Raw genomic sequence first — 288358 nt, 5'->3', positions numbered from 1 at the left:
ACCTGAAGATAAAGCAGGTGTATTGAAAGTATTGGGAATGATCTAATACATTGGCAAAGTCATACCAAACCATCCATCCATCCATTTTCTATACTGTTGCAGGGGGGCTGGAGCCTATCCCAGCTCCAACAGGTGAGAGGCTGGACCGGTCGCCAGCCAATTGGCATCTGCATTGACAGACAACCATTCACATTCACTAGGGGCAATTTAGAGTCACCAATCAACCTAATGAGCATGTGGGAGGAAGCTGGAGTGCCCGGAGAGAACCCACACATGCACAGGAGGAACATGCAAACTTCACACAGAAAGACCCTGCCTGGGGATTAAACCGGCAACCTTCTTGCTGTGAGGCACGCTCACTACCTGCTTGCGCCACCGTGCTGCCCCATACCAAACCTGTCTTCAAAAATATTGCACCTGAGATGGCATGACAAAAGAAGCATCAAGAGGTGAAATAGAATCTAAAGCATCTGCAAAAGAGATAACAAGTAAACTATAAGTCATCAAAAAGCTTTAGTATCACTAGCCACACGTGGCATGAAGATGCCAGCAAGAAAGCCACAGTTCTGGAGGATGTAAGACTGAGATCCTACAATGTCAGAAGAAAGGATGGTCCAATCCTGAGGAGCCTGCTGAAAACACAAGCGATGCTGTGTGAGATAAAAGAAAAATGAAGAAGATCCAACTTGCTCCTCACCAACTGAACCACCAGTGCCAGACAACAACAGACCAGCTGAGCAGTCACACTCATGGCATGAGCTGAGAAGATCCACATGCCCGATCAAAGTATGTGACAGACTTAATCTTTAAAGCAAAAGAACTGAGCTGTATCCTTTAATAATAACTGAAATCAAACATGGACACTGACGGATTAAAAATGTATTGCATTTGTAAAGGGAAGTAGCTTGTTTATGCTGTTTAACAAAAGATTATGTTTTTCATGTGGTCGAAAAGAATACTGTATTACAATTTTGGAGTTCATGATGAATTGTTCATTTGTGTATAGCTTACATTCAAAGAAAATGTAATGGCAGGAGTTTATTAATGCGTGCGACCACTAGAAGGCAGCAATGACTTGAGAGCAGGATGTCAGTAGAACACGATGCTGTATGTGCTAACCTCGCTTTGCTGCAGATGATAATAAACAACCATGCCAAGTTCATCTATTGAATATTTAGTTAAAAAATAACACCACTTCTTGGGAAGACAGTCTGTCATCTATTCTCCGACTCAAATTTGTAGATGGTTCATACACTGATGCAAACCATATGTGCTGAGCAGACAGAAATATAGACCTGTCCGTTAATCGTGCTTGGGGGCTGCTCTGAGTAATTGCATTCATCCACAGGGAAAGCTACAGTGCTATGACTCCAAGTACGAGAGGATGCTGTAGGACTGGGCACTTTTACTGGGAGTGTGTGTGGGGGTGGATGCGTAGGTGGTAAGTGGACAGAGTAAGTGGGAGGTTGGGGCAGCAGTGCCTTAAGCATTGCATGTGTGTACAAATGTGGCTCACAGTTATGACTGCAGTGTTCAGTAAATGAGAAGATGGAATACTGTTCATATCGTGCCAAGAAGTTTAAAAAAAGAATAACATAAGGAAAAAAGCCATCATCCATAACCTGCACTCACCCAGTCTGCACCAGAATTGAGTTCAGGTTCACACTGAGAATAACTTTGAAAATGTGTCCTTTTGTTTTTGCTTTGGCCTACATCCTTTACCAAGAATTTTACACCACTGAAAACTGAGCTTTACAAACATTGGACTGCTGACCTTTACAGATGTGATTGAGCTGTGTTGTAACAACTTCAATAAAGGAGGCCCCCTTCTGTCCCCTCTCTCTGTGATCACCCATTTTGAATGTGATTGAACAATACATCTGTTGTCATTGGTTATTGTCCATGACTCTCAGTCTGTCATTGAATGAAATTACTCAATATAGGAGCTTTATTTAGGAGCTTAGTTTTGTAATATATTTTGTAATGTGTACTGACAAAACATCAATACCAGTACTTGCAGTGTGTGCTTTAGCAAGTGTTGACTAAACGTATAAGCAAAATTTTATCAACAAATTGACCAAATCAGTAGCTTTTTCCAAGGAGCGTCTCTCACTGGTGACTGAGAGCACTGTGGTCAGCTCAGCTGTGATTCACAGTATGTTACTTCCTCCTTTAAAGCATAACATAGAACAATCAGAATCTGATAACTGTTGTAGATAATAAGCAGGTGAGTCTTTGGGTCTTTGGCTAATTTTGTACTGAACTGCATGTAACTTGGGCTCGCAACACACTGAACGTATTGCTGAACTGAAGATAGAATAATGCCTCTGCTTATCTTAGGAAACAAAGTCAAAGCAATAGGGTGCATAGTCAGTGACCACAAATCTTTTAAATGACAGAATAAAGTGATTCAAATCAGCAAAGCGACTCCCACCTTTAGTGTGTTTGGATATAGACAAACAAAACTGATCACTGAAAGTCAGAGGTGACAGAGAAGAGCTTTAACCTACTAAAGTCAAACAGAGTAGTTTGAGTAGAGTAACATAGTTGGTATGTGGGTGAACAAAGAAAGGCCCCCATGTAAAAACAAAGGCCTGCATAACCTTCACAAGAGGGTACAACACAACATCACCATGCAATGCAAGACGAGTAACCTCACCATGCAGGAGGTCAGCACAGCTGGCACGGGAAACACGTGTGCGCCTTGCTAGAAAGTACGAAGAAGATGCCAGAATCCCTGAGATCCAAGCCTTGGAAAACCCCAACTTAGCTTTTGAAAGCAACGAAATGCCTCGCATAAGATTAAACGTCAGGGCAGGACCCCTGGGGCAGCGGCACCTCACAAGCAGGGTAGACAACATAGCCAAGGGGTACTTGCTTCAATTCAATGGCAGTGTGACCCAAAGCATGCTCCTGGAGCTCTGGTCCAAGAAGTCCACTGTCAGTCAAGACCTGTGCATGTCAACAAAACCCTTCTTCAGCCTTTGCTCAGTGAAGCCATCAACTTCTTTCATTGGAGTCTCTGCAGACAGAGTATGTGCCCTCTGAACAGATAGGGAAAGAACATCTCCTGCACTTTGTGAGTGTACTTTCTTAAATCCATCCACCGTTCTTTGTGGGGCCAGACCTTCTTGTCAGGCTCAGCACCCAGATGGACACAGTCAACCAGGGTCTGTATCTCATGCTAGTGCCAAAAATTATCTTCTGACTACTGAGCCAATTAAATTTCCCCTAGTGCAATAATGTCTCTTTGTTTCAATGTCCATTGTTTGGTTCACTGTCCCTGCTTTGTTTCAATAAGGCACATTGGTATGGTTTTGTTTTCCACAACACTCTAACCCAAATTAACATTTCTGTTTGTTCAAGTGCATCTTCCCAGCATCTGTGCTAGTTCTATTGCTACTATCACATAGTGGCACTATTAATTAAATGAGCAACATAGATCAGCATACTCTTGCTTTAAGCTACTTTTAGTTGTTCAAAAGACTATTCTTTATTTTTTGAATTAGTTTTTTTGGCTTTTTAGCCTTTATGATAGAGACAGCTGAGGATGTAATAGGAAAGGGGGCAGAGAGAGAGGGGACAACACACAGCAAATGAGCCACAGGTGGGAGTTGAGACTGTGGCCACAGGACTGGCAGCCTCAATGCATGGGGTGCACACCCTACCAACTGAGCGATAGGGGCACCCCTCAAGACGATTCTTGCTCTAAAACATTAAACACACCACATAGGGAATATCATTAACTCAGAATACAGCATCAGTTTGATTCAAACTCACAAAATGGAGGATTCATACCTAAAACTGAACTGATCCAGAACGGTTATTAACGTCCTATCACCAGAAATAACGCTATTCAAAATATCTGTCAGGTGTTCAGGGTTGCCAGCATTGAAAATATCACAATATGCTCTCTCTTGCTAATAATGTACTCCGCTGACAACATGACAATCGCCATTTTCCTAATAATACCACCGTTCGCAACTCTACTCTCACGCACTTTTCTTTTAAACTCAATTTAAACTCAACTCTGTTAACAAACTGATCACACTTATGCTACATAAAGTTTAGCACACGTTTTGAGCGTACCACACACTCATAGGATGGTAGCATAATTCGGCTTGGCTTCATGGCATCTTTTTGTAAGAGATGTGGATCATTTTCCCCATTTTGCCTTTCATTGCAGTGTTCAACATCCACGGTCCCGCCTGCCACCTTGTACCCTCATGTGGTGTAACCACTTATGTGGTCATGTCCGCCATCTTGCCTTCTCTCTTTCTTCCCTCTCTCTCCTCAGACACACGCATACACACACACACACACACACACACACACACACACACACGCACGCACACATGCACACACACACACACACACACACACACCCACCCACCCACCCACCCACACACACACGCACGCACGCACGCACGCACGCACGCACACAGAGTCACAGGCACCATATGCTTGCTTGCCGTTTCGTACTTGTTATTGAAATTGCTATTGTAGTTGGAAATCGGATGTTTATTGATTGAAGAATTGTTGATTGTTGATCAGTGCTGTTAAATAAACTCTATTGTCCTTCTATGGAGCAGTTGTCTGTGATCATTTTGCATATGTGTTGTGATGGTCAATACTCAGATTCAACCCTTGATTGTCACCTTAGAAATGTAAAATATTGACATTTTATGTGAATACCCCTGTGTGAGACTGCATCCATGCTTTAATTATTAGTGTTAGTATTAGTATCCCAGGGTGGTGCCCCATAAATATAAATTTCTACTAATAATTTTGTTGATATCAATAACTAACTCTGATATTAGCCAATTACCAAACCTGCCCCTACCGGCTCCCAACTGTAGTCACAATATCTCTCCAAGGGAGCTGACTTGTTAACTGTCAGTTAGCACACAGTTTGGTGAAGAAACATATTTGCACCATTGACCTCTGTCTCATAACTGTCTGGAAAGCTTCTTTTGAGGAGCAGTTTATACTCAGGCAGAGCCAGTTACATAAAGGTCAGTGGAACCATTCAGCAAATTTGTTGTGATATCTTCCCTTGTTTTGGACTCTTCTGTTTCCTTGAAGTTCAGTCAAAACTGTTTTGCTATTGGTAGGCAGCACCAATCCACATGCTGAAGATTACTAAAATCTGAAGTAGATACTGTTGGATATAAGGAATACAATGATCATGACAATTCTATTTACATTGTGATATGGCCAAAATAGCACAGATGCTAACCTCGCTAAAAAGACTTACATGTACATACTAACACTCCTACAATACAGACCCTGTCCATGTCATCAGTTTTGGATGAGACCCGGTTGGACCACTAGTTAAAGGTAGCAGTAATGGCTTTTTTGAATCTCTGAATGGCCCACGTGACCTTAGGATTAGGGTTATATCATGACCTGTTGGTTTGGCATGATCTTGACAATTATTCAATAGTGTTTTTGCCAGTTCATATAGACACTGAAGAGAGACACAAAGAGGCCATATGGAGACATTCTGTCTCTCCTTTCACTCCGACAGCATCATGCTGACACTCAGCAGGGGTTCAGAGTGGCAACGTCTTTGTAACTGACTGTGCCCTATAAACACTGGCAGACTTAAACAGTTGGTTGTATTATAGCTGCTTGTGTTGTAGTTGGGTAATAGATGTTTATTGATTATTGATCAGTATTATGGTATTATGGTGCAATATATCAATTCCTATGTGCAATATAGGAAACTATTCACTATCAATACTCCAGTCAGGAGTACTATCATTCAATGTGAAATGTCAGTACTGATGGTTCTTATTCATATCAATGTGCAATCATATCAGCCATATCAATGTGCAATATCAGCATTGTTTGCTCATATTTCATTACTCCTTGTTTATATTGTTTGGTTGATATTTAATATTTAATGTCCTTTTATTGATGCCCTCTGTGTTGGCTATCCACTTTTGCTGCTGTAATACCTGAAATTTCCCCACTGTGGGACTAATAAAGGTATATCTTATCTTATCTTATCTTATCTTATCTTATCTTATCTTATCTTATCTTATCTTATCTTACTGAAGTAAATAAATGCTTTTGTACATTTAAAGAGCAGTTGTCTGTGTTGTTGTCTGTGTTTTTATTATTTTTATGAATTCTGCATATGTGTTGTGGTAACAGCTACTTGTGAAAGTCAGTGTTCGAATTCAACCCTTTACTTTTCATCTGACAAATGTAAAATGTTGCTTTAAACCAGAGGGGAACCCTCTGGGCCTTCAAGGTATTCAGTGAAGGCCTAATAAAAAAATATTGAAAGAATTTTTGTACTCCTAAATAATTATTTTTTATTTTATTTTTAATTTTATTTATTTATTTTACCCTCTGAAATCATAGCAATGACTTCTATATTATTTTTATAAACTTGTCCTGGCAAACAGTGGGTTAATATAACAAAATGGAAAATGGACCAATCACAATTTTCCTTTCAATGGTATCTGGGTAAATCAGTGACACCTTCTGGCAGGCAGGGCCTTCAGTAACTACAACGAATGCCTGTGGGTGCTTTTCATTACGTTGAATTGTGCCTCCTCGTCTCCTCTCTCCTTCGTCGACCCGGAAGTCGTTTCCCCTCCGCCATGATGAAGGATCTTCCAATTTGCTTAAATGCACCTGAAGGAGACGAGGAGCGAGAAGAGAGGAGGCTTCTGAAGGAGATCAGAGTGAGGATACACCGGTGTATCCTACGCGGAAGTCTTTTATTATTTAAGGGGCGTGTCGTATGTGGCACACGTTTGAATCATGGCAGGAGCAGGTCTTCACGAATGTAATCTTGATTCTTGTTTCAACTGTGTCCTTTTAACAATTGTATCTGTCACCAAGAAATTAATGAAAATTCTTGGTATATTACGGTTTTTTAAAGCAAGGCTACAAGGCTGTTTACACAAGGCGGTTTAATCTACCACACACCCGTCCTCTGTTATGCCTCTAACGGCATATAATTGAAACCTCATCAATAGCAATCAGGAGTAGAACAGTCTGACTGCAGATCTGACCATAATATCATGTTTTCCAGCTTTTCCAGCTGTGCAAACGTCATCAGTAATTGACGTCGCTTCGGACTGACGCTGTGGAGCGAGGATTTTTCGGGTGCTTTTCATTCCATAAATTTGTCTCCTCGTCTCCTCCACTCGCTTCCTCTCCTCGCGTCTTAGCTCCGCTCAGCGAGGACATGAAAGAGGGATGCGACGAAGGGACGTGAGGACAGAGGAAACGAAACTCCGAAATGAAAAATCCTCGCTATCATACTTTCAACAAGACGGCAGTGTGTTTTTAATGGTGTTTTCAGTAGTTCTCGGTCGGTCATCGAACGCACACTGCGATCAATAATTAAATAGAATAAAATAAATCTTTCTTAAGTTTCTACTGAACATAAAAGCAGTCAGACTATACTGCTCTTCTATTTATTCACCAGAGGCTTATCAACCCAGCCACTTATTTCTCTATGGAAAGAATGAACATTACTTGGCTATGGCTGCAATCAGCTTGTTCTTAGTTGCAGTAACCATATGCTTCCGCAAGCCACGCACTGTGGTTTTTGACAAGGAGGTGGTGGAGAATTCGCATTAGTTGTGTGTTTGGCCATCAAGTGGTATTTCAGACTGGATGTGCTACGGTGATAATTCAGTTCACACCAACAATACACACAGATAACTTTGGTCTTGTCAGTCGACCCATCTGGCAACTTTTTGAAACTAAACTTTCAGTTTTGGTGTTACACGTTTGACATCCACCCTAACCCTAATGTGCGTGGGGCGTGCCTATTGTTTTGTTTCCGGTTTACAACCGGATCCTGTAGTTTTTCTTACGTTACTAGCAGTGGCCACAGCTTATAAAAAACTACAAGTTCACTAGGTCACAAAGAGTGTTAATCTCGCCATAAAAAATGATGCCGTTAAAACTGATTTGTGTTAACGCATTAATAATGCGGCGTCACTCATGTCTCATGACGTCCGTTTGTATTACTTTGCACAGCCGTTTGTATATAATGTTTATTTTTTCTCAGTATATATATATTGTTTTATAATTTGTGGTATATTTTGTGTGTGTGTGTGTGTGTGTGTGTGTGTGTATATATATATATATATTCAATATTGAATTGAAAATATTTTTTTTTGTTTTTATATTTGCTTCATATATATAGTTCTCTCTCTTTTCTTTCTTTTCTAATTTTATTTTAATTCTATTCTTGTAAGGAGCACTGCAACAAAAGCAATTTCCCCTCGGGAATAAATAAAGGATTTCTGATTCTGATTCTGATGTCTAAATATGAGGTCCTTAAAAGGACCAAAGCAATGATGTACTCCATCTTCGTAGATAACGTTAAGCATTACAATGATAACATTTGTATTTGGAATGAAATGACGTGGGTAATAGCGGACAACGATCACGTTTTTCCATGTGTCTGTCTCTCTCTGTCTCTCAGTGCTCTGAGATAGATGCAGTATATATGCTCTGTAGGATGCCACGGCTGTTTCTGGTTGGCACAGCGACGTTAACCGATTAGTTCACATCCCTGTTTCACCTGTGTACATTCGGTCAGGGTGAGTGACCATTATGCATGCCGAACGCGCTTGCGATGTCATCAGATGAGATACTGATTAAAATTTAGGTCTGACTGTATGTGCTGACTCAGATAGTTGCATTGAATCATGGCTGTTGCTAATTATTGATCGCAGTGTGCGTTCGATGACTGACCGAGCACTGCTGAAAACACTGTTAAAACCACGCTGCCGTCTTGTTGAAGGTGTTGATATATGGCGTCATCAACCACGTTTTCAGTGGATAGCCGTTATCACCTAGCAGCCACCCATCCAGAGGGGTGTCCCCCTGAAAGACTGTAGGGATGCTAGAATTCGCCACGATGAACGAGTCATATGCCGACAAGGGGAAAGTGGCATATACTTTTGTCACCAAGCAATTTCAGTGGCAGATCACCAGACATCCCTGTTTCACCTGTGTACATTGGGTCAGGTTGAGTGACCATTACGCATGCCGAACGCGCTTTCGATGTGGTCAGATGAGATACCGATCAAAAACAGGTGCTGGTCATAAAATTAGAATATCATGGAAAAGTTGATTTTTTTCAGTAATTCCATTCAAAAAGTGAAACTTGTATAATGTATACATTCATTTCACACAGACCGACATATTTCAAGTATTTACTTCTTTTAATATTGATGATTATACCTGACAACTAATGAAAACCCCCAATTGAGTATCTCAGAAAATTAGAATATTGTGGAAAAGGTCAATATTGAAGATATCTGGTGCCACACTCTAATCAGCTAATTAACTCAAAACACCTGCAAAGGCCTTTAAATGGTCTCTTAGTCTAGTTCTGTAAGCTACACAATCATGGGGAAGACTGCTGACCTGACAGTTGTCCAAAAGACGATCATTGACACCTTGCACAAGGAGGGCAAGTCCCAAAAGCTCATTGCTAAAGAGGCTGGATGTTCACAGAGCTCTGTGTCCAAGCACATTAGTAGAAAGGCAAAGGGAAGGAAAAGATGTGGTAGAAAAAAGTGTACAAGCAATAGGGATAACCGCACCCTGGAGAGGATAGTGAGACAAAACCCATTCAAAACTGCGGGGGAGATTCACAAAGAGTGGACTGCAGCTGGAGTCAGTGCTTCATGAACCACCACTCACAGACGTATGCAAGACATGGGTTTCAGCTGTCGCGTTCCTTGTGTCAAGCCCCTCTTGAACAAGAGACAGCGTCAGAAGCGTCTCACCTGGGCTAAAGACAAAAAGGACTGGACTGCTGCTGAGTGGTCCAAAGTCATGTTCTCAGATGAAAGTAAATTTTGCATGTCCTTTGGTAATCAAGGTCCCAGAGTCTGGAGGAAGAGAGGAGAGGCACAGAATCCATGTTGCCTGAGGTCGAGTGTCATGTTTCCACAGTCAGTGATGGTTTGGGGTGCCATGTCATCTGCTGGTGTTGGTCCACTGTGTTTCCTTAGGTCCAAGGTCAATGCAGCTGTCTATCAGGAAGTTTTGGAGCACTTCATGCTTCCTGCTGCTGACCAACTTTATGGAGATGCAGATTTCATTTTTCAACAGGACTTGGCACCTGCTCACAGTGCCAAAGCTACCAGTACCTGGTTTAAGGACCATGGTATCCCTGTTCTTGATTGGCCAGCAAACTCCCCTGACCTTAACCCCATAGAAAATCTATGGGGTATTGTGAAGAGGAAGATGTGAGATGCCAGACTCAACAATGCAGAAGAGCTGAAGGCCACCATCAAAGCAACCTGGGCTCTCATAACACCTGAGCAGTGCCACAGCCTGATCGACTCCATGCCACGCCACATTGCTGCAGTAATTCAGGCAAAAGGAGCCCCAACTAAGTATTGAGTGCTGTACATGCTCATACTTTTCATGTTTATACTTTTCAGTTGGACAACATTTTTAGAAATCCTTTTTTTGTATCAGTCTTAAGTGATATTCTAGTTTTCTGAGATACTGAAATTTGGATTTTCATTAGTTGTTAGTTTAAAATCATCAAAATTAAAGAACTAAACATTTGAAATATATCAGTCTGTGTGTAATGAATGAATATAATATACAAGTTTCACTTTTTGAATGGAATTACTGAAATAAATCAACTTTTCCATGATATTCTAATTTTATGACCAGCACCTGTATATAAATTTAGGTCTGACTGTATGTGCTGACTCAGATAGTTGCATTGAATTCCGGCTGTTGTTAATAATTGATCGCAGTGAAATGCCAGACACTGTGGAAACCTGACTGTGAGGTGTTGGTGATGTGAGCGCACGACTCCGCTGGTTTATGAAAATCCACTTGCGCCGCTGGCGCACAGACTTGACCACGTTTGAGGTGGTGAGCTTTTCAGCACACTTTTATGCCGCCGGTGCAGACCGAAATGGTCGAAAATTCCAATGCACCGGCTCATTATGCTGACACCTCCCCCCTACTGTGCCGCAACGCCCATCCTGGCGCACCTCTGTACGCCTTGGTTTACCAAAATACCAAGTGCGCCATGCGCCTGCCTGCGCCGCTCGAAAATACTACTGCGCCACGCCGGCGGCAGAGTCGAAAATAGAGCCCTAAGGGTTTAAACGGGTGTTTTCAAATAATGTACGCACATCTGATGATCATGGCTAACATTCATCATGTAATTTTAAACTGATTTGTTCAAAAGTGACTTGTATGATTCTTAATCTGAAAGAACTTTTGTGTAGCAGCACAAAGGGGCACACTTTCTTTTCAGATGCATTCAACTTATGTTCCATAAGTCTTTGGCAGATCAGACATTATGGGTAACAAGAACAAATCTACAAATGTAAAATACAAAATACAATGCAGCACCAGCAACCTGTTAAAACAATGGCAGCTAATACTTGACAGTTATCAGGTTATGTTATGAAGTTGGGCTGTCCAAAATATAGCGCACTTGACTAAGATACACAGGACTAACAATTGGTCAATTAGTCTCTTAAATCATGTGTTATCCATCCAATACTGCTGACAATGCAGGTATAAACTGACCTTTCTGCATCTCATATTAAGTTAGTACACAGCACAATATGACTGATGCTGAAACCAGAAATAACAATCCTACTCATGCAATAGAATATAAAAAATAACAGGTATTGCAGTATAGTATAAACAGTGGTATACTTCTTTGGTTACAAAATGTAAAGAATAAGCAGAGGTGTTGGTTAACCATGTGAAATGGCATGTGGTGTTAAGTTTTTGGCAAGAAAAAGACCCAAACACTGTGACTCATACAATAAGGTGGAGGGTCAAGAAAAGTTTAAGCAGTTTAATGATCTTTTTTATCAGGGTACACAGTCAAATCTGAGAGACAATTACTTGAGCAGACAAGCAGGTCGGGGGGGACAAGTCCGAGAGGGAATCCAAATTCAGAAACTCAAGAGGCAGACAGACAGGATACAGCTAGATCATGGGGCAGACACCTGAGCACAGAGAATAGCAAAAAAAAAAAAAAAAAAAAGCAACAGCTTCCTTTGGTCGATCACGGAGTTACCACTGTGGTAGCTGATGGGTCTTGATTGAATAATTGGACCAGACCTGCCAGCCATTCTCTGCAGTCGTCATATATATACAGATGGGGAGAAACAGACAAGAGACAGAGGGACAGGGAAAGACAGGAAAAAATGAAGGGAGACTGCTGCAGAGCCCCACATGTGAACCTAAGCATACTGTATGTACATTGTCAACCCAATATTGTGTCTTAGAAATTTTATTTATTTATTTATTTATTTGATGATAAAACTACAACCCCGAATTATCCCAAAGGACATTGCCATGTTTGATATCTGACTTCTATTATTTTAGTATTATGCCTGTGCCATACGTTTTTTCTTTTTTGTTTTTGAGAAATCAACAATAGCTTCCTCCAACACAACAGTATTCATAAAAAATGAAAAGAAAAAAGACACTAGACATATTTCTCAAAAACTGTAATAACTGTTTAAGTCCACTGTCTACTGTTATGTTTCCTTCCACTTCCATCCATCCATTGTCTATACCCGACTATCCCAAGACGACAAAGCACAGAGACTCCGGGGAAGGAGCTAAGTTAGTAACACGCCGTGGTAGGACATGAGAGCGTGCGGATGGAGAGGGACAGAAGGACAGAGGAGCTCGGTGTATCTTTGGATGTCCCCCGACAGTCTAATCCTATAGCAGCATAACTAGGGGCTGGTCCAGGACAAGCCTGAGCCAGCCCTAACTATATGCTTTATCGAAAAGGAAAGTTTTAAGCCTACTCTTAAATGTAGAGACAGTGTATGCCTCCCGGACAAAGACTGGAAGATGGTTCCACAGGAGAGGAGCTTGATAGCTAAATGCTCTGACTCCTGTTCTGCTTTTTGAGACTTTAGGAACCATAAGTAGACCTGCATTCTTCGAGTAGGGCAATAAGGTACTATGAGCTCTTTAAGATAAGAAGGTGCCTGGCCATTTATGGCTTTGTAAGTAAGGAGGAGAATTTTAAACTCTATTCTAAACTTTACAGGGAGCCAGTGCAAAGTGGCGAGTATTGGAGAAATATGATCTCACTTCCTGGTTTTTGTCAGAACACGTGCTGCAGCGTTCTGGAGCAACTGGAGAATATTCAGCAACGAATTTGGGCAGCCTGATAGTAAAGAATTGCAATAATCCAGCCTGGAAGTTACGAATGCATGGACTAGTTTATCTGCATCATTTTGAGACAAAATATGCCTGATTTTTGCGATATTACGTAGGTGAAAAAAGGCAGTCCTTGATATTTGTTTTACATGGGAGTGAAAGGACATGTCTTGGTCAAAGATAACTCCCAGATTCTTTACAGTGGTGCTGGAGGCCAGCGCAATGCCATCCATAACTGCTATGTCATCAGAAAGTGACTTTCTAAGATGTTTAGGGCCTACTATTATAACTTCAGTTTTGTCCGAGTTTAGCATCAGAAAATTGCAGGTCATCCAGGTCTTTATGTCATGAAGACATGCTTGTAGTCTAGTTAACTGACTGGTTTCTTCCGGTTTCATTGATAAATATAGCTGGGTATCATCTGCATAGCAATGAAAATTTATTGAGTGCTTCCTGATAATCTTACCTAAAGGAAGCATATATAAGGTGAATAGAATTGGTCCAAGCACAGAACCCTGCGGAACTCCATAGCTGACTTTAGTGAGCACAGAGGAGTCGTCATTAACGCGTACAAATTGAGAGCGATCTGACAAGTAGGATTTAAACCAGCTTAGCGCAGTTCCCTTAATGCCAATGAAATGTTCCAGTGTCTGCAATAGGATGCCATGGTCAATGGTGTCAAATGCAGCACTAAGATCCAGTAAGACTAGTACAGAGACAAATCCTTTATCAGATGCAATTAGAAGGTCATTTGTAACTTTAACCAGTGCTGTCTCTGTGCTATGATGCACTCTAAATCCTGACTGGAAATCCTCGAATAAACTATTATTGTTTAGAAAGTTGCACAGCTGATTGGCAACTGCTTTCTCAAGAGTTTTTGAGAGAAAGGGAAGGTTGGATATCGGTCTATAGTTGGCTAAAACCCCTGGATCAAGAGTAGGCTTTTTCAGTAGCGGTTTTATCACAGCTACTTTAAAGGACTGTAGTACGTAGCCTGTTGATAAAGAGAGATTGATCATGTCTAAAACTGAAGAGTCAATTAGAGGTAATACTTCTTTAAACAGCTTAGTCGGGATAGGATCTAAAATACAGGTAGATGATTTTGATGATGAAATTATTGAAATTAGTTGGTGAAGGTCAACAGGAGTAAAACAGTCTAAAACTGCGACAGACTGAGTAACAGTTTCTACGATTTCTGCGTTTGAAGACAAAACAGTACCTGTTAACGGCAGGAGTCGATGAATTCTGTCTCTAATAGTTAGAATTTTATCATTAAAGAAGCTCATGAAGTCATTACTGTTCAGAGCTAAAGGAATACATGGTTCAACAGAATTATGGCTCTCTGTCAGCCTGGCTACAGTGCTGAAGAGCATCCCAGCTGTCAACAGGTGAGAGGCGGGGTACACCCTGAACCAGTCGCCAGTTGATCGCAGGGCAACATATACACGGACAACCATTCACGCTCACAATTTTAGAATCACCAAATACAGTTGCCAATATGGATAATAAATAGTGTTATTGCATAGTTGAGAGAAATATACAACTTGCAGCTTTGTTAACATCCTCCCCTCACCCACCACCCAGAGGGCAGTCCAGGACAGAGCCAGCTCTCCTGACCAGTTTGTTAAGTATTTTCCTGTCCCTCTCAGAGCTCCCACAGTCCCAGCAGATCACTGCATAGAAAACTGCAGATGCCACCACAGAGTCAGAAAATGTTTTCAACAGTGTCCTACATACTCTAAAGGGCCTCAGTCTTCGCAGCAGGTACAGATGACCTTGGTCCCTCCTGTACAGGGCATCCGTGTTGTCTAGTCCAGTTTGTTGTTGATCTCAATGTCCAAGCCCTGGATGTTCACTGGTGCAGTCTGTGGTACATTCCTTCGGAAATCAAATACCATCTCCTTCATCTTGCTGGCATTTATGTGCAAGTGGTTCAGTCCACACCATCGTTTATGTTTACTGGCAATAACAAAGTCTCTAAAATCAAACAAAAATATGTATTAATAATTGTGCAGGGCTTTCAGCTGAGCTAAGTTACTAATACATTAATTGCTTACAGCTATTCACACAAAATTAACGAAACAGACAATGGAAACTTGTGGCACTGGAAGTAAATATGAGGAAACTATACAGGGTTTACATAAGGGATGAACAAATCCCTATGTTTCATATTTGAATAATTTCTATCAACGAAAACATTTAATAGATTATTCAGTATGTACTGGCATTCACAAAGGATTTATCAGGATTGTGATTGTGTGATTGCGTTCTTGAAACTGGGAACAACATGCACCACTTTTTATTTGTTATGCTTCAACTCAAATCTAATAGTCCACAAGTCTACTGGTGGTCCAAAAGCAGCACATTAGATGTGCATAATGTTCAATAAAGTGATGTTTTGGCTGCTACTTAAAGTCAGGGAAGATGCCAGTCAGATATTTTGCTCTCCAAGCAGCACAGTATTTCCTCCGATAACATAGTAGAGACAACAATCTTGACAATCTCTTTAAGGTCCATCAATATTCCCCACGAGGGCTCCTGTTCCAGAATACTGCTCGCAATCATAAGAGGTAGTCAACGTTAAAGTGTCCAATTTTCATTTCCATTGCCACTGATTCTTGCCTTTCTAAAGCTGGCTACAACCTGGCTGGTAAATTGAGCACAACCCAAAAAATAGCAGTAACATGAATGATTTTTTTCTAGATGTCAGAAAAGGATAACATACTTGAAAATCATCAATGCATAGTCCTATAGAAATACTTATTTCACCCCCAAAAAGTTTTTTGAAGTTCACGAAAGGACCTATATTAACTTGGATTATCTTCTTAATTTAACACTAATTTATCTGAAAAATCTGGGTGTCTCAATAAATTCTCTTGAACCTGAATGATTGAAATGGATACTTCTACAATATATGTATATTCAGTTGGCTCAGTTACAGGGAAGAACTCCTTAAAATAGAGATTCCTCCTGTGATTAGTGGACAGCGGACCTTTTGCTTCAGTAGGTAAAATTAGTGGATTTGTTGTCAATGCTGAAAAACACATAAACATAAAATATATACAATAAAGAAGAGTAAGGATGAGAATAATACTAAGAGAAAACAATGTTCTTACAAAATATAACGAAGTACATAAACATAGAATATCAGCAATTCTTGAAATATAACTAAGTATAAAATATAAATAAGTATAACTAACTAGAAAGTTATATAATATGTATTATAAAACATAATACATATTATATACTGCATTATGATAATATAATATAAAAATATTGCTGCAAACATTCAGTCTGTTGTCCAGGTGCCCTCCGAGGTATTTGTAATCTTCCACCACTGTGACATTTTTCCCCAGAATACACAGTGGTTGTGTGGTCGTCCTTTATTCCACAAAATCATCCACCACTGCTCTGTATTCCTCCTCTCGTCCATCCTTTATACACCCCACGACCACTGAGTCATCTGAATGCACTCCTTTGTATTCTTGTTCTTTCTACTTCTTGATTGTAAGATTGTTAGTTTTTAACTCACAACGCAGGAAGGGGTAATGCACAGTCTCTTGATTTTTTAAATGATTTCCAAGATGGGTGAAAAAGGTGTGTTGAGAACAAATGTCTCAAAATTCACATAACTCACACGAAAGGTGTGAGGTGATGTGTCCTGCCCCCTTAAAGTCCAGTAATGTGACCTTGTAAATTGTAATTTTAATGCACCAGGTGTTTTGAAGGTACAGACATGGTCACTGTAGACTCAGGGCCAGTGAGCTCCCCTTCCATGCTGTAGTCGGTGGTGCCTCAATAGACCTTCTTGACTCTGTTGTGGAGAGAAATGACACTGATGACAAGGTGCAGCAGAGACAGCCAAAACAGGACTTTATTCAGTGAGCTGACACATACAGATGTTCAATAGCAAAACCCTGTCATATCTTGTCTTGTATTTGTTTATTTACTTTTGCAGACATGCCTACACCCACAGGATGCCCAAGGAAAAACTGAGCCAGATGCAGTTGCTCCCATTGTAGAACAAGTAAATAAAATAGAAATTGGAAATACTTCCAGGGAAACAATGTCCCAGATGTTGAAGAGGAACAGGCTTTGAAGTCCCTGTTCCTGCATAACCTTTATGAGAGTGCACAATATGACATAACCATGCACTGCAGGTGAGGTAACTTCACCATGCAGGGGATAAGGAAGTATGGCATGTGAAACATGTACGAGCCCTGCTAGGAAGTACGAAGATGACGCCAGGGCACTGGAAACCTAAGCCTCAGAACATGCCAACCTAGCACTTGAAGGCAACAAAGTGCCATATGTTCGAGCAAACAGCAGAGCATCATTCTGGGGGCACTGACCACCTCGTCAGTAGGGCAGACAAGAGAGCCAGAGGGGTGCCAGGTCCAGGAGAAGAACACCTGTCAACCAAAGACGAATTGGTTTGAACCGAACCCCAGGCAAGGAGGTAAATGTAACAGTAAGGTCCCAGATGACTCCACACGTGAAAACCTGAAGCAGGAATTGGAGGATCTAATGTTTGACAGAAGTGGTGAAGCAGATGCCACCACCAGCTTGGCCAGACTCCCTAAAGAAGCCGGACCCCAATGCCTTGCCAGTACAACTACACCAGTCACACCACACCTGGCTCTCAAGTAAGCCTAATTTCTTCCAGCTTCTTTGCAGAGGTAGCTGGAGCAATGCTCTTCCTCAGTGAGCCAATTCCCATTGAGCTCTGTGCTGTGAGTATCAACAGCTAGACGCATGTGGGTTGACTTGATGTTGCAGGACAGACATGACTCTTGTCCATTCACATCTATGCATACTTGATACAGAACCCTTGCTGATTGGTCTGGAACCCCCAGACCTACTGACCCCCTAATTGACTGCCACTGTGTACATGTTGGGGCTCAGGTGGACACCCCAAAGTCACTTGGTCGTGCAAGCAGTCTGTCAGTCCCAGACAGACCAGTCACTATCATCCAGGAGTCCAGAGGACCCTTCCAATGCTCATGCCTTTTGAACAAAGACAGGCCTGCATGGAAAGCCAGACGCCTGAACAAAGGCCTACATTGGACAACACATCCAAAGCCTAAGAACAAACTCAGAACAAAGGAATACTGCCAAAGGGGAACCCTCAAGAGACAGCTATGGCATTGCCAATGATATAACAACCAATGTCCTCACCTCACCTCCGTCATTCCACTGTGATGTGAGTTGCTAAAGGAGAAACGTAGTTCTTAATTAAATGTTTGTCTTTTAAGTAACATAGGCAACGAGGATAACTTCTATGCCCTATGCTCTTTCAACTACATCAACTCTTAGCTATTCCCCCACTTCCTATGAGGACCAGCCTACTGTTGAACCACTGACGAAGTGACACAACGGCCCTGTCACTGTCTGAGCTCAAAGAAACACTGGATAGACTAGAAGTAAGAGGCTTGTGTCTGGGCAGAGACAGTTAATGTTAGTGTGTTAATGTAAGCTTCATCCTTGTATAAGCCTTACTGTACTGTGAAATTAATGGACCGCTGAGTCCTGTTGTTACTGTTTGAGATACTTCAATCACTGTGTTTGCTGCTTGTTTCAGTGCGCTAAGCAAGTTTTACTGATTGCTCTCTGCACCTTCGGGTTTTATTATGTTGTGTGTTAGTTTTATGCCACCGCAGTAAAGCCAGTAAGCTGCACTTTATCAAATAAAAGACCAGAGTCACTCTGAACGGAGTTCACACGTCGGGTTTCTGTGTGATAAAGAGACAGTTATTGTCTCTTTCTGTGGCAGGTAGGATTTCTCTTTGCTTGGGTTTGAGTGCTTTTCTCTCTCTCTCTATTACTAACCCACACATGCACATGTCCACTTGCCTTTGCCACTCACACACCCACCTTAAAGGTGCAGATAGCAATGGTACGACTCAGCGTCATTCACTGCTATCTTAGGTGTGTACTCAGAGGTGTGTAACACATCCTCCATTGTGCTTCTCACCTCTTTGTCAAGCCTTGCGGTCTTGAAACTCTTGTGACATATCCTCTGATGCGGCCATGTCTGCCATCTTGCTCTCCCAGAGCTCCTGCTTTTTAAAATGGCATTGGCATCAATGCTTGGAGGTTTGGAACAACCATTTGTGGTCTGGACTGAACACAAGAACCTTTCCTATATCCAGTCATCCAAGCAACTCAACTCGCCTACTGTTTCAGCTCTAGAAACGTGAAGCCCTCTCTCTCAGGTATCTTCCTCCATTATTCCCATTCCAGGAAGAGGAGATAACTGTTTCCTCCATCCAACTTCACCTCTGCTGCTGTCAGTGGATCTGGAAGGAGACTCGACTCGGGCCGTCCTACTGAGGTCAGCTGAGGCTAACAAACATCCAATTACAGACCAGGTCAGAAAGTTTGGTTAAAATATCCCACTTGAGACTGAATCTCTCCCCTGATTCCTTGGTCTGTCCCCTATTGATTCCATTATAAACCCCCCAACTGTCAAACTAAAATTACCTGCTACTGTGAGGATTCATCCAGTGTTCCTTTTTTTCCAGCTAAGACCTGTTTCCACCAGCTTGGTTATGGATTCCTCTCCTGCCTGTTGACTCTCAATCATCTAGTCTATCGCTTTGTATGTGAATCTACAAGACTCATCTGTTGTACATCTTGAAGATTCATTAAGCTGATATTTTTCTTACTCTACTCCTGTCTCCACGTTCTGAGTTTCAGCATTTGGGTCCAATTTCTCCAGTTATGGTGTAAGATCGCTGTCAAAAAGACGTTTCCATAATTAAAGTTTCGTATTTGTAAAGTTAACAGTTTGTGTGTCATAAAAGTTGTTTTACACAAAATTCTGCTGTCACATACGTGAGTCTGTGAAATTGGGTTCGGGTTACGAGTGTTTTTATATGAGTATGAGTCTTAAAGCTGTGAGTGCAAAGTCTTGAGAATACAACTCATTTTTCTATGACTACGAAGTCTTCACTGTGAATACGAATTCAAGTTTAGGGGTATGACTCAAAGTGCTGAAATGACGTCACTGAGGTCACAGTCAACTCGCAGGGGAAAGTAATCGATCGGCGATTCCTCCAACTGCACATGTGGATGCCCCAGATGCAAACATGCAGGGCAACACCGCCAGCCCCGGAGAGGCTTCACAGGTAACGTCAATAATAACGTGCATAGCTATTATTGATTTCATAAAATCCAACCATTTTATACAATATACATTATTCTTCTTCTAACATACTTATTGCTTTAGCTTGCATGCTAAAGATATTTACATGCCGATGAAGCTAGCTTAGTGCTATCGTTACTTTGTGCTATCATTCATAATTTTCAGCCAGAGCATTAACAGTCAAGCCAGATTTGGGATGAATTAACGTGAACCAGTAACTTGGTGTAAAGTTAACACGGAAAGAGTGAGAAGGTTGATATGGAGAAATAAACCAGGACATGATGAATCATCCTGCTTATTGCACGGTTTACGAGTGAAATTATACATTTGAGACGTTGAATAAGTTAGTGGTAACGTTAACTCATCCCAAATCTGGATTGATTGTTAATGCTCTGGTCGAATATTATGAGGACAGCGCATTTTTGGGGGGGTAACGTTATATGTTTCATATTATGCTGTTTAGTGTGTGAGCGTGGTCGTTTTTGCAGAAAGAGGTCAGGAGATATTCTGTCTTCAGTTAAGGATATTTATTAACACACTGATAAAATAGAGTACATGTATATGGATCTCAGTCTTTTGGGAAATCGCAGTCTGCAAGCAGTTAGCTGCAGCTCCACCCACCAGAATGAGAATGCCAGAATGAGAATGCCTGACTTACAATTATACAGAATTTAAAAAAGAAATGTGCAGCTATCTGATTGGTCAAAACAGGTGGTGATCATCGTGGTTTAGACTTTAGTGCTCCCTCCTTGGTCCACAGGCTGGTACCAGCCTGTTGGCACACAGCGTTTCATTTCTGTGATTCCTGAGGTTACTAAAGGTCATATTATTATAGTTGTGTTACCATGTGTATGTAGCTTATAAAGAGATGAGAGTAAATATGTAACTCTAACAAGTGCTAACTAATTAGCACTGGCCCACTTCTAATCCCAGTAATGATAGCACTAAACTAGCTTCATCGGCATGGAAATATCTTTATCTTGCAAACTAAAGCAGTAAGTATGTGAGTTCAAGAAATGTATATTGTATAAAATGTTTCAATTTTATGGAATAAATAATGGCTATCCACGTTATTATTGACGTTACCTGTGCAGGGCTCTCAAGTTTTGAACTGAGTTCAGAGTGAGATTTGGTGGCGGCAGTGAGGGTTGGGGTGGGGACGGGGGTCTGATCTGATAAATGACACATAAATTGGTACAAATAAAAATATTTATTCAATTCAACATTTCTTAGTACAAGTGTGTGTGTGTGTGTGTGTGTGTGTGTGTGCGTGTGCGTGTGCGTGCGTGCGTGCACTCTGTAACCCCCGCCCTTCCCCATCCTGCTCAGTACGTAAAAAACGAAGCGGCTCCTGCTCCGGCTCCCAGGCAGGAGATGGCTCCGATCGTTCACTTCAAAGAGCGGCTCTACAAGCTGTTTCGTTCGTGACCGACACATCACCAATCCCTCTACCTGTTCCACTGTTTTAAAAAATAGTGGCACAACTCGGTGGGCATTATCCTGGTAATTTCTCTGTGTGAGAAATACAAGATATGGCGTGTGAGCATGTGAAAGGGTTGAAATGCGCGTGCCTCACACCCAATGGGTGAGACCTGAGAGCTTTGCCAGTGAAGCCTCTCCGGGGCTTGTGGTGTTGCCCTGCATGCTTGCGTCTGGGGCATGCGCATGCGCAGTTGGAGGAATCGCCGATCAATTACTTTTCCCTGCGACTTGACTGACCTCAGTGACGTCATTTCAGCACTTTCGAGTCATACCCGTAAACTTGAATTCGTATTCACAGTGAAGATTTCGTAGTCGTAGAAAAATGAGTTGTATTCACAAGACTTTGCACTCACAGCTTTTAGACTCATACTCATATAAAAACACTCGTAACCTGAACCCAATTTCACAGACTCACGTATGTGACAGCAGAATTTTGTGTAAAACAACTTTTATGACACACAAATTGTTAAATTTACAAATACGAAACTTTAATTATGGAAATGTCTTTTTGACAGCGATCTTACACCATATCCATTTGCAAAATGTAACAAAGCGATGGTGTCATTTCAGCATTTCAGGATTGTAGTGGCTGCATAAGAGAGGCAAGTGAAATCTGTCATAGCTGTCATGTGCTCAAATGGATGGAGCCTTTTAAAGTCATGATAGATACTAGTCCTTTAAGCCTTCTCTTGCACTCTCTGGTGTAAACTTCTGCCATGTTTATTCTGGCTTTTTTTCTGAATATTCAGTGGAAGCCATGTGGACCTTTCTCATATATGTCATCAGGTCTGCTTCCTGATGTGAACGATATCATATGATCGTCTGCTTTGATGATAATATGGCCACAAATAAAAGAAATGACTAATTGTGTCCTTTGCTGTGGCAAATGAGAGAGGACAGGCTGTAGAGCTGTGTTATGACTTCATCCACAGTAACTTCTATAAAATCAGAGAGTCACATGGTGTCTACATACCAATCCATTAGTGCGTGATTGAGACAAATAAACTGTGAAACTGTCAGGGCTATTCCTAACCATGTCTATCTCTATGATGGATCCATGTGTTGCACATCGTCTGAGGCTTGGACAGACAGCAGGTTTGAAAAAAGAGCAAGTTGCCATGTCTTCACCTTGTTGTGGTTAAAAAAAAAAAAAAAAAAAAAAGTGGTACCAATGAATGATGAGATGCTAGATGCAGTAATTTGACAGTTTTCACATCTACCTATTTCTTTTGCCTGAACAGTTATTTGCACCTCACATTTTTCTAACCAGAGCAACAAATGATCTCATAAATCAAGTGGATCATTATGCTGGTCAACACACACTGTTTTTGGTATTGGCTGGTATTGGCACACTCAATTTCATCAAAGCGTCAATGATGCATTCTATACTGAAAGTCATCTCTGGGTTTTTGAGAGCTGTTAAAAAGAGTGCTGCAAATTCTGGTGGTGTTGATAATCTTGCCAACGGCTCTGAGCATTGGTAATTTGTTCTTCACAACTGCCAGGTGTACTGCAGCTTGTATTGTTGCGTTCATCCAATAATTTTTAAATTGCAGATGGAGTGGAAACATGCAGATGTGCTTGCAAGCATGCCTGAAAACATGCACTGTTGGACTGTGCCCTGTGTCTGAAACAACAAACAACAAAGTAGCAGCAGTGGTTTCTATGTTGGCCTATGATGCTGTGGTGCTAGATGACTCATAGAGATCCTGTCCCTTGGGACCAGCAGGTTCTCTGGTAGTTTCTTCATCTGTGACTCCCTTTCCTTGTGCAAAATTTTGGTTTCCAACAGTTTTAGTGAGCTGTAGTACTCACAAGGAAGCCTAATACTAGCATGATGATGTGAGAATTTGTCTGAATCCGAGGGGAAATTATCCAATGCTCTTTCTGTGTGATTGAACAGATCATTTTGAACATTTGAGTTCAAGAAAAATGTGTGTTTTGGTGTTCTGTGAATGTGCCTTATATATAAAATTTCAAAGAGATGGGTTGTGAGACTGAGACTGGGTTATTGCTAAGTTTACTTAAGTAAAATATATGAGTACTTCTTCCCTTCTTCCAACACTGTTCTCCATGCTGTGGTCTGCTGTGTATAAAGGCTGGCTCTGGCATGTTTTCTACACTCTGTATTCTATAGAGGACTGGGCAACAATAAACAAAACACAGACACCTAAACAAACAAATTGTGAACTGAAAAAACTGAGTGTAAATGCAGTGTTTGGAGAGTTACTTTCAAAATGTAATATATCACATATTAGTGGTTACTTTCATTTCAAAGAAATAAGTTACTTTACAGTATTACTGTTTGTGAGGAGTAATGCCTAACTGCTTATACTACTTCTGCATTTCTTTCATCACAGTAACTGCAGATGTGCGACTAGCATGATATTTGGCTATATATTGTGATTAGGTCATGCTTTGTAATAATAATGCTATAGCCTCAGCATAACCTGGCCTCCATGGCAATGTTAGCTTACCTTATAATTGATTTTGATAGGAATTTTGCTGACAAGCTTTAATCTATGCTATCTATTATCTATTTAAGTTGCTTCGTGCAGGCTCCAATTTCAGATCAATGATCTAATTGCGTCCCATGTCTCAGACTTCCTATTTCTTACTGAGACCTGGCTAAAACTTGGGGAGTGCAAGCCTCTGTGGAGCTCTGCCCACCCAGTTACAATTTTCCTAATGCACTTATGTTAACACCCCTACTATTTTTAAGAAACATCTCACTTGGAATCTTTTTAATTTTGTTTCTTTTAGCAGTTTTGACATTTAGACTTAAAATTATGTGATACCCCAGTTTGTTGTGTAATCATTTATTTATCAAATCCCAAAACAAATATGGGTTTTCTCCATGAATTCTCTGACTTCTAACTTTTAACCTTGTGCAGCATGTCTCTGGCCCCACACATAACTGTGGACACACCCTTGACCTGTCTGACATGAATTAAATTCCCTGAATAAGACTGACTTTGTCTCTGACCACAAATGTATTACATTGCATATAACCCAGAAATGTACAATTGAAACTTGCATCTTAAATGAGCAGTCTACAGCTACATTTTCCAGCTACTTTTCTGGTCTGGTCAATTGCCCTGCTCATTTCACTAATATTAATAACCAAGTTAAACTGAACCAGGCTATAAAGGGGCCACCAGCTCATTCCAAGCTTTTTAACCATACACACACTTACACACCAATGGGACAGCATCGGGGGCAACTTGTATTTTATTCATTGTATTTTCTTAACTATGTGTTCAACATTTATCTGTCTTTTCCCTGTCATTTGCATAGTGACTTTCCCATATACACTGGAACATTTACAAACATATCATGTATCATAATGAAAAATAAAGTTGGACTAACAACACTCCCCAAAGATATCCCATTTTCTACATTTCTACATTTTCTGTACTGGCTTGATAATTGACCCTGTCTTCATCTGAATAGTTCTTCCATCTGACAAATCCATAACTTCATAACCCAGTTGAACATTTTCCCTCTGATTTCTGTTAAGTGCAATTTATAGAAGCCCCTCTTTCCATAATACACTCTCTCAGCATTAAAGACACACAGCAGCCACTGTTTTTTTTTTTGTCTTCATTTTAGACTTTCTTTATTTCATCTTCTAGACACACCAACTGTATCCCCTCCTTTCCTCAATCAGCTGTGATATGTAGGCATCATACCTCTGCTTTCCAAGACATACACTGAAATCTTATTCATCATACGTTCCATTAATTTACAGATGTGTGATGTCAAATCTATTGGCCTGTAGTTTCCAGGACTGCTGGCATCTTTTCCAGGTTTCCTTATTGGAATGGTGCTTCTTTCTAGCTCCCTGGCATTCTTCCCTCATCCCACACTGTCTTATACAGTTGCAATAATTTCTCCAGACTTCCTACACTGACATGTTTTAACATGCTAGAACATATTTCATCTTTATCGAGTGCAGTCTTTCCTATATTTTCTATTGCCTTTCTTAACTCTCCCATGTTGAGAGGCACATTTTGCCTACCACCAGTGTAACCTTTTATATCCAAAACACAATTTGTGCTCTCTCTGCCTCTTGTTCCTTTTTTAGATACATTACTATGCACTACAACCAAGTGTTGTGTTATATAGGGTGAATCCCATTTCTCTTTTCTACCCCTACCCCATAGTGTCCTGTCGTCTTTTTCACTAAACTCCATGCTGTTGTCACCATCAGTCTCCCTCCCTGCCATCCTGTCAGAGTTTGCAAGGAAAAATTTAAGGATACTTTTTCAGACCTATACAGACCATTGATTGATAGTCATACAAAATGGTCCCCACAATATGCAGTTCTACGATAAGTCCCAGTGTCTTCAAATCTAAAAGTAATGTGCTCTAATCAGAAAGTAAGTCAAGCCAAGTCTCAAAGTGATTCAAACCTTCCACATGCTCCGGTATGGTTTCTCCTGTGATCACACACCCCCAAAACCTCTCAATGAACGCATGCAAAGATTTACTGGTACAGCAGTCGACAAGAAGTAGCGTGTAGAGTATTGTCTTACTGGACATATAAAGGCTGGTGGCCAATACCCCTACACTCCACTCCTCACTTGACCCACCAGTTACCAAGTCCACTGTCTGTAATCCAGTGTCAAATGTATGGTGGCCGTCAAGAGCAAACGCGCCGCAAATGGCAAAACGCTGCAAACACAGGAATGATGCAAAACCAAAAACACACAAAACAAATGCAACAGAAAAACACTGCAGCGTTTTGCCGTTTGCGGTGCATTTGCCCCTGTTGGCCACTGTACAATTGATCCCTTTAACTAGATTCAAACCACTGCAACAATACTCAGAAAACAAATTCAAATCTCCCTCAACTCCCACACACTCACCAACAAAAAAAAACGCTATCTCCAATACTAGCCACTCTGCACTGGCTCCCTGTAAAGTTTAGAATAGAATTTAAAATTCTCCTCCTTACTTACAAAGCCATAAATGGTCAGGCACATTCTTATCTTAAAGAGCTCATAGTACCTTATTACCCCACTAGAACACTGCGTTCCCAGAATGCAGGTCTACTTGTGGTTCCTAAAGTCTCAAAAAGCAGAACAGGAGTCAGAGCATTTAGCTATCAAGCTCCTCTCCTGTGGAACCATCTTCCAGTCTTTGTCCGGGAGGCAGATACTGTCTCTACATTTAAGAGTAGGCTTAAAACTTTCCTTTTCGATAAAGCATATAGTTAGGGCTGGCTCAGGCTTGTCCTGGACCAGTCTCTAGTTATGCTGCTATAGGATTAGACTGTCGGGGGACATCCAAAGATACACCGAGTTCCTCTGTCCTTCTGTCCCTCTCCATCCGCACGCTCTCATGTCCTACCACGGCGTGTTACTAACTTAGCTCCTTCCCCGGAGTCTCTGTGCTTGGTCGTCTTGCAGGTTCCCATGGACAGTGGCTGAATCTGGATTGTGGATTACAGCTACATCTCCTGCCATGGCCCTGCCTGACATCCAGTAGCAACTGCTACTGCTGTTATTACATCCACTGTCATTGTTACTGTGTCTCTGTTTCTGTCCGCCCACCGAGAGCCTGGTTCTGTGCTTGCTCATGAGGGAACTGTTGGGTCTCTGTAGATAAAAGAGCTTGGTCTGTACCAGCTCCGTATGGAAAGTGTCCTGAGACAACTTTTGTTGTGATTTGGCGCTATACAAATAAAATTGAAATGGAATTGAATTGATGATTTTGCTTATCTTGTATACAGACAACACAGTATGTCTTAAGGGTACATTTCTCAATTTCAGTTGTTACAGGTGCTAATATCATTCTGAACATGACCTTACCTAATCCTAATCTAAACCTAACCCCAAAAGCAGTATGGCAGCAGCAGCAGCAGCAGCAGCTGCGGTCCTCTGTCAGTATCTGTTCAAGATCTGTTCATCTGTTCACAGTACTGCAGTGACCTCAGTATACACTGTACAATACATGATCAATACATGATCAATGTTGGGTTAGAAAAAAATAGAATTGAAATCTTAAAAGCATATTATTACCACAGTTTTTTTAATCTGTCAAGCAGAGATATTCTCATATCCAGCCTGTGACTGTTTCGTTTTTAGCCATGCTAGTGGTGGGGCTCAAGGAATAGTAATGTTGGTCAGTTTGTGTAGTGCTGCAGACTGTAGTAGCCTTCCTCAAAAACAATTACTGGATGGATTACTGTGACATTTTATACATGCACTTATAGTTTGCACAGGATGGGTGGTAATACAACGTAACTTTGATCCCTTGACCTTTCATGTCGTAACATTGGGGTTGCAATTTCAATCTACTCAATAATTTGTTTTTTGACCAAATACCTGCATTTAGCTGAAGCTGTGCCAAGTACTACTTCACAAAGCCACTAGCATGGCTGTAGTTTCTCTGTGGGATCTCAGACTAAAAACAGCCCTGAATTAAGGTAAGGCAGGAGGTTGCATAGTTGCTGATTAAGATACCAGTAGCAGATGTCAAAATACTGTACAACGATCCATATTGCTCACAGACAGGATTTTACAATTCTGGAAACACAGCAGCAACTATTTTCCTGTTTGTCACAAGGATTGTGTGGTACACAGTAAAAATACAACATTCACGTTACAAAGTAACTCATCAGGAATGTGCGCTTCCATGCATGTGACTGTCCAATGCAGCACCTTACCAGATGATATCCCACTGCATTGTGGCAAATGTTGAACAAGGTTCAAGCCAGGTTTTTGCTTGAGCCCCCTGCACTGGCAGCCCCATTATTTTGGCGGACTGACTATATTCAAATAATGAGAGGGATGTATTTTTCAGGCAGGACTAAAATTGGTCTGAGCGCAGTCTTAAGCCCCTTTGACACAGCCTGTTCAAGGCAGGGATGTTGCACCATTATTCTGCCTCGCTTTTCCATATAAATCGTATGAATACAGAATGGGGGGCATTGCTGTTCCATCTTTAAGATGGCAGTGGAGATAGTAACAAATCATTTCCACTAGCGCGGCTCGACTCGACTCCGCTCGACTCGACTCGACTCGACTCAACTCGACTCTACTCTACTCTACCCGGTTGTTTTGTGTTTCCATTAGGGATAGTACCTGGTACCCGATACTATTTTTAGTACCTGCTCTGGCGAGGTTCCAAGCGAGTAGAAGCGATACTATATGTGTGACGTCAACAGCCTGTCGGCCACTGATTGGCCGGAGAGTGTCGTCACTGGTCTGCGACGTCCAACACTGGAAAAACAATCCCGCCCCCTCCATTGTAACGCCGGACAACAGCAACCGCTGACTTTATTCTTTGTTCTCACTCCTCACCGTGGTCCGTCGACAAAAAGCCACAAACCGAGCAGCAAATACAACATTGCCTCGATGTCCTCCATTGTTTGTCGGCTCTGTTTGCGTCGCATACAAACTGACGTCATGGCAGTTTCGCGCAGCTGTGGTATGACGACCCCGCCTACGTTGAGGAGGTACTATGAAGTACTCAATTGTAATGGAAACTCAACCAAACCAAGTAGAGTAGAACCGAGTCGAGTAGAGCTGGAACTGTGTAATGGAAATGTGCCAAATGTCTATGAAAGGATGAGCTTGCAAAGAGACGCCGACACTGTTGTGTTACCTGTCATATCTCTTTTGCTTCCAGAATGCCAGCATGTTATCTACAATCACACAGTGGGGCGGCATTATGCTGGTGTTTGGGTCAGACTAAAAAAAGCCAGCCTCATGGTGGGTCTTATTTACAACAGTATTGTGGGATCTTTGTGTAAAACAGGCTCTAACCTTGTTTCTCTCTGATGTAATGGAGAGTGAGTTCAGTCCGTAGAGGGCCAGCATTTCTGTAAGAAGACATACAGTCTTCCAATTAACGTACACAGGTTTCGACAGTATGACTGACAGGAGGAGCACTTCTTTTTTCAAGACTAAAAGTCTAACCACCATGTTCAGTTGCACCACACTGATGTGTCTAACCTGTGACAAAATTTTTTGGTCCCCCTCTAGTGCTATCTTGGTGAACTGAGAACCCCACTCACAACAGGACCACTCAGTCAATCACATGGAATGAGCAGCTGGTGCCACCTGGCATCATTCATTGTAATCTATCCAAAGGATATGAAAAATGCACATAGAATTTCATCATTACACTTACCATTAACTGATCAGATTGAGATGTGGTCTCTGTATACCATATGTTTGAAAAGTATTTGTGGGCTAATGCTGAATGGATTTGAATATGTCACTTCATATTTTTTGTGCAGTTTTTCAGGTCTTTGTCTGCCGATCCTCTTAACGAGGTGGAGAAACGCCTTAATGAAAATTCACATCTTCCAGTAAAGCTGACTTCCATTCCTTTATATGTAGACTCAGGATCCTAGAGAAGAGGGAGACAAGGAAAGGAACAAGAGTATTGGTCATCCATTGTGTGCTGAGACCTGCTAGGTTATCAGATGGTGGCTTGACCCACATGGAGAGAACAGGCTCAGCATTGAGCTCCAGTGAGCCTCCCTGTGTAGTGCCTTCCTGGCAGAGCTGTGAAGCCAGGAGACTTGCCTCATTTGGATCTCTGCCAACCAACCAATCAATGCAGCCTCGAGTCAATAGAAACAAGAATCACAGCTCCTTTTTTCTGTCCACCCATCCGTCTTTCTGCAGTGCAAGGATATGCAACACCCATGATGGAAATTTTTCACTATTGTTCCCTCATTTCACCTTTTGTTTTCAGGACTCTCCCTGTTTTTCTTCCCAGTCTACACAGAGCAAACACAAATCTACTCTTGCTTGTATTTCTCATCTTTTTTTCTATACAAGCTTGCTGGTGTATCATCTCGGGGGAGAGGGAAAGATGCTCAGCTAATTTCAGTGGCTGACCCAATTCCACAATGAATGAAAAAAACAAAAAAAAACATAGACAACATGATATTTGTTTATGCTCACTCTGGAGGCCCTGAAGCCAGATTAGTGGAAGTCAAACCAATGATATCCTCTTATTTCATGTGATTAAAAACCAAGAAGCCATATAGTATGACTGTGTTGTCACTTGTGTTGTCAGCTTTCCTTTGCGAGATCGGCTTGACTTGTTTTTCTGACTTTAGATGGATATGAATGAGCATTTGCTCAATTGCTAATATGCAGTACTAGGCTGGATAGCTGCAGTGGTCTGTGGTAATTGATTATGTTCACGTGCCAGTTGCCATGTCATAGTGCACAGTTTTTGTAGTTAGGTAAACAAGAAGTCAATCCAATCCAGTCAACTACTCTTATATTTGCGCCATGTTATACTAATGGGATATGCTACATTTGGACCAATCAATATCCTTCAAACAGCACCCTCACTGCTGCTGAAGACTGGTAAGCAACGTGGCCATGGACCTCCTTCATGCTTTATTGTTTATTTGGATGGTGATTAGTTGTTTTACTCATAAATCTTACAGCATGCTCAGTTAACGAAGTATGATGCAATGTTCTTGAATAAAATAAACCAACAGAATATAAAGTAGCTAGCTCCACCTTCCCTGCCACAACGTTAAGCTCCTGCTTACACAATACTGTGTCAGTAATAATAATGCAAAAATGTAACATTTTTATATACTACAACACTCTAGAAGGTGCCATTCTTCATAATTAGTATCTTTTGCTGTTAATGCCTCTGTGCTTTTGCTAAAGGAAGATTAATGGGATGTTTTTGTATTGTGCTAATAGTACTTTTATTTTGTATAACAACCTTGATTCCAAAAAAGCTAGGACACTCTGTAAAAGATAAATAAAACAGAATATGATAATTTACTTATTGTTGTTTAGATATACTGAAAACAATACATTTGCTGTTATATTTTGCCTTTATTGCTGAAGCATGTATTGCCTATGAAAGAAATACATCAGAAAAGGAAGTGCAGGATGTGAATTAAGAGCAGTAGACCATAAGATGATCACTGCCCACAACATCTTCCAAAAGCCATCTCAAGTTGTGTGATTGCCGCAGGAAGAGTGGGATGAGAGCTAGGCTAATCCATCATGGACGTAAGACTATTCCACTACCCAGCCTGGCTAGTCTGGCTAATGTCTGGTCACAGGAAAATAAAATAGATGATATAAGACTTTGTACAGTACACAGCACTGCCAGAGCAAGACTGAAAGCTGGCATCAAGGAGGCACAGTGTGGACATCAAGAGAGACTGGACCTCAACAACAACAACAACAACAACAACAACAACAACAACAACAACAACAACAACAACAACAACAACAACAACAAAGATGTGTGGCAAGCAATCCAGACCATCACAAGCTAATGGAGCAGGAGTGCCCCCATTGTCTGTGAGGCTATGGTGCCAGATGAGCTGATGTTATGCTTGTTTGATCTTCTTAACAAAGAGCCAGCTGTCAAGTCTACCCCACCTCAGAAGGCAGGCCACTGTCAGTGTCGGCAGATGATGTAGGGATCCACAGTTTCCCCTCCTTTTTCCCAACTGTGTCTTGTGTTTCCCTTTCTCTGTCTCCTGTCTGTATCTCCCCTGTCATGTTCAAGTTTACTACACTGCAGGGCATGGCAGACAGGCTGGGTCTGGCCTCCTCTCCTCCTGAGCACAGCTGCTCTCTATCAAGCAATCAAGACTCACCTGCTGCCACAGTATATAAGCACTAATGCTTCAACCAGTATTTGCTGAATTGTCAGTTCATCTGTGTGGTACAGACTGAGCTCTGAAGAGATCTGAAGTACTTTTTTTTATCTATGTTTTGCCTGTCTGCTCCCTGCCTTCCTGACGAGCAATCTTGCAGGATGGTGCACAGACAACAACCTATAGACAAAGACACACACCCCTGCAGTGTAGCATGTGAACAGCTTTAGGTTCCTGAGAATCAGCATCAAAGAGAGCCTGTCATGGACATCGCACAGAACCAAATGTATTTCTCAAGGAACTTTAAGAAGGCAAAATTCCTGTCCCAAGTTATTAACTTTCGAGGAGCAATAAAAGGCATTACGACCAGAAACATTCAAATTGGCATGGGATGAGCATGGTGATTAAATGCACACTGAAAATTGTTGATACCCACCTTCTGAGCATCTGTGTTATTGGTGAAGGGAGGTGCCTGCACACAACCAAAAAGATACTAAAAGGTAATACTCACCCCAAGTACTTGCCACATGACAGAGCAGCTTCTTCTTTCCTCTGGCTGTGAGATTCCTTAATTCATCATCTGTATCCCAGCATAAGTAATAGTTTTTTGTGTGTGTGTGTTTAACTCTATACACATTTTCAGACTATCAGGGTGCTTGATCCCTTAGTAGATGTGAGGTATCGTGCTTTCCAAGAGAAATGGACGAATGCTTATTTTCTTTGTTGAAGTAAATTGGTAGTGTCTTTTGTGGGGACGAGCTCACAGTGATGAAACAGGCTAATCTTGAGCATCATTACAGCTCTAAAACATGATAAACTGGATGAGCTGCCAGGACAAATGTGCTTGGATAAAGTTAATGCTCTTTGGCAGAGTTTGGATGCCCGACAAGCAGCTTTCATGAGACTGCACCTGTGTCCCAATTCAGCGGCTGCATCCTTTGGAGGACCCATTTCCTGCTCCTGAGCATTTCCTGCTTGTGTAGCAGCATAGAGGTGTTTTTCCTCTATGAGCCGCCGCTCGTAATGAGCGCTGCTGGTGGGCTGGTAGAAAAGCGGCTGTCCTCCCACCAGTTCTTCCTTTGCGCCTCCCCCGTCATCACGGGCGCGTCATTTTCGTGTCGAAGGTCGCTTGACCGTCAGGTATGTCTGCATGCTGCTTCACCTCGTGTCTCGTGTTGTCTGTTAGTGTGCTCATGGCTTCGGTGTTGTGTTGTAGGGCGTCTGCCGCTGTGCGCTGCTCCATGCCCCGTGTGTGCTGTTGCGTTTGTTGGCCGTGGTAAGTGTCCTCTCTCTCTACGGTATGGTTGATGCTATTAATTGGCTAATGCTAGTGTGGTCGCAGGTAAACGCGGGTGGCTGCCTGGAGTCCTCTCTCTCCCTCCCTCCTCTCGTGCGTGTCTGTGTGTGTGCTGGCTGTGACCGAAAAGGTACGTGTGTCTCGTAGCACGCACCGCATCACATTCAGTTATTTAGCCATGCTAATAGTATTTTTCTTGGTTAGGTAGTAATGTAACCAGCTGATTGGGGCCGCTGCTGTTTTTGTCTCCGCTGCTGTTTTTGTCTCTGCTGCTGTTTTTGTCTCCGCCGCTGTTTCCGTCTCCGCTGCTGCTTGTCTCCACTGCTTCTGCTTTGCTGGACTGCTGCTTGGCGTCCACGGCATGGCGTGAAGGCTTAATTGATTGTTTAAATGTCCTGTGTGTGACGGCTGCTCGGCCGCACGCCACGGCCGAAGCACAATTTTAAATATTGTATGCATGAGTGTATGAGTGCATAACGTGTGGTTACCTTCTATTACTTTTGAATTATTTGTATGGGTTAAATTGTATTTTTTTTCTTTTTTCTGATTTAATCCTGATTTTGGTTACTTATGTAATTAATTTGTTAGGTTCATTTGACAGATTTTCTATATGTAATTAGGTAATTGTTGGGTTTGGGTTTTGTTATCTTTTCTTTAGCCTTCCTTTTTTTTTATGATTGGTTGTATTTGTTTACGTTCTGCTGGGCAGTGATTGATATATTTTAAGTTTAGGTTTGCGACCTGCCCATTAATTATAATATTTGTTAGATTTTCATTAATTGTTTTTTTTTGTTTTGTGTTGTTCTGTTGCAACCACACTAATTTGTTTAATTTCCCTTGTTTTCAGTTGCTGAAGGCCGTTGGTGGCGGTGCTGGTGTTGGTGGTGGTCTCCCCTGTCTGCTGTGTCCCTGGGAGTGGGTTTCTTCACTGAGAGTGTGTCTGTCACGTGTGTCTGGTGATTTAAGTTGATCCCCTTTATATTCCCTTTATATTTTTTTGGTGGATCCCTTCCCTGCTCTAGCTCCCGTTCATCCACTAGGCCTCAGCCCCGATTAAGTTTTCCCCCTTCCCCCTTATAGTGTGAATGATTGATTAATGTCTTTTTTAAAAAATGATTATTTAAATAAATTGTGTTTTAATTTTTGTAACCACGTCTCTTGCCTCCTGAGTAAACGAATCTGTGTGCCTTAAGTTGTAAAAAAAATTAATTCTCTGGGTGAAATTCCCAGGGTGGCGTTGTCGAGCTCCCTTTTCTTTGGTAACAGTATTATTCTTACATTCATTCACCCCCTCCTGGCCACACTTACGTCACGACGTCATAACTTATTCCCTCCTAACCCGGGAAAAACACACGTATGGAGACAAAAATTTAACAGACAAGATGTTTTTAAGATCTGAAAAGTGTTTGAATTGAATACTTAAATGTGTACGAACCCTGTAAATAACCCTGACTTAATTCAATAGCCTATTAAAATGCTATGTTATTAAACATCAGAACCATATTGAGAAGCCAAAGTGTAATAGATGGAGAAATGAAGCATTATTGGTCTAAGCTTTAACATTCACAAGAGTTGTCGTATCAAGTAAAATTCAATTGCTCTTGTTTAATCCTCCTGTTCTTACCCTCCTTTCTTCATCCAGGCAAGGGCGATGTACTGCTGCATAAACATTATTTTTCAACGATCATGACACCAGACAAGATTTTAGGCTGAGCAGAGAGTCCCTGGCGGTGCTGCTGGAGCTTCTCCACCAGGAAAGGCAACACGGATGGGGTGCCACAATAGAGACCTTGGTCTGTCTCTTCTGGCTGGCGAGTGGGACATCCTCCAGTTGTGGTGGCAAGGATGTTTGGGATGCCTCGCTCCACTGTTCACCGCATCGTCCATCGAGTTACTGAGGAGGTGGTGGCCATTCGCCACAGGGTCATCTACCTCCCCAAGACCACAGTAGACCTGGCGGCAGTAACTCTGGGGTTTGCAGAGCTGGCAAGACACAGAGCTTTTCGAAAAGCTGCTGGAGCAATCGATGGCTGCCATGTGAGGATCAAGCCTCCAAGCGGTCCTGATGGTCACTGTTATCAGAACAGGAAACTGTTTGCTTCAATAATCTTGCAGCACCACCAGGGACTCCTGCTCAGCCTCAACTGTATATATGTTCTCTGTAAATCTGCAAAACTCTGTAAATAGTCATTTCTGCTGATCTTTTGTAAATAGTTGTACATTTTAAGAATGCCCATTTGTAAATAGAAACATTCAAATTGGATCTTTGTAAATATCTGTAAATATCACAGAAAAAATCAACCAATTGTCTAATTGTCACTGAAAAGTAGTTCAAAAGTCTATTTATATTGTAAATAAGAAATGGAATAGATAATGTAATGAGGTTATAAGATTTTAATTTAGAACACAATATTTTTTATTAACAATTTAAATCAACACAGAATGTAATCAAACAGAAAAAAACATAAAAAAAAATATCAGCACCTGTCAATCATTTTTTGTCAATCCCATTTTTTGCAGGATTGTTCTAAACATGAGTGAAGCATGACAAAAGGTAAACACACAAGATCACATTATCACAGATATGTACAGATTCACAAAAAGTGACATCAGGACAGACATAAAATTCCCACCCCCACCCAAAAACAACATTCATTTGATGTGATCCAAAGATTATATTTGTACTTTGGTCTTTGTACAGGATTTGGGTTCCTTTATGTAACTTTCACATACAAATACAGTATGTATAGAGAACAAATGGGCTATTCATTTATGCCTCAACAGTTACCTCCATCCGAGTGTGGCCGTGTTTTTGGCCCCTGTAAACGGGTGGTCGTTTTGACCACGGAGTTTAATAAACTCCTCCGTCTGCTCCTTGCTCACAAAATGACATGTAAAGCATATTTTCTGATATGTCAACAGACAAAATTATTGTTCGATATAATAACGACAATAATAATAATGATGGTGCTGCTGGTGCTGTTGGTTGCTATTGTTAAAAAAAAAACGGTGCGCAACTCATCTTGGGATATGGCAGGCCGTGAAGGATAGTAGCAATGCATCCTCCAAAAACAGGGAAAAGGAGGACGCATTTGTCGGCTGCATTTGGATGACCCTTCGAATTTGGACAAATTGGGACAGCCTTCGCACAGCATTATGGTGTAATTGGCCTTCAAATGCATCCTCCGAAGGATGCAGCCGCTGAATTGGGACACAGCTTGCATTCTGACAGAAACAGTGGTCAGCAAGCTTTGGAGGTTTTGTGGTGTACAAGCACACAAGAAGGAGAATTTGTGTAGGAGTGCCTTGTTGCAGCTGTGGACCTGCTAACACCAGACAAAGTAACATTGTTCCAAAGTGTCAGTTGGTTTGGAATAATTCATAAAGATGAAGGGAAAACCTATTGTGGAAACTCAGTGATAGCAAGTGTCTGCATAATTTGGTCTTCATGGTGCCCTGAGTGTAAATAATGATTAAACTGAATGTGCAAAAACAGAGCTTCTTTTAGAGATTCCACACTTCAGCCAGCAGTTGACCTTGAAGTTCTGATTATTTCTTGTGAACAAAGTTGCACAAAATTTTTCAGTGGAATATTGTAAATATACTTCAGTGTGTAACTTACCCTCTGGATGTGCCCAAGAGTAGGATCCTAAATCATACCTATTTAACACCAAATATTTGATATTATCTAAAACTCGAAGTAATGGTTCTCTGTAATATGGTATGGTTTTCAATATTTCCATATTGTTTTGCATGTTGGATGCATTTAGATATCTTTTTTTTCTTAACAAACACCTGAATATTGGTTATTTTCAACAAACAGAAAAGCAAAACAAAATGGACATATTTTGAACAAAAACCTGAGATAACTGCATTTTTGTCATTTTCATGCAGAACACTGACTTCACATTTATATATATATTTTTTTCCTCACTTCATCCTTGCTAACACCTTCTTTACCCAAGTCCATGGGTTATCGGTTTACACCATACTGAATGGTTTACTGTGTCAAACGCATTACGTAAGTCAATAAACACTGTTCCCACTACCCCTCGTCTACCCAAGTCAGCCTCGATGACTTTAAGGGAATAGCAGTTTCACAAGAGTGGTTCACTCCAACAAGTGCAGGTTAGCAACTACAGAACAATGTACGAAATGGTCTGCACTTGCTTACTTCCTGCCTTTCACCTGTTTTACTGGATATATACTAGAGTTACAATAGAAATATTCCAGTGACCTGTTTATGATGTAACTAATAGAGGTTGCTGTCTTTGTATCTTTGAAAGAAATAGCATCAATTTCCCAACTGCCTTCTGCTTTTGAATTTGATAAGCATAAAGTAATTCTGTGGCACGGTGCACCAGTAGGTAGTGCGCGTGCCTCAGTACGCTTTCAACCCTGAAGAACTTTTGAGCAATTTTAATTCAACTTGCGCTGATATCCTTGATTCTGATTCTGGCGCGCTGAGAGAAAGTGGAAAAAAGATAAGCTCCATGTCCCTAAAGAAGCTCTTCGTGAAAGCCTGTTTGTCTACCAGAGTGCTGTTAAAGCTGCTAAAATGGAATATTTTTCCAACCTTGTCTCTTGTAATAGTCACAAGCCCCAGGTTCTTTTTAATGTTTTTAACTCCCTTGTAAATCCTTGTGACAACTCTCCAGTAGTCCCCTCACTCACCCTCTGTGAGAGTTTTCTCAATTTTTTTGTTGAAAAAATACCTGCTCTTAGGCCATCTGCCTTCTCTTCTGCAGGCCCTAGCTCTGATCTCACCATTCCTCCTTTACATGCTGTTTTTGATCAGTTTGAACCTGTATCCCTCCCTTCACTGGCCAATGTTGTTAAGCATCTGCGACCTACGAACTGTCCCTCAGACAGCATTCCCTCTCGTCTTTTTAAAGAGGTATTCAGTACGGTGGGCTCTGTTGTTCTTTTATTTATTAATTCCTGCCTTAGCGCCGGATGTGTTCCAGCTGCTCTCAAACATGCTGTTGTGCAGCCTCTTATCAAAAAGAAAAATCTGGACCCATCTGTGCTGTCCAACTTCAGGCCAATCTCTAAACTGCCATTTTTGTCCAAAATTTTAGAGAAAGTGGTTTTTATTCAGATCCAATCATTCTTGGTGGCCAATGATATCTATGAGAAGTTTCAGTCTGGCTTTAAACCATGTCATAGCACTGAGACAGCACTGCTGAGAGTTTTTAATGATCTAATGGTAACTGTTGACTCAGGAAAACCTGCTATGTTAGTGCTCCTTGATTTGACGGCTGCTTTTGATACTGTGGATCATGGGATCCTCTTAGCACGACTGGAGCAGTGGGTGGGTATTACAGGCTCTGCTCTCTCATGGTTCCAGTCCTACCTGACTGATCAGAGTTTTTCTGTGCAGCTAGGTGAATTCACCTCATCATCAGCCCCTCTCTCCACTGGGGTCCCCCAAGGCTCCATCCTCGGGCCAATTCTTTTCTTGCTGTATATGCTACCATTGGGGTCAATATTCAAGAATTATAATCTTTCTTCTCATTGTTATGCCGATGATGTCCAGATATATCTGCCTTTAACATCAAAATCTAATGACTCTGTACAGACATTACTTGATTGTTTAAACGATGTTAAATCCTGGGTGACTGCAAACTTTTTTAATCTAAATGAAAACAAGACTGAAATCATAATGTTTGGAGGTGGTCCAGCTGGCTTTCTGGGCCCCCTTACACCAAACATCCGGTCATCATTAAAAAATCTTGGTGTAATATTTGATGACAGGCTGAAATTTGATTGCCAGGTTAGTTCGGTCGTGAAAAACAGCTTTTTCCATTTGAGGATCTTATCGAAAGTAAAAGGGTACCTGCCATGTAAAGACTTTGAGACTGTAATCTATGCTTTTATCAACACACGACTGGATTACTGTAACTCTCTGTATTTTGGCCTGGACCACTCTCTCTTGCACAGCCTGCAACTGGTACAAAATGCAGCTGCCCGTCTTCTCACTGGCAAACGCAAGCGTGACCACATATCCCCTGTCCTAGCTTCGCTGCACTGGCTCCCGGTTGCTTTCAGAATTGATTTTAAAATTCTATTGTTTGTTTTTAAAGCTCTCAATGGCCTAGCTCCTGAGTACTTGACTGAGCTCCTCTGTATCCACGCCCCTTCCAGAACTTTGAGATCCTCAAATCAGCTGCTACTGGCCACCCCCCCAAAAAAATGAGGCTAAAAACTAAAGGTGACCGAGCCTTTGTGGCGGCAGCCCCTAGGCTCTGGAACAACCTGCCCTGGCACATCCACTCCGTGGGATCGATTGAGGTTTTTAAATCCTCTCTAAAGACACACCTTTTCTCCCTGGCTTTTAATTAAGTCTAAGTGGACTCCTGGCAAAATTTTTATTTTAATTTAATTTTAATTCTATTCTATTTTATTTTATTTATCCTATTTTACTGCATTGTTTTTATGTTTTTAATATTGTTTTATTTATTGTAATTGCTGCATTGTTTGGGTCATTTTATAATTTATCCTTTTACTCTGTACAGCACTTTGGTCAACCCCGGTTGTTTTAAATGTGCTCTATAAATAAAGTTTGAGTTGAGTTGAGTTGAGGAACTATGCTAAACAGAGCAACCGACTGAAAACTGCAAGAGGGCCTCCTCATGCTGACCATTCACTTAAACCGGCACAGTGTGCACCTCCTCCTTTATTTTTAATTATCTTGATGCAGCATTTCTGACCAACAACATCCTCAAGAACTCCTTCACAACACACAGACTGCCCCCTATATAAGGGTGTCTGCTCCCCTAAATGGCTGGCACATGCCATTTACAGAGAGCAACAGAGATATCTACACATATAAATATCCAATAAATATTTACATGAACCAATCACCTAAAATGTACACAGTCTCGATAATTATTTACACACCCAAATACACGTTATAAATACCAATAAATATCTTGCAGCCAAACTTCCCTCTTCCCACCTCCCACTTGATGTTGCCCTCCTGAAACTGATTAAAAGGTGTGTGAACCCCTGGGGAGTTCTTTTATCCAAACACCTAGGGAGAAGGAGAATAGACAGAAGTAAGTTTTAGCATGGCACCAGCTGCTTTCAATTTACCATTACAATTAGCTATAGCTTGAATCTCACAGTCCACTCAACATTTCACCATTCTTGAGTCAAACATTAGTGTCCATTATTTCCTCTTTCACAGGGGAATGACAAGGTGGACCAGCCCTGCATCACCACTGTGCACATGTGTCACAAGACGACTGTAACATCAAACAATTTAATAAATATAAATATATAAATAGTTTGTTCAAATATCATGTATCTATCTCCCGCATGCTCACTGGTATACGCCAATCACATTGACATCTTTACTGGTAAAATATGCTGTTAATGGAGATTTAGTAATGGCAACTCATCATTACAAGATTATCTTGAGGAGTTTTACAATGAATGTTTAACCTTCTTTATTGTTTGGTAGGATTTTCCATTGGATACTGTAACTGTTTCAGTGGTTTTTGGTCTGTAATTCAGCATTGCTCATCTATTCTTTACCATATTAAATGAACTACATTATGAATATATGTGAGTGAATTATAGCTTGCACAACCCATCGTAAGAAATTATTTGATTGTGGTCATTTGTTGACATGACTATCGTTAATTCATTTTATTTTGTAATGGGCTTCTTAAATTGAAATAAATGAAATTCAAAAAAAGCTTTAAACATGCATATACAAGATCATATAACAACCATTTTTCACCCTTCCTAACTTTTTAAAAAGTGCATACTTTAAATGAGCACATTTCACTCGAGTAAAATATATTCTTCCCCTTTGTAGACCTGAGGCCTGTACCATAAAGCTTGATTAACTTAGCCGGGCTTCCTCTTACTTATTGGGCTTCACTTAACGAGACATCCGCCCTCCGGATTTTCGGTACCATAAAGCCGGCTATCAACTCACTAATTCAATTCAGGCTTGTCCAATCTAGATCTGAGCGCGCTCACATAAAAAGGGTGGAGTTTGCTGCATGCGACCAATCGCAAACATGGAAAAATCAGCCCGAGCCGCATATTTCACTACGGAGGAGCAAACAATAATAATTAATAAATACGAGGAATACAAATCAATAATCCAGGCAAAAAGCAACACAGTTGCAGCTGCCAAACGGTGCAAGGATTGCTGGCAAAAAATCGCCGACTGTGTCAATGCGTAAGTTAGTGCCATTATAATATTACTTCCCCACTATGACTGCACTTGTATATCTGACTGCAGTAACATTTGTGTGTTCCATAAATGTATGTGTGTATGAAATTTTTCGTTATGGCATGTGATTGTAGCCTTATTATTTCAGATGCAACCCGAGTGGAGCAAAGAGAACATGGGAGCAAATCAAACATAAGTATAAAAATATACTTCAAAGTGGTCAGTATGCTTACTATATCTTATACATGTAGCATATGTATATGTAGGCCTACATGTTGGAGGCTATATACAATACAATATACAACGGCAAACATCCCAGGGCTTAGTCTACATTATGCAAATTACACATCAACCTTGCTTACCTGCAATGTCATAAAAGCCCTCTTTGATGCATTGCGTGGGCAGGTGGCCGGGAAACACCACGAATGCATCGACAAGCTCAGTCAGGGCCCCCGCGACTTTATGAATAGCTCTACATACTGTGTTTTTCCCGAGGTTTTCGGCATCGCCAACAGAATACATAAAAGTACCTATGAATGAATCAATCAATCCATGATTTACTTAAACAAATAATTGATTAATGGCATTTTATCTGTGGCTTGCTTGTAACCCATCCAACGAGGGATTTAAAGACATCATAATAATTACAAACATCACTAAGAAATATATTACCTGTGGCAGAAAACCTCAGTGCAATGCACACTGTCTGCGGGACTGTCAGCGCGTGGTTGCGGTGCGTTACATTACTGATGTAAGGCTCCAGCAGCTGACAGATGTATTGTAACCCCTCTCCCGAAAACCTGTACCTTTCGTACAGTGATTGTTCAGACAGTTCGAACGGATTACAGCGATCTCTTAATATTCTCTCGCGCCTGAGTGCTCTTCGCACAAGCTGTGCACCAAGATCCACCGGGTTCTCATATAACGGACAGGCCATTTTCCAAGAGAACTGATTGGTCAGTAGGTGGGGCTTTTATACCTGCTGAGCTCTTATCCTGAACTTATCCTGCTCCGGAGCAGGTTAGGTGTTCAGCATAGGTTACCATGGCAACGTAGCCCGATAGAAAGTAAGCCACCTTTATGGTACCGAAAAGCCAGGGTTAAGCCTGAAGTTATCTCGCTAAGCCGTAATCCAGCTTTATGGTACAGGCCTCTGGTCTGCTGTCAATGACTGTGATTGATTGGTCTGCTTTACATCTTCAAAAGGCAGTGTAGAGGAAAGGACTAAAGTTCGATTTGGTATCGACCCAGAATACAACACTGGTGGATTCAGTGACAAACACATGCACACATAGTTTAAAGTAGCGATCAAGTGCAGTCACCTGGACAAAGATGGGATTCATGCTGCCAAACTCGCTCCAATCCGCCTCCCATTAAAACAAACAAACAAACAAACAAACAAAAAAATATCACAAAACAGGGCAGTAAATTACTTTCTTTCAGTGCAGGCCAAGCTGCTCCTGAGTTAAGGGTGGAGACCTCTTCATATTCTGCAAATGAGGGTCCCACAGTTAGTTCAGGTGGAAGTCCCCTCTAATTACACAGGGACTCGTAGATGCAGCCATTCAGCACACTGGCCCAAGGCAGAGAGCTGGCAGGGAGGCTGGATGGTTAAATCATTTAGTAGCACTACTTGAGTATTTGTCATGAAGAGACTCTTGAAGGCCAGTCTTTTGACAGTGATTTGTGGCTGACACAACAAACATCTGTTTATTAGGTTTAAATTTAACCATTTTCATAGCAATAAATGTAATTATTCAGTGTTAACTGTATTTTGCATTTGTCAGTCCCTCTACAAGAGCGTTTATGTTAGCTCCTGGAAGAATCACCTTACCAAATCACCTGTCATGCAGATATGCTCAGTTTTATTGCTCACATCTATGAGGTATCTGTCATTCATAATACAGTGGAGGTGAATGGAATTTTATCTGTGGTGCTCACAGCAAAATATAACATTTCAACAGTAATATATCTTTGTTGAAACAATTGAGTTAAGGTTTTTTTTTTTTCTTTTGTTTCTTTTTCATGGCTCGAATGGGAGCTTTCCAAAGTCTGAGAAAATAAACTTCATGTTATCAAAGTTATTGTAACAGAAAGGTGTGGAATTCAAAATACATGAGCATTTACCAGGCAGCATAGGTCTAAGGGAGGATGGTACTCAGAACAACCAAGAACTACTCAGGATATTTTGCAGTTCCTTTTCATTTCCACAGGCATTCCAGAGAGAGTATTCCAGAGGTTTGCTGCTCTTACAGAAAGTACTGTCCATGAGGTTGATAAAATGGTTTGCGTGCCATTCTATGCTCAATGCAGAATATCAAATATTAGAGATTAATCCATGTATTTTAAAAAACTTTCCCTACTGAATATTTGATATGTCTGAATGGTGTGACAATGGTGATACTGATAAGGTTTGCCATAGAGTGTTTGTTTATAGCATGAGCTTATTGGCTTTAGGATGGAAAGTCCCACTGAGATCAGAATCTCTTTGTCAAGGGAACCCTGGCACTTGACATTTAGTGCCATCATCTGATCAAAATTTCATTTTTTCCAACATTTTGGTAAATTGGGTTGACCAAAAACCCTCAAATCAATAACATTCCCATCACCCCTGATTGTACTGTTAGTACCATGACACTTTGCATTAATGAAAACATTGATGATGTTTGTGAATTTCCCTTGGGGATGAATAAAGTATCTATATATCTTTAAACTGGATAGAAGTATATTATGATTATTATTATTATTATTATTACACAATGTATACTGCATACTTTTAAAACCTGGCATATAATGCAACCATGCACCACAAATAACAAAACATGATCATGAGTCATCTTTCCATTGTGATTTAAGGAGTCGCCAAAGAGACATTGCAGCTGAGTGCAACTTATCTCTATCACACACTAATGGATGCAGCCTCTATTTTCTAGCTGTACTGTATCTTGTCCACTGGTGCCATTCTCTACTCCATTATGATCTGATTTCCACCATGGAAACATCACTTAGAGCCCATTCTCTGTCTCCATGTCTGTAATGTAACATCTCTGCCAGCTTGCCCAGAGCAATCATCCATCCACCTCACATCCCTTCATCTCTGCATGCAGCTGGACTGGCAGCTCCACCCAAGGAAAGCCAGAAACCATGATCTAATGTTTACATAGGAACGCCTGCGGCCCTGGCTGTGGAAAGGGGATTTGACCAATGTGGGGATTTTAAGGCCAGCAACAATACCAATAGTTTTACTTTAGTTGGTGTATAATATACTTTGGCCGTGTAAGAGTAACACGGACTATGTTTTTTTCCAAGAGAATATAGACATTATTGCTCTAAAGCTGCCAGCAGCTGAATTTTAGTGTTGATAGTATCTCTAATGCTATAACCAGTGGAATTTGAAACTTGATGACTTTGGTGACCCACTGTGTCTTTTAGTTGTAGTAATTCATCTCAGCTTTGCAGAAACAACTTGCCACTTGCCCCTCAGTCTAGTTTGTAGACTATACTGTTTTAAAGAAAACTATGCTTTATTACAACTTTTACATTGGCCATCTTAAACACATTTTTATGTAAGTCTCTCTCCTCTCAAACCTCTGCAAACACAGTTGTATGATATCATAACAGATAGAACTCTGATAACTAGAGCTTATATCAGACTCAGGTCAGATTCAGGTCAAATATCACTTTAAAGGATAAGTTCAAAATTTTTAAAGTCTGACTTGAAACAATACCCACATGTCATTCTGGTGATGAAGAGATCCCTGTTTAACACAATTCCAGTGGGGGGACAAAATCCCCGGTCCTTGTTCCATGTAGAAATGCACTCCAAAGTTCCTTTGATGCTGCTTAGACGTTTCAGCACTTTGAGTTAGAGAAATCAAATGGGTATCTTCCAAAGCTGATGTCTCTTTAGTACACAGTTCCATCAATCCATGGGCATGTGTTTTATGACAGACTTGACTAAATGTGAATTACTATGTATGAGTTGAAGACAACTGTGTGAATGTACCATCAGAACTTTTTCAACACATTTACAGAAATTTTAAATTAATCAATTAATTTTAAATTTTAACCTCAGAACAGATAACACAAACATACTGTGGACCAATTTTCGCTGTCATAGACTGTGTCCAAGATCAATCCACTCACTCATTTACTACACCCCCAAGACAAACTATACTTAACTCTATAATGAGCAGGAAATTGGGATTTTAGGCACCGAATATGCATCATCACTGACACAGCCTTCATTTTGACAACAGTTTGTTCCATTGTTGGAATCTTTAGGTAACTTTATAATACATTTATTTTACACTGAGAATTTGGATAGAATTTTGATAAAATGGAGGGTAGTACATGTACTGCATTATTTGGTAAACAGGGCATGAGTTTAGACACAGATATAGTCTAATTTTTCTACATCTTTTTATTATGCATTTTACATGGATTTTAGAATAATGTCATGAAGTATCTATACTGTGGATTCTCTTATTGTACTGAAAGAGTTTAAGTGTCTGTTCTTGTGTACTTGTGCAGTCTGATCTGGATGTTTCAGTAGAACCAGTTCAACAGAAAACTGGCAGGATAACTGCAGTATATCTATATAACATATCACAATTGGATGAAAAGCTGTTTCCATCCAAAAGCTGATTTTCAATGAGGGACCAGTATCAGCAGCATACATCTGAAAAACTATTCATATGTTTCACTGCAGCACTAAATACACAAATCCATCACTGACCAGGATATGAAAATGAAACACATTACATGTAGACACCACGTCTCACAGGGACAGATGCCCAGAAAAATATCTTTTTGAAGTGCTGCTTTTCTAAAATGTATTTTCCAGCTCCATTCATAAGTGTAGATCACTAAATTCTGCTGAGCCAGGAGGAGACGCGATGGAGCGTTTTCTTCTCCTCCTCCTCCTCCCATTACTGTTTATACACCGGCCTTGTATATTCATTTGGCAGAGAAAGTGGCGAGGAAGAGGGAAGAGGTTTCCCACTGGGCTGCCTAGTGACCAGCGAGCACTGTGTGTCTGGGGCGAGTGGGGGTGGTTAGGGGGTTCTGGTGGAAGGGAACTGATTCAGCTCAGCAAAAGGGGAAATTAGCGTTTCACTCTAGAACATTTTGCTGCTGCTTGAGTGAGAACTGAAAGAAACAGCTTTGTTCCTCTGATCTTCATTCCAATTCGTCCGCATACTTAAATGACAAAATAGGGTGTTTATCAGTGTGAAGAATTCAAGAACAATGAATATAGCCATCATAAAAAGGATTCATAAAGCATTAACTGACCTTCCACCTATGGTTATGGTATGTTAAAGCAGCTAAAACAATTGATTATGTCTAAGGAAAGAATGCAATCATGGTGAAACAGAAAATTTTAAGGAAATACTAGGAAAGATCATAATCTAGAAGAAAAACTTGGTTCTGGCCAGACAATTATTGCGATCATAACAGAAAGGGAAAGATCACAATCATGCTTCTAAAAAACTTGGTTACAGTTAGGAAAAGATGGTTATAGATATAGGTTAAAATAAGATGATCAATATTCTGATAAAATGCAAAGATTGCAATAATAAACACAAAGGGAAAGATCACAGTCATGTTTGAAAATGTATCATGATCGATGTTGGAAATGCTATTTAGTTTAGGCTAGAGAAAGTCTGTGATCATGGATAAAAAGGGAAAGATCAAGGTCACGATTTTTAAAAATGTAGTGAAAGCTAGGGAAGGATAGCAAGACGCAAACTGAAAACTGTGATCATGATCATCAAGGGAAAATTGCTATTGTGGTTAAAGAATTGCTTTGTTATATTCTGTTTCAGGAAAGACAGCAACAGGGAAGTTCAAGATCATGATTAGAAAGGGAATAAATGTAAATGAGATCAAAGAATAGAAAGGTTGAAAGTTTAAAAAGAGAATGATCGTAGTTGTTTGTGAAAACGTAAAAAATTGCAGTCAGGATTAAAAAAATATTACTTGATTAAGGTTGGAGAAGGGTCATGGTAGACTTCAAAAGAAGCCAACATTGACTGCTGTGGTCTCCCATGTAAAATTCATACCTACTGATGACCCAAAAATTGAACCTGACTTACTCTCTCATGGGTTTTTTATTGTGTTGTAACATCATGCTACTTCAGAGAGAGGAGCATAGCAGAGAGATGCCGGTCATTATTTGTGCGTCAATTCGGAATTGTGGGTTTTTCACATGACACCATGAGCTGATCAGCTATTGACTAAATATGAGAGGAGAAGGAGAGGGAAGGAGGCAAAGACAAAGAGCTGAGTTGTGGCTGGATGTGGCTTGCTGTCGAGGGGAAAGAGGAGGAGGGTGAGCGGTGCGTTGTGATGCACTGTGGGCTGGCGGCTCCAGCTGCCCTGCCGCTGTGCTGCTTGGCTCACCCAGCGTCTGGCAGGCAGCCAATCACAGCGCAGGGAAGCAGTGCCACTTCAGTTCAGTGTGTCAGAGCGAACAGGGGAGGGGAGAGAGGGAGGAGACACTGACATGTAAGGAAGACGAGAGGAGGGCGCAAGGAGAAAGAAAGGGGCGAGGCATGGAAGAAACAGATGGAGGGGATGGAAATAGGAAGAGGCAGAGGGAGAAAAGGGAGGGAGAGACAGACAGTGCTAAATCCATACTTGCAAATCCCAGCGTATAGCCTGCACCATTTCTATAGCTTCAAACATTTCAGAGCAAACCGCCCCTCTGCATCTAGTGGGAATGAAAACCTTTTCTTTTCAACACCAGCATCTAGGAATATATATATATATATAAAAAACCCCACACACACACATAAAGAGAAAACATGCACACTGATCAGAATCAGAAGATTCTGATGCACACTGATGACCTCACAACTTCAGTTACCTTTATCTCCATGCTTTCCGTGCAGAACAGACATGTACCGACTATGTTTTTGATGTGAATACGATTCCATCCTACTGATGACATCTTCACTGACAGACATAATCCTTCAACTGAACTCTTTCAAGGGTTTTTGGTTGTTTTGTTTTTTTGCAGAGTGTGGATTAGTGGTGGGAAATTAAATACCAGAACGGTTGGCAAAAAATGGTACAGTGGTTACCCTGATTAGAACAAAGATCTCATTTCACTGATTGCATCCAGTGATGTTTAAACCTGAAAGGAAAGAAGCTTTCTTGTGTTAAAATGCACCACAACCAAAACTAATATGTCCCATTTTCCTTTATCAAACCTTGAGTCTGGATCAGGTCACAGTCTGTGGTTTACACACACACACACACACACACACACACACACACACACACACACACACACACACACACACACACACACACACACACACACACACACACACACACACACACACACACACACTCTCTCCTTCTCCCTCTCAGCTTTCTCCCTCTTACCTGCTACAAATTAATAGCTCATCTTTTTCAACACCAGAACAGTTTGTAACACAGCAACAAACACCTTATTTGTGTGTGTGTGTGTGTGTGTGTGTGTGTGTGTGTGTGTGTGTGTGTGTGTGTGTGTGTGTGTGCGTGTGCTACATGCCAGCCGGTCCATAAACCACACAAGTGCACTGCATCCTTCCATCTCCATCTGTGTCTGCTCCCTGCTGTTTCTCCTCTCTGTCTGTTACACAGCGCAGAATGTGCCAACCACCTCTGATATAATGGAGATTCCTGCATTTTTATTCCACAGCTTCAGGAAATGCAGTTTGTAACACAATGAAACCTTCCTCAGCTAGGTTTCATCTGGGGTCTTTCAATGTCCTATGGTGAGGTTGTGCCTGAGGCTTTTCTGCTCTGACAAAAATACTGGGAAAATGTTTTTTATTGCTATGTAGTGATACCCTCAAAATTCTGAAAATGGATGGAACCCTCAAGGTCTTGATATTTTTCAAACAAACGAGTTTGTATCAGCTGTCATTTGTCTAATGACTGAATGTCCTGAGTGGACTCACTCAAACGCAGGGTGAAAACCCTGTTATGATATGATTCATTTAGCATCCTAGTGCGTTCCTGGTCTCTGAAGAAGAAGAAGAAGAAGAAGAAGAAGAAGAAGAAGAAGAAGAAGAAGAAGAAGAAGAAGAAGAAGAATCCTTTATTAATCACCGCACACCACATGCTGAGTTACACAGTCTGAAACTGCACACACCATGCTTAAGTGAAATTATTTTTACGCTTTTATCCCAATCCTGGTCGTCCTTCCTCCACGGCAGACAAGGAACAGTGGGCTGCCTGCCGACAGCGGCGCCCAGGAACCCAGTTCCTTTGTCACCATTCGTCAGGTGGTGATCTTCTTGCATGTTTTTAGTGGGGGTATATTTTATGAATACCCCAGGTGAACATGGGGAGAACATGCAAACTCCACACAGAAAGGCCCTTTTTCCTTGAGCAGCAGGCACTGAAGGCATGGTGGAGGATACACCACCAGTGCCCACAGCGGGATTCGAACTGTGACCTTCTAGCTGTGAGGCGACAGTGTTACCACTTGTCCCACCGTGCCACCAAAGAACTGCAAGAACTCTGCAAGAACTCTGTTTCTTATAAGATAAAATGAAATAATCCTTCATTAATCCCACTGCAGGGAAATTTGCAGTATTACAACAGCAAAGAGGATAGTTCACTGGTATGAATCATCAGTAAAAAAAAAACAAAACAAGATATGATAAATAATTAAATAATATGATACGTAATTCAAACAATGGTGGAATTTAACATTATTGCACATAAGAAATATTGATTCTGCCCAGTTTAGTGTACACTGATACTGCACATGAGTGAATTTTTCAGTTTGGGTGTGTGTCTACTGGGAGCAGTGTTGATTATAAAATCTGACAGTAGCAGGAAGGAAGGACCTGCAGATTCTCTCCTTCACACACCGGGGGTGAAGCAGCCTGTCACTGAAAGAGCTGCCTAAAGCTGTCAGAGTGTCCTGCATAAGGTGGGACATGCTCTTCATCAGGAATGATAGCTTAGCCATCATTTTCCTTTCTCCCAACACCTCGATTGGGTCGAGGGGGCATCCCAGGACAGAGTTGGCCTTCTTGACCTGCCTATTAAGTCTCTTCATTCCGAGATGCCACTGCTGCTGCAGACCACTCCATAGAAGATGACTGGTGCCAGTCAATAAAGATCTTCAGGAATGTCCCCCTGTACTGCAAAAGACCTGAGTCTCTTCAGTAGATGCAGTCTGCTGTGGCCTTTCTTATACAGTACTTTTGTACTGTATATCCAGTCCAGTTTATTATTAAGGTGAACACCCAGGTACTTGTCAGATTACACCATCTCATTGTTGATTCCATGGATGTTGCTACTGGAAATAAGGTTAACAAGAGGTGCTTGTTGGCCACAGAACCTAAAAATGAGCTAAAAGAGGCTAAAAAGCTCATTATTCAATCCATTAACCAGAAAATTGGTCAATTAGTCTGGCTCATAGTCCATTAAAGGCAAAAATTAATACGAAGGAGGGTGTTTGTAGTGCTGTGGAGTAGCTTTTGTTTGAATACTGTAGTTGAACCAGCCACACGTGGTCTGTTAATAACGCAGTACTGTGATCTACATAACCCATGGATGCCGCAGGAAGTCTGTGTAGCATGCGTGTATGTGTATGAGGTCAGAGTGTGACAGAGCAATGTGCAGACAGGCTACTCTGTATCCTCTGACCTGCTGTTTACTGTGACCCAGTGTCTGTGTCTTCAGCCCTGCAGCTACAGCACAGTGACTGTCAGAGTGGTCACTAAGCCCTGTCTGCCTCCGTCGCTCTCTGGGTTAGAGCAGGCTAAGCTTTTCTTCCTCTCATTAAAAGGTATACGGGTAATCGCCTCTAAGCAGCTGGCTAACGTCTAATACCAAACAACAAATATCAGCAATGATGCTGCAATCAGCATCCGTCTAGGCTTAAGAAAGAGTGGTGGGACACAGTGTGGGCCTGTGCAATACCACAACAAAGGACACTCTTGATTCAGTTCAGCAGAACCATATTCCATCACGCAAATAAACAGTAGAGAGATGGAAATGTAGATAAACTCAGCCGCAATAAGTGTTGAACCTGACTTACTCCAGCATAGGTTTATATATGTTTCTGCATTGCTGTGGTTTAGTTTAGCTAGATATCATCGCTAGATAATTATCTGATTATACACTTAATGGGTATCAGATTTGATGCTGAGATAGCATATTATTGAAAGATTTTGTAACATAACAAGGTAGTAAAAGAAGCAGCTGATAAATCCTAAAATTGCACTTTTGCTGACCGTTGACATCCTCTAGAAAATTATTATTTTATATTATTACATGTCAGTGTCTAGCTGAAATTGAGTAATTCCAATGTTAATAATAGCATTATGATAGTTTTGCAGAATAGTCAACTCCCACTTTATAGCCCAGAGCAAGCCTCTGCTCTGACAACAAATTAACTTTCAGTGGTCTTCAGTGGCTCCAGGGGGGTTGCCATAAGTAGTTTAAATTAAACAGAAAGGATAAAACTGATTGTAAGGTTCATTTTCATGTAGAAAGACAAAAGTATACTGTATGCCATTAGGTAATTATATTTTGCTCTTTTTTTCATTCTAAACAAAGTTAATGTATGTTTATGTCTTAACACTTTGGTCTTTTCATTACTTTTTTTGGGGGGGGTTATATGATAGTTTTACTTCTTTGGTTGAACAGGTCGCTGGACATATGCACCCATGTAACATCTTTTGCCAAAGGGTTAAAAGACACTGAGCATGTTCAAACATTTGACCTTTTTGGATCAAAAAAACAACAACATAAAAACTATTTCATGATGTGTCTTTGGGAATGGAAGTTTTAAACATAGAATAGATACCGAAATCATTCTGCACCAATTCAGTGCTGGAAACAGAAATCCTCTCCATGAGACAAAATCTTCTCTGGTGTTTGTATATTTGTAGACCAGTATTTAAGAAAGTATGGGAAACACTTTCACTGCATAGAATGAATAGAATTAGGATTGCTGGGAATGAGGAGGGGATGGTAATGGGAGCTGATGTGTCAAATATTAACAAGAGGGTCCCATCCCATCACCTCCTCTAGTTCCTGAGCAGTTCCTCATTAGCATTGGTATTGTGCTCCAGGAGTGAGGTGACAAAGCTAAGTGCTTCTGGTCTCAACGGTTTTGAATAGGCTTGAAATCCCCTTTGTCTTGGCTACCCCCCTCCACCTCCACCATCCTCCTGCCTCTCTCATTCTATGGTCATCCACAAAGGCCACCAACCCATCACCCCTGCAATGTTCTTAGCATTTAGGCTTCATAATACCAAACTACACTGAGGGAAAAAAAACAGATCATATGCAAACTGCCTGTAGCTTTTGTCACCAAGACAAAGCAGTGCTGGATCTGAGGTGTAGCAAATTCCTTTTTCAAACTTCATTACATTTTGCCACTGTATAATAAATGTTTAAAAAAAATACTGTAGGAACGTGATATTATCAGAGCACTTAAGTGATACCAAAGTAACATGGAAACATTTTAAACTCATCATGAGTACTGCTGACACACAAGAATACTTGACTTAGGGGAAATTGAAATGACTATGTTGTTGCAATGAGAAAACACATCTCCTTTGCATGTAGTTTATTTATCTTAAATAGAGGATTAATTTTTGCAACCAGGCATGGAATACTTAATCCTTCAATTCTTCTAAACAAGTCAGTTTATTTGAAAAATATGATTTTTTGATGATAAAATATTGTGAAAGAGCAGCTTGTATCATCCCATGCTCTTTATATTCTGACCGTTCTTAGGCTACAGCATGTGGCCGCTGTGGGCCAAACTTACATGTTAACATACAGTAATACAGTACAGTAATAACATGTAATATTATTAGATGTAATATGTAATTTTTCTGAACATGCTGTATTCCAGTACCTAACAAGTTTGAGACAGGACAAATGTTACCTGGAGGAATAAACAGATTACAGATTATATGTCTCATAAATGTCCCTATTGATTTATTGATCATCTCAGCTCCTCATAATATCCATTGTTGTAGGCAGTTCATACTATATATTTTATGGTAACAAAACATCTTAAAAAAATGTGTGAATGAAGAGCAAACACACAGAAAGGGAGTGAGAGACAAAGACAGAAACTGACAACAAAGAGGTGGGCGTGCCTTCCGACACAGCCCCGCCCAGTTATCGCCCGTCCCGCCAATCAGCTCGTGGATATGCAAATTACCTCACAGCACCGCATCGTCCCTGCCCAAATGATGACGTCACCCGAACATCTCCGTCTGGCTCTGCTGCAAGGACTCAGACAGAAGCAACAGAGGACCTAAGGGAAGCCAGCCGGGGAGGGGCTTTTTGTCAGGAAGGAATATTATTACTATCCCCACCGCCGGCTCTGGAATAAACACGCTTTTTCTCCGCTGTCTTTTCCGTGCAACAGCACAGCCCGGATCGGCTCGGACCGGGACATCCGGTTTCTATCGGGAAAACAAAGGGGGTGGATGCTTTTTGTAGCTCCTTGCATTGTTTTTCTTTCCCCCCTCAGCCGCTCTGATTTATTTGCACTGACCAGTTGTCTCTGAAAACCGGGTGCGGTGCCTCTCCCCTCCTCCTCTCTCCTTTCTTTCTCCCCAGATCACTCCCTTTTTTTTTACCCTCCTTCCTTTTGCCTTTTATCCGATCCCGCAACGCTGCACAGTCGCAAAGATGCCCAGCTCGCTCTTCGCAGAGAGCAGCGTTCAGGGAGATGCACTGGACGACCAGAGAGCCTTGCAGATCGCCCTGGATCAGCTCTCCTTGCTTGGCTTGGACAACGACGAGAACCCACTGTACGACAACAACCAGGAGCCCCGGAAAAAGAGCGTCAACATGACCGAATGCGTCCCGGTTCCCAGCTCCGAGCATGTGGCTGAGATTGTGGGCAGACAGGGTGTGTGTTTCAGTGTTTCTACACATTTTAGCTATATATATTTTTTTCCTCATGTCATGCAGCTGTGCAGGGACGGCCATGCACCCAAACACTTCAGGTATGAGCACGTCCCGAGACGTCTGTGTGGGAGGAACAAAATGCCAGCACACTCAAATACTGCATGCATTGTGTTTACAGAGTCTTGCTTGTCTGCACAAGGGCTTAAACAGGGCTTCTTTATCATATTTAAATATGTAAAGAGAAGCCGAACGTGAATTCGCCACCTCTGTGATTCACCAAGCAGTGAGCGATTCAATAAAACGTCAACTTTGTTACTGTTATACACTGCTCCTCTAGATATGCACAGTGGTGGGCGGCAGCATGAGTCAGTTCAAGAAGTTGACAATTACGTGAAAAAAGTGCCGATTGAGATGATTCTGTCTATGCTGATTTAAAGAGTACCTTGTACCACTTCTGTTAAGACACTAAGTCATATTTCATGGTGTGCATACTTTTGTAGGCAAGCGAAGGCACATTAAATTGTTAGAATTTTGAATGGAGTTTTGATGAAGGGACCGACACGCACCAGAGCTCCGCGAACTCCCTACATCGAAATTAAATTAGAAAACGACGTGAAGCGATGACCGCTGACATAACAGGTTAGTTTCATCATTATCTGGTAAATTAGGACATGTAGGTCACCGAGCTGAGAGCCCAGAGGGAGCGCTGGCACTCACTGACCCCAGATGTGTGTCTTGCTTTGTTCAGAAACTGCTTGCAAATCGATTCTGATTATGATGATGAGCAATGCAGGATCAAATTAGGACAACGGTCGTGATCTTACTGTGGCACAGGCAGCAGGCGCCCATAACGGCATAGACCTTGCTAACACAGTCCTCCAGCTGTAGGGCTGCAGGGCGGTACTGGTGCCTGGTTACATATGCGGAATCTTTCCCCCTCCCTGCAATACTGCTGCTGCTGCTGTTGTTCCCAGAAAAACAAAGTAACTGTAAGGATCCACTAACTCCCAGCCTCAACCTTAAAGCGACAGTGGGACATTTGTATGTATATTTAGGAACCTTCTCCACCAGCCATCCTCCTTTGTAAGGTTAGACAGTATATGGGGAATAAATGAATGTGGATTAACCATGAGCTCTGGGATTATTTTAAAACCCCTTAAAAGAGACCCTATCCTCATTTAACCTACATCAATTTGATAGTAACCCATCATGAGTTGATGTCAAACATTTGAATTGGTTGTGTATACTGTCTTTAGGTGCTTTTACCCTCCTCTAGGTCCCTGGTTACATTACTGTGTCCCACTCACCTGGCTTTGCTCTGCTAATTATGTCATTCTTCTGTGGCTGTTTCCTCAGCTCGTCCCATTTTGATCATGAAGTGATGTGTGTATGTGCTTGAGGGTGTTGGAATCCAACTTTATGAACCAGTGCCAGACTAAGTGCATAAGTAGCTTTTCCCCACTAGACTCAAGTCTAAGAACAGCTGATTTAGATGTCATTTATATTGTAGTTAATGAAACAAGGATTATCATAGATAAAGTCTTCTTGTGTGAGTTATTTTAGTCCTGCTGCATGTTCATGGTAGTACAGTATGTGGTTTGAATTTGTTCTTCTCCAAAAAGGTGGTTTCCCCTGATTTCTGAAGCCACTAGCCTTTTGACAGGCAATGATAAACACCCAGCAGCTGTTTGGAATAGTTCATAAGAAATATTTTAACACATGACATATTTCAAACTTTTGTTATTGTGTAACCTGCCCTCACTTTTGCATTTTGCTTCCATGTCTCAGGTTGCAAAATCAAAGCGCTGCGAGCGAAGACCAACACCTACATCAAGACACCGGTTCGAGGCGAGGAGCCTGTGTTTGTGGTGACAGGCAGGAGGGAGGATGTGGCTATGGCCAGGAGGGAGATCATCTCTGCTGCTGAACACTTCTCCATGATCCGAGCCTCCAGGAACAAAAACACCAGCCTGAATGGGAGTGGCACCCCAGTCCCAGGACCACCGAACCTGCCAGGACAGACCACCATTCAGGTGCGGGTGCCTTACCGTGTGGTGGGGCTGGTTGTAGGCCCCAAGGGTGCCACCATCAAGCGCATCCAGCAGCAGACGCACACCTACATTGTGACACCCAGCCGAGACAAAGAGCCGGTGTTCGAGGTGACTGGGATGCCGGAGAATGTGGACCGAGCACGTGAAGAGATTGAAGCCCATATTGCCATGAGGACTGGGGGCCTCATTGAACTCCAGGATGAAAATGACTTCCACGCAAATGGGACAGATGTGGGTTTTGACCTGCATGGGCATGCGACCCTCTGGTCCAAGCCCAGTGCTAGTATGACTCCCGCCTCTGTGCGCAAACCCTTCTCCAACTACCGTAATGACTCATCCTCCTCCTTGGGCAGCGCATCCACGGACTCCTACTTTGGTAACAACAGCTCACGCATGGCTGACTACAGCCCTCCCAGCCCTGCACTCAGTTACACCACCACCAACAACAATGGCAACAACAATAACAACAACATCAACGTCAACACCAACGGCAACGGGTTTGTTTACGGAAGTGAGGTAATTTCTCCTGACTGCACTGATCTGACTTTTGACTCCTCGCCTGGGTTTGACCCCACGCCAGCCCCACCCGGCCTCCTGTGGTCCCAGTATGATAGTCGCCTGACACCCTCCTCCACTGGAGGCAGCTCCCCAACCTCCACCACAGCCATGTTCTCCACCAACACCTCCACTAATGCTAATGGAATAGTGGTGAGTCAGAGAAGGGGTAATGGTTATACACCACAGCCCAGACTGTCACCTCCTCTCCACAGCCACACTGGAGGCCCCACTGAGCACCCTTTAGCCAGGAGGGTGTGCAGTGACCCAGGTGGAGGTCCGCTCAGTTTCAATGGTTACTCCAACACAATTGCCTCCCTGCCGGGCCCTCACCTCCCTGGGGTTCCATGTGACTCCTCAGCCTCGTCGTCCTCCTCCTCTTCCTCCTCCTCCACCTCATCCAGCACCAGTCGGAAAGGCAGCCGCGACTGTTCAGTGTGCTTTGAGAGTGAGGTAATCGCTGCCCTGGTCCCTTGTGGGCACAACCTCTTCTGTATGGAATGTGCCAATCGTATCTGTGAGAGGAGCGAGCCCAAATGCCCTGTCTGCCACACCGGCGTCACTCAGGCTATACGTATATTTTCATGAGAAGTGTAACACTTTGACAGTCTCATCAGCGAGACTGGCTACAATAGCAACAACAGACTCTTCATACTGCTTTAATGGGATCACCCAATCATCAGTTTGGAAGGTGTACATAGATATACAGTACATTTGTATGAAAGAGGCTGCAGTATCCTGGAGAAGAGACAGACACCCTCTTTGGGCTCAGTTGTAGTTGTTTATAATATACTGTAGCTTTGGGAAATATTTTCAACATCTAAGTGCATGTTTTAAATATTACAGCATAGTAATCAATAGTTCTAGTAAATTGTACCCTATATTTATGAAGTGAAGAGGCACAGTGGGGTCAGGGTGGAGGTACGTGGGTCAAACTGTAGACTGTTAGCGGGCTGAGCCTTCCAGTTTTGCCGATCGAATGTAGTTGGGGGGGAGAGGCCATGGCTGGAAAACATGGTAGGCTTCCAGCCAAACAGGACTATTGACTTACAAACATACTGCAGCTTGAGGTCAGAAACCATGTGAGGGAGAGCAACAACATATCCTACGTGTATAGAATCAATTTCCACAAGTTGAAAGTTTTAAATGACATTAATACAGATTGAAGTATTTTGTTCTTTTTTGACTTGAAAGATTATATTTCTTATTGCAAAGATGTTTACAGATATTTTAATTTAAGTTCAGTGAACTTTTTGTAGCTGGGTTGAAATATTGTTTATTTTTTAGTATGGCCTTATGGCATTGATCACTGTATTATTTTAATATCACACGACTGTGGGAGGAAATCCAAGTCCACAAAATGTGTATTGCTTTTGACAGTATTCTGTTGGGATGGAGTTTTTATAGGTTCAGCAAAAAATGTCTTTTAAATCTGCTTCACCCAGCATATTTTTTATTCAGTAATATAAAGCATATTTTATTCTATATTATTATGAAACATTGAAATGTACAAAACTTAGTAAGTTGAACACAAAGAAACTGTTTATGCTTTCTAAAATTTGTATGAATTAGATTCCAGTGGGAATTACAGGCTTCTGTTGCACCACTATAGTTTTAGTATTTCTATTTTAATACATTTGTTTACCACTTGTTTATGTATATGTAGGTGAAGTTACTTGAGCGTAAATGTACTTTATTGAGCAAAATTTAAGAACAAAGTATATTTTATTTTATGATAAAGGGCCTTTAACCTCATGGTCAAATACTAATATTATATTTGCTGAGACAAGATTTGAAAATGTATCAAGAGTTTTATTTTTCTGACATTTAAAGTTATACATGATAAAAAGTAAAACTTAAGTAATGGTGCTACTTCATGTTTTTTTTAAGTATTTCTATATAAGTCCAATAAAAAATGGTACATTCAGGGGGTGTCTGCTTCTCGTGTTCTTCCTGACCTGTTGGGTTTTGTTCTGCTGGAGTTCAGAGCAGACAGAAGTGAGCAGGGAGGCTGTTGAGGATTGTTAGTAGTTTCTGAACATTTAACCGCTCTCTGCTTCCTAATGCAAGCTTGGAGGTGGCAGGAATTACATGGTGGCCTAATTATTGAGTGTAGGTGGTGCTGGCCAGACAGGGGGACATGGCCTGCCTTATCACTAATTAGAAGTGCTTGTGAACCTATTCCTTTACAGCCCGGTACAAAGACACTAATCGGGTTCTCCTGGGTGGTAATGGACCAATGAAACAGTTAATGGTGATACTGAGAATTTTGAAAAAATGTGATCTTTGATGAATGTCATTCACTGTTGGTTTAAACAGCCTTATTGTGGCACCAGCTCTTGAAAACTTTCATGTAAAGCTGTAACAATTAGTCAATTTCAAATCACCAGAAAAAAAAAAGTGTTTTATGAGACATTTATGAGAAAAAAATGAAGAAATATTCCAAACATTTTCTGGCCCCAGATTCACAACTGTGCTTTTCTCAGGGTTATTTATTTGTAAACTCACTATCTTCGGGGTTTGAACTGCTGGTCAAACATTTCAAGAGGTCTTCTCAGGGAAGTGAGAAGCATTTTTCAGACACTACTTTTAATAGACAATCATAAATTGATCTGTTGAAAAATACAATCAGCAGATTAATCTTTAATGAAAATAATTGTTAGTGGCAGCCCCAGTGTGTACTCAAAGTTGGCAACAAATGTTTGATCAGATTCCTAGAGATGCTTACTTAGATCAGGTATTTGTTGGTTTTAAATACTAATTTTGTCTTTTTTTAATGCTGGATTGTAACTAAGGTTGGTTGGTAATTATGGTTTTAAAGCAACATTTTAGAAGAAATTAATTTTGGCAAAGCTGGATCATGAACCATGCACAGCAGGCAAAGGCCCTATGTGTTCTTTGGGGCAATGTGTTTATGGTAAATTGTGGGAATATTGGTTTGGCAATATGCGACACTAAAGGACAGACTTAAATGGTAATCTTTATTCCATGAATCAACTATTTTTTATTTATTTTTTTTTTTTGTCTAAGTGACAGTCCAAAATCTGAAAATATTCACTTGAAAATAGAGAAAGCTACAAATCCTCACAAATTAGAAGCTGGGCTAAGGGAATGTTTGGCATGTTTTGTTGAAAAATCTCTCTCTCTCTCTCTCTCTCTCTCTCTCTCTGGTAAGGTAGAAATACCACTTGGTTTCTAGGACTTTGAGCCCTGAGTTTGATGAACCATAGCAGGCCTGGCATATAAGAGCAACAATGGATCACTGACTTAGCTTGAAGAGGCGAGTTTTTTGTTTTGTTCTGTGATAAAAGAAAGTGGACTTTGTAGGTGTGAACATGCAGCAATCAGCTGACAATAGTTTAGCCTTTCTGGTGTTGAGGAACTGTTTACTGACCTGAAATAACTGTGACTGGATGTTTTTGTGTCCTATGGTGGTGTTAATGTTGTTCAAGAGGCCAAGGTTCAAGGAAAATCATTCTCAGTGAGCACAGAACTCTTGGAACTGGAGTATAAATGAACAAAACAGGCCTCAATCCAGTATCCAAATCCATATTGATTGATCCTTTACTAGTGCATAGAATATAAAAGTGAAGTACCAACTATGACTCCTGCATTCCAACATTCCAAAGGTATTTGAAAGCCATTGGTCGAAATTTGCATCTGGGTCACCTGTGCACACCCTGATTTAATTTAAACTGCTGGATGTGTCAAAAGCTAAAAAAGCTGTGTGTGTGTGTGTGTGTGTGTGTGTGTGTGTGTGTGTGTGTGTGTGTGTGTGTGTGTGTGTGTGTGTGTGTGTGTGTGTGTGAGTGAAAATTGGCATCACTTAGAATACTCCTCTGTCCATCATAACAGAACAGTTCCTGTTCTTTGCTTGTCCCCCCCCCCCCCCATCTCCTTCTCTGTGCTGAAGTGCAGTCTCATCTCATGTGGTTCTGTTGGAAACACTGACGTTTAAACACATGCTTTGCTGCAAGATAGTAAATGTGGAGAGAGCCGGCTCTAATGATAAGTTTAAAATGGAAACATCCAACGCAGGCCCACAAATACTGGCCCTATAAACCATATTATTAGGAAGCAATCCTACCACTGCGGAAAAGAGCTGACAAGTGTTTTTAGCCAAGTGCACAACATATGGAGTTCACATAATGCTTCCAGTGGTCAAAGATTCTCTCAAAAAAGGCCTGTGCTTCTGGTCAAGGAATGAGATGCATAACATACAGTATAGACCTGACTCACATTACTGCTGTGTAGCTTTTCTGTACATTTGCTTCAGTTTTTGTGACCTCATAGACTCATATATTCATTTTTGTTCAAAGTTCTTCACTTGCATACAATTTAAGATATGCACTAGAGATTTTGGTGTAGTATTATAAGATAACTTGTGCGATGAGAATAACCTGCATCAAATCTGAAGTGAATTTAAAAAGGAAAAAGTCTCCTGTAACTTAGTAGTCATCTTTTTTTCCACCCTTGCTAATGAGTCATTAAAAGCTTGAAGTAATGCTTGGAATAAACCACATTACAGCAGTGCATATTCAGAGCCAACATTCCACCACAATAAGATAGCTTCTCTTCTACTCACCTTTGTCCCACGTTGTATTGTCTTACAGAGGGTTCCTCTCTTCTGTCTCTCTGAAATGCTGACAAATGATGCAGCTGTGTTGTACATACATCATAAATTAAAATGTGTATTTATTGCAGTCTTGTCTCAAACAGCATTGCCACTGTGCCATTTTAATAAAGATAAAACTGGGGCATCAGGGTAACTCATCATCTCCATGTACCAAAGCCGAGTCCTTAACACCAGTCACAAGTTTGATTCAGACCCTCAGCCCTTTGCTTTCTCCACCCTTCCTGTCTCTACTCAGCTATAATAATAATTTGTTGGCAGTCATGAGGCTTTGGTTGCACCACTATGTTGGAGTGTTTTTACAGGGTCTGTTTATTCACACAAAACCTTTAACTAGCTGTAGCTCGCTAGCAACATACATAGCGTTTCCTCTTGTCTTTTTAAATCTATTACATGGAGTCATAAAGCCTCGGAATTAGCGTGAATGTTTTGCTCAAATATTATCAGAGTCAAGTGTCAGTCTGCAAATCCTTAATAGTAACAATGGCAATCACCTTGAACTCCTGTAAACTGTAACCATGGGAGTATCTCTCATCTCTCTTCACCTGTTGTGGCCACAGATTAAACTGCACAAGCAACCAGCATTCCAGTCTACACCCACTTCCTTCAAACTGAAGCTAAACCACAACAGCCAGCTTTTACTAGTTGAACTAATTTGAGAAATAGTTTTGCTTTTTTTTTTTTTCAAACTTTGCACATATTCTATTTGATATTTGATACCAAAAAGTAAATTCTGTAAAGTACTTTTACAGAATTTCGGGAATTACAGAGTTTTTCTTTGCCCCTGAGATGTTTTTCCATTTTGCACCCTATTAGAATATCTTCAGAAATACAACTCATAGAGTCATGTAATTTGGTGGGGGCATTGACAAAATTGCATGCAACATATTCAAATGATTGAAAAGCACAAGAAGATGTCCTATATTTCATTAGTGGTCCCTGAAAATTGGAAAAAAAAAAGAAAAAAGAAAATTTGTGGCCCCAGGCAGCCCCCCAACGTTTGTACATATGGACCTTTCCATATTTCTTGCAAAAACCATAATGTTTGATGATTGATCAGAGTGTAAAATAAAGCAAGGATGGCAAGCCAAGGTTGTAATTTATTACCAATTTCAGATGCTGAAATGGTGATGTGGATTTATCCCTAGGACCATTAACATTTGTATGAAAAGGGCTGTATGAGGGCATTTTGTGCACACAACTACAGGTTTCTTCAATTTTGTCTTTATATTTGAATTGATCAAGATATGACTTGTATTATGCCCAATGGACAACTGATGCATAGACCTGTATTGATCAGTGAATACAGAAACTGAAATGCATAAACTTACTCATAATACTTACTGCCCTATTTAAACAATTTATAGCACATAGTCTAAAGTACACAGTGGAAGTGGATTTAGGGTATGTCCAGCTCCACTTACGCTAGTTACACAAGTTACAAATCTGGGCGAAAAGTAAGACCAGACCATCTACTGGAGCAGCAGTTCCCTGAAGTGAAGCAAACATTGGAGGGGCTTACTGTCTGAATAAGGCACCCTTTAAACAGCAGGAAAATACTTGCCTTTGACAGGTTTTTGTTGGTCAATGGCACAATCGCTTTCTGCTACTTTAAGATAGCAATGTGTCAACAATGCACCTGACTAAACCTCTTCTTTAAGATCAATACATCCATAGGCTTACAGATTGGCTCAAGTACATTTGCTACTTACACAACATTGACACTGGGCATTTAAACAATTGTGTTGGTGAGAAATTAACAATGGCACTTGTGCTGTGCCGTGTGCCACTTTACAGCAGGTAATGTTTAATTAAACACATCACTGCTATATAACAATTTGGCAAGTAATGTGGAGATGAATGCTGCACTACAAGTGACGAAGGAAAACAATAATGCAACATGTGATTATTCCTCAATCAACTGTAATTATTTGTAGAATGGAAGCACTCAAAAGCCATTTCAATGTCTATGGTGGTCTTCATATCCGGGTTGTACAGTCTTCTCCTGCCAATCATAGCTGGAGCTGGGATAGCAGACAGAACATGTATACAGTTGGCATCCAACACAAATAATCTGTTGAAGGCCACTTAAAGGATGTTGCTGGCCCAGCTTGGGTGCATACATTTTTCCATCACATTCTTGTCCTCTTCAGTCAAGTCAATGAAGAATCCCAGTCACTACTTGTCATCATAGAAGTGACATAATGGCCACTTAGATGTTTTGTTGTGGGGCTTGTGAAGACTCTGAGATGAACAATGTCTCATCACCAGGCTGATCCTATAAATAACTGATCCTCAGTTTGCTGTGTCCCTGAGGCGTGAAGCAATGGTTGTCTTGAGCCATGGTTCAGTAGCAACACTGAACCATGGCTCAAGTTCTTTCTTGCTTACCTCCATGGTGTCCTTTGGCACAAAGACAAATTTTACATTCTTGACAAGGGTGTTGTACCATTGACACAGCTGTTCTGTTGTGAGGATTTGGCCATCCTCAAGGTCCTGAAGACTTGCTTTGCAGCCAAATTTCATACAACTTTTATCAATGTTAAACAGGTGTCTCTGGAGAACAACCCTAATTGATTACACCTGATGCTAATATGTCGTTTTTTTTTCAGTGCTCAATATATGCATGAGTAGCTGATCATAAATTCTTGATTTTAACATCAAGACAACATGGAAGTAACTTGTCAGCCTACAGCAATGAGATTCAGCAGCTGGTGATGTGGTGCGCCGACAACAACCTGACCCTTAACACCAAGAAGACCAAAGAGCTCATCGTGGACTACAGGAAAACCAAAGGCTGCAGTCACACCCCCATTCACATCGACGGGGCTGAGGTTGAATGTGTCTCCAGCTTCAAGTTCCTGCGCATCCACATCTCTGAGGACCTCTCCTGGACCCTCAACTCCTCTGCCTTGATAAAGAAGGCTCAACAGTGCATCTACCTCCTGAGGAGACTGAGGAAAGTTAATCTGGCTCGTCAGATCCTGGTCAACTTCTACTGCTGCACCATTGAGAGCATCCTGACCAACTGCATCTCAGTATGGTACGGCAGCTGCACAGTCTCCGAGTGGAAGGCTCTGCAACGGGTGGGGAAAACTGCCCAGTACATCACTGGTGTCCAGCTAACCCATCGAGGACCTCCAGCGCAAGCAGTGTCTAAGAAGGGCATGCAGCAACTTACTACCGGTTGCACATCACCTGTTTACATACCATGTTGCACTTGTTTTTATGGTTTAATAGAAATCACTTGCACTACCTCATACTGTTTATACTGTATATACTGGTTAAACCTTATGCCACTTGCACTATTTACATGTATTTATATTTTTTGGGATATGGTAGATGCTAAACTGCATTTCGCTGTCTGATTTGCACTCTGGCGATAACAATAAAGTTCAATCTAATCTAATCTAATCTAATCTAATCTAATCTAATCTAATCTAATCTAATCTAATACATACCTGTGAACAATGGGATATGAAAATAAGGGAATTTTCCAGCTTCCCGCCTTGGGCTGTCCCACCCCCCTTACTGCTGTCCTAAAACCCCATACATGTAGATAAGGGTAAACACAGTAAATCCTAAAATCACATCTAGGCAACCACTTGCTTTAAAATATCAGAGCAACAAGGATTCAGATAGTTCCTACATTAATTAAGTAACTACAGTTAGGTGGTCAGAATCAGATAGATGGATGTGAAAGTGAAATGCTGTGAACAGTGTGACATATTTATAAAGGTGAAGTATATCTGTTCTGTGAGACAGATGATAAAAGCTAGTAAATGATAATGGTGTGAATTGTCCTTTTAAGCATGTAGTACCTCTTCTATGGGTACATACAGAGTAGAGAGAGAATGGCAGGCTTGATCTTTGAGCCATCAGCTGGATAGACTTGAACAGAGTGAGATGACAACTCTTCATCCATGGTGTATATTTTAAAAAGTTCCATCTGGCTGTGCATTTGGCTGCAGATGAACATGTCTGGTGTGCCAGTCTGTGTTAACAGTAGAGGAACAACAGAGCATGTCTGACATCTTCCACGCTTTGACCTACATCTCCTGTTTAATGGATTTCCATTTGGACATACACACACACACACACACACACACACACACACACACACACACACACACACACACAGACTGTCTTCCTACATGCCTTTGCAGAGTGAATGTCTATATTTTATTCATGCTTCACTCCCAGCTTGTCACCACTCTGTAGTCTAGCATTACTTGATGTGATTCATCCATTTAAACACACTTTTTCCCAACAAACAGCTGTCGCACACCCAGCTTTTTGTGCAAAATACATGTTATAACAATGAAGATGAGGACAAGACAGTGAGCCAGGATTTGTTGGTGCAGTGATTAGGTCATTACCTCAGCATTTGCTTCTTAAAGGTTTTGAATTTATTACAACTTGGTGTTACTTTTGTGTAAGCCACTATTTATTAATGAATTTCACTGAAGTAATTACTGAGATCTTAGGATCTGTAGTTCTACTACACAGACATAATTATAATATAATAATAAGCTTTGTTGATACAGTACTTTTCTTGACAATGTTATAAAGTTCTTTACAAAAGAAAAAAAAACACAAGGCAGATCAAATAAGAAAAAAGGCATAGGACATGAACACAGAGGAAGAAAAGACAATAAAATTAACTGGATAAGATCAAATAAATGGAATGAGAAAATAAATAAAACATATATCAAATATTTCCAAAAGCTTTCACAAAGAGAAAAGAAAGAAGAGATTTAAAAGAAGCCAGAGACTTAGTGTGTCTTAGTTCACTAGGAAGAGCATTCCATAGTGGCGGGTTTCTAATTGTTATGTTTTGGTGTTTAAAGGATGCCATAATTCATACAGATGAGACCAAGTCAATCATTTTAATAAATGTTCAGATAATGTGCAAACAGGACTGGAGATGACTAAGGAGGAACAGGCCAGATGAGTGTTCAAATCCAATTCTTTCACTGAGTGCAGACAGACAGGGCATGGACTAAGACAGGCAAAGGTTAGGCACCACCCACATGGAGTGGATGGTACAGCATGCTGCAAGTTAGCCGTTAGCATGCAGCCTCCCAGCCAGATGGGATCGACTCTGTCAGACCAAAAGAGGGAGAAACAATGTCAGAACAGATTGAAATGGTCAATAAAACCTATACTGTGCCCTGCAGGCGGACATGGCCAAGTGTGGAGATTGAGGGTTAGCCCCGCTATACAGGCCAATGTGGGAACAGGACCAGAAATAAAAACAGACTTTCCACAAGTACTTAAAAAGCTTAAAAGGTCATTAAAGCCACAGTTTTTCCCCAAATGGGCAATCAAATGAATTATAGAGGACAGGGGTGAGCACAGCAGCCCCGGGAGTCTATCCCATGGGTCCATGGAAATGGTGGGTCCATGGAAATGGTGAGAGGCTGCCGATTATGGATTTCCCCACTATTAACATGGTTGGGGAATAGAGAGGACAAGGACATGATGGCTGTGGGTTCTCATGGCAGGAGACTGAACAACCTGTTTCCACATTGTGTGTGAGGTCACTGACTGTAGATGGGGTCTCTGAGTAGACGAGCATTGTGTGAGGGCAGTGACGGCAGACCTGACAGAAGGATTCCTTATCCGCTCAGGGCAAGGAAGACGTCTCCTTCAGGACCAATGGAAAGATTGATGGGAATAGGAGGGCCACTGATTTTACTTCACAGCAGAACAGCAAGCCACCAGAATGCTGCTAGCTACCAATGGTAGGAAAGCCATAGTGTTTGCAGAACACCACTTTGTGATGGTTATATGTCGAGCAGGAGGAGGGCCCTGGACAAGTATTGACTAAAGAGTCTTTTTTTCTGCAGTTCATCAGAAAGCTCTTGAATATCCCCCTTTTTGTTAGCTTTCTTGAGTATATCACCCTCACAGGGCATAGTTGTTTTGTTACCCACCAAGCCTAGCCGAGCCTAGGCAAGCAGTAGCAGCAACAGTAAAGAAAGTGTAATCCAATAAGAAGGCAAGCAAGAATGTCTCAAAAAACAAAAGAGCTGTGATAAATAGTGTAAAACTAGTAAACGCACCAAATATGATCAATGGGTTACAACATTAAAAATATAATTGACATCTTCCCACAGTGCAATTTGTGACATCGTATTTTGCTGCAGTTCAGGGCCATTTTGTTGCATAAAGCCTCACTCTCACACAAGCCACTGGTGTGGTTTAATTATTTTCAAATGCAGTTTAATAAGAAATCAATCACCTTCAGTGTCTGAGTCTGCTTGTTGTCCTGTGAGTCAATGCATATACATATACACTGTAACAAAAATCTGTATATTAACAGTTGAATGACTGTACATTTTAATGGATATTGTCCATATATGAGATTCACAGGTTTATTTCCCTAAATTTACATCACGAATTGCATTTTGGGATTTTGACCCCCAACAACTTCTCTTGGCGGTCATTGTGTGCAGCGTCTGCATTTCATTTGTGGTAAGGAAAAAATTAATTAATTATGGTAATAACCATACAGTAAAAAATAAACCAATGATAAAGCAACTGTTTTATTAACAGTAGGTTTAAAGGAGTTCGAAAAGTAATATTCTGGGACAGTCATGATGAGTAAAATACGGCTCAGATATCATGTTCATTTGTTAGCAAGCGCTAACAGTAACTCGCAACGTTACATTATACACTAGGAGTTACTAGGCTACTGTACTTTGATTATTTTAAATTTAGTAACTGAGAGCTGAATTAATTGTTTGCATGATTAGAAAAAGCTGCTTTGTATGAGAGCCTGTCTGTCGTGATAATGATCACTTGTCCGTTGGGTCATTTGAATTTACAGTATAATTGACAGTATTTTCTGTCCACCAGTATGACACGTCATAACTCAATCCCCCCTTCACTCTGTGCCTGTGTGTCTGTTGATGCAGGTCTCTCTCTGTCTCGTTGGCCCCAGTTCACTCTCCATGTCGAGGTAAGCCACGTATTTGAAAGAGGTTACTAATTTCTTGGTAAAATATTAAACAGATATTATCTGCAGGGCAGCACCGGCTGGCCCATAGGGGGTGCTTGGGCTCCGCCCCACCAGCTGTGGAGGGGAAAGATATTTTTTGCGTTTTTTTTTTAATCAATGTCTGTTTTACTTAATAGCGTGTGTGTGTGTGTGTCCCTACAATTTAAACCATTTAAACAACATTTCCGCTAACTGACACTGGGACCCAACAAGCCTGAAAACGACATTTCCCAGCAAACCAAAGGGAAAGATAAACTATACAAACAGAGTTTTTGTTGGAGCTGGTTCAACCGTAAGACGTGGCTGGCAGGTTGTGGTGCAGCCTATGCACTTTTCTGTTTCCTCTGTATCCTATTCAGAAGTTTCAAATGTGATTCGTCTTGGACAAAGACTGGACTAACTGACTTAAAGCACCTCTCCGAACGGATCAAGAAGCATGAGAGATCCAAAGTTCACATGGAAAACTGCGTAAAGCTAGCTGTGTTCGAAAATATTAGCATAGCAATGCAGCTAAGCTTGCTGTAAGAAGGTACAATGAAGACGTAGATAAAAACCGTATGTAATAATAATACAGTTCTTGAGACTGCTTTGTTGTTTCTCTCAGGCTGTGACATGCAGTGTCAAATTTTGCTGCTTCTATAGCACTGATGTCGTTTTCTCCAAGTAAATGTTGCATCTGTTGATTTGTATAGATTCAGCTGAAATCATATCCTTGTTGTGAATTTATCCCTTGATTGTATTGTATAGTATTTGATAGCATAAAGTCTAATATAGCTGTAAATTGTTACTTTTTCTTTGAAACTGTGAAATTAAATTATTATTATGGAACTGTAGTCATTTTCCAACTGTTCATTTGAATTATGCTAGATTAGGCAGGGAAATCTGTTGGCACACCAGCCCCACCCAAATTTTTTTTTTTCCAGCCGCCACTGCTGCAGAGATTAAAGTTCTTCATCCCGAAAACAGATTTCTGTCAGTTGGAAAAAAGAGAGGGGAAAAAACAGTTAACATTAGGCTAATGTTAGTGTTAGGCTAATGTTAGGCTAACGTTGAGTGTTTCTGCCAGGATTTTTTGCAGTGGTGGCGGCGGCAGCAACGATGCGCTGCAAGTCAAAGTTTATTTCAAGCTCTTAAAGCACTCCAATGCACTCCACCATTTCCACTCCGCTTCTCTCTCTCTCTCTTCTTCCCCCACTATACATGTCAACAAGCGCTTAACAACAGTTAAACGGCGACTCAGTGACAATGTAGACGGTGACGCTTGGTTGTTTTATAATTAACATCGTATTAATTGTCGTCCCCCCTCCTCTCTCTGCTGCTCTCCTCACTACACCGCAGGCTGTGCTGTGCAGGTACAGAGACGCCTCGGAGTGGTGGGTGCTGCAGAAGCAATAAAAGCAAAATACGAGTTACATGTGTTTTATGTTGTGGTACAGTTTAGGCTATCCAATTGAATCGTGTTTGATGCTGTTCTAAAGATATAAAGGTCATTTCACTCACTCACTCACTCACTCATAAATATACACTCACTCACAAATACACAAACACTCTCACACACGCACACACACACACACACACACACACACACACACACACTCACTCACTCACTCACTCACTCAAAAATACACACACTCACACTCACTCACTCTCACTCAAATACTCTTCTCCAGTTGGGTTCTCTCTCTCCCTCTCTGTCTCTCTCTGTCTCTCTCTCTCTCTCGCTCTCTCTCTGTGTATGTGTGTCTCTAACTCTCTGTCTCTGTCTCTCTGTCTCTGTCTCTCTCTCTCTCTCTCTCTCTCTCTCACACACACACACACACACACACACACACACACACACACACACACACACACACACACACGAAGAATCTAGAGGAGTCTGCCTCACAAAAATGATTCTTTTCTCCTCCAGTTGGGTCCTGTGCTGTGGAAGAAAGAAGGGAGGAAGAAAGAAAGATGGAGGAGGGGAACAGATTGGGTCAGGGAAAGAAGGTAGAGAGGAAGGAAGGAAGATTGAGAATGAAGGAAGGAAGAATTGGAAAAGGGCTGCACAGGATGTGACTGAAGTCAAGTCAAGCTGCACCTGTATTATTCAGTGAGGTTAGGTTACAATTTCCATTCTGAATCTGGTTATTGATTCAAAATTACAAAAAAAAAAAAAATTCACTGTTTTATATCCACATTGCTGAATAAAAAGTTGTAAAATATTCTTTATTTAGGCTGTTATTTATGAATATGCGATTTACTACTATAAAATTATTCTAGGACCATATTACAGAATTTTCCAGTGTTCAGGTTCAGGATCAGGTTTGGTGGATATGATATTAAAGACCTGGTTTAGGAAAATCATAACTTGAAGGGATGCGCCATACATAAACTTCCTTACGTCAAAATCTTTCCTCAGCTCTCCTAACGGTTAAATTGTGCTGAATTTCACCTTCACTCTCTACTTTTATCTCTTTCTTGTTGTAATTTTTTTCCAAACCATATTGGAGTGCTGTAAAAGCTTGAAATCAACTTTGACTTGCAGCGCGTCGCTTGTCACATAGCAACAAATGTCTCGGCCACACACACGCATGCGCGCGCGCACACACACACACACGTTTGCTGCCGCCGCTGCAAAAAATCCTGGCAGAAACACTTAACGTTAGCCTAACGTTAGCTTAACACTAACGTTAGCCTAAAACTTAACGTTAGTCTAACGTTAACTGTTTTTGCCCTCTCTTTTTTCCAACTGACGGAAATCCATTTTATGGACAGAGAACTTTAATCCCTGCAGATAATATCTGTTTAATATTTTACCAAGAAAATAGCAACCTCTTTCAAATACGTGGCTTACCTCGACATGGAGAGTGAACTGGGGCCAACGAGACAGAGAGACCTGGATCAACAGACACACAGAGTGAAGAGGGGATTGAGTTATGACGTGTCATGCCGGTGGACAGAAAATACTGTCAGTTATACTGTAAATTCAAATGACCCAACTGACAAGTGATCATTATCACGACAGACAGGCTCTCATACAAAGCAGCTTTTTCTAATCTTGCAAACAATTAATCCAGCTCTCAGTTACTACATTTAAAATAATCAAAGTGTTTTAATTTACAGTAGCCTAGTAACTCCTAGTGTATAATGTAATGTTGCGAGTTACCGTTAGCGCTAGCTAACAAATGAACGTGATATCTATCCATCCATCCATTTTCTATACCGCCTATCCCTTTCGGGTTGTGGGGGGGCTGGAGCCTATCCCAGCTGTCAACGGGTGAGAGGCGGGGTACACCCTGAACCGGTCACCAGCCGATTGCAGGGCAACATGCAAAGACAGACAACCATTCACACTCACACCTTGGGGCAATTTTGAGTCACCAATCAACCTAATGAGCATGTTTTTGGTCTGTGGGAGGAAGCTGGAGTACCCGGAGAGAACCCACGCATGCACGGGAAGAACATGCAAACTTCACACAGAAAAGCCCCGCCCGGGGATCAAACCAGCAACCTTCTTGCTGTGAGGCACGCGCACTACCTGCTTGCACTGTGGCGCCCATTAATGTGCCGTATTTTACTCATCATGACTATCCCAGAATATTACTTTTTGAACTCCTTTAAGCCTACTGTTAATAAAACAGTTGCTTTATCATTGATTTATTTTTTACTGTATTGTTATTACCATAATGAATCATTTTTTTCCTTACCACAAATGAAAGGCAGACGCTGCACACAATGGCTGCCAAGAGAAGTTGTTGGAGATCAAAAACCCATAATGCAATTCGTGATGTAAATTTACGGAAAATAAACCAGTGAATCTTATATATGGACAATACCGTTAAAATGTACGGTCATTCAACTGTTAATACACAGATTTTTCTTACAGTGTAAGCAGTGGCGTGTCTCATGGGGCTCCAAGCAAGAAATCCCTGGGGCCCCCACCCCACCCGTGCATGCCACAAAAATTTGGTTTTTGCACACATAAATGCACAGTTTTCTGGGACATTTGAGATGAATACTGAAAAAATTGATTAGTGCTTCACATAGTGAGGTCCAGGGACCAACAGAGAAAGCCCAGGGGCCTCATTTATAAAACATTGCGTAGAATCCATACTAAAAGTGTGCGTACACCCAAAAGCTGAAAATGGCGTACGCCAAAAAATATTCGGATTTATAAAACCGTGCGTACTAACACCTGCAGCAATTTTTCCTTTATAAATCACACTCCACCTGGAAGATTGCGCAGGTTGATTCACCTCACATCCCGCCCCCGACACACCCACATTTTACCATGAATGGTCAATGCAAAGTACCTCATGAATGTCTTTGCATATAAATATGCCTGCTGATCAATGGCATTTTACGTTCGATCATGGCAGAGAAAAGAAAAGAAATCTCACAGAGACTGAAATCGAGGTGCTTGTGGCTGAGGTGGAGGCCAGAAAGTATATTTTGTTTGGTGGTCACAGTAGTGGCATTACAAATAAAATAAAAAGCGTGTATGGCAAGGAAGGAAGGAGACACTGATTTGGCAGAGACCACAGAGGAGAGGTAAAGTACAGTTTTATCGGTCTATTAAAGTAGATATTTTAACAGACTTGTGAAAAGGTAGTTGACTTCTTTGTGTCCCCAGTCACTGTGGAGTTGGAAGCGGTGGGTGACGAGGAGGTTCCAGGCACGGCGTGTCCTGGCACTGTGGCTGCAGGCCTGGCTGTCCCCAGCACCAGTACGTCCTGACTGCATGGCGCACCTAGAAGTGGCCGGGTCCTGACAGACGCTGTCCTTCAAACACAAAGGGACACCATCAGTGCCATTAATGAAGTCTGTGACGAACTCCAGCAAATACGCACGGTAATGGGCAACATGTGTGAGGTCATGTCTGACATTGCCAGCTCCATTAAAGATCTTATTAAAAAATGAAACATACTTGCCGTCTTATTTAAAACGCCGCACGACACCTTCACGGAGCCTTGCTCACTGCTGAAATTCCTCATGTCGGGGAGGTGGTTGTGGATCGGCGTCCTCGTGGTGTGGGGGAGGGAGGCCATGCGGGAGGGGAACAGCATTCCCCAGTGCCACATTGTGCAAAACTCCAAAAGCCATTATTATTTTACACACCTTTGTAGGGTGATAAAGCAGTCTGCCCCCCGAGGCATCCAAACACCTCCACCGACCTTTGAGGAGGCCGATGGCTCTCTCCACGATGGAGCGTGCGCAAGAGTGTGCCACATTGAAGTGCACCTCCTCTGCACTCTGCGGGTTGGTGAAGGGGGCGAGGAGCCAGCGCTTTAGGGGATAGCCACTGTCACCTGCAAGGTATAACAGAAGAGTAATTATAAATCAGGCTTTAATAGGTAGAATCTATACAATGGTGTTGATGGAGCCAGCCATCACGCACAGCGTCTGCCTGCAGTCCGCTCCCTACACTACTGTGCGTCAGGATGAATGAGTCATGTGTTGACCCAGGCCACCGTGCCACTACATTCGTCAAGATCATGTCCGAGGTACAAATAATTTGTACATTGAGTGAATGCACATTTTTTCGGTTCCATCCATCCATCCATTATCTATACCGCCTATCCCTTTCGGGGTTGCGGGGGACTGGAGCCTATCCCAGCTACAATGGGCGAGAGGCGGGGTACACCCTGAACCGGTCGCCAGCCGATTGCAGGGCCACATACAAGGACAAACAAACATTCACACTCGCACTCACACCTACGGACAATTTAGAGTCACCAATTAACCTAATGAGCATGTTTTTGGTCTGTGGGAGGAAGCCGGAGTACCCGGAGAGAACCCACGCATGCACGGGAAAAACATGCAAACTTCACACAGAAAGGCCCCGTCTGACCCGGGGATCGAACCGGCAACCTTCTTGCTGTGAGGCACGCGCACTACCTGCTGCGCCACCGTGCAGCCCCATTTTTTCGGTTCACATAAGCAAATTCATTTTCACTCGGAGCCCTTATAGCAATGTGAGTACAGTCAATTGCGCCGATTACATTTGGGAAACCGGACATTGCTGCAAATTGCCTTTTAATGTCGGCCTGTCCACCCACAGTGTAAGGAAACCTGATGTATCGACTGGTCATTTTTATAATGCCATCCAAAACGGCTGGCATTATAGCGCTGAGGGATGGCTGCGATATCCCAGACCTAAGGACATAATTTAACTGAATTATATCATAGCCAAAAGGGGCTTTAGACAGACAATGAAACATTATATAATTATAATTAATTATGAATCATATCAAACACTTACCTGTCGGCTAATTCCCGCTGAAAGGAGCCAGTCGCCAGAAACCCCAGAGTGGTCAGCACCTGAATATACACCGGGATGGCGCGGTTCCGGTGGGTGGGTCTATCTAACACTGGGCCCAGTTCAGCACATAGATCCAAGAGCACCGCTCTAGGGAATCTAAATCGGCTTATTAGCCAGTCATCATCATGGGCCAGGAAATCTCCGTGGTCCCTAAAACTTCTCTCCATCCTGATCCTACCATTTGCATGATCTTCCAGCAGTGTCAGCACATTCATTGTGCAGCATTACGCACGAATGTCACCGCACTATTTATATGCTTACTCAGCAAGTTGAATGATTGTTACACACCTTGTCACAATTAATACTAATCCATCAGTGCCATCCACCGCTCTGTATCATTTGAAGATGGAAGTATGATATATGAACATTGTGCATACAGTAGTAGGCCTCACTAAAGGAACACATCTATAACACTGCAGACTTGGGTGTGACATTAAATGTATGAGATCAATCTGGCTTCAATTCACCATCTGCACTGCCAGTTCCCCCGTCTCCAAAATGTTCGTACGCAAGCATCAAAGTTGGCGTACCGGTGCGCACGTTCTCACGCTAAGTTTATTTTTATAAATCACAACCTTTCCATTGTGTACGCAACTTTCAAGCCCCGTTTTGTGCATAAGCAAGTTTTATAAATGAGGTCCCAGGCCTTTCAATAATCATTGTTGTAAATAAGTGGCCAGGGCCCCCCTAGTGACCGGGGGCTCCAAGCAACTGCCTGGCTTGCCTTTCCTCAAGCCCCGCCCCTGGAAGGAAGTACAGTAGGCCAAATTTAAGGCAGAGCATGACAATATTTTGACTTAAAGAATGTCAACATGTCTTTTACTTATGGGGCAAGGAGGTATAAAATCATCTCTATAAAATAAGCATTGAAAGTTGCCTTTTTCTGTTTAACTCTGAAGAGGACACGCTGAAACATCAGGTGATGGAATAACTTTGAGCTGCATGTCCTTCACTTTAATGTTCTACTGCATTCTTTGTAAGTTACTATACTTGCATTCTACTTTAGGTTCATCAGGACACCTTGAGTTGTGTCTCCCCAGCAGATTTGAATGGGAAAGCTATACAGTAGACTACAGAGGGCTGACGTTGACCCAGGAAGTTGGTCTGTAATGGATGTTTACAACATATAGTTAGGGTAATGATTTTACTGTTGACATTTCTGATGTCTTCTCAATAAATTTGGCTCACCTGTGCCTCTGTTAACAATCTCTCTGATCATCAAACTACTGAAATTTCTTGCCCCACCTGACTTCTTTTTAGAAATCTTACCGCATTCCCAACACTTAATTAGTGCGACTGAGTGCAATGTTGTCCTCACAGATTGGAATAATGGCCAAAATTGTCCAAATGTTAATAAGCCAGAATTATCCTTTAATAGCATATGGAATTTTTAGAGATGTCAGATGATGTGGGCCCATGTACTTCTGTGTTGATCTTCAGCACTCATACACAACAAAGATTAGACAAAAAAAATATGTTTGCATATATTTCACTCTAATCTTTATATGCAGAATCTGATATTAAGTAGTCTGTGTGGTCCATATGAGCTGACACAATGGTTAAACCTTCTCCTCCAGCATGTCCCTGCCTGTAAGAAGCAGTCAGATCAGGCTGTGGGTTTTTCCCTCCACTGCTGAAGGAGGAGGAGGAGGGAGGGAGGGAACTGAGTTTGTTGTTCAAAGCCCAAGCTCAGCATATGTATTATAAATGAACAGGGTTTTGAGGCATGCCTCTTCCTCCCTCGCCTCTCTTCCTCTGCTTCTTTCTCTTTCTCTCTTTTTTCTCTCTCTATATATGTGTCTTTGTGTAAGTGTGTAGAATTGTGTGCATGTGCATGTGTGTGTGTGTGTGTGTGTGTGTGTGTGTGTGTGTGTGTGTTTGCATGCCTGCCTGTATGTGGATGATAGATTTTTATCCTTCACAGAGCACAGCGGTCACAGTTTGTCTGACTCCACATGGTCTTTATTATGCCAGACAGAGTGTGTATCTGCGGAGACATACCAACGTCTGCCCTCTGTCTCTATATCTCCGCACACACACACACACACACACACACACACACACACACACACACACACACACACACGCACACACACACACACACACGCACGCACACACGCACACACGCACACACGCACACACGTTGTGTTTTTATCACTTGTGGGGACATTACATAGACTTACATTCATTTCCTGAAGCCTTATCTAAACCTAACCATAACCACCATTTGCCTATTCCTAACCCTGTACCTAACCTCACCTTACCTAACCCGTAACCCTATCCTCAGTCTTCACCCTAAAATTTAATGATTTACACTAAGGGGACCTGCATTTTGTCCCCATAGGGAAGGTGAGTCCCCACAATTTGACTGTGTAAACAGATTTTTGTGATAACGTGATAAACGTGACAAATACCAGGTCTCACACACACACACACACACACACACACACACACACACACACACACACACACACACACACACACACACACACACACACAATCTTCCTTCATGCCTTTGCAGAGTGAATGTCTATATTTTATGTCTATATTACCTCTACATTTATCCCTCCTTATAGATGCTTAAATGCCACATTTGAGTTCCCTCCAAATGTTGCTTGTGTTGTGGCTGAATAAAGTATGATCGTTGCCCATACTCACAAAGTGTGAGCTGAACTTTGTCCTGGTAGAAGGGCTGTATGCAAATGCTATTACTGCTGCTGGTTCAGTCACAACATGGCAGCAAGCAGAATATAAAAATATCCAGTCTGTCCCTTTACTGCTGCATTTACACCTTTGATGGATGGAATTAGATTAGATGAAATTAGACTGATACAGTGGAACAGTCTTTTGGAGCACAGCAATTTCTGTTTCTCTCTCCTGGTTTTCTCCCATCAGTTTTGAACACACATTCACAATGCCTGATGGGGAGCTTCATAACAGCTTTATGGTGTATTCATGAATATAGATTCAAGGATTAGGTCAACATGATTTAAAAGGGTAGTTTAACATTTTGGGAAATCATCTCTTTTTCCAAGAGAACATCGCTATCAATCTTATGTCTGTGCATTGGTTATGGAGCAGTCCTCAACATGAGTATCCTAGATTAGTATAGAGCTAGACCTGGCTCTCAACTCAACTGAAGCTTGTAAATGAACACACTGGACCTTTTTGTTTGATGGTGAAAACAAGGGGAGTTAGAGTGAAATAGTTACAGTTTGTAGCCTATACATAACCCGTTCATATTAAATACATGTGATACATTGTGTAAATAAGATGAGGTGAACATCATATTTCATTATTGATTTAAGATAATCTGAAGCGTTAAATGAGTTTTCTGAAGCTTTCTCGTGGTCTTGAGAGATGTGGTTGAAACTCCTGAACAACTCAAAAACTGTCATGTTATTTAATGAAAGCCTTGTCGGTATGAGTATTTTTGAACTTTGGACAGAGCCAGGCTAGCTGTTTCTTCCTGCCTCCAGTTTATATGCTAAGTCAGGATAACCATGTCCTGACTCATTACATGAATACATATAAGACATCAAAGACTGGTGTTGATCTTTAAGATTTATTTTGCTATGAGATATGAAGCTCATTCCATGAAGTCTTAATCTGTTAATCTCAATCTGTCTAATGTGGAGTATTTTGGCCCTTCATTTGTCATTCTTAACTCTTTTATGAATTTGAATTTTCTTTTCTGTGGCTTAGTCTGCTCCTTTTGTATCTCCTCTGAAACATATCTCTCTTTGCCCTTGCTGGCCAGAGTCAGACAGACTTTTATCCATACATATATCCATTGCATACCAAAGTGATGCATGCCTGCAGACAGCCTCTGTTAATTCTTTCAAGACTGAGACGTCACATGTTTTGTAATTTTACAGTGCACTATAAGTTGCGGCCTGTTCATTGGCAGACGTCTGCACAGTCGTTTCATATGGAAGTATATCTGTGCCATCTGAGTTTGAATATGAATTTCTAAGATTGAATTTTTTCAGCATCAAAATCAGACTTTGAATTTTAAAAACCATCAAATTTCTAGCACTGAATTTTTTTTTTTCCTCTGAATTTTTTGTTTGAATTTTATTTTGTTGAAATAAATTCAGTGTAAAAAAAAATCGCTGTCACAAAATATTCAGTTTTTCGAAATTCAACATGTAAAGAAATTCAACACCCCAAAAAATTCAGTGTAAAAAAATCAACATCTCAAAAAAAATTCAGTGTAAAAAAAATTCAATTTCTAAGAAGAATTTAGTCTAAAAAAATTCAACGTAAAAAAATTCAGTGTAAAAAAAAAATTCAGTGTAAAAACATTCACCGTCAAAAAATCCAGTGTAAAAAGAACGAGACTCAACATCCGGGTCGCCAGGGAGAAGCAATTGATCCCTGTCTCAATTTAGCCAACCTCCAGCCAATCATGTTACATTCCATTGGTCATGTGACACCCTCCCTCCCTCACCCTCCCAAAATGTAAAGTAAATTTAAAATAGATATTACTCGACACGTTGCACATTAACCGGATTTATTGAACAATATCTACAATGAACTTTTAATGATGTGGCGTTCGTGAAACCTGCGTAAGTAACTAGCTAACGGTATGTGAGCTAGGCTACTTTCGGTTCTGAGGCAGCGAGTATGACGACTGACAGTACATTAAACCGTGATAGTGTTAACTGGTGACACAGTGTTTCCCACAGGATTTTAGGAGACGGCGGGGGGGATTTTAACACTGTACAATTACTGCGATATAGCGCATTTACTGTTTATTAGCGGCCTGTCTGTGCGTATACGTGCGGCGTATACTCTCCTTGCTTTACCTGCATTCGGCCCAGCCTGCTTACCAGGAGCTTCATTCATCAGCTCCTCTTTGACTGAACGTCTACGTTTTTTGTCACCTAACTCCTTCTACAGTCTTTCACCTAAATATTTCATTCAAACTTTAAAAAATGCAGCTTACTTTGAAATAAGTTGCTATTACTTTTGGTTTTGATATCTTTCATAGTTTCTGAATTATTCAACTTTATTTCAACTTTTTTTTTCCATTGGAAAGCATTGGACCGGAAGTTCAAAAATCAGCAATCTTTCAAGATTTTTAACTCTTTCATATTTCCAGCCAGAAACTTCATTCAACATGTGAAACTTCTACTCCTTCATACTTTCAGCTAGAAATTTCATTCAACCTTTAAATGGGTCAGAATAAGGGCTACTTTAAATGTTGTAGACATTGTTTTGGTATTTGTCATAGTTTCAGCGATATCACAATTTAAGTTTAATGCTGTTTTCCGACCCTTTCATTAGTGTGTATTGCATGGACTGCACCCAGCTAGAGTGTGTCATGTGACCTACCACTGTCTGGCCTGAAAAAATCTCTTTCAACCTCTTGTATTTCCCTCATTTTTCAACCTTCATGTACAATTTCTAGATAAAAATGTAGAGAAAGTTTTGGAATAAATAGCCTCTGTCTGCAGACAGTGCAAACACCGCTGCCGTATTAAAGTGAACAGTGAAGCTCTCCTCGAAAACAGAGATGGTGGGAGTTTTTAAATTGCGATATCGCAAAAACCGTACTAGATATCAAAATATGGATTTCACCAGGCAACTCTGAAATCTTTGTGACCGAGAAAATGTTTGAATCATGTTTGTTTATTTTATTCTGAAGGGGGTTTTATTTTGAAGGTAATGCCAGGAAAAGGAAGTGGTGTGTAGATGTGTGTGGCTTTACTACCTGAGTCACAACATCTAAGGAAAACTCCATGAAAAGTATGTAGTTGGTGTGTTTTGGGGCTGTTTAACCGACATTTTGTGCCTGACATTATTCTGCATGTCTTCTGTGAAGAGCTGAGGACATTTCTACCCGAGGTGTATAGAACAGAATGTCATGGTATATATTACTAACTTGTTAGCGTCACTAGCCAAGTGAGTGGACTTTTAGCCATCAAAAGCTAACTCAGCTTTCTAGTAAGGCCGTAACTCATATTTGCGTTCTGTTGTTTAACGTCAATACAAATAATGTGGCTTCTGCAGTGGCAAACGAGTATTGTGTGTGTGGTTAGCCAACAGTTGCTACAGCTGCTCTGATCGGTAGTTACTTGGTCAGCGGAGGGCTGAAGGGTTGAAACGGTTACATGTTGGTTGGTATGTCAATATAACTTTTGTATATGTATAATGGAGGGTTTTGTTAAGGTACCTGTTAGGATAGTGAGTGGGAAGGGAAGGAAGGCCCAGGCTGATGCAGGCTGTATTTTCCCTACATGATCGTTTATTGTGCAGAAACCTAGACTATTTACAGGTGATTTGAAAAAAAAAATTATACAAAAAGGCAAAAAAAAGTGCTTTCAAAAATAAAAAAAAAGATAAGAAGAGAAAATTAATGAATTAAATAGTAGCTCAAGCCATCTACATAGACCATGAAAAACAAAACTAAACTCCAAACCACAGCATAGGCTAAGCCCTTGTAGGGCCCTATGCTCTAGGCCAGCGGTCCTGCTCCTATCATCTGGATGGAGGTCAGCAGAGTAGTGTTGTGTCGTTCGCGAACGATTCGTTCAAAAGAACAAATCTTTTAAGTGAACGTACTGAACCGAATCACTTCCTCAAGTGATTCGTTCGTGTCTCATCATTCTCATCATCTCATCAGACTCTCATCATAATGTACACACTCCGGCAGTAGCCCCCGTAGCCCTTTCACACTTTCCCCAGAGAAAATTGTCTAATTAAACTCTGTTTTTCTGCGGCTTTTGCCTTAAATTTTCTGCATCTTCCAGCTTGCCCACGCATTTTCTTCAGGAAATGCAATTTTTCTAGTTAGTTATTGTTTTCATACAGGCTGGGGTGTCACAAGAACCGATACTTCGGTACCAAGTCGATGTCGAGACGCAAAAAATTCATTGATACCTGCATTTTCTGCAAACTCTGCACTAATAGAGGAAAATAAGAATAATCCTAGGTTTCTCTTTAGCACTGTAGCCAGGCTGACAGAGCCACAATTCTGTTGAACCATGTATTCCTTTAGCTCTGAACAGTAATGACTTCATGAGCTTCTTTAATGATAAAATTCTAACTATTAGAGACAGAATTCATCGGCTCCTGCCGTCAACAGGTACTGTTTTGTCTTCAAACACAGAAACCGTAGAAACTGTTACTCAGCCTGTCGCAGTTTTAGACTGCTTTACTCCTGTCGACCTTCACCAACTAATTTCAATAATTTTATCATCAAAATGTATTTTAGATCCCATCCCGACTAAGCTGTTTAAAGAAGTATTACCTTTAATTGACTCTTCAGTATTAGAAATGATCAATCTGTCTTTATCAACAGGCTACGTACCGCAGTCCTTTAAAGTAGCTGTGAACCGCTACTTAAAAAGCCTACTCTTGATCCAGGGTTTTTAGCCAACTATAGACCGATATCCAACCTTCCCTTTCTCTCAAAAACTCTTGAGAAAGCAGTTGCCAATCAGCTGTGCGACTTTCTCAACAATAATAGTTTATTTGAGGATTTCCAGTCAGGATTTAGAGTGCATCATAGCACAGAGACAGCACTGATTAAAGTTACAAATGACCTTCTAATTGCATCTGATAAAGGATTTGTCTCTGTACTAGTCTTATTGGATCTTAGTGCTGCATTTGACACCATTGTACCATGGTATCCTATTGCAGAGACTGGAACACTTCATTGGCATTAAGGGAACTGCGCTAAGATGGTTTAAATCCTACTTGTCAGATCGCTCTCAGTTTGTACACGTTAATGACGACTCCTCTGTGCGCGCTAAAGTCAGCTTTGGAGTTCCGCAGGGTTCTGTGCTTGGACCAATTCTATTCACCTTATATATGCTTCCTTTAGGTAAGATTATCAGGAAGCACTTAATACATTTTCATTGCTATGCAAATGATACCCAGCTATATTTATCAATGAAGCCAGAAGAAACCAGTCAGTTAACTAGACTACAAGCATGTCTTCATGACATAAAAACCTGGATGACCTGCAATTTTCTGATGATAAACTCAGACAAAACTGAAGTTATAGTAGTAGGCCCTAAACATCTTAGAAAGTCACTTTCTGATGACATAGCAGTTATGGGTGGCATTGCACTGGCTTCCAGCACAACTGTAAAGAATCTGGGAGTTATCTTTGATCAGGACATGTCCTTTCACTCCCATGTAAAACAAATTTCAAGGACTGCCTTTTTTCACCTATGTAATTTTGCAAAAATCAGGCATATTTTGTCTCAAAATGATACAGAAAAACTAGTCCATGCATTCGTAACTTCCAGGCTGGATTATTGCAGTTGCTCCAGAACGCTGCAGCACGTGTTCTGACAAAAACCAGGAAGAGAGATCATATTTCTCCAATACGCACCACTCTGCACTGGCTCCCTGTAAAGTTTAGAATAAAATTTGAAATTCTCCTCCTTACTTACAAAGCCATAAATGGCCAGGCACCGTTTTATCTTAAAGAGCTAATAGTACCTTATTACCCCACTCGAACACTGCATTCCCAGAATGCAGGTCTACTTATGGTTCCTAAAGTCTCAAAAAGCAGAACAGGAGCCAGAGCATTTTTCAATTCAATTCAATTCAATTTTATTTGTATAGCGCCAAATCACAACAGAAGTTGTCTCAGGACACTTTCCATATAGAGCTGGTACAGACCAAGCTCTTTTATCTACAAAGAAACCAACAATTAGCTATTTAGCTTTCAAGCTCCTCTCCTGTGGAACCGTCTTCCAGTCTTTGTCTAGGAGGTAGACACTGTCTCTACATTTAAGAGTAGGCTTAAAACTTTCCGTTTTGATAAAGCTTATAGGTAGGGCTGGCTCAGGCTTGTCCTGGACCAGCCCCTAGTTATGCTGTTATAGGATTAGACTGTCGGGGGACCTCCAAAGATACACCGAGCTCCTCTGTCTTTCTCTCCCTCTCCATCTGCACACTTTCATGTCCTACCACGACGTGTTAATAACTTAGCTCCTTCCCCGGAGTCTCTGTGCTTTGTCGTCTCGCAGGTTCCCATGGACAGTGGCTGAATCTGGATTGTGGATTGCAGCTGCGTCTCCTGCCTTGGCCCTGCCTGACATCCACTGCAACTGCTACTACTGTTATTACATCCGCCGACACTGTTACTGTGACCGCATGTCTGTCTGTCTCTCTCTCACTGTCTCTGTCTCTGTCTCTGTCTCTCTCTCTGTCTGTCTCACTCTCTCTTGCTCTCTCTTGCTCTCTCTCTCTCACCCAACCGGTCGAGGCAGATGGCCGCCCACCCAGAGCCTGGTTCTGCCTGAGGTTTCTGCCTGTTAAAAGGAAGTTTTTCCTCGCCGCTGTCGCCAAGTGCTTGCTCATGAGGGAATTGTTGGGTCTCTGTAGATAAAAGAGCTCGGCCTGTATTAGCTCTACATGGAAAGTGTCCTGAGACAACTTTTGTTGTGATTTGGCTCCATACAAATAAAATTGAATTGAATTAAATTGAATTGAATTTTCGGTACTGTGATTACCGGATATACAACTTTACCCTCTGCGCTCCTCGTCGAGTCCTGTCGGTACTTACACGGGCAGTACACACGGGTGAGTCAGTGCGGCTACAGTCGAGCTCGCAGTCTGTTTATGTGAACGCGCAGTTTAACCTGAGTTTATTGTGCAAGCATTTTAAATGCAGGCATTGGATTTTGAACTATTCAAGTATCTGATGAAGCTGTTGTTATTACAAATTGCACTTTTCAGACATCAGCTGTTACAGTCATGGATTTGCTTTTCTATTGTTAATTTTCTATTTTGTTTTTCTCTCCTAGGAACAACTGCTTAATCATCTTTTAGAAAGACTTCGCTCTCAATTGGAACATATTGTGGAACGCATGCCTCTGGACCTGGACTTCTTAGAGTTCACTTGCACACAAGAACTCGTGTTCTTAAAAGCTGTATCCAGTCAAGTAACTTTTTGTCCAGCTATTTTAGATGCACTGACACAGCTACACAGTCTCATCAATTTGGAAAAAGAGAAAAGGGAGCAACACATTGCAGTTGTGCAGTTTGAGCAAGGACCAGCAGGGCAACAGTGGATGACCATATCCCCAGACTACCTTAGCAAACGTCTGAAACTTAATTTGTCTGTTCCATGTATTGCTAAACTCTTGGGGGTGTCCAGACGTACAGTATACCGACGCATAGCTGAGTCTGATCTCTCAGTAAAGGCCCTCTACAGCCCAATGACAGATGATGAGTTAGATCAGTATGTGAGAGAGATTAAACCTAGGCAGCCTAACTCTGGATATCGGATGATGAAGGGCCTCCTACAAGCCAGAGGACTGAGGGTGCAGTATAACCGTGTCAGAGCCTCCATGCATCGCGTTGACACCATTGGTGTCAAAAACCTAATGGTCCATGTTGGGTGTCTAGCTAGCCAGGCTTTGTGGCACATTGATACGAACCATAAATTGATTCGGTAAATTCATATTTAGCAATCTTTTTCACGAAATGTCTGAGTTTCAAGGGTGTTTTTTAAAGTATATAGTTGTTATTAGGGCTGCAACTAACAATTATTTTCATTATCGGTTAATTTGGTGGTATTGTAATGATTAATCAATTCATTGTTTGGTCAATTAAATTGAAAAAATGTTCAAAAATGTCAATCAGTGTTTCCCAAACCACAAGATGACGTCCTAAAGGTCTTGTTTTGTCCACAAACCAAAGAAATATTCAGTTTATTTTCATAAAGGAACAAAGGAACCAGAAATATTCAGATTTAACAAGCTGAAATCAGAGAATTTGGACTTTTGCTTAAAAAAAAACTACTCAAACTGATTATTTGAATCAAAATAGTTGACGAGTAATTTAATAATTTATTATTGTTTGATTAATCAATTAATTGTTGCAGCTCTTGTTATCCACACATTTTTATATTGCTTCTGTTACTATATATGCGCCATAACAGCCAACCTCTCATAATGGCACGCACATTCTGCAACTGTGTGTTGAACCTTTTTTTTTTCTTTCTTTTATTTAACTTGCAGTATGTTATGTACAGTTGACAAATTCATTTTTCACTCTTTCAGCTACAACATTGTTGTCTTCGGAGACATTGATGTTTTTTCTCGCAAGGTTAGCACAATTGTTTGGACAAAGTGCACATATTTCTATAATTATTAAATACTTGAGTGCCCCATAGACATGTAATTTTATTTGTGCTGCAGATAATGTATCTTGGTGCAGCCTCAAACAACATGGCCTCAACCACCCCGGCATTCTTCCAGGAATCTTTCGACAAGTTTGGTATTCCTCTCAGGTGAATGAATATTATAAGCTAGGATATTTTACACTATAACAGTACTAACTGTGTGCATGGAAAATGAGTTTTATGGTGGGAAAAATACCAGGTCAAAGATAAACACTGTTCATAACACTTATGTGGCTATATAAAGCCTATATGTATTATCCCTGTTTCCTACCTTTTAGTTAGAGAGACTTTGAATAGGGAAATAGAATTATTAAGCTATTTTTATTTATTTTCAGAATTTTGCTCTCAGATGCTTAAACCACTCTCATTACACTGTTGTATTAATCAACCAATAAACTGTAACCAACTTTTCATATATATGAAAGTGTTTTGTGTCTCCTTTAGGGTACGTGGAGATCAGGGAGTTGAAAACGTAGATGTTGCCCGCTTCATGTTTACAGTCCGTGGCACTGGAAGGAGCAGCTTTATATCTGGCAAGAGTGTTCACAACCAACAGTTTGTTCAATAGAATAGATACTGCTAATTAGAAGTTGCCCCTTCACTGATACCATGTAGTGATACTATGTTAGCACATAGCTGCTAGAAGGAGTACCATGATGTACTATTATTTGTCACATTTGCATATTGTGCAATAACATGCAGTATGCATGAAACAAGATCTAATTCTAAATAAAGGCAAGGCAATTTTATTTGTATAGCCCATTTTTACAAACAGTTTGTCTCAAAGGGCTTTACATCGCATCATAACAACATCCTCTGCCCTTAGACCCTCACATCCACTGAGGAAAAACTCCAGAAAAACCCTTTTAACAGGGAAAAATTGGAGAAACCTCAGGGTGAGCAACAGAGGAGGGATCCCTCACCCAGGACGGGCAGACGTGCAATAGATGTTGTATACAGACAAGACAACAGTTTATAACACAGAATGTGGGAAACATGGAAATGTTAACAAGAGCTGATGAAGGCAGCTTCTGGTGGGAGGAGAGGAGAGGAGTCTGGACTTAGATGTCATTAGAGTGTCTGCCTCTGACCCATGGAGAGAGCTGGTTCCACAGTAAAGGAGCCTGATAACTGAAGGCTCTACCTCCCAGTCTGTTTTTAGAGATACTGGGAGTCACTAACATACCTTCATTCTGGGAGCGGAGTGCTCTGGTGGTACAGTAAGGAATAATGAGGTCTTTCAGATAGGATGGAGCTTTGTCATTAAGAGCCTTTAGGTAGTGGGCTATGCATAAATACAAAATAAGAAATTCAAAGACTAAATTTCAGCTATTAAATAGGTTGGATATTTTACATTTTAAATGTTGGTCACTCATTGTGGATTATTAAACAAATTGTAAATATACTTTTTTTTGTATTAAAATTAAGGATTGAGCGGCTGTGGAGAGACCTGTGGGTAGCTGTTAATTACATCTACTACGATGTCCTGCACTACCTTGAAGAAGAGGGCTTCCTGAGCATCGCCAATCCAACACACCTCTTCTACTGCCACTTTGTTTTCTTACCATGCCTGCAGGATGACTTGGATACATTTAGGAATGGTTGGGACAACCATCTGCTCAGAACGGAAAGCAACATGACCCCCAACCAGCTGTGGGAGCTGGGTCGTAGCCTATTGTCACTGCATACAATTTAAAATGCTCTCTATTTATAGGGCATGGATATTCCTGACATTGAGTGAGAACACAGTGGACTTCCTTGTGAAGACCACTGTAAAGTAGGAAAACAGTGGACTTCCTTGTGAAGACCACACAAAAAGATGATGATTAGTTATCAGGATAAATAGCCAACTATGACACTAACAGTTCACATGGAATAGAAGATTAGTCAAGCCCTTGAGACGAGTAAACCTACCTTCACCTATGAACTGTCGTAGATACCCTGACATGCGGCATTTTGTTTCAACTGAACAATCATCATCATCGCTGTCACCTTCACGAGGCCATGTGATACGCTGAAGAAGGACCTGCATTGAAAAAAATAGCATGAGAAAGACTTGGATACTTTTTTATTCTATTGCAGACAGTAATAGATGCTGACCAGGTATGAACCATAATATTTACTGCAATTGCAATGTTATAAGACCAGAGTAATTCAAATTAACCTCATCGCTGACATTCCCTGTCGTGTCTTTAGGAAAAAGCAAGGCCACTGTGTCAGGTCTTTGGGTCACCAGTGTCCACATTGGGGTTTCTTTAATGCCTCGTCTCAACTGCTTCATTTGTCTCGTAACATGTCCTAGTACCTGTTAATAGTAATAAAACAGAGAGAATATAACCCATAAAATTCCTTTATGTAAAAGTAGGCTTGAAGAGAAAAATATGAAAAGAATAATTTCATTTGAATACACTTATGCTGCATTCCACTGGTGAATGAGGAAATAATCATACTGTTGTCCTGCACACTTGCAGTATTATAGACCACCCACTAAACCTGGGAATCAAATTTATCAGGAGAAAGTGCCGCATTTTAATTTTGTCAGACAATTTTTTTTAGAAGCGTTGCAATGTGCATTTATAACCAATACATCACCCACAGGATAAAAAAACAAAAAAACAAAATACATTATTTGTGACTTGTGTTTTTAAACAGACATTTCTCAAACTTTTACTCACTGCATGTATCAATAGCTTTTCAAACAGCCACCTCCTGTTGTTGTCAGTTAGGGAAGGGAGGTCCCACGCATAGGCCAAGTCCTGGACACTTTGTTTATCCTTATCGGACAGTATGGATCCCCCTTCAAGCTTCAAGACAGTAAGTCATATAAATGTCATTCATAAAGGACAATGGATACACAATAAAAGGGCAGCCATTGTACATAACATATTACTGAAAGAAAAAACTTTTTTTTTTAAATCAAACATACAAGCCTGGTGGTTTCTCTAATGTCCAGATCTGGACAGTCCTCCAGTGTCACTGTTGCAGTGTCAGGACTTCCACCAAGCAAGACATGAATAACAGCAGGGCTGAGTCCCTGTAAGCATGATCCACCATGAAGAAAGGAGTGGCCCAGGGAGTCTATTCACAGCCGCACCAGAATTGGGATCAATTCCTCCTGGAAGAAAGACTCACTCTTCTACCAACTCTGGAAGCACCATCAGACGAGACACGGGTCTGGTGTAAGTTTGACGGCCGACTTGGACGTCAACGGACCGAACACGTCCATCTCTATCGGTGGTGACAGATGCAACTCGACCTGTTGGCCAAGAGGCCCGAGGCAGTTGCGGGTCAAGGATCAGAACAGTCTTCCCTACAGATGCAGCAGCCTCGAAATTCCCCTCCAAGCCAGAGGCCATCCAGCTCCCATCCAGCTCCCAGCCAGCTCCCAGCCGGCTGCCAGCCAGCTACCAGTCCCCCCCTCCTCTTGGGGGTGTGCCCAGAATCCACTATAAACACGCCTCTTCATTCAATTGCAGGGTGTCACCAGGAGATGGCGTGTCCCTCACAGGAACACATCTCAAGGGCAAAGATTTTTACTCCTCTACATTCATCTGCTTTAGTGGGCTTATTTGTAGTTAGGCAGTCACAGTTACTCAACTATTTTACGTTGATTATTTAAATCAACTTAGAAAAATATTTCTCGCACAAAGTCTTAAAAAAGTCATAAATGTGTGTTTCCATCAGCCTGTTTTAATGCATATTTTCGATTTGCAAACAGGAAATTCCCAAGTTTTTCTCTTACAATATACTGTATGAATTTTTTTGTGATTGTTGCGATCAAAAAAAACAAACTCGTGTAAAAAAGTTGTATATAATCACTTCCTATATGATAATAACCATACTTCACATTACAGAACCAGTCGAAAAGATTCAGTTCCCATCTTAAAAAAAGCCTGTGACTCCAAGAATAAACAGGCTCCATCTGTTTACATAGAGTTTGCTTTTGATAATGATCAACAAAAATGATGACCTAATTTTACTTTACATGTGTTGGAACAGAGACAGAGCTGCAGGAGCAGAGCGCGTCATCTGGAGATTCAAGGGCTGCCTACGTTTTCCGCAACAGGCGCGCGGCTCTCGGCAAAAATAGACCAGGAAGCGGCCAGTAGACAGTCATATTAGTATTGGTTGAATATTCGCTAATTTTTGCGATCGCAAGAATTCCTGGTCGGACTGATAATATACATTTTGATGCATGAGGGAGGTGGGAAAGTTGGCTTATCCATATATGTAATTAAGTGTAATGGAAACATTTAGTGAAGTCTATAAAGTAGCCAGCGACACAATATTAATATCTGTGGCACAAATTGATTTTTAATTACTGGAGGTACACGCTCCCCTCAGCCCTCCACCTATTTTACTGGCCATAGCTAGTCTGTGGGACAGTGGGGGCTGGGAGCCTGTTTGGCTGGCGACCATCCATTGAGTTAGAACAAAGGATACACTGTAATGCAAATAATGACTTTTCAGCCAACAACGCGGCCGGCTCGACACTACACATGCCTGACAGAGTGACAGACAGGAGAACATCATGACGCCCGTGGTGATGATGCGCGATGTGTCAGTGAAACTTCAGGTTTACTCAGCTCTGAAATGTGCCGGGAGTTAATCGCTTCAAATGCACAAATGCAGTGAAGTTCACAAACCACCAACAATTTATAGAATAGAATGGACTGTCTATCAGTGGCCATTAGAGCAGCTCTCTAATAATTAAAATAGATGTCACACTGTGCGGAAGAGCTTAATAAGTTAACAAGAGATTTGGCCACGACAGCTGAAACAATGAAACAATTGGATTTATAATTTATCCAGAATCGGGGTGAAATATTGCATGCCACGGATTAGATAGATACAGAAATCATCATCTGAGAAATACTCATGATACTGATTTCACTGTTTATTGGCCGTTTTCATGTGTGTGTGTTAACTGATTGGCCAATAAAAACAAGTAGATTGGCCCATCTACATCGGCCCATTGGCCCTTTATGCCCCACAACATTGTTTTTTTTCATTGGTCTGATTGGCCCATTAGGATTATTCATGATTGAATGTAGGTGTCCGGCGGGGGATGAGGCTCGCTGGCTGCGGAGGGAGAGTTGTTGTAGTAAGAACCCGTCTGCCTGGTCTAACATGATGAAGTCATGTTGAACATTTCCGTTTCCCAAAAAAACATTTATTTGAGGTGCAGTGGCACAATATTAATATCAAACACGCGTGCACAACGCCTGACGTAAAAAATGCATTCTTGGTGTGCTTCTGAGCACTATGTCTACCCGCGACTATAACTTTTTTTTTAATAGTTACTGTTTATATTCATTGCGTGAACAGTCTGAAAAAAGAGACAGAGACACAGAGAGGAGGACACAGACAGTCACACAGACAGAGTGATGAAAAAGATCAGTGATAATTAACTACAGTATATTAAGCCTATGATGTTGAACATCGCAGTGCGCAGTGCGAGCCGTCTGCTGTGCTCCGCAGCCGCCTGTGAAGGCGAACGAAATCTGGAACCTTTCAGCTCAATGACATGACTTTGAAAGCACCAAGTGACTTGTTTTAACGAATTTCGTTAGATTAAAATATGTAGAACTGTAAAATATCACTTCCATGAGGCTGTTCAGTCAGACATTAACAGATCACAGGCTGAAATTGGCATTTCATCCTCCCGTCCCTCCCTCTTCAGCGCACTGTAAATGATTTCTGTCCAGTAATATACAGTACACACACATACAGGACTCTGCGTATTGCTGGTCACCGCATCAAATAGCGACCCGCAAATCTAAAATGCGCTACAAACAGGAAACCCACCAAAAGCAGAGTGGCTCCGCGAATCAGGCAGAGTATTAAACATTTAACTGTTTAGCAGTTCAGAATGCTAGAAAAACGCAACCCACAACTTCTGTTATTCATGATTAATTTTCTGGGCACAAATCACTCGGCACGCGGAGATGCGCTGGGAGCCTCTCCAAAGGTGGAGAGAGATGTGGAGGAAAAGGCAGGATGGGCAGGTGAGCAGATCCAAGAAGTTTGTGAACGAGCACTACAATAATGTGGATGATTAAGCATAATTATATTTAAAAAACTGCACAGGGTGCTCTACTAGACAAGCAGTTTTTCTTACAGCAGTGGAGGCTATGTGCAGATCTAATGAACGACTCAACAAAGCTGACACGGTAATAATGACTGCTCCTCCTGGTGGACCGATCGAGCGAGTGCAGGTAGTTTCCGCAAATGGAGCTTAGGGGCGTTACGAGTTGGCCCCGCGCCGATGACATCATCGCGGGGGATCTCATTACAGTCACGAACCCGCCTACTGCAGAGCAGGGACCGGTCACGGACCCGCCAGGGCCCCAGCATGAAATTAGGGGAATTTCGAGGCTGCTACATCTGTACTTCCAGATTCTGGACTTCCCTCCGCCACTTTCCTCTGGGTTGTAGGTTAGGTAAATAGTCACGAATGAACCGTGTTCAGAAATGGTCAGCCAACATCTGGCTATGACGCCACTTCCTCTGCCCAAGGAGCTTGCTATTAGCAAAGATGGCTTGTGGCTGGGAGGCGCCTGCCACCCCATCAGGAGCAAATGATGAAACGACGGAGCCCTAGGAGCAAGGCATCAACATCCAGGCTTCCAAGCAAATCCAGATGTAAGCAACGTGTGGTTAAGCATTTGAAGATAATTCCCCATCGTTTCTCTGTTTTACGGCCATGGTGAATGAGAAAGGGCCCAAAACAGTCTACACCAGTGGACCAGAATGGTGGTTTGAAGAGACGTAACCTTGATGGGGGCAGATCAGCCATCTTGGGCACTTCAGGAGAGGATTTCCACCTCTGACACTCCCTGCAACTGTGCTGATGTTTATGGATGGCTGGTCTTCCTCCCAATATCCAATACTTGCGTTTCAACTCTCCAAAGACCCCATATTGCTTAATGATGAGCTGTGTAGTGGGGTACATTGGGTCCAGAATGATGGGGTGTATGATGTCTGGGTCCAGGTCCGGGGATCTACGTAGTCTTCCCAACATCTGTATCCAGTTCAGGAGAGAGTGAGAGTAGACGACTTTGCCTAGAGAGAGGCTTTCCTTTACGGAGAGCATCAATTTCTTCAGGGAAACATGACTCCTGGGCTTGTTGTAAAATGAAGGTTTCGGCTGCTGCTCCTTAGGCCACTTTATCGGATTGGGTCAACATTTGCTCAGCGGCAGTGATGAGGTCACTCCAGCTTTGATGCTGAGAGGCATTTAGCAATGTACTGGTGGCAGCAGAAACATTCAGGCACATAGCAGCTTTCCCTAATTCAGTGATGTCCGCAAGTGCTGATGTGTGGGAGACATCTGGAGCAACAGGCCAGGAAGTCTCAGGGTTTTGAAGGAAGGCAGGTCCGTCTGTCCAGCAGTTAGGTTGAGCCAGGTCACGCAGCGTCTTGCCTCGAGTCAGGGCATCAGCTGGGTTGTTTGGACTGTCCACATATCTCCAACTCAGTCTGTTGTGAGTTCTTGGATTTCTGCAATACGAGTGCCAACAAAAACCTTGTAGTGACACGAATCGGACTTCAGCCAGGTCAGTACTGTAGTGGAGTCACTCCAAAGGATCGTTCGTGCCAATGACAAAGTAAGTTCAGACTTCAAGGTGGTGGCCAACTGCGCCCCTAACAAGGCAGCAATCAGTTCAAGTTGTGGCATTGACAACTGTCTCTTTGGTGTCACTCGAGAGCGGGCCATGACAAATGCCACATGAACATGATTTTGGCTGTCATGGACACGCAAATAGACCATGGTACCATAGGCCCTTTCCGAGGCATCACAGAAGACATGCAGCTCTCTGTATGCGCCTGACTGGTCCACACAAGGGGGCACATAGCAGCAAGGCAGTCTGATGCTTGAGAGGTCAGCCAATTCTTCTTCCCACTTCTGCCATCAATCAGCCAGTTCAGATGGAGTGATGGGGTCATCCCAGCCTCGTTTGATTTTCCACAAGTCCTGAACCAGCACTTCGGCCCTGGTATAAGGTAAGATATACCCTAAGGGGTCATATTGACTGGCAAGAGTGTGGTAGATGAGGCGGAGTGTGGGAATCTTAATGGGTGTCACACGGTGTTTGTATCCCAGGCTATCAGGAAGGCAGTTTCAGTGCAAGCCTAAGGTGGATTCCTGGGGGTCAATGCCAGCTTGGGAGAGCCACAAGTCTGTGCTGACAGATCTTGCCTCTGGAGGGAGGTGTTCGACAGCACCAGAGTCATTACTCGCCAATTTGCGAATTTCAAATCCTCAGTGGGATAGTGTGGCACGAAGTTTGTCCAAAAGTGCTTTGGTTGTGGCTGAGGAAGGGAAGCTTTGCAGGCAATTGTCAGCATTGAATGCTTTCAATACGGAGTTCAACACTTCATTGTCACTCTGTGGGTGCTCTTTTGCATGGCGCTGCAGGGTATAAATGGCACAGCATGGGCTACAAGTTGTACCAAAGGGTAACACCTGCCACTCATAGGTCTTTGGGTGTGTAGTTTGATCCATAGGTCGCCAGAGGAATCTGAGCAATGGCCTGTCAGCAGGGAGTAGATGAACTTGGTGGCACATAGATTTTATGTCACCACTGATGGCCACACTATGTTCACGGAAACGGAGGAGCACACCCAGAAGAGAGGGACCTAGAGTTGGACCGGGAAGAAGGCTGCGATGCAAGTTCAAACCATGAAGCTGGAAAGAGCAGTTGAAGACTAGTCGATGTTTCCCACTTGCCTGTTTGATGATGTGATGTGGAACATACCAAGATTCCGGACCTGGCTGATCGTCATTGGGATCCACCTCCTTCACATACTCCATCTCAACCAGTTTCCGGATCTCCTGGTTGTAGATCTCCATTAGTTCAGGGTCTTTCTTCAACCTGCATTCAGTTCCTGTCATTCATGGCAACAAGTTATGGGTTGGAGATGTTAACTGTGGACTGTTGGGTGCTCTGAGCAATGGGGTAGCATACTGAGAGACTCCACTTGCTTCTTTCACTGCCGTTTTCATCTCTAGCAGCTCTAGGCAATAATGATCTTGTTTAGACCGGGTAACTTCCTTCTCCTTACGGTGTGGGAAGGAATCTAGTCTCCACAGTCTCTCCACATTCTTCATTAACTCGGCAGTAGCTGGACAGGATACAGCATCGCAGAGGGTAAATAAGGCTTGTGCACCAGAAGTCTGAGGTCGAGGTAAGGCATTGGCTGGGCCCTGAACAGCCCAACCCAGGGCAGTATGGACGGCAATGGGTCCCCCATAAGGTCCAATGTGGACAGGCTCTTTGGGCACCAACAAGTGGGATATGAGCCTATCAGGATCAAAGGCTGAGCATGGACAAAGTCTGGTAAGTTAGGCCTTGCAAGTGGGAATACTGCCTCTGCAGGACAAAGGCTGGACAGGAATGCTCAGCCAAGTGAAGGACGGGGGCAGTGAAGGCATTGGCTATAGGGAATTTGATTTTCTTCTGGCTCACTGAGGAGATAGAACAGGAGATGGTCTCACCACTTATTGGAATCACTTCATGATGCACAGTTCTGAGATTCAGGATCTCCTCTCGTCCTCTGAGTTGCAGCTGGGACACTGCTGAGGTTAGGATGATTGTTCTTTCTGAACCATCGTCAAGTATGGCATATGTCCTCAGCCTCTGCTGGCCATTAATTAAGAAGACTGGGACTACCTTCAACATCACACAGGGAGATCTTTTTGGCTGATCTACATACAGAGTGTCTGCAGTTCAGGGTGCACAGATGAGCAGATTGAGGGTGTCTCCCGCAGCTAATTTCTCTGAGCTCTGGGGGCCTGTGGATAGTTGATGTGCAATGTTATGCAGAATAGTGAGATGCAACTCTTTGCAGAGGTTGCAAGGTTTCCTGAGGGTGCATTTTTCTGGCTTATGGCAGCGGTCACATCTGTAGCAACAATCATTCTTTTCTATCCATGTTCTCAGTTGTGACGGGCTGAACTCCTTCACCTTTTGGGCAAGTTCCCAAAAAGTGGTCCTTGTTGTTACAGTATGGACAGAAAGGATGGAACTTGGGTTTCTCAGGGATGGTCATCCCCCTTCCATGGTTCTATTGAACATCAGGCTGGCTTTCCACTGAGGCTGTGTTGCTCAGGTACATCATGGTCAGCGTAGTCCTTCTCCCCTGGTTCTTTTGGACTGACTCTCGTTTCTCCATTGATGCAGTTCCTGAGACTTCTTGGGAAATACTCTGTAACCTGGAGTCATGCCGAGAAGACTTCCAAGGTGTAGGTTTGTTCTGAGCCCTCTTTTAGGATGCCACGAAGCAAACAGTGCTCAATGAAACTATCTCGGGTTTGAAGGGGGAGCTTACTAAGTAGCCTGTCTACGTGAGAGCCACACCGCAACTCACTTCCATCTGCACCTTCCACTGACCACAGCATGCCAAGCAATGAATGATAAAGAGAAACAGAAAGAGCAAAGTCCTGGAATGCGTTGCTGTCACCAAGTCTGACAGGTGGTGAATGAAGAATGCCAGCTATTTCACTTTGGATTAACTGCCGTGGCTGGCCATACTTTGCCTTAAGGGCAGCAAGAGCAGATGTGTAGGGAGTTGAGGCATGCATATAAGACTTTGCTAATTTGTATGCACTTGGCAGCTTCAAGTGATGTATAAGGACCTGGAACTTGTATTGTTCAGAAAGGTGAGCATGGATATCTAACAGATTCTCCAATGCCATGTTAAGCAGAACAAAGTCACTTTCTTTTCCGCTCTCAAAATAAGGCAATCTTGGCTTCGGGATGCCAAAGGCAGTCGCCACTAATAGCTGCATGATACTAGCATCCTCAGATATCCTGTCTGTGGGGTTAGGTATGGAAAGAGGTGCAGGGTTCTCACCAACTGGATCTGAAGTTCTTTGACTGTTGGCCGGGCGAGGTGCGGTCCGCACTATATGGTGAAATGAAGGAGGTGAGGGAGCTGCATGCTCTGGACTGGAAGTTTGAGCTACTGGGTGACTCTCTGTAGTGGGATGAGAAGTCGCAGCCTGACTCACAGCATCTACTGATAGACTTACAGCTGGAGATAAGTGTTGGAACAAAGAAGGGGTTCGTTGATTCACTGGAACTGGATTGGAGGCGAACAGTTGAGGACCCACAGGGGGATCTTGCTGCTCGGAGAACAGGTCAACAGGTTCAGCTGAATACGCTTGTCGCTCTTGCCTCTAGATCTCACCTCTCTCAGGTTGTGTCTAGTAGATGCTGACATTGAAGCTGGTTGTGGAGCTGGGTGTAGAGCGTGCTGTAGAGCTGGCTGCAGAGTGGGCTGTAGAGATTAGATTAGATTAGATTAGATTAGATAGACTTTATTGTCTGTCCCAGACGGTGACAGAAATTCTCCTTTGACAAGGCTCAAACAAAAATACAGCACATATCACACACACAGATGACAAGTGAAATGTTAAAAGGAAACAGCAGCCAATACATGCCAGATATATATACTGTCTTATTTCATATTGTTCAGGGTGGTTATTGCAAAGGGAATAAAGGATTTTTTGTAGATGTTTTTGCGGGCCAGTGGGACTTTGTAGCATCTGCCTGATGGAAGTAGCTGGAAGGAGTGATGGAGGGGGTGAGAGGGGTCCTCTGTGATCAGAGTGGCTTTCCTGATCACAGAGCAGTTATACAGTTCGGAGATATGAGTTTGTGGTGAACCAATGATTTTGCTGGCCTGATTAACAATACGGGAGAGTTTTGTTTTGTGTTTAGTGGAGAGGGAGCTGTACCAGGATGCAATATTGAAAGTGAGGATGGATTCAATGAGTGAGATGTAAACCAGGGTTAAAATGCTTCTGCTGACATTAAAAGTCCTCAGTTTCCTCAGCAGGTGGAGGCGCTGTTGTGCTTTCTTGTACACAGAGTCTGCATGTTTTGCAAACGTCAAGTCGGTGTGGATCTCGGTTCCCAGGTATTTAAAAACGTCTACCTGCTCGACAGACTGACCTTGGATACTGAGGGGTGTAAAAAGGGGTGTCAGGGATTTACCTCTGCCCCCACAGCACAACTCCTTTGTTTTCAAGATGTTTAGCTTAAGAGAGTTTTCATCAAAAGCTTGGGCAAGGTTGTTGACCGTCACCTGGTAACAGGTCAGTGCATTGCTGTCCGGTAGGTGAGCCACCAGAGCCATGTCATCTGCATATTTTAAAAGAGTCATTCCTTCACTGTTACAAGAGATGTTGTTGGTGTACACAGAGAAGAGAATGGGGGATAAAACACAGCCTTGAGGAACGCCTGTGTTTAAAAACGACTTGCTGGATTTAAAACCATTTAAGAACACCTGCTGTGGTCTGTCATGTAAAAAACTCTGAATCCATAAAATCAGTGTGGGGTGAACCTGAAGGTTTGAGAGGTGGTGCAGTAGGGTGTCTGTGTGTACAGTATTAAAAGCAGAGGAGAAGTCCATGAATAAAATCCTGGTATGGGGGTGTGCAGAGTCCAGTTGTTTGGTGACAGTATCTAAAAGTGTGAGACATGCATCCTCTACTCCACGTTTTGCCCTGTAGGCAAGCTGAAAGGGGTCCAGCTTGTGTGAGAGCATGTCTGACAGCTGGCTGTGGAGCTGGCGGTGGAGCAGGCTGTAGAGCTGGCTGTAGAGCTGGCGGTGGAGCGGGCTGTACATAGTTGTGGGTGACTTCTTCCTCTACTTCTCCCTCCTCAGCGTCTGTCTCCTCTTCCACCTCTACTTCTCCCTCCATAGCTGCTGTCTCCTCTTCCTCTTCGAGCAGTTGACCTGGGGTTTCCCAGTCACCTGCTCGGACATCCGCAGCAATTGTGGGTGGAAGCGGTTTGGCTGCTTGGCTGTGATGAGGGAGGCTTTTGGTCTTACTGGAGATTTTTCCATCAGGATCCAGGAAGCCATAGCGGTCAGGTGGGCGTAGGGCTGGGCGATATGGCTGAAAACTCTATTGCGATATAAGTGTTTTATATTGGTCGATATCGATAATTATTGATATTTTTTATTACCTATTTAAAATAAGGACCAGGAGAAAAATACATTCAATTTAAACATTTTTATTTTAAATTTAACCTTCCTCTGATTATAATCCCCTCAGCTATCAAGGCAGAAAGGAAAGGAAATGTCAACACAACCATGGAAAACACTCAAATAAATAAATGTAAAAAAAAAAAAAAAGTAAAAATGTAAACAGAGAGAAACCTGAGAACTTTTTTCTGCAGGTTTAGTGCAGAAAGTTCACAAGCTGATTCACCCTCTGTTGAATAAAATGTTTTCAAATATGTGCAGTGTTTTGGAAACATAGCAGAAACTGAGGTATCTGTAACATTCCATCAAGCAAACAAACAAGCATGATAGACAGTACAGTAACACTGACTGAACTATAAAACCAGCCTAGACATATGAACAACTTTAGTCACCTTTCTTACTCTAAACATACATTCAATTATATTTTTATTGCAAGAGTGTTTAAGAAAAAAAAAAGTACGTGTAAGAGATGTTTGTAACCTGGCTTCTCCTCAGTGCTCAGCAGAAGCATGTCTTTAGCTATATGATATGTCACAGCCTCCGTTACGTCTTCGTGCCTTTTAGATGATTTGTCATCAGGCACTGAAGCAGATACCTCTGCATGGTGGTCTGCTGTTTGTGCGGTGGTGCTGCGGTTGGCGGACGTTGGCGAATACGGCTGCGCTCCAAAGAGTGAGCGCGGCTAAGGTGGTTAAACAAGTTTGTGGTATTACCGGTCTTGGTGGGGACGACAGTCTTGCACAAGTTGCAGACCACATTGGTCTGACTACGGTCCGACTTATAAAATCCAAAAAACTGCCATTCTGGCGAGCTGACTTTCCCTGTTCTATCGACAATTTCTTCGCTCGCTGCAGCGCTCACTTTCTATTTCTCATCACACTCCTCGCGGAGCAACAAACACGTGACAACAACATGGCGCAACCGAACTTGATAATGTTACATGATTGGCGTGTTAGCGTGTCTCTCTCACTGATTAGCGATTACTCCCTACGTTGCTCAGTTACCTGAGAGCAAGTGCCTTTGTTCATGCAACCAACCTCGCTTCGCAACTTCAGGTTTCTTCCGACGAAGAAAAAAAAAATTATCCAATGCTTTATTGAACGCATTTTATATTGATATTGATGACGTGTCTATCACGAGACATATCGGCCCAGCCCTAGGTGGGCGCTTCTCTCGTTGCGGCCTGAATACTCTCTCCTTACCACTGGGTTCCGCATCTCTTGACTCCTTACAGTTGCCTGCCATTGTGTTACTCACTCAGTATCTGGCTCGAAGGACCAGGAACTGTTAAGGTGATGTGGTTCAGGGAGAGTGAGTGTGGGAAGCAAACAGAGTCTCGGCCAGAAGACATCAGTGGCAAGGAGTGGAGTGATGAAATTAGGCAAGGGACAAGGCAGGTTTCAATGCAACACCAGTGGCTTTTATTGATCTGTGATTTGATGGATTTAATTCGGGAATGTCTTGGTCATGGCTTGTTTGCATGTGCTGCTTCAGGAAAGAGATAAACAAAGAGACAATATGATTAAATTAAACAACAGAGTGGTCAATCAAACAAGAAGAAAACAAAATAAGTCTATGTGTAAATATATGATTCACAACTAAACAGTCAAACGGTCAAGCAAAAACAATCTTCTTACATGGCTTCTGGCACATGTCTGGGAACAAAGAGATTAGAACAGCAGGGCACATGTCATCAAAGCCAACTCACGTTAACCTTGAAGATGCACACACATCAGTGTATGTGGATGTACTGTAGGGCTGACAGAGAGTGCAAAAGGATGAATGGCAGGGTGAGCAAACAATTTATAGTCTCCGTCCCCTTACCCACCAGGTAAGGTGGGCGTGGTCAGGTGCCAGGTTTCCTTTAGGTTCACCATATTTGGAAACAAAGGAACTGAGAGAGCACATGGCCCAGGGAGTCTTTTCAGTTACAAACTAGCAAATCTTCAAAACTTGAATACAAGCCTGAATACAATATACAATACAACCGGCCCATATAACTAATTGCATGTTACCACCTCTTCATGTGTTGTGCTTTCATCTAGATGAGCAGTCCTACGGCCCAGTCCTGCACGCGTATGGACTAATTGCTCCTGCTCTTTTGGTTTTTTTTCACATTGTTTTGGCAACAAATAGAAAGCCACATCCAATGGTTTAGGCCTCTTGGCAGGAACAGGACTTGCTGCAGGAAAGCACCTCTTCCCTGCCCCTGCTGAAAATACCTGGAAAGGACCTATAGAAAATTAAAAAAATAAAACATTAACAACCTGTTTTTTGTAATTACATTAGAATTTTTTTTATCTTTATTAGAACCTTTATTATTATCAAATCATTGAGATTTTTTTCATGTAATAAACAAATTTAACATTAGCCTTAAAGCTTCAGTTGGTAACAATTATTCAGTCATATTTGCTGGAACTGTCACTATATTCTGATACTCGGACATTAAATGAGTAATTTAGGACAAAATCCAACTCCTCTGACTCCACCTACAGCCTGTAATCGTATTTGCCGAAATCCACCGCGACTGAAGCCTCTCCACCAGTTTAGTAGTTAATTTGCACACTACACGCCATGCTTCACGTGAAATTATTTTTCTTCGCATTTATCAAATCCTCGGTGTGTCGATCCTCCGTGGCAGACCAGGAGCAGTGGGCAGAGGCAGAGGCTCATAAAGGGACTAAAGAGTATTGTATTGAAATTTCCGACCAAGTCGCAGAGTTTACTTTCACTTTCATCAACTTGCCAAATGGAGCTTTAAGTGAAATGGACCATACACATTTTCAGAATAGACACAAAACATCATGCTTTCTTCCACTTTTTACTGACTTAGACTTGAAGATCTACAATACAGAGCATTCAGCATAATACTATCATTACTTTGATTTTGCCTGTAGAAATCAATAGTGTCAAAATGTGTATACATAGGGCTTCATTTAAAAAAAACTTCTTTTTCCCTGTCATTTCCGTTTGAAGTGATGCTGTCTGTCTCTGCTCTCTGCAGGATTGTATCCAAAAACATTTATTAATCATCAATACATCTACAATGTATACGTAAAATTATGTACATGAATTAAAGTTAAATACTAAACCTTATATGTTGATTTGTGACGCCACCACTGGCTGCACCTTGTTGACCAGACAAACTCAGTAACTGTAGCAAGTGACGGGCTGACAAAATATCATCACCATGACTACCCTGACATCAAAAACAACAAAGAAATAGTAAGAAGGGTATTGCAAACCAGCAGCGCAAAGATTATGTTGAACAGCTAAATGTTAATGGACTTTAATTAAGGTGACCATATTTTGATTTCCAAAAAAGAGGACACTTAAGGTATGCCTCCTCTTTATGGATTACACAACAATTTTATCCAAGTTATACAATAAAATAATATCCCTCAATAGGTAAAGACACAAATTCAGATTCAGGCTTATTCAACATGCTTGATTATGCCTAAAATAATCTATTTTCAACTTTCAACAGTACACACATAAAATAAAAACAAAAACCTATGGAATGAAATAATGCAGTAGATAATCAACCTATAGCCTAAAAATATTGTCCTGTTAAGTGAGAACGAACTCGAATCTGGGCCACTGCATGAAGCCCTGGTGTTACCGGCTCAAGTGAGCTGCCGGAGCGGCCCCACGTCACAGCATAGAGTTCTCAACCGACTGGCTGGAGGTTGGCTGAATTGAGACAGGGATCAATTGCTTCTCCCTGGTCTCGTTCTTTTTACACTGAATTTTTGATGGTGAATGTTTTTACACTGAATTCTTTGACGGTGAATTTTTTTACACTGAATTTTTTGATGTTGAATTTTTTTAGACTGAATTCTTTTTAGAAATTGAATTTTTTTTACACAAAATTTTTTTTTGAGATGTTGATTTTTTTTACACTGAATTTTTTGGGGTGTTGAATTTCTATACATGTTGAATTTCGAAAAACTGAATATTTTGAGACAACGATTTTCTTTACACTGAATTTATTTCAACAAAATAAAATTCAAACAAAAAATTCAGAGGCAAAAAAAATTTCAGTGCTAGAAATTTGATGGTTTTTAGAATTCAACGTCTGATTTTGATGCTGAAAAAATTCAGTCTTAGAAATTCATATTCAAACTTGATGTGTACGGTGTAAACCCAACGGCTACATCTCCTGCCTATTGGGGTCATACTCCTTGGCTAGATCACAGGAATGTGTTGCCGACATGTTAGTCCCACTAAAACAAAAATAATTTAGTGTAGGATTAAAACTTGATCTCAGGTCTGGTAATGTGAAGAAGTTGGCATGATCCTTTACAGTCATCTAACATCTATCAGTCAACTATCTATGATTGCACTTTACTCGACCATTACTCACATTGCATTACTTCACTTCTGCTTTTACATCACTTTAATGAATGTACTAGTATTAACAAGTGTTATGATAGTATCGAAGCCTGATATATTGTCTTCCTATTAAAAATACACTCAATGTTGCAATGGGTGACATGTTCCTTCATTACCACAAACACACACTGTAGTTTATTTTGACTCAGTCGGACATACAACATCCTCAACAGCGGATGGATCATTTTTATTTCTTGTGTGCATTAGTCTCACATTGTTTAATGTTTCATTTCTGTCCTGTTATCATCTGTAAAGCACTATGAAAGATACTGTAAAAAATAAAGGTTGACTAATTGATTGATGTAAATAAAAAGTGTTTTATATGCTTTTATGGGTGTCAGTGACATAGCTTGTTGCAATAAATTGAGTGGAATTTAAGTAATGCAAAAGGCCAGCACAATTCAACATGCAACACTTTCCTAGTGGGTCAAAGTGCGTCTGCAGGCTGGAGACCGAATTGAGCAGTGTTACATCTCACAAAGCGATCAGTTTTTCTTTTGCTATCCTTTTGACTTGAGCAAACATCTCTGATGAACTGAACACTTCAGATTTTCAGTATACCTGGTGGACAGCACACCTCCTTCAAAGCTACTTAATTTTCTTGTCAGCATATTCTGTGGGAGAGTGTTCATTTTTTGCAAATGTCAAGAATTAATAACTAACTTGAGTCAATCAGTCAGTGGAAGGACGGCCATGACATTTTTCACAGACATTCATGGTCCCCAAACGAAGAATCGTAATAACCTCAAACTGAGCTTGTGAATTTTCATCTACAGTGAGGCAATCATTAAGCGAAGGATGCCTGAGCTGTGAGCAGGTCACCAATCAATCACGTTCCTTTCTCATCTTGTTTCATTTTGATGTTTTAGAAGCCCTGAAAGAGAGAAAATTAAGAACCATCAGACTTGGTTCTGCTTCTTCTTTCCTATGTTGTTAATAATTGCTTTACACATCAAATTTATCTTGCAGCCCAATGGGATGTCCCAACTCCTGCGTTGGGAGCCACTGCACCCGAGAACCAAAACCAACCAAAACCAAGTGCAGAATAATCCACAGCTGAAAATAGTCCCCAACAAATGCATTTCCTCCTGATTTAGCAACATTTGAGGAAAAACTACAGTATTTAGATGTCTTGGGACATTGCTTTTAAGTAGAATTCTTTATAAATCAAATTGTAAACTTGGGAGCTGCTGTTAAAGACTTGATTTAAAGTATGTTTTGAACTAAATTATAGCTACAGAAATCTCCCTGTATGGAGACATTGGAGAAATGTAGTGGGGGAAAAAAAAAAAAAAACAGCAAAATTGAATATTATTTATAATTATTAATAATATATATTAATATATAATAATAAGTATTAATTATTAATTATAATAATAATAATAATAATATTTATAATATTATAAAAATACTCAAAGATGCAATGGGTGGTTTCAGTATGGTTTGGTATAAAAATGCTGTCCATATCATGTTCCTGAATCTGCACAGGTGGGACCTTTAAGTCTGATTATGATTGAGATTCACAGTTTTCTGTTTTTCCATTTTATATGGAAAACATAATATTAAAATAAGTGGAACTGAACTCACAATTTCAATCATAACTGACAATGAAAAGTAGTGCTAGTGTGTGAGCTAAAAACATCAGCACTGTGGGTAACTTTGTACATGACTTGTGTGGGTATGTGTGTCTGCATGTGTGGTAGATGTTGTAGGTAGATTAGTTGTAGGTGGATGGAAGCTGCTGGTTAGAATAATCAGATGCATCAGGGTGTCGGGCAGCATCTCATCTTCAAGGCCAGGTGAAGTAGATTGTATGACATGTTGTGCATTCACAAAATCAAAAGTGTTTATAGCTGTTCTCAATGGCCCCCTTGTTGGCTAAGTGAATGGCCTGCCATCACTGAAAGGGGGAGATGTGATATAATTTAAATATAAACACTGTAACCTGGAAGGCTTTCACTATGTTGCACTTGGTTGTTCACGTGAAAGGTGCCAGAAATAGATGAATGGTAAATGGCTGCATTTATGTAGCGCTTTTATCCAACTTTACAATTAACCTTTGGTTCTCATACTGGTACCTTTAGAGTCCTGAAGCTTCATTATGTACCTGTATTTCAAATTAGTTCTTGAGAGTTCTTGAGATTTGAATGTTATTCTGAGTTCTGTCTTTGCAAAAAAAAAAAAAAAAAGCATAAAAAATAGAAACATAGTGCACAGAACATATTGTCTACAGCATCTTTTCCTTTCCCTGATTCCACTGCAGAAGGAGATTTGTCTAATTTATCTGTCAGCATGGCTGAAGACACTTTGCATTACCAATGTTTGGCTGCTGGCAGGAACTCAAGGGAAGGAACAATGCTTAGGGTTAAATACAACAGGCATTTCAGAGACAAAGCCCACTCTCTACCACCATGCAAAGACAGCAAAGGGCCTACTGTGGCACAGATTAGTAAGTAAATTGTCTCAGGCTTCTGAATGAGAGCCACTGTATATCTCATGAGAAAGATGCAGCCTCTCTTTCATTACCCTGGAACAAGCAACCTGGAAGGAGAGGGGAGAGAGAAAGAAGGTGTTGGGGGAGGTGTCAGAGAGATTCAACACAGATCTCACAGGCTAAAATGTTATCACTCAGCCACATGGCTTCAGAGGCTAGAATGAATGGAGAGGGTGTGCATATTGCATCATGACACCTACGCAGCATGAGGCCACTGTGTTCCTGGTATTCTTTTCTGTAGCAAGAATCGTTTTTTCCTCCTTTACTAAATTATCTCCTGCTAAATTATATTCTTACAGTTTTGAAGTCATGCACTGCCTGCTAAACACAGTTGCAGACAGTATGTTTACATCCTAGCATACATTATAATGCCTTTCGCCACACTGATACTGATATGCGTGTTGTCTTCTGTGCTAAACATCTCTTTGTCAATGATAAGCTCCAAAAATGTATTTGGAGATATCATCCCAAGATTATACACATGATTATATGTGTGTAGGATGCCTGGCTGTTGTTTTAGAAGAATAGTTTATGAAAGAGCAGAATGAGTCATTAGTGTGTGGCTGTTTGGAGGAGAGGAAACATAATAACAGGGGTGGCTGGCAGAACAAGACAAAGCAATCCTAATGAAAGATAAGAGGGTCTCCCTGATGCATTTTTCATATGCTCTCCTTTTGTCTCCTCTTGCCCTGGGATTTTGTAAGCAGGGAGCGCAATTAAGTAGGCGTAGTAAGTCTTTGGATCAGTAATTATCGTTGTGTGTTTCCTCAGAGTGTGTTTGTGCTCTAAGGTGTTTTGTGTCTGTGCTCAGTGTTGCAGGGTTTTTCTCTCTTGATACCAGCTTGTACAGTATTGTGTTGAGGTGGGAGGCCCTGTGCAGCATCAAGCTTACCCACATGTGGAGCTATACCACTTGAAAGAAGCCAAACATTTCAAAGAGATTTCTTGTCAGAGACCAGCTCTAACCACACGCTCATTCTTGTTGACATTATTTTGTGGCATTGAAAAAACAAAGTCTAAAGTGGTGAAATTCTGGTCTATTTCTGAGAGCCGTAGTAATCAATATTACTTTGTAGAGAACAAACCAGAGCTAAAAGGAGAGTGAATATTGAACTTATCAGATCGCTAGCAACATGAGTTAAAATGCTAATGTTGCTCTGTCTTTGCTTGATGTGTAAATAAAATGATCTGACAAGTTCTTAATAACAATTTCATTAGGAGCTAATAAGCAAATGTCGCAAAAAATAATGTCGTTTTCAAGTAATTTATGTGATTTGATGTGGTATCTTGTGGCTTGAACTGAATATTTCACTTATCCAGTCACAGGTGAGACTAAATAGCTCACTGACCTGTACAACAAAAATGTGATATGATCAGCTTTCCATGCCAAAAAGTACATAGAAATGAAAGGAAGCACTCAGGTGAAGCCAGCATCGAACACCACAGCTTCATCAAAAGGGGAGACATAAAACACTCCAGGCATTTTTAGGCCAAACATTCATTGATGAATTTGTCACTTATTGGTTTTGATGAGGTCAATCTGGGATCTAGAGGGGGTGACATTAACTTTAACTAAAGGATTTCTCAATGTACAATCTCAGAAGTTATATCCAAGGGGAGTGAATGATGAGTTAATTCTAACATTGTATAGTTGTTGTTGAGGTTGTTTAACAAAGGTCTTGTAGTTTATATCTGTATATTTAAAAATGTGAAAATAAAAATCTAAGATAACAGACCATTTTAATTGAGTCTGATTTCATTTAAACGTTCATTGACTCTAATGGACTTAATAGAGTTCCATGGCTTGTTTAAAAACAGAACCTGAATAACTAGATTGGAAATGTATCTTTGTTTTTCAAAGTAGCAGTCCATACTAGTTGGACTTTAAGTTTCATACTCTAGTAAGAGTAGAAAGTAGAAATGCAATTTTAAAGCAAATTACATGTCTATGCTCTGGCATTGTAATTGAAGGGAAACTAATAGTTAATCACAATATTTGTGTCACAGTTGTGTATGCGGGGGTGCAGGGAAGCAAGGAGTTGCAGGTTGAAGAAAAAAAAGTGAGCTTTAATAATGAAAAGATTATACAAACCTACAAAAAACAGCCAGGCAACAGAACTAAGAACAAACCAGACAGAACTCATGTGAGAAGACTGGGAGGCAACAAAAGCAAACAACTGACAGAGGCAAACCACATAGGCCAACTATCGAATCACACACAGGTGGTACAGAAAACAGGCGAGTAAACACACAAAGACAGGAAGTACAATGAAACATGACACATGAGGGGAGTAACATTCAAAGTAAAACAGGAAACAGACTAAACAAACAGCAAAAACATAACAGTTTGGTTCATAAATTATATTGTGGGTGGTAATGGGGAACTTATTGGGTGCGATCATTGACACGTTCTCTGCTCTCTTCATTCATATAACCACTTGTTAGTAATTGACTAAGAACTGATTGGACACACAAAAAAATGAATAAATAAAATAAAAAGTGCGATATCAGAGCTGTTTGAATGGCAGTTTACCATAAGAAATATATGATTAATTTAAAGGACAGAAGGTTAGGTAAATCGTGTATCATTTGTATTTATCTTCTATGACAACAGCAGATGCATTTCTTAAATTTCTTTTAATCATTTATAATTGTTTGATTACTAACAAAGTGTTTAAGATTCAGGGCACTGCTGAGATGAATGTCGTTTCTGCCCCCCAGAATCTGAGTCAGCAGTTTTTGTATTGTCATGCTGTTGTTGTCTTTTGAAACAAGGTTCAAAAGATGTGTTTTAAATGAAGCTGTGCTGTCAGCTAAGCGCTTGTTCTGTTGTACAGGACGATGTTACAGTTATACAGTACCATTATTTATCTTATCATTTTGTCAGGGAAAAAGCTGATCTTTAATGAGGTGGATTCCTTTATATTTGCTTTTGCAAATACCTATTCTGATTGAGTCTGAGGATTTTTTGTTTCACACACAATATTGTCAGTACTTTGGAATCAGAACTATGATTCAATATTTTTACAGCCTTTTTATGTCTAAATATGTGGTTACATAGTTGTTAGGCCTGGGGCCCGTTGCACAAAACTAGGATAAGGGATTAAGCCGGGATATGTTGGTTATCCTGGCTCAACTTATTCATGATTCGGTTGCACAAAAGCAGGATAGCTGAAAGTGGGATATGTTATGGGATAAATTACCATGGAGACTTATTCTGTGGAGCTAGCCTGCTCCAGACCAGGCTAAGTTCCAGGATCTATTTAATCTCATCCCTTATCTCAGTCAGCAGTCATCACAAACGGAACCAATAGTTATTCCACTGACCACTACACATTGTTATCCCATTCAACTAGATCCACTGTCAATATTTAAACATTAACACAAAACATAAGCATCATTAATTTCAATTTTAATTAATTTCATTAATTTCAATCATTGTAGATAAATGATGATTTTAGATGATGTTGCAATCATCGGATAGACAGTTTCCCATAGACTATAAAATACACATCCAATATAAATATAAATACACATCAAAGAGTAACATGATGTTCCTTTATTGAATAAGGATAAATCACAGCATCAGTTCCTTTCCAAACTGAAGTCACATGGTGACTCTACAAGATAGAAAGCACAGAATTAAAGCATATTATACAACACAAGAATAAATACACATCCAACGGTCTGTATATAATACACCCCACATGTCTGCACACTGAAATAAATGCAGGACAAATCTGTACACAACAAATGAACAGACAAACGAATGGATGCAGGAGCCTGTAAGCTTGTATACAGCACAAACATAAGAGGCCAAATCAATCTAACTTGATAAGATAAGATCAACTTTATTTATCCCAAAGAGAAATTATGTAAAGGATAATGCCCGACGAGGTGTCCATTATCAGAAATGAATACGACGGGGAGGAGTAAATCGTCCAACGCGAAGCTCCGCTTATACCACTTACGAAAGAAATAAATATTAAATCAATTATTAATACCTTAATTTTGTTTTTACCGTTCAAATCGTAAGTTTTTCCACAAGAAGTGGACTATTTAATATCTGTCGTTGTGAAGCGTTGCCAAGGTAACCGGCTCTGGCCACAGAACCTGCAGCTCGGTCTGCCGCAGCTGTTATATTAGACCTAATCAGTGGAGGGAAGTGAGATGATTGCTTAACGTTATGTTACGTGATACAAAGTATCATTTCAGAGGGCAAGTGCACCTCTTACCGCTTGTGTGTGTCCAGAGGATGATGCGACATTTTGTTTCAAAGAATCAAAGTCCACAGATACTTTCCTAAATTGTTTTTATTGCAAGAAATATTATCCACCATTCACTCTGATCATTAAATGTGTATCAAGCAAGTAAGTCTATCCTAAATCGTTTTTATAAATATTATCCACCATTCACTCTGTATCAAGCAAGTAAGTAAGTAAGGTAAGCAAGACAGTTTCTGTTACCAACTAGCCTTCGAGCCAGCGCAATAATTTAGAACAATCAGGCTGTTTGACCGGAACTTTTTTATAGGTGTCCTACAACACTTTTTAACGGACACCCTGCAGCCAATCAGAATCGAGTATACCATGGTATAACAAGGAGCTATACAGTCTGATGCAGTTACATTTACACAATTTCACTTACAATTTCAACTGATTCATAATCAGAGTACAACTACGTTTTCGGAGATGTTAATCAACTATTTGGATTGTAATTGTCATGGTTTCAGCGGAGCAGTGAGTGGGTATTTGTGCACTACTTACACATTCAGGCAGTCTGCAATACTTTGCCACGCTTTCTCTCGTTGTTTTCTAACTGTGGCAGTGTTACCTTTTTTTTTTAATTTGGTCTTTCACCTCCTCATAAGCCTCCATGAGGATTTCTGCCTCCGACGGGGAGAAGTACGCCGCTCTGTTTGCAATAATGAATCGGTGAATCTGTGATCGATGGTGGGGTCTATTTGAGGAAGCCGCGTGCACGCACTTATCCAGGATAGGTTTCACCTGGCTTGTTGAATCCGTGGCTGCTCATCCTGGCTTGGTCTTTGTGCAACTAATTAAGCCAGGACGCTCATGTTTTGGATTGGTTGAACCCAGCTCAGTCACTTATCCTGGATGTCTTAATCCTAGTTTTGTGCAACGGGCCCCTGGTGTTATACAAGATATGTGTTGATGATTGAGTCTAAACCTCATTGAGTCTAATCGTCACAACCCGCGTGTGTTATTTAAAACCACTGACACTGTTCTTAATGCCCCACAGCCTGTCAGCTTGGAGGCATCTCCTGAAATGTGCAATAGCTTCCTGCACTTTTTTATTGATAAGGTTGCTACTGCTAGGGCTGTCATCTCAGCTCCTACATCTGATCCCTCTGACCCTGTCCCATTTTCTGTAGCTCTTGATGAGTTTGAGTGTGTCTCTGTCGTTTTTAGAAGATCTGGTTGGCCGTATTAAGTCGTCAGGTTCTCCCTGTGACACTCTCTCTCCTCGTCTTTTTAAAGAGGTTTTTCCTAGTATAGGGAAAACGATTTTAGCTATCATTAACAGCAGTCTGTCTTCAGGAGTTGTTACTGTGAGTTTTAAACATGCAGTGGTGCAGCCCTGCAAACCTGGCCTTGATCGCAGCGTGTTGGCCAACTTTAGGCCCATTTCCAAGTTGCCTTTTATTTCTAAAATCTTGGAGAAAGTTGTCCATGCTCAGTTAAAGTCTTTCCTGGATAAGCATGGTGTCCTGGAGGTCTTTCAGTCTGGATTTAAGACTCAGCACAGCACTGAGTCAGCTTTATTGAGAGTTTTTAACGATATCTTCCTGGCTACTGACTCTGGTGACCATGTAATCCTGGTTTTGTTGGACCTAACTGCAGCCTTTGACACTGTTGACCACAGCACCCTAGTGGCTCGGTTACGTCACCTAGTGGGCATCTGTGGTACCTGCACTGGAGTGGTTCAAATCTTATCTGGCCGACAGGAGTATGAGCGTAAGCCTTGGAAATTCGGAATCCAGCTCTGCTCCACTACTGTATGGGGTTCCACAGGGGTCGATTTTAGGCCCCCTGCTTTTCTCTCTATATTTACTGCCCCTGGGCTCCATCCTGAGAAAACATGGCATCTCTTTTCATTGTTATGCTGATGACAGTCAGATTTATGTGCCGCTGAAAAAGAAAAATGCCTTCTCCCTCACACCACTTCTGTCATGTCTTGAAGACATCAAAGCCTGGATGGCCTTGAACTTTCTAAATTTCAATGAGAAAAAAACTGAAGTGATATTGTTTGGCCCCAGTGGCCCTTGTGATCCCCCTCCTGTTGACTTGGGCCCTTTGGCAAGCTATGTAAAGCCAACAGTCTCAAACTTGTGTTTTAAGATGGACAGTGATTTTAAATTGGATCGGCAAATTAGTGCTGTAGTGAAGTCCAGCTTTTTCCACATTAGGCAGCTGGCAAAAGTGAAGCCTTTCCTTGCACAACAGCACTTTGAAACAGTAATCCATGCCTTTATTACATCTCGGCTGGATTACTGTAATGCACTTTATTTTGGAGTCAGCCAGTCTTCCCTCGCATGCCTCCAGCTGGTGCAAAACGCAGCAGCCCACCTGTTAACTGGAGTGCGTAAGAGGGAGCACATAACTCCCATCCTGGCCTCCCTCCACTGGCTGCCTGTGCACTTTAGAGTCCATTTTAAGATTCTTTTATTCGTTTTTAAATCTTTGAATGGTCTCACCCCGCCTTACCTCTCTGAGCTCCTTTACCTCTACGCTCCTGCTCGGTGCCTCAGGTCAGCTGATCTACTGTACCTGGAGGTACCGAGATCAAAACGGAAGCTCAGAGGGGACAGAGCTTTCTCTGTGGTGGCTCCAAAATTATGGAATGAGCTACCACCAGTCATTAGGCAAGCCCCATCACTGTCCATTTTTAAAACTCGTCTTAAAACCCACTTTTATTCCTTGGCTTTCAACTCCACATGAGACTCTACTCTTGTTTTAGTGTCTTATGGTTTGTTTTTACATGTTGTTTTATTGCTTTTAATTGTTTTTAAAAACAATAAAACAATTATTTTAGTGTTTATTCCTGTTTTATTTTATTTATCTTATTCCACTATTATTGTTTTGTCTATAAATTGTACAGCACTCTGGTTGTTTTTAAAGTGCTATATAAATAAAGTTGAAGTTGAAGTTGATAATTCTCTTAATGAGATCAAGTTAATGTTGTGGTCTTGTTTTGTATGATATGCTGTGTCTTTGTTTTTGTTGCTTTTGTCTCTCAGAACATTCCTAATTGTTCCTCGTCAACAACCTGAATTTTTCAGATTGGAGTCATAATTTCATAATGTGCTCATGTGCATGTCATCTTTTAAAGAAGCTAATCTGGAGCGGACAATCAGGACAATGGGTTCACTAGCTTAGTTCTGACACTGGAGTCCAGATGATGGTCCTGAGCCTTTGATGCTGCAGCTATGGCTTGTTTTTTGTTATGACTTGGCATTGTGGAGCAAGGGTTAGGGTTAGGGTAAAGGGCAAATTAAGGTGTGAACCCAAAGATGCACACTTAAACAAAACCAAAGGCTGAGAGGAGAACGTCCAGGTAATTTATTTAACAAAAAGGTCAGGCAAGCCAAAATCCACTTAGAACAAGAATATTAAAGAACACAAAGGTAAGGCCCAAAAAAACAAAAATCCATAAATTAAACCAGGAAAACAAGGACTAGGCCAAAATACTCACAGTGAAACCAGGGACAAGAAAACTGCACACAACGGGAATGCTCCCACACAGACAAAGGACCGACACAAACTTAAATAGACCAGGAGAACTAAACAGACACAGGTGGACACAAGCATGATCATGAGGTGGGAAACATACAGGAAGTAAAGAAACTAAGACACACAAGGGAAGCCTACCAAAATAAAACAGGAACTCAAGATGCCAAAATAAAACAGGATCCTAACATTTTTAAATTCCAGGCAATGGTTAATAATCCTGACACACACACACACACACACATGCACACAGTGGGATATGTACAAAGAAGTAAGTATTACTCCTGTGTTTGATTAGAAACTGCTGACTTCAAGAGTTAATCTTCACAGCTAATCACCAACTACTGTGTATTATGCTTTAGAGTGTAATGTGTGTCTATGCATTCACACTGTGCAAGTACAAGTGTGTGAGGGTTCTCCCCTGTTAACACGTCTATGGACAGGATTTCAGTGACGCTTAGTTGTAAAGGAAGGAATGTTGCTGTATTTGCAGTCATGAAAGGACAATAATCCCTCTGATGGAAGCTCAACCTGTTATGATTTAAGGAGGGAAAGTGCTGTTGATTAGTTGCCATTGTCACTATATGTGTGTGTGTGTGTGTGTGTGTGTGTGTGTGTGTGTGTGTGTGTGTGTGTGTGTGTGTGTTAGGGGCTAAAAAAAGCAAACCAGAGGTTAATTCATGGCTGCCTTGTGTGCGGACCCTCAATGCCTCCATTCAGCCATCCTGTCAGTGATTGGCAGATGTCTATCCAGGATGCTGCATGCATGTGAAAGCAAGCTGTGTTTAAGCCTGCCTTCTTGATTGACTTTGGCTTGATGGTGCAGTAATTGTTGCCGCCACAGGGGTTGATCAGCCAGGATAATGTTTTTCATTCAGCCTATTTTTCTGTTCTCTGCTACTTTATCTTTGATTATTCAGAATCAAGCTTTGCATCGGAGTATGTCTGTCTTATGATGACAACAAAAAGTGTAAACCACAATGTCTCAATGAATGATTCACACTGTTTTAGTGAGTTAAAAAAGACTCACCATTCACCTCATAATTGGACCTGGCATCACTAACATGGACACAAATTACAGTTCTCATCAAAGCAAAACAAAAGCTGAAGTTAAGCCTTAATAATAATGTGACCAGATATCTATCAGAGATCTCTCAAATGTTAGTACATCTTGAGGTGGGAAGTTGGTTGCACAAATTTCCCTGAATAGCAGTCCCTGCTGCCATTCACACATGACCGCATGTAGGAAATGTTCCTGAACATTTCAGGGACAGACTGGATGCAAGAGGCTGTGTACACCATGAAATATTCTCAGAATGCCATATCAATGGCCACGTTTCCACCCAACATACCTACCACTTTTAGTCCCAGGAACTATTTTTTAACGGTTGACAAACTGATATGCAGCTGTAAATATTTTGAAATATTGGCTGAAATAAAATGCTGCAAGTACTCGAACAATCAGGAATGTTTGCTGCTTGAAGCTCCACCCCTAAAGTTCCTGTACTTTTTAAAAGTATTACCCCCCGCCCATCAACACCAGCATCTGGTGATCCCATGATGCTGGGCGGAGCTATGATCCTGGAAAAGGACAAATACCCACCCACCTGTCAGAACTGAAGAAGCCTTTTGGATGAGAGGTGAAACACCACAAGCAAGTCCAGTTGCCTTTGGAAGAACTTAGAAATTCACGAGTGCTGTGTGAGTGAGTGAGTGAGTGAGTGAGTGAGTGAGTGAGTGAGTGAGTGAGTGAGTGAGTGAGTGAGTGAGTGATGTACCACATTACAATTGATGGTAGGTGTCATGTTGTTCGAATATGCTATGAATTCAGGAAGTGTATCCAGACCAAGTTGACCATGGATACCAGGAATTCATAGGTGGGTCTTGGATAGGTTTATGGTCCAACAAGTGTTTGAGATCTTCCCATATTCTGGCAACATTCATTCTTAAGCCTCCATATAACCCATTTCCTATTGATCATATTCACACTAGAATTTTTGTGGACAGATAAGTGGTTTTGTCCCTCTCCACAGTGGTTACACCACAGAAGAACAGTGGTGAGCTGGAAAATGACACCAAGGATCCATCCATCCATCCATTTTCTACGCCGCTTATCCCTTTCGGGGTCGCGGGGGGGCTGGAGCCTATCTCGGCTGTCAACGGGCAAGAGGCGGGGTACACCCTGGACCGGTCGCCAGCCGATCCTTAGGGCACAAACACACAAGCATTCACACTCACACTCACACCGAGGGTCACCAATCAACCCAAGGAGCATGTTTTTTGTCTGTGGGAGGAAGCCGGAGTACCCGGGGAAAACCCATGCATGCACGGGAAGAACACGCAAACTTCACACAGAAAGGCCCGACCCGAGAACACCAAGGATCATAATTCGTAATTCATTCCTCCCTACCCCCTTATCTCCTTCTCCCTTTTCTTCCCCCTTCCACCACTTTCTTTCTTTCATGCCCCCTTTCCCTGCAGCTTTCATATTGTAAAACATTTCCAATGCTCCCTTTCCTCCAACCCCCACTGATCCACTACATCCCTGGTCCTACCCCACTGACCCATTTCTTATGTTGATCAGACATTGTGTGAAGTGATGCAAACTGCTGTGCTATACTGCTGTTGCAAAGTCATCCCCTCCGGCTCAGAGAGCAGCACAAGGGCTTACACATACATGAACGAAGTGGGAAGACCCATTCTCTCTGTCTGTTGTTGTGTGTGTGTGTGTGTGTGTGTGTGTGTGTGTGTGTGTGTGTGTGTCAGCTCCCTCCAGCTGAGTATGTTTGGTTGCATATTAGTTGTGACTGCTGTGTATGCGAGAAAGTATGGAAGTGCATTAGTGACAAAACTACTGGATGAAAACAAAAGTGCAATAATTTCTAAGATTATAAAATATAGTAATTTGGTAGTCATATACTGCTAAAAATCTTACAACAAGAAACAAGATATGATTTTGAAAATACTATACCTGAATGCTATTGCGAAATGTATGCCACTACTGCACCACAACACTGTTATTTTCTGTGCTTGCCATCTTGTCAGTGATCTGCAAACATTTCGATAAGACAAATAATACTACTGTATTGTCAGATTGTTGTCTTTTGCTGAGGCAAAATACCGGGAAACTCCACTAAAGAGTTAATTTCCTCTCTGAGCAGGCTTAGTGGCCAGACAGACAGCACTCTCAGCACTACAGACTCATGCTCCAAAGGTTGAATGGGTGCCGATATGGGCAGACTATAACTACCTGTGAAAACTTAAATACTATTGGCTACAGATGCTGATTGACAATCTAATGACCTGATAGCCAATTCCTCTAAGTATCTGCATGTGTTCATGGTTTAGAGGAGTGACTGAACTGAGTTTAACCTGAAATAAAACTAAACATGGTGTTTTGGAGAAAATTCATTTGAGCAAGCTTATCCAGATTCAGGAGAGAAGCTAAGCAGCTCATTACATTAATTTGCCAGCTAACATAACACAACAAAAAATAGGCAAACACACACACACACACACACACACACACACACACACACACACACACACACACACACACACACACACACGTTTTATCAGCCACAAAACCTGGACCAGACTGAGAGACAGAGGAAGACAGACACAGTGATCAAATGTAGTGTACTACATAAAGTTGTATGTGAATATATACTTTTGTGTGAAAAAAATCCTGCTTTAAGATTCCACTCAAGGTTTTGTGCGATGGCATGTATGAGTGTATGTGCTTGGTATTGATTTTCCTTTTTTATGTAACTGTGGATCATGTTGTATGCTGGAAGGCTACTGATTGAGGTAAATATAGACTGGTAACCTTCTCCCTCTGATACTCAGCAACAGAACAGCAGAGGAATAAGGAGAGCAAACAGACATTGGATTTGTTTTGTGTTCTGGATAAAAAAAAATAACCAAACCACGCCTTGCCTGTAAACCAAGCAATTCAATCACCAGCGGGGAAAAGAATAGTTAAAGTGGAAGGAGGCAAGTGAGTTTAGGGAAGTTTGGAGGTGGTGGAGCTCAAGTCCCTGCAGGAGCAGCTAGGAATGCAGCATGGAGCGATGGATGGTTGAGCTGCAGGATGGCAGGAGGACTTGACAATACTATAGCACTGCCTCAAGCTGTTTCAGCATATTTACTGTACAATGTAAGCAGAGCTCAACAGTGAAACTTCAACCTGCTGACCATTCATCCAATGGACTAAATGCAGTGAACCGTGCAACACACTGTTTTGTAAGGTTATGTTGTAGGCCGTATTTCAAATCACAAATCATACATGTCAATGTGATCGTCTGTGTGTCTTCTTAACTCAGAGTCAGAAACCAGAACTCAATGTTGATTATATAACCAATATATATATTGATTTGCAGTCGCTAAACCTGCAGAAATAAGACAAAAAGAAGCTGTGTAATTGAAATGCAACCCTAACTGTGCTGCCAAGCAAATAGCGTCTCAGTGCTTTCATGCTATTTGCACATATTTAAATTAGGCAGGTAACACGGGTGCATTTGGTAGAAAATAGCTCCCTGAGGCACATTTACAAACTGTGTCAGGATGGGGTCTAATACCCAAAGACTTGGGAACATTTATCATCCTTATTGGGCACTGATCAATAATAATAAATCACTCTTGTGAAGTCCCTCCTGACTGAAATGAAGCTTAAAGTTACTGAATGTTACTCATTCATTCCCATTCCTCTCTCTCTCTCTCTCTCTCTCTCTCTCTCTCTTTCTTCTCCTGCTTACTTGCATAAGCTGATGAGGGGCATTTAATCTTTTGTAATGATCTCTGTCTGCCAATCCACACCTGTTAACCCTCTTGTTTTTATCCTGAAAAAAAAAAAGGTTGGCTTTGAAGCTGACGGGAGGAATAACTGCCTATCTGACATGTTTGCTACATCCCTCTCTGGTACAGCAGGTGTCAGTATGTGGAACAGTGTCTGTAACTGTTCACGTCCATTGATGAGAAGTCATTCACTCAAATGACACCCGCCAATAAAAGAATACTGATGAATGTGAGAGGAATGGAGTACCTGACAAAAAAGCTAGAAGCACCAGTATCTCATAAATGGGAGGAGGTTTACCCATACTTAATGAAGAGCAATGTCGGTCAAAGTCATGCCTTTTGTAAAATATGCCAAATGGATTTTAGTGTATCATACAATGGGGAAAAGATACAAATATGAGCACAGAAACATGCCCCACCACTGACTGCATTTATACTATCTCTCTACTACAATTGTCTGTCTCACCAGCAGCCTCTCTCAAAATCAAAACTGAAGAATAATGTATGAGTTGGGTTCATATCCTTCAAGTAATACATATGTAAACTAAGAGCTGAATTTACATGTCCTTTATTGTTGTCATGCATATAATGCAGGGGTGTTCACAATATGTCTCTTTTAACCAGGTATCATTCTTGACAACCTAAATGTAGGAACTAGTTAACTCATTCTTTGTTCAATTCAATCCATCCATCCATCCATCCATCCATCCATCCATCCATTTTCTCCTGCTTATCCGGGACCGGGTCGCGGGGGGAGCAGTCTGAGCAGGGACGCTCAGACTTCCCTCTCCCCGGACACTTCACCCAGCTCTTCCGGGGGGATCCTGAGGCGTTCCCAGGCCAGCATAGTGACATAGTCACCCCAGCGTGTCCTGGGTCTTCCCCGGGGCCTCCTCCCGGTGGGACATGCCTGGAACACCTCCCTAGGGAGGTGTCCAGGGGGCATCCGATAGAGATGCCCGAGCCACCTCAGCTGACTCCTCTCGATGTGGAGGAGCAGCAACTCTACTCTGAGCTCCTCCCGGGTGACAGAGCTTCTCACCCTATCTCTAAGGGAGCGCCCCGTCACCCAGCGGAGGAAACTCATTTCAGCTGCTTGTATCCGGGACCTCGTTCTTTTGGTCATGACCCAAAATTCATGACCATAGGTGAGGGTAGGAACGTAGATTGAAAATCGAGACCCAGGACACGCTTCTTCACCACGCCGATCCGCCTGTCAATCTCACGCTCCATCCTTCCCTCACTTGTGAACAAGATCCCAAGATACTTAAACTCCTCCACTTGAGACAGGAACTCTCCCCCAACCTGAAGGGAGCAAGCCACCTTTTTCCGGTCGAGAACCATGGCCTCGGACTTGGAGGTGCTGACTCTCATCCCAGCTGCTTCACACTCAGCTGCGAACCGCCCCAGTGCATGCTTGAGGGAGCCAGGACCTTCCACGTGTTCCACGTGTTCCACGTGTTCCACGGCCAGGACGAAAACCGCATTGTTCCTCCTGAATCCGAGGTTCGACTATCGGCCGGATTCTCCCCTCCAGTACGCTGGAAGAGATTTTCCCAGGGAGGCTGAGGAGTGTGATCCCCCGATAGTTGGAACACACCCTCCGGTCCCCCTTTTTAAAAAGAGGGACCACCACCCCAGTCTGCCAGTCAAGAGGCACTGTCCCCGTCTGCCACGCGATGTTGCAGAGGCGTGTCAACCAAGACAAACCTACAACATCCAGAGACTTGAGGTACTCAGGGCGGATCTCATCCACCCCTGGCGCTTTGCCACAGAGGAGCTTGCGAACTACCTTAGTGACTTCAGCCCCGGTGATGGATGAATTGACCTCCAAGTCCTCAGTCTCTGCTTCCTCTATGGAAGACCTGACAGTGGGATTGAGGAGATCCTCGAAGTATTCCTTCCACCGCCCGACAATACCCCCAGTATAGGTCAACAGCTCCCCATCTCCACTGTAAACAGTGTTGACAGAAAGTTGCTTCCCCTTCCTGAGGCGCCGAATGGTTTGCCAGAATTTCCTCGAGGCCGACCGGTAGTCCTCCTCCATGGCCTCCCCGAACTCCTCCCAGACCCGAGTTTTTGCTTCTACAACCGCCCGAGCTGCTGCGCGCTTGGCCTGCCAGTACCCGTCAACTGCCTCAGTAGTCCTATGAGCCAGCCAGGCCCGATAAGACTCCTTCTTCAGCTTGACGGCATCCCTTACTTCCGGTGTCCACCACCGGGTTCGGGGGTTCAGGCACCGCCGACTTTATGGCCACAGCTACGTATGGCTGCATCAACAATGGAAGTGGAGAACATGGTCCATCCGGACTCAATGTCTCCAACCTCCCTCGGAATCTGGTCGAAGCTCTCCCGGAGGTGGGAGTTGAAAACCTCCCTGACAGCGGGTTCCGCCAGACGTTCCCAACAGACCCTCATGGTACGTTTGGGTCTGCCAAGTCTGTCCCGCTTCCTCCCCTGCCAGCGAATCCAACTCACCACCAGGTGGTGATCAGTTGACAGCTCAGCCCCTCTCTTTACCCAAGTGTCCAAGACATACCGCCGAAGGTCAGATGATACGACTACAAAGTCGATCATTGACCTCCGGCCTAGGGTGTCCTGGTGCCACGTGCACTGATAGACACCCTTATGCTTGAACATGGTGTTCGTTATGGACAAACTGTGACTAGCACAGAAATCCAATAACAGAACACCACTCGGGTTCAGATCGGGAAGGCCGTTCCTCCCAATCACACCCCTCCAGGTATCACTGTTGCTACCTACGTGAGCATTGAAATCCCCCAGCAGAACAATGGAGTCCCCGGTTGGAGCACTTTCCAGTACCCCTCCCAGGGACTCCAAGAAGGCCGGGTACTCTGCACTACTGTTTGACCCATAGGCCGAAACAACAGTGCGAGACCTATCCCCGACCCGAAGGTGCAGGGAAGCGACCCTCTCGCTCAGCAGGGAGAACTCCAACACATGGCGGCTGAGCTGGGGGGCTATAAGCAAGCCCACACCAGCTCACTGCCTCTCACCGTAGGCAACTCCAGAGTAGAAGAGAGTCCAGCCTCTCTCAAGGAGTTGGGTTCCAGAGCCCAGACTGTGCGTGGAGGTGAGCCTGACTATCTCTAGCTGGTACCGCTCAACCTCCCACACTAGCTCAGGCTCTTTCCCCAACAGTGAGGTGACATTCCATGTCCCCATAGCCAGAGTCGTTGTCCAGGGTTTGGGTCGTCGGGGCCCCCGCCCCATGACTGCCACCCATATCACATAGCACCGGCCCCTTCTGATCCTTCCTGCGGATGGTGGGCCTATAGGAAGGCGGGCCCATGTTGCTCCTTCGGGCTGTGCCCGGCCGGGTCCCGGGACCCGGCCACCAGGCGCTTGCCTGCGAGGCCCAACCCCAGGCCTGGCTCCAGGGTGGGGCCCCGGTGATGCCAATCCGGGCGACGTACACTTCCTTGATTTTTTCTCTTTCATAAGGGTCTTTTGAACCACTCTTAGTCTGACCCGTCACCTAGAACCTGTTTGCCTTGAGAGACCCTACCAGGGGCATTAAGCCCCAGACAACATAGCCTCTAGGATCATTCGGGTGCTCAAACTCCTCCACCATGATAAGGTGTCGGCTCAAGGAGCCAATTCAATTCAATTCAATTCAATTCAATTCAATTCAATTCAATTCAATTCAATTCAATTCAATTCAATTCAATTCAATTCAATTCAATTCAGTGCCAAATCACAACAGAAATTGTTTCAGGACACTTTCCATATAGAGCTGGAACAGATCAAACTCTCTTACTACAGAGGACCCTTGTAACAGGCAGAAGCCTCAGGCAGAACCAGGCTTTGGGTAGGCGGCCGTCTTCCTCGATCGGTTGGGTGTTGCTCTGATATTTTAAATCGAGTGGTTGCATGATGCAGATTTTAGGATTCACTGTGTGTCCCTTGTCTATATGTAAGGGGTATGTGGACAGTGGTAGGGGTGGTAGGATGGACAGGGGGGTTGCGGTTGGAAAATGTCCCTTATTTCAAAACCTCAGTGTTGACACGAATTGCTAATGTGTAGTTTCAGTGCATGTTTTATAGGTTGTCACATGCATAACGACAAGCAGACGTAAAACAAGGGCAAATTGCAGTCAGCTGCAAAACTTCATGTTCGCGCTGTAATATTATTAGCTTAATATGTTTTATGCGTACAAGTGATATGTAATTTGTGGTACTATCAGCAGCCACAAACCATTCTTTGCGAATACTCCCTTGAGATTTGTAACATCTGTTGCATTTCAGGAGGGGATTCCAGGTAGGAGGTTCAACAAACTCTGAGTTTATCCCTGAACTCTGAGTTGACTTACCCTGAGATGGGAAACTCTGAGTTTCCGGTTCCGAGCAGCTGATCAGAGTTAGTTCAATCAACTCTGAGTATGTTCACTTTGAGTTGTGCGCATGCACAACCACTATAAAAAGCCATCATCAATGGAGCCCCGATACCACGAGTCACCATGACAACTAACAAAAAAAAAATCAAGTTATTTTACCCCGCTGGAGTTGGAGGTGTTATTGCAGGCCTATGTGGAGTATGAACACATAACTCAGTGTAAATGTAATACCGCTGCAGCAGCGAAGGAGAGAGAAACAGCATGGGAGAGTCAACGCGTAGGTTTAAATGTATTCCACTGACTTAACATTTAACCGTACTTAAGATTGTAGCATACAGTTATGAATATGAATAGGAATAAAATCTGATTTTCATTTAGGTGCAATCGAACAGGGGAGAAACGGACTTGGAAGCAGCTGAAAATGAAATATAAAAACATCATTCAAAAAGGTAAGGCATATTTTGCTAGGCTATGATTGTACCAATTCAATATTCAATATTCCTTTATTAGTCCCACGAGGACTACCTCACTTTGATTTGTAATTTTTTTTCTTTTTCTTAATTGACTTAGGCTATTAAACTAAGTAAATCAGTGGCTACTTCAAGTAGTAATTTAAACCCCTAACAAAATGTTGTTTTAACACGTCATCTCACTTAATATCCCACTTTGTACATTAACACTTGATACAATATTTACACATTTTTATTTTATACGTATTGAACTCATTTAAAATGTCACGATGTGTCCACGAACACTCAATAAAATACTAATTTAAAAAAAGATTAACATTTGAGTTCTGCTCAGCAAACAGAAAGAAGGCAGAGGCCTGAAAAACGGGTGGAGGGGCACCTCCACCACCTCTGACAGAGGCTGAGGAGCTGGCCCTCAGCCAAAACAGTGACCGACCGGTGGCTGAAGGCATCCCCGGGGGAAGCTCATCTGAGCCTGTCACCCCCCAGGACACAAGTGCCTACATCAGATGCAAGTATATATTTGTGTCTTTTTAAAAAAATAAAACATAACACTTCTTATATATGAAACTATATGAAATCTCCCCCCCAACAGTTGTGGATGGTGTCATCTGCCTCATTCAGCCTCCTAGTACGGAAACAATTGAACACCCTGCAGCCGTAAGTATTCCATACTCAGATCTTGCCTCAAATGGTAGTTCAAAATATTCTGAAACAGTATCTTTTCCTGCATCACAGGAGGATGATGATGATGATGATGATGATGATGATGATGATGATGATGATGATGATGAAACGCTGTCTGCTGCCACAGGGAGAGATCCAGAGAGGCCTACTGAAGTGTGTCCTAATATTATGTAGAGCTACTGGCAGTGCTCTGCCCATTCACATTCCTTTACATTCATGAGTGGAATTATGAATTGGACATGTACACTGAAGTGATGAGCATAGATAATGGACAAACAACAGGCACATTCTTGTCCTTCAACAGAGCATGGCTGGGCATCACCAGGAGGAGCGTCCATCAACTTCCACAGTGCAGCTTGACACAGTGAGATTTTAGGTCAATACCATGTTAAATCTGTATGTAGAACTGTAGGATTTAAATGTCGTCTATATGTTTCCCAGTTACCAGTGAAGGAGTTGTATAGAGTCCACCTCATCAAGCGTATAGAGAAAAGTGAAAAGGAAATGGTCTATTTGGATCACCAGATTAGAAAAACAGACCTTGAAATTCTATTACTGGAACGGCAGTTGAGGTGGATGCACCTCAAAGGTGAAATATGTTCATGGATGGAGCTATATTACAAATCCTAACTGCTGCTTTTGTACTTTTAGGGAATAAAGAAGACCAAAGCACATGTTAATTTGTCATTATTTGACTGTTTTAATCAAAAAAAATTCTGCTGATTAGGTCCCTTACAGCCCTTCTATCCTGCATGTCTGCAGGGTGGATGGGATACTCATCCTCAGGGTCATTCATTTGTACGGCAGGGTGTTGCTCTCCTCTAATAGTTGCAATATTATGGAGAACTGCACATGCCACAATGATGTCACATGCCCTCTCTGGGGTGACCCTGAGCTTACACAGGCATTGGAACCGGGATTTGAGTCTGTCTATGACCATCTCAACCCGGGTTCTAGTCCTGCAGTGGGCCACATTAAAACGTTGTTGGGGCCCCGGCTCAGGGTCAGGGTAAGGGGTCAACGGAGTGGGCTGGCATGGATAGCCTCGATCTCCCAGTAGGTAGCCATCAAACTCTCCTGTAATTATAGAGGACATATTTGAGTGCATTAAAAAGGGAGACAAAGAACATTTGTACAGGTTTTAGCTTCCTTACTGCGTGCAAATCTGTTGCTCAGACTACACTCCCGGTACATCCGGGAGTCTTGTACAGAGCCATCCCACTTGGCTTCTACATTCGTAATGATGTAGGCTGCATCACATATGATCTTCACATGCAGAGAATGACATGAGTTACAGTGTATTTCAATGTATACATTTTCATATACGTACATCATTTTAAGATGGTAGGTCATAAACCTGGACATTGATGCTGTGAAAGGATTTTCTATTCACATAGTCCCCTTCGTTTTCTGCAGGCGCTGTAATGGGAATTTGCGTCCCATCTATGCATCCTATTACATTTGGAAACCCTGCAAAATGACAGTTAATTAAACTACTGAACCCACTCTGAGCTCGCAGCAGAATGTATATCATAATTTAAAATAATAGAATATATGATTTTTACATCAGTTACCTGCAATTCTGTGGAATTCCTCTTTAATGTTTCTAAGAGGTTTGTGTCCGGGGAACACTACCATCATTGGTAACAGGTGTTTCAGTGCGAGGGTCACTTTCCTCACAGCTCTACACACTGTTGCCTTTCTGTCATACAAAAAACTACTGCTTGCAAAAAAGCGCTATGCATAAAATTTGCTGTGATGTGAGCGCACGCCCGCGGTGTGTGAGGTTGGTGATGTATGGCCGGAGAATGTTATATAAAAATATTATAAATTATTAAAGGCTGCACGGTGGCGCAGCAGGTAGTGCGCGTGCCTCACAGCAAGAAGGTTGCAGGTTCTTTCTGTGTGAAGTTTGCATGTTCTTCCCGTGCATGCGTGGGTTCTCTCCGGGCACTCCGGCTTCCAAAAACATGCTCATTAGGTTGATTGGTGACTCTAAATTGCCCCTAGGTGTGAGTGTGAGTGTGAATGGTGTATGTATGTGCCCTGCGATCGGCTGGCGACCGGTCCAAGGTGTACCCCGCCTCTCGCCCGTTGACAGCCGAGATAGGCTCCGGCCCCCCCGCGACCCCAAAAGGGATAAGCGGCATCGAAAATGGATGGATTGATGGATAAATTATTATATGACAGGACATCTAATCTGGATCAGGAGATTCTGTCGCGACGTAAAGCGTTTCAAATCAGTTGGGCTTTGATATCAATCGGATTGGGAATGAACGGGCAATCCATGTCTACCAGAGACAGGTAGAAACTCAGGGTTTCAGGTTATGTTCACAGGGTCTGTTACCATGGTGACTGACTCAGAGTTTCAGTTACCTCTCTTTCTGGAACGGAAAACTCAGAGTTTCCCTCATCTCAGGGTTAACTTACTCTGAGTTTTCACATAACCCGCTTTCTGGAATACCCCCCTGATATTCAAAGCACTGAGTGAAATACTGTGATCTATGTCCCTTTGCTATAGAGACATGTAGCAGCTGGTATGAACCATTTGTTCCTTTATAGCAGAGTCAGAAACAAATTATTCACCTAGCAGAATAATTGTACTGTACTTTGTCTTGGCAATGTCACAGGAAGATACATGTATCAACAACAAGATGTACTGCAGCAACAAGAGCCGAGTGGAGTGTGAAGACAGGGATGTGATGAATTGAGGAATGAACACGTAGGTGGAAACAAAAAGAGTCCAACTTAAAGGCCTTTGTCCTTTTCCAGAATATGATATCACTCAGTAAACAGTTCCTCTTTATATTTTTGGAATCAAAGCAGACTCAGGAGACCAGCCAGACTGTATGTGAGAAAAAAACAGAGATGTTAAGGAGAGTCAGGGGAATGCAGCAAAGGCAACAAGACCCCAGCAGCAGAGTGTGAAAGTGTTTTTTACATACTTTCAAAAAACACAATTAATACAGAAAATTATCCGACACAAGTTGCTGGGTAACTCATCACTGTCAATACAATGGCTTTTCTAGTACAACAGAGCAAACCCTCACTGTCTGCCATCGTCACTTGCTTTGTCTTAACATTCAAGCATTTTCTTTTCAGTTGCAGATACAGTACATTAATCTTCCTGAGGATTTCTCAAACATGACAAACTGGCCACACCACATATATCTGATCTCTACAGATCTCAACTGTTCTCTATGTGGGATGTGAAATGCTCAGTGTGTTGACACAGTTGCATCTCATGGAAGTAGTTCAGAATATGTATTTCAGAACAGGACCATGTACATATCCATGATAACGTTACACATTTCATTTGTAGTCAAAGACTGTAATAATAAACCAATAGTGGCCTTAAAATTGTTAAGAACTTACTAATAAAGGATCAGTCTCATAAGTGAAGGTTTGTAAGATGCATGCGAGCCAGATAAGGGTAATTAAAATCCCTGGTGTAGATGCTGTCCTCCTGAGGGGTGGCACATTGTTTCATCTTCCCAGGCGTGTCCTATGGTGGAGTGCAGGGGTCCAGAACTGATCGTTGCCAAAGGAAAAAGTGCACCTGGATGTGTTAGTTTTTAGTAACTTCCCCAGGCCACCATGTGCCAGCCTTATCATTATCAAGGATAAGGTTGGTGATGATATTCTATAATTTTCTTATTGTTAAAAAATACCATGAAAAGCTTTTCGTTAGTCCATCTGTCAATACTTTCTGACTTCCCTTTCCCATCTGCCAAAATCGGGTCACCAACATACAGTTTCTTTTTTAAGACTCACGAACAACAGCTGGGTAATATAATCTTTCATAAATATTACTCAGAGAGGAAATAGTGCCATTTTTTGGGAACTGTTTGATTGATACACATTTGCTGTTTGAGTGCGGAATGAGCTCAACATTCTTTTCTTTCCTTTTTAAAAAACAATAGTGAAAATCTAAGCAGCAATGGCTGAAATATCCTGACTTTTAGTCCCTCTTTTGGGTCAAACTCCAAAACACTTAATCCTACATTTCTCGTAATATGGTTTGCATCTTTCATTACCCTACCCCTGAATGGATTAAACTGGTTTCCCCTTATGAATTTGTAGTTTCCAAGCCCAAACTGTGACGGATGATATCACTACAGTCATTCTTTTGACTTGATAATATAATATCTAACTTTTTTTACAGGCTGAGGAGTTTTCAATGAGATTATCAAATTAACTTGAGGGGGAGTGCAGACTGGAGAACACCATAGCATGATTGAAGACATTATATTCTTTCTTCCACCACAGTACATCTCAGGGCTTGATATTAAGCCTTTTCATCCACTTGCCTGATTACTAAACATATTGTCTGATATCTAATAATGTACAAACCACTTTTTTTTTTTTTTTTTTTTCAATTTTTCAATATATAAAACACAATAAACAGGTAACAATGAAATGGCTGGGACAATTCTAACTTAAGCATTGCCCAAGCAAGCCAAACAAACTAGCTGGCCCCATACACCAGGACACACACACACAATAAAAAAGACCAATTTTTGACAGGCTCCTCCAACCCCTGCCTAAATGCCCATGGGTTGAACCCAGGCCTACACTATCTTTGGCAGGTGGTCCACTTCATTTGCACTACAGCTACAGTGTTAACCTTCTTCAGTGGGGGCCCTTCCACTGTGAGAAACATCAGCCTCTGCAGCTGAAGGGAGAAGAGGCTTGACTGCCATTCAGCTTTCACTCTCCTCATTGTTGAAAACCCATGCTAACATACTGCTGTGTTTACTGCAAGGATAAGGTGCACCTCCATAAAGGGCAGCCATTGGGCGCTGTGAAGATTGGGCCATTTCAGCACCTTTTCCTTGAGTGCCTCAGCAATCACATGAAGCTCACTGGCAGCCTGAGGGAAGTAGTGATATTGATCATAGAGGTTCTTTAGCATCACCTGCATTTCCTCCCTCTTGAGGTGGGTTCTTATAGCTCTGACAACCCCAACCTCCAATCAGTGGGCAACACAGTGGATGGAGATGAGATGGTTCATCTTCTGCTGCAGACAGGCATGCACATTAACCTCTGCCCCAGTGCTGCTAAACCCCAACAAATGCCCCTTCCAATCACTCACACCAGCTTCCTTAAATGCTGGGAAAAAAATCGTTACAGTGTAAAGAAACATTAACATAATGGAAAAATTCAGATTTTCAAGACAATGTTTTATGCCATCATCACTTCCTGCATGGATATACGGAGCCCTGGACCTGACATGGAGAAAAAAAAAATTAATTCATGACTTAAACTACAGCATTGGATCTCACGATTTGCGTGCGTTTTGGTGCCATGTGTTTTATACTGCTCTTGGAGAGCCCGGTGAAGCAGGTGGGTGCGCGGAGTGCACAGCAGATAGCCTACTTTAGATATCCAAATCTGCCTGGGAGGTTTTGCAGACTTGTAGGCCTATGCACAGCGCGCAGGTCAACCAAATTACCACTTCACTTACAGTATTGTGAGGAGCGCGTCTCAAGGGAGAGCCCAGTAGCCTATCTGCTGTGCGCTCCGCGCACCCACCCGCTTCACCGCGCTCTCCAGGAGCGCAGCGGCACACCGATGTCTCATCACCAATCAACCCGGAGGTGACAAGATGGGACTCAGCTCCAAACGGATCGTTAGACAGATCCGGCAATGAACAGCTGTGTGTGTAGTTTTGGAACAAGTGGATGCACGCTGCACTGACCATAACATCATTTTTAACCCAATGGGACCGAAACACACGAAGTGCGGTTAAAATTACGTTCATGTTTGAGTTCGTGTTAGCGGAGGTCGGCGATATGCATATCAAAGTAAACAGGACAATCTCCCCTACAATGTGGTATAAAACACATGGCACCAAAACGCACTATCGTGAGATCCAATGCTGTTATGAATTTCACCAGAGACACAGTTATATAAAAGCTATAATCAGCTGTGCAACTCTGTGACTCTCATCTGATCCCTCGCTCCTGTCTGTCAGCAGCGTCAGCAGCCATGTGTAAACACGCCCACACACAGACTTCAAAGAAGATGTCAGGCGCATTTCTGTGCAAAATAACCACAACAAACACTATTTACTACATTAAATTATCTTTATTGATTGTCCCATCGTATGACATATCAAAGACTGTGCTTGCGTATGTGGCTGTGTGTCGTCGCTTTGTTGACAATAAGCATTGTGCCACGTGCGATCGGCAGCAGCATAACCCTGTGATTAATTCGTGGGAACGAATTAGTATTTCGTTCGCACGAATTAATTTTTTTTTCTCCATGTCAGGTCCAGGGCTCCATATGGATAGCATCCATGCTTGACATCTTAGAAGGACAAGAAAACATTTACTGCTACTGATAGACAGCAAACATGGATCAGTTCATTCTCTAAAGTGGCGCTGTCCATCACCGCAGCAATCTGAATGGAGACACAGCAAGCTTTTTTGATTTTTATTTGGGAGCTTTTCTGTCTCCATGTCATGAATGCCCACAATGAATCTGAACAATGGATAAAAGTATCTATTCTAATATTATATTGGATGACATTTTAATGTTCAATGTTTAATCCAGAAATGTGGCTCAAGTAAACTGGTAACAACCTATACATCTGCTTTGTCAGACTAATAACAGTCTGGAAGTTTCTCTCCAGTCCTGTTGATGAGGCCATGAAATGTCCTCAACTGTGTGAATGGCAGCTCCTCCTTTGTCCCATAATATGCAGTGTACATGATGTTGTGAGGTTGCTGTAACTAGTTAGATAGCAGTAATGTCATCTTGCTAAGGCATTTGATACTAACACATTCAGACTCAATATCAGTCAGCTAGCAAAGAAAAGAAAAAGAAGAATCTAGTTAATGTAACGGTAATTTTATGTCAACAATCATTCACTTAAGCCTCAAAATAATTTCATGGCAAGTAAATTTTATTTCAGCATATATATCTGCTTTCTTCAGGAAGTGCTGACAGGTGATAAAGAACATTATGCCCTTCTCCTGGTCATAACCAGTTTTGGGTGGCTGGAGGACCATTTCAAAACAAAAACAAGATGGTCATTCGTTATTTCATTATGCAGTGTGTTGTGTTGCGGTGTGCCGCAGAGTCAGAAATGCAGCCTTGGATTGGTTGACAGTCTAACCCAAGGCACCATGGATGACTATTGGACACGGAAAGATAGATAAAGACTTCACATTTATTTTTCAGTTTACCTGACCTGGCAAAGCAGGCACGCATTAATGTCGAGCCTTGCATCTGTCATAACCATGGATCATACATGATCATACATAATTCACATTCATAAATCCCTCTCATTCCAAAGGTTAAGTCACTAATTAATTTATGTTGTCACCGCCGCCACCACCACCACCACCACCACCACCACTATACTGTGTGTGTGTGTATCAAAGACTCCTCAGCATACAGGCACATGGTCAAATCAGTTCAAAATATGAAAACCAAGCAGGAAGACTATCAGTGGAGGGACTTAGATGGAAGAATGTAGGAATGCTTTTATTACGCTTTTCCCTCCTGGTTGTTGCTGTAGTTATAGGAGATAGCAGTCAACAGTGCAGCCTCAGTGGCAAAAGAAGGTGTGGCTTTCTGCCACTGTTGCTTAAATTTTAAAGGCACTGTACAAACTAAATTTGGATTAATTATATTGAAGGTCTCTTTTTTCTCTCTCTTTTTTTTTTTTGATCATTTAGCACTTTGCTTTGTCTGTTTCAACATGATTGCTGTACGCTAAATAGTCTCAATCAAATGTAAAAAAAAATCTGATGATGATTGAGATACTACACTGCAATGCTGCTGACGATGGTTTACAGGTACATATGTTGAACTAATGATAAAACATTATATAGGAATTTTCACAGCTGTGTTTAATGGCCGTGCAAAATGACGAAGTGGCAGGCTCTGGCACTGAAAAATGAAGCCAACACAAAGTGCCAAAAGCTTCAGTTCCTTGAATGGCCACTTGAGCCTGGTTCCAAAAGTCAGTAAATCCCCATTGACCCCCATATTAAAATGCTCAACTTTATAGGAGAAAGAAATATGTTTGCAGTCTGGTCCAAAAAACAATTTTGGTCAGTACAGGTAATGTCCCTGTTCATTACAACTGTATGCGCCTCAGCCCCACTCATTCTCCACCTCTTTGCCCATTTTTGGATTAGCTGGGAATCTGGTCAGGCACTGCCAAGATGGTGATGGCCAGAGCCACCTTCACTGAGCTTCACAATGACTATTCAGAAAACTTTGGGTGACGTCACAGAGATGGCGTCCCTGTTTTTTGCTTCAATCTATGATAATTCTTCTGAAAGTTTCTTTGTCCAAGTAGAGGTGAATGTAAATTACGTGTGTTCAAATTTTTGAGAAATTACAAAATTGGATTATTTAGAGTAAATGCAACACTGTGTGTGGGACGTTAATGGCAATTTTTTTTTTCTTTTTTTTAAGCCGTGAGCTCCATTATTTATTTAACTCCATTGTATCATATTGTAGGCAGACAGATTGTGATGCTATCAGTTTCTGAGCTAAGTGCAGAAAACAAAAATACCTGCATGACTAAATACCACTAGAGTCAAGAGAGAAATTTTGTTTTTTTAGCACTTTAGGTGAACACATCTTTTAATTAGTAAAGAAAAGACAGCACATTTTTATCCCCAGATACATCGATGAGCACAGTAATTGCAGTAACCAAAACCAAATCCATGGGGTATGAACAGCTTCTCACAGTGGAACATTGCAAGCAGAACCAAAATTAAAAGCTATTCAGAACCTGTGCCCCCACCTCTTTTTGCACATGTACACACATACACAGGCACACACACATGCACCTCCATCTCTCTAATGGCTAGGTTGAATGTAGAGTCCACCTACACATTTTCCTGACTCATTTGTACTGTTGCTCCTGGAGAGCTGTTCCGAGAGGTGCAGAGTGGGCTGCAGCTGCAGTGTTTAAGTGTGTACATGTGTACCTGTCTATGAATGTGTGCACACATATCCTTTTGGCCTTAAATGTAGACAGGTGGTGGGCTTGTCTAGTGTCAGCTCAGGCAGAAAATACCCCAAAAAACTGAGGATGCAACAGATGTATCATGCCTCTAATATTTCAGCACATGCTGAAACTGTCAAGGGTTTAATGAAAAGCAATATTCCCCTGCCAAAACCCATGTCAGTGGACAGGTTGGCAGGTTTGATTGTTTTCAATGAAATCAAAAATGGCAAAGCACTCTCCAGAAACCCTTGATCATTTCTCCGATTGGGAGTGCTGATTAGTGGCTGGGATTTAGCTACTCCACAGTGACTAAGCTCCCCTGCCACGCCTGGCTTCCCCTTGCAGATTTTCACAATCCCACCCCCCACTGAGGAGCAGGTGGCAGCATGCACCTCATCAGCCTTGCCCTGACCAAGCCCAAACAAACCAGCTATTTATGATGGCTACTGACTTGAAATGACTGACAGAAATTACAGGATGTAATGAATCTGATTGATGACTTTGACCAGCTAGCATACATTAAGAACCTTAACAAAGCCAGGCTAAAGATTACAATGCAACCATCCTCAATGTCTTGCTTCAACAGTTTAGCACCATGCCAGCCAGCATGCCACCAAGTTGCTGATGCTGACCAAGGCCTAAAATTATTATTGTGATTGTTGTGCAGTGGTATTGTGTCAGAAATAGATTCATGGCTGTGTGTGGCAGATGTGGCCTTGGTCACAACATGTTAGAGTGTGCAGCATATGAGACCCCACTCCACCGCTGTGTGTGTGTGTGCGTGTGTGTGCGAGTGTGTGCGTGCGTGTGTGCACGTGTGTGTGTGTGTGCGCATGTGTGTATGTGTGTGCGCATGTGCGCGTGTGTGCGTGCATGCTCACACATCTTTAATATCCATGTTTTGGCTTATATAAAGTGATATTATGGTAAATAATGAGAGTGTTAATTTAACCAGTGAAAACCTTAATGAATTATTCACTGTCCACCTCTTTTTCCTTTTGCTGACTTTATCTCTTCTTTGGTGCTTTACAGGTATCATACTGTTGGTTAATCAGCACTTTTAAAAAAAACTTACCTGCTGCTGTTGAAAGTTGCAAGCTGCAGTATTGGTCATATTCTCTGTGGGTAGTAGAGCCTTTCACATGAATTAAATCCACTGCTAATACTAAAATACTAATTAGTGTAACTTTAACATTTCTTTCAATTGATTTTTTTTTTTCTTCTTTTTTTTCTAAGAATTAGTGCAAGATTAATGTCAGGTGTCAGCTGCTGTACATATTTCTATAAATGTCCGTTAAAGGAATTAATGCATTAAAAATGTTTTAGCTGCACCTCTGAGGCTAAATCCAGATAGTGGACAGAAGTTAACAAGTGAGGAATGCAGCTTCTGAAAGAACATGTTTCTCAGTGGCATTACATTTCTGCCATTCCTGTTAACTCATATTATTGGCTATTGAAAGGAAAAATTATAGAAGAAACAGCAACAAAAGAACTGCAAAGTGAGCAAAAAATGACAATGAGAAACAGTCTAGCATTATTTTGAATATGTATTTTCCGAACAAATTAAAAAACAACTCTAACCATAGTAACTGTAAACAGCAAAGGTGATGAAAGCTGAATGTCTTTAGTTTTTGTTGAGGAAAAATTTGATTTGATAACCTTTTGGATTTAATATTGTGAAGTAATATATATGTTCACTGAAAGTCTAAGACTAACACTAAATTAAAATCAGGTGGCAAAATTCACACTGACGACTAGATAAAATCAAATATCTTTGGACGCTAGAATAATTTATTGCATCCTAACAAGCACTTTTAGGTGTATTCCCAACACTATTGCCCTACATTTTTCCAATTCCTAATCACTAATGACTCTTATTGTCTCTCTTTTTATCAACAACAGAACACACTAGCCACGTAAGGGTCACCTCTGTAGGTTTGGTTCTTTGTGGAGAGCTGTTCTGATCTTCTAACAACTGCAGCATACCTGCATGCCGGCTCCCTTTTGACACAAGAGGATGACATGAGGAAAAATGGCCTGTTGTGAAATGAGGTGGAAAGGTAGCTTTTTACTAGTCATGACCCATAGGCTATAAAACTTTGAAAGTGTTGTGGGCAGACACCAGGCTATGTAAAATCGTCTCATCAGCATAAGAGATGGGGTAGAGTAAGGTGTTCCATTTTTAACATAGAAAATCAACTATTGTGTCTTGATTGTGAGGTGGTGTAAAGACAGTTTAACATCAGACACTGGAGGCAATAGAAAGTGACCCCTCTCTTCACCTTGTGACCTCTGAACTCCATTTAAAATGCCAGTGACACTGAGGATGTCTGTATCAGTATTACATCACCACAGTACATATGTAATACATCAAATAAAGTCATGTGATTTTCTCATATTGATGGATTGATGTGTGATGTATTCATATTTGAAAATGTTCAATAAATGAAAGGTGACATGATGTCAGTAAACTATCCAAAACAAAGTCCTACTCATAAAAGAATAATTTTCCTGTTTTAATTCATTATTTTCCAAAAAATAATATAGTAGTTGATATAGATAGACATTTAAGCCATCCTGTCCTCGTGCATTTGATAATAGACATAGCTTTCATTCTCAACATCTATGTGGCCTGGATTAGTAGATCTTAACCACAAACATAGATCTAATGCTAGCTTTACCTATCTACAACCTGAACCAGAGATGTCAGGAGCCATATGGAAATGAAAGTATTTAGTCCTGCACCATGAGCCTTTTAATGTTAGAGACTTAAGTGAGTTGAAGTGCTTTGCGCTGTATACTTGAATCTGTAGAAACATGATTGTATCATTATCAAATTTCACTTAACAGTACATATCATTCCTGATGTTTGTGATGTTTGCCTCGGATTGAAAAGTTGCTGTCAGGTCATATGTGAAGAGAAATTAACAAGCACTAGGGGATCTGATATGCTTGCTTCTGGACAGAGAGTTCAGACGTTCTTCCTGATATCTGCTGCAGTCATTCTCCCAGCTTGGGGGTTACCAGCTGCAGTATATATATATATATATATATATATATATATATATATATAGAGAGAGAGAGAGAGAGAGAGAGAGAGAGAGAGAGAGAGAGAGAGAGAGAGAGAGAGAGAGAGAGACATACACACACACACACACATATGTACATCTTAGAGGAAATGTGTAGAGCCATTTAATACACATTTACCTTTGATATAGATTTATTGTACTTTTGCTGAAGTTATTCTTCAACATTGTCTTCTTACATCAGACTGACAATGTGTGCCCAAAGGCAGACATCAGGCATGTGAATGGGGAAAATAAAGATTCTTGTAAATACTGTCATGATTATTAATTTTCACAGGCACAGCTGGTCTGTACAGCAGAAACAATAAGCAGTGGAATCTGTCATGGTGGTATGTTGATATAGCCAGTCACACTATGTAGATGTTGTCAGTGACATACCATTGTGTTTATGTATATCCTGAGTATATGATATGTTATGACTGCCTGGCAACAGACACAGAAAGATGTCATTACAAACTGTATTGTGTGTGTGTATCAGCTCTACTGAAACACACACACACACAAAAATGCATTGTGAAAGAAAGTTGGGCATGATATAGCATTGCATCACCCTGCTAAGACTAAGTAATGGTAATCGACTAACTGACCATAACGCTCTATAAAGACGAGGTACAGGTTAAACAGCATCAAATCATTGGAAATCCTTATCAAATCTAATTTTGTTATGCTTTCAAAGTAGTTAAATAAAAGTAAAAGATATGTAATAAATATTTGTTGACAGTAACCTAGTTAATATTGATCAGCTGTGGATATAACGACTGAACCAGCTGACACATCACTCAAAAGCACAGACAGGTCTAAAAGTCAGAAATCCAAAACTTCACTTGCACAAAAGGTTTGGTACACAGAGGATCAGTCAGAACAAGGCAATCAAATATAACAAGGTGTCAGGCTGCACCAGTTCCTTGTGTTTCCCTGTGTTTCCCTGCCCTCTTGTGTCTTGTCTGTCTCTCTTTGTTTGTCCAGGTCCGTGCCGTGACTACACCTGTCACTCAGCTCCTCCAGCCCCGCCTCCTCTCACACCTGCAAACCATCAACTCATTCACAGACAATCAGCAGTTGTATTTAAACCCAGTATTCGTTGGATCATCTGCTTCCCACAGTGGTACTCCGTCCGTTCCTCTGCCTGATCGGTCATTTTGCCTTGCCTTACCTTTCACTCGCCTGTGTGTTGTTTCCTTTTTCCAGGAGTCTTACCTGTCTGTAAGCCCTCTGTCCAGCCCAGCCTGCCTGTGAGAGGAGTTGGAGCTCATCCTGAGAGTAGTCTTTTCTACTCTCGCTTTCAGTTGATTCCCGTTTTGGAGGACACCTTTAGTTATTATTGTTCATAGTGTTTTTTGCTCTCACCTTTTGTTACTCCCGTTTTTGTGGACACTTTTTTTTATTAAAACCTTTTTGTGTTTCATACCAGCCTGCTCTCCTGTTATCTCTGTAGCCATCACTCTGAGTTTCACCTTTCCTGGTCTAGTGTGCTCACGCACACAAAAGGAGTGGGCAAAGGCAACCCCAAAAATACAGCAGTAGTCAAACACTATGAAACTCTTGCTGGAATGCCGATACAAAGGACAAAGATGATCTAACAGACAGAAGGGGAGACAAAGACCAAATATACACAAGGGGAGGATGTAATGAGACACAGGTGTAATACAGTAGGGCAGTGCAGGTAATCAGGTAAACAGGAAATGATTATAATAATCATAATAACAAAGTTAAGACACTGAAAACATGACTTTTAATAGACAGAACAAGATCTCACAGTACCCTCCACCCCCTTGATATGGATGGCTGAAGCTGGTCAGGGTTGCAATGATGGAAATCCTAGGTTAGACACGCAGATCTTGCTGGGCGAAACCCAAGACCTTTCCTTGGGACCATTCCACTCCCAGCCAACCAGGCACCATGACAGTAAACGGCCACAAGGCCCTTGTCCATGAGCTGCAGGGAGGGGAGTTGTGGGTTTGGAGGCACGTCCCAGTGCACTCTTCTGGCTTTACACAAACCACATGGTAGGTGGAATGAATCCTCATGGACCCAGGGAGCTTTCGCCTAACTGCAACTGGATTGATGACCTTAGACACTGAGAATGGTACCCACAAACAACAGAGCCAACTTGCGAGACTCAACTCAGACACTGACCTCAGTCTTAAGATCAGGAAACAGTGGTGGCTGGTAACTGCACATTGGAAGCGAGTGATGATGGTGAAAGCAAGGGCTGGGTCTTATGTAGATATTACACCCAGATATTTGCTCCAGGTGGTGGGATTCTGTGAGACAATGCACCTCTAGTCTATATGAACAAAAAATAAGGTGATCTTTCATAATTTGCTTTTTAAACTACAACACATGCCAGCAGGTCCTTAGTATAGCATGAGAAGAGATAAAGAAGGAGATATACATTGACAAAACAAGAATCATTTTTGATCAAGACTATCCAGCTTCCATCCAAAAAGAGAGTGTTAGGCTTGCAGCCGCCAAGTAATAGAACCCAGAGATGCAGAAACCAGAGGCAGGAATTGTGTGAAAACAAGAATGATTTATTAATAAACGAGGAACAGAAAACACGCTCAACGAGTGGATAAATAACAAACAAAAAGCGCACTCAAAAGGAGTGGAAGACGAAGAAACAAAAGGCACACTCAAACGGAGTGGAAAAAACAAAAGGAGCACCGATGGAGCAGGTTCGACACAGGGCACGCGTGGAAGCGGCAGGGAGACACTGAAACAAAAGAAAACACAGCACAATAAATGGCTGGACAAACGGTGGACCAAAAAACAAAGACTTTTCTTCACAAGGAGAGGTAGACAAAGAGACTTGTACTTACTGACCAAACAACCAGACATCGACCATGGAATAAGGAATAATCCGGCAACGAGGAAAGCAGGTCCATGTCTTTTATACTCTCCCTGATGAAGGGAGAGTGAATGCAGGTGAGTCGCTGTGGGAGGAGCTGGCAGCAGGTGAGGGGCTGCCCAGCAACGACTCCAGGGGTAGACAGACAGACAGACACACACACAGGGAAAAAGGGAGAGGAGACACACTGGGAGAGACAGGAAGGCAGGATCATAACAGAGAGAGCCAAATGCTTACCAATTTGAATCAAACTGCATGAATAATATAATATAATATAATATAATATAATATAATATAATATAATATAATATAATATAATATAATATAATATTTCTAGTCAAAATTCTACATTTGTCCATGATCACCCACCCTAAATCAGAAGGAAGAGAACAATATATGACAATATAGGACTTAAACAGAGATAAACAGTCTTCTTAAATAACTTGTCAGATCAAGGAGAGAAAGGAAACCCAGTGGTATTTACTTTATTCTGCCTGTTCTAAAACTGAAAAATTTATCTTTAAAAAATCTGTGGTGTATAGCCTGTTAAAGATAAGATGCTTCTAGTCCTGAGGATGGGCAAGACTGGCAAGCTTAAAGCAAATGATTAATTACTGTATTTCTTGGAAGGGATATAACTGTGCCTCATACTCAGCATATAATGTAAAATGATCTAGGGGAATCACCTCCATAGGCTGGGTGAGACAAAATGGCACTGCTATAAGAGAAGGTAACTAAATGAGATTAGGGTAAAATAATAAACAATTACTGGGTAGAGAGGGGACTATTCCTATTTCAAATGTCCCCACCCTAAACGAGGTCATTGGAATAATAGCTTCTGAAAGTTAAGGCAATATTAGGCACTGATCCAAATTTTAATATGTGTCCAATTATGGACACAATTCAGACAGCAAAAGTATGAAAAGAACAGAGACCCAGTTACTTTTTTATGTTTTAAAATGACCTGACGCTCAACAGTGGTGAGGACGAAGAGCTGGTTAGTGGTGAGGTCAGGAGCCCCACTTCTTTACTGTGGGGGCCACCTACACTGTAAAACCCAACAGTAAAAGTTTGTTGAAAAAAAATGGGTTGTCTTACTGTTTTTCTCCATTGGTTTGGCTCATTTCTTGAAACAGAAATTACATTCTCAAAATAACATGGACAAACATCCAAACTAATTGGCAACTGTTTACAACAGAATTCAATTTCTCATTAATTTCATCAAATTGCAAATGTCTTAGTACATGTCTCAATGTCTCAGTATATCATTGCAAATGATTAAGTTCAGGTAGCCTACAGTTAGCTCAGTTAGCCTACATTTAGCACAATTTCCAAATGAATAGATCTTGTTGATCTAAACTGATTGTTGATTCTCAGTCTAATGGTTGTTCTCTCCAAAACATGTCAGCATCATTTCATTGTATAAGTCATCACATGCAAAATAGTCTGTTCAATTGTCAAAATTAGTCAAGAACATAAAACATGAATACCATATATGAATCTCTTGGATCATTTGATAAATTGATTACAGTAATTGACAGTCAGGTGAAACTAGAACTTGACGAACGAAACAGGATGTTTAGTTACCTGACAGGTGCGGTCCATGGTTGTGAATGCTGCCTAACATGTATATATAGAGCTTGACCAGGACCAGTACAATCCCCTACAATCAGTGTAGGTGATGGTCGCAACATGCACTCCGTTTCTTCCCTCGTTGCATTGCAAGGGAGAATATGCGCTGTGATGTGGACGAGAATCTGTGGCCAGATAGACAGCAGCATGGCCAGGAGGGTAAGGAGGAGGGCCAGGGGGGCGAGGATGGTGGCCAGGAGAGGGAGGATGAGGACAGCGACCAGTGAAGAAGTGTTAGTTTTGAAACTCCAGCTTTATTTACAGCACTGTAAGCTACATATAATTTTCCTTGTTTTCTGTTTATGTGTTTAGATTACAGTATATTATGCTGTATACATTTTCTTTTTACTCTGATGTATGGAAGGTACTTTATTTGTGTGAATAAAAATGGTTACAATGTCCTTGGCAGTATGAGTGCAATGTGTGATGTCAAACCTTGGAGGCTACTCTTACTGTAAAATCCCTTTTTTTTTTTTTGAGTTTTATGCACAATTGTATTCTGTTAGCTAGACAAAAAAAATAGTACAGTAACCATTATCAATGAAGGACTGGGCTAAGACTGAGAGGTGGACATGACGGATATTTCAATGGTCCTCTTCCATTGTGACAAAACATCTAAACATTATGACTTGCAGTGCTTACACAATGCCAAAGGGACAATGCAGTTTGGGGGCACTGACTATTTATATGAGAAAGGAATTTAGTTTTGACACGAGTGAACTGTTTTGGGAGAGATGTGAGTTTTTGCAGGTGAACCATGGTGTTGTGCTGTACCATCCAGGTTATTTTGGCAAAAGCACCAAGAGTGTTGAGAACGTCAAGTCTGTTTCAAGAAATGAGCCAAAGCAATTGAGAAGGATCTTTGCATTTTGGTGGCAGTGACTATTTATATGGGAAATGAATTTAGTTTTGAAGCATGAGTGAACAGTTTTGGGAGAGATATGAGCTATTGTGTGTTGTGCTGAACTGTAAGACTGTTTTGCCAAATGATCTTAGAGTTTTGAGAATGTAATTTCTGTTTCAAGAAATGAGCCACACCAATGGAGAAAAACTGTAACTCAAATATTTAAAAAAGCTATTTCACCAAGTTCTTAGTACTGATTTTTAATTTTAAGTTTACAGTGGTCAGCCACTTTAAGTCAATGTCATCATTGTACTCAAATCATTTGACGGTAATCCCTCAATCTTTCTGACATCACGCACGTGCGTACGTGCTCTTCATCAAGTCTGTTGAAAGGAGTTTGACCCAAGATGGTGCTGTGAACACCCACTGTGAATCGAGCTCTGCTACCAAAAGCTAATTCAATGGTGAATAACTTTTTTAGAGAGCCTGCCTCTGACTAAGAACTGTTACGAACGTGTTTCATTCCAATTGGTCAAGAACAAGCGTGAAATATGCCAAATTTGGGTATGGACAAGAGAAAAGTGCGCGACGAAAAAGCGGGTGAAGCTAGCAACGAAGCAAAGTCAGCTAACAAAGCTAACATTAGGCGTAATATTCTGATAGACAACTACCACGGTTATGCGGTGAAAGAAGGAATGAAAATCAGCGTGATAGATGAAGATGACTTTTCCGACTTGCCAATTACCCCAGCTAAATCACCTCCCTGCAAGAAAGGTAAACATTATACTGCTGGCAACGCTATTCTGTTGCGTGATGCCGTACGAGCGGCAGCCTGTTACAGCAGCTCTCTAGACTCTTAGAGTTTTTTCCCCTCTTTTTCTGTTTTCTTGTGCATCTTTTTCATCCTTTTTTGTTCTGCATGTTTGTAAATGTCTGGTGCATCAGAAACATCAAGCACGTTAACTCTGGTGCTATTTTTCAACACTTTCACAACTTGTGCAAATTTTTGTCTGTGGGTCTGTGAGAGACAATGGCTCCCATTGTTTAGAGTAGGGATCAGCTGCTGGCCCTGCATAACGCAGTGGTGCGGCTGGAGGAGCGACCTGATGTCCCCCGCGAGTTAAGGAGGAGGATGCGGGGGTCAGGAGGAGAGCTTATATAGACCGACTCTTTCGCCCGTCATCATGGGCAACGTAAGATCTCTCCCCAATAAGATGGACGAGCTGGCGTCGTTGACCCGACATTATCATTAATACCGGTGGTGCAGCATGTCTCTGAAAACAGTAGCATGGTGCAGCATGCTACTGTTTTCAGAGACATGGCTGGGAACACAGCACACAGATGCGACTGTAACGCTGGATGGATTCTCACTCATACGGGCGGACCGGACAGAGAGGAGTGGTAAGAGGAAAGGAGGAGGGCTGGTAGTGTATGTGGATGATAGATGGTGTAACTCCAGGCACATTGGGTAGCACGGTGGCACAAGTGGTAACACTGTCGCCTCACAGCTAGAAGGTCCCCGGTTCAAATCCCGCTGTGGGCGCTGGTGGCGTGTCCTCCACCATGTCTTCAGTGCTGCTGCTCGAGGAAAAAGGGGGCCTTTCTGTGTGGAGTTTGCATGTTCTCCCCGTGTTCACCCGGGGTTTCCTCCGTAATAACCCCCACTAAAAACATGCAAGAACTGACCTGACCAACGGTGACGAAAATAGGATGGGTCCCCGGGCGCGGGCACCGGCATCGGCTGGCAGTCCACCGCTCCTGGTCTGCCGCAGAGGAACGACGGACCGAGGATGGGTCAAATGCGGAAAAAATAATTTCACAAAAAAGCATGGCGTGTGTACAGTCTCCTCCTCCCTGTAGCATGTGTGTGCTGTGATTAATAAAGTACAAATCTTAATCTTAATCACTATCAAAGAGCAGCACTGCTGCCTGGACATTGAGCTGTTGGCTGTCTGAGGCCATATTATCTGCTGCAGGAGTTCTCACATGCCATAGTGGTAGCTGTGTATATTCCTCCGATGCAGCCTGTGACCTGTCATCAACACTGTGATCAGCAGGCTGCAGATCCAGAAACCACAGGCACTCTTACTGATCTCTGGGGATTTTAAGACACTCAGCCCCCCTGCTCCAACTTGTCTCTCACACCTCTCCAGGTGAGAAATCAGCTCAGGAGGTTAAAGACCAGGAAGGTGGCAGGACTGGACGGCCTCAGTCCTAGGCTCCTCAGATCCTGCTTTGATCAGCTGAGCGGGATCATTGGACATCTGTTCAACCTGAGTCTGAGACTGGGAAGTGTGCCACACCTCTGGAAGACGTCCTGCATGGTACCTGTGCCAAAGACCCCACAACCCAAGGATCCTAGCTGCTACAGGCCGGTGGCACTAACATCACACCTCATGAAGGCCCTGGAGTGGCTGGCCCTTGCCCACATTTGCCCCCTGGTGAGCTCGTCCATGGACCCGCTGCAGTTCACATACCAGCCTGGCATCGGAGTGGACGATGCCCTCATCTTCCTCCTCCATCGAGCCCTGTCTCACCTGGAGTTACCTGGGAGCTCTGTGCGGGTCCTTTTCCTGGACCTCAGCAGTGCTTTCAACACCATCAGGCCAGCCATCCTGAGAAACAAGCTGGAGCGTTTGGGGGTGGACCAACACCTCACATGCTGGATAGTGGACTATCTCTCCAACCACCCACAGTATGTGAGGACACGGAACTGTGTGTCAGGGACTGTCCTCTGCAGTGTAGGGGCCCCCCAGGGAACGGTGCTGTTCTCTGATGAGTCATTGAGCCATTGTCGGCCTCATCACAGATGGGGACGACAGGTCATACATAGGATTTATCCAGGATTTTGTGGACTGGTGCCAGCAGAACCACCTCCCGATTAATGCTGGAAAAACCAAGGAGCTGGTTGTGGACTTCTGTCGGCGCCCATACTCTCCCCCATCATCAGTGAACATCCAGGGAAGGGACATTCAGATGGTGACATCTTATAAGTACCTGGGTGTTCATCTGAACAACAAACTAGACTGGACTCATAACACCACTGCACTTTACAAAAAAGGACAGAGCAGACTCTATCTGCTCAGGAGGCTGAGGTTTTTTGGGGTGCATGGTGCACTCCTGAAGATATCTATCTATCTATCTATCTATCTATCTATCTATCTATCTATCTATCTATCTATCTATCTATCTATCTTTTACTGGTGCTGCTGTAAATTGGAATTTCCCCTTGCGGGACTAATAAAGGTATATCGAATTGAATTGAAACTAACTTAGCTGACGCTCCAGAGTTTGCCTCCTCACTTGGCCAGCTAATTAACACTCGGTCCGACAAGCTTGAATCACTGATTCAGGAAAATAAAACGGTGATTGTGGACCTGAAGAAACAAATCCACTCCATTTGTGAGGATGTCAACGCAGTGAAAGGTAAGGTTGCTCAAGTTGAACAACTTTACCATGAAGTAAAAAACGGACCGGCGTCCTAGAAACGCGGATCACAGACCTAGAAAGATATTCTCGTCACTGGAACCTGCGGCTCAACAGCATCCCGGAGACAGTAGAGAACCAGCAGGTACGATTGGAAGTGATCAAAATCTGTCAGGCCATCTTACCAGAGGATAAAAAACGACTACCCGAAGTGATCGACGCTGTCCATCGCCTTGGTACAAAGAATGCAAAGAGGCCCAGAAGCGTCATCATTCAGTTTTTGTCCCGAGTCCACAGAGCAGCTGTCTGCCGCCAAAAAATCCCAGTACCTGCGCAACCATGGTCTGCGTTTTGCTGAGGACCTCTGCCAGATCATCAGAGACAATAGGAAGAAGCTGTGACCAGCTGTGGAGGCTGCCTGAAAGGAGGGAAAGGTGGCTTACTTCGTTGGAGGTTGCTGTATTTTCCTTTCACCATGAAAATATTAATCTGATGGGACTGTTATGAAGGTATTCAGCACATATACCGAAAATTAGTCCTTCTTTTTCATGTAGCTAAGACCATGGCACTTTTTTTTTTTGTAACCCTGAATGCACTTTTGTTGAACTGTTGATCTGTGTTGTGTTATCTGACTGGTGCATTCGGTCTTTTTAGTTGTCTTAATCTTAAATATGAGAGATGACTGCCCGTTGTCCAGGTGAACACGGAGGACCTATGGTGCTGCATTATCTTTGTTTTTTTCTTTTCCAAAAGGAAAGCAGAACTTTAAAGTTACCTAAACTTCTCCTACACTGAATGCACTTCAGTCGAACTGCAAATTTGCATTTCATTATCAAGCCAGTGTATCTGGACTTTTTTTTTTTTTTTTTTTTTTTTAACCAAAGGTATGCAGCACCTATAAATCTTTTAATTTCTGTTCCTGTTTTTTTTTTTGACGATAAGTGCTTAAAGAAGGGCCTGAACATGTTACGAACATGACATCCGTCCCTACTTGAGACAAAGCCCAGTTGTTGTTGTTTTTCTTATGTTCACCTACTTTAAAGAGGTTTAAAGGCTACTTGAGCTTTAAAATTCACACAGTTGTGACTATTTATGGTACAGTTCTCGATGGTACAATAGCGTAAGCTGCCATTTAAAGCTCTTCATGCCAAGATTTGATCTGATAAATATTTGGAGAGAAAAATTTCCGACTGACAGAGTATACACATGGTCTAACAAGACGGGGTCATCCCAATCTAGAATTGACTATTGGCTGATGTCCAGAAGCCTTAGAGAATACAACAACACAAATGATGGCTACACCATTAACAGATCACAGAGCTATTCATATCATCATCCCTTTATTCTCCTCTGCCTGTCATAACCGTTCTTCTTATTGGAAATTGAATAGTTCAGTTTTAAATTATGAAGATCTAAAAGCTGAAGCAAGAAGACTTATTCAGAAATACTGGAATGAGGCTCAAATTGACAATAAATATTGTAACAAATGGAACTTGCCAAGTACAAAATATAGTTCTGATCTAGCTAAACTGAGAAATGCAGAGGAAGATAGTATCCACCATAACCTTCCTCTATCAAAAGCCCTTGGATTATCTCTCTACAAACGAAAAAGAAAGTAAGCTTGACAACCTATATATGCTCAAAGCAAAGGGTGCCTTTATCAGATCGAGGCAAAAATGGATGGAGGAAGGGGAACAAAATTCTGCCTATTTTTTTCAGATTGGAAAATTCACATTCCAAAACTAATTCTATCCAGCAACTTAAAATTGATAATACTTTATGTGATAACCCCAAGCTAATTGCTACATACTGTTCAAACTTCTATAGCAAGTTATATACTTCTCAATACTGTGAAAGAAGTGTATCTGCCTTTTTAGATTCTATTGAAGTGAAATATATTAATGATATAGACAAAGATATATGTGATGCTCCTTTGACATTACAAGAAATAACTGATTCTATCAATAGCCTCAAACATAACAAGTCCCCCGGTGTGGACGGATTAACTTCTGAATTTTACCGAGCATTTGTGGAACAATTAGCTCCGTTCTTATTGAAAGTTTTCACAGAAAGCATAGAAAATGAATCGCTCCCCCAACACTAACACAAGGTTTAATCACACTTATTCCGAAACCTAAAATCGATGTACTTCTTATTGATAACTGGTGCCCTATTTGTCTTTTAAACAATGATTATAAGGTGCTAGCAATTGCTCTTGCCAAAAGGCTTAACCTTGTTTTGGATACTGTCATAGACGTATCACAGTCTGGATTCATGAATGACAGACACATATCTAATAATATAAGAGAGGTTTTAGATTTGTTAGATTATTCTGATTTAATTGCTGATAACAGCTATATCCTATTTTTAGACTCCTACAAAGCCTTTGATTCGTTTGAACGTCAGTTTCTTTAGTGCTTTAGAAAAATTCAGTTGGGGGCATCTTTTTAGTCAAGCTATTTGAAGTTTATACGCTAATAGTTGCTGTTCTATGAAATTGAGCTATGGCACAACCCCACGTTTTGACGTTAAATGAGGAATTCAGCAAGGTTGTCCTATCTCCCCCTATCTCTTCCTCCTTGTCACCCAACTCTTAGCCATCCATATTCAGTCAAGCGATCTGAAAGGCATTACAGTTGCAGAAAAATAAATCATTATTAGTCAGCTTGCAGACGATACAACCATTTTCTTAAAAGGCTCTACTCAAATACCTCGTGCTCTAAATATAATTAATGTGTTCTCTAAGGCCTCGGGTCTATACCTGAATGTAAACAAATGTGAGTTAATGGCAGTGAAAGATTCGGCTCCTCCCTCAATAGCAAACATCCCTGTCAACTGTAACATATTTAGGAATCTCCATCACTAAAGATCAGAAAGCTAGAAGTGCTTTAAATTATACCCTGATTATAGAAAAAGCTCAAAATAGATTTAATCTTTGGCTAAGAGACCTATCTTTAAGAGGCAGAACTTTAATAACAAAAGCAGAAGGAAATATCTAGACTTACTTACGCTGCCCTCTCGTTACATATTGACAATAAAACCATCAAATGCACAGATCAGATGTTATTCAATTTTTTTATGGAAAAATAAAATGCATTACATAAAAAAATCTGTTGTCATAAACACATATGAGAATGGGGGGCTTAATTTTTTGGACTTTGATTCTTTGAACAGTACCTTTAAGGTCAATTGGATCAAACATTTTCTGAAAAAACCTGACTCAATATGGAATTGTATCTCCAATTATATTTTTTCTAAAATTGGTGGTCTAAAATTCCTTTTAGTATGTAACTATAATATAGAAAAAAATCCTATTCACCTCTCCAACTTTCACAAACAAGCTTTGCTTGCATGGTCAATGATATACAAACACAATTTTTCACCACACCGTTACTCTATATGGAAGATAAGATATACTTTACAAGAACAGATTTATATTCTTTGGGGAATGGTTTAGAAATAATATTATTTGGGTAAGACAACTACTCAATAATGATGATACTTTATTTTCTTATCAAGAGTTTCTTCAACACTGTGAAATCCTAAACAATATGCCATAGTCTTTGATGCTATTCCACCTGGTGTACTCAAGGGTAATATGTCTGTTTCTGTACCTGATATTTCTTTTACTGATGTAACTGTCTCACCAGTTGGTAAAGTGTGCTTAAGCCCATCTAGCTGTAAGAATAATCGTAAAATCTGTGCTCTTTTCCAAAGTAATATTGTCCTACTTGTCCTATTGTTTCTACTGGCATATCTTACTGGAATAGTCGTGTGTATAATTTGTGTTGGGAGAAAATCTGGTCTCTGCGCCCAAATTTTTAGTGGTCAATAAGGTCAGAGAAGTTTCATTTAAAATTATTCATCGTTGTTACCCGGTTAAATCTTTATCAAATTTAAATTTAATGATCTAGATGTAAATTGTGCCTTTTGTGATTCCCATATTGAAACTGTTATCCATCTGTTCTGGAAATGTAAATATACCCTTAAACTGTGGCAAGATATTTGTAGATTTATTTTAGATAATATCTGCAGTGACTTTAAGCTCCTCTTGCAAAATGTCCTTTTTGGTTTTGTAAAAAATGACACTCCTGACAAAAAATACTTTTTAATTAATCTCATTTTAATTCTTGCAAAATTTTACATCCACAAGTGTAAATTAGTCAAAGTGAAGCCCCTTTTTTGTGTTTTTATGAAAGAACTTGAGTTATATTTCAAATCAATATCCCCTATCAAAACTTTGAATCTGTGCTCCCACTTCAATATCTTTAATCCAATTTAACTTCTTTGCTTGTGTCCCCAGGCGTATTTTATTTACTTATTACTACTATCATTATTATTATCTATTTTTTTTTAACTTTTTATTTATTTCTTTTTTTATTTGTCTCTCCAACCTTTATCTCTGTTTATGTATTTATTTTCTGTTTCTTCTATTTGTCTTTCAATCGTTTATGTAATATTTATACTGTCAATTGCACTAACACTGTATCTTGTGAATTGATAATAAAGATGGGGAAAAAACAAAAAAACAAACAAACAAAAAAACAAGTCCGTTGAAAAGTCCGCTATGTCTGCTGCCGGCCTCGGATGAGAAACTTGCACTTGTGAACAACTTGGATATATTTGGTTACAACGGAAAAGAAGATATTTTTTCCCTCTGTGAAATTCACGGTAGGAGCGGAGAGAAGATATTTTAGATGAAACTTTCTGTGACATGCAGCAGTTTTCTTAACCTGCTCAACTAATACTAACCTAATGCTAACTGGCTCAACTGTGCTGACTGCACTGACCTGTATTTGAAAAGTGAATGTGATTTGAGAGTTTAATTTATTATATCTACCTCATTATATATGAAAAGCGAGGGAAAAGTGGAGGCCACTGTAACGTTATTTATATTATTTTTCATCTCAAAGTGGAAAGTTTGTGTTGTTTTTTGTGTTGTAAAAGTTCTCTGGTAACTTAATTTTAGAGCCACAGAACAGCAGCCCAAGACCGTGTTTTTCATCTGCATGTCTGGGCATTTTTTTGTAAGGTGAACATTAGTGGTAACGTTACTGGTTTGCATAGAGACTTTACATTAGTTGTATGCAGTAAGGTAGCGTTACATGTGTTCTGCATTGTTATTGTTTAAGTTAATTAATGTTATACAATTTAGGCTTGTAATCAGTGTGGGACATAACCATGTCACAGTTGAAGTTTACTGTCTCGGGTCTATGCGCGGTAACGTAACTTCTTCACAAAGTTAGTGCTACTGAAAACATTATTAACACAATAACGCCCTTTTCTGAAGTTATCTCCCTTCTAAACCTGCAGTGTAGTAGTAGCTTTATTTTTGTTTAGTGATATAATGACTGTTTGAGCATTTCTTCTATTGTTTCTATGGATAAGTAATTTGTAGGACTTTGTTTTGCCACAGGGGTTAAATGTATTAATTAGCTTGTTTAAATAGTATCATGTAACTGTGGCATCAGCCAGACATGCATTAGCTGCTGCTGGTCACATTTCTGTATTGCTCACCTCCAGCCTTTCAGCATTAAAATAAACTCCACAGTATAAGATAGAAAATAATGAAAGGTTTAGGGTGTCCTAGGTTTGTATTATGTGGTCTGAGACAGCACCATATTTCACACAAGGCCTGTAATGTAATTTTAAGTTAGTGTTAAATGCTCCTCGTTTCTCTTAAGGTTGAAACTGAATCAACTGGCTGATATACGGAGTCTTCAATGTGGTATGTTGATGTAAGCCTTAATAGACATTTATGGCACGTAGTTATTAAAATGTGAATTCAGTGCTCAGCATTGGCATTGATCTAACTTGTGGATGGGATTTTGGGGGAATATTGTTACCTTTTGCAATGGCTTGGAGGTGCAAATTTTCTGTTGCTGTGTGTGTTAAAAGGGCACAGTTGCTTGAACACTATCGTTTGCGTCATAGCAATTCAATTAAATTCAATTAAATTCAATTAAATTCAATTCAATTCAATTCAATTCAATTCAATTCAATTTTATTTGTATAGCGCCAAATCACAACAGAAGTTGTCTCAGGACACTTTCCATATAGAGCTGGTACAGACCAAGCTCTTTTATCTACAAAGAAACCAACAATTCCCCCATGAGCAAGCACTTGGCGCCAGTGGCCAGGAAAAACTTCCTTTTAACAGGCAGAAACCTCGAGCAGAACCAGACTCTGGGTGGGCGGCCATCTGCCTCGACCGGTTGGGTGAGAGAGGAAGAGCAAGAGAGTGAGAGTGAGACAGACAGACAGACAGACAGACAGACAGACAGACAGACAGACAGACAGACAGACAGACAGAAATGCAGTCAGAGAGAGAGAGAGAGAGAGAGAGACAGAGAGACAGACATGCAATCACAGTAACAGTGACAGTGACAGTGGATGTAATAATAGCAGTAGCAATGAAAGGTAGATAGCAGTGTTTCCCCAGTCAGTCAATTGCCTTGTCTCTAAAATTCACTTAACACGTTTACATACTCAGGTCAGGTGGGATGTGTGTCATTCATCTGTCCTGTGTGTGGATTCGAGCAACCATTTAATGATAAAAGTTCTTCTCAGTCATTTAAGGACACATTTAAAACAACACGAGATGGTGGATTGTCCATTCAAAAATTGTCACTACCGTACTAATGTGTATTCCTCCTTCAATGCCCATAAAAGTAGAAATCATCCAGACTGTGATGTCTCCAATTTTAAGAATGACATTGTTTTGACAGAAACTGACAGCCAACCAATGCAGAGTCAAGTTGAATCTGATGAGGGTGGTTCCTCTCAGAATTCTCCTGAGTTGGATGCTCCTGAGTGTAATCCTCCTGAGTCTAGAGATGACACTGATGAATTACAAGCTCAATTGAGAAACAATTTGGCTTCTTTGTTCTTGAAAATGCACAGTGTTCTTCATGTATCAGAGATGGCTATACAAGGTATAGTTGAAAACTTGGCACAAATATTCTTGTTGTCCAAACCTCTTGTGAGAGACTCTGTCATCAGGGTTTTTCAAGCACATGATCAGTTTATCAGTGATGCCCTTCTTCATGAATTAGTGGAAGCTATCATGAAAAGTAATGTTTTTGTCAATGCTACTTCAGAAGGTGCGGATCTTCTTGACAAGATTCAAGAAGCCAAACCATCACCATCACCAATGTACATGTCCCATGAAGATGGATAATAATCAGTTATTGTCAGAAGCAGGAGAGCTGAAATTGTCACTCAATTTGTATGTGGATGACATTGAACTACCTAATCCTTTAGGCACAGCTAGAAAGATCCACAAGCTTTGTGCAGTATACTGGTTGCTTGCCAATGTACCCAGTAAGTAGGTCCAGTCTGTGTGTCATACAGCTAGCTCTGCTATGCACCTGATCTGCAGAGGTGTGGTTATCAAAGTGTTCTTTCACCTCTGTTGAAAGACTTGCACACTCTTGAGCAGGATGGTATTTTCGTCCAAGTGTTTCCAAGCACACTACTGTATGTCTGCAGATTCTATTGCTGTAGTGCAGACCAGATACAATCCACTGAAGTTTCTGAAGGAGAATTTAGCATGAGAACAAAGGCCTGCCATGACTGTCATGTACAAAATGTTGTGCAAAGAGAAAATGCAACTCACTTTGGTGTTACAGGCGAGTGTGCTGTCAGCAAGGCATTGCAGCATTTTCATCCCATTACTGGTGTCCCACCTGATATACTTCACAACCTGTTGGAGGGAATTGTGCCAGTTGAGTTAGCCTTGTGCATCCATGAGATGATACATCTGAAGTATTTCACTTTTCATCTGAAGCATTTTGAATATCTGAACACAAAAATTCACACATTTCCATATTAGCACTCTGATAGACTTGATAAACCACAACTAATCCCAAAGAATTTTGCAACCAAACTAAGCATTGGTGGGAATAGGCATGAAAATTCCACTCTGCTGAGGTTATTACCACTTATGGTAGGAAGTAAAGTTCCTGAAAGAGATGGAGCATGGGCCATATTGATGCACCTTAAAGAAATTGTGCATCTGGTGTAGTCTCCATTAGAGAACGACTGATATGGATTTTTCAGGGCCAATACCGATACCAATAATTAATATAATCAAGCAAAACCGATAGCCGATATTTAGAACCGATATTCATTTGCAGCAAAAATGAAAATTTTGGTGTCAAGATTTAGATTAACACACCTGGGATTAGAATGAATACAGTATAGTGTTTGGTTGTTATGTGTACACTGAAAAAAAGACCTTAACTTTTTGTAAAAATAGCACAAACACAAAATCTTAATTGAAATGCCTTTAAGTTTAATTATTTTTAAAACAAAAAGTACAGGGGACTTCCCGCGGCATTTCTTAAAACTCACTCAAATGAATAAATAAATATATAAAATAGCTCCCTGAATTTTTGAAACATCAACAAAATAAACTGAACTGAACAGTTCTGAAATTTGGGTCTGAGTTAGTACTCCCAATTCAGTAGCACCAGATTGTGGTACAGAAAGCAGAGCTGCACAGCGTGCTCTCCTGTTAGGCGGCTTCTCTTCGTCTCATAAAGTGCAGAAACTTCGCTAAAGACTCACTCACTTGGCACAGAAGATGGTGGTGCACAGAGAAATTTTCTTGCTTGTAAGGGAAGAAGCTGGAAACGCCCTTCGTTGTGTTTCCACCACTGTAGTGGATCTCCCTTATGCCTGTCTATGACTGGCTCCTTGAGGTACAGGTTCAGCTCATCTTCGATGGAGGACTTGGCCAATGGCTCATCGATGTGGGGTCCTAGAAGAGAGCTGACTATATCTTCAATACGAGAGGATGTCTTTTCCGTCCGTTGCCTTTTGGGGTTTCTCTGGTCATCAGACTCACCCATGTCTAAAGCACCCTGCTCTTCCTCGCTGGCAGCATGCTGTTCTTGTGTCTCCTCAACATCTTCCTTCAGCCATTCTTTGGCCTTTGACAGTATTGTGTGAGATGAGAATGCATGGTTCTTGTAGCGAGGATCCAGGAGACATGCCAGCACCACAGTTTTCATATCTTTGAGCTTGGAAAAGTGTTTCATCAAGCTCTCCATCATGGCCTGTCTGAGTGTTCTGATGCCATGTGTTGAGGGTCCTTGATCTTCTTGGAGCAACATCTTCAGCACGGCGAGACAGGGAATGATGCAGGACACTGATGCATCATTGTGGCTAACCTCCAGTGTCACTTGCTCAATTGGGAGAAGAGTATCAACCAAGTTGCACACAATGTCCCACTGGTAAGCAGTGGGACATGCAAATCCATGTTCACCTGTATAGATGTTCAGAGCACACTTTTGCTCCAGCGCTCTTTGCAGCATGTGGAGTGATGAGTTCCACCTTGTTGGAACAGCCTGGATTAGAATGTGTTGTGGCAGGCCAAGGTCTTTCTGAATGTCCTTCAAACGCTGCTTGGCAAGAATTGAGTGGTGGAAATGGGTGACATACTTCTATAGTATTGCAATGATATCTGTAACTGCTCTTTGACTTGACAGACCATCATTCACCACGAGTTGGAAAGAATGCATTGTGCAGCTTAGGTCTGGAAGTTCAGCAAGCGTCATGCCTTTCACCATATTTGCTCCACTGTCTCAAAGCACAAGTGCTACACGGTCTTGGCTTACTTTCAAGTCCTCAAGCATGCCCAGGAATGTCTTTCTGATATATTCTCCAGTGTGAGATCCATGCATTGCCTTTGTGTTCAAAACAACCAGACCACACAGACCACTATGAATGGCTGGTTGTCAATGATTATCATTTCTGTTATTAGTTTGTCCATCACTTTAGATCGTTGATTTGAATTTGGACACTTTTTTTGTTTCTGAAGCAGGTCTAGTATACCAGGCCGAGATAAAGTTGTTGTCCCTGCTTGAGATGGAGCTGCTGTTGTCATCCCCAGCTGTGATTGTGCAGTTGCATACAACTGCGATGGATCCAAAGATGGGACCACAGGTTTGAAGCATTAAAGGTTTTTACACTTGTTCCTCCCATGCTGACACTGTTTTTGCAGGTATTGCACACTGCCTTTCCTGGGGTTGGCTGTGTACTGCCACACTGCACTTTTCACCCGCTTCTTTGATCCATCCATCTGTAATGAGGATTTAGAGAAAGAGAGACAAAAAGAGAGAGTGAGAATTAAAAAAGAGAAAATATATATTCATTTATTACAGCAAAACAGCTTTGGATGGTCTTAAGTTGATTTCAATTCTTTAAATGCAGTGGTATAAAGAAACATTTACTTAAATACTGTATAATTTTTTAAGGTACTTGTGCTTTACTTTTACATCTGATGCTACTTTATACTTCCACTTACTTCCTTTCTACTTGCACTACATAATAATCTTATGATAGCGTACATGAATAACATTTAATTAATGATGTCTCATGTTCTCTCTTGGGCTGCACGGTGGCGCAGCAGGTAGTGCGCGTGCCTCACAGCAAGAAGGTTGCCGGTTCGATCCCCGGGTCAGGCGGGGCCTTTCTGTGTGAAGTTTGCATGTTCTTCCCGTGCATGCGTGGGTTCTCTCCAGGTACGGCTTCCTCCCACAGACCAAAAACATGCTCATTAGGTTAATTGATGACTCTAAATTGTCCGTAGGTGTGAGTGTGAATGTTTGTTTGTCCTTGCATGTGGCCCTGCAATCGGCTGGCGACCGGTTCAGGGTGTACCCCGCCTCTCGCCCATTGTAGCTGGCTCCAGCCCCCCGCAACACCGAAAGGGATAGGCGGTATAGATAATGGATGGATGGATGTTCTCTCTCTCTCAGGTACATGTGATCCAGCCTGATTAAGAGCAAAGCAATAAAGAGGGTGACAGGAACCTCACTAAAGGAGCTCACTACATTTATTTGATAGCTTTAGTAGTTACTTTTCAGATTACATTTTTACATAAACGAGACGAGATGAGATCATCAATGATGACCTGCCTGTTGGAGAGATCCTTGAACGCTGGCCTGTCCTTAAAATGGAGTCACAGGTGAAAATATTTTCCTTAGTACACCTATTTGAGCAGATGTATTAAATGTCATTGTTTTGTGTGGGCATATTAGTTATAACTTTGATGGGGTTTCTTAGATTTACATCAAACTTGTCATTTGATTTGGTAGTATAAGTATCTGCATGTTTTTACCCAAATCTGACACAGTACAAGGGCAATGTTTTGCCAGTACTAGTCAATATTGTAGCACGTTTTGTTGCGGTTTATATCTCCTATTTTCTACAAAGCAACATATGCAATCTACTCTGACTTAAACAGCCATTTTATATTTGTGCAGATTTGTGCCGAGTTTCAAAGAATTACAAACATCAACCTGGCGCCGAGTTGGACCGACATGTCCCCCGTCTTCATTGTTTGTTCAGGAAGAGAGCTGCACGTACGGGGAAGATAGCCAAAGTTCTGGATCAGCTCTTCAGCACATATGATCGCCAGGTGAGTTGGTTACGCTTCTTGGTGCTTGATCATGCCACTACAGTGGATTTTGGTTTATCTTTTTCAAAACCCTCATCTCTTCTTGTGATATATCGTATTGTGTGGTGATGCTGTTTAGCATTCAAAGTGAAACAAAAATATGTTCTTGTGCTCAAGGAACAAGTTGACGTCCATGTCAGACATGCTGTCCTCCATGCTTTCCCTGCATACCTGCAGGAGGATGACTCTGGATTTCTGAAACTATGGGAGAAAGTAATTGTTTAGAATTAGTTATGTGACAGTTGATCATGGAATACAATTAATCGTGATACCGTTAACATATATTCAGTTGCCAGTTTTATTAGGTACATCTAGACATAGTCTAATACAGTCCTGTAATAAATCCTACCTTCATGAAGGTTATAATGTTTAATAATAATTTTTTAATGTTCAGCAATTACATTTGTGAAATGTGATACATTTTTTTCTGAAGGTTCTCTTTGTCTTCTGATAAATCACATGCATTTTTCAGAAACTTTTGGAGATAGCTTAGGCAGTCTGTGGTGACAGTTCCTTGTTCTTGTCTATAGGTGGTGCAGTCTGATGAACCAAATATCAACGACATACCGGTTGGGCTCCTCTTAATCGGTGCCAATTCAACAGATGCCATGTTCTTCTGCCCAGAGAGGATTGCTGTTGTGCTTGAGGGTATTGTCGTGATCGAATTCACCACATTGGCTGATGCATTTGTCATGCTTTTTGCACTGGTTTATGCCCTGCATCTAAGTTACCCAAAAGACTTGGCCAATACATTTGACTTTACCCAGAAAGTCTTGATGGGCCTGGACGATGGGAAGTTGAGGCCCAAGGTGTTGAGTCTTAAAAATGACATTTTGGCAGTGGAGTAATGTCACTGTGTGAACAAACAAAGCTGACAGTTGTTTGACTGTCAGCTACTTAACTCTAAAGATTTTTCATATGCACACTCACTACTGTCATTTGGGCATTCCATAGAGCAATGAAAAGAGTCTTTTGTTTTAACATCTTATAGATGTGTTTTGAAAATATTACTATTCACCTTAAAGTTGTTTGTACTGTGTGGATGTGTGAAAAACATTTGCCTTTCTGTTTATACTGCAGTACCCATGTGTTTGATATTTCTAGGTGTGTTAGGTGAGGTCTTTATGGGGCATTTGGTAAATCAATGAGCAGAACTGTTTATGGAAATGTTCGATAAGTGGCTATATCACGATATACAGTATTGATAAAATTACATACCATGTGTTCCTCCAGTCATAGAAGTGATAGTTTTTAAAAAAGTTTCCTCCAGCCATTTCCTTAAGCCCTTGCACTATTTTTGAAATATGGTTATATACATTTCTGATGTCATTGTATGACTTTAGACTGTTTGATGAATAAGCGTTTTTACCATATGGAGTGATTAGGGTTGTGTGATATAATGTAGACCATGAGAGTCAACCATCAGATATTTTGCCATAATACTTATACTGAGGTAAATGCTTTAATATCTGCATTTGTGTGACTGTTGTGTGTAATGCACAGACTGTTTTATGGCAATATTGGATTGTTATGATTTTAGCATCAATGTGATGCAATGCTGAGTCAGATATTTAATTTACGATTAACCAAACGCATGAAGAAAGACTCATGATATACTGTATATCAATATCACAATGAAAAGTTGCATAACGAAGGATTTTATCCATATTGTCCACTTTTAAAAGTGAGAGTTTCAAATTCCTTAGGCCATTTCCCCAGGCCCTTGCACTGTTTGTGAAGTTTTTATCTCCATTTGTCATTTTCCAACCATTTTTATGGTTAATTTTTGAACAATTCCTTACAGAGAACTTGAATATTTTATGCTAAAGGTAATACAAATGTTTAAGTTAGGTATACTTGATATTTATTTGTAATACTAAAACAAAATACCTAGTAAAAGCTACTTAATCAAGAAGGGTTTTTTAACTTAAAAAATGTAGTAGTATTACTTAAAATTTTTGATGTAATCTGTTTCAACTATTTTTTTGAGTTAAATTAACTTATCGGGTTTTACAGTGTAGGGGGCAAAATCAGGAACGGGACATGGCTGGAAGCATGGAGGCTGTTGGCTAACTGACTGAAGGGCTGCAGCTGGCAGGAGGTGAACAGGCCGGTGGCTTGCCAACTTGGGCTGGAGCTGGCAGGAGGCTAGCAAGCCAGTGACCAGCTGACCCAGGGGCTGGAGCTGAAGGGAGGCTAGCAGGCCGCAGGCTAGATGGCTGGGGAGCTGGAGCTGAGGCTTAAGCTGATAGCTGGCAACCTGGGACTGAAGGAGGGCTGACAGATCCCATGCTTGGAGCAGAATAGGAGGCATTGGAGGGATTCAGATTCTCCAGCCTGGCTTGAAGACAATCAATTCCCCTTAAGCTTTCCACACACCTGGAATTTCCCAAAATCAGTGCTTAGAATAAATGATGGGGTCTAAGGAGATTATGGCTCTAGCCTATCCTAGGGTCTAAAGCCTCGTTCACACAAGTGAACAAGTAGTCCATAGAGGATGCAAAGTCTTTTGCCTCCTCCAAGCAGAAATTTATGTCTCGTGGGTGCATGTTGGCTAGTTCGTACTGCTGTCATTATTAAATGGAGGAGCCAGAATGGAGACCAAACAAAAGGTAGAGCTAGTGCAATTCGACAAATGTATTAAAATAAAATGGCAACTAACAAAGATTTACAGAAGGGGAGGCAGGTGAGGATCAAAACCAAAAGTAATCACTCCATAAGCCAAACAAAATCCAGTGAAAAGAGGACAGAGCTAAACAATCCAAAAATACTCAAGGTCCAAGGGAAAAACAAAGTAAAAGTCCAAAAACACAGGAAACCAAACATGCAACACCCTGACTTACATAACTGATTTAAGGAAATGGTGGAAATGTCTGATATTTACCAAACACAAATATTCTGATAATGGTCTGAATGCTACGAAAGCTGAATAGTCTCCCTATTCATTATATTGCAGAACACATAGCAAGTCTCAAAGTACCAAAGTTACAGATGAGCAAAATATAGACCTTATCCAACCTTTATCAGAGGAAGGTGTAAAGGAAGCAGTAAGAATACTCAAAGCTGGAAAATGTTCCTGTAGTGATGTATTCTCAGGGGATTCTTCAATTCAGAATTCAAAGACCAGCTCATCCTAATTTTAAGAAAGACATTTAACTGGGCAATACAGCAAGGAATTTGGGCAGAAACATGGAACATATTAATAGTTTCAGTTAGACACAAAAAAGGAAACCCCCAACAGACTGTGCTTCACATAGACTTGCACAACTTTTAAGCACAGTTTAAGAGTTGAAGACATCAGAAAGAGATAGTAACAATAGCAGATCAGGAACAAAAATTGCATTATATGCCAATTACATTTTTCTGTATATCAGAAATCTGAAGAGATTCCTCATTGTAGTATGTCAGGTTACAAACTGAATAAAAATTAAAATAAATAAATAAGAATTAAAAAAATCAGAGGCTGTGACTCAGTTTTGCTAACATTAAAAAGTAACTTTAATGGAAATGTGGCCAAGAGAAAATTAAATACCTCAGCACTGCAATCCCCAAGAAGCTAGAGCTTTGATTTAAATTGAATTTTGGGAAGTCACAAACTAAAAATACTAAAAATATATAAACAGAAAATGATACTATTGACATGGTTGATCTGATTAGAATTAACATGCTTCCTTGTTTTGTTTTGTTTTTTATTTCTCTCTTGAATGTTCCCCTTAGCAATGCTACTTTAAAATACTGGGATACAATGTTTAAACGGTTGGACTTGCCTCACCTGAAAAAAGTTTTAAAAACTACTATCTGGCAGTACATTTTATTAGATTTTGAATGCAAGACAATTCAACAAACAATTTACTATATGTTTAAGTTCCGGTCGTGTTTTCATTTGGCATAAAAAAGATCTAGTTTTCCTGGCCGCTATTTTCTGTCTCTCACTCTTTGTATGTGTATTACTGTATCATTGAATTTCCTTCTGTCTTTCTCACTCTCTTTGACTGTCCTCTCTTCTCATACCGTCTTCTTTTCTGTCCTGAGAGAGTAGTGTGTGATTGGTGGGAAATGAGGTGTGGCCCGCTGTGTCACAGAATCATTATAGACCAGCTCAAAGTTAATGGAACACACCTGCATGTGCGTGTGCACATATACTCACAAATACAAAGAGGAACATGCATGCATGCACATCCAGAACACATGCACCACACATGATATGTTCAAATAAACAGATGCACAAAAAACACACACACCATTCCACAACAGTGGTGGTGTTGATCGAAAGCATGTGAGGAGGCTGGGGATTCAGCCACATTTATTTCAGATAAAGTGACTGGTGTAAGTCACTTTTAATGTATGTACTGTACATTATAAGTAATGTACTTGTAACAGCTTCTTTGTAGTCTGGCTGCTAATAGTCTTAAAACCTGGCAGGAAGTGAAGGCAGCAAGGCCTGATTTACAGCAAGAGCTGGTCACTGGTCAAAGTGTGTACAGTGGTATGTACCTTTCTGTGCATGTGTGTATGTGTGTGCATAATAGAAGATATGTTCATTTAAAGCATGTAGGTTCATATCCAATCTCATAAACACAAAAGCAACAGGAAATCTAAATCTTGTGATTGTCTGTGTATTTATTGATCCATCAGCTAAACCTTAACAGACAAATATCAAACAGTCAAGGGAACAGTGGAATGCTCAGGCTGAGAATTGTTGTTGTTGTCAGTTGCTGTAACTTCATGCCTCTGTCTCTGGCTCCTGTTGAAGTGTTGGCCCTAAGGCTGCCATATTTACCAGACAACATAACTGTGATCAATAAAAAGCCACTCAGCTAAGCCTAATGAGAACAGCAGGAAAGTCCCTCTAAACAACTCGATAATATTGAGCCCTGACTGTCTGGTTGAATCCAGCTGCCAAGGCGTCATCACAAATATATTCTGATGTGTCCACAGACTGTATAAAACATGGACATAGTTTATGTGATGTTACTCATAGGTTTCTGGAGAGCCACTGTGAAGCTCAGTGAAAGTGGCTCCCTCCATTGATATCTTGCCAGTGTTCTGGCTGCACCTAACTCCCAGTGAGTCCAAAAATGGAAGAAGAGGTGGAGCATGGGTGAAAATGAGCAGGCCAGATCAAGCCTGGTTGCTGAAAGTGAGCACTCACGCTCACTCAAAGCAACCGCACCCATAATTATGCATGACTTTAAAGCTTAATATGATTTAAACAAGTTAGTTATATTAAAAAAAATCACCCTCCATATATTTGTCATGAATGGGTAAATTAGCTGTAGAGACGAAAATAAACTGTTCTGTTTTTTCATTTCTGCTGTAAATTTGGGCATTTTGATATGGTGGTGGTGTATGAGGATTGACTCATAAGTCTGAACTGGACTGGACTATGGGACTAGGATGTTTTTGTATGTCACAGTTCTTGCACATTTACTTCTTCACTACCTTGCCTCAACAGAAGAAACAGCTGCTAATAAGTTTGAACTGACACATACTGCAAAATGAGTCTCACAAATTCAGTCTTGAGAGCAATAGCGAAAACACATGCTTGAGAACTCTGTTTCTCCGTTTTGTCAGCATGTTTTCAATCGATTGCCTTCCAAACCTGACATGAATTACTTTTCTATAGCCAGGCACTTTTCAGCCAACTGAAAAGTTCAGCCCATCTACACTTTTACTTTTCGGGATATGGTCTGCAGAAGACAGTGAGGTTTACTGATCAGGGAGGACATCCATATCAAAATGAACTGCTCAGCTTTAATTAATTTGTATTATTATTTTTTTTTTAAGTTCAAGGTCAATATTAGTTTGATTTATCCAGTACAAAGTCAAAGTCAGCTCTATTGTCAATTTCTTCACATGTACCAGACATACAAAGGAATCGAAATTACGTTTCCCACTATCCCACGGTGTGACAATTTCAAGTACAAGGGTCAAATGCTAATAAAGACTGTGCGATGTATGTGGCTGTTTGATCTCAGTTTCAGTACACCACACTCTGACAAAGAGGAACTACAGTGAAGTGAATTATTGAGGATGGTTGTAGGGGTACTGCAGGGATTCACTGCAACTGATGGACAGGCAGCATTGCTTTCAAGTACACTCTAAATACAATGCTGCAAAAGGCAAGTTTGGCCTCAAACAATGTAACACAACATACTATTGGCTTCTGACAACAGAAAAAAACAGTTGTTTAATTCCCTTTGAAAAATGTTCTTTGAATATAATGTAATTATTTTATTGCATGTACAAACCATTAAACAATTGTGAAGATGAATGAATTTGTTTCTGAGTATAATATCTAGTTCTGGTCTTGTCCCTTTAAAATTGAAATTCTATTATATATGTGTGATTTATATTCACTGCAACAGCAAATAACGTACTACAACCAAGAACAGAGCAAAATGGTTAATAAACAAACATTACATGGACTGCCAGTAATGACTGGATAAAATAGAAATATGACCACTGCATACTTTATGTTTGTGGAAAAGTACAGGTTACAGTTTTGGTAGCACGGTGGCTCAAGTGGTAACACTGTCGCCTCACAGCTAGAAGGTCCCCGGTTCGAGTCCCGCTGTGGCGCTGGTGGCGTGTCCTCCACCATGCCTTTGGTGCTGCTGCTCGAGGAAAAAAGGGGGCCTTTCTGTGTGGAGTTTGCATGTTCTCCCCGTGTTCACCTGGGGTTTCCGCCGTAATAACCCCCACTAAAAACACGCAAGAAGATCACCACCTGACCAATGGTGACAAAAAAAAGATGGGTCCCCGGGCGCGGGCACCAGCATCGGCTGGCAGCTGGCAGCCCACCGCTCCTGGTCTGCCGCGGAGGATCGACAGTTCGAGGATGGGTCAAATGCGGAAATATAATTTCACGAGAAGCATGGCGTGTAGTGTAACTCACTTGTGTGACGTGATAAATAAAGTACGTTTCTTCTTCTTCTCTTCTTCTTCTTTACATTGGGCAAAAACTTTGACATACATAATTTCTAATCAATATGAAAATCTTTGCACAAGGAACCTATGGCTGGAGCACTCGACACAAAGGGCAAAGACAATCTGGCAAAGAGGGCACGGGAGACAAAGAGGAAGTAATGAGACACAAATGCAACACATTCTGATGGAGCAGGTAATCACAGAAGCAGGAAACATACTGGTGCAGAAAGTGAAGTATGATGTAAAAAAAAGAAAAAAAAGAAAAAAGAAAAAATACCATTTGTCTTAACAAAGTGTTTTGGCCCAAATGCTGATTTCAGTGCATTAATACTGAATAGATAGTCAGATCCAATATAGCTTAAAATTATGTTTATGTTTATGTTTATTTTATTTAAGAAGGGACAATGTACATTAATTAACATGATCAGTACGAGGCGCTGCTTTGGCTGAATCCAGGTGGGTCTACTGCTCTGTACTCTACCTGGCCTTTACCCCATCAGCGCAGAGAGCGAGGGTATAAAAAGGAGGCTGGGTTCCTCCCTCACCCTCTCTCTCTTCCTGGCTCGAACGCCCCTCTGCTTCCGGCCCTCTGTTTCCTCCTCCGTTCGCCATGCAGGTAGGTACGCGGCTGCATTATCGGTGGGTTATTTTTAGCTCTCGCTAGCCTTTATTTAAACGGTTCGACTTTGCGTTATAGTGGTCCATCGTGCTCAAGGGGAGGGCAGCGATCTCCTTCGTTTGCTATCAACACTAAGACGACCAGGTACGGATACATTAGTGTATAGCTCTAGCATTAGCCAGTTAGCCCAGGTATTAAACGTCTCACCGGTCTGTTTTTATAGCGGATCCGAATGCAGCACCGGCGCACCACAGACGCTCCCCTTCACGCGGAACCGTGTAGAGCCTCCTCGTCTTCCTCCTCACCTGGAGCACACCCACTGATCTGGACATTAAGATAAGTGCAGGAACACTGCTGCTTCGCCCTGCTGCTTCGCCCTGCTGCTTCGCCGACTCTCATCGACTGTAGCGTTTTTGCACGCCGCTTCTGCTTGGCTCGCCACTGCCCGCTTCGCTTGCTGTCTCTGCTACTGCTTCGCTCAGGGAGTGAATCTAGGTGGCTGTTTAGCCCCTGGTACTCCAACCCAGCTTATTTATTAATATTGGACTCCAGCGGTGGTTGCACTGCGCTGTGGGCTGAGTGTATGCGTGTGTGTGCGTGAGCGAGCGCCTGCGTGCTCATTTTACGTGTTTCTTTTGATTATAGAGTATTATTTTGACTCCATTGGTTGGTTTGTCATTATTTAGTTTTCATTTCAAATTAAGGATTATATACATTTGTTTTTGTTTCTCTGGCCAGAGACCTGGTTCTTTGTCTCCTTTTTTTGTTTGTTTGTTGGTTATTTCTTTTTTTTGTCCTCTGTGACTTTTAATTAAAGTAACCAACAGTACAGTGACTAATTGTGTTCTCCCCTCTCCTTTTAGTTGTTGGGAGCCGACGGTGGTGGTGGTGTCCTGGGTGGCGGTGTCCTTCGTGTGTCGTGTGGCTTTGGAGTTTAGTTTGCGGTGTATTTCACGTTTGGCTGGGTGGCACGTATGAGTGGGGTGCTCCTCCTTTAAGTTGGGTTTCCTCCCCCAAGCCTCCTCCCCGCACTGTCGGTAAGCCTCAACACTGGAGTAGGGTGTTATCACTTTAGTTTCCTTTAATGTTCTTTTCTTATCTGGTGTGTAATCAGTTTAATAAATTTGAGTATTGGTTACATTGAACCACATCTCCTGCCCTCCTTCGTATTCCTTACCTGTGTGCCTTGTCTACTACAATTTCCATTCATTCAAAATTCCCTGGGTGAAATTCCCAGGGTGGCGCTGTCGGTTTTCCTGTCAAAGTCATATACTTAGATCCTTACCATAATCTTGTATTAGCCCTCGTATCGCCACAACTTGGCGTTGTCGGCAGGATATACTTAGTAAGGGCGGAGACGTGTGTTCTTTGTAGTTTTGTTTTTTCTTTTTGTTTTTATGTTTTTATGTTGTTTTTCTTTTTTTTTTCCTGTCCCTGATTTGCTCATTACCCTGGTTGTAATTTGTGTGTGAAGGCATCAGGTTGGAGGCGAAGCAGTAGTGGGTTTCCTGCTTATTGTGGTAAGATTGGTGTCCAGAGTTTATTGGTAACGGTCAAAGATAATGGAGGGAGAAATGCAAGAGCTGAGGGACTTGGTGGCACAGTTGAGGGCCGAGAATGATAGGTTGCAGTGGGAGCAGGCTACGGCTGTGCCTGGCCCTAGCGCTGCACCTCCCATTCCCACCGAGCCTCTCCCAGTCCCCTCCACCTCTAGTGCTCCTGTAACAGAGAGGCTGATCTTGGTACCCCGAGACAGGAAGTGTCCAGTCTTTAGGGGTAGGTCAGGCCTAGGGCTAGAAGAGTGGATAGAAGAGGTTCAGGCATGCATGAGAGCTCGCCACCTGTCCCCAATTGATCAGGCATTTTTTCTTTTTGACCACTTGGAGGGAGAGCCACGTGAGGAGATAAAATACCGTTCTAGCGCAGAGAGGAGTGACCCAGTTACAATTATTGCTGTTCTACGGGAGCTGTATGGTTGTTCAGACTCTTATGTCTCCCTACAGGAAGCCTTCTTCTCACGCCGTCAGCAAGAGGGGGAGACTCTGCAGGAGTTCTCCCTTGCACTAATGAGTCTGATGACCTCTGTGAGACAGCGTGCTCCGAGTGACATGCTAAATGCAGATGTTCTGTTGCGTGATCAGTTTGTTGAGAACGTTGTTGATGGTTCCCTTCGCCGAGAGCTAAAGCAGCTGGTACGCAGGCAGCCTGCTGTCACCCTGCTTGAGGTAAGGGCAGAGGCAATTAGGTGGGAGCGAGAGGGGTTGCCAGGAGGTGTGCGGGGCCGGAGCCATTCAGTCCCATCAGTGCTAGGTTTACAGTACGGTGTTCAGAGTGCCCCTTCGGTGGCTAATCCACCCCAGGCTGGTGAGCTGCTAGAGGTGAAAGAGATGTTAAGGCTCCAACAGGAACAGCTTAACAGGCTCACAGAAACCCTTGTTCAGCTGCAGGCCAGTCAGCAGCGCAGTCATCCTCCTCACCGTGGTCCAGTAATTTGCAGGCGGTGTCAGCAACCTGGCCATTTTGCCAGGGAGTGTGAAGCTGGGCGTGCATTTCCTCGCCCTAGAACTTTAGCAGCTGCTCCCTCTCGGCCAGGCATGCTTCATGACTCAGCTCAGCATCCGGGAAACTAGCGCCCGCCGAACTGCAGAGCCAAAGTTCGGGGGGAGCAACCACCGGCTCACCAGTTATTTTGGGGGATGGGGATGAAGCTAAGCTAATTGCCCCTTGTCCACATGTGGATGTAGTTATGGGGGGAGTAGTGGTTCCTTGTCTGGTGGACACAGGGTCTATGGTGTCCACCATTACTGAAAGCTTCTTTCGGCAGCACTTTGAGGCTTGGGGCCAAGAGAGGCTTCGGTCCTGCCATTGGCTGCGGCTTCGAGCGGCCAATGGGCTTCCCATCCCCTACCTTGGCTATTTGGAGCTTGGAGTCAAGCTTTGTGGCAGGCTTGTGCCAGGGTGTGGGGTACTGGTGGTCAAGGACCCTCCGGCTGATGCTTCTCCTCATGCACCTGGTGTCTTGGGGATGAACATTCTACAGAGGTGCTACAGGGTGCTGTTTGGACAACATGGTTTTGCCTTGTTTGATTTACCCGTTGTCACCAATGCCCCAGAATCTGTGTTGCAGGCATTGCAGAGGTGCCATCGGGCCTCCCAGGATCCCCCTTCTGAGGCCACTGGCAAGGTCAAGGTGCGCGGCAGGAAGGCTTGTCGCATCCCTGGTGGCACCATGCAGGTGGTTCTAGCCACATGTTCGGCACAGTACTCTGGCACTACGGTGCTCTTTGAACCCTCTGACCAGGGGCTGGACTGCTGGCGTCCCCAGCACTGGTTCGAGTCGAAAATGGTACTGCGTACATCCCCATTGTGAATGTGGGTTCTTCAGATGTGCTGCTTTACCCTCGAACAGTGGTAGGCGCTCTGAGTGAGGTACGGGTGGTGAGCTTGCCTCCTGGTGTTGAGGAGGTTCCATCTCATACAGCCACTGTGGCATCCCAGGTTGCAGCTCCTCTGTTGTCAGACCCGGTGGACGCAGTAGACCTGTCGGCTTTGTCAGCCCAAGAGCAGGAGGAAGCGCGAGGTCTTCTTCGTAAGCACACCACGGTCTTTTCCTCTCACGATGGCGATTTGGGTTGCACCAACTTGATTTCTCATGAAATCCCTCTGTTGGATGACATCCCTGTCCGTCAACGCTACCAGCGTATTCCCCCATCGGAATATGAGGTGGTCAAAGAACACATCAACCAGCTGCTCGGTGCGCAGGTCATCCGAGAAAGCAGCAGTCCTTTTGCATCGCCAATCGTGCTTGTTAAAAAGAAAGATGGCAGTCTGCGCTTGTGCGTAGACTACCGACAACTTAACAGCAGGACCAGGAAGGATGCCTTTCCTCTTCCTCGCATTGAGGAGTCGGAGCCCGCTGGTTCTCCACTATGGATTTAGCCAGCGGGTACAACCAGGTTCCGGTTGCAGAGGCCGACTGACCTAAGACAGCTTTTTGCACTCCTTTCGGGTTGTTTGAGTGGAACCGCATGCCCTTTGGGCTGTGTAATGCACCTAGTACCTTCCAGCGGCTCATGCAGAGGATCTTTGGAGACCAGCAATGTCAGTCCTTGCTTTTGTACCTGGATGACATTGTGGTTTTCTCCTCCACCTTCCAACAACACCTAGAGCGGCTGGAGGTGGTGCTGCAGCGGTTGCAACGAGAGGGCCTGAAGGCCAAGCTGTCAAAATGCACATTCTTCCAGCAAGAGGTGAGTTATCTTGGGCATGTTATCTCTGCCAATGGTGTCTCCACTGACCCAGGCAAAGTGGAGGTGGTAGCCAAGTGGCAGCCCCCCACTACCATCTTGGAGCTGCGGTCCTTTCTCGGGTTCGCCAGCTATTACCGCTGCTTCGTGGAGGGTTTTGCCAAGTTGGCTGCCCCTCTGCACCGTCTTGTGGCTGAGCTGGGGGGATCAAAGTCCAAGCGGTCGGCAGGCCGGGTTGCCGAAAAGTGGACACCAGAACACCAGCAGAGCTTTGAGGTCTTAAAGTCTAAGCTCACCAATGCTCCTGTGCTTGCATACGCTGACTTCTCCCTCCCCTTCATCCTGGAGGTGGATGCGAGTCATGGGGGTTTGGGCGCAGTCCTCTCGCAAGAGCAGGAAGGGAGGGTCCGGCCGATAGCGTATGCAAGCCGAGGCTTGAGGCCAACAGAGCGCAACCCAGCCAATTACAGCTCCATGAAGCTGGAGTTTTTGGCATTGAAGTGGGCTATGACGGAGAAGTTCCGTGAATACTTGCTTGGTCACAGGTGTCTTGTCTTCACGGACAATAATCCTCTTAGCCACTTGTCCTCTGCCAAACTCGGTGCTCTGGAGCACTGACCGTTATTTTTCTGGAAAAAAAGAAAGAAAGAAAAACAAAAAGCAAGGTAGAGGCAAAGATGCTTAAAAGAAAGAAGCCACCAGAAAAAGAGATGTGTGGTGCAGATAAGCGGAGGGCAAAAAAGAAGAAGAAGTTAATTGAGGATGCGGCCAAATGCACAAAGCTGACAGATCTCTTCTGTCGTGGCGGGAGCAGCCAGGCCAGTGACGACACGGGTCCAAGCAGCAGCACAGCCACAGCAGGTAAACAAGCACTGTCTGCTGTAACACTGCGCTATCATGACCTCAGACCCGAGACTAGGGTTGTCACAAGAACCGACACTACCGGTAATCTGAACGCGACCGAACCTGGATCTGCTCCAGCTGCTTGGTGTGGCCACAGACACAGGTGAAGCCCATAAACATGACGCGCCGTGTGTCTTTCTCCGGTCAGTTGTCATGGGAACAGGACGCTCTGACGGTGGTGTGCATTTAGACCATGATACATCCATGGTTTGGAGCAGAGGCAAACAAACGTGTGTGAATATATAAAACGGAGCTGAAGAAAGAAACATTAAGTTGCAGTTCAAGTTAAGTTCATTGCAAATGACCTGCACCGGGCCTATCCGAACCTTGAAAAATTATATAGGATCTATCTGACTGTTCCAATAAGCAGTGCACAGGCAGAGCTTTCAGGCACTTTCAGTCACCTTAAACTAATTAAATCATGCCTGCACTCAACGATGAGTGAGTCTCGTCTCTCAAACCTGGAATTACTTCTCATTGAGAGAGACCTTACTGAGAGGGCTAACTTTAACGATGTTGTTGAGACATTTGCTAGGATGAAGAAAAGAAAAACAAAGTTCTAGGCGAAGTCAAATCATGGCAGAAATGCAAAGTTTTCAACTCATTTATTTTGTATTTTTTCAATAGCCCTTTTTGCTGTCATGCAGCTGCACTTATATGTTAACCAATGTTTACTGAAGTTATTCTTAGGTTTCTATGCCTGGTTGTGCAATGGCACCTTGAGTTGTTTATTGGAGCCAAGTTTTATTTTGTGTATTGTATTGAGAAAGTGTTGATATGCCCGTCACGGGAGTGTAATGGCACCTTAAGGTATTTTATTGTCATTTTATTTTGTGTATTTATTTGTATCGAGATTGTGTTGGGAAAATGTTATTTATGTGTTGTTATTTATGTTATGGTGGTCATGTATGTCATTTATTTATTTATTATTTTGCCTGTTTGTATAGGGTCTGGGGAAAGGGTGGGAATGGATAGCAATAAAACAAGGCAGCTATTTCAATTCTAATCACTGTCATGGTGTATTCCTGGCTTACTTATTCCTTACTTTTTTTGGCTTTTTTCTGTCCTCTATTCGCGCGTGCAATGTCGGGCCCCTTTGACCTCAAAACCCATGTGGAATACAGCCTAGCTACGCCACTGTATATACAGCAAGATTTAAAGACTATAACCTAACTATATAACAAAAACATTAAAAATGCACTATACAAAAAGTACATAAAACATAACACAGATCAAAACACACAGCCCAAAGAAGATACACAAATGCACAAAGCAAATCATATAAGCAAAAGCCACAGCACACAATTAACAAGACAGTGAAAGAACGTACTATACAAGCACCTAAATCCTAGCATATATGAAAAATGAGGACATAGCCACTATCCAGATTATGATAACAGGTTTGATTGTCCAGTAACCACTGTTTTACTGATTTGGAGAACAACTTAAGAGATGTAATGTTCCTGAGTTCTATGGGTACAGTGTTCCAGGTGTGTACTGCTCGATAAGAAAAGGCTGATATAATATATTACATTTATCTACTAATCTAAATACAAAACTACAATCATCTATTCACCATCCTACACTTGTTCGGTACAAAAAAATCCTCAGAAACAAAAACCACCATGGAGAAAACACAATATCAACCATCTCAAACGGAAGTGTCGCAAAGCTGAACAGAGATGGAGAAAGACAAAATTTCAGGTCCACTGTGATCTTAAAAGAACTCCTACCAGAATACAATACAGCTGCCAGAAATGCCAGACCGCTGTAATTAAACCACTGCTTAAAAAATCTCTAACGACAGACCAGTCTCCAACCTGCCTTTTCTGAGTAAGATTTTAGAAAAAAAAAATTGCTTCTAGACAGTTGAATGATTTTCTCTGTGAGAACAGTCCCAGTCTGGTTTTAGGGCCCAGCACAGTACCGAAACAGCTCTAGTTAAAGTTGTGAATAACCTCAGATTGAAAAGAGATGAAAAAAAGCTGTCTGTGCTGGTCCTGTAAGATTTCAGTGCTTCATCCGTTACTGTAGATCATAATATTCTGCTGGGCAGACAGAGCACTGGTTTGGTCTCTCTGACACAGTTCTTAAATTACACAGTTCATAAATGCTTCAGGTCTTATCTAACTGATACTTCTATGTGGCCATGGATGATTGCTCCTCTAATAAAATAGACCTGACGTGGTATTCTGCAGGGCTCTGTCTGTCCAGTCTCTATATGTTACCATTTAAGATAAGATAAGAAAGATAAGATGAGATAAGACTTTATTGATCCCACACAGGGGAAATTTAGTTGTTACAGCTTGTGGATGACTCAGAACCTCTCACAGCTAAGGGAGGGAGACCCCACCAGGGTAAAAATACCAAAGGCAAATTTTCCCGGCTACATAGCTCCTAGGGTCATTAGGGCTCTCGAACTCTTCCACCACGATAACGTGGCAGCTCAGGGAGGAGCCTTTGTTAATTATGTGCCCAAAACTCAGGAACAGCATCCCTGAAGGTGTTAGGGGTTCTAAATCTGTTGATGCCTTAGAATGAAATCTTACAACATCTACATCTATTTAACATTGCTTTCTCCTCAAGTGTCTTTTGTTTTTGCAGCTGTGTAATTTGTCTCTTCTTGTTTTTATCGTTTTATCACACATGCTATTATTCCCCATTATTGAGCCGCTAGTAAACACTGCCCCCACCCAAGCTACATTATAAAATCCCTCCTTCACTATTTGCCTTCAAAAACACTGCGATAATTTGCTGCTGGTTTATTGTAGGTTCTGAACAACAGCTGAAAGAAAACCGGGGATGCAGCCTTTGTCAGTGACAAATCAAACCTCTAGAACACACAAGCTGTAGAAATCAGGGAAGCCAGCTCGTTAAATATTTTTTAAAACAAAGCTAAAAACTTATCTCTTCACTTCAGCCATTAGCTAGCCACAACTTTCCTCATACATGCCTGACACTTCTACACTTTGCATTCTTATGCATTCTATGTATTCTATTTTGTTGCTGTTATGTATTCTTTTTATAAAAGAAGTGTGGTATTTTTTGTTGTTCCCCACAGGACCAGGATAGGGTTTTTTTAAGGGGCAGCTTCAGTCTGCACCTGTCACAAATAATACCCAGTTAGGTTAAATCCGTGGGAAGATGTTCTGAGGTTCGTTGAAATAGGCTTATGTCGAGTAATCAAGACCAGTTTTGAATCTGTGTCTGTCTGGAAATTGGGAAGCTCTGTTATGCTTATTGTTTTCAGTGGCCTTGGTGCCGACTGGTAAAGTGTGCACACAAGGCAAGTTCTCTCCTGTTAAGTCTCAAATTGTTGACTGCCACTGTAGTAAAGGAAGAAGAGTGTGGAGACTTTTGATGCTTCTCTTTTCATCCTTAGCATTACTATTATTAATACTAATATTATTATTATTATTATTAAATGGGTTTTATTGTCCAACTTATTTCTCATTAATTTTCTATCGCTGTTTTTATGCTCATTCTATGTCTAATGTCTGTTTATATCTGTTATAATATTCTACATGTAAAGCACTTTGAGCTTGTATGAAAGGTGCTATACAAATAAACTTTGTCATCATCCATCCATCCATTTTCTATACCGTGTATCCCTTTCGGGGTTGTGGGGGGTGCTGGTGCCTATCCCAGCCTTCAACGGGCGAGAGGCGGGGTACACCCTGGACTGGTCGCCAGTCGATTGGAGACTTTGTCATCATTATTATTATAAACAAGAAAAACTGTTTTTGTGTATGCATTGTTAAATTTTAATTTTAAATCAATTGTCAGTAGATACAGGAATTTCTGACTAATTTTCACATTTAACAGACACATCATACTCTGCAAAAAAATATATCCGCAGTGTAAAGACAGTGAAGCCGGTGGGTGAGACACTGCTCATGCTGCCTAGAAAGATGCTGCTGTGGTCCTGCTTGGTAACAGGGTAGACCATAGACAATCCATGAGTCTCTCCTGATCCTCAGCTGTGTCAGCTGTGCTGCTGTGTGGCTATGCTGGAGACACACAAGAAAGCTCTTTTTTCTCTCTGTGTTCAGCTCTGAGTTCTTTTGTGGTTTGGAGTTTCATTCCAGTGTTTGTACATTCACATATCAACTTTATTTTGCTATTTACTGATATTTCCAGCCATATTGCAGCCGTGTTAAATTCCTGCTGCTGTAAACCGAAAAAAAATTCTGCTTATGCTGCTTCACATTAACAACTTCCCACATGCAAACAAGCAAGATGCATTTATTGTGAAGATGTGTTTATGAGCAAGACAAACAGCTCTATTCTTCAATAAAAATAAATCCAACCAAGCAAATATGGGCATATTCTAGACAATATGGTCAGCAGATCAGTTTCAAATATTTTGGGGAGTAATCGTACAAGCAGATAGGCTTTTGCTGTGGTTTGTGACCAGAACATTTCCAACTCATCATCATGGTAAACAACTTTTTCTTCCAGTGCTGTGCAATGGAAAAATAGTACCATGGCTTGGTGTGACTAACCTTCCCCACTATGGAAAAACCCTATGACATGCTCCCACTTTTGTCCTACTTCCAGACCCTTACCTATGCTAGTTAATGGACCCCCCCTCCCCCCCACCACCACTTCACTCAGCATGTTAGGCTTGCAGCCGCCGAGTGTTAGGACCCAGAGATGCAGAAACCAGAGGCAGGAATTGTGTAAAACCAAGAGTAAATTTATTAACAAATGAAGAACAGAAAACGCGCTCAACGAGCGGATAAATAAACAAACAAAAGGCGCACTCAAACAGAGTGGGAGACTAAGCAAACGAAAGACGCACTCAAACGGAGTGGATGAACAGAAGGAGCACCGACGGAGCGGGTATGACACGAGGCACGCGTGGAAGCGGCAGGCAGACACTGAAAGAAAAGAAAACACGGCACAATAAATGGCTGGAAAAAACGATGGACCAAAAACAATGACTTTTCTTAACAAGGAGAGGAAGACAAAGAGACTCGTACTTATGGACCAAACAACCAGACATCGACCATGGCATGAGGAATAATCTGGCAACGAGGAGAAGAAGGTCCATGTCTTTTATACTCTCCCTGATGAAGGGAGAGTATAAGGATGGATCCTCATGGAATCAGGGAGCTTAAGGGTGACGGCTTGAGGGTTAATGATCTTGACAATGGGAAATGGACCGATGAACCCTGGGGGCCAACTTCCGGGATTCAGTTTTTAAAGGAATGTTTTTAGTTGAGAGTCACTCTGACCTGGTTGATATGCAGGAGCTGGGGCCCTGTGGTGGTCAGCAGAGTGCTGTTTCACCTCCTGATTGCGTTCGAGGGCTCTGGTAGCCGACTGCCAGATCTCCTTGACCCTCCTCATGTGCTCGGCCACAGAAGGAACAGCAATCTCGGACTCCTGTGCAGAGAAGAGAGGTGGCTGATAGCCCAGGGAGACCTCAAAATGGGAGAGACCGCTGGCCGAAGAGGTGAGGGAGTTGCGGGCGTACTCCACCCAGGGAAGAAGGGAGCTCCAGTCTATGGGGTTGTCCGTGCAGATACATCGGAGGGCAGTTTCCAGGTCCTGGTTGGCCCTCTCGGTCTGACCGTTGGATTCTGGGTGGAATCCAGACATCAGACTGACCGTTGCCCCCAGAGCCTTGGCGAACGCCTTCCAAACTTGAGAGGAGAATTGAGGGCCACGGTCAGAGACGATGTCAGCGGGGATGCCATGAAGGCGAAAGACGTGTGTGACCAGGAGATCAGCAGTCTCTAGAGCGGAGGGAAGCTTAGGGAGAGCAATGAAATGAGCAGCTTTGGAAAAACGGTCGACAACCGTGAGGATGGTGGTGTTACCTCGGGAGGGAGGAAGTCCGGTGACAAAGTCCAACGCTATGTGGGACCATGGCCTGCTGGGGACAGGGAGCGGGAGGAGAAGACCAGCAGGAGCCTTGTGAGAGGCTTTGCTGCGGGCACAGGTAGCACAAGCAGCCACGTACTCCCGAGCGTCAGCCTCCAAAGAGGACCACCAGAAATGGCGACGCAGCAAGGAGATAGTGCGGTTGGCACCGGGATGGCAGGAGAGGCGATGAGCGTGAGTCCATTGGAGCACCTGAGAGCGGACAGACTGAGGGACAAACAGTTTATTGGGAGGGCCATTACCTGGGTCGGGATGCTGGCGTTGTGCCTCCCTGACCACTCCCTCGATCTCCCAGGAGAGGGCAGTGATGACGCGTTCCTGAGGGAGGATGCTTTCAGGCTCCCCAGAGTCCTCGGAGGGGGAGAACTGTCTGGAGAGAGCGTCTGGTTTGGTGTTGCGGGAGCCTGGCCTGTAAGTTAGGATGAAGTCGAAGCGACTGAAGAACAGTGCTCAGCGGGCCTGTCGGGAGTTGAGGCGTTTGGCTGACTTGATGTAAGAGAGGTTCTTGTGGTCTGTCCAGACCACGAATGGTTGTTCTGCTCCCTCCAGCCAGTGTCTCCACTCCTCTAAGGCGAGCTTGACCGCTAATAGCTCGCGGTTGCCGACATCGTAGTTACGCTCTGCAGGGGAGAGACGACAGGAAAAGAAAGCACAGGGGTGTAGAGGATTGTCAGACTGAGCGTACTGGGAGAGAACAGCCCCGACACCCGTGTCAGAAGCATCAACCTTGACCACGAATGGTCTGGAGGGGTCGGGTTGGACTAACACGGGAGCGGAAGTGAACAGTGCTTTAAGTCTCAGGAACGCATTGTCAGCCTCCGCTGACCAGTCAAATTTCACTTTGGAGGAAGCTAACTTGGTCAGGGGTAAGGCTATTTTGCTATAGTCCCGGACAAACCTGCGGTAGAAGTTAGCGAAGCCAAGGAAGCCCTGTAACTCCTTCCGGGTTTCCGGGACTGGCCACTCTGTGACGGCCCAAATCTTCTCGGGATCAGCCTTCAGGTTGCCTTTCTGGATTATGAAGCCGAGAAAGGAGACACTGTCGGTGTGGAACTCACACTTCTCGGCCTTCACAAATAGACAATTTTCCAACAGTTGGGAGAGAACCTGTTGCACGTGCGACTCGTGCTCTTCCAGGGACTTGGAAAAGCTGAGAATATCATCTAGGTAGACAAAGACAAAGCGGTTCAAAAAATCGCAGAGAACATCATTTATCAAGACCTGGAAAACTGCAGGGGCGTTGGTAAGCCCAAAAGGCATAACTAAATATTCGAAGTGTCCTAAGGGTGTGTTAAACGCCGTCCTCCACTCATCCCCCTCCCTGATGCACACCAGGTGATATGCGTTGCGCAGGCCCAGCTTGGAGAAGACTGTGGCCTGTTGGAGGGAGTCAAAAGCAAAGTTAATGAGTGGCAAGGGATACTTATTATGCACAGTGATTTTGTTCAGGCCCCGATAGTCTATGCATGGACGGAGGGATTTGTTCTTCTTGGCCACGAAGAAAAACCCTGCGCCGAGCAGGGAAGTGGAGGGTCTGATAATCCCCGCGGCTAGAGACTCCTGGATGTATTTCTCCATGGTTTCCCTCTCTTGCCGTGACATGTTGTAGAGTCGACTGGAGGGAAGAGGAGCGCCAGGAAGGAGGTTGATGGCGCAATCGTAGGGACGGTGAGGAGGAAGAGACAGTGCCCTCTCCTTGCTGAACACCTCCCCCAGATGATGGTAGGCAGCGGGGACCAGAGTAAGGTCCAGTGGCTCTGGAGGTGTGGTGAAGACTCCATTGTCTCCCCCTGTGGGAGGAATAGCTGAACGGAGACAGTTAGCATGACACAGAGCACTCCAGCCCACGATCCTTCCCTGGCTCCAGTCGATCTGCGGGTTGTGTTTCCTTAGCCAGAGATGCCCAAGGACGAGGGGTGAGTGTGGTGAGCGGACAGTAAAAAGGGAAATCTCCTCATGGTGATTACCAGAGATAGTAAGTCTGCGGGGTGTAGTACGGTGCGTTACCTGAGCCATAACCTCACCATTGAGGGCATAGGCCTTGATCGGCTCCTCCAGCTTCTCCAGAACGTAGCCCAGGTTGGCAGCCAAGTGCTTGTCCAGGAGGTTCTCCTCCGCGCCAGAGTCTATGAGAGCCAGACAAGAAAACACCTCCTCTCCCACACCCAGAGAGGCTCGAGCTTGCAACTTGCGAGATTTGGGGAGTTCAGAGTTGGGGTTGATTGGGCTCGTCAGTACCCCCAAACCTACTGACGAACCCTGCCTTTTGGCCGAATGGGACAGGCGGGGAGGATATGGCCAGTTTGCTGGCGTTCTGTGGCGGAAAGCCGTGCTCTGCCTAACTGCATGGGTTCCTCCCTGTCGGCAGGCGGAGGTGGAGAAGCGAGAGGCTGAACAGTCCTGGGCTCCGGAGAGACGACCGCCGATCTCTGCCAACGGAGTGGCGGCTGTGCAGGGGGACGGGAAGAGCGGCGCCGAGACTGTTCCCTCCTCCGATTGTCTACCTGGACAGCCATGTCGATGAGAGCGTGCAGGTCTGCGGGTTTCTCCCTGGTGGCGAGTTCCTCCTGCAAAATCTCGGAGAGTCCATGAAAAAACACCCCCTGGAGAGCGGTGTCGTTCCACCCAGAGTCAGCAGCAATGGTGAAGAAATCTACGGCATAATCAGCGGCAGCTTGAGAGCCTTGAGAAAGCCGAAGTAAACGGCTGGAGGCATTACCTGCGTGGTCTGGATGGTCGAAGACTAATCTCAGCCTCCTCTCGAAGTCAGGAAAAGTCAACGAGCTAATGTCCACGGACGAGTTCAGTGCCTCTGCCCACGTCAACGCCTTGCCTCGCAGTAACCCGAACGCGTAATGAACTCGCGAGCGGTCAGACTGGAACGCTCGGGGATGCTGACGAAACACAATGTTGCACTGCAACAAAAACCCTCGACACTTACCCCGAGTGCCGTCAAACGGTTCGGGGTTCGTGGCCAGGGAATCTGCGAGTGCCGGTTCGGAGGGATTAACCGAGGGCTGTGACGGACTGGAAAAGAAACTGGAAAGGTTGGACATATGGCGAGACAGATTGGCAACCTGCGCCGCCATATGTTGCGAGGAATCACACAATGCCTGCAGCAGCTTCTCATGCTGGCCCAGCAAAGTGCCTTGCATGGTCACTGCTTTGCGCACTGGATCTGCTGGGTCCATACTGGCCGGATTATTCTGTTAGGCTTAGCAGCCGCCGAGTATTAGGACCCAGAGATGCAGAAACCAGAGGCAGGAATTGCATAAAACCAAGAGTAAATTTATTAACAAACGAAGAACAGAAAACGCTCTCAACGAGCGGATAAATAAACAAACAAAAGACGTACTCAAACGGAGTGGGAGACGGAGCAAACAAAAGACGCACTCAAACGGAGTGGATGAACAGAAGGAGCACCGACGGAGCGGGTATGACACGAGGCACGCGTGGAAGCGGCGGGCAGACACTGAAAGAAAACACAGCACAATAAATGGCTGGAAAAAACGATGGACCAAAAACAATGACTTTTCTTAACAAGGAGAGGAAGACAAAGAGACTCGTACTTACGGACCAAACAACGAGACATCGACCATGGCATGAGGAATAATCCGGCAACGATGAGAAGAAGGTCCATGTCTTTTATACTCTCCCTGATGAAGGGAGAGTGAATGCAGGTGAGGCGCCGTGGGAGGAGCTGGCAGCAGGTGAGGGGCTGCCCAGCCACGACTCCAGGGGTAGACAGACAGACACACACATAGGGAAAAAGGGAGAGGAGACACACTGGGAGAGACAGGAAGGCAGGATCATAACACAGCAAATATTAGCTCATACATTGCAGAATAAATGCTAATAAATACACCATAAAAAGCAACCATACATACTGGCCTCCTGCTCAGTCACACAGTGGTCATGACTGTAATCTTTCTTTCAGATTGACTTTTACTGTACAGTGATTATTAACTGGAGTTCTGTCAACTCTGCTTTACTTTGTTGGGAAAAATAGCTCCAAGAGTAAGTGCTTGTGAAATGCGAAAATTGCAATTTAATAGTACATGAATGTAGTAGCAAGTAGGCAAACAACATTAGCGAGCTTTCTCCCTATACCAGCCACACGTATTAATAACATTCAGATGTACAAAAAGTACAAAAGGGAAGTGCATAGCCAAGCAATGTTAAAAAATATCAAGCCAGCATGATGTATATTTCACAAACTAACCCCCTGCTCACAAGAACTGGATTTATTTTCACTTCACTGTCATATTTAGTTTTCAGTAACAGGCTCATCTGAACTCCAGCTTTTTTCATCTCAGTCAGAACATGCACAGTCATAACAGGAAGACCCCAAATACCACAGAGTATGAAGAAGATGATACATTTTTTTTATTTATTGGTGATAAACAATAAGCAAGTAAATAAAACTTTATTTATATAGCACTTTTTAAAGCACAAAGTGCTTCCCATACACCAAAAAGTGAAAATGAATGAACAAAAAAGTGTAAATATAATGCAATATAAAACACAGCACAGTGAGAGCCAGACCAGACAACGAAAACACAAAGACAAGCAAAGGCCAGAATAGGGACCTATAAAAAGGCTTGCTTATAAATTTGTTTTTCGAAGTTGCTTGAAACAAAACAAAGATGGGGCAAATCTTATACATGGAGAAAGATGATTCCAGAGAGCTGTGTTATAACAGGACAGCATGATCATCTTTTGTTTTGCAGTTGGCAGCAGCCCTCATTAAGGGAGGACAGCTGATTCAGGTTATTGGGTTTAGCAGAGAATTAAATCTTTGTATCATCTGCAAAACAGTGATAACTGACTAAACAAATGACCCAATGGAATCATGTACAATGAAAACAGGATTGGTCCAAGGGCTGAATCCTCTGGCACAGTGCATAGCAGTGGAGCTGAGGAGGACGCGATTGTTGATGGCTGGAGTAGAAATGCTTAGCCATCATATTTGCTAGCTTGAGTTCCTCACAGATGAAACAGACATTTATGATCATTTATGACAGATTAGGGTTGCTTTCATAACCAGAGTTTTGCAGAATGATACAACCACAGTACAGGAAGATACGAGTGAAACGCAGAGGTTCACTGTGCCTCAGGTCTGGGAGAGGTGTTGCAGAAGTCTGGCAACCTTCATTCAGTGGAGTAGGTGGGGGTATACAGTAGGTGGTGCTGGACATGTGAGGGGGAACACGTGGTGATTAAAAGAAAACATGAAATTTGTTTCATGTTGCAAACTCCACTCAAATTTCAAAATATTTACTATTAGACAATAATCATTGAAGCTCTTTAAGATGACATATATAGTTTCACTGTCATATAATGCATTAATGCCCATGAAGGTCCATTCAGTCTCAGTATATTTAGAACTCAGCACCTGACATTCAAATTTCAAAATGCCCAGGATAACACACCGATCAACTGTACTTAAGAAATGTAAATGTGAGTTATTGCATAGAAACCAGTGGCCATGATTTGGCCATGAGTGATTTGTCTTTTGTGGGGTGAAAGCTGACTGAATCTGATATAGAAACAGGTTGTGCTGTCAAATGGCACTGTTTCATTTAGCAGTTAGCTTCAATGTACTGGCTTTAATAGATTCCTCATACATTATGATTCAATTGTGATTTAGAGAGGAGGTATACTTGCAAGTGAGATAATTGGTGGGAGAGGATGATCATGAAAATGGATGGAAGAGATCATTTGCATATATTCCTATATTTTCTGGTTTTAACTTTGATGTCCACTGTTTTGATTTGCTCTGCCTCAACCATCTGTAATCGTCACAGTATATTCAGTCTCTTAACTGCTGCCATTTTCTTTCATCTGTTCACCTGCTCACCCAGCGTTTCCACTCTCACACCCACCTGTCCACTCACCTTATCATCACCATTTCATAGAGACTTTAAAGATTACTGAATGAACTGGGTGGCAGTGAAATAAAGTTGCTACAAGAATCTGTTCTTTTTCACATACTGTTAATTACCAAGGAGAAGGAGGAGGAAAAATACACAAAGTTCCCTTTCAGCACTTGAAATATGCATGAACACTCATACTAACACACAAGTTGAAGATGTAAGAGTGAATCACAGGCTGGGTGTGTGATTGTGGCTCTCTTTCACTCTGAAGCCCATCAGCCTCCCTGTTCCAGCCTCCCTATCTTCCTCCTCCTCCTCCTCCTCTCTGTCATTCACTAACGGTAATGAGGTGGAGGGGAGCTGTTCAAGTGCTGAGAGCTGACACCAAAAAGGCAGAAGGCAGGGATGAAAGTCAACTTAGTGGTACACTGTGCTAGAAACAGCAGGTACGAAGTGGAGGCAGATAGACAGAGGAGGGTGGAGATAGGAGAACGGGGGGGGGGGGGGGGGGGGTGAAAGGAAGGGTGATTAACAAAAGAGAGGGGCAGGACATATTATACAGGTTTAGAGCAGACAGATCTGCAATTGAATAAATATTTTAAAGAGGTTTTCCTTATTGAAACATTTGACATTCAAGAAATAAGACTTAACACCATTATGAAATGAAGAGTTGCAGTAGAAATATGGCTTTAAGTCATTTTAATGAATGGCTGAAAGTGTTCAAATAGAATCTGGTTGTTTGAATGAGTTGGGTTTTTTTTGTCAGAAGGTGTACTTTTTATTTGAGTGTTCAGGATGCTCAACATGTAATGTTCTTCACTTCATTACAACTCGGTTGAAACATTTCTTCCTGTGATCAAATTATTTTTTAACAGCTCTGTGATGAAAAACCCTTCTCTGTACTTTTTGTGACATGATCAAAAATACTTATGTGGAGATACACTGCATCTTTTTTATTAATCTAAACAGGTGTAGACTTTAGGCAACATTACATTTTTTTCTCCATTGGTTTGGCTCATTTCTTGAAACAGAAATTACATTCTCAAAATAACATGGACAAACCTCAACACCACTTAGTAATTGCTCACAACAGAATTGAATTTCTCATTCATTTCACCAAATTGCAAAAGTCTTAGTACATGTCTCAATGTCTCAGTATATCTTTGCAAATGATTCAGTATAGGTAGCCTACAGTTAGCACAATTTCCAAGTGAATAGATCTTGTTGATCTAAACTGATTGTTGATTCTCAGTCTAATGGTTGTTCTCTCCAAAATATGTCAGCATCATTTCATTGTAAGTCATCACATGCACAATAGTCTGTTCAATTGTCAAAATTAGTCAAGAACATAATACCATTAATACCATATATGAATTACTTGGAACATTTGATAAATTGATTACAGTAATCGACAGTCAAGTGAAACTAGAACTTGACTAACGAAGGAGGAGTTTCACACATCTCAGATGACCAATCAAACAGTATGTTCAGTTACCTGACAGGTGCCGTCCATGATTGTGAATGCTGCCAAACATGTATATAGAGCTTGACCTGGACCAGTACAATCCCCTAAAATAAGTGTAGCAACCTTGGAGGCTACTCTTACCATGAAATCCTTTTTTTTTTTTTTCCAGTTTTATACACAATTGTAGTCTGTTAGCTAGACAAAAAACAAACAAACAAACAAACTAGTACAGTAACCATTATCAATGAAGGACTGGGCTAAGACTGAGAGGTGGACATGACGGATATTTCAGTGGTCCTCTGCCATAGTGACACAACATCAAAATATTTTGACTTGCAGTGCTTACACAATGCCAAAGGGATGATGCATTGTGTAAGCACTGACTATTTGTATGAGAAAGGAATTTAGTTTTGACACATGAGTGAACTGTTTCGAGAGAGATATGAGCTTTTGCAGGTGAACCATGGTGTTGTGCTGAACCATCCAGGTTATTTTGGCAAAAGCACCAAGATTGTTGAGAACGTCCGGTCTGTTTCAAGAAATGAGCCAAAGCAATTGAGAAGGATCTTTGCATTTTGGTGGCAGTGACTATTTATATGGGAAATGAATTTAGTTTTGAAGCATGAGTGAACAGTTTGGGGAGAGATATGAGCTTTTGCAAGTGAGCTATGGTGTTGTGCTGAACAGTAAGACTGTTTTGCCAAATGATCTTAGAGTTTTGAGAATGTCATTTTTGTGTCAAGAAATGAGCCAACCAGAAGGAGGAGAAATGTCCTGTGCATCTGAATGTCTGTTATGGGATATGAGATCAGGTGATCACCACATGATCAGAGCATGACTTTGAGGTGGAGTTATCAATATGTTAACAAAGTTAAGGTCAGTGCATGCATACCTTGACAATTATTCAAATGTTAAGTAACAATAGCTCTTCCTTCTTCACAGACTAGAGGCTCAATATGGACTACACCATACTCTGCAGTTTCTACAGATGCAGAATTGAGAGCATCCTGACTGACAACAGCACCCTAGAAATCTCTAAAATCAATACATGGTTTAATTCAACTCTCAAAGTACTCTGCAAACAATATACTCCACAAAAAACTGCAATTTATAGTGCAATGGCATACTGTAACCTCACATCCAATGTATTTGCATCATTTATCAAAATATTCTCCATGCAGATGAAAAGGCCCTGCCAACCATCAATAGCCATATGAGAGTGCCTGCTTCCCAAGCTATTGAGCACTCTTATGTCAATTCTCAGACAGGCCTGTATGTATTTGGGTGTTTGGCCAAATGAAATATTTATTTTCTAATTGCAAGAGTCATTTTTAGACTGAGGCAATAGATCTTGCAGGCTGGAATTCCCTGGAAAGCTTGAAAACATCTGGTGCATTGGAGGAGCCGTCTCGATGGGAAAAAGACTGGAAATTTATTGGATAGCTCCAGTGACATCTGTCATATAATCAGCCATTTCTTTGGTCCATTCACCATCACATCAGGCCCACAATGTTGGGCTTTTGCTATGGATTGAGCACATCCAATCAATGCCATCAATAGCTGAGATGGACATGATTGTGAAGTGACATCTTTATTGGATTTAGCTCTGATAAGCATACTCCTTTTTTTCTTACTCTTTATCCTGTAATTCCTCCACCATGACAAAGAGATAACTGCTTAAAAAACACTGCAGACCTGTCTGTTCCTAGTGTTTTTTTTTTTTTCCCCTTTTTCTTAATGTTACTTGTAGTCTGTCTGTTTCCCCTGTTTGACTAGCTGGATCTAGCGTGTCTCTACACGCAGCTAGCTCCGCCTCCTCAGGTGAACACTTGATGCGCATGATCCTGATTAAGGCACAGGATAAAATGGGAGAGATCTCTATACCTGTTGCCAGATTGTCTTGAATCCCTGGCAGTTTCCTTGCTCATGCATGGTGAATACTCAGTATTATCTTCCCTCTCCTCGTGTGCTTTATTGTTAATGTTGGATAGCTTATGGACTGCCACTCATACTGTAGTGTACTTTATGTTTCAGTGTCTTCCTGCCTTGCCTCAAACAGGTTTCATCTGAGCTCCCTTAGTTACATCCCCACTCTCTTTTTGAGTGCATTTCTTCTTATGAGTGCGCTTTTGTTGCCCATTTACCATTAAAATAAATTATTATTTGTGTTGTCATTTTTAAATCGCCTCTGGTTTGCATCCCTGGGTCCTAAAAACAACTTGGGCAAAAGCCTAATATATTATGCAGGATAAAAGACAAAATTAAGACTGCTGAGAACTAGGTGGAAACTATGTTTTTGCTGGAGCCAGCTACTGATGTAGCTGATGTGATGTGATAGCTATCGAGCCAGTCAACATCCAGCACAGCTGCTGGAGCATCGAAGACAAAACTTAAGTACAGGTGTAAAAATGTGCTTAAGTAATGGTGCAAATCAACTAATTAAAAATGTATTTAGACTAAATCCAAAATCCAAAAGCTTAACACAAAAAAATAGCATCAACTTGAAACTGATTTAAGCCCATTAACATCATCTTAAATTAGAACGTATGTAAGAGTATGTGTTTATGTAGTACTGAAACATGTCATTACACAAAACTGATCAGAGGTTAAACAAATTCTAAAATTCTAATTAATGTTGTAACTAGGAGCTGTCTGTTGTCATTGTGTTGTTAAGCAAAGATTGGACATGTTACAAATCAGCAGTTCTTTAACTAGGCAACACTGACAGAGGAAAGGAGCTTCTGTTTCTATTATTTCTATGGTGACAGACCAACAGCCTCATAATTGTTACACCGGTCACAAAGACTGGACCCCGAACGCAGACACAGAGACGAAAAAGGATGTTGCAAAAGATAACAAAGTTTATTAAATCAACAGAAACAAAAAACAAAAGACTTAAGGGCAGGCCGGCTCTCTGGCAGCACGATGACGCAACCAAGGTACTGTGGAAAAAAACGAGAAAGGAAAAAACAAAGTTAACAAAGTAACAAAGGAAATCTTACGTGCAGCAAACAGAGAAAGTCTCGAGGAATAATTTCACAAAGAGTACCAAACAGCTAGGAAGCTCTACGGAACGTGTCGGAATAATCTGGCACTGGAGTAGTGAAACAGCCGGGTATATATGGAGGAGATGATGAATGAATTGGAGTCAGGTGTGCCTCATCAACTGCCAGAGAGCCAGGACCAGCCACGCCCCCTTGCCACACACCTGAACTGCAAAGAGGGGAGAAACAGAAAAAGGGAGGGAGAACAACAAAAAACAACAAACCAGAACCCAAAACACAACAGAACCTAACAATAATATTCAATATCACAGACACTTATTGTAAATAGATGGTGCAATTAAAGGGTGATTGTGTAATAAAATTTCTCTTTTAACATTTGCAGAGGACAAAAAATTAAATTCTACTGTATTTGATGATTTTTTAGACAGTGGACTTTCATTTCAAAATGAAACATGAATTGTTGAATTTGATAGCAGGGCTTGAATGGATACACTAACTGGTGGAGGTTAAATGTAGTGGTGTGAATTTCCCTTGGGGATGAATAAAGTATCTATCTATCTATCTATCTATCTATCTATCTATCTATCTATCTATCTATCTATCTATCTATCTATCTATCTATCTATCTATCTACTACTGTAATGGTAGGTTTGAATGTCAGTATCAGACTCAGAAAATTCTTTACATTTATTTATTTATTAATTATATCAAAAATAACAAATAACTACACAACTACAGTGTAAATGATAATTGAAAACTGAAATAGATAATAATGGAAATGCACAGAACAAGTGAACAATTGCACAGTTGAACAGTTGCCCAGATGAATAATTCAATAATGCAGAGATGATAAAACAGTTTATTAACTGCAAAATTAATATAATAAATAAAATAAGAGTCCAAAATAATGGGTAATGATGTAGACATAACATTTTCTTGGTCATTGTAATGTAGATTTCATATTTTGAAGTCATGATGTGTTTGTGCAGATGCACACTCTAAGCTGCAATATTGCGCAGAAATGAAATCAAACAAATAACTTGAATTATTGGAAGAACCTTGCCTATAGTAGGTGGTGGTAACATGCAGCATTTGGCTCCAATCCACCATTGAAATATAAAAGAAGAAAATTACCCGCTTAATCAGTGGCTAATCTAGCTATCCTTGACGTGATAGTTACCAGCCTCGGCATGCTAGTCACCAGTCGACCAAGTAGTTGATCCAGTGGTTTGCTTGCCTTACCATGTTAATCAGTAGCTTTGGAAAGATAATGAGCAGCCGACCCAGTAGCTAATTAGATGGGGTGCTTGCCTTTGCATGTGAGTTATGATCTTGGATCGACAATTCTACAACCGTCCTTTTAGGTTGGTAGATGTCTTCTCCCAACTATTTAACAGCCCAACACACAGGTTAAGTGGTTTAAATTGACATGAAATTCTTGTGATAACTAATACCGAGTTTAAACATGACAAGAAATACAGCCTCTCTCTAGCATTATGATTCCTATAGTGTTAGCTACAGAAAAAGCTGCTGTTAGGCAGTATAGCCACCAATGCTAACTGTAGCGCTCTTAACTGATAAAAAAGAAAGAGTTTAAAGTTTTTTTTTCTTCTAAATAAAAAATGCTGTCTTGTTCGCTTTCTCGCTAAGTTACCCTAACATCATTGTTAGAATGGAAAATGTTAATAGCAAATCTGTCACATTTTTGACAGCTGCTAAGTGTTAGACAGATAATCTTCACATTCTGATAATAAGAATACATTTTTAATGCCTGAACTCTTTTTTTCTGTTTTTTCACTAGCAGTTTTAGTTGTTAGCCAGCATTAAAAGCAGGTAAGGTCAATAGCTTTCTATAAGATAAAAGTCTGTCTGCTATAAACTTAATTAACGAAATGCTGCAGTGTTTGTATTTGTTATTGACATTTGTTGACATTGAGGTTGTGTATATTCTTTCACACTTATGAGTAAAAACTGTTTTACCAACAAAATGTTTCCAGCTGTCTAAGACAAACCCAGACTGAGAGAGAGGCATAAGATGAAACTCGCCAAGTATCCCAGAGAGAGGTGTTCTCACCAACTGCCGCATTCACCAGAACAACCTTGACCCCTGCAGAAACAGCCACTTTCCTTAAGACCATATGCTACGAGAAGAGCAGAGGAAAAATGAGTGTGACAACACTCACCATTTGGGACTATTACATTTTGAAACAACAATGACCCTTGACAAGAAGCTCAATGCATATCTGGAAGCAGACATCCACTATCACCACCACCAAAACCACCAGACAGCGTTTAAGCGCACAGAAACTTAAAACTTTAACAGGTATGGCATTCTGGGCAGCAGCAGCTGCATGCTCTTTGTAGGACGCCAAGGACTTGTTAATTTGATATGGAGTATTGGCATTTTCTTTGTTCCGCTTTGTCAAAAGCATAACTGCATTTACATGCAATAAAGAAACAGGGTTACTGTTTTCTGCAGAAACCTATTTATCAAAAAGTTTAAAGTGGTATTAAGTAGAATAATAGAAAAGATCAAACTGACAATTATTTACTTTTACAAACACATATACATATGTGACAATGAAACAAATGTATCATATTTCCCTTCTATGAAGCCCTGGTCATGTTCATGTGGATGGATAAAATATTGATACTCAGGTACTTGTTTATCTTACATTTCTTTTCAGCCTGTTTCAAGAAATGACTGTCAAAAAAAAAAAAGGCTGGGAGAACATACATAGACAGGACAAAGAAAAAAACATTGTGATGTCTTATGTCTTCCTTCTACAGTTTTTTTTTGTTTGTGTTTTTTAGGTTTTAGGTTCTTTCAGATGTTCTAGCTATGTTAATCATCAAAAGGGTTTAAGAAAAAATGCCAATACAAATACAAATTTTCTGGTAAATTGTTCAGGTGTCGACCATCAGCTGCCTTTGACACAGTTAACCATCAAATCCTCCTCTCCACACTCGCTGAGCTCGGCTTCTAAGGATCTGCTCTCCGCTGGTTTGAGTCCTACCTCTCAGGGAGATTCTTTGCAGTATCTTGGAGGGATGAAGTGTCTAAATCCCACTGCTTGTCCACAGGGGTACCTCAAGGGTCAATGCTTGGACCCCTTCACTTTTCAATATACACAAAGACTGAGCTCCTTGTCATCCTGGTCAGTCCCTCTATACAACAACAGATCAGTATCCAGCTTGACTCAGCTTTGCTCACGCCCGCAAAATTTGCCAGAAACTTGGGTGTCATGATTGATGACCAACTAACTTTTAAAGAGCATGTGGCCTCTGTTGCTCGGTCATGCTGATTTGCCCTGTACAACATCAGGAAGATCAGACCCTACCTGTCTGAGCATGCAACACAACTCCTAGTACAATCGCTGTTACTGTACTATCATGCCTCGACTATTGTAATACCATTACTGGCAGGGCTCCCAGCATGTTCATTAAAACCCTTGCCAATGATCCAGAATGCGACGGCTCACTTGGTCTTCAACCAGCCCAAACGAGCACGTCAGTCCACTGTTCATATCGTTCCGCTGGTTCCCAGTTGCTGCTCACTATGCTCTGCCGAGGAATGGTGCCTGGTGCTGCCAGCTCAAAAAGGCCCCAAGTCTCTAGCTAGACTCTTTTTTTCGGTGGTTCCCCAGTGGTGGAACGAGTTACCAAATTCCATTCGTTCTGCAGAGTCTCTCTCAATCTTTAGAAAAACACTAAAGACCAAGCTCTTTACTGATCACCTTCTTTCTTAAACAAACAAATAAACAAAAAACCTCTCTATTCAGTCTATGCACTGCATCGTAGCACTACCTCGTAGCACCTATGTCCAACTGGACCAGAAATTTGCATTAGGGCACTTATTGTTGTTGTTCTCTCCCATCTAGAACCTTGCATGTGATGTATGAAAATCTCATATGTGCCAAATGACAAATTGTAATTGTAATTGCATCAGTCTTTTATTGTTGTTTGCTTTTTGTTTATTTGCTTGTTAAATAATGTTACTGTATTAGTATTTATTATGCTTTATTAAATAAACTGTTATCATAACCTTACATTGATTGCTAACATACATGACACAGAAAGCATTGCAATATTTTGGGTGTGTTGTCGTTTATCACCATAACAACATTCAATGTTTTTGCCCACATACCAGCATCCCACCCTCATTACATCACAGCATTCCTGGTCATATGTTGGTCATGCTGCACAGTTTTCACACATTCATAATATGCACACACAATGCTACATTGCTAGGCAATGCAGTGGTTGTTGATGTCTCTGTAGTTGTTGTACTCACCTGTCTGAATGTCTTTCTCTGAGCTCTGTGCATCACAGAGTCCTCAACAGTCTGCTCTTAGTTCAACTTCTCTGCCTGACTATTCTCAATTCATATTAGAACCAGTCCTCTCAGCCTGTTTGCCCCACTATAACCAGTCCTCTCAGCCTGTCTGTCTCACTATAACCAGTCATCTCAGTCTGTCTGTCCCACTATAACTAATAATAATAACTAGACAATTCCCCCCTGGGAAATTTTGAAAGGGCCACGGGGGCTACTGCCGGTGTACGTTATGAGAGCTGCTAATGCTAAGCTAACATTAGCATGTCAAATAACACATTAAAAAGATCTGAAACACCTTTAGAATGCATTTAAGTATCATTTTACTGTATCTTAGCATGCTAGCATTAGCATGCTAACATTAGCATATTAGCTCAACATCTTCATATCAGTTAAACCTGTTCATAGGACCTCATGTTAGCGTTAGCCATTATGCTAACATTGGCTAATGCTAAGCTAACATTAGCATGTCAAATAACACATTAAAAACATCTGAAACACCTTTAGAATGCATTTAACTATTATTTTACTGTTTGTTAGCATGTTAGCATTAGCATGCTAACATTAGCATGTCAGGTAACACATTGAAAAGATCTTTAACACCATTAGAATGCATTCAAGAATCATTTTACCATAGGTTAAGATGTTAGCATTAGCATGCTAATCATTAGCATATTAGCACAACAACCCAACATCAAAAGTCAAACCTCCATGCACCAACAAGTTCATAGGACCTCTTGTTAGCATTAGCATGTTAGCATTGTGGCTAATGCCAACAGGCCAACATCACTCATTACATCACTAACATTTCCAACTCACCAGTAATAGGCTAGGCTGTGGCTCGTTATCAAGCCACTGCAGAGCTTGATGACGAGCTGATCATTTGAATCAGCTGCATAGCTACAGCTGAAGCTACATATCGTTGCTGTCCGATAAAAAGCACGAATCTCCAAAACTCGTTTTTTTCAGGATCATGAAAAAAGTGTTTTACTCGTCAGTTAACTTACAAATTAAACCCAAAACACAGTAATTAGACACACTTAGGACTCGAAATGAAAACCTATAGTTACACGGTGATTAGCAACCCATTTAGTATTTTAATCGGATTTACGTGCGTTGTTGTGAGTGACACTGGACATACGTGTTTTTTAAATAATGCGTTCCAATGATGTCCGGTCATTTACGAGCCTCGAGTCTCCCGTTCATTTCCCACTAAATCCGTAAACTATTGATAGCAGGCTATCCTACATTTCCACATAGCACATTACCCTAATCTAAGATTTTTTTGGTATTTTGTGTTGAAATCAGATTAGTCCATATAGGCGAAGAGTCATCTAATACTGTATTAACGCACATGCATCAGTCTGACTCGGTTCAAGGAAATCACAGAGTTTATCGTCTATCGCGTCACTGCTGCTGACGCTCCTCTCTGCCTCAACTGCTCTACTGTATTTTACTTTTGCTATTGCACATAGCTCCTCTAACGTGAAAGACATGTCTAGCCTGAAAAGGAGAAAACAGTGCACATAACAGACACATCAGACATCAATGAATACATCTCGGTCAGTAATCTAACGTAAACAACACTGTCATGGTTATAAAAAGTTTTTGAACGGCATCGCTCGATGCAAGGACAACATTAGCCTAGCGTTAGATGCTATAATAAGTCTGCCAAGTACTGACGGTATACAGTCTGTGTTTACGGACATGACAAATCATCTGATATACAAGCAACGCCAGAGGCGGGAGATACGCGCATTGATGGACACTTCTGACACCCAATGGAGATACGTGTTAAATATATGATGTAATAAAACGTCTTTCCATTGGTCACTTGGATCCCTAATGCTACCTGTTGCTGGGGGAGAATGTGAATATTCCTTAGCCAATGGAAAGTCAAAATCGTTAAAAGTGGAGATACGTGTTTTTTATCGGACAGCGACGATATATGTGTGTGTGCGTGTGTGTGTGTGTGTGTGTGTGTGGGAGAGGAGTGCTCAGAGAAGCACTGAGGCTCAGAGATAGCCACGGCAACTTGAGGTGGCCTGACCGATGATGTCACCCACTCAGACACAGGTGCACACATGCACACACCTGCTCTCAGGGCAACAGACACACATGCATTCAGAAAAAGCATTTTCGGCCTCTGCACTGATATGACATTTTGGCTTATGCTGACCAAACAGTAGCTCCTATCAGAAAAAAAACACAGACCATCATCGTAATAAGGACTTCCTGAACGATTCGGTGTGATTTCGGTGTTTCTGAAGTCAATATTTCGCAGACACTTGCGAGTTTAAAACAGGGGTCCGTTGTGCTTCTCTCAGAAAATCTTTGTATTGGAGTCAATGAGGTGCAGAGACAGACGTGGCCGCACTTAGAGGCTGCTAATTCAAATTCTGTAAGTCTCTCTGATTTTTTGAGCAAATTGTGAGAGACAGAACAAATTTGTCTACAAATGTGGAAAAAATCATGCGTGTAGAGTGTAAATTGTGGCTGGGAGGAGTGTGGAAAGAAAAAAAATCTTGAGTTTTTTTCGGCTCTCTCCCAATCTGGCAGTTGGTCTCCTCCACACTGACATGAACATTCTGTGCAATACACACCCATTATAATCTCCAGTGGTCGCCGTGGTGACGAACCCTTTTGGCTCTGTGAGGGTCTGAGAAACATCTGAATTTGGCCTCTGCACACCCCTCGAACAATCGCTTCTCACATGAAGACCAAAAATCCTATTGCCGAAATTCAAATTCAAATTCAAAAATGTGGATTTTACAGCGAGTTAAATAATGGTTGGCTTCTGTCTCTGCTGTTTTTGATTTGTATTGGAGCTTATGGGCCAGGTCAGAGGTACTCTCCTCGCTTAGAGGCTCAGAAGTCAAACATCGTAAGTTCTATTGTTTAGCCAGGCACATTGTGAGAATCAGCACAAGCGGCACTACAACTTTGGAAAATTTCACAGGCGTGGAGTGAAATTTGTGGTTTGGAGGAGCGTGGAATGAAAAAAATTTCAGACACTTTTCAGAGCGTCTCTCCACTGGCAGTTGGTCTCCTCCACTCTAGCCCGAACATTCCGTGCAATACACACCCATTATAATCTCAAAATTTCTCCCAAAACGATCATGGTCATTGATCAGGGATTGATCAAAAACTATATGACCTATCAAAACGTGGATTAATACACCAATACAAAAGACTTGTGTCTATGTTTTAAAGTTAGAATGGTGTCTCTAGGTGAAAGTATGCCGGAGCAGTTGGCAGTAGAAAAAGTGCAATGATTTGGTTGCTTTTTTGACCTCCTCCCATTCATTTCTTATGGGAAATTTTCATGCGTTTTTTGCGAAAAAAGCGTATTCTGTAGAGAAAAAAATAGCACACCAATCCCGATCAAGACGCATGTTTTGATAAATGATTCACCTGGGTGCTCTCAAAACTGTAGGACTAGAAGCGAATCGAAATTTGACACGGAAAGGCTCTGCAGTCACAACTGTGACAGAAATGTAGGAAATTCCTCACCAATGTAGCAAATGCAGAAGTTACAGGTTCAAGATCCAATGTGACCTGTGTGAGCCTCTAAAACAGACATGTAGCTCATAAAACAGATATGTGTCCCATTACATTAAACAAGTGAAGAGTACAACCGATCTCGCAGCACAACTGATGAACAAGTTGTATTTATGTTGATTTTGTCAAGAATTATCATAAAATAATTATCTTATCTGAAGCTCAGCAGCTTAGTAAGCTGACACATATGGTCAAATTTAGTGAATTCAGCTGCAATGACACACAGGGTAGGTAATGACAGGGAATGGAGAAGCTGTGAAATCAGGCTCCCAGAAGGGAAAAGAAAGACTGGAGTGAGAAAGAAAACAATCAGAGGGAAAACTGTGCGTGATATTACAGAAGTTAGCTTGCTGATAAATTAAACTTAAGAACAGCAACAGCATCAGCTGTAGGTCCATCATCTCCATCTTCTCATTTTATTGCTTATTTATGTCAGACAAGCTGCACTCATACAGTGGCTTCTCAAGATCATTTATAGCAGTTTACATTAACAAGATTGTGACAAACACTTCATCACATTAGAGATGGATCCCTTAGTGTTCGCATTGACTTTTATACATTCCCGGTTCAGAAAACACCGCAACAACAGCACACCGCAACGCACCACATAGGACCAAAGGCTTAAACATCATACACACATTTCCTACAAAAGTACAAAAGAATTACTCTACACACCATGTTAGTTATCTCCAGTTTCTTTATGAAATCATGGGTCACCGGTGGTGCTGCTGCCATGCTGGTGCTCTCCTCCTCTGTGCCTGGGGTTGGAACCAGAGCAGCTGAAGCAGCCGCCTTACTGGGTGATGAATATGGTGCTGGCCATACCATGTTCCTCTGAGTAGAGGGGAGATTTGGGGTCAGAAGTAATATCAAGTTGTAAGTGGTCAAATAGAGTCAGGTATGAAAGAGGGTTTTTTTTGTGATATGGTGTTTTGTGTTGTGTTGGTGGGTTTAATGTGGAACCTGTTTATGAATGTGTGGTGGCCAGAAATAGCAGTTTTGGTGCTAATTGGAAATTGGTTGGTCTTGGGGAGGGGCTCCTTATAATGCTCTGGCCAACAAAGCACTAGAGAGATGCCACAAAGTGAACTGTGGGTTGTGCTTCGCTGCCGAATGGGTTAATTCTTTTGTTTTTTTACTGTAAATAAAAGCTCAGATTACTCTAATGCGTTTACTTTACTTACTTACTTGATTCAGTTATTTGTATAGGAATGAAAATGAATGTAATTAGGGAAAGTGGCCTACTGAGGCTGCATATGGCCCAACTTTCTGTGCAATGTCACTGACCATTTCTGAAGTTAAATGGACTTTTGGGATCTGTGTCAGAAGTAAGAAAACACTCAAAATCATACTGGCATTAATAGTAGAGCAAATTACTAAAAATCAAACCCTGCATTATATCAGGATTTCGAGTCTCTATAGAATCAATTATGATGCATTTCTGTGCCTCACACACACACACACACACACACACACACACACACACACACACACACACACACACACACACTCCCCTCATCCTCTCTGTCATTGAAACCAAATCCCATTTACCATCTGATGGCTGACCGACCAGCATCAGCTTTGTCTGGATGTCATCACTGATCAGAGCACTGGAGTGTGTGTGTCAATGTGCAAGTGTCCTCCTGCTCCACTTCAACATTAACCCGAGTTGACAGCTGCACTGCCTGCTCCGCCCTGACATCAGCCAGAGCAGATGTTCCAAGGCTGGGACCCTCATGTCACAGAGGTGTGGATGTCAGTAGGCCGTTGTGGCAATGAAATCCAGGTTAACAGGCATTATTTGGCAACATCAACAAGGCTTCCAAGTGATTCTACATCTACATACAAGGGTACACTTTGCTATACTTCAACATTCTATTTATTGTTCTCTTGGAATAATGATAAATTATAATAATTAGAATTCTTCTCCATTCACTTCCTGTACATATAACCTGATGTTACATTACGTTACATTACACCATCAACCAGGCCAACTGGAGAAGCAGACGCACCAAGAAATGATGTGAAAGGATTTTGGCAGTGATGTGACAGCCTGCCTAAGATTAGGTTAGCTAAGTACATGCCACTAAATGAGAGTAAACAACATACGCTAGGGAGCCGCCCCCTCTCACACGGCCCTTCCTTTAATAAAACGTTTTTTAAAATTACTTTTACATGTATATTCTATGTTTTAAAAAGGCAAAATGAATAATATAGTCTGAAGCGAGTTACTAAAATGTAAAATCTGCACTAAATAGTCAGATTAGAAATGTCTTATGTTGTCTACAGTTATGAATAGCTGACATATACCCGGCCACGGGCTCACACATCTTTCCCCATTGACTCTCGCTATAACTTTGACATGCGCAGTTCGTTCCTCTTCAATACAAGAGATAGGAGACAGCGGGGCGCAGCCTGACAGCGCCCCGCTGTCTCCCTCTGATTGCTATACACAGCACCGGCCAAGGGGTGGCAGCAGAGAGCGAGCGGTTTGTTTACCCGCAAGCCTGTGATTAAAACCACCAAGCGAGTGACGTTGAGCGCAGAGTGTTGGAGTAATTAGCAAACAAGATCAATAGCTAGTCACAGAGAGAGCTGAAAAAGGAAAAAATGAAGAGAGAAAATTCATCAAAGTCACTGAAAACAACACCGTTCGAGAGGAGAACACTGCAGGAGAAACTGAGAGTGAAGGAGCTTGGACCTGACCTGACCTAAGCCTGATGGTTTGATTGTTTTTTTAAACAAAATGTCTATAGTAGTGTTTGCTGGTTTCATGTGTATGTATTTGCTGTGCGGAGTTTGCATGTTCTCCCCATGCTCACCTGGGGTATCCTCCATAAAATACCCACTAAAAACATGCAAGAAGATCACCACCTGACCAATGGTGACAAAGAGAGTTGGGTCCCCGGGCGCTGCTGTCGGATGTCAGCTGGCAGCCCACCGCTCCTGGTCTGCCGCGGAGGAAGGACGACCAGGATGGGTCAAATGCTGACCCATCCTGGAAGCATGGCGTGAAGCATGTAGTGTGCAACATGATGTGTGATGTGATAATAAAAAGTACAATTCTTCAGAAGAAGAAGAAGAAGAAGAAAAAGAAGAAACAGCACTTGGTACTCTTGGAAGCTGTGAAAATGAATTGTTTCTCTTTTTACTTTTGAAGTAAAAAATATATTTATACATTCTTGGTTTATTTATGATGGAAAAGGAGATTGTAAGGGTTTGTGTGTACCAATTATATCTTCTCTGAAGCAAAACATATCAAACACTGGGGAGATAAATTCAAATTCACTAACTGGTAACATTCACCTGCATTTATTGACTCAGCAGTAGTGCTTACGTGTACCCTAGTAGTGATACATAGTAATAGCACATCAAATGGTTGTAAACATAATATACATTAATTCATGTGGTCCAGTGTTGCTGACTCCACTTTTTGGTTTGGTAAATTAAGTACGCCCCCCCAAGACAAAAATTCACCAGCCGCCACTGGACAAAAATATCCAGATGTATGAATCTGTGCATGCGCACGTATGAATCCAAGCACATTTCCTAAGTACATCCCAATCAACGTGGAATTGAACGCACATGTTGGAGTACCTGACCCCTCCTTGTCCACGGCCCAATTTAAATACGCAAATCATATTTAAATGAGCCCTGCACCTGGGATTCCCCTCTCTGCACGATCAGAAAATCAAAAAAAATGAGTAAGACGGGAAAGGAAAAGAATTTCAACCAAAGCGAATTGGAGGCGCTACTCGCTGAAGTGGAGGTGCGCAAAAATGTGCTCTTTGGCATGCTGTCCTCCAGCATAGGCAACAAACGATGAGTTGGTGAGTGGGAGAGTGTGTGTGAGGCTGTCAATGCTGTGGGGTCAGAGAAGCGCACACAAGCAGAAGTGAAAAAGAAGTGGTCCGACGTCAAGGTGGATGTGAAGCGGAGGATGGCTGCCCACCGCCAAAGTGGCCAAAACAGGTGGGGGGACAGGAGAAGAGAGTCCCACGCCATTTGAACAGAGAGTTGCTGCAATTGTGGGTGACACTGCTCTCTCAGGGATGGTGGGAGTGCATGTGGGTGACTGATTACACCCAAGGTAACTGTTGTGTAACTCACAACAAATGTGTTCATACTGTATCCTGCTCACAGCCCTATAAGATAGAGGTTCATGCATAAATGCTGTATGTATGGTATTATTTGGTTTGATATCTTTTGAATTTAAATTTAAACATGGCAGCATATCAAAGAGGATATCAAAGACTTCGACTCATGTTTGATTACTCTATTAATTATTTTAAAAAACAGAAGAGGACAAGCAGTCGCAGCCATGTGCCACAGACTCGGGGGATTCCTCCACCATCCCCGGCGTCTCCGGCATCACAGACTTGGGGGAATCCTCCAGCATCCCCAGCGTCTCTGGCGCCAGTATGCCACATCCACCAGCTGCTGCTGCTGCTGCTGCCTGCCCCACTGGCCGTGTCCTCACCCGTGCTGTGCTGGAGTCACAAGAAGAAATCATTAGACATTAGAGCAATAGGCAGCATAAATGATCGCTTAGATCAACTAATAGGTGTCCTCACAAATATTGGTGAATCAATAAATGCATTGGTGAATAAGTGAATTCTGCGTCCCTGCTTCTTTTACATGGTTGAAATCAAATGTTGCCAGGCCCGAATGGCCTCCTGGGTAGGATGCACATTCATGGGTGCTTCTGGTTTGTCTGGTGGGGGGATATGCTGCTCTGGCAGTGGTATGGCATGCTGGTGTGCCACATTGTGGAAAGCGCCGTACGCCATCACAATGCGGCACACCTTCTCGAGACTGTAGAGCAGCATACCCCCCAGTCCTGCCCAGGCAGTGCCACCGTCCCTTCAGCAGACCGATTGTCCTCTCAACGACTAACCGAGTGCGGGAATGGAGGTCATTGTACCTCCGCTCTTGGTCAGTCTGAGGGTTGGTGAAAGGGGTCATCAGCCAGCTCTTAAGTGGATAGCCACGGTCGCCTGGGGTAAGTTGAAAGCAGACAAAGTAAACTGGATTTACAGTTTCCATTTGTTAATTTTATACACTACTTACATGGATCACACACTATTGTTGCAAATTAGTGCAGAAGTGCGCTGGGGAAAAGGTGAGGCTGATTAAGACATTTCACACCTTACGCACGGGGTTATTAACGTGACTACTTTACACACAATCAGGGGCTTGTTAGACAGATCTTAAGCTGTAGTTTAACCAGCAAGAAACAGCAAGTCACTAACTTTAACCACTGACTAGTAATGATGATGTGAAGACGGGATAGAATTTAGGGGCGCACATGCTGAATGCGCATCACGGGTATTAATATTAGGACAATTACATGAATAAATGTACTCACCAAGAAGCCACCCATCGCGCACAGTGCCAGCTTATAGTCTGTTCCCAACGATGCTGTTACTCAGAATGTATGAATCGTACATTGAACCCGGCCACCTCGCCACAATGTTGGTTAATTGTATTTGCGCATCACATATGATCTGTACATTGATTGAATGAAAATGTTTCCTGTTGACATATACAAATTGATCATGTGATGGCGCTTTCATAGCAATGTGTGTGCAGTCCATAGCTCCGATTACATTAGGAAAACCGTCTCTCGCTGCAAATTGCACTTTAATGTTGACCTGTTCAGCTGCATTGTATGGGAATTTGATATACCTGGCTGACATGCAGATAATTCCATCCCTCACGGCTGGCATGGCTCGGCTCAGGTTCGACTGGCACAATCCCGATCGGTTGGCCAGCTCCCTCTGGAATGCCCCGGTTGCTAGGAACCCCAGTGTGGTCAGCACCTGTATGGGCACAGGCAGCGCACACTGTATGAAAAATCTATGTATTAACAGTTGAATGACCGTACATTTTAACGGATATTGTACATATATGAGGTTCACAGGTTTATTTTCCGTAAACTTATATCACGAATGGCATTATAGGATTTTGATCTCCAACAACTTCTCTTGGCGGCCATTGTGTGCAGCATCTGCATTTCATTTGTGGTAAGGAAAAAAATTATTAATTATGGTAATAACAATACAGTAAAAAATAAATCAATGATAAAGCAACTGTTTTATGAACAGTAGGTTTAATTTCGAAAAGTAATATTCTGGGATAGTCATGATGAGTAAAATACGGCTCAGATATCACGTTAATTTGTTAGCCTGCGCTAACGGTAACTCGCAACGTTACATTATACACTAGGAGTTACTACGCTACTGTAAATTAAAACACTTTGATTATTTTAAATTTAGTAACTGAGAGTTGAATTAATTGTTTGCAAGATTAGAAAAAGCCGCTTTGCATGAGAGCCTGTCTGTCGTGATAATGATCACTTGTCAGTTGGGTCATTTGAATTTACAGTGTAACTGACAGTATTTTCTGTCCACCAACATGGCATGTCACAACTCAATCCCCTCTTCACTCTGTGCCTGTGCCTCTGTTGATGCAGGTCTCTCTCTGTCTCGTTGGCCCCAGTTCACTCTCCATGTCAAGGTAAGCCACGTATTTGAAAGAGGTTACTATGTTCTTGGTAAAATATTAAACAGATATTATCTGCAGGGATTAAAGTTCTCCGTCTCTAAAACGGATTTCCGTCAGTTGGAAAAAAGAGAGGGAAAAAACAGTTCACGTTAGGCTGACGTTAAGTTTTAGGCTAACATTAGTGTTAGGCTAGCATTGTGATAGGCTAACGTTAAGTTAACGTTAAGTTTTAGGCTAACATTAGTGTTAGGCTAACATTAGGCTAACATTAAGTGATAGCCTAACGTTAGGCTAACATTAAGTTTTAGGCTAACGTTATTGTTAGGCTAACGTTAGGCTAACGTTAAGCGTTTCTGCCAAGATTTTTTGCAGCGGCGGCAACATGTGTGTGTGCGTGCGTGTGTGTGTGGCCGAGACATTTGTTGCTATGCAACAGGCGACACGCTGCACGTCAAAGTTGATTTCACGCTTTTACAGCACTCACAATGCTGCTGTGAATCATCCACCATTTCCACTCCACTTCTCTTTCTCTTCTCTCTCCCCACTAAACACGTCAAAGAGCGCTTAACGACAGTTAAATGGCGACTCAGTGACAATGTAGACGGTGACGCTTGGTTGTTATAATTAACGTCGTATTAATTGTTATCCCCCCTCCGCTGCTCTCCTCACTGCACGGCAGGCTGTGCTGTGCAGGTACAGAGATGCCTTGGAGCGGTGGGTGCTGCAAAAACAATAAAAGCAAAATACGAGTTACATGTGTTTTTTGTTGTGGTACAGTTTAGGCTATCCGACTGAATCGTGTTTGACGAAAGATATAAAGGTCATTTCACTCACTCACTCACTCACTCACTCACTCACTCACTCACTTACTCACTCACAAATACACACACTCACACTCACAAAAACACACACACTCACTCTCACTCAAATACTCTTCTCTTCTCCTCCAGCTGGGTTCTCCCCCCCCCCCCTTTCTCTCAGGTGGAGCTGGAGAAGCTGACCTGCCGACATGCGGTGAAGTTATCACCAACTGTCGGCTGTTTAGTGGAGGAGGCCGGCTGTGCTGTTGGAGATGTCATGGGCTATGAAAGCGTCAAATCTGCCTCTCGGATGAACACCGCCATCGTCATCCGTTGTGGTCTGTGACACTTTCACCTCCCATGCTCCCGCTGGTCAGTCCAGCAAAAAAGATAATTATTTCAAACGCGCCTCCATTTATTAAAAACGAGGACTTGGTTAAAGAGCTGTTATGCTATGGACAGCTAGTGTCTCCCATTAAGATGGTCCTGCTGGGCTGTAAGTCTCCCAAGCTAAAGCATGTAGTTTGTCACAGGAGATAAGTTTTCATGATCCTGAAAGACAGCACGAAGGAGCTGAACCTAACCTTCAGCTTTAAGGTGGAAGGGTTCAACTACGTCGTGTTTGCTTCTTTGGAAAGTATGAAATGTTTGGGTTGCGGTGCTGAGGGACATTTGGTGTGGTCCTGCCCTGAGGCCGCGGAGCGCGTCGTGTCGGTGGTGCCGCCCGTGGAGCGGGCTGTGGGTATGGCGGGTGGCTGGGTGACTGCGGGGCAACCCGCGGACCGCTCGGCCTCAGTTAATGCGCTGCCCGAGTCAGACTCGCTGGGTGAACAGAGGTCTTGTGACAAAACAAAAGAGATAGTGGTAGACATGCAGGACAGAGAGCAGGGTGAAACTGAGAATGGAAACTGGAATAATAGAATGGAAACTGGAATAATAGAAAACAAAAGAAATGTCCAGACCAGTGAGAAAGCAGATAAAAAGAAAGAGAACAGAAACAACAGAAGCTGCAGTCAGATTGTTGACAGTGTGATCAGTGAGGTGCTGATGGAGGAAGACCTGTCTGATGAAATAAGTCCTTCTAATAATTTTGGGAAAAGAAAGAATAGCAGTGATAAAGAACAGAGTGGAGCTAAGACCAAGAGAGCGATGGAGGAGCTGTCTGACAATGAGGATTCATGTGAATGGATGCCCTCACAGGAGGACGAGACAGTGTCCTATCCTCTAGAGAAAATTAAAAGATTCCTGGTTGAAACTAGAGGCCAAAGGGCGGTTAAACCTGAAATGGTTTTTCCAGATCTAAGAGGTTTTGTCAGGTCTGTGACTCACCTGAGGAAGGAAAGTGATGCCTTCGGTGACAAAGAGGCTTACCGGCTGAAGAAGATGGTGACCAGAGTCAGAGCTCAGCTCATTGAAGATGATGAATAAATCAAAGATGTCTGTCCACATACTGCTGGTATGTGTGTTAGTTACAGTGACAGCCTTTTCCCTCATCATGTGCGACTTAACTCTTGGTTTGTTGAACATCAATGGAGCCAGAAGTGTTGCGAAAAGAGCTTCCCTGTTCAAACTGTTTGAAATTAAAAAAAACAGATGTGGTGTTTGTGCAGGAGACCCACAGTGACACTGTGAATGAAAGGAAGTGGAGGAAGGAGTGGCCTGGACAAGTCTTTCTAAGCCACAAACTGTCCAACAGCGGTGGAGTCGGGCTGCTCTTCTTGAGGGGCTTCACTCCGTGTTCTGTGGAGGTGGAGAAGACCATGTGTGGTCACATTTTAAAAGTAAAAGCACAGTACAAAAATGTAAACATGGTTTTTATTCTTGTTTATGCTCCAGTTTGGAGCAATGACAGAATGAGTTTTTTAAATATTTTATTTGATGTTCTTCACAATTGCACTGATGAGTTCTTGTTTCTGGGAGGTGATTTTAACTGCACAGAAAACACCAAACTAGACAGGAATCACCTGGAGCCTCACCCTGCTTCATCTGCCAGACTCAAGTGTCTCATTGAAACCTGCAAGCTGAAAGATGTTTGGAGAGGTTTTAACAGGACAGACCGGCAGTGCACCTGGAGTCACTCCAAAGACAACTCACTATCATTGGCCAGACTTGATCAATTTTACTGTTTTAAACATCATTTTATTATTTTTTAATCATGTCGAATCGTTCCTGTTGGCCTTTCTGATCATTGTCTTGTTCAGTGCACCTTTTATATCCAAAATGTGAAGGTATGCAGTGCATAATGGCATGTTAATACTGGGCTTTTACATGACAAATCTTTTAGAGAAGCTTTTGAGTATTTATGGGTTTTATCAATCAATCAATCAAACTTTATTTCTATAGCAACTTTCATACATAAAAATGCAGCACAAGGTGCTTGACAAAAGATAAAAACATAACATAGCAATATAAAAGCAACTACCCTTCCCAACACACCCGCAGACATACATCATGCACACACCCACCCGCACACAACCACACACACACACACACACATACCCACACACACCCAACCGCAACAAAAATGGCAAGGCACTGAGGCATCATGAGAGGAAAAGGGAAAAGAAAAACCACCTACGGGGAGCTCATCCGCACTGCGAAGGATCACCGGCCGTGGCCACAGGGAGCGTCGCCACAACAGAGACCCCCGACCCAGACAAACCGGGGTGGACTTCACACGCAGGGCAGAGCCCCCCAGTCTTCTGGGCCCAAGGGGTCCCCAGGACGACGCCCCGGGGGGCAGACCAGACACCCCTCCCAGCGCGGAGGCCCCCCATGAGGAAGCACTGGAGCTAAAACCTAAAAGACAATAGAATAAAAAGACCTAGAACCTAAAAGACAATAGAATAAAGGACCTAACACCTAAAAGACAATAGAATAAGAGGACCTAAGAGCTAAAACACAATGTACTCGGATAAGACATGTCTGAGTTAAAAGAGTCTAAGAAATCAATTAAAAGCCAAACTAAAAAGGTGAGTCTTGAGCCTTCTTTTAAAAACACCAACAGTCTCTGTGGTCATGATGCACTTCGTCAGGCTGTTCCAAAGCTTCGGACCATAGTGGCTGAATGCCGCCTCTCCGTGGGCTTTGGTCTGAACCCTTGGAACAATCAAAAGGCCTGTGCCAGAGGACCTCAGGATCCGCGAGGGCTGATATGATAGAAACAGGTCAGAAAAATAAGATGGCCCAAGACTGTTAAGACACTTAAAAACTAATAAAAGCACCTTAAAGTCGATCCTGAAACACAGGGAGTCAATGCAGCAATTCTAAAACCGGTGTAATGTGCTCCCGCCCTCTGTTCCTCAACAGCACACGTGCGGCTGAGTTCTGGAGTAATTGTAAGTTATAGATAGTCTTCTTGGGAAGACCAGAGAGCAGGGCATTACAATAATCTAGACGGCAGGAGATAAAAGCATGCATCAGCACCTCCATGTTAGCCTGAGAGAGAAACGGGCGGACTCTGGCTATATTTCTAAGATGGTAAAAACCAGTCTTTGTTATATTTTTAATATGAGGAATAAAATTAAGCTCAGAGTCAAAAATGACGCCCAGGTTCTTAACAGATTGTGAGGGTGTAAAACCTTGTAGTTTTGGTAAAAGTGTCTCTCTCTTGCCTTCAGGACCGAAACGAAAACCTCTGTTTTATCCTGGTTGAGCTGTAGGAAGTTTGCTGCCATCCATGACTTAATGTCTAAAATACAGTTTAAAAGGGTATCAATAGGCCCCATGTCATCAGGTGACACGGCAATGTAAAGCTGTGTATCATCAGCATAGCTATGGAAGTTGATGCTGTGTCTCCTGGTGACATCCCCAAGGGGAAGCATGTAAAGATTAAAAAGTACTGGTCCTAAAATTGACCCTTGGGGTACACCACATTTCATTTCACGGGTTCCGGAGGAACATGTATCCAAACTTACATAGAAACAACGGTCTGTGAGATAACAGTAAAACCAATTAAAAACAGTACCAGAGAGGCCCACCAGGTTTCTGAGTCTATTTAATAAAATGTGGTGATCTACTGTATCAAAGGCAGCCCTTAGATCCAGTAGCACCAGGACTGTGAGTTTTTGTGAGTCCGCATTACACCTGATATCATTTAAAATTTTTAAGAGGGCTGTCTCGGTACTGTGGTTCACTCTAAAACCAGACTGATATTTCTCTAAAATGTTGTTAGTATTTAAAAAATAATTTAGTTGGTTAAAAACCAGCTTTTCTAAAACCTTACTTAAAAAGGGTAAGTTGGATACGCCGTTTTGAAGGCAGAAGGGAAGACACCAGTCTGAAGAGAGCAATTCACTATATTTAAGATCTGTTCCTTAAAGAATCCATAAAATGTATTTAAAAGTGATGTGGGAATTGGATCTAAAAGGCAGGTTGTTGGATTTACCTGGGAGAAAACTCGACCAAGTGTCCTCGCATCGACCAGGGCAAAATTCTCCAGTGTTTCCTTGGGTAAAATCAACTGTCCAAGTGTGTTAAAAGTTACATTCTGATGTGATAAAAGACTGGATCTGATGTCGTCGATTTTACTTCTGAAGTGGTCTGCAAAGTCCTCGCAGAGGGCATCCGTTGGTGTCTCTGGGGAAGATGGTGTTAGTTAAAAGATCGAAGGTGGAGAAAAGTAATTTTGGGTTGTTTTTATTCTCTGAGATGAGGTTTGAGAAATGGGATATTCTTGCCTGTTTGACTGTTTTATTGTACGATTTGAGTTGTTCACAGAATATTTCATAGTAAACTGTGAGTTTGTTTTTTCTCCACCTTCTCTTCGCAATCCTGCAAAGTCTTTTTGATTTTTTAATTTGACCGGGTGTATGAAGTTATCCTTGTTAAAGGCACTCTGTCTGTGAGTCCGGGGAAAACGTCTGCCTGTAATGGTTTGTATAGTCAGGTGTCCGGTTTCGGTGGAAATGACAACTGTGGACTGTAGGGGGGGCTAGTGAGTGTAATAGTATTGTGGACACCTGGTGTGGACGGAGAAGAGAAATCTGGGGAGGGGGTGTGACAGGTAAACAGTCAGTCTCGTGGAGCATACTGGACGGGGTGGTGAAGCATTTGGCTGCCGAGCCTGTTGGGGTGAACTCCGTCGGCCCTATAGAAGGAGGGACGGTTCCAAAACAGGTTAAAATTGTCAATAAAACCAACGTTAAAAGCTCTGCAGACGGACTGTAGCCAAGTGTTTAGATAGAGTAGCTTGCTGAAATGCCATGCTCCGTGATGGGACAGTGTGGGGAGAGGGCCACTGATAAAAACGGACTTACCACAGTTGTTTAAGAAGTTAAAAAGGTTGTTAAAATCCCTTTTGAGCAGCTCAGACGGCCTCTGAGCAGTGTCAATGCAGCCCATGTGTACTAAGACGCGGCTTATGGAGGATAGGAGTGACCGCAGCAGACCTGCAAGTTTCTCCAGGATAACTGGGACTGTGGCTCCTGGAAAGCAGTGAGTGGCTGCGTTGAAAAAGCAAATACCCCGGATTATTGAATCGCCCACTACTAAAGTGGTTGGAGGGAAGAGCGGACGAAGTGGTGGAGGTTGTGAGGTCGCGTGGCTAGATGATGCATGGTCAGCGTTGTGCATCCGGACAGACGGGTGCGATGTAGGGGATGTTTTGTTGGGCCTGAGAGAGTGATTCCCCGCTGGCTCCGGGCGAGGAAGACCACCGGAGCGCCGGAGCACAGCCTCCTTCAGGATCCGACGTCGGGCAGAAGAGGTTGGGGACCGGGATGAGGACCGTTGAGAAAAGCCCCACAGAGCTGGGGTGAAATTCTGCTGAGCTCGGCGGGGTGTGGGGCGAGTTGTTCGCCTAGGTGCGTTCACTGGGACAGACGGGAGCGGTGGAGATCCGCTGAAATCATTTAAAATCCTGGGAGGTGAGGAAGAAGGCCCCAGGTTCCCAGCCAGTGGTGGAAATTCGTGTGAGTCCAGAATGTTAAAATGATTTTGAGGCTGGATGTCACAAGTTGAGGGAGCATGACGTGACAGCCTCTCCCTCCTTTTGCGGTCGCCAACAACCACCCAGGTGTCCGTGTGTAAAGGAGTGGAGCTGACTGGGACTTTGGGTTTAGCCCCGAGCTGGAACCAGGGGTCCTCAGGAAAGGCGGATGGAGTGGAACCAGCGGTCGGTGCGGTAGCACTGGCCTGTGTAGAGCCGAGTATCGAGGCAGTGGTGGGAGTGAAGCCTGCGGCCGGGGCCGTAGTCGCGCGCTGCTTGGAGTCAGTAGTCGAGTAGGGAGCCGTGGCCTCAAGGTCTTTACTGGAAGCAGAGACTTGTGCAGGGCCGAAGAGGATAGTGTCCAGGTGTCTCTCAGCTTCCTGGATTTTGTATAGAGTGGAAATCCTCTGCTCCAGCTCAGCGATTTTCCTGCCGAGGGCGAAACAGCTTTGACAGCCAGATGGCGAGGTAAGTGGAGCCATGGCTAGCTGAGCTGTCCACCAGCAGTGGTGGGATGTAGGGAAAAGTCAAATAAAACAGTTTTGTAATAGTATACTTTAAATGTCATGAAGCACATTACCAGATCTCTTCAGGATCTGGAGACTGAGGTGGTAGAACTACAGAATGTAGTTGATTCTACGGGAAATCAAGGGCATATTGAAGCCCTTAAATCCAAAAGGGCTGCCTTAGCCAACCTGTTGGACCTGACAGCACAGTGCGCTCTGGTCCAGTCACGGTTCATGAGCGCTTCTGAAATGGATGCCCCATCTCGTTTCTTCTTTGGTCTGGAGTGGAACAACGGTCAGAGAAAGGTCATCCACTCTTTGTGATCCAGTAACAGATCTCCAATCACAGACACTCCGAAGCTATGCAGATATGTCACAAACTTCTACAAAGAACTTTTTAAAAACTAATTTGTAGAGGACGTTGAGCTGGCTGGAGAATTCTATGCTGGACTGCCTCAGGTGGAGGCTGACAGCAATGCAGTGTTGGATGCAGAGCCGTCCATGAATGAGCTGTACACTGCTCTCATGGGCCTGGCAAACAGCAAAGCTCCCGGAATTGATGGACTACCGGCAGAATTTTATAAATCTTTCTGGTCAGTGATTGGTGAAGACTTGTTGGAGGTTTTCAGGACAGTCTGAATAAAGGACGACTGCCGCTGAGCTGCAGGAGGGCAGTGATCACCTTGCTGCCAAAGAAGGGTGACCTGCAGGAACTGAGGAACTGGAGACCTGTCTCTCTGCTGTGTGGTGATGATAAAATCCTTTCCAAGGCTCTGGCCTCCAGACTCAGAGAGGTGATGAGTGGGGTCATCCATGTTGACCAAACTTACTGTATGCCCAGCAGGTTAACAAGAGATAACATCACTCTCATTCAGCATGTTTTGGACATCTCTAGCTCATTGGGTATTGATGTTGGTCTTATTTCCAGAGACCAAGAAAGGGCTTTTGACCAGGTTGAATATCAGTATCTGTGGCAGACACTGAGTGCTTTTGGGTTCAGCTCAGGTTTTATAGCCAAGATCCAGGTACTGTACCATGATATTACGGGTATACTGAAAATAAATGGTGGCTTGGCTGCGCCTTTTAGTGTGCAGAGGGGGGTGCGGCAGGGCTGCTCTCTTTCCGGCATGTTGTACACACTGGCTGTTGAACCTTTCCTTCATAAGCTCAGAAAGGAGCTCACTGGTGTTTGCTTTCCAGGTTGTGATTCAGCTGTTAAACTTTCGGCCTATGCTGATGATGTCATTGTGATTAGTAATAATCAGAAAGACATTGATGTTCTGGAAAAAAAATGTGGCGCTTTTTAACAAGCTCTCCTCTGTGAAGGTGAACTGGGGAAAATGTGAAGCATTGATGGGTGGAAAGAAGCAGCTGGATAGTCTAGCTCTACCAGGAGGGCTGACCTGGAAAAAAGGAGGGATAAAATTTTTAGGAGTGTTTTCAGGTGAAGAATCGTTTTTAGAAAAGAACATTTTAAAGAAAATTAAGGGTCGTTAAGGGACACTTAAATAATCTGGTGTCCTCCTCATTATGGCACAGATTGGCTTGTGTGGATCCTCCTTCAAACCTGTTGTCAAAAATTCAAGCTATTCTTGTTGATTTTTTGGGGGGGATAAGCTGCATTGGGTTCCACAGGCTGTTCTGTTTCTTCCAAAAGAAGAAGGGGGCAAGGACTGATACACCTAACCAGCAGAGGAGCTGCTTTCTGCCTTCAGCACATTCAGAGATTCCTGTTCGGACCAAAAGACTTGGTGTGGCGACCACTGGCATGGGTGCTGCTAAGGCAGTTCGGCAATCTGGGACTGCAGGATTCTCCTTTCCTCATGGATTTTAAGACTCTGAGGTTCCAGACCTTGACTCCTTTCTACCATGGAGTCTTCACAGTGATGATGGAAATAGACAGAACCACTGAGACTGACTCTTTACACTGGCTGCTGCAGGAGCCGGTGGTACACAGTGGACGTTTGGACACCCCCTCCTGGGCAGGACCAGCTGTCATGGACTTATGCTGCAGAGCCAGGATTCTGACCCTTGGATTGGTGGTGACCATAGCTGGACCTTCACTGGACAATGCAGCTGGGGGTGAGATCCTTGAGGATCACCAGCAAGCTGCTGGAGCACTGGAGACACCATCTGATGGGACATGAATGGACCCTGCTGAGAGAAAACAGCGAAGGTTTTATTGTGCCTCACACAGACGATCCTTTTCCTTCTCACTGTGTTCGTCCCAGATTTGAAAATTGTGCTGGTGCTTTTTTAGATGAAAAATGTTGAACTTTTTTTAAACTTGGAGGAGGTAAACGGTAAAAAACTGTACAAAATGATGGTTACATGTCTTATCAAAAGTAAACTGCAGGATCGGGTTGACACACCTTGGCGACGTCACCTGGGCCTGGCTTGGAGGGTTTTATACAAGGCTCCACTGACAAAGTAGGTGGCAGACCTACAATGGAGAATTTTACATAGGATAGTGGCAGTCAATGCTATCATCTGTGTCACTGATCCAGGTCTGAGTAACAGATGTCCTTTTTGTCCCGGTAGAGAGACAGTGTTCCACTGTTACTCAGAGTGTCCTCGCCTTGCGCCTCTGTTTGTATTGTTAGAAAGCCTGTTCAGAAAGTTGGGAGAAGGTTTATCCAAGCAGAGCTTCATTCTGGGTTCTAAGTACAAAAAGTCTGAAAAACACAAATGTCAACTGATGAATTTTATTGTGGGACAATGTCCATTTACGTCAGCAGGAAGAGGAAGATTGATGATTCAGTAGACGCTGATGTGAAGCTGTTGTTTACCAGGATGGTGAAGGCCAGAATAACGATTGACTTTAACTACGGCAGAGAGATGAAAGATGTGGATCAGTTCAGCTTAAAATGGACTCATGGTGATGTTTTGTGTTCAGTAAAAGAAAACCAGCTGATCTTCTCTGAGGAGATGATGTGACTCATTTATTCTTTTTGAGTTTTTAATTTAGTTGGTTATTGTTAGGATCCTGCCTTCCTGTCTCTCCTTTTGTGTCTTTTTCCCCTTTTCCCTGTGTGTGTGTTTTGTCTGTTCACCCCTGCTGGCGTGGCTGGGCAGCCCCTTACCTGCTGCCAGCTCCACCTCCTTCGACTCACCTGTGTTCATTCTCCCAGATGAGCTGGAGTATTTAAGGAGTGAGCAGTCTTCTCTTCCTTGCCGGATTATTCCTTCATCCTCCCATGTCGGTGTATGGTTTTCTGGTCTGTAAGTACCACGTCTCCCGTTTTTCCATCGATCTCAGAGAAATTGTTTGTTGTCCATTGTTTGGTTCCAGCCACTGATCGTGTGCTGTGTTTTTCTTTGTTTCAGTGCCTCCCTGCCGCTGCCACGCATGCCTCGTTTTTTCCAAATCCGCTTCGTCGGAGCTCCTTTCGTTCTTCCACTCCGTTTGAATGCGTCTTTAGTTTTGTTATTCATCCACTCCATTTGAGTGCGTCTTTGTTTGTTTCCCATCCACAGAGGACTCTGCCTCACAAAAATGATTCTTTTCTCCTCCAGTGGGGTCCTGTGCTGTGGAAGAATGAAGGGAGGAAGAAAGAAAGATGGAGGAGGGGAACAGATTGGATCAAAAAAGGAAGAAGAAGGAAGGATGGAGGGAAAGAAGGTAGTGAGGAAGGAAGGAAGATTGAGAATGAAGGAAGGATCGGAAAAGGGATGCACAGGATGTGACTGAAGTCAAGTCAAGCTGCCCCTGTATTGTTCAGTGAGGTTAGGTTACAATTTCCATTCTGAATCTGGGTATTGATTCTAAATAAAAAAATAAATAAATAAAATTCACTCTTTTATATCCACATTGCTCAATAAAAAGTGGTAAAATATTCATTTTTTAGGCTGTTATTTACGAATATGCTATTTACTACTATAAAATTATTCTAGGACCATATTACAGAATTTTTCAATGTTCAGGTTTGGTGGACATGATATTAAAGACCTGGTTTAGGAAAAACTTAGCCTATCACGTTAGCCTAACGTTAGCCTAACACTTAACATTAGCCTAACGTTAACTGTTTTTTTCCCTCTCTTTTTTCCAAGTGACGGAAATCCGTTTTAGGGATGGAGAACTTTAATCCCTGCAGATAATATCTGTTTAATATTTTACCAAGAACATAGTAACCTCTTTCAAATAGGTGGCTTACCTCGACATAGAGAGAGACCTGCATCAACAGAGGCACAGGCACAGAGTGAAGAGGGGATTGAGTTATGACGTGTCATGCCGGTGGACAGAAAATACTGTCAGTTATACTGTAAATTCAAATGACCCAACTGACAAGTGATCATTATCATGACAGACAGGCTCTCATACAAAGCGGCTTTTTCTAATCTTGCAAACAATTAATTCAGCTCTCAGTTACTAAATTTAAAATATTCAAAGTGTTTTAATTTACAGTAGCCTAGTAACTCCTAGTGTATAATGTAGCGTTGTGAGTTACCGTTAGCGCTAGCTAACAAATTAACGTGATATCTGAGCCGTATTTTACTCACCATGACTATCCCAGAATATTACTTTTCGAAATTAAACCTACTGTTCATAAAACAGTTGCTTTATTATTGATTTATTTTTTACTGTATTGTTATTACCATAATTAACAATTTTTTTCCTGCTGCACACAATGGCCACCAAGAGAAGTTGTTGGAATCAAATCTTATAATGCCATTCGTGGTGTAAGTTTACATAAAATAAACCTGTGAACCTCATATATGTACAATATCCGTTTAAATGTACGGTCATTCAACTGTTAATGCACAGATTTTTCTTACAGTGTATACCTTCACAGTATGGTCTGGGTAGATTTTTACCCAAACCAAGAATCCTATCATGACAAGTGTCTTTACCAAATTATGAACCACAGATCTCGTTAGAATGTATAATCTGTATCTGACATTAACAAATGTATGATTCATCCTTAGTATTAGTATTAGTATTTCAGAGAGTAGGGAGAATGTATTTTTAAGGTTTTACAACACTGTTTTTGCTGAGAAAACTCGTACTGTCATACAATATCATGTCTTAACACAACAGCCATTATCATTTGAAAAACATATATTGATGAAAGCTAGTGCTGTCAAAAAATATCGCGTTAACGCAAATCAATTTTAATGGCATCATTTTTTATTGCGAGATTAATGTTCTTTGTGACCTAGTAAACTTGTAGTTTTTTATAAGCTGTGGCCACTGCTAGTAACGTAAGACAAACTACAGGATCTGGTTGTAAACCGGAAACAAAACAATAAGCACACCCCAAGCATGTGTTTGGTCTTGTCTGCTTGCTAGCTGTAAAGGAGTAGGCTACTGGTTTGTGTGGATGTCAAGTGCGAAACGCTGAAATGGATGTGAACAAGATTCTGGATTGTAAGTTTAGTTTCAAAAAGTTACCAGGTGGGTCGACTGACAAGACCAAAGTTATCTGTGGGTATTGTTGGTGTGAACTGAATGATCACTGTAGCACATCCAGTTGTTATGGCTGTGGTTCCTGGCTATGTTTGTTGTTGTTTTTTTTTTCCTGTTTCCCCTTTTCCTTTATGTGCGTCGAGGGCTGGAGCGTGGCAGGGGCGGAGCTGATCTCCTCCGCGGTGAGCGGCGAGTCGACACACCTGTCTCTAATCTCCCTCATTAGGGTCCGCCTTCTTAAGCATGCTGCTCCCATACTCTGGTGCCAGATGATTCTTTGTTCTTGCCTCTGTGTCTCGCCAGATCAGATCTCTCGGCCTCTGCCACGTGTCCTTCAGCCCGGGCGTCCGCACGCTGTGCTCCCGGTATTCTCGTGAGTTTTGGTTTCTGCCTGTGAGCATTTTCCCTGTTGGAGTTTTTGGTTTTTTTGTGTGTCTGTTGAGTTTCTCCAGCACTGATCGTTTTGGTTTGCCTGAGAGCCTTTTTCCCCGAAGAGGAGTTTTGTGTTTCTTCCTGCGCTGACCGGCTCCACGCCTCTCAAGGAGACGAGTGACTCTTCACGGTGTCTGTTGAGTTCCCTCCAGCACCCGCTGTGGCCTGAGTGCTCTCCCGTTTAACGGTGTTTTTTGTTCTCCTTACCAGAAGCTGTCGAGAGACATCCAGCTGAGACTGCCTCTTTAGTTTGGACATTTGCCATCGGGCTGATTATCATTTTTGCCTTTTTCTAATAAACTGTTATCCCTGCTCTCCGCATCTGTGTCCTGTGTTTCAGTGCCGGTCGCAACACCAGTGCTGCAAATACCACTTGATGGCCAAACACACGGCTAATACAAATTCTCTGCCGCCTCCTTGTCAAAACCAGGTGACATATATGGATGCTATTATGTTCAAAGGAAACTTAAGAAAGGCAAGTTTAAGCCATGGTTTAGTTGCACTATAGCCTGAGTCCTGGTTTACAATGATGTGCACTTTGTAACTTTATTTTGGATCACCCTGCTTTGATCCCTTAGAAAGGGTTGTTGAAGGGGCTTTTTTGTAACGAAGTATTTATTTTTTTTTGTCATCTGTTCATTGATAGTGTTCAGTTGTGTGAGATTTGATTCATTCAAACGTGAATGACTGCTCAAAGTGAGAACGTTAGTGTGAATTATAACACTACATGTTCCAATTAAAAAACATTTGCACAAAGCAAGCATATCCACTTTTCCATGTTGATAACAGTATCAAAATGATAATTCAAGGGACATTTAGAATAGATAAAAAAAGTGCAATTAATTTGCGATTAATCGCAAATTAATTTTCATCTAATTAACTATGACACTCATGAGATTAATCGTGATTTAATATTTTAATCAATTGACAGCACTAATGAAAACTGAAAATAGGAAGAAGTCAAGGTCCCCCTTCAACTGACTACTGTCACAACAGTCCCATAAAAAAATACACACAGACATGGCATGCAAAGTTTCACAGTTTCAAGATTCCTTAAAACATTTTCCTTGTTGGTGGATTTGAACTCTATTCCAATAGTCAAATAGTCATGTCAAATTTGACGTGGAACAGCTATAATTTACAAAAATTTGTGGCACCTATACAATAGTACAATTTTTTAAAATATTTGTATTTTTGTGTTCTTTGGGTCACATTAGGAAAAGTCATAAAATTCCGGGCTAAAAGAATTACATGTATTGTGTTTTTACTTCTGTCAAATGTCAGAAGGGGTGAAATTTGACCCAGAGGTTGAGATATTAATCAAATTTGAATTAGAATTCTGATGTTCTACTTAATCATCCATTGTTACCATCACGGAAAGGATCAGTTCATTCAATATTCACTCTCAGTTCATTCCAATATGTTTGGACATACAGCGTTCAAGCAGTGGTAAAAGTTTTATGATATAATAAAATCTGTCAGACTAAATTAGCCTATGATTCGAAGAATATCTATACCTATGAGAGAATATACAGTAGAGACCTATACTCCACAATTGGACCTCTGTTAAATTTCACCGTTAAGACCCAAAGGGGAAAAATATTATATTTTTACTTTTTTAAGAGCTTCTTTTTAATAGATGTGTCATGCACCAACCTAACCAAAGCAAATTCCTCGTATGTGTAAAATCGTTCTTGGCAATAAAGCTTTTCTGATTCTGATTCTGATTCTGATTCTGATTCTGATTCTGAAATGGAATTTCCCCTTGCGGGACTGATAAAGGACTATTGAATTGAATTTAATTGAATTTAATTGAGTTGAACAGTTGTTCTGATTAATTCGACTCTGAAAATAGTGGTATTTTCAAGCAGCAGCAGTGGTATTTTCGAGCAGCACAGGCAGGTGTTTTTTGGTAAACCAAAGCGTACAGAGGTGCGCCAGGATGGGCGTTGTGGCACAGATTTTCGACCATTTTGGTCTGCGCTGGCGGCGTAAAAGTGCGCTGAAAGCCTGCCACCCCAGACCAGGTCAACTCTGTGCGCCAGCGCCGCACCACCGGGCAAGTGGATATTCGTAAACCGGGGGAGTCGTGGAAACCTCGCAGTCAGGTTTCCACAGTGTCTGGCATTTCACTGCGATCAATAATTAGCAACAGCCACAATTCAATGCAACTATCTGAGTCAGCACATATTGTCAGCCCTAAATTTATATATTTTGATCCGTATCACACGTAATGGTCACTCAACCTGACCGAATGTACACAGGTGAAACAGGGATGTCTGGTGATCTGTGACCCAAATTGCCTGGTGACAAACGTATATGCCACTTTCCCCTGGTCGGCACATGACTCGTTCATCCTGCAAATTCTAGCGTCCCTACAGTCTTTCAGGGGGACACCCCTCTGGATGGGTGGCTGCTAGGTGATAATGGCTATTCACTGAAAACGTGGTTGATGACGCCTTATATCACACCATCAATAAGACGGCAGCGTGGTTTTAATGGTGTTTTCAGCAGTGCTCGGTCAGTCATCAAACGCACACTGCGATCAATAATTAGCAACAACCACAATTCAGTGTAACTATCTGAGTCAGCACATACAGTCAGACCTATATTTTGATCAGTATCTCATCTGACCACATCACAAGCGCGTTCAGCACGCGTAATGGTCACTCACCCTGACCGAATGTACACAGGTGAAACTGGGATGCAAACTAATCAATTAATGTCGCTGTGCCAACCAGAAACAGCCGTGGCATCCTACAGAGCATATATACTGCATCTATCTCAGAGCACTCGAGAAACAGAGAGAGACAGACACATGGAAAAAACGTAAGTGATGATCGTGGACAACGATCATCACTTACGTAAATATATATATACAGAGAAAAAATAAACAGTGTATACAAACAGGTGTACAAAGTAATACAAATGGATGTCATGAGACATGAGTGACGTCAGTCTCCTCCTGAGAGAAGTTTGGGCATCGGACACTTTCCTGTGCGGTCTCAGTCATCCTCGAAACTTGCCATGCGCCCCGCCAGCAGCGTATTTAAAAGTGAGGCAAGGAGCTGCTGTGATTGGTGAAGATTGGACTCGGCTGTGTCAAACCCACTCCACGCCTTCTCCCCTCCCTCTTTCCGAGTTGCGCTGCTGGGTGGGACTGAGATGAGAAGGGGGAGGAGATGCGCCGCTGGCGCAGTGCACGAAAATACCAAAGTCTGTGCCGCCACGCCCCATCGGCACGGCGGACCTGACTTTGCATCCTGCCTGCGCCACGCCGGCGGCAGAGTAAAATAGAGCCCCATGTCCTAAGTAAAGTATTCAGTCAATTCAGTTCAATTCAATTCAATTCAATTCAATTTATTTCTGTAGCGCCAAATCACAACAGAAGTTGTCTCAGAGAACTACATCTACAGAGAACCAACAATTCCCCCATGAGCAAGCACTTGGCGACAGTGGCGAGGAAAAACTTCCTTTTAACAGGCAGAAACCTCAGGCAGAACCAGACTCTGGGTGGGCGGCCATCTGCCTCGACCGGTGGGTCGCTCTGTGGATGAGACTCTGCGCCTGGTCCAGGCCTTCCAGCACACCGACAAATACGGAGAGGTCTGTCCTGCTGGCTGGAAACCTGGGAGCGACACAATCATCCCTGATGTGGAGAAGAGCAAAGACTTCTTCTCCAAGCAGTAAATGTGAAGGTCTTCCTAACTGTAGCACATGTCTTCAGATCAGAGGTGTCCCTGTGAAGCAGTCTCATGGCGTCCAATCAAATGTATTAAACCCAACTTCAAAACTTGTTAGATAAATCCTTTGTTGCAAACTTATCTTTGTATGTCCAATGTACAACAGGTTGGACGACCTCATAGTCTAAAGCACTGAAAGTACAATGTTCTTTTTTTCAGAAAAAAAGTATTGATCATGTCTAATTAATGACATTTTGACAGGAAGTGGTGTGCTTTACCCCGTCTGAACTGTGGTGCTTGAGTCAGATCCAAGGGAAACAGTGTCTGGTTCTGCTGAAGACTACAGCTGTGAACTCTTGTCCTCCCTCTTTGAGATGCTTTTTTTTTTGTTTTCAACATCAGATTATAGCAGGGACTCAAAGAAATGTGTTTTAGTATGTGCATGAATTATTTCTCTTCATTTCAAATGGTTTTATTTATCTGTGACTGGTTGCTAAGAAAGCAAATAGCCCAGAGTGTCTCTTTGAAGGGAATGTTGCTGCTGCAGTAATTCATTCACATGCCTTTCCAAACTGTAGTGATGTGTGTATGCATTTACAGTATAAGACAGTTGCTGTAATTCTCATGGCAATCACAGACAGTAGCAGCTGAATGAGTGTCCATTCTGCTTCATTTGCACCTTGTCATTTTAACAGCTGTTGTTTTAATTCAACAATTCACCTACATTTTCAGTTGAATTGAAATTTTGTGGCTTGATTCACTGACAAAGATAGCAGCAAGTGCTAAATCCAAATCGAGACTTTCTAGTCTTAATGGTCTTAATGATAATGATGCTATGTGCATGTCTTTCTACATGTCTGTCATGGAAAATTAGGGATTAAAGGTGAAACCTGGGGCAGAATACCTGAATGTTGAGTTTCAGATACAGTCTCTGATGCAGTGGTTAGTCTGCAGCGATAAATCAGGTGCATGAGCAAGTTGTATACATTTTTATTCCTCCCATATTTTGCATATTTTGCATCTCTAACCAGGTGCGCCTTAAAAAGCATATTGCATGATGAATATCCATTTCAGTAAACTGCAAATGCAGTTTGACCATTCAGTGCCCAAAAATCCTTAGTTAATCCCCTCCTAAGACCACACATCAATGCTGAGATATTTCAGTATAGACGAGATGGACATATTAACATTGCCATTCCAAGAGGCCCCACGGCACTATTGCCCTAGGTCTTTGCATTTCATTGACAGTGCTAGGAATTATTACTTTAAATTAGGGTGAATTTCATCTTTGTCAGATGAATATCATCATTATTATAATGCTGTTATGTACAAATGTAGTAATATGTGTGATACATAAATTTTGTAGGGAGACAGTGATTCAGTTAACGCTTATGTCATTAGAGTTGGGGCTACTGATGAGACTTATCCCTCCTCAATACAGTGTGCTGCTATCGAAGTCAGATTGCTTTATTCCAGCAATCTGATATTATTTTTATGCATACAGTTGAATCCTTCTTGTTATCCTCATCTGTGAAGTGTATTCAAAGAGCAGCCCTGGAGGGGAATGCTTTCTATGCTGCTCACGTTGGCAAAGAGATCTATAATTCCCTCAAGTTCCCTGTCTCCCACACATAACATCTCTAGCTCCCCACCTTCATCAGTTCCACATCTCCCTCTTTTCTGGTTTGTCTCAGCCACCTTTCCTTTCATCCTCACTCCATGGGATTTGTGTTTTGTGTGATCAACATTTTTTTATTTTTGCTTTCTGAATTCACAACACAGAAGGCATGTCTGGGAAAAGAAGATACAAAAAAAAAAAAAGCAAAAGGTAGCAAGCTGGAGTGTGTTGTAACATTATGTCAGTGATGTGACTCAGTAATGTCAGTTACAGACATTGCCACCTTCAATGTGGAAAAATAGGGAACACCTTGCCAGCAGTCAACTTCTTGCATTCTGGTGGGTTTTTATGTACCAATTTGTGCTTTTTATGCATCCGTCTCAAAGTCCTCTGCTCCTCTGTGTGAAAATACAGGAAATTAAGAGTCAATAAGCTCATGTGCAGAAGGGCCAGGTCTTCTGTTTACATCCTCAGAGAACTGTCAACTTGTGTATTGGGGAGAATGGCACAGCATAGCTAACTCTCACATGATGAGTAACAAAAGTACAAACATCAGCCAACAATATCTTATTGTGCCTGCTTCTGGGTAAGTCTGGGGTGTTGAGAATTGAGTGATCCCAGTCTGTGTCTTCTTTTATCTTTTAGACTTCTGTTTCGGTGTAGTAGTCCCCCAGCTGAATGTTGCTTCAAATAGGACAGTCCACCATGGGTAACAGAAAATACTCTAAATATTTGTTCACAAACAGTTCCCAGGAAATTGCTGGGGTAACCTTTCAGGCGCCACTAGTGATTTTCACTCCTACATTCAGTAACATCATCCATCTTGCACTTTTTCACACATGCCATGGCAGTGAGTCAAGGATGAGCAGCAGATGACAGTAATGCAACACTTATGGATCGAAACTGCCATAAAACTCAACAGAAGAAGAGCATGGCAAAACTGGATATACGTGTACACGGCAGCTGATTTATTGTTTTCAGGAACTTGGTGGGTGAGGAACCATGTTTGTCTTGTGCTCAAGGATCAAGTTGCGAATTGAACACAGTTAGTATGACTTGACCTTAAAAGGCCACTCCTCTGATAGCACACATAAAGATCGGGGGCATTGCCATAAACATTCTGAGAATAGGCTTCAGGGCATTCAATCGATCGCAACTGGACTTTGTCAGTTTGTCTTAGAAGACGTTTCGCCTCTCATCCGAGCAGGCTTCATCAGTTCATGCGCACCAGACTAGATAGGACAGCTCTAGTCCGGACTAAGACAAACTGACAAAGTCCAGTTGCGATCGATTGAATGCCCTGAAGCTTACAATGACCTGGAAGAATGAGAATATTCACAGGCATTCTGAGAATAATCTCAGAGAACTCCTAACCTAGCATAGAGAGGAAATTGCAGCACACAAACAATATTTTTCATGCACAGGTGGGTGCTATACCACTCACAACGACTGCTGGCAAAGTTAACTTAAATATAGAATTATATATAACCATATGGTGAATTGTTTTTAGGAGGTGGACCACCTGCTGAACAGTTGTCTCAAGTAGCAGAGACTGTATTTAATATCCTTGAACAGTCAGATATAAGCATCGATGGGCTGATGGAAGGCACAGACAGTTCATAGACCAACAGAGACCAATCAAAAACATACAGAGGCCATGTCTCATATTTCTCTACATATCCTTTGCCATGGTGGTACTCTGTGAAATCAATTCAATTCAATTCAATTCAATTCAATTTTATTTGTATAGCGCCAAATCACAACAGAAGTTGTCTCAGGACACTTTCCATATAGAGCTGGTACAGACCAAGCTCTTTTATCTACAAAGAAACCAACAATTCCCCCATGAGCAAGCACTTGACGACAGTGGCGAGGAAAAACTTCCTTTTAACAGGCAGAAACCTCGAGCAGAACCAGACTCTGGGTGGGCGGCCATCTGCCTCGACCGGTTGGGTGAGAGAGGAAGAGCAAGAGAGAGAGAGTGAGACAGACAGACAGACAGACAGACAGACAGAAAAGCAGTCAGAGAGAGAGAGAGAGAGAGAGAGAGACAGAGACAGAGAGACAGACATGCAGTCACAGTAACAGTGACAGTGGATGTAATAATAGCAGTAGCAGTTGCAGTGGATGTCAGGCAGGGCCAAGGCAGGAGACGCAGCTGAAATCCACAATCCAGATTCAGCCACTGTCCATGGGAACCTGCAAGACGACAAAGCACAGAGACTCCGGGGAAGGAGCTAAGTTAGTAACCAATGAATGAATGAATGAATAAATCAATGAAAGGAAAAACAAAACCATGATTAAATAAACTACACAGTTTTCGTCTTTGCTGCAACATGGAGCCATCTGAGGAACCGGGGCCTTTCACGTCACAGGTGTGCGACCCTCAGACTCAAGTGTTTCAATTAAGCCTGCCTGCTGCTGCTGCTCCATCAACGACCCTGCTGGACAGAATACTGGAGATTGAGAATGACATATTCAGACACACAAGGAGTAAAAACTGAGCTTCTGAAAAATAAATTACATGACAAATAGATTATGCATTAATGTGTCATTTTCACAACTTGTTTTCTGGTAAAACTGTGTGATATGTTGGTTCAATACAGCCACCAGTTATTATTAGCGCTTATCATTTTAATACTGCTATCAACATGGAAAAGTGGACAGGCTTGCTTTGTGCAAATGTTTTTTAATTGAAAACAACAACATGTAGTGTTGTATTTCACACTAACATTTTCACTTTGAGCAGTCATTCACATTTGAATGAATCAAATCTCACACAATTTAACACTCTCAATAAACAGATGACAAAAAAATAAATACTTGGTTACAAAAAAGTCCCTTCAACAACCCTTTCTAAGGGAAGTGCACATCGTTGTAAACTAGGACTCAGGCTACAGTGCAGTTAAACCATGGCTTAAACTTTCCTTTCTTAAGTTTCCTTTGAACATAATAGCATCCATATGCCTCTGTCAAAAGCCATCCATTGTCACCTGGTTTTGACAAGGAGGCGGTGGAGAATTCACATTCGCCGTGTGTTTGGCCATCAAGTGGTATTTCAGACTGGATGTGCTACGGTGATAATTCAGTTCACACCAACAATACACACAGATAACTTTGGTTTTGTCAGTCGACCCATCTGGCAACTTTTTGAAACTAAACTTTCCATCCAGAATCTTGTTCGCATCCATTTCAGCATTTCGCACTTGACATCCACACAAACCAGTAGCCTACTCCTTTACAGCTAGCGAGCAGACAAGACCAAACACGTGCGTGGGGCCTGCCAATTGTTTTGTTTCCAGTTTACAACCGGATCCTGTAGTTTTTCTTACGTTACTAGCAGTGGCCACAGCTTATAAAAAACTACAAGTTCACTAACTCACAAAGAGCGTTAATCTTGCCATAAAACATGATGCCATTAAAATTGATTTGCGTTAACGCCTTCATAACACAATATTTTTGACAGCACTAGTTATTATATTACACTGACTATAACATGCCTGAAATGCAAATTTGTAAATTGGGCTCTGTACGGAAACCCACTCAGGACAAAGTTCCTCTGCTGTGGCGGTGATTCTCTTCATCATCATCCTAATGTGAATAATTAAGGTGGTGAAGTCTAAGGAGCCATAGTTGCATGGACAGCCACTGTCCCCTAACAACTGGTTGCCACAACAAGCTGTCTCAGACCACTCTCAGACAGTTTCCTTGCATCATGTGGTTAAGCCTGAGCATTGATCTTGTGGTACCTCTTTCTGCTGACAAAAATGTCTTCATTGTCTGAATGTGATAATATGGATGTGCATCCCATCAATTACACCAACAACAGGGAAGGCTGCTACTGTATGTTCCTTTTGTGAACCTGCAAAGGGCACACATTCAGTGGAAATGAGATGAACAACACCACAATATGGGGCTGTGAAAGCAATGCAATTGTTTATTGTATGATTTCATCATTAGGAGTAGTAACTGTATTAGGAAGCTTTATGATGCCCCAGTTTACTAGTTACTGGGAGCATTACTTATCCTGTGAAAACATGATCTCAGAGTGATGTAATCACAGTTATTTTGGCTTGGGCATGGACAATTCACATTTATAGCAAAAATCTGGTGCTGCAAATTGGAAATGTAGGATTCAGTGCTTTTGGGGTGAAACTAAAATTCAGGATATTTTTTATCTTTGCTGGATTGATTTTGACCAATTTTTGACCAAAGCCATTAATTTAATTTGGATGTTGTGAGTCCCCCATGATCCAGGGGCCATTTCAATAAACATTCTGAGAGTCCTCTCATAGAGCTCTTAATTTATATTAAAAAATTCCAGCAAGGAGTCCTAGCTTAGGAGTCACTTAGGAAAAGTCTCAGAGCAACCCTGAGCAAGGAAGGGACTAGAACTTCTACCTTACAGAGGAGACGTGGCTGACCCCATTGCAATGCACTCTTGGGGCTCTATTTTCGATTCCGCCACCAGCACAGTGTGGCGCAGGTGCAAAGTCAGGTCCGCTTCGCCGATGGGGCGTGGCGGCACAGACTTTGGTATTTTCGTGCACTGCGGCGGCGGCGCATCTACTCGTCCTTCTCATCTCAGTCCCACCTAGCGGTGCAACTCGGAAAGAGGGAGGGGAGAAGGCGTGGAGTGGGTTTGACACAGCCGAGTCCAATTCTTCACCAATCACAGCAGCTCCTTGCCTCACCTTTAAAAACTCCGCTGGCTAGGCGCATGGCAAGTTTCGAGGATGACTGAGCCTAATTCCCTGTGTCTGACGCCCAAACTTCTCCCAGGAGGAGACTGACGTCACTCGTCTAAATATGAGGTCTTTAGATGGTAAATCCTCGGCCTCCTCCTCCTCCTCCTCCTCCTCCTCCTCCTCCTCCTCAAAGCAATGATGTACTCCATCTTTGTAGATAACGTTAAGCATTACAATGATAACATTTGTATTTGGAATAAAATGACGTGGGTATTAGTGGACAACGATCATCACTTACGTTTTTTCCATGTGTCTGTCTCTCTCTGTCTCTCGAGTGCTCTGAGATAGATGCAATATATATGCTCTGTAGGATGCCATGGCTGTTTCTGGTTGGCACAGCGACGTTAACCGATTAGTTCGCATCCCTGTTTCACCTGTGTACATTCGGTCAGGGTGAGTGACCATTACGCGTGCCGAACGCGCTTGCGATGTCATCAGATGAGATACTGATCAAAATATAGGTCTGACTGTATGTGCTGACTCCGACAGTTGCATTTAATCATCGCTGTTGCTAATTATTGATCGCAGTGTGCGTTCGATGACTGACCGAGCACTGCTGAAAACACCACTAAAACCACGCTGCCATCTTGTTGACGGTGTGATATATGACGTCATCAACCATGTTTTCAGTGGATAGCCATTATCACCTAGCAGCCACCCATCCAGAGGGATGTCCCCCTGAAAGACTGTAGGGATGCTAGAATTCGCCGAGTCATGAACGAGTCATGTGCCGACCAGGGGAAAGTGGCATATACGTTTGTCACCAGGCAATTTGAGTCACAGATCACCAGACATCCCTGTTTAACCTGTGTACATTCGGTCACGGTGAGTGACCATTATGTAGTGCCGAACATGCTTTCCATGTGGTCAGATGAGATACCGATCAAAATATATAAATTTAGGTCTGACTGTATGTGCTGACTCAGATAGTTGCATTGAATCATTGCTGTTGCTGATTATCGATTGCACAGAGTTGACCAGGTCTGGGGGTGGCGAGCTTTCAGCACACTTTTACGCCGCCGGCGCAGACCAAAATGGTCGAAAATCCCAATGCCTCCCCCTACTGCACCGCAACGCCCATCCTGGCGCCCCTCTGTATGCCTCGGTTTACCAAAATACCAAGTGTGCCATGCACCTGCCTGCCACTCGAAAATACTACTGCACCGGCGGTACAGCCTGCACCACGCCGGCGGCGGAGTCGAGAATAGAGCCCTATGTCACAAAGCAGAGCTACCACACGAAGAGTTCTTTTAGAGCTTTGTTCTTAGAAACTTGCTCAGATTTTTAGCCCAATTCTGTTTAAACTAGTGTTTAACATTTTATTATGTGGTTTTACGCATTAATTAATACACCCATATGTAGAAGCAGGGCCGGTTTTTGCTATGGGCAACGTGGGCAACCACCCAGGGCGCAATCTATGCACCCTCAAACAGAAAATAAATAAATTAATTAATTAATAAAATAAAATAAAATAAAATAAAATAAAATAAAATAAAATAAAATAAAATAAAATAAAATAAAATAAAATAAAATAAAATAAAAAACAAAACTTGCCAGTTTTCTAGACTACCGCTCATTTCCATGTCAAGTTAGTGGAGTGGGCGCTGGGGCACCCTTATTGTCACGTCAACTTGCTGCTGAGTCATACAGGTTGTGTGTGTCAGAAGAGTCAGAAGAAGTATTTCATTCATAAAATTAATATAGACCCATATACCTATATTGGAAATGGTCGAAAATTCCAATGCACCGGCTCATTATGCCGACACCTCCCCCTACTGTGCCACAACGCCCATCCTGGCGCACCTCTGTACACCTCGGTTTACAAAATACCAAGTGCGCTGTGCGCCGGCCTGCGAAAGTAGAGCCCACAATCACAATGAAAGGTCCGCTAACTAGTTTGCTACTAGTGGTTCTAGATACTATTGCTCATTTCCTCATATGGCTAGTATCAATCTAGTAAGTGCACCTTGAGTTGAGACTGTTTTGTCAAACCACTTTTTCCATATCAGTGTTCCGAATGTGCTCACTCAGCCTGGACATCCATGATGTCTATGGAATTATTATATTTTTGTGTTTGTTCTTGTTCTTACATGTAAATCCCTGTTGAACAAGCTCACTTGTTTGGTTTGACTTCGTCCTTGGTTGTCTGTTGAGCTCTACCACCCATCTGTCTGACCTCTACATCCCTCCATCTCTTTCACTCTCCCTCCCCCTATCTCTTGGTTTTTCTTGCTCATCCAATCTCACTCTAGTAGCCTGGAGGCCGGCCAGCTTTTTCTTTCTCAGGGCTCTACTGTCCTGCCTCAACACCATCAAATATTTAACATGCACATTGATAGGTAGAGATGGAATCATCCTTCTAGTTACTCCTGAGCTTTAAAAAATACTGATTCTGATACAGAATTTAGGTTCTAATTGCTATGATCTGATCTTAGATAGCTTTAAATACTTACACTCCCTGAAGCCCTTTCAGATTTTGTTAAAAAGCACAAAACAAATTTCCTCCAGCTCAATGTTGAAACCAGTGCAGTTCATGGTTCAAAAAACATCAACTGTGAGCTGGAAGTATATTTTGGGATTTGGAGGTGTTATTGAGCGCTGAAACAAAGTCTGGAGGTTAGAAAGGTTCAAAAATGCTACAAATACAGGAGAGATCTCTTATGAGATTTTTTAAATCAAAAACACACCCAGGTACAAGAGACATATCAAAAGTGGAAATGAAAATGAGGTATCATTGATGACTTCACAGTGATATGACCGCATTATGGCTCTTTACTGTGAACCTACCTATTTGGTATCATATCTACTAATGGTTTATCTCAAACCTATTTCCACACAGAACATTGAAATTGGATACTTCTTCAAAACTTCACTTTACACTCAGTGACACTTTTTAATAATGATTAGTAGTTTTTATGTCTTTCTGCAGTGCATATGAATGTATATATGTATGTGCATAGCATAAATAGTAAGAGATGTCTCAGTACTCTTAAGAATAATGTGCATATTGAAGGATCATGCACCTCATAATTTATGTTTAATGCTATGTTTAGTACCAGTGCAGTAAGATAATGTGCCAGCCATACAGCAAGGGTAAGCAAGCAAGGGTGTGGAGGCCAGGGTGGTGGATGGGCATGTAGCAAATGTGACTTTTTTGTGATAGTCCATAGTCCCATTTAGGACCTTTAGCTTTTTTTTTTTATAAAGGTCTTTGATGATTTTTCTTTTCTTTTCTTTTCTTTTCTTTTCTTTTCTTTTCTTTTCTTTTCTTTTCTTTTCTTTTCTTTTCTTTTCTGTCCCCCTAATAGTCACTCAGTCTCCCATTCACTTTTATTGAAGCCAACCCACTGGACAAATTTGAGTATATGCTTTCTATTCGAGCAATCTCCATCCAGCTCCAGTGCACTCAGTTCACCGTTTTAAAGTTGACGGTCCAGATTTACTTTGTCAGCTAATAGTAACACTGATGCACTATGTTTGGAAATGGAGGTTTTCTATACTGTGTTTCCTTTTACTGTCAGACTACAAACTCACTACCAGGCATGGTGCCAGGATTTCAATTTTTTGTGGGCTACAGTTACTTTGGGTGGGCCTCTTAATTATAAAAGTTAACAATGTTTCTAACTGGTAGTCTCACTTAAACAAAAATGACTGGTATGCTGTGGAGGCCGACTAATACGTCTAGCTGATTATGACATGTTCAAAATTTTTAATGTGTACAATTTTTAATGCCATAGCTTATTATTTCACCGCGACAGTTTGTATTCTTGACAAGTGGCACACGTGGCTTATCTCATTATCTTTATTTTCGCTATGGCTCAAGTAGATCAATACACCAATTCATTACGAAAACAGACATTTTAATGCCTGTTAATTAATTTTTGTTTGATCTAACTGGATTACTTTTTAAATTGATTGCAAGGAGATGGAGAAACACAGCGATCAGAGTACTGGGTGGGCTACAATGACTTTTAACAGTAGAGAGAGTGCGCTGCACTGCGCTGCGCTGCGCTACGCTGTTCATTCATGACCTTAACTGTCTGTGAAGGTAATCTGAAGACAGTCAAGTCAGGCAGGATTATTTAGAATGATTTACTTAATATTTCATCCTAAAAAGAGAAAACATTAACTAATGATTGTGTGCAATGGACTCATCTGCTTCTCACTATGGTCAGTCAGATAGTCTAAATGATCAATTGTCAATCACATTTCAACATTGTTCACAACACATATGTTGACACCGATATACATGCATCACACGTCAATATTTTGTTGATTAATGACAACATTCTTCAATACTAATACTAACTTATAGTGACTTGTTCTTAACAAAAAAAAAACAATTAAACGAACCTAAGCCACTGAGGGGCTGCTGAACTATTAACTCAGTTGACGCATCCGTTGTCCTCCAGATCCACAAAGTCAAACACAGAAATGTCCCGTGCAGTAATCTATTTTTATTGTTTGCACTCTTAACAAAGCAAATGATCCTCGTCGACTATGCGTACACTTACTCAACATCGTAATTTGTTTGCAAAAACAACAAAGAGATCACATACCTATATCAGAACGCACTCAACAAACAAAGAAAACGGTGAGGACGGTCAAAAAACTGTGTGCTTCCCCCGTCAGCAGCACACCTGCCCAGTGATTACCTGGTGCGGCATTTAACACTTCCAGCCCCCAGCAATACTAAGTGCCACCTACTGTGGCCGCCAGGTAATAAACCAAACCCAAAACCAAAATATACATATAAACCCCAAAAAATGGCTCTAACATGATGACTAATAGTATAACTCTAATAGAACAAAGGAACAAAGGAAAGGCAGATTATATTTGGTGAATTAAGCATTACTAATTATAAGTGCCTCGTCATGTATCTGAAACCTAACCACTTCTAGTCTCTAGATGGCAGTATGGTTCTGTGGTAGAAACCCAATAAGAAAATGATTATGAGAGTTAAGATTAGTTTTTCATTTTACAAGCTAGAAATATGGGAAAAGCATTGATACCATAGTGCTGTGGGAACATCCAAAGTTGAATCACACATATCGCTTGTATAGAATCTCTGCTCAAGCACAGACTGAATCCTTCCGGAAGGCCAATCAATGCGAGGATTATGGGTTCTGAGCCAACCTAACACTAAAGGAGCTGAAAGAAATTATATATCCCACCATGTTGCATGTTAGCATTAGCAGCTAATGCTACCTGCAGTGTAGAGTAGCCGCCAAAGACTCCTGATTGAAGCCAATTATCGAATCCCTGACACATTTCAGTTATAAAGACAAATGCCCACAGGTTATTGTCCTTATAACATAACCCAGTTGGCAGCATTTTCAGTGTTCAGTTCATCTCTAGTGACTGACTTAACCTATTTTTACTGTTATTGGTGTGAGAATGGACATAATGTTGTGCAGAATTTCAAAATATTTGTGATAGGGCCAGGTAATGGCCCTATCATTACCTGCACACCTGAGGTGTGTTAGAGCTTTAATGCTTGTAGTATTTAGGAGAGGCTTTCTGGACTTGTGGCTGCCAGTTCGTCCTGATCTCAACCGTGTGTTAAGAAGAAGAAGAAATGTACTTTATTTATCACACATAGTTGCACACACTACATGCACATGCCATGCTTCCGTGAAATTATTTTTCCGCATTTGACCCATCCTCGGTCTGTTGATCCTCGGCGGCAGACCAGGAGCAGTGGGCTGCCAGCTGCCAGCCTATGCCGGTGCTGCGCCCGGGGACCCATCCCTTCTTGTCACCACTGGTCAGGTGGTGATCTTCTTGCATGTTTTTAGTGGGGGTTATTACGGAGGAAACCCTGGGTCAACACGGGAAGAACATGCAAACTCCACACAGAAAGGCCCCTTTTTCCTCGAGCAGCAGGCACTGAAGACATTGTGGAGGACACGCCACCAGCACCCACAGCGGGATTCGAACCGGGGACCTTCTAGCTGTGAGGCGACAGTGTTACGACTTGTGCCACCGTGCTACCCATTAATACCCATTAATCCGATCTTGTTATACTTTGGTTGGTGTTATGTTTTGTTGTACCTTTTTCTGTTGACGTTTGTTTGTTTTTCACTGTGTCTGTGTTTCCGCAGGGGAGGGGTGACCGGACTGAGCAGAGGGTTGACGGCGCACCTGCTGCTCATCTGCTTGATTCCCCCCTGCATTTAAGCAGGTGGCTCTGTCCCGCTGCCAGATTGTTTTGAGCCAACGTGATAAACTTTCCAGCCTTGTGCCTTGCCTCATCTAACTTCCTAGTTCATGTAGTATTTTTCCTGCCGCTGTAGAGCAAGCTTTGTGTTCTTGTCTAGTTTTCGTGTTTTGGATAGAGTTATTCTCATGCCTTAGTTCTTTATTTTTCGCTAGTGTTATCATTTCCTGCCCGCTCGCCACGGTGTAGTGGAATTTTCGTTCTTGGCTGATTTTCCGTTTGTTTTTCCTGGCTTTCTTTTCCGTAGTTTCTAGTTAATAAACCACTGTATTTTGTAAACAGCTCTTAGTGTTTGTGCTTTTGTGATCTGGCCAGGGGATCCAATTAAAAATTCATTCGATCTTAAAGATCATAACAGATCTTCCATGTGAGTACTTGAGAAAAAGAACTTTGAAAGCCCTACTTCTGAGATTTCATCCAGGATTTTCCTGTGGATTATTTAGTTGTATTGTGGACTTCATGTTACTCTGTGCTCTCTGTTTCAGTTGTCTTCAGCCCTGCTCAAAGTGCCATTCAGCCTCAGTTCTCCAGTATAGTTTTATTTGCTATTTCCACTCAGTTTGAATGCATTTTTGTTTTTTCCTTTCATAAATAAATTGAATTGTTTGTTTTGTATTGATCTTTGTATTGATCTGCTCATTTGAGTCCTGAAATTATTATTATTTAAGGCTAAGCCTTAACACAGAACTCCAGAAAGGTGTGGGGAAGAAAAGAAGCCCTAGGAAATACCACCAACTGTCCTTACCAGAGGCACTAGAGACTGCCAAGCAAAGACTCACAGCTCCAGCTACCCGGCACCGGCGCCCGGGGACCAGTTCACCTTTGTCACTATTGGTCAGGTGGTGATCTTCTTGCATGTTTTTAGTGGGGGTTACTAAGGAGGAAACCCTGGGTGAGCACAGGGTGAACATGCAACCTCCACACAGAAAGGCCCCCTTTTTCCTCGAAAAAGTAGGCACCGAAGGCATGGTGGAGGACACGCCACCAGCGCCCACAGCGGGATTCAAACCGTGGACCTTCTAGCTGTGAGGCGACCACTTGTGCTATCCAAGGATATTCTCCACTGAACCAGCTAGTGTACTCTAAATGGCAGAGTAAGACCAAGAGAGTAGATCCACCCAGAACTGAGACTGAAAGGAACTGAAAGAACAACATTGAAGCTCCTGTCAGGCATCACAGCGACTAAGATGAATAGGCACATGGTCCAACACTATCACAGCTGCTGTTCTGCATACGTCTGAACACCCTTAGCCAGATCATCATGAAGAGTTGCCACAGATACTGGTTTTGAAGCAGACATCGGGATGTCATTCGAACTAGAAAAATGTGGGCAGATGGTATCAAACAGAGGGAAGATGATCAGAATCAAGGGGGTTGAACTATCAGAAGGCAGCATGGCAGATGTTCAGGGACAGCTATAAATACTTTGGGATACCACAGGCAAATGGGAACCATGAGGAGGCCACAAGGAAGTTAGCCACAGCCAGATGAGTAAGGCAGGTCCTGAAGAGTTGGCTGAATGGAAACAACAAACAAACAAGGTCTGGGCAATCAACACATGCACACTGCCAGTCATTAGATACCCCACTGGTATAATCAGCTGGCCAAAGGAGATAGAAGCTATTGATATGAAGGAAAGGAAGCTCCTCACAGTAGGTTTCATCCAAAGTCCAGCACCCTGAGAGTGTACACTAAGCAGACCGGTGAGTGTCAAAGCCATGGTCCATGAGGAAACAACTAAGATCCAGGAAAACATCCTGCCATGGAACCCAAAATGAGCTGCAAACTGATTATCTCAGACAACAGAAACCTGATGAATGCAGGGGAGGAGGACTGACCATCATGGAGGGACAAGCCCCTATATGGTATGTACCACTGCCAGATCCAAGGAGTGGCTGATATCAAGAAATCCTACCAATGGCTGGAAAAGGCTAGTCTGAAAGACACAGAAGCACTAATCATGGCTGCACAAGAACGGGCCCTAATTACAAGGTCAATAGAGGCAGGTGCAAGGGCAGGGCTTGCGGACAGGCAAGCCAGGCAGTTGTTTGGAGCCCCCAGCTGCTGTGGGGGCCCAGGAAATTCCATGTATGTGTGCAAAAAACAAATTTTTGCAGCGTGCAAGGGTGGGGCGGGGGCCCCAGAGATTTCTTGCTTGGAGCCCCAAGAGACCCTAGCAACACCACTGGACAGGTGCCTACCACACCAGACAGGACCCAAGGTGCAGGCTGTGCAAAGTGCTCCTGAGACACTGCAGCATAGAGTAGCAGGGTGTAAGATGCTGGCAGGAAGCGAACATGGAATGTCATCACCAAGTGGCAGGCATAGTGTACAGGAACAGCTGTACTGAGTATGGACTGGAAGCCCCAAGGTCAAATGGAAGACACCTTCGAAAGTGGTAGAGAATGACCAAGCCAAGATCCTGCGGGACCTCCAGATCCAGACTGACAAGATGGTGGTGGCTAACCAACCAGACATCATGCTGATAGACAAACAGAAGAAGTCAGTAGTGATAGTGATCCCAAGCGACAGCAACATCAAGAAGAAGGTATATGAGAAAATCGAAAAATACCAAGGGCTGAAAGAGGAGCTACAGAGGATTTGGGGAGTAAAGGCAACAGTGGTACCAGTGGTTATCGGAGAACTGGGGGCAGTGACCTACAAACTGGGACAAACTACAAACTCTGTCCAGAAGAGTGCAGTCCTAGGAACAGCTAAAATACTGCGGAGAACCCTTAGGACCCAAGGTTGAGGAAAAAGACACACACAAGACAGCAGGTGCGCCGTCAACCCTCTGCTCAGTCCGGTCACCCCTCCCCTGCGGAAACAAAGACACAGAGAAACACAACCAAACGGCAACAGAAAAAGGTACAACAAAACATAACGCGAACCAAAGTACAACAGTATAGTATAGTACAGTATATATATATATATATATATATATATCCCCAGACTAATGGACAAACGGAGCAGGCCACTCTGCGGTGCGTAGCAGCCCAGAATCCCTCTGACTGGCCGGAACATCTCCCTTGGGTTGAGTAACGCCCTGACCTCCTCAGCTACCTCTCTCCGTTTGAGGCTTCGTTGGGGTTCCAACCGCTGCTCTTCCCAGATCAGGAAGGGAGGATCGCGGTGCTGTCGGTCCGGGAACACATCTGCTGGTGCCGCAAAGTCTGGAGGGATACGCGGATGGCTCGCGCAGACAGTAATAAGAGGGTGGCCGATCGGCGGCGCACTCCGGTGCCTGACTATCACACAGGGCAGCAGGTTTGGCTTTCTTCACACAATATTCCTCTCCGTGTTAAATCCTGTAAATTGGCACCCCGTTACATCGGTCCATTTCCTGTTGATAAAATCATTTCTCTCTCGGCAGTTCGCTTGAAACTACCTGAATGTATGAAAATTCTCCCCACTTTCCACATCTCCCAGCTGAAGCCTGTTGCCTCCAGTCATCTGTGCCCGCCGACCGAGCCTCCTCCTCCCGCCCGGGTTATTGACGACCACCTGGCCTTCAGGGTGCGGTGCCTGGTGGGGGTCTGACAACGGGGTCGGGGCTTGCAATATTTAGTAGATTGGGAGGGTTATGATCCGGAGGAACGCTCATGGGTCCCCCAGCTTTTCATTTTTGACCCCGATCTCATTTGGGACTTCCACCCGGCTAACCCTAGCAAGCCTGGTGGCTGATTTTCCATTTATTTTTCCTGGTGGTTAATAAACCATTGTATTTTGTAAAAGGCTCAGTGGATCCAATTAAAACTCATTCGATCTTTAGATTGTAACAGTTCTAAACCTCTCTGTCTGCAGTCTCATTTATTTTTCCCTCACAGCATTCTTCTGCTTGCCAGAGTTCCTACAAAGGTACTGAAGCATTTTGTTCAGGACCTCCCACATATTCAAATTAGAGACAAAGGTACACTTTAATTAGTATCTATCTATCTATCTATCTATCTATCTATCTATCTATCTATCTATCTATCTATCTATCTATCTATCTATCTATCTATCGAGCATTGCAACAGCCTTTACAAACTGCAGGAGAGCAGGCTTTTATTGAAATAGCTTTAGAGTGAGAGGAGGGATTTTATTATTAGTGCTTGGAGATGCAGATTATGGCCTATGGTGATTTGATCTGACCTATTTTGGAGGAAGTAGGGCAGCAAACTGTCTTTTTACAGAGATAGGTGCCCTGCTGCACTGATGTCTGTCTGACAGCAAGTGCTAGGTGGACACAAACTTGAGCAATGTCATGGTCCAGGATTAAATTGGTTCTGCTGAAACCCCCACAAAACAGAAGTCTCATTATTCACCAGACCAAATACCATTATTATGCATTTTCTCCAAGTAAGTCCCAAGATCTGTTCACAGCCTGCATTTGGACATTAAAAAATGTCACTGTTCCAAAAAATTATGGTCTTCACCCTACAAGAGATCTCAGATGCTGAAATCACATTAGGTACACTTTTCAAAATATCTTGTACAGACAAGGTCATATGAATCAAATAACATCAATGCCATCATGGTATTGTTCTGATCGTACACTGTAACTTGAAGTGCATACAGAGCCATAAAGTTCAAGATCATGAAAAATAGAGGAGTGTGCTTGCTCTTTGTAATACTTGCTGGCTGTAATGACTGCATTTCCCCGGTGTGGGATTAAGAAAGTCTTATCTTATCTTAATAAGTCAACAAGAGATACTAGGTACACATATATTAGAAATGTAAGAAATTAAAAGCATATTTTTTTTTAAAGTATGCTACATAACCTTTTGCCACCAACCCATAACACCTATTGACTTTCAGATCATATCTGTGATCATATCTTACAATTACAGTCTGCAAGGATGAGTTATGCATTGGGTTTTCCTGAAATAGAGCCAGAGGTATTTTCAGACTTCGCACATACCCACACATACATAAACAGCAGATGAGCAATGTGAGCTTCCTACACAGGCTGCAGCAGCAAATGCACTGCTGTGTACCTGAGGGGGGACAGGAAGGATATGCTCTCAATATAAGAGGGGAAGTTATCATCATTCATTATCAGGTTGTTGGAGTATCCCGGTTATATGCTCATATCCTTTGAGACACCTGGATATGCTAGGTGGAGTACTCCAATAGAAACCAGGATACTATGGTATGTGAACACACTAGCCGGGTTTCTGGTCATTCTGCCATGTTCAGAGGTGTTTCCTCAGTTTCAGGTACTATGTAGTTAGCAAAATAAGAAGTATGATGGTAAATGATGTAATGATCACCTACCCCACAGAAAAAAAGGAAAATTTGATTAACATAATGCAGATCATAAATTGTATGGTCTTGTTATCCATTACTGGCAACTGACTGGTAAATGCAATGTTGCCCTCAAACTAATAGACCCAGTAGCGGGAGCTATAAAAATAAGATCCCAGTTGTAAAATACTGAAACAGGTCTGAAAGGACATGTACTCTCTATGTTACACTCAAAGGCTGTACTTAGGCACAGGAGGGCTTTGAGTAAAATGCTCACACTAGCATGGCAACATGTTGACAGTGCTATGCTGATGTTTAGTAGTCACTATCTCTTTTGTAATAGTTTGGTGCGTTAACATGCCAACATTTGTAAACAAGAGTTATTGAGATATTTCAGTATGGACAAAAGTGGTGAACAAACTGACAGACAGACTCTCACTGCCATGCCTCAAGTCAAGACAGACAATGTGTTTCACAATAAACTGATCCAGTTTCTGACTTAACATCAAAACATCTGTTACAGTTTAAAAGTTTAAAATATCATCAGATCAGCGATAATAGACATCAAAGCCATATGAGTTGGAGTGTCCGTAAATTACTGTATGTGTCAGTCTATCCAAAGCATTCAAGAAGTGCTGTCAGACTGTGGCTTGTAATTGTGATGTTAGAGACACATTATTTTCAGACGGATGGCCACAAAGAGCAATAATCTGCACTATACCTTCCAACTCGTATGCAGCACTCTACACTCAGAAATGGTCATTAAGATTCAGGGCACTGATGAGACGGCTGAAAGTAAAATGACTTATCTTGCTTGATGCTCCTCAGAGTGAATTTGGACAAAGGTTTAATGAGTTCTCAGGGCAGAGGGAAAATGTCAGCAGTGCTTGATGGCTGTTATTGGACAAGCTTTGATTCCATTCATACTGATGACTGTTTTGGATTGAGGATGTAATTTGTTTCACAGTTCTCAGACCAAGATATCTCAGCATGGTGAAAAGTGTGACCATATAAGGCATCTATCTAGGTAAATGTGTCAGGGGTGGAAGACATCCTTTTTGTTTTTCCTCTTGTCCCCAGAACAGAGGAGACACTAATTATGCAGGAGGGAAATGTAGCCTTGCTCTTGGTTGTTGACTCCCACGCGCTCAGTCACTCTGAAAATACAGACACATACATAAGCACACACATACACACAGCACATACAGACACATGGACATTTATAAAAGCATCTGCACAGAGTGTAGGCGGAGAGCAGATTTTCAGGTGCAGATAAAAAGCTTCTGCTGTTGTTATTGTCTCTCTGCTGACAGGAAAGGCAGACAGTGTGGGTGCAGAGAGAACCCAAAGGCTGCCATACTTCCCCACTTGATATTACAATTATAGCTGACAACTGTATGAACTGATCATTCCATTCCATTTTCCATTGCCTTACTGTATATTCAGTGCTCAGGCATTTTATTTCTTAAAAGGGCAACTTTTACACATCAAGATCAGCTTATTTATTATGTCAGTACCACAGTCTGTGAAAACTGTTTTGTAATCTTCTGTGACAATCCTGATGATGTCATTACAGTCATCTTAGAGATTGCAATGGATGTCTAATGACTAGAAAATCTCTCTCATCTTTTGGCAAAAGCTTGCTACTGTGCAGACCAGTCAAGTTCATCCATACCAAACTCTCTCATCTATGTCTTTATCGACCTTGCTTTGTGGACTGGTGCACAGTCATGTTGGAACAGGAAGGGGCCATCCCCATACTGTTCCCACAAAGTTGGGAGCATGGAATTGTCCAAAATCTCTTGGTATCCTGAAGCATTCAGAGTTGCTTTCACTGGAACTAAGGGGCCAAGCCCAGCTCCTGAAAAACAACCCCACACCATAATCCCCCCTCCACTAAACTTTACACTTGGCACAATGCAGTCAGACAAGTACCACTCTCCTGGCAACTGCCAAACCCAGACTTGTCCATCAGATTGCCAGATGGTGAAGCGCGATTTGTCACGCCAGAGAACGTGTCTCCACTGCTCTATAGTCCAGTGGTGGCGTGCTTTACACCACTGCATCAGACGCTTTGCATTGCACTTGGTGATGTATGGCTTGGGTGCAGCTGCTAGGTCATGGAAACCCATTTCATGAAGCTCTCTATGCACTGTTCTTGACCTAATCTGAAGGCCCCATGAAGTTTGGAGGTCTGTAGTGTTGTGGAAATTCTCTGCTGCTGGTGAAGAATGAAATAGAGACTTCTGCCGGCCGACAAGGTTTTTATTTTCTTTGCAAAGAAAAGGTCAATCATCACACGAGCGGTAGAAAGACCCCAAGCATGGGGAGAGCCAAACATTTATACCTTTGGAACAACTCCCCTACCCTAAGGTGTGTATTTGCACCTTTTGGTCTGCTGTAGGTATCGGAGTCGACTTAGGGGGTGGCTCACACTGGAGGCATCCTGCAGGACTTTGTATGTAGATGTTAAGAGGTCTAGACATCAGAATTTAAAACACAAAAGGACCTGATATCCTGGTGAGGAAATGGGAGGTGGGGTGTCTCAAGTAGATGAAGTACAAGGAACTGAAATTGCCATTACAGTAGCGATCAGTGTTGTGCCTGAACGTGTTCATTGAACAATAGTTCATGAACTCATATTTTGGGCGAACGTGAACTGAACTTACTGTATTACCGCCTGATGAACGTTACTGTGAACTCGTTCATTTATGCTCTCTCAGTTAAACTTTGTTTAATAGGGTGCCAGATTTCTATAGAAATCCAAAAACCCGGCTAAAACACACCGTAAAACAGGTCTTAATATGTAGCAGAAAAAACAAAGAATCTGGCAACACCAGCCACCAGTGTCACACAGCTGCATGTGTCATCAAAACAAATAGCAGCATGTAGGCGACAAAGCAGCAAGGAGGCATCGTAGAATCATTTAAACGAGTTTTATGACAAGGTCGGTGAGGATGGGAAAAATCTTAGATTTCTGTGCAAACTTTGCCCACCGGCTTTCAAAGAGAAAATCCACACTTCAGTCACATGGTGTGAAAGCTGCAGCTGCTACTAGTGTGGACTGAATGGACAGTAACAAAGGAAATGCTGTCCCCTCAATGCTAATGTAAACCATGGTTAGATTAGGATTCAAAATTGGATATGAAAATGAAATCTGATGCATAGTTACAGTGTTAAAACTGATAAAATAATTGCTGTCTGTGGTTCTATATGGGCTGTGGCAATAATTTTGAAAAATAATAGCCCGCAGTAACATATGGAAAAAAAGAACTATGAACTAGTTCATTTTTGGAACGGTGGACAGTTAAAAATTTTGAATTATAAACTACGAACTGAACTAGTTCATTTTAAAATTTGTGAACTGAACTTTGAACTAGTTCATGTAAAAAGTGAACTTTCCCAACACTGGTAGTGATTGACTCTGCAAAAAGTTGGCAACCTCTGCGCACTATGCACCTCAGCATCCACTGACTCCGCTCTGTCATTTTACGTGGCCTACCACTTCGTGGCTGAGTTGCTGTCATTCCCAATCGCTTCCACTTTGTTATAATACCACTGACAGTTGACTGTGGAATATTTTGGACCGAGGAAATTTCACAACTGGACTTGTTGCACAGGTGGCATCTTATCACAGTACCACGCTGGAATTCACTGAGCTCCTGAGAGCGAACCGTTCTTTCACAAATGTTTGTAGAAACAGTCTGCATGCCTTGGTGCTTGATTTTATACACCTGTGACCGTGGAAATGATTGGAACACCTGATTTTAATTATTTGGAATGGTGAGTGAATTACTTTGGCAATATACACTCTCTCTCTATCTCTCTCTCCCTCACTCACTCTCTCTCTATATATATATCTACACACACACACACACACACACACACACACACATACAGTACAAGTATGTTAAAATAAACAGCAGAAATATACATCAAGGATATTATAAAGTGCATTCATGAAAAATGACCTTTGGTGGTAACAGTGGTGCAAAAATGCTAATTTCGAGTTCAGCAGTCTGATGACCTGAGGGAAAAAGCTGTTACAGAACCTGGTGGTCCTGCACTGAATGCTGCAGAACCTCTTTCCAGAGGTCAGCAGGGAGAACAAACCATGGTGGGGGTGTGAGGAGTCACTGATGATGTCTCTGTCACGGAACATGAATGGAGAGAAGAGAAGTCCCAGTGATTTCCTCCACTGTCCTCATCACTCTCCTCACATTCTTCCAGTCAGCAGCACTGCAGCCTCCACACCACACAGAGATGCAGCTGACCAAGATGCCCTCTATGGCGCTTCTGTAGAATATAGTGAGGATGGGTGGGGGCAGGTGGGCACAGGAAGTGCAGTTGATGTGCCTTCTTGACCAGTGACGCTGTGGTCACAGACCAGGTGAGGTCGTCTGTGATGTGCACCCCCAAGAACTTGGTGCTGCTGACCACCTCCACAGCCGTGTTGTTGAGGAGAAGTGGATGGTTCTTCCTGAAGTCGACAATGATGTCTTTGGTTTTGTCCATGTTCAGGATCAGGTTGTTGTCTCTGCAGCAGCCCACCAGCTGCTCCACTTCCTCTCTGTAGGCCAGGTTGTTGTCGTCCCTGACGAGGCCCACCACTGTTGTGTCATCCGCAAATTTCACAAAGTGGTCCATGGGTGAACAACAGAGGGCTCAGGACAAGCCCTGAGGGAAGCCTGTGCTGTGGTGATGACACAGGAGGTGTTCTGTCTGACCCGCACTGACTATGGTCCTTCAGTGTGGAAGTCAAGAAGCCAGTTACACGGGGGGTGTTAAAGCCCAGGGGTCCCAGTTTGCAAACCAGATGCTGTGGAATGATAGAATTAAATGCTGAACTTAAGTCCAGAATCAGCATCCACACATAAGTGTTCTTCTGCTCTAGGTGTGTAAGGCTCAGGTAGAGAGTGGAGGAGATGTTGAGCGGTTTGGCCGGTAGGCAAACTGGAAGGGGTTGAATGTGGGAGGGAGTCCGGAGATGATGTGCTCCTTTGCCAGCCTCTCAAAGCACTCAAAAGCACATCTTTAAAGTAGCTTCCTGTTTGTCAAATAATAAATGCTACAATACTGCCATCAGTTTATAAAGCACTGAATAGTTAAGGCCAAAACACATGTTTCTCCATTATGAAATGCCCAGAACTGTCTGGTCTCCTTACTGTCCGTATACCCTGCGTTGTGGGAATGTCCTGGGGGGCCAGGATTGGCTGTTTCTGATAATATCCTATTGAGTGCATCCTCTACTAATGATCCGCTAGACTGGCTTTGAGATGTGTGTGGGTGTGTGAGTGACATCCAAGAGTTTTGCTTTTCAAAGTCAGTATGATGCTTCACTTTAACCAGTGTCTGACTAGCTTGGTTTACATTTTAACAATTGTATTTCTTTGTGGAAATGGAAATAAGAAAGTGAAAGAAAGTTTACCAACAGGAAAAGCTCACCTAATGAGAATGGTCACTGATTTGATTTGCACTAATAACTGACTTAGGCCTCAGATTGTTTTTGTATATATTGTAAGTTTAGCAGTGAGGTGAGACTTCATGACGTTGACTTAGCTTAGCTTTTCTTGAAAATAGTAGGCTGCGCGATTGACTGACAATTGATTCGGTCATTCGGTCTGCAGAGAAAGTGATCGGCTGCAATCTCCAGTCCCTCCAGGACCTGTACACCTCCAGGACACTGAGGCGTGCAGGAAAGATTGTGGCTGATCCCTCCCACCCTGGACATAAACTCTTTGAGACACTCCCCTCTGGCAGGAGGCTGCGGTCCATCAGGACCAAAACCTCACGCCACAAGAACAGTTTTTTCCCATCTGCTGTCAGCCTTATTAACAAGGCCCGGAACCCCCCCTGACACTTCACACTTCACACTTCAACTTCAACTTCAACTTCAACTTTATTTATATAGCACTTTAAAAACAACCAGAGTTGAAACAAAGTGCTGTACAATTTATAGACAAAACAATAATAGTGGAATAAGATAAATAAAATAAAACAGAAATAAACACTAAAATAATTGTTTTATTGTTTTAAAAACAAAAGCAATAAAACAATAAGTAAAAACAAACCATAAGACACTAAAACAAGAGTAGAGTCTCATGTGGAGTTGAAAGCCAAGGAATAAAAGTGGGTTTTAAGACAATTTTAAAAATGGACAGTGATGGGGCTTGCCTAATGACTGGTGGTAGCTCATTCCATAATTTTGGAGCCACCACAGAGAAAGCTCTGTCCCCTCTGAGCTTCCGTTTTGATCTCGGTACCTCCAGGTACAGTAGATCAGCTGACCTGAGGCACCGAGCAGGAGCGTAGAGGTGAAGGAGCTCAGAGAGGTAAGGTGGGGCGAGACCATTTAAAGATTTAAAAACGAATAAAAGAATCTTAAAATGGACTCTAAAGTGCACAGGCAGCCAATGGAGGGAGGCCAGGATGGGAGTTATGTGCTCCCTCTTACGCACTCCAGTTAACAGGCGGGCTGCTGCGTTTTGCACCAGCTGGAGGTGTGCGAGGGAAGACTGGCTGACTCCAAAATAAAGTGCATTACAGTAATCCAGCCGAGATGTATTAAAGGCATGGATTACTGTTTCAAAGTGCTGTTGTGCAAGGAAAGGCTTCACAAGCTGCGTTTCCATTACAGTTGTTCGCAAAATAAAAGCGATATTTCTGAAATTTCGACAAAGTTCAAGTGCTACTTGCAGGTGTTTCCATTGAATGGTGTTTTGCGAACTAACCGAAATTCTCATAAATTCTCGGCCGTCCCGCGAGACTGGAAGATGGCCGAAAGCGTTATGCGTCTCGGTACACTGATCTCAGGAGCCGCTACGGCTGTTGCTGTACTTATTATGAACAGAAGGCGGAGGCAACGTATAACTGTTCAAAGGCGAAGCCCTTATGTGTGGCAGCGGCCACGAATAAATGCGAACATGCGACATGTAAATGCGAAAAAAGTGTTTCCATTACACTTTTGCGATACACTTTTATATCGACACGTCTGAAAAACCACCTCATGAGAGCGTAAAAATGTTTTGCGATATTTGAGAGGATTTTCGAAATATAGGTGTTTCCATTACCAGTATTTTATTGCGATATTTAGGTTTTGCGCATTTCTAGGGGTAATGGAAACGCAGCTTCTTTTGCCAGCTGCCTAATGTGGAAAAAGCTGGACTTCACTACAGCACTAATTTGCCGATCCAATTTAAAATCACTGTCCATCTTAAAACCCAAGTTTGAGACTGTTGGCTTTACATAGCCTGCCAAAGGGCCCAAGTCAACAGGAGGGGGATCACAAGGGCCACTGGGGCCAAACAATATGACTTCAGTTTTTTTCTCATTGAAATTTAGAAAGTTCAAGGCCATCCAGGCTTTGATGTCTTCAAGAGATGACAGAAGTGGTGTGAGGGAGAAGGCATTTTTCTTTTTCAGCGGCACATAAATCTGACTGTCGTCAGCATAGCAATGAAAAGAGATGCCATGTTTTCTCAGGATGGAGCCCAGGGGCAGTAAATATAGAGAGAAAAGCAGGGGGCCTAAAATCGACCCCTGTGGAACCCCATACTGTAGTGGAGCAGAGCTGGATTCTGAATTTCCAAGGCTTACGCTCATACTCCTGTCAGCCAGATAAGATTTGAACCACTCCAGTGCAGTACCACAGATGCCCACTAGGTGACGTAACCGAGCCACTAGGGTGCTGTGGTCCACAGTGTCAAAGGCTGCAGTTAGGTCCAACAAAACCAGGATTACATGGTCACCAGAGTCAGTAGCCAAGAAGATATCGTTAAAAACTCTCAATAAAGCTGACTCAGTGCTGTGCTGAGTCTTAAATCCAGACTGAAAGACCTCCAGGACACCATGCTTATCCAGGAAAGACTTTAACTGAGCGTGGACAACTTTCTCCAAGATTTTAGAAATAAAAGGCAACTTGGAAATGGGCCTAAAGTTGGCCAACACGCTGCGATCAAGGCCAGGTTTCTTAAGTAGGGGCTGCACCACTGCATGTTTAAAACTCACGGGAACAACTCCTGAAGACAGACTGCTGTTAATGATAGCTAAAACCGTTTTCCCTATACTAGGAAAAACCTCTTTAAAAAGACGAGGAGAGAGAGTGTCACAGGGAGAACCTGACGGCTTAATACGGCCAACCAGATCTTCTAAAAACGACAGAGACACAGGCTCAAACTCATCAAGAGCTACAGAAAATGGGACAGGGTCAGAGGGATCAGATGTAGGAGCTGAGATGACAGCCCTAGCAGTAGCAACCTTATCAATAAAAAAGTGCAGGAATCTATTGCACATTTCAGGAGATGCCTCCAAGCTGTCAGGCTGTGGGGCATTAAGAACAGTGTCAATGGTTTTAAATAACACGCAGGTTGTGACGATTAGACTCAATGAGGTTTAACAAGTATTTTCTTTTGGAATCTTTAACAGTGCTCTGGTAGCAGCGCCAACAGTCCTTTAGGATTTGGAAGGAAACCTGCAGCTTGTCCGTCTTCCACCTGCGCTCAGCTTTGCGGCACTCCCGTCTAGCTTCACGAGTTCTTTCGTTAAACCAGGGCTCAGATTTAGCTTTGGGCTGCACAGTTTTTAATGGAGCCACATAGTCCAGTATGGTTCGGCAGGAGGAGTGAAACCAGGAGCTGAGCTCCTCTGTGTTAACAGAGGCAGGATAGACACAGAGCTGATCAAAAGCCACAGAGAACTGACCGGACCTCGTATGTGTAAAATCGTACTTGGCAATAAAGCTTTTTCTGATTCTGATTCTGATTCATATCGAGTAAAACAAATTTTTAAGTGTCATCATTACAGTAAACATGCATATTATTTCATGGTAGTGTTTTAACAAATCAATCTTAATAATATTGAACTATCCAATGTGAATTTGTTGTTGTATTATTGCATGTATTAAAAGTCTTTTTTTATTGTTTAATCTTTCCTGTCTTTCTTTTATTTCTTTTCTTAGTGTCTTTCTGTCTTATGTAAAACACTGTGAATTGTCTTATTATCATAAGATTCTGTACAAATAAACTTGCCCTGCCTTGCCCTCTCAATAGTCAGATTAACTAATGCAAATGCAATTTTTATTTCTGCATATTTTTACTTTTTGCTTCTCTTTACTTACTTTCTCTCATTCATCCTCTGTTTCTATTAAAGTTGCGAAGAAAGACTACAACAGGTAGAAAAACAAAAAATGCTATTTGTACTGTACCCTTACCTCCGCACCCATGTTACTGTTAAAATAATAATTTAGCTTTTGTGGGGTTTTTTTCTTCTATACTGAGTAAATATAGAGATGATGAAGGAGTTGTATATAATGATGGATATGTGAGAACTGTTTCTACAAGGCTTCTTGTACTTTCACAGTTTTGGGTTTGTTTGAGGATGAAGAGGTCTTAATAATGCCATGAACATGATATGAATTTTTTTTGTTAACATTGTGAAAATAACCCTCAACATACAATGAACTTGCCCACTGACTACATTTTGACTGGGTTTTTTAGCAAGAGAACACAGGTGTCGTTGATACCACTAGACGTAGCCCTAATTTGTTGTCTGTATCAGTGAACCAGTATCACAATGGCAGGGCCCTGAAACATGTAAAGCTAGGGTTGTGAAGTTTTAAAGACATGGGTGTTAACCAGACAGAGAGGTTCTAATGAAGAGATGCTGTTGAGTTGCAGTGTGGGAAATGTAAGATTCACAAGTTTGTGAAGACTGACATGATATGGTCCAACCCTTTGCTACTTTGAATTTGACCTTTCTTTTTGTAATCTGTCTCTCACAAATTCCTCAACTCCATGAAGTGTATTACTCTTTGCTGGTTTACAGCTATAAAAACAAGTAGGACATAGCTCTTTGCACACAACTACTTTAACTTAAACAGCTACTACTGAATGCCAGCAAAATCATGGAGCTAATTGCTAATTTTAGTAAAAAGGAGGCAAAGACAAACACTGCCTGCATCAGTGGAGCTGAGGAGGGGTAGGTGAACAGTTTTAGGATGCGGGCAATCAGTATCACAGAAAGCCTGTCATGGTTATCATGTATCTCTACCCCGTTAAAGAAAGCTCAGAAACAGCTGTTTTCTTAAGGAAACTTAAGATAGCAAAATTAGTCAGGATGCATAAGAAAGCATCCTGACTGGAAACATTACAAACTGGCATGGTTTTGTGCATGACCCGGGGCTGGAGGGATCTTGCAGCGGTTAATTAAAACTGCTCAGAATACCATTGGCACACATCTACTGAATATCAGTGATATCGCCAAGATGAGGTGTCTGTGCAGAGCCCAAAGGATGCTAAAAGACAATACCCACTCCAGCCACAGTCTGTTCATCCTGCTACTGTCTGACAAGTGATACAGAACTATCTGCTGTACCTCCAGACTACAGAGCAGCTTCTTTCCTCGGGCTGTGACTCATTAAAACACCCTCTGCACTCCACCATAAATAAATTACACAGAGCTTCACACCAACATGGTACATACTGTACATAGTTTTTGGGGTGTATAGGTACAGGTTTATAAGTATAAAAGCATATGTATACATTGTTTTATTTCATTATGTGCTTTTCTGATCTAACTATTTGTATTTGTTCAATGTGTGTGTAGCATGAAGGGATTTAAAATTTCAGTAATCTGTCAAGGTTCAGTTATTTGTCATTTTACAATACGGGGTTTTAAAATGACAAATAAATGATGATGACAGTGGAGCTGTGTGGCATAGAGGAATTAGATCTGCCTTCTTCTATCTATCTTCTGTCTTTTAGAAGAAAAAAAATTGACAGGAGGCATAACCGTTTACTGGATGTGTTTGCTACATTCCCCTCCAGTACAGCAGGTGGCAGTATGCAGAACATTAGCTGTAACATTGATTGACAGTCATTCACTCAAATAAAACAAGAAGAAGAAGGACAAAAGTGAGAAGGACGGAGTAACTGTCACTCACTGTAGACTGTGCAAGTATCTCACCAATGATAGGAGGCTTACTCCTACTTAATGAAGAGCAGTGTCGGTCAAAGTCACACTTTTTGTAAAATATGCCACGCTGATTTTAGTGGATCACACAGAGGGAAAAGCAACAAATCTGTCAAGTATAAGCACGGGCAAAAGGATCAGAAAAATGCTCCACCAATGACTGTATTTATACTATCTTTAACATTCGTTTTCATAATTACCCTCTATTACCAATTGTCTCTCTCACCAGCAGCCTCTCTCAGAATCACAGCTGAGGCATAATGTGTAAGTGATGTGTTCATATCCTTCAAATAATACATATGAGTGCTGAATTACTGAAGTGCTGAATTTGTATGTCCTTTTGTGTTTTCATTTATATAATGTAGGGAGGTTCACAGCATTTCACTTTCAACCAAGTATCTGATTCTGACCACTTAATGTGGTCTGTAGTCATAGTTAACTCAATCCTAGTTTCTCTGATATTTTAAATCAAGTGTTTGCCTGGTGCTGATTTTAGGATTCACTGTGTGTGTCTAAATGTAAGGGGTATGTGGACAGTGGTAAGGGTGTGGGGCAACCCAAGGCACTGGAAAATGTCCTAATGTCAAATCCCAATGTTGACAGTTCTGCATTGCTTATCTGGACAGTGTCATGGTTTACCTGTTTGTACCAGACTAACACAATAAACTCACTCTAAAATACACTTAGCATAGCCAAGCTCTAGTTAAAGCCACTCAATTGTCATTCTTGCTCGCTTGGCAGTATTTCAGCTACCCGCACAGAGCAGCTGGTCATACAGAAACCGAATTCACTCTTGTGGAAGATTGTGATTGTTTAACAGCCAACATTAATCCTGCACTTATTCTTAGCAACCAGCCAATTGAAAGTGGAATTATAACTGACTGAAAATAACCTGAGAGTTACCATTGACTTCATAATGTTTCATTAATATCAGCTGAGTGTTTTGGGGGCTTGTCCCAGCTGTTGGGAATGCTACTTCTATTTAGATAATTGAGTTAATAAATCACTTAATAATTAAAGCACTTATTCACATTTCCTTCCAAGAAACAGCAATTATCCAACATTACTGTAGAGACATAACGTTACTGAAATGCAACATACTTATTCGTATTTGATTTTTGTATTGTATTCTGCATGGGATGGTGTTTTACAACAGATACATGCTGTTGTGTCTCGATCTGATGCAGTGTTTTGGTTTCTTGCGCTGTTTTCTCCCTTCTCCTCTCACTCTCCTCAGCTGCAGTGCTGGAGCACGGAGGGAGGTGACACACCTGAGCGGCATCAGCTCATCAGCCGCGGACTACTTCAGCCAGCTCTTCCACCTGCTCAGTGCCGGAAGATTTCTTGGTCTGCTCACACGTATCTTGCCACGCTGCTCCGCCTTGCCTTTCTCTGTGCTCCCAGCTCCTGTGGTTCTCGAGTTTTTTCAGTCATTAGTTATTGTGTATTTTTTTCCCTGCTAAGGTGATTTTTTGTTTGTAAGAATATTCCCAGTATTGGTGATTTTTGTGTTTAGGATAGCGACCCTTTTGGTCTTGCCGTTTTGCTTTTTCACAGTTAGCCTTTTCAGCCTGCATTGTCCTTTTTTCCCACTTTGTGGAGATTTTCATTGGACTTTGAGTTTTTCAATAAACTGTGACATCAGTCTCTGCATTCTGGGTCCTGGCCTTGTTTCTTGCCATGAGATTCCGTAACACATGCAAGACTATGAGTAAGACTATATTTGAACAATACTTAATTTGTCCAGTCTTCTGTTTTTGGTATTGTTTGGTTTTTACTTTTTGACAACAGCAGCACTACATTTTGTCAGTTTCAAATGTTACATTTTTTTTTTTTTTTTTACTTTTCATCATGGAAGAAGTATCAAGTAAATAAACAACAAAATGAACACTGAAGAATGTTTTTTTCCTGATCTCACTTGAAAATGTTGGTGCCCCACATTCTAAATGTTCTTTTACATCTTTTTCACCCTGACAACAAGAACGTACCGAGGGAAACACTGAATACTCAACATTTGTCCTCCAGTGTGTTCAATCTGTTGTGAAAAGAAGCCAAGATGTGATTGGCAGTGAAGGGACATGTCTCTGAATTCCTTCACTCACATCCAAAATTCTTTGTTTCAGTCCTTTTCTCTTTCCTAAAGTGCTTCTCTATTTATATCAGCAATTCTTTTGTTGTGTCAGTGTCGTCTCTTTCTGCCGCTGACCTCTCTTGACCTCTCTAAGCTGCCATGATGTCACACTATAGGCCAAACTGACCTTTGACCCCCAAGGATCTGTGTGCTCCAGCCCATGACCAGTGGGAAAGTGGAAGCCTCCCATCGAAAATAAAGAATAATGATATGCACACACAAACACACAAATTCCAACATGCAAGAAAACAAGAAAGTACAACCATGTATCAACAGATCAGTGAACACACACCTACAATCCCAAGGAGTTGGGGGGGATCCACCATTATTGATAGTCCTCAGAAGAGAACTTTGCTCCTTCTCTAATCTGAGGTCACCTTTTGTTCTGACCAATCCTGCAACACAATAAACTGAATGATGTGAATGTATAAAGCAGCACACTACCAGTACCTCACCCTCCCCTTCCATGCATTTAGGGGATCCTACGGTGGCTGCTGAAAACACAAAAACATGAAAGGCCCTTACTAGATCCAGTGTTTGTCCATTCTGGGCTCCTGTAGAAACATGGCAGAGCAACATGGCAAGCTTGATGGAAGAAGACCTGCTCACTCTGTATATATAAAGGGCTTATTCTAAGAAAACACAACAATTCTTATTTCCAGATGATTATAAACCCGTGACAATGTAATTATGTATACTGTATCCCATTTCTGCAAATAGATCCTCTCAGATCCTACATATTGGACAATTACCAAAATACATATGGACAAGGACACCAAAAGATTCAGAGAATCAGTGGAAATCTCTGCATGAAAGGGCAAAGCCAAAAACCAACAATGAATGCCTGTGACCTTCGACCAATGTGATTTTATAAACCGTATTACTAGAGGGGTTCGGGAGCGCTTTGGAAAACCATTGTCAGTAGGCACAGTTTGTCATTGCAAGTTAAGACTACAAATGCAAGTTAAAACTCTACCATGCAAAAGGCATATTGTATATATCAACAACATCCAGAAATTACACCAACTTCTTTGGCCCCAAGATCATCTGAGATGGACTAACAAAGTGAAAAAGTTGTCTTCCAGTCAAGGGGTTCCATTCCCTAGATACTAGGTCGAGAGATGTGACAGCCAACTGAACAAATATTGCTGAACATGCATAGACTCACCCACAACAGAAACCCCACCCCACTGCCACTGTGACCAGAGCCAAAGTAAACACATCATGGATGCCTTAAAAAGTTAAATTTTACACATAGAACTTGATTACCTCAATTTGCAGCGATTTATGGATACCTTGTAGATATATTATTTTATAATTATTTGTCAACTGTACAATGATATACAATAATCATTTCTTTGTATTATGTCTCCCACACAGACCTAGAGTGAATAGATGCTACACAAAAGTCCTACAATGTCAGGTGTGCTCTTCTAGGAAACTGATGGCTTCAGGTTCTTGCAGACATATAGGTTCAAGACCCAAAGGTGCAAAACCCTTTTGTGTTTGTGCTGTCTTTATTATATTTACCATTATTTTTCTGTCACAATTGCTCAAATTGCTGTGAGCTGGAATGAGCTAGAAACTTCACCCCACCACTTCCTAAGAAACATGAACCCGATTGGCCAGATGGTGGCACTGTAAATTGAGTTTGTAGTTATTGAAATGATGCAGGCTTTGTGAGGAATAAACAAGTGTGTGTTTGGTTTCAGTCCTTGTTTTAACAGGATTAAACTAGCTGAAGTCACTTTGTTCACCTTTGTGAAGCCTAAAACCAATTTTCCGCTGCTTGTGTTTTTGTCCATTGAAGGTAAATGAGCTTGTATCAGCGCTTGCAGCTGTACTTATGTTCCATTTTGAAGTATTTTACAGCCTTTGAAAAAACAAAAACAGTTTAACAGCAACTAAAACTGAAAGAGATTTATTGTCAGTGTGGTCATGTGCATACTCTAACCCTAGGAATGATTGAACAGTTTATAACAATTTGATTGATTATCAGTGTGTTTCTACAATGGTCAAAGTTGATGTATTCTCAAGGCAGCTACTTCATGACCTTTTTGACTTTAGAACTGAAATAACAGTGAAATAAATCTGAGTAAAGTTTATACTGAAACAACACAGTGAAACAAATGAGAAAGAGGACACATTACTACAAAAATATGAAGAGAGATATGAAGAGTGAAAGAAGGACTAGACAAATACAAACATAAGGATAACCTATGGTTGGTGATTATTTTGACAGCAGGAGGGCTGTTTCCTGCTGGGTAAACTAATTGGTATATCCTGTGATCAGGACTGAATATTGCACCATGGGTGTCGCTGCCAGATAATGAGCATGTTGCCTCTCCATGACTGAGGGACAGAACACTACTTTCAGTTTCTAATAAGTCATAATTTACATCTGTTGTTTATTTTTATCCCCGCGAGCAGCTTGCTGCTTTTCATTTCACAATGATTTCCTTCACTGGCGAGGCATAAAAGTCTGTATGTTTTTAAAAAAACTGCTCCATATATGTCACCTGACCAGGTCTAACAAAAGTGTTTATACCTGTTCAGAATGGCCACATTTGAAGGCAGACCTAATTTAACCCAGGTCCTGCAACATCCCACTGTCTCCCTGATCTTTCTCCAGCAACTCTGTGTCTTTTGAACATTTTTGTAGTTTTGATGTCATAAATGGTATAAATGGGGATAATGGCAACATTTTTGTCAGCCTTTGCTTGACAGATAAAAGATTTGTCAAACCAAGTTCAAAGCAAATCTGAACACCCCCCACCCCCAACCAAATTCAAACACTGCCTGCTTTCACACCTCCGTGAAACCTGCATAAAGGTTTGTCAAATGCACATTTAAATTAATTTAGTCAGGTGACTCATTTAGGGAGGCAAGCTACAAGTTCAACTTTGACGTGCAAATTCCAGTTGATGAGGAGCAAACCATCCTCACAGTGCTTACCTCTGAAGAAACAGAGACATGGAAAGTCCAAAACAGAAGAGGCTATCATAGCCTATTAGCATTGTTGCACCATCCACATATACTCCTTTGATGGAGTATAAGCAGCTCTACAAAAAAAGGATGGTCCACTGATGGTTCTGAAAAGAAATAACGGAACAAATGAATTTCTCAAATGAACTGTGAACATTTTCCCCCGTTCCCCCATTGAGTTTGCTCTCAAGTTATTATGTATTTATATAATTAAATTCTATAGTTACCTCCAAAAGATATTGCTAGCAAATTTCTTGCTAGCTAGCATGTTAGTAGTTATCTTGCCTGCTGCAGTCATTCATAAAGCAGCCCTGTGAGTAGCCCCAGTAACAGCAAGCTTATAGCACCACCTATTATCAACATGTCCTCAAAATCAAACAACAAAATAAATTGTCAATTACATTGACACTTAGAAGATTTTTCTGACAGCACAATTCGCAGGACAACATCATTTGCCAGCCCATTTACGAATGACTGTTGATTTTATGATGTGACAACGCAATGATAAAGGTTTGCTGTAGGTTTGTTCTATTTTTTGTGTTTGTTCATTTATTTTATGAAACGTTGTTGTTTTCTGTTTTTTTTCTTGAGCTCAAACATTAGCCTAATTAAATGGATTATTTCATTAATCTGAAATATAATAATAAAAATAATAATCCAAAGACATTAGTTGACTCATTGTTTAAGTGATTTTTTTCGATTCAATTCAATTCAATTCAATTCAATTCAATTCAATTCAATTCAATTCAATTCAATTCAAGCTTTATTTGTAAAGCACTTTAAAAACAACATTGTTGGCCAAAGTGCTGTACACACATAAGAGCAAATTAAAGGGCAATAAAAGATAAAAATCAATTTAAAAAAATAAAATCAAATAAAATCAATCAAAAAAGAAAAAACTATAGAAAACAAAAAGCCAACATCTCACACTGAGTTAAAAGCCAAAGAGAAGAAATGCGTTTTAAGAGAGGATTTAAAAACTGAAAGTGAGTCTGCCTGCCTAATCTTCAAAGGCAGCTCATTCCAGAGCTTTGGCGCAGCAACTGAAAAAGCTTGGTCACCTCTCATTTTCCTCTTTGTCTTTGGGACAACCAGTAATGACTAATCTGCCGACCTGAGAGCACGTGAGGGAGTTTAGGGCTGAAGCAGGTCAAACAGATATTGCGGGGCGAGACCATGAATACATTTAAAAACAAATAAAAGAATTTTAAAATCAATCCGAAAACGGACAGGGAGCCAATGAATGGAAGCTAAAATAGGAGTGATGTGCTCTTGCTGTTTGGTTCCAGTTAAAAGCCGAGCAGCAGCATTTTGCACCAGCTGCAGACGGGACAGCAATGTCTGACTCAGCCCAACATAAAGTGCATTGCAGTAGTCTAAACGAGTTGTGATAAAGGCATGGATTAAAATCTCAAGATGATGTCTGGAGAGAAATGGCTTGACCTTGGATAGCTGTCTCAACTGATAAAAACTGGACTTGACCACAGATTTAATCTGAGTGTCAAATTTCAGGTCACTGTCCAGAGGTTTGTAGCTGTGTGTTTTAGATATTGTGTTAACGAACCAAAATCTACACAGGCTTTGGAGGCATCACTAGGGCCAAACATCATGACCTCAGTCTTTTTATCATTTAAAAGTAGAAAAATTTTTGACATCCATGCCTTCAATTCTGCAATGCAATTAGTTGGTTTGCAGAGAACCCACTTTCCTGTCTCAGTGGCAGGTAAATTTGACAGTCGTCAGCATAAGAATGAAAAGAAACACCATGCTTTCGAAAAATTGTTCCAAGTGGAGGCAGGTACAGGGAGAAGAGAAGAGGACCAAGTATAGAGCCTTGAGGCACTCCACATGTGAGAGGTGCCACACCAGTCAGTGGCACCAAAACGGACACATAAACTTCTCCCTGAGAGGTAGGACCTGAACCACTGTAGTGCACCACCCTGAATGCCCACCCAGTTCTCCAGCCGAGACAAGAGGATCTAATGGTCCACCGTGTCGAAGGCTGCTGTTAGGTCCAACAGAAGCAAAGCAACACAGTGACCGGAGTCTGTGGCTAAAAGAATATCATCAAAAACCCTCAACAGTGCCGACTCAGTACTGTGACGGGCTTTAAACCCAGACTGGAAGATCTCAAGTACATGGTGCTCATCTAAGTATGAGTTCAGCTGACGGTAAACAATTTTCTCCAAAATCTTTGACAGGAAGGGGACTTTAGAAATTGGCCTAAAATTAAAGAGAACAGAAGGGTCTAACCCAGGCTTTTTAATTAGAGGTGTCACCACTGCATGCTTAAAACTCACAGGTACAATCCCATTTGACAAACTGCCATTTATCACGCTGAGCACATGTGGTGCCAAGGTAGGGAAAACCTCTTTAAAAAGACGAGGTGGCAGTGGGTCACAGGGAGACCCGGCAGGCTTCATATGACCAATTATATCTCTCAAGGACGGCAGACTGACAGGCTCAAACTGGTCAAAAACAGCCGAGCATGTAACAGAGATGGAAGGGCCATAAGAAGGGGGGCTAATAAGGGCTCTGGTGCTCGTGACCTTATTAATAAAAAAGTTCAGGAAGCCTTCACACACCTCAGTTGGGTTCTCAAAGCAGGCTGGTTGTGGGGGATTAAGGGCTTGTCCTTCTTCCACTTTCGCTCAGCTCTCCTGCACTCACGCCTGGCATCATGTGTGGCATCGTTTATCCAAGGCTCCGGTCTTGGTTTGGAAGGCCTTGTTTTTAGTGGTGCCACAGCATCTAATACAGTTTTACAGGTTGAGTTAAAATAGGTGGACAATGCCTCAACATCTGGCTTAGAATGCATGGATTCAGCTGGGCTGAACGCTGAGTTGAACGCTGTGGAGAACTGAGCAGCAGTGGAAGAGTTAATAACACGCGAGTGATGTACAAGAGAGCAAGGTTTAACTGTGTGACAGAGGAGAGCTGTGTCATATACAACTGGCATGTAGTCCAAGAACACAGCATCACAAACCTCTACGCTAGAAACGGTAAAACCATGGGTTAAAATGAGATCAAGAGTGTGCCCCCGTTCTTGTGTAGGACCAGACACAAGCTGTACAAGATTAAAAGAGTCAATAAGATTTAAAAAGTCTTTGGCCAACGGCTTTACAGGACAGCACACGTGGATATTGAAATCCCCAGCTATTAAAACTCGGTCATATTTGGGCATTATTCCTGACAAGAAATCACCAAAGTCACCAATAAAGTCTTTGTTGTACTTTGGTGGCCTAATATAACAGCACACAACACCGGGAGGACAGAGCCGAGCTCAAATAAGCTCATCTCAAAACTAGAATAAGATGTAGACGTGAGCTGTTTACACACAAAGCGGTTCCTGTAAACAGTCGCTATGCCTCCTCCACTACCTGAAGTCTGCGGAGAGTTGAAGTATGTACAGTCAGGCAGCAAAAGTTCACAAAGAGCGCTGGACTCATCAATACTCAACCATGTTTCCGTTATAAAGAGAAACTCCAACCCGCGGGACGTGAAGAAATCCTTGAGGATAAAAGTTTTGTTGGCTAGTGATCGAGCATTCACCAGAGCCATTCTGACCGGAGCTGGAGCCAGGGCAGTAGCCGTCTGTGGAGCCCAAGCAAGCGGCCGCAGGTTGTGTAGTTTCACTCCACGCCTGTGGAGGTAGGGGAGGTCACTGTCACTGGGTAGCTGCTCCTCTTCCGGGCCGACCAGGTGGACCAGAGAGTGATCGATTGGATCCAGGAAGCGCCATGAAATGAAGCGACGACTTGATGAACAAGCATCTCCAGAGGAAGCAGCAGGAGAGTACGCCAAACCTTCTTTTAGTTTCACTAATCTGCCCCTGCGTTTCCCCCAGCATCTACGTCCTCTGCGTGCAGGTGGAGCCGGGGCACGGCACAGGTACGCCGGTATACCACAGAGAAGTGGAGGGCAGAAAGTTTTCTGTCCATTTTGCCCAGAGAGTCCCAGATTGTCAGAGGAAGGACGGAGATTTAACAGTGTTTGGCAATCATATACCAGCAGAGAGTTGACATTTTGAGAGACGAGTAATAAAACCAGCAGAAACACAATCAAAGTTTGTGGAGACACACAGCAGGCAAAACACACTGGCGCCGTCTTCGCCTTCGCGTTTTGAGAAATTTGGATTTTTAAAGAAAGCCACTTCTAGTGTAAATATCAGTGGCCCGTTGCAGCAGCTACGTTCAATCTAGGCTGCAAAGTGCACACTAAATGATGCTTTGAAACTTTTTAGTTTGATACTAAAGCCGTGCTGATGTTTGATTGCAACACAGAGAGTGGTTAATCTGAACTTACTTGATGTAAAGTCTAAAACCAAAATATTGTTTCAGAAAATCATATTTTTCTTCCTGTGGCCAATCAGTGAAAGCACTATTATTAATGCAAATCCAAATATAAAAGAAAAGAGGAGAGGAGGAGAGCATTGTTTTCTCACACGGAGGTCAGGGTGAGATCATTGCATTATACAGTAAAGGTGCTGCATGTCATGTCAAAGGTGAACTGAATCAAGTCATGACCCAATTGAGACTTCAGACAAGCAAAAGAAAGTAATATCAATCCCACCCCAAAAAAGATGACTGTGAAGCAAACGCAGTGTATGTGAGATATACATTTATAAAGCTGGAATGCAGACTTAAATGCTGCCATACCTGTGCTAAGAAAAGTTATGTCCTTGCTGATAATGCCACTTAACATTAGTTAAATTAGAGACATGTTACACAGTTACAGGAAAGAAAAAAACAAAAACAAAAAAAAAACAGTTGTGTGTTTAGAAGAAGTGAAGGTCAGGAGATCATACAGAGTACAGTATAACATATTGGAAGGAAATCCCGAACTTCATTTGGTCTCCCATCACTTCTAGAACCTATACCCTTTTGGTAATCAGCAATCACCCTCAGTCTCTTTGTCACTCCTATCATATAGGGCAGATTCATTAAGGCGGTGTTTGTGATAGGTGTAGATTATGTCTTTGTTTTTGACAATGTTGTATTACGTTTATTTGGAGGTTCAAGAGAAAACTAAAAATACAAAAAATATACTGGAGTCAGTCTGGTATGTGGCCACAAACGAAATGTTTTCCGGTGGCTAAAATCGGATCAGGCATATCACATGTCAGACATTGGGTATGGGCATGAAATTAAATCACTTAATGTTTGAATTTCTTTTAGTTATTTAAATCAACCCTATCCAAAACCGACAGTTTCTTCCTCAACATTGACAGCTCCACAGTGTCCCCCTCCCCTCAGGTTAAGAGTCTGGGTGTCATCCTCGACAGCTCACTATCTTTCCACTCTCACATCAATAGCATTACCCGGCCTGCCTATTTCCATCTACATAACATCAATCGTCTCCGCCCCTCTCTCACCCCTCACACCACTGCCATCCTGGTTCACAGCCTTGTCACCTCCCGCCTTGACTACTGTAATTCACTCCTTTTCGGTGTCCCTCACAAGTCCCTCCATAAACTTCAACTGGTTCAAAACTCTGCAGCCGCATTATTACCAGAACTCCCTCCTCACACCATATTACCCCCATCCTGCAGCAGCTTCACTGGCTCCCGGTCAAATTTCAAATCAATTTCAAAATTCTGCTTTATACATTTAAGGCCATCCACAACCTCACCCCCCCATATCTATCTGACCTCATCTCCATTGCCACCCCCTCTCGCTCCCTCAGATCCTCCTCCTCTCTCCACCTCTCTGTGCCCTCTGCCCGTCTCAGCACCATGGGGGGCAGAGTTTTCAGCTTTTCAGCTTTCAGCTTTCAGTCGCTCCGCTCCTCAACTTTGGAATTCACTGCCATCTGAAATCAGAAACACCGATTCTCTCCCCATCTTCAAATCCAGACTCAAAACTCATCTGTTCCAGACTGCCTTCTCTCTTTAATTTCAGTTCTCCTTTTAGCCTGTTTTTAACTTGATGTGTTTTTCATTAATGTGCTCTTATTTATTCTGTGTATTTTGCTTGTGTTTTTACCCACTCTGTAAAGTGTCCTTGAGTTTTTTGAAAGGCACTTCTAAATAAAACATATTATTATTATTATTATTATTATTATTATTATTATTATTATTATTATTATTAATAATAATAATAATAATATTTCCTTTTGGTAGAAACTCCATAAGTAATAGTACACCTACTCTGACTTTGGGATAAAAGCAGTGGCAGAGGTAAGTGCTCTTCTGACTGACAACTGCTTTCACTTGCTTTCAAAGTAGCACAATATCTGTTTAGGAACTGTTTTTATTGTACGGTATCTTCACCTTGATACTCATCTAGATGATCGAGATTGATATTCATCTAGTCATCTGTGTAGACTATATGTCCAGTAAAAATCTGCCTTATTCTAGTCTTGTTAGTGATATTTACATATTAAAGTATACGTCATTAACAAGTGAAACCACAATGATTAAAGGCAGAAGAATATGACACAATTTTCAGTGATCATTTAGTTCTTTCAACTAAGACTACTAGTATGTACATTTTTTTTAAGTGTTTCATGTCAGGTCATTGCAGTGTTATTGTACAGTGTAAACTGTGTCCACATCGGAGGTATAGCCTGAGCAGCACATTAGAAAAGGAGCAGCTTCAGTTCTCTATGTGTGTCTACACTCAATGTGTTCAGGCACATATTGAGTGTAGGTCCCCTAACAGCACTCATAGCCGAACAATCACTGCAGTTCATGAATGTAGGAAAAAAAAAAGGGGATGAGGGAACTGGAGAACCTATAAACCATCACAAAAATCATCAATTGATGAAAAGTTTAAACTTATATAATGTTTTCCCCTTTCTTACTGGTGTAAAGACTATATGTGCAGTACACAAGTATTTGTTTTGGAAAAGAGGATTTACTTTGTTCATTATCAGTCATCACATGCATTAGTCCATTGTTAGACTCCTTGTGATGTGAACTTGCAGCATGAGATTTTCTTTCCTGCACAAGCACATTGAAGTGTAATAAAGGAAGTTTTTCAAATGTCCCACTGAATAATCTCATAACCTGTTCATGGGCCACATCTCTCACCTGCATCCAGGTGCCTTCTCTCTCCCTCTTACTTACTGTTTTGACACACAGAAAATAAAGTTGGTGTCAGAAGTAAGAGAGAATCCACACACAGAGACACCAGCCAGAGACAGATATATGGGAAAAACAGCAAGTTTACTGGGTTCTTTAGGCAGGGCAAAATACCGTTCGTAGCTAGAGTCAAAACCGGAAGGCAGGTTGATCAGGCAGAGGTACAGAGTCGGCAGGCAAAAACATGAGGTAACAGGCACAGGTCGAAAATCCAAAAAGGCAGAACAGAAAAACAGCCGGGATACGAAGCAGGCATGGGCACTAACAACAATCTGGCAGAGAACAAAGGGACACTGACTGGTATAAATACTGAGGAGCAAATGAGCAGACCAAACACCAAACAGGTGTGTGGTGGCAGAGCAGGCTGGTCACAGATTGGCTGACAGTCAATGCAATGGGAGTGCAGTAGGGTGTGGGCAGAGCACTGGCGGGAAAAGCTGGCAGGGCTGAGTGGAGGATGAGCAGGGGGGTGTGAGGAGGAGGGTGGGGCTAAGAAGCTCCACCAGAGTCCATGACAGTTGATGTCAGGTCTGTTGTAATGTTAAATGCTCTAAAACGAAAAATGTTGATATTAGATATAAAAGATGTCTGCTATTCAAATAAATGCAAAAACCATGAATTTTGTCCAGCATGTATGATGTTATTACGTAGAGTTTCTCTCAGCACCTCCAAGTCTGACTGACTTCCAGTGCCGCTGCTGTAGTTACACATGGAAAGAAAATTGACCTCAAATGTAAAAGTAGACTATATTACGTTTCTGCACATATAGTGAAACGCCAGCTGTTATGTGGCCTGTGTAGACAACCCTATAGACATAGACAACCAACGAGTTAGCGGCGCTGACCCAACACCAGAGGGACTACTGGGAGTGCAGCATCATGATTTTTTCGGAAACATGGCTGACTGTGCTGACTCCAGACACGGAGCTGGGCGGCTTTAAGTTGCTGCGGGTGGACAGGACGAGGGAGAGTGGTAAGAAGAGAGGAGGAGGGCTGGCAGTGTTTGTGAATAACAGATGGTGTAACTCTGGGCACATCACTATTACAGAACAACTCTACTGCAAGGACATTGAACTGTTAGCTGTTAGCATGAGGCCGTATTACCTGCCGTGGGAATTCTCGCATGTTATCACGATAGCTGCACATATCCCCCCCTCTGCTAACTCTGATGCAGCCTTTGACGTTCTCCACTCTGTCACAAGTAGGCTGCAGACAGAGCATCCACAGGCCCTCCTTTTCTCTGGGGACTTAAATGATGCCTCTCCATCCTCCACTCTGCCCACCTTCACCCAGTATGTTACATGTTGCACCAGAGACAACAAGATACTGGATTTGTGTTATGCCAACACCAAGGAGGCATACACTTCATCACCCCTCCCTCCCCTGGGAAGATCCGACCGCAACCTGGTTCATCTCCTGCCTGTGTACAAACCCCTTGTGCACAGGCAACCAGCTGTGTCCGGCACAGTGAAGAGATGGTCCAATGAGGCTGACGAGGCTCTGAAGGACTGTTTCGAGACAACCGTGTGGGAGGAATTCTGTGATTCTTGTGGAGAGGACATTGAGAGTCTCACACGCTGCATAACAGACTACATTAACTTAAGTTAATATAGTCCACACAGAATTCTGTGTGGAAAACACCATACCCACCAGGACTGTACAGCGTCTTTACGAAAACAAACCGTGGATTTACCCTGACATAAAGGCTCGCCTTAAGGAGAAGAAGAGGGCCTTTAAGTCAGGAAATAAGGATGAGCTGAAGGCTGTGCAGAGGAAGCTGAGAAGGAAGATCAGAGAAGGGAAAAACACCTACAGGAGGAAGATGGAGGATCAACTGCAGGAAAAAAAATGTCAGTTGAGTCTGGAGAGGACTAAAAACCATGTCTGGCCACAAGGAACCTGATTCCCAAGTTGCGGGGGACCAAAAGTGGGTGAATGACCTGAACTTATTCTTCAATAGATTTGATCAGTCATCTGCCCCTCCCCCGGCCCAGTCCTCCATGCTGCAGCCCCCCCTTTCCCCCTCTACAACACTCAGCTCACAGCCACCCCCCCACTGCTCACCTCATTAACCCAACCCCCCCACCCACACCCTCCAGCACACAGCCCCCCTGCTCCAACCTGTCCCTCACAACAACCTAGGTGAGAAACTAGCTCTTGAGGATCAAGGTGAGGAAGGCGGCAGGCCCACACGGCATCAGCTCCAGGCTCCTCAAGTCCTGCGCAGATCAGCTGTGCGGGATTGTTCAACGCATGTTCAATCTGAGCCTGAAGCTGGGGAGAGTGCCACAGCTGTGGAAAACATCCTATGTGGTACCGGTGCCCAAGACTCTGCACCCCAAGGACCTCAGCAGCAACATCCCGCCTAATGAAGACCCTAGAGCAGCTGGTCCTTTGTTCATCTCCGCCCCCTGGTGAGCTCTTCGTTGGTTCCACTTCAGTTTGCCTACTAGGACACAGTCGTCTGCAGCACGGGGCCCCGCAGGGAACGGTCCTGGCTCCGTTCCTCTTCACCCTCTACAACTGCAGACTTCTCATACAACACACCCACCTGTCACCTGCAGAAGTTCTCTGATGACACTGCAGTCGTCGGCCTCATCACAGATGGGGATGACAGAGTACAGAGAACTGACGCAGGATTTCGTGGACTGGTGCCAGTGGAACTGTCTCCAGATCAACGCAGGGAAAACCAAAGAACTGGTGGTGGATTTCCACAGACAAACACTCTGCCTCCTGACACCGGTGAACATCCAGGGAACAGACATTGAGATGGTGACATCTTATAAGTACCTGGGTGTTCAACTGAACAATAAACTGGACTGGACTCACAACACAATCGCACTTTACAAGAAAGGCCAGAGCAGACTTCATCTGCTCAGGGGAGCAGATGAGGTCGTTTGGAGTGCAGGGGACACTCCTGAAGACTTTTTATGAGACTGTGGTGGCATCAGCCATCTTCTATGGAGTGGTCTGCTGGGGGAGCAGCATCTTGACAGCTGACAGGAAGAGACTTGACAAACTGATCAGAGGGCCACCTCTGTCCTGGGATGCCCCCTCGACTCAGTGGAGGTAGTAGGAGAGAGGAGGATGATGGCTAAGCTGTCATCCATGATTGAGAATGACTCCCACCCTCTGCAGCACACTTTAACAGCACTGGAGAGCTCCTTCAGTGAGAGACTGCTTCACCCAAAGAGTGTGAAGGAATGCTATCACAGGTCCTTCCTTCCTGCAGCAGTCAGACTTTACAACCAGCAGTGCTCCCAGTGGACCACACACTCACCAAGACTTTCAATATGACTGCACTATAATACACGTCAACTGTGTTCACTTACACTGTGAAATTATTTTATTTGCTCAGGTGAATCTCAACTTAAGTGCAATATGTTAATCTTTCAATCAGGTGTATTATTACTCCTATGTGCAATATCAATACTCCAGTCAGGAGTACTATCTTATCTTATATTAATTAAAATATAATCGTATTTGTTCCAGTGCCTGAGACAGACAACTGAAAAATGCAGCTGAAATGCCTCCTCTATGGGCACACTGTTATACTGTAGTAAACATGAGTATTGGTCAGTTTATGATGTGTTTGATGGCTGCACCATATACTGCCAGTGCACTTTCTACTGTTACATACTGTGCTGAGGCTCAGACTTGAATTTCTGTGATGTGTTTCCTCTCTGCCATGTTCTCATGAGCATAAGCCAATGTGCAAGTGCCAAACTGCAAAGTATACCTTTTATTGAAATCCTTCTAGAACTAATCTTCCTTTCTGTTACTTTCAGAGTGACTGATCAATGATATAAATTCCCTGTATGTGGTGTTTCATGTGGCTCTAGGTACAATGGGTTCAACATGGGTTCCTGAAGAGGACTTATAAAGCAGGAGTGATTGAATGTTGAATCATGTAGAGGTCTGGGTGAGACACAGGATGCAGGCCCGTGGTCCAGGTGCCCAGTAGTTGCCTAAGAGGCCAGATGAAGGCTAATATAAATTACTGTGTTGTTGTGAGCTTTAGTGTTGCTGAGATTGTGGTCACTGTCTTATCCCAAAAATTAGCAAGATAAAAGAAACAGCTGGGCCTAATGCAACCTGGCCATAATCACTGTTCTTCTGGGCTAGATGATCAGTATCATTCACTTTGTGTGTGGTTTGGTCAGTAAAATTACAGATTTTTTTTTTTTTTTTTATTTAAGTAACTGCTCATGTTTTTAATTTGTTGTATATTTTTTTTCACAACTGTGCAACAACACTATTTATTATCCATAAATCATAAATCAATGCCACACACTATAGCATTTATAGCCTAAGCTAATTTGCAATGCCCATCCCTAGCTGAGTCTCAAGATACAAAAGACTCAGCAACAAAAACACAAGTAACAGTGCAAAGTACAGACAATGAAAAATACAGAACAGTACAAAATACAAACTACAAGACATGATTAGCACCTTCGAATAGGAAGCACCAATTAAGCGTGACTGCATGACTGATTTCTCTTCAAAAACTGTTTCAATTTGAGTTTAAAGTGATCTAAATAAGCATCCAGTTTAAGTTCTACAGGTAGAGAATTCCACATGTTAATTCCACGGACAGAAAAAGCTGTTTGTCCAAATGAGGATTTACACAGGCGAACCTTACAATTCCCATTGGATGCTCCACGTGTTACCGAGCCTGAAGCTCTAAGTGGAACCACAAGGTCACTGAGCACCTGAGGAGCCTGATTATGTAGGCATTTATGAATGAGTTTTAGATTGGCAAGATTAATGAAATTATCTAAACAACAACTAAACATATTTAGTTTCTGGAGAACAAAGCAATGATGAGATCTGATTGGTTTCCTGTCCAAAATTTTAATTGCTCGATTGTATATCATCCTGAGAGGTTTGGTTATTATAGATGCTGCTTGTGACCAAGAGGTTACACAGTAACTCAAATGTGATAAAATCATAGCATGCATGAAGCTGTTTGCATCATGAAATGGAAGACAGTCTAAATGTATGTAAGTTTGCTTTTGCAACCCCGCTCACCATCTTAACATGCTTGTCAAATTTTAGGTGGGAATCTAATATGAGGCCGAGGTATTTTACCTCTGAGACCTGTTCAACAGGCTGTCCATTAATATTTAGATTTAACACATTGGTTTCTGGTGATGATCAAGCCCTGGAAGAAAAGCAAACTGACACCGTTTCCTTAACATTAAGTGTGAGATGTGATTTTTCAAACCATGCTGCAATTGATTGTAAATGGCATGACAGCTGTATGGAAGCTGCCAGAGCAGATTTACCAGATACATGGATAACTGTATCATCCGCATACATCTGAAAACCTGCTCCTGCACATAATTGTGGTAAGTCATCACTGTATAAGCTAAAAAGAAGCGGACCAAGAACAGAACCCTGAGGTACTCCTGTTTTAGTATTTAAAAAAGACGACTTCTCATTATTAATAGTAACACACTGTTCTCGGTCAGACAGATAAGATTTAAACCACTCTAATGTTTTGTTGGAGAAATTAAATTTAGAGAGTTTGTGGATGAGGATATTATGATTTAAAGTATCAAAAGCTTTTTTAGGTCCAGAAAGACTGCTCCAACTACCTCACCTTTATCAAATGATAATTTAAGCTGTTCTATAAGAAAGCAGTTAGCAGTCTCTGTGGAATAATTTGGACAGAAGCCAAACTGTAGGGGATGTAGATAATAGTTTGATTCTACATAATTGAGCAACTGATGAGCAACAACTTTTTCCAGGACCTTAGAGAATACTGATAATAGACTAACTGGCCTATAGTTACATGCCTGATCAACTGATTTAAAAATGGGTATGACTCTAGCTAGTTTCCATTTATTGGGAAAGATCCCACTTGTAATGGAAAGGTTGATTAGATGAGTGAGAGGTGTTACCAAAGTGGTCTTGTGTTTTTTTTAGAAAGGCAGTATCCAGTCAAAAGAGATATTTTGAGAGACTATTGGTGAGTTTATCAATTATTGCTAGGACTTCAGTCTGATTGGTTTGTTGTAATGTAAAGACATTGGCAGATACATTATTTGGGACAGGTAGCTCCACACTGGGATCTTTAAAGGTGCTGGCAAGCACCTCGACAGAGGAAACAAAAAAATTGTTGAACACCTGAGCAATTTTTTTACTGTCAGAAACCAACTGTTTCCCAATCTTGAGTTCACATATTGTTGATTTGCCCAACGGCTTTATTAAACTATTTATTTGTTTCCATATTGCAGAGCAATTCCCTCTGGCCTCTGTGATTATTGAGATGTAGTATTCTGCTTTTGCATTTCTCAGTGCTTTACACACACGGTTTACCCGAGTTAAAGAGGATGAGTTCTGAGTTCTTAGGCTTTTTTAGAAATTTGCCAACAATCCCTTCAACTGTATTCATTAGTTCATCACAACAACTATGTACATCAACCTTATCCATAACTCTGTCCCACTGCATTTTATTCAGTTCACCCTCCAAGGCTGGAAGATCATTTTTCAAAATAGTTAGTGCACATGTTTTAGTTTGACTTTGAGTTGGGAAGCGCTTTTTAGTCAACTTCCGTGATGTTCTGATCATGTTGTGATCATGTTGTGATCAGACAAGCCAGTCAGGAGGTTATATGATTTAGTTATTCGTTCCTCCCTGTTTGAAAAAATCAATCAATTTGTGACCTGCTAGATTTTGTGATTCGTGTGGCACCTTTAATGGTTTGAATGAAGTCAAACTTTGTCATTAAAGTTTTCAGTTTCCTTCTCTTGCTTTTGTCTAACTAATCAATGTTAAAATCACCCAAAATTAAAACTTCAGACTTATGAATAGTTTTTAGTAATTTATCTAAATTATCTGTTAGGATCCTGTCTCTCCCTGTGTGTCTCCTCTCCTTTTTCCCTGTGTTTGTGTCTGTCTGTCTACCCCTGGATCTATGGCTGGGCAGCCCCTCACCTGCTGCTAGCTCCTCCTACTGCAACTCACCTGTTGCCACTCTCCCTGATATGGGGGAGTATTTAAGACGTGGACTTCCTGCTCCTCGTCGCCGGATTATTCTCTTCTCCATGTTGAGTTTGATCAGTTGGTTCGTAAGTACAAGTCTTGTTGTCTGTTCACATCCTCAGAGAAAGTTTGTTTTTTGTTGTCCCTTTTCTCCAGCCATTTATTGTGCTGTGTTTTCCTTTGTTTCAGTGCCTGTCTGCCGCTTCCGCGCGTGCCTCGATCCATACCCGTTTCGTTGGTGCTCCCTTAGTTCATCCACTCCGTTTGAGTGCGTCTTTTGTTTGCTTCGTCTCCCACTCCGTTTGAGTGCGCCTTTTGTTTGTTTATCATTCCACTCGTTGAGTGTGTTTTCTGTTCTTCGTTTTGTTAATAAATATCTTCTTGGTTTTACACAATTCCTGTCTCCTGGTTCTGCATCTCTGGGTCCAAACACTTTGCGGCAATTCTGCCTAACATTATCATAAAATGAACTGTCACAGGCAGGAGGATTATATAAAACCATAATCCGAAAGTGCATTTGAGGTGATAAACAAACATTAAGGCAGAGATATTCAATTTTCACATCATAATCCAACACCATTTCTGTACATTTAATTGAGTTTCGGGTGTAAATTACAACTCCCCCTCCTTTACCAGTTTTCCTGTCTTTCCTAAAGCATTTGTACCCAGGAACATCAATTAAACTGGTTTGAGTTCTACTGTGGAGCCAGGTTTCACTGAGGCACAAAAAGTGTAGATTTGAATCTATTAACAGTGTTTTAATTTCATCATGTTTAGGAAGTAAACTACGAACATTAAGATGCCCACCAACTATGCCCTTTGGTTTACTATCTCTGTCCCATATGATTTTTGCATGATTTAAAGTTGGAAAAATTTGGTGAGGTTTGTGTTTACTTACTAATTTTCTGGGGATGTTCGTTTGAGAGAACTGTCCAGCTTGTTTGGTAGGAGAAAGGACATTTAGTGGTCCAAGTCCGGTATAGGGTGTGTCTGTGGGTGTGGTGGAACCATTGTGATGGGGACTAGGACCAGGGGAGCATCAATTAGTGACGGAGCAATCAGCACTGGACTGGTGAATGATCATGCTACAGTGGTGAGGTGGACAGGTGGATTTAGGAGCACGTGGATGGTAGACGCCGTATGCAAGGTTGGCAGAGAGCATTCGTGCACCAGCTCTGTTCAGATGGAGACCATCTGCAACAAAGAGATGACCGCATTGCCAGAAGAGGTTGAAGTTATCGATAAAGTTCAGTCCGTTGATGTCGCGTGCAGATGAGAGCCAGGTGTTGAGGCCGAGCAGTCTACTTAAACGACCCACTCGAGGGTGTTGGGCCGGAGATGAGCACTCTCTTGTGGGACTGTTTGAGGACATTAAAGAGGCTGATAAAGTCACGTTTTAACAGCTCGGACCGCTGTTTTTGAATGTCGTTTGTACCGACATGTATGACGACCCTGTCCACCTCAGGGTAGGATTTTATTATGTCTGAGACTTTATCAGTGATGGTTTGTACAGTAGCACCTGGGAAAGAGAGTATGAGCTCTATGTACTCTCACATTCCGGACTATTGAATCGCCAATAATGAGCATTGATGGAGGAGCTTGTATCGGCCGGTGTGGGCTGCGGGAGCTGTCAGAGGCCCCGCGGGTCACCGGCTCAGTACCGCGGTGGTGGGATGGAGCCTGACGCCGAGTCTTCCGACGCTGGACATCAGCTGCTCCCTGGGCGGTAGGCGATTGAGGGCAATCAGGCTGTGGGTCCTTGTGAAACTGGAGGGAGGCTCCACCTGGCCAGTCCAGACCAGGTGATGCTCGTCTGCGCAGCGGGCGCGCGGTGAAGTTTGCAGGTGACCAAAATCGGGGTCTTACTCTGGAAGGTGGAAGAAGCTCCTGGTCCCCAGCCAGTGGAGGGAATTCCTGTAAATCGAGGACATCATATTGATTTACTGACTGGATGTCCTGGATTACAGATGCATGGACAGGTAGGTTGGAGAGTCTCCCCCTCTTTTTCTGGTCTCTGACAACAACCCAAGGCTGCGGATGTGGCTCCGGTTGTGTTGGAGTAGAGCTGAGCCAATTTACTGGTTAGGAGGAAGCCTGGAGAAGCCTACAAACCAGACTGTCTTGCCCCTACAGTAAAACATGGGGGTGGATTGGTGCTTGGGTTGTTTCAGTATGGGTGGAACAGGGCAAATGCAATTGAAAGGCAAATGAGCCAGGCCATATACAGGGCTACTCCTGAAAACAGTCTTCTTCCATCAGCTGATAAACTCTTTCCTGCCTCGAATGACTGGATTTTCCAACAAGACCTTATGTCATGTCATATGGCAAGGTCAGTTAAAGCCTGGATGGAGAACCAGAACATCCGAACCATGCCTTGGCCTGCTCGATAGCCAAATCTAAATCCAATTGAAAACCTGTGGAACATTGTCAAACTAAAAATGGAGAACCACAAGCCCAGATTCTGGGCTGGGCATATCACCTGGCTTTCTCCATTGTTCCCGTGATAATTACTGCAGCCACTAGAGGTCGCCAACCAATAATAAATGTAAATAAGGGTCGCGTTAACCTACGTGTACTGACAAAATATACAGCCTCGTGCTGTACAATGTGCTTACACTTTGTTTGGTTGTGTTTTAGATATACACAAGCTCTTCCTCTGCTGCATTTCTGACAGAGCAGATGCTCCTTACTTTTTTGCTGCCCCCACTGGTCGATATTTAAACAGAACTGTGGGGCCTGTATTATTATAAAAACACAACATAAAACACGAGGACTGAAATAATGAGGATAATATATTTAAAAAATACATTTCTCCTTCAAATTTACTGAAACTCTTGTTTTTTTCCATTTGGTAAATCTAATCTGACTCTTCATCATGCATTTATAATGGCCCAAAGAATACTTATAGTGGAGCATAACACACCACACTTTGAAGTAAAAATCCAACACATATTTAGACAGCGAAGACATGTTGACAGTGGCCTGCATATCATTTCAAGCAGTTTCCCAAACTGATGTAATATGAATTGATGTAACAGCTTCCTGCATGTTAAATGCTTACAGGGAGAGACAGACAGAGAGACAGGAGTAGAAGGGGGAGTAATAAAAGGAGGGACAGACAGACTGATGGGTGGACTCTGTGGCTGTGAGCAGATTACTGTGATGCTGCTGCTGAGATGAAATAGGGAAGGGCACAAGGCTGCCCTAAGAGATGGAGGCATGTTGTCGACTTGAGGGACTTTTTGACACATACTCAAACACACACAAAGAGCCACAGACACCCTGAGAACAGCGAACACTGGTGAGTTGGCTTAAAAGGGTCAAGCAAGAAAAAAAAGGCAGACAGACAGATAAAAGGAGGTGACACGTTGCCAGTGGGTTGTTATACAGAGTGAAATTTTGTCATTGATACATTTGTTAAATGCATAAGAACAATGGGAACAATAGCAAGGGATATGTGCAACCCTGCTTAACCATATGTAAATCTCACCAAACAAATGAACCAAATGACGCACCAAAACATCCATAAAACAGCCTCAAGCTAAATTTAAAGACTGAGTTAGTGCCATTGAGTAATTTTGTGATGTTTGTGTAATCCAATTAGCTGGTTAATTGTTCCATCAATTGATAGATTAATCAACAGTTGTTATCTGCAGCCGGACAGAGGTACTGTAAATGCACAATATCGTATCAATGACCCAATGGTGGATATAGTTGGTAACAGTTAATACTACTATATCCTAGACATTTTATCTGAACAGTTTGTGTTTCCAATTAATACTCCCTGACCAATGCAGTCAAACATGATCGAAATCAAAAGGTGCAACTCAAATTTGCTTACTTGTTGCTTTCCTGAATATACACATTTAATGGTATATATTTTAATGGTATTTATAATAAATAAATGTGTGACATTTGCCTTCTCTCTTTGTTGTCTTTATCCATATTCTCTCCCTTAGCAGTGTTGGTGCTGTAAACAGAGTAAAAATTATTTAACATGCTTTACAAGACAACTGTGCCCCAAACACTCCAACAATGGGACTTTCTGAAAATGACTGATGTCATAATTATGTTGATAGAGGTATCATTCATTTGGAAAACAGAAAGTTGTAGAATGATCATATCATCAAAAAATTATGTTCACTGAAATTCAACCGGACAGTCACTATCCTAACTTGAGACTGCATGTAAATCAAATTCCCATCACTGAACACAGCATCAAATCAGACCACAATCAACCAGTCAGGGTGACCTTAAATGCATTCACCTTCTGCACTTGGTAGGTATGTTTACACTGGCCTCAAATGGATGCAGCACTTTTCACCATCACAGGAGTGGCACACATACACATGTAAAGTCGATGAGACAGCAGAGACTTTCATTTTAAAAAATTGTTAGGTGAATGTGGATATGGTAAGACCTTTAGCAAGTAGGACACTCAAAAATACACTCATTAGTTTCATAAGAAAGGTAGTTACAGAAATTTGTATTATCGTACTGTGGCAAGCTGTTTAACTTAATATCTAGATATTAATATCACAGCAACAACCACTATATATATATATATGTGTGTGTGTGTGTGTGTGTGTGTGTGTGTGTGTGTGTGTGTGTGTGTTCTGTATGGCATGCCGTTCAGGAAATTAATCTTTGAATATATTGAATGAAACTGTGAATATATTGAATGAATCCTTGAATATATGGACTGAAACCTTGAATATTTTTGAATGAAACTTTGAATATATTGAATGAAACTTATATTCAAAGTTTCATTCAATATATTCAAAGTTTCATTCAATATATTCAAGTTTCATTCCATATATTCACGGTTTCATTCAATATATTCAAGGATTTATTCAATATATTCATGGTTCATTCCATATATTCAAAGCTTCATTCAATATATTCAAGGTTCATTCCATATATTCACAGTTTCATTCAACATATTCAAGTTTCATTCAATATATTCAAAGTTTCATTCAAAATATTCAAGGTTTCAGTCAATATATTCAAGGATTCATTCAATATATTCACAGTTTCATTCAATATATTCAAAGATTAATTTCCTGAACGGCATGCCATAGTTCTGCAATTAAAAAAATATTATTTGACCTATTATATATATATATATATATATATATATATATATATATTAGGGCTGTCAGTTTAACGCGTTAATTAGATTAATTAATTACGCTGCAAATTAACGCGCTATAAAAATTAACGCAATTAATCATGAGTGGCAAGTCAATGCGCAAGCATTTTAAATTTGGCCCTTTGAGTGACCCGTAGGCTGCATCCTATCTGCGCCACTAGTCAAAAGCAGGGTGACAACAGATGTGGATGCGACCCCGGAGAGTGAGGTAAGCCTACTTGGACCTTTGAACGGCAAGTTTATTTATAAAAAGAACAAAGACGGGACTATTAACAAGAACGCGATGATTTGTACCTTGTGTAAAAAAGAATTTTCCTATCACCGTAACAGCTCCAGCCTGAATTATCATTTAAACGCTAAACATGTAGTTGCTGCTAGTGCCGCAAGTGCTACCATGAGCTCACTCCGCCAACCCACACTTGCTGAGTTAGGAAAACGAATGAGCAAAGCCACGACAGAAAAACTGACAAACTCAATCGTAAAGTGGGTTGCTGCTGATTGCAGGCCAATTTCAATCGTGGAAGACGAGGGCCTAAAAGAGGCGTTTAAGATAGCGTCATTTGACTCTAATTTCCAGCTACTGTCGAGAACTACAGTGATGAAAAGAATGCACCAGCTGTAATGTGAATGTCAATGAATTGTAATGTAATTTTTTTTTTTTGACCTATTTGAATGAAACTTTGAATATATTGAATGAAACTTGAATATATATATATATACAATAGGTCAAATAATATTTTTTTAATTGCAGAACTATATGCAATCCACACAACAAAACAGTTCATCAAACCCGTGTATCATCCGCACTAAGCCGGTGTTTTTTTGGTCTGAAAACGCTCATTTCTGAACCTAGGCCCTAGAGTGCAAAGATCTGAAAACACTGTTTCCGTGGCGCCGTTGTTACGCCCTGTCCGCTTCTTTTTCTGACACGCTTGCGTCATAGCTCCACCTCTCGACAAATGCGCCAACCTCAGAAAATGACAACAACAATGGTGCCGTACAGTGTTGGTGTGTCCTGCTGAAGCTAGCCACCCTATTATCGCCATTAGTTTATTTAGTTTACCACCACCATGTTCTATGTTTACATCGTATAGATTTCTGCGCATGCTTAAAGTCCCGCCACCAGTTTTCGCGTTTCTATTATGGTGTCATAGTGGCACCAAAAGGCCTGGCATGTGTTTTACATCATTTTCAGGCGTATCAAGTGAATTTGTGTGGACGGACACATTTACTAAAACAGCTCCGGCTTTATGAAGAACATTTTTGAAACTATAAGCGTTTTGGCTTCATGTGAGTCCACGCAAAATAACAGCCATTAACATTATGTTTTTGCCAGCTGCTTTTCAATTTGTTTTGTATTAAACATGAATTTGATTTGTCATCTGTAAAAGTGAGAGTGTATGTAAGTAAATACAACACAGACACATCATTTACTTAATCATGTACTTAATTTTAAGCACTACTAGAATTTACAGGACTTCTGATAAAATCAGGGTATGTTACAAAGATAACAAAGAACACCGGGCTGAACACCGACACAGACCCTCACTAAGCCCCAGCCTGCATGCTAACCATGCTGAACACGGACACAGCTCTACCCCTCCCCCACCCAAATCTGTTTGGGAGGGAAAGCTTGTTGTGCATCATGTTCTAAAATAATAAGCATAACGTTTTGCACATGATTTTACATCGTTGTATAAACCGAGCGTTACCCAAAACAGTTCGGTGGTCTGAATAAATAGACTACATACAGTCACGTCGATTGTGCAGAAGAAGTTACACTAACTTACACCAGCAGGCTGCAACAGCATTCAGAAATTACACCCTATAAGTTATGTATGCAAGAAGAGTAAGTAATTATTAATAACTTGATAACAATAAGGCTTGCTAGCTTGCTACTTACCGTGCTTTGAGAGTCGGTCTTCCAGTTGCTCTTAGCATCACAGAAGCAAACTTTCCAGCAGGTCTCCCGGTCAAAAAGTGGGCAGGTACAAAGTCATGTTTCCTGTGAGGCCACACTCTGCACGCAACTGAGGCATTCATATTAAAGTGAATCTTACTTAAAGTAATAAGTCACTTAAGAAGATTGAGGAAATTGATTTTGAATGAGTAATAACTGCAGTTACTGAAACTGATCAGTATAATTAGTCCTTTCCAAATAATCTGAATGAAATTTTCCAAACAAATTAAGGATATTTCCAAAATATAGTTTGTTAACCAAATGCTAATTTCCATCCATCCATTATCTATACCGCCTATCCCTTTCGGGGTTGCGGGGGGCTGGAGCCTATCCCAGCTACAATGGGCGAGAGGCGGGGTACACCCTGAACCGGTCGCCAGCCGATTGCAGGGCCACATGCAAGGACAAACAACCATTCACACTCACACTCACACCTACGGACAATTTTAGAGTCATCAATTAACCTAATGAGCATGTCTTTGGTCTGTGGGAGGAAGCCGGAGTACCCAGAGAGAACCCACGCATGCACGGGAAGAACATGCAAACTTCACACAGAAAGGCCCCACCTGACCCGGGGATCGAACCGGCAACCTTCTTGCTGTGAGGCACGCGCACTACCTGCTGCACCACCGTGCAGCCCCAAATGCTAATTTATTTCAGTAAAATAAACTTAAATAATAAATGTTAAGTTAAGATAAAATTACTTGTTAAATTTTTAGGCAATTAATTTGGTATATCCAACTCAAACAACTGAATGTGTTTCGGAGATTTTATTAAGGTAGTATAGTTGTTTCTTAGTGTGATATACAGGTGCTGGTCATAAAATTAGAATATCATGGAAAAGTTGATTTATTTCAGTAATTCCATTCAAAAAGTGAAACTTGTATATTATATTCATTCATTACTCACAGACTGATATATTTCAAATCTTTAGTTCTTTAATTTTGGTGATTTTAAACTACTAATGAAAATCCAAATTTCAGTATCTCAGAAAATTAGAATATCACTTAAGACTGATACAAAAAAAGGATTTCTAAAAATGTTGTCCAACTGAAAAGTATAAACATGAAAAGTATGAGCATGTACAGCACTCAATACTTAGTTGGGGCTCCTTTTACCTGAATTACTGCAGCAATGCGGCGTGGCATGGAGTCGATCAGGCTGTGGCACTGCTCAGGTGTTATGAGAGCCCAGGTTGCTTTGATGGTGGCCTTCAGCTCTTCTGCGTTGTTGAGTCTGGCATCTCGCATCTTCCTCTTCACAATACCCCATAGATTTTCTATGGGGTTAAGGTCAGGGGAATTTGCTGGCCAATCAAGAACAGGGATACCATGGTCCTTAAACCAGGTACTGGTAGCTTTGGCACTGTGAGCAGGTGCCAAGTCCTGTTGAAAAATGAAATCTGCATCTCCATAAAGTTGGTCAGCAGCAGGAAGCATGAAGTGCTCCAAAACTTCCTGATAGACAGTTGCATTGACCTTGGACCTAAGGAAACACAGTGGACCAACACCAGCAGATGACATGGCACCCCAAACCATCACTGACTGTGGAAACTTGACACTCGACCTCAGGCAACGTGGATTCTGTGCCTCTCCTCTCTTCCTCCAGACTCTGGGACCTTGATTACCAAAGGACATGTAAAATTTACTTTCATCCGAGAACATGACTTTGGACCACTCAGCAGCAGTCCAGTCCTTTTTGTTTTTAGCCCAGGTGAGACGCTTCTGACGCTGTCTCTTGTTCAAGAGTGGCTTGACACAAGGAATGCGACAGCTGAAACCCATGTCTGGCATACGTCTGTGAGTGGTGGTTCTTGAAGCACTGACTCCAGCTGCAGTCCACTCTTTGTGAATCTCCCCCGCAGTTTTGAATGGGTTTTGTCTCACTATCCTCTCCAGGGTGCGGTTATCCCTATTGCTTGTACACTTTTTTCTACCACATCTTTTCCTTCCCTTTGCCTTTCTACTAATGTGCTTGGACACAGAGCTCTGTGAACATCCAGCCTCTTTAGCAATGACCTTTTGGGACTTGCCCTCCTTGTGCAAGGTGTCAATGATCGTCTTTTGGACAACTGTCAGGTCAGCAGTCTTCCCCATGATTGTGTAGCTTACAGAACTAGACTGAGAGACCATTTAAAGGCCTCTGCAGGTGTTTTGAGTTAATTAGCTGATTAGAGTGTGGCACCAGATATCTTCAATATTGACCTTTTCCACAATATTCTAATTTTCTGGGATACTCAATTGGGGGTTTTCATTAGTTGTCAGGTATAATCATCAATATTAAAAGAAGTAAATACTTGAAATATGTTGGTCTGTGTGAAATGAATGTATACATTATACAGGTTTCACTTTTTGAATGGAATTACTGAAAAAAAATCAACTTTTCCATGATATTCTAATTTTATGACCAGCACCTGTATACAAAGCCACTGAATTACTTTTTAGAATGTGGAACTCCGTTGGGACGTGGAGATGATGCGGCCCTTGCTTTACGCACAGTTTTGCAGACTTCAATCCACTTGGGTGGACTTATATCTGGTTCGTGCTCTGGTGGATTGGCTGGAGGCATGTCAGGTGGGAGCGTGACTTCTTCCGGGTGTCGGTCATCTGTGCAGGATTCTTTCATGTGTTCTTCCAGGTCGGCCTTTGACACAAAGTGTGCTTTTCATTCCATAAATTGGTCTCCTCGTCTCCTCCACTCGCTTCCTCTCCTCGCGTCTTAGCTCCGCCCAGCGAGGACATGAAAGAGGGATGCGAGGAAGGGACGTGAGGACGGAGGAAACGAAACTCCGAAATGAAAAATCCTCGCTCCACAGCGTCAGTCCGAAGCGACGTCAATTACTGATGACGTTTGCACAGCTGTAAAAGCTGTAAAACGTGATATTATGGTCAGATCTGCAGTCAGACTGTTCTCCTGATTGCTATTGATGAGGTTTCAATTATATGCCGTTAGAGGCATAACAGAGGACGGGTGTGTGGTAGATTAAACCAACAGCCTTGTAGCCTTGCTTTAGAAAACCGTAATATACCAAGAATTTTCATTAATTTCTTGGTGACAGATACAATTGTTAAAAGGACACAGTTGAAACAAGAATCAAGATTACATTTGTGAAGACCTGCTCCCGCCATGATTCAAACGTGTGCCACATACAGTATGCATTTAATCATAAATTATGCATATTATTGCACCTGGTCAGCTACAATGTTTTGTTTCTGTAAATCTGTAATTAATACAGTAATAATAATAACAACAATAATTTCCATGTAATTTAATGTAATGTAACCATCATTTTTGATGGTAAAGTTAATTGTTCTACATTTCAAGGCTATTTTTAAGTGAGATATTTTTTTCATGGATGTTTTAGCAATATTTTTTATTTATTTATAGGCCGATTTCACAAATAAAGCTATTGGAAATTAGTCATTCCATATCAATATTGCATTCAGATACGAACTCTAATATTAAATATATATATATATATTATTAATACTAATATTGTTTCCTCTCCTTTTTTTTTTCAATTATGCTCAATAACTTCCAATATTGAGTTGGATGAAGACAAAATTCTCACACAGTCAAGACAATGGATAGTTTTTTCTAATCATAGTGCCTTGAGTTAAAGACAACAAACGAGTTGAAATAAATTAGGTGAGAGGTGTTATTTTTTGCAGTTAAGGTGCAGTAAGTGAATCTGAAGAAAGATGGTTGATTGTGAGTCTCATTACCAGGTGGTGAAATACTTGTTTCAGAGGTTTTCCCATTTTAGAGGTGCGAGTGTGTGCCTGGGATGAGGGAGCACTTGGCATTTTCATGTGCACTTACACTGAGAAAAATAACCCGCTTAATCTACTTTAAAAAATTAAGGCAACTTCCATCCATTTTCTATGCCGTTTATCCCTTTCGGGGTCACGGGGGGGCCGGAGCCTATCTCGGCTGTCAACAGGCGAGAGGCGGGGTACGCCCTGGACCGGTCGCCAGCCGATTGCAGGGCACATACACACACCATTCACACTCACACTCACACCTAGGGGCAATTTAGAGTCAACCTAATGAGCATGTTTTTAGTCTGTGGGAGGAAGCCGGAGTGCCCGGAGAGAACCCACGCATGCACGGGAAGAACATGCAAACTTCAGACAGAAAGGCCCGACCCGGGAATTGAACCTGCGACCTTCTCGCTGTGAGGCACGCGCACTACCTGCTGCTCCACCGTGCAGCCCATTAAGGCAACTTTTAGCACAAAATTATGATGTAGTTCAAACAAGGCTGGTCACCTGGTCAAGTAAAATCAACTAGTTTCCATGCAAAGTCAACATAAAATCCCTTGTAAAATGTAGTCATTTTTACTAGGAAAATGCTATAAATATTACATGAAGAAATACAGCCAAAATCAGGGTTACTTTAATTGAAAATGTCCTTTTTCCATACAAATAATTAAGTCACTCACTCTCGTCACTCTCACTCACTCACTCATCTTCCACCGCTTATCCAGAGTCAGGTTGCGGGGGCACCAGCTCCAGCAGGGGACCCCAAACTTCCCTTTCCTGGGCCACATTAACCAGCTCTGACTGGGGGATCCCTGGGGAGGCGCCCAGGGGGCATCCTTACCAGATGCCCAAACCACCTCAACTGGCTTCTTTCAACGCAAAAGAGCAGCGGTTCTACTCTGAGTCTCTCACAGATAACTGAGCTTCTCACCCTATCTCTAAGGGAGACGCCAGCCACCCTCCTGAGGAAACCCATTTTGGCCGCTTGTATCCACAATCTAGTTTTTTCGGTCATGATCCAACCCTCATGACCATAGGTGAGAGTCGAAATGAAGATTGACCGATCCCGTAGATCGAGAGCTTTGCCTTCTGGCTCAGCTCTCTTTTTGTCACAACGGTGCAATACTGTTCCCACTGCTCCAATTTTCCGACCAATCTCACGTTCCATTGGCCCCTCACTCGTGAACAAGACCCCGAGGTACTTGAACTCCTTCACTTGGGGCAAGGACTCATTCCCTACCCGGAGTAAGCAGTCCTTTGGTTTCCTCCTGAGAACCATGGCCTCAGATTTAGAGGTTCTGATCCTCATCCCAGCTGCTTCACACTCGGCTGCGAACCGATCCAGTGAGTGTCCAGTGAGACCCGGTCATATGCCATCTCCAAGTCCACAAAACACATGTAGACCAGATGGGCATAGTTCAGATTTATCAAGAGTGAAATGACCGTGGAAATGTGCGGTGCCTCACGCCAATTTCAATTCAATATATTTTTCAATTCAATTCAATATACCTTTATTTGTCCCGCAAGGGGAAATTCCAATTTACAGCAGCACCAGTAAAAGATAAAATTAGGTACAAAACAGCAAGTATATACAAAAGAGTGTAATAAAAATAAGCATTATCTTAAATTATAAATTGTATTTGTGGACTGTTATGTACAGGATGAATTGCACAGATTATTGCACCAGTTATTGCCCAGATTATTGTACAGATAATTTACAGATAAATTACAGATAAATGCACAGATTATTGCACCAGTTATTGCCTAGGTTATTGCACAGGTAATTTACAGATGATTTACAGATAAATTATCAAAAAATTACTTTCAGCAGTTCTTGTTGTGTGGTCTGACAGCTGCAGGAAGGAATAACCTGCGATACTGCTCCTTCACACACTTTGGATGTAACATCCTATCATTGATGGAGCTCCTCAGTGCAGCGAGTGTGTGTTGGAGTGGGTGGGAATCATTGTCTGTCATGGAGGACAGCTTGGCTGTCATCCTCCTCTCCCCCCACCTCCTCCACCTGTTCCAGAGGGCATCCCAGGACAGAGCTGGCCTTCCTGATGAGTTTGTCCAGCCTCTTCCTGTCAGCTGCTGTGATGCTGCTCCCCCAGCAGACTACTCCATAGAACAAGGCAGAGGCCACAACAGAGTCATAGAAGGTCTTCAGGAGTGCCCCATGCATCCCAAAAGACCTCAGCCTCCTGAGCAGATAGAGTCTGCTCTGTCCTTTTTTATAAAGTGCAGTGGTGTTATGAGTCCAGTCCAGTTTGCTGTTGTCCATTTCATGGCTGGTACGCACGTTTCTACAGCTGTTGATCCTTTGGTGACATTAGAGGTGGTGCTGGGATGTGCACATCAGAGATACATGAACAGGTAACACTGATGAACAATTAACACACCCACGTGTCTGCAATTACATGAGTGGATATAAAAGCATGTGCAAAGTGGTGCAAAAAATACCATACCAAAAACAATGGCTGCTTTACCAGTATTAGAAGATATTGCAAATGGCACATGATGACAGCTGGCTCATCGGCCGCTTTAGGTTCCCGAGGGCAATCCTCCTGGAATTGTGCACAGAGCTGCAGCCACCCTTGGAACGCAACACAGCGAGGAGCCATGCGTTGCCTGTGCCCATACAGGTGCTGACCACACTGGGGTTCCTAGCAATCCGGGGCATTCCAGAGGGAGCTGGCCGACCAATCGGGACTGTGCCAGTGGACCCTGAGCCGAGCCATGCCTGCCGTGTGGGACGGAATTATCCGCATGTCAGCCAGGGATATCATATTCCCGTACAATGCAGCTGAACAGGTCAACATTAAAGTTTGGAGCTATCGATTGCACACGCATTGCTATAAAAGTGCCATCACATGATGGATTTGTATATGTCAACAGGAAACATTTTCATTCGATCAATGTACAGATCATATGTGATGCACAAATGCAATTAACCAACATCGTAGCGAGGTGGCCTGGTTCAACGCACAATTCATACATTTTGAGTAACAGCATGGTTGGGAACAGACTACAAGCTGGCACTGTGCACGATGGGTGGCTTCTTGGTGAGTACATTTATTTGTGTAATTGTCCTAATATTAATACCCATGATGCGCATTCAGCATGTGCGCCCCCAAATTCTATCCCGTCTTCACATCATCATTACTAGTCAGTGGTTAAAGTTAGTGACTTGCTGTTTCTTGCTGGTTTAACTACAGCTTTAGATCTTTCTAACAAGCCCCTGATTGTCTCTGTGTACAAAAAACTCATGTTAATAACCCCGTGCCTAAAGTGTGAAATGTCTTAATCAGCCTCACCTTTTCCCCGGCACACTTCTGCACTAATTTGCATCAATAGTGTGTGATCCATGTATGTAGTGCATAAAGTTAACAAATGGAAACTGAAAATCCAGTTTACTTTGTCTACTTTCAGTTGACCGTGGCTACCCACTTAAGAGCTGGCTGATGACCCCTCTCACCAACCCTCAGACTGACCAAGAGCAGAGGTACAATGACCTCCATTGCCGTACTTGGTCAGTCGTTGAGAGGACAATCGGTCTGCTAAAGGGACGGTGGCGCTGCCTGGACAGGACTGGGGGTATGCTGCTGTACAGTCCCGAGAATGCGGCGTCCTCCACAATGTGGCACACCAGCACGCCATACCACTGCCAGAGCAGCATATCCCCCCACCAGACGCTTCACATCCACCTTGATGTCGAACCACTTCTTTTTCACTTCTGCTTGTACGCGCTTCTCTGACCCCACAGAATTGACAGCCTCACACACACTCTCCCACTCACTCCTCTTCCGTTTGTTGTTTATGCTGGAGGACAGCATGCCAAAGAGCACATTTTTGCACACCTCCACTTCAGCAAGTAGTGCCTCCAATTCGCTCTCGGTGAAATTCTTTTTTGATTTTCTGATTGTGCAGAGAGGGGAATCCCAGGTGCAGGGCTCACTTAAATATGAGTTGCATATTTAAATAGGGGCATGGACAGGGAGGGGTCGGGTACTCCAACATGTGCGCTCAATTCCACGTTGATTGGGATGTACAAAGGAAATTTTGAGCTTTTTGTGTATGACCTAAAAAAAATCTTTCATGGAAAAGTCATTAAGTCACCAAATTGAAAGGTTTATTGTCTGTATATCATGTGTTCACAAAATTTCATGACAATCCACAAGACATGCTGGAGAGCCAATATTTCATAACACACATATATAGACATAATTTGAGCAATACCCACGAGATAAACATTAGGAACAAATAATTATTTCAAATATTTAAAAGCTGAAAATGTTTTGAAACATAATTTAACCCATAAATTAACTCACTCGTGAATGGACATGTTTCTTTCAAAACCCTTGGTGTTAGGCTGGAGAAGTATTTGGACTCAATCTACAGACCGGAGACAAGAGTAAAAAAGGAAACAAGTTTATTAATAAAGAAAACAACAAAAAGCGCACTCATGAGGAGTGGAACAAACTAACCAAAAGCATGCAAACAAAAGAAAAAAAAAAACACTTCAAAAGTGCACAAATACTGAGACAGAAACTGGCAATTGACTGGAGATACTCACAAGGCATGGGCTCTGGAAACTCATGGGAAAGATCAGGATAATCCGACGACAAACCAAGTTGAGCGTTGTCCTTAAAGGTGACATATTATGAAGCTTTTTCAGTAAGTTACATATGTCTATGATTTCCATAAAACATGTTACCGTGGTAACGGGAAGAGCGTTGCTAGGACCTGGCAGTGTGTCTCTCCCTTGTGTTTCCTTTTCTCTTTTCCCAGTGTGTTGTTGATAATAAATTTGTGTTATTTTTACCTGCCTTCTCTCTGGTCATCTTTGGGTCCTGTTCTGAAAACCTTTGTGAAAACCGTAACAAGCCTAGACTCACGTAGCACCACGCGTGTGAAAGTAGCAGACATAGGGGCAGTAAACAGACAAAGTTCTTCTGTAATTCAACCGTACATGTTCGAACCTGAATCGGATCCTGAAGGAGGGGAGGCTCCTACAGAACCTCAGAGAATTCAGCAGGATGCTTCTGAAAGGTTAGTCAAAAAACGTAAATTTTTTACTCTTCAGTATGAGCACCGCCTGTACAGGAGGCAGCGTGAGAGGCCCACAATTCAGACAGTCAATGCTCACGCTAGGAAGCACCGATCCTAAATTGTAGCATACCAGAATGACAGGGAGACAACTCAGCTAAAAGCCTCTAACAAGCATTGGCGCCCAAACGAACCATAATTCATACCCCAACAAATTATAGGGCATGTGACGAAAAAATGGCTGCAGCAGCTGGATAAAAGGCCTCCATGCATGATCGCCCATCCAGGTTTAGAACCTGTTTGCCTAAATGTGCATACAACACTTACAGGGTTGACTACTGTCCTTTGCAGCTATGGGGGACAGAGCAGTGAGTTTCACCTATAATAAGCAACTTCACTGTTCATACACCATAATAAACTAAATAAAGTCACTCAGTCATCCTTCTGGCGCCGTACGAGCAGCAGCCTTTTACAGGAGTTTTTCTTATATTTTCTGTTTTTATGTGCATCTTTTTTTATTCTTTCAGTTCAAAGTGTTTGTAAATATCTGGCACATCAGAGACCCTAAACACGGTAACTCTGGCGCTACTTCGTGACCACTTTTACAACCCGTGCAACTTTCTTCGCGTCTGTGGGTCCGTGAGAGACAATGGCTCCCATTGTTTACAGTAGGGATCAGCTGCTGGCCCTGCGTAACACAGTTGTGCGGCCGGAGGAGCAACCTGATGTCCCCCGCGAGTTAAGGAGGAGGATGCGGGGGTGCTGCGCTGGGATCAAATGTCGCGACAGGAGAAGAGCTTATAGACCGACTCTCCCGTCCGTCATCATGGGGAACGCAAGATCTCTCCCCAATAAGATGGATGAGCTGACGGCATTGACCCGACATGAGCAGGATTACCTGCGGTGCAGTTGGCCACTGTTCACAGAAGACTTGGCTGGGAATGCAGCACACAGACGTGACTGTAGCACTAGATGGATTTTCACTCGTATGGGTGGATTGGACAGAGATAAGCCGTAAAAGGAAAGGAGGAGGGCTGGCAGTGTTTGTGAACAATCAATGGTGTAACTCCAGGCACATCACTATCAAAGAGCAGCTCTGCTGCCTGGACAATGAACTGTTGGCTGTCTGAGACCATATTATCTGCCGCGGGAGTTTTCACACGCCATAGTGGTGGCTGTGTATATTCCTCCCTCCTCTAACACCGATGCAGCCTGTGACATCATCAACGCCGTGATCAGCAGGCTACAGACTCAGAAACCACAGGCCCTCTTACTGATCTCAGAGGATTTTAATCATGTCTCTCTGTCCTCCACTCTGCCAAAATTCATCCAGTATGTCACATGTGCCACCAGTGACAATAAAACACTGGACTTACTTTATGCCAACACCAAGGAGGCATATGAATCATCACCCCTCCCTCCTCTGGGAAGAGCTGATCACAACCTGGTTTATCTCCTGCCTGTCTACAAGCCCCTTGTTAACAGGCAACCAGCTGTGTCCCGCAGAGTGAAGGGGTGGTCTGACGAGGCTGAAGAGGCTCTGAAGGACTGCTTCGAGACAACCGTGTGGATATATTCTGTGACTCTCACGAGGAGGATATTGACAGCTTGACAGACAGCATCTCAGACTACATGAACTTTTGTGTGGAGAACACTGTACCCACCAGGACTGTACGTTGTCACTCAAACAACAAACCCTGGATTAATTCTGACATTAAGGCTTTTAAAGGAGAAGAAGAGGGCTTTCAAGTCAGGAAACAAAGAGGAGCTGAAAACTGTTCAGAGGGAGCTCAGAAGGAAAATCAGGGAGGGGAAGGACAGATACAGGAGGAGAATGGAGGAACAGCTGCAGGAGAACAACACCAGGGGAGTCTGGAGAGGCCTGAACACCATTTCAGGCCACCAGAAGCCAAACTCTCAGGCAGCTGGGGATTCAAAGTGGGCAGATGAGCTGAACACCTACTTCTGCAGGTTTGAGGATGCATCTGCCTCTCCCCCAGCGACATCAACCCTGCAGCAGCCCTCCTTTGATCTGCCAGCAATCTACCCAAGTACCCTACTGACCCCCCCCACCACAGTATTCAGCTCACTGCCACCAATGCCACCCCCCAGTGTTCCTCCCAGCCCCCCATCCACTTCACAAGACACTCAGCCCCCCTGCTCCAACTTGTCTCTCATACCTCTCAATTCAATTCAATTCAATTCAATTTTATTTGTATAGCGCCAAATCACAACAGAAGTTGTCTCAGGACACTTTCCATATAGAGCTGGTACAGACCAAGCTCTTTTATCTACAAAGAAACCAACAATTCCCCCATGAGCAAGCACTTGGCGACAGTGGCGAGGAAAAACTTCCTTTTAACAGGCAGAAACCTCGAGCAGAACCAGACTCTGGGTGGGCGGCCATCTGCCTCGACCGGTTGGGTGAGAGAGGAAGAGCAAGAGAGGGAGAGTGAGACAGACAGACAGACAGACAGACAGACAGACAGACAGACAGACAGACAGACAGACAGACAGACAGACAGACAGACAGAAATGCAGTCAGAGAGAGAGAGACAGAGAGACAGAGAGACAGACATGCAGTCACAGTAACAGTGACAGTGGATGTAATAATAGCAGTAGCAGTTGCAGTGGATGTCAGGCAGGGCCAAGGCAGGAGACGCAGCTGAAATCCACAATCCAGATTCAGCCACTGTCCATGGGAACCTGCAAGACGACAAAGCACAGAGACTCCGGGGAAGGAGCTAAGTTAGTAACACGCCGTGGTAGGACATGAGAGCGTGCGGATGGAGAGGGACAGAAGGACAGAGGAGCTCGGTGTATCTTTGGATGTCCCCCGACAGTCTAATCCTATAGCAGCATAACTAGGGGCTGGTCCAGGACAAGCCTGAGCCAGCCCTAACTATAAGCTTTATCAAAAAGGAAAGTTTTAAGCCTACTCTTAAATGTAGAGACAGTGTCTGCCTCCCGGACAAAGACTGGAAGATGGTTCCACAGGAGAGGAGCTTGATAGCTAAATGCTCTGACTCCTGTTCTGCTTTTTGAGACTTTAGGAACCATAAGTAGACCTGCATTCTGGGAACACAGTGTTCGAGTAGGGCAATAAGGTACTATGAGCTCTTTAAGATAAGAAGGTGCCTGGCCATTTATGGCTTTGTAAGTAAGGAGGAGAATTTTAAACTCTATTCTAAACTTTACAGGGAGCCAGTGCAAAGTGGCGAGTATTGGAGAAATATGATCTCGCTTCCTGGTTTTTGTCAGAACACGTGCTGCAGCGTTCTGGAGCAACTGGAGAATATTCAGCAACGAATTTGGGCAGCCTGATAGTAAAGAATTGCAATAATCCAGCCTGGAAGTTACGAATGCATGGACTAGTTTTTCTGCATCATTTTGAGACAAAGTATGCCTGATTTTTGCGATATTACGTAGGTGAAAAAAGGCATTCCTTGAAATTTGTTTTACATGGGAGTGAAAGGACATGTCTTGGTCAAAGATGACTCACAGATTCTTTACAGTGGTGCTGGAGGCTAGCGCAATGCCATCCATAGCTGCTATGTCATCAGAAAGTGACTTTCTAAGATGTTTAGGGCCTACTACTATAACTTCAGTTTTGTCCGAGTTTAGCATCAGAAAATTGCAGGTCATCCAGGTCTTTATGTCATGAAGACATGCTTGTAGTCTAGTTAACTGACTGGTTTCTTCCGGTTTCATTGATAAATATAGCTGGGTATCATCTGCATAGCAATGAAAATTTATTGAGTGCTTCCTGATCATCTTACCTAAAGGAAGCATATATAAGGTGAATAGAATTGGTCCAAGCACAGAACCCTGCGGAACTCCATAGCTGACTTTAGTGAGCACAGAGGAGTCGTCATTAACGCGTACAAACTGAGAGCGATCTGACAAGTAGGATTTAAACCAGCTTAGCGCAGTTCCCTTAATGCCAATGAAATGTTCCAGTGTCTGCAATAGGATGCCATGGTCAATGGTGTCAAATGCAGCACTAAGATCCAATAAGACTAGTACAAATTCTTTATCAGATGCAATTAGAAGGTCATTTGTAACTTTAACCAGTGCTGTCTCTGTGCTATGATGCACTCTAAATCCTGACTGGAAATCCTCAAATAAACTATTATTGTTTAGAAAGTCGCACAGCTGATTGGCAACTGCTTTCTCAAGAGTTTTTGAGAGAAAGGGAAGGTTCTTCAGGTGAGAAATCAACTGAGGAGGTTAAAGACCAGGAAGGCTGCAGGACCGGACGGCCTCAGTCCCAGGTTCCTCAGATCCTGCTCTGATCAGCTGAGTGGGATCGTTGGACATCTGTTCAACCTGAGTCTGAGGCTGGGAAGGGTGCCACGACTGTGGAAGACGTCCTGCGTGGTACCTGTGCCAAAGACCCCACATCCCAAGGACCCTAGCTGCTACAGGCCGGTGGCACTAACATCACACCTCATGAAGGCCTTGGAGCGGCTGGTCCTTGCCCACCTGCGCCCCCTGGTGAGCTCGTCCATGGAATCGCTGCAGTTCGCGTACCAGCCTGGCATCGGAGTGGACGATACCCTCATCTTCCTCCTCCATCGAGCCCTGTCTCACCTGGAGTCGCCTGGGAGCTCTGTTCGGGTCCTTTTCCTGGACCTCAGCAGTGCTTTCAACACCATCAGGCCAGCCATCCTAAGAAACAAGCTGGAGCTTTCAGGAGAGGACCAACACCTCACATGCTGGATAGAGGACTACTTCTCCAAGCGCCCACAGTATGTGAGGACACGGGACTGTGTGTCAGGGACTGTCCTCTGCAGTGTGCCCCCCCCCCTTCACCCTCTATACGGCTGACTTTTCCAACATGTCACCCATCTGCCACCTGCAGAAGTTCTCTGATGACTCTGCCATTGTCGGCCTCATCACAGATGGAGACGATAGGTCACACAGAGGACTCATCCAGCACTTGAGGTGGGCTAAGACCAGCCTCTCGAAGCACCTGGTGATGATGGGGAAGGTAAAAATGTAAAATCCTATTGGATATTACGAGGGGCTCTGGCACAAGGGAGGAGAGGGAAACCAAGAGTTTGATTAAAAAGGCCGTTTAAAATGGAGTCCACATGTGGTTAAAAGAGGATCCTCCCAATAAAAAACCTTAAAGAACTAAGACGTAAGAAACATAATAAATGCAATAAAAATCAATAAACCAATAAAACATGGACCGTTATATGGATTTTGAGAGGGGTCCACAGCACAGGGAGGGTAATAAGGGTGTGATGTAACTGAATAAAAAGAACATTTTTCTTCAGATCTGGGGGTAGTTTTCGGGTAGTTTTTATTAAGAGAAATTAAAAGTAGAATGGCTGCTTGCTGTGATTGGCACAATATGAATATAAATAATTAAATGAATTGCAAATAAAATCATAAGATCCTGGATTATTCGAGAGACTAGACGCATTGATAAGACATAGATTTATACACATACACACACACACACACACATATATATATGTATATATATACACATATATTTTTGTTGATCCATATATATATATTTTAAGAATACTTAAATAAAATCCATGCAATGTTAGTGTTAGAATAAAATACAAAATATAAAAGTGTTAAAAGTGTTTGTAAAGATAATAAGTGCTAAAATAAGTGCAATGGTAAAAAAAACACATAATTCTGAGTTATCAAGCGTTCCATAACTCGAGCAATCCAGTATAAATAAATAATGCAAGATAATAAATAAAATTAATAATTTTAAATTATAAATAATATAAAATTCATAAAACCAAGCAGTCATAAACTTTCTCCATTTCCCTAAAAACTTGAAAAAAAAGGGGGGGGGGGGGGGGGAGCAGAAGAGAAGTTAAAATTCAGTTAAAAGGCAGAGATAGATGGATCATTTTCAGAATTTTTCATTTAATCCTGTCGGTTGGATGGTTTTTAATTGGTGAATCCATGTTCTCTCCGCCGCCCGTCGCTGTGCCGTAGACCACCTCTGATTGCTCTCCAGGCCTATGCTTTGAAGATTGTGAGGTCCATGAAGCTTAAAATGGTTGTATAAAATGGGCAGGCCTTACATCTAATAGCATATATTACATTTTTGGTTGTAGGTTTCAAGGCCTGCCACAAGTTAAAACCAATTTTCGAATAAGGGTTAAAGATGTGTGGGAGACGGACAAATTTTCAAGCCTCGAAGCGCTTCCTCCTGCCTGGTGCTTCTATTCAGATTTGTGTGCACCAGGATATCTTTTAAATTTTTGTTTTTGCGGTAGGCGGAGATCATGCGGCATCCTCTTAATGTTTCACAAACGCCCTCCGCTCCCTGGAAATTTCCCCGGAGAGATCTAATGAGTTTCAGTGTGCTATGTGAATAGGTTACCACTAGGGGGACCAGGGAGTCGGAGGGCTGATTCTTGGCGTTTTGATTATTTTGATTTCTGCTAAAAATGCCGCCGACCTCCGCCTTAATGCTGCGGAGGAAGCGTTTCGAGTAACCCCAAGGTCTCAGTGCGCTGAAGAGGGTGCTGGTGGCCTCCTCCACATGCTCCGTGAAGGTGCATATTCTATGGAAGCGGATCAGCTGGGATTTGATCAGACCTCTGTACGTGTGTTTGGGATGGTAACTGGATTTATGAAGGAGAGCGTGGCGATCTGTGTCTTTAAAGAAAACTTTGGTGGCCAGTAGTTTTTCCTGGTCGCTGGAGTTGCGGAAGAAGACCCTGGTGTCCAAAAACTCCACTGCGTCAAACTGTAGATTCTGTTTAAGTTTTATTTTAGGGTGATGTGTATTGAGTGTATTGAAAAATAGAGAAAACTCCTGCTCTGTGCCCCCCCAGAGGCCAAAGATGTCGTCCAGGTACCGGAGATATAGGAGGGGTTTTGTGGGTGAAATTGTCATTGCTGTTTCTTCCCAGCGGGCCAGATAAATATCAGCATATGCTGGTGAATATTTACGGCCCATTGTGCAGCCGCACAGCTGGAGATAGTGTTTGTTATTGAACTGAAAATCGTTGCGGGTGAGGGTGAGTTCAAGTAACTGTAAAATTTCCTTGTCTGGTCTGGCTGGGTCTGGGTGTTTATTGAAAGTGTGTTTTATGGCTGCAAGGCCAAGTGGTGTTTCAATATTAGTGTAGAGTGAATCTATATCTATTGTAAAAAGGAGAGTGTGGCTGGGTACATGCATTCTATTGATTCTATCTACAAACTGGTAAGTGTCCTTAACGTAACTGGGATGAAGTTTTGACAGTGGATTAATGAAATGGTCTATATATTCTGTAATTCTGTATGATTCTGAACAGCAGTCACTTGCAATCGGTCGGCCGACTGGAACCAAAGAAGGGACCGTCCACGTTCCAGGAGGCTTATGTATTTTGGGGAGGAGGTAGAAGAGGCGAGGCCTGGGCTCATCAGGACCGTCCAAATATTGTTTTTGTTTGGCTGTGATATATTTATTGTTGTATAGTTTTTGTGTAATGTCCCAAATAAATGTTTGTGTTTCTGATTAAAGTGAGTGTGTGAGTGGTCTGTAATATATTGTATTGTTGAGTTGTCTATTTGCTTCTAATAAATAGTTATTTAAATCCTGTAAGACGATTTGTCCCCCTTTATCTGCCGGTTTTATAACTATGTGTGTGTTGTTACCT

At 42.2% G+C, this 288358-nt stretch overlaps 1 protein-coding gene and 1 pseudogene across 1 annotated transcript; one reads left to right on the top strand and one right to left on the bottom strand.

Moving 5' to 3' along the window:
* Positions 1 to 54175: 54175 nt before the first annotated feature.
* On the top strand, positions 54176 to 59321 carry mex3b (mex-3 RNA binding family member B). The gene is made up of 2 exons (XM_070969857.1): positions 54176 to 54794; positions 56582 to 59321. Exons 1-2 carry the CDS (start codon positions 54572 to 54574, stop codon positions 57985 to 57987), a joined length of 1629 nt encoding a protein of 542 aa, XP_070825958.1. The 5' UTR covers positions 54176 to 54571; the 3' UTR covers positions 57988 to 59321.
* A 94292-nt stretch (positions 59322 to 153613) lies between these two features.
* Positions 153614 to 154845, bottom strand: LOC139339887 (zinc finger BED domain-containing protein 4-like; annotated as a pseudogene).
* Between the last annotated feature and the right edge of the window lie 133513 nt (positions 154846 to 288358).

This window comes from Chaetodon trifascialis, chromosome 1, assembly GCF_039877785.1.
Source record: "Chaetodon trifascialis isolate fChaTrf1 chromosome 1, fChaTrf1.hap1, whole genome shotgun sequence".
Taxonomy (NCBI): Eukaryota; Metazoa; Chordata; class Actinopteri; order Chaetodontiformes; family Chaetodontidae; genus Chaetodon; species Chaetodon trifascialis.
Note: the sequence above shows the minus strand (reverse complement) of the source record. Positions and strands in the feature narration are given on the sequence as shown.

What these genes read in the sequence shown, in the direction of transcription:
- mex3b (XM_070969857.1), top strand. Translation starts at nt 54,572, where the DNA reads ATGCCCAGCTCGCTCTTCGCAGAGAGCAGCGTTCAGGGAGATGCACTG. An exon ending in TGAGATTGTGGGCAGACAGG is followed by an intron (nt 54,795 to 56,581) that starts GTGTGTGTTTCA and finishes TCCATGTCTCAG; the next exon opens with GTTGCAAAATCAAAGCGCTG.